The sequence below is a fragment of the Gopherus evgoodei genome, chromosome 1 (assembly GCF_007399415.2).
Source record: "Gopherus evgoodei ecotype Sinaloan lineage chromosome 1, rGopEvg1_v1.p, whole genome shotgun sequence".
In the NCBI taxonomy this organism is placed as follows: domain Eukaryota; kingdom Metazoa; phylum Chordata; order Testudines; family Testudinidae; genus Gopherus; species Gopherus evgoodei.
This window is the reverse complement of record NC_044322.1, coordinates 158010766-158220568: the sequence shown is the minus strand read 5'-3', so window position 1 is coordinate 158220568 and position 209803 is coordinate 158010766. Positions and strand designations below refer to the sequence as shown.

The window sequence follows — 209803 nt, the reverse complement described above, 5'->3', positions numbered from 1 at the left end:
CGACAAAAGCCTCAGGTGGTCCAAGATGGCTGCTTCACAGCAGCATAGTCTCTAGCCTGAGCATCTGTCAGGGCCATAGATGCCACTTGCACCTCCCCAGCAAGATGTGGGGCTAGCCCAAGGCCCAGGTTGTCCTGTCCCATTCCACGCCCGGGGCCCCCTGTTCAAGGGTACCCAAAAAGGCGGAGTCATCCGATGGGGCCATCATACAGAGGCTGAGGCCCAGGGGGCAGGTGCCATCTGCCCCTGCAGGACTCACCAGTTTCTGCAGAAGCTGCTGCTGCACCGCTGCCTGTTCTTTAATAAAGTCCTGCAAAGCCTATTGTTGCTTTGCCTACGAAGCCAGTAAAACTTTCCTCTCCAGCTTATGAGACTCTGAAAGGCCTGCATTGTCTTCTGCATCTCCTCGTGTTTCTCCATGAGCCACTGCAGAGTGCCCTCCATCTGCAGGTCACCAAATTCTGTCTCTGGCAAAGCATCCCAGATGAACCCCAATGTGTAACGGTTTACGACCCACCCCTTTTCCTGGGGCCTGCTTGCTCTCCCCAGTAAGGCTCAGAGAGGCTTCAGGGTTGTGCTACACCCGTGTCTTTATTACTTAAGGTTGTCTCACCCCCAGTGTCCATCTATATACAAACTTTACAGGCAAAGTCATCCTGCCACTGGGAGGCCTCCAGTTCCCTGACTGACTGACTGACTGACTTCTCTCTTGCTGCCCCCTGCCTTCTGGCTCCCTCCCAGCCTTTATAGCCCTTGGCTTGTGAGGCCAGCAGGTGTTGCCAATCCTCAGGCTGGCATCAGGCCTCTTCCATCAGCCCCAATCTGCTTCCCTTGATTGGAGCTGGCCAGGCAGGGGCTAATAGGTGCTTTTGCACCAGCACCCTGCTACAGAAATAATGTCAGTTATTTCAGTGATAAAGGATGTGTTCCCACCACTAGGATTATATGCACTCTCCAAAATTAATGTTAGTATTGAAAATGCCTTCAATTATTATGTATTTGCCCTAGGATCCGACCATGACTGAATAAATTGAAAAGTTAAGGCTCTTGTGGATTAATATCGCTACTCCCGCTGCTTCTGGAATTGAAAGAGGAGTGATATTCATGTCCCGCCCATAGTTGGGTTTTTTTTAATTCTGTCTGCATCTTCATTCCTTAAATGGGTATCCTGAAGGAAAGCTATATGACATGTATCTGATTTTAAGTGCCTCAAAGTTGTAATTCTTTTGGAGGGTTAATTAAGCCCCCATACATTCCAGGAACAGAAATTAATAGTGATTGTTTGGCTGATAATTGGCCCCCAATAGATTGACAGCCTCCAAGTGCCTCTCCATTAAAAAACAAACAAACGTACACAGTCCATCTTACCTTTAACATCCCAGACTTCTAATAAGGGCAAAATCAGATCACCGATGGCGTATGCCTGCACCCACCCTTTCTCCCCCCACCCCAATATAAATTAATTAGGAATCTGCCAGAAGTATACCTATATTTACCAAAATGCCTACATGCGCCAAGGCATGTACATGAATGAAACCTATTGCTTCATAGATATGAACACATAAGTAATAGCTTATAGTATAAATGCTAATATGTACATGGTGTATAAATATTTATACCAATAGACTAATGAAAAAAGGTAAACACGAAGTGACAAATGACAGTGTATGCAAATAAACATAAATATATGAACCATATACATATAATAAGTATATAAACTTTAAGCATAGGTAGAAATGTAAAAATATACAAGTGCCTATATCTAGTGGTATGGGTAGTCACAAATAACATGCAAATAAATAGTTATGGCTATATTAGCATCATGTATATATTAACATAGACAAATATAGATTATAAATATAACTAGAAATAAGGAGATGAGTAATATACTTATGAACATACAGATATATTTATGTTGACTTATAAATATACTGAAAATATTGATTATTAGGCTATACTGAATATCTTGTCTCAATACTAATTATACCCTATAATACTATTAAACATATAATATGTCAAATATCTGTACCTGAGTTGCCTGGTTTTCCAATCACAGTTCCTTTTCTTCAGAGCATATACTCTCCATTGTCTTTTCCTTTATTAGAGGATCATGCTGTTATCCTGTGTGAGATCAATTCCTGTAAAGTGCTTGCAAAGCATCCAATGGATACTGTAGTATTTCCCAGAGTCTGTCAACTTCATTATGAAGGTTGCAGGATATTTAATGCTGTATTTAATATTTGATCCCCTGAATATTAATTTGATGTCATTAAATGCTGCTCTCTTCTTGCTTAAATTTACATAGAAGTCTGGAGATAATGAAAATTTTAAGTCCTTGTACTTAAGACTGACTGTTTGCCTAGCAGCAGACGACAACTTAACTTTGTCATTAAATTTTATCAATTTACAGAGGATGGGTGTGGAGTTCTTATTGTTCTCTCTCCTTCTGGTCCCTGCCACTTGATCTCCTTTCAGTCTCCAGAGGACAGAGATGACTTGTACCTGCTGATACTTGGTGGGGAGACACAAAGTAAAGGGGGGGACATGTGGTCACTCCAACATGTCACCTCTGGGATGAATTTTCCAGCCCCACCTCCCTAGGCCAGGGCAGCCAATCCTGACGGCTGGAGTGCAGCATGACAGGGGGCGGGGCGGGGTGGAAGAGGCTCACAACAATAAAGTTTCTCCCTGGACACTGGAGCTCCCATGTCCTCATGGACACCTCACCAAGGGGAGGAGTGCAGGCAATGCCCCTCACTTGGGCTGAGCAGAGGGAACTTGGTCCGGGCGCCTTCCCCAGCAACACCACTGCCCTTCACTGGGCCCAGGGCCACTACATTCTCGCCGCCAAAGTTTCCTGGGGTGTGAAGGGGGGGCTCTGTCCTTCTCCTGCTATGCCTTCTCTCCCCACCCTCCCGGCACATTTCCAGCTCACTTGGTCCGTGTCCCCAGCAGCTGGGCCTGGGAGGTAACAGAGGGGTAAGTCAGAGCTGTTTCTCAGGCCAGATGTGGGTGGACGCTCCAGGTTGTGGCCTCTGTGCAGCAGAGCAGCTGCCTGTGAGAGAATCCGGCTGGGGAGGTAGCAGAAGCCTGCCATTTCCACTCCCCAGTTAAAAGGGACTGGGGCCCAGCTGCCAGGGACTGGGGCCAAGTGAGCCAGAAACATGCCGGATGGAAGCGCAGTAGGGGAAGGACAGAGCCCCCCTTCCCTGGTAGGCCAAGCAGAGAAAGCCCTGGAAGGGCAGCTTAGCATGCACAGAAATCTAGGGGGGCTCATGACCCCGTGTGGCCCACCCCCACACATATTGCCTCTGCCATAAGAGACAAACTGGGATCCAATCCCAGTACCTCTCAGAGTGTGTGTTCTGGAGAAAACTGATCATGTTTTTTCCTTCAAGCTCTTCAGGGACCCCCAGTAACCCAAATTATTCCTGCTTGATCGATTTTCAAGAGTTTCTTGTTTCTCCTCAAGATGGGTTAGTCTTTGCCTTAAGGAAGCATTCTCCCTTTTAACCTCTGTCAGTTCTATGGCAGCTTTTTATAGTTTGTTCTCTAAGTAAGTCAAATAAGCTTTGTCTTTTCCCACATCTTTAGAAAGCTCATGTATATTTTGAGATAAAAGATCAAATTTGGTAGTTAGAAAGTTCTGCATAGCAGCAAAGTCCTGAATGAGAGACTGCTGGGTTTCTTCACCCTGGCCTTTTTTTGGAGACTCAGGCCTGGTCTACAGTACGCGTTTAAACGGAATTTAGCAGCATTAAACTGATTTAACCCTGCACCCATCCACACAACAAGGCCCTTTATATCGATATAAAGGGCTCTTTAAACCTGTTTCTGTGCTCCTCCCCGACAAGAGGAGTAGCACTGAAATCGGTATTGCCATGTTGGATTAGGTTTAGTGTGGCCGCAAATTGACAGTATTGGCCTCTGGGCAGTATCCCACAGTGCACCATTGTGACCGCTCTAGACAGCAATCTGAACTCGGATGCACTGTCCAGGTACACAGGAAAAGCCCCGCGAACTTTTGAATTTCATTTCCTGTTGCCCAGCATGGAGCTCTGATCAGCACGGGTGGCGATGCAGTCCCAAATCCAAAAAGAGCTCCAGCATGGACCGTACAGGAGATACTGGATCTGATCGCTGTATGGGGAGACAAATCTGTTCTATCACAGCTCCGTTACAGAAGACAAAATGCCAAAGTATTTGAAAAAATCTCCAGGCTATGATAGACAGAGGCCACAGCACAGTGTTGTGTGACAAGTGTAACGGAAAGCCAAAGAATCAAATGGACGCTCATGGAGGGAGGAAGGGGGTACTGAGGACTCCAGCTATCCCACAGTCCCTGCAGTCTCCGAAAAGCATTTGCATTCTTGGCTGAGCTCCCAATGCCTGTAGGGTCAAATACATTGTCTGGGGTGGTTCAGGATATATCTCTTCAATTTACCCCCCCTTCTCCCCCGTGAAAGAAAAGGGAAAAAAATCATTTGTTGACTTTTTTCAATGTCACCATATGTCTACTGCATGCTGCTGGTAGACGTGGTGCTGCGGCACTGAACAGCAGCAACCCTTCCCCTCCCCGGTGACAGACGGTACAGTACAAAATGACTGATAGCCATCTTCATCATCCTGTTAGTGCTCCTGGCTGGCCTCCATGAGGTCAGCCAGGAGCGCCTGGGTAAAAATAGGAATGACTCCCGGTCATTCCCGGCAGACGGTACAGAATGACCGATAACCGTCATCTCATTGCCAATTTACAATGGCATGGCAGACAGTACAATAGGGATGGTAACTGTCTCTGCTACCATGCAAAGGCAAATGAATGCTGCTGTGTAGCGCTGCAGTACCACCTCTGTCAGCAGCATCCAGTACACATATGGTGACAGTGACAAAAGGCAAAATGGGCTCCATGGTTGCCATGCTATGGTGTCTGCCAGGGCAATCCAGGGAAAAGGGGTGCGAAATGATTGTCTGCCGTTGCTTTCACAGAGGAAGGAATGAGTGATGACATTTACCCAGAATCACCCGCGACACTGTTTTTGCACCATCTTGCATTGGGATCTCAACCCAGAATTCCAATGGGCGGGGGAGACTGCGGGAACTATGGGATAGCTATGGGATAGCTACCCACAGTGCAACACTCCAGAAATCGACGCTAGCCTCAGTACATGGATGCACACCACCAAATTAATGTGCTTTGTGTGGCCACATGCACTTGACTTTATACAATCTGTTTTACAAAACCAGTTTATGTAAAATCGGAATAATCCTGTAGTGTAGATGTACCCTCAGGCTTTAGTCATTTGGCATTTCTGTTTTTCCCTGCAGCATCCATAATAATACAACAAAAAGGATCCCTGTCATCCAGCTAGTAAATTTCTGGCAAGGTTATGGTTCAGATACCGGGGAGCCTTTAACTGATGTGGGGGAGACATGGAGTCAGGTAACCATCTTCTCTACAGGTCACCTGAGCCCCATTAGGCTATTCCAGTGTCTGGTGTCTCTCAAAGAATGTGACACAGACCAGGTGATGGAACACACTGATTGCTCTGTATTTTCTCAAGCCTTGGTTGTAGTAAAATATCCATTAATGGGAGATGAGAGGTATCTTTTTTTTTTAAGCATGTTGTTTCTGATGTTCTGATGTTCTTTCATTTAGCAAAATCTTTTTTATTTCTGTTTAGAAATAAAGGACTTTCTTGGAGACGCACAGCAAAATGGTAGCAGAGTCAAAACACATTTGGGGTTAGGGAGAGAGCAGAAGCAGCTTAGTGCAAGATGGAGCACTGGAGAGAAAAGGACTCCAAAGGTATTTTTGCCAGGCTGATTCTGTCTATTTTGCAGCTGCTGTGAAAATGCAAATAAAAAACCAAAAGCTGTTCCTGCCTTGTTGCGTAATATTGTGTGTATTGCACTTGTGAAAGTGGGATGGATCCTTCTATGTTCAACCAGAAGTTTACCTTGAGTTCCCCACACTAATAACTGTGGCTAAGACTTTTGGCTGTCCAATCTGAGACACCTTCAAGAAGGTGGGTGCTCAGCACATTCTGAAAACTAGGCGCTTTCAATGTGTCTCAAGCTGGCCACCCAAACTCATTAGTTACTTTTGAAAATCCAGCCCTGTCTCTCTATCTGGTATCAAAGCTGCATGTCAGAAGTAGTAGCAAGAAACCCTGGGAAATGCAAAATGTAGACAGCTGGTTGGGAAATAAATTTTCCATAGGAAATATATTCATTTTTGTCAAATTTTTCCATTGAAATTAATTTAATTTTCTTCAAAATATGTATTTTTGTTGACAACCAACAACCAAAAATTTTACTTTTAGTTGAAAGTTTATTAAAATATGGTGTTTTATTTTTAAAAAATGATCATCTTTAGCACACAGCCTCTTGAATCCTCTCTCTTCAGCTAAGTATCATCTCTGAAAAACTCAAATGCTCCTCTCTTCAGGAGCCTTGGAAAAGGTGAAAATGAGTTTCTTGGTCTTGTGCTAGCCTTGATGGTTGCCTTCTATATTGCCAAACTACCATGTGTTTTTCCAAAAAAATAAATAAAGCTCCCAAAACCACCTAAATCCTTTTCAAAATAAAATAAAGCTTTATACGAGCTGCAATGATCCCTTCTAGGAATGTTGTCCCTATGGAATGTGTTTGGAACTTTGTCACATGATGTGAATGAAATAATGCCAGTCTCATCCCACCTCACATTGAAAGGACAGCACATTTGTTTGCTTCCATAAATAGTATTTTCCATCTTGTTCTGAGCACAAAAGCTCATAATTAGACTTGTTGAATAACTGATTTTCAGTTCAAACTACTCTGCCATCCTCCATGGCTCCTGAAGCCTTACCAAAGGCATGAAGATCACTTTTCTTACCTTTTTCCTCCAGTACAATAAATGCTACTTTTGCCTTTGTCAGGGACAATCAAACAGCTCAATAGTTTGGAATCCCAGTGCAATATCGGCAACAACAGATACACACTGCTAAAAGTTAAATTCTCATCCCAGATGTACAATTATCCATGCTGTGTCTTCAAAGCAAACTACTGTAATGGTGGAGGTAAGTGCAGGAGGGAATTTTTGATGTGTTTCTATTTCTATTGCCTGTTTTAAAAATTGGGATCCAGCCATAAAGGGCTGATATCTATGAAACAGCTCTTCAGTTAGTACTAGGATTCTGTCCATGTACTTAAGTGAAATACCTTGTGACCACACAGACATTACACAATGAACCTTCCTGGACAGAAAAGCCTCTTATAAAGGACGCTGTTAATGCTGTGCATTTGAATCTGTTTGACAGTATTGGATCATTGGGGAACAGTATGGTGAATTTGCCTGCTGCTCCCTGCCTCCTGCTGAAAAGGTTATTAGGTTGCTAGGAGGGGGAAGGATCCATGGCAACTGGAAGACAGGTAAGGCGGTGTGTGCCACAGGGGCAACATGTCTGGGCTATCACAGCAGGAGCGTGGTGGTTTGTGGGCAGCTTGGGATCCACCAGGTGCTAGAGCCTTCACAGATTAAGCACCCACCGTGATAGTTTGCACCAAGGGACACCCAAAGTGCCCACTCCCAGGTAGTTTCAAGACAAAGTCTAGTGACACCGCCCACCCCATTGACACGGGGAAAGAAGAACAACCTCAGTGTCTGCTTCTTGCTTATGCTTTGGTCTTTCCAAAGGTTTGGGTTTAAAAAACAATTAAGTGACACCTTCCCCCCAACCACCACCACCTAGAAAGTACAATAGCTCAGTTGTGACTGAATAATATGCCATTTAGAGCTGCAGAAGGATTGCCCTGCTCTTGTTTCAGATTATTTTCATGGTCTGAGCCCATGATTTTACTGAACTTCACTTAATGTCATTGCCAAAATACTTGGTGGATTTGAAGTTACTCACACTTAGATGATGCTACAGCAGTGCCAGTTGTGCTGGAGCTTTCACTGATGCACTTGCCAGCAGGTTATCATACAGAGTATATTCAACAAACTATTTAGAGTAGAGTTTCAGCAACACTTTGCCTTCTAGTTTAATAAATGTTTACATTAGATTTGAGCTTTGATCTGCTCTATTTTTTCTCATGCCCTGTTTAAGCAGATGGCCCAGGTGAAAGGATTAATACTACAGTGGGATTTTATAGGCTTTGTACTTGACAACTGGGAATATAAACCTATAATACAGAGCATTTGTATAGCGTTTTTCATCCACAAGCTCAAAGCACTTTACAAAGGTAGATAAGAATTTTAGGGAGATTAACAAAACTTATCTGTGGTTACAATTTATTTCCCATGTCAGCCTGCTTCTCCTACACCCACTCCATATACTTCACACACTTTGACCAGGAGGGTAAACAAGCTGCTGTAATGCGTTTCTAAAATCATCTGGCACCAGGACGTGTGAAAACAAGTGTCTCACTCTGCTCAGGTACTGCCCATGATGCTCTCTTGGCCAAGACATTGAACTTTCATTATTAAGGCCATGTCTATACTACATAGTGTAGTAAATCAGTTTAAGTTATGTCAATGATCATAAACCTCTGTAATTAAATTGCTTGTGCATGTTCACACAACAATCCTTATATCTGCGGAGCATGTCTACAGTTGGTGCTCTAGTACCGACAGAGAGAGCAGTGCACTGTTGGTAGCTATCCCACTGTGCAAATCACCACCTTCTCCCATTAGGAGATCTGGGAATGGATCGTAGTCCATCATGGGGGTGAGATCACCACCCCATGATGCAATTTTCTCTGTCACATAATGCCAAGGGCTTCCAACTGCATTTTGTACAGTTTTTCAAATGCCCCTCTAAACTTTGCATTCACCACTCTGCCTGACAGCATGGATCCTGCACTGCTCACCAGTCCTGTGATAAGCATTATGAAAACAATGCAGCTGATCCTGCAGTGTTTCGTGAGCTGCGAATCTGAACAGGAATTGGTGGTGCCTGCCCTGCTGTGTGCCATGGAAAGAAACAATTCAAGATTGATGTTGACATTCACGAAGCAGCTGCACATGGTGGAGCAAGTGGTAGGATCAGATTGTGATGTAGGTATGGGATGACCAGTAGTGGCTGCAAAACTTTTTTATGTGCAAAGCTACCTTCCTGGAACTGTTGAATTGTCCCCACCCTGCAGCGCAAGGACACCAAAATGAGACACCTGCCCTAACGGTGGAGAAGCGAGTGGCGATCGCTGTGTAGAAGCTGGCAACTGAAGACAGCTACTGGTCAGTCGTGAATCAGTTTGGAGTTGGGAAGCCTACTGTGGGGATTGTGGTGATGCAAGTGTGCAGGGCCATTAATCACCTCCTGCTACAAAGGACTGTGCCTCTGGGCAACATGCAAGAAATAATGGATGGCTTTGTGGCAATGGGATTCCCTAATCATAGCGGGGCAGTAAATGGCATACATATCCCATTTTTGGCCCCAGAACATCTTGAGATGTAGTACATCAATAGAAAGGACTACTTCTCCATGGTCTTGAAAGCACTCGTGGATCACCAGGGTCATTTCACTGACATCACTGTGGGGTGGTCAGGGAAGGTGCATGATGCCTGCATCTTCAGGAACACTGGTCTGTATAAAAAGCTGCCTTCAGGGACTTTCTTTCCAGACAAGAAGATTCCAGTAGGGGATGTGAAATGCCCATAGTGATCCTGGGAGACCCAGCCTACCTCTTACTCCTGTGGCTCATGAAGCCATACAGGGGAAACCTTGACAGCAGCAGAGAGCGCCTCAACAACAGGTTCAGCAGGTGCAGAATGACAATAGAACGTGTGTTTGGCAGATTAAAGGCTCGCTGGTGCGGCCTTTTTGGTAGGTTAGAACTCAATGAGGAAAATATTCCCATGATCATAGCAGCCTGCTGTGCTCTGCATAACATTTGTGAAGCCAAGGGGGAAAAGTTTCCCTGGGTTGGAACATTGAGGTGAATTGCCTGGTGGATTATTTTGAGAAGCTAGACACCAAGGCTATTAGAGGGGCTCAACAGGCGGCTATTTGAGTCAGGGAGGCTTTGAAGCAGCATTTTGACAATGAGCCCCAGTAAGGTTCTTTCTGTAATGAATTCAGCCAAGTATTGTTTACTTGCTACCTTGAATGACCCCTGTAATGATTCCTGCCTGAGTGCTAATTAAGAACATAAGGACATAAAAACAGCCATACTAGGTCAGACCAAAGGTCCATTTAGCCCAGTATCCTGTCTTCCAACAGTGGCCAATGCCAGGTGACCCATAGGGAATAAACAGAACAGGTAATCATCAAGTGATCCATCCACCCATTCCCAGCTTCTGGCAAACAGAGGCTAGGGACACCATCCCTACCCATCCCGTCTAATAGCCATTGATGGACCTATCCTCCATGAATTTATCTAGTTCTTTTTCTGAACCCTGCAGATGTGCCAGTTACCACTGTGTATAAATTTTTGTTGCAACCACCTCATGTAGGTCACAAATAAGAATCACTGTCTTTGTAAGACTACATTTTTATTACACAGATTAACATTTCTTACAAGGGACATAACAGTGAGCAGCACTCTCTGAAGTGAGGAACTCACAGCTGTGTTAGTCCAGCTGTTATTGAAAATGTCCCTGCGCTGGAATGCAAGGGGTACATGAGAGGAGTGTGGGGGGGGAGTTTGGGGAGGGCAAGGAATTCAATTCTGTATGGGCTTCAGGGGGAGTCCAGCATGAATGTGTTCCACCTGCAATCAGGGACCTCAGGATCTCCGTTTGGTCCTCCATTAGCTTTATCATCCACTCCTGAGCCCATCTCCTCTCCTGGCTATCCATTTCTAGTTTCCCATTTATTGTCTCTCTTCACACTCTGTGCTCGCTATCAGCCTGATCTGACAATTGCAACAATTTGCAAATCATGTCCTCCTTATGCTCCTCTTTTGCCTCCTTATCTGATGAAGGTGCTGCGCCAGCGTGTAGGAGCTGGTCCTCAAGAGAACATCTGCAGAAGAAAAAAAAATACAAAGAAACAATACACAGTGTCTTGAATCATAAAAGTTACATACACCTCCTTCTCACTTTCCCTTTGCAAGCATGCAGCACAGCCAGAGCACTAAACATGGTGAGTTTGGCCTGGGGGTGAGGGTGCAGGGGCAAGATGGAACAAAAGGTCTGGGTGGTTTCAGAAGGGGATCAGTACAAGTGCCTGGGGATGCTATTCTGAATACTGGCACCATTTTCCTCAGGCGGTGGTGGTGGGGAATTGAAACTGAAATCACACTACTGCGGATAACCAAAAATGCAAGGATGTATCTCCTGCATGTGTGTGGCTTCAGACTGGGTCCATCTACTGCTCACCTGTGTGCTGCTCTGGTTCCTGCAGAAGTAATTGCTGATCAGTGCAGCAAAGCTTCCTACAATGGGGGATGAAACAAAACAGCTCTGCCAAGGAACCTTTGGGAGAGAATTGCAGAGTATCTGTAGGAAAGTTTCCTAGAGATCTCTATAGAGTGTTCCTGGGAGATCTGTGTGCATTAAAAAACTTTTCTTCCCTGCGTAGCTGAATGGAGGAATAAGAAGCAGATGCAAACAATACCTAGTGTAGTTAATTTCAATCCCTTCTCTCATGTTCACATTGTAACAAAATGAAGGACACTTTTACCTCATGTAACTGTGCAGTATCAAAGCAAAATAAGTACTTCCTGGAGTTCCCCTCTTCTGCTTCAGGCATGCCAGAGTCGGAATGCTGGGACTGGCTAGACCCCTCCAGAGTCAAAAAGAGGTTCTGGCTCACCACATCACCTGTCCCACATCTTCCTCTAACTCAGCCTCCTCATCCACCACTTCATCCTTAGGATTGACTCCACTGGCCACTGCCTCTAGTCCCACCGAAGTGGTTTTATCACGTCGGTGTAGCAGGAGAATTAAATTGGCAGGATGAACATTGTTGGGTGTACCTCTCCACTGTTTTGTCCATGAAACCGGACTTTTATTGACAAAACTGTGTAGTGTAGACAAGGCCTTTAGTATCTTCTCCTACCCATCCTAAGCCAGTACATAGAATGCATACTTGCTCTTTTCTCTTTCTTTCTGAACATTCACAGGAAATTCCTTTCAATACAGAGCACTGGTGAAAACTGCACTACAGAGGTTCTGGTGTCTCTCTTTGTCATGGTACAATTCCCCAAAAGATGGGATACCAGCATGAATTCCTCTAATCTCAATTACCAGCTTAGAACCTGTAGCGCTGCCACCAACCAGGAATTCCAGTGCCTGGTATACTCTGGTCCCCACAAAAACCTTGCCCAGGGACCCCCAAGACCCAGACCCTCTGGATCTTAACACAAGGAAAGTAAACCCTTTCCTTCACCGTTGCCTCTCCCAGGCTTCCCCTGCCTGGGTTACCCTGGAAGATCACTGTGTGATTCAAACTCCTTGAAATCACAAAACAGAGAGGACGATTCACCTTCCTCCCTCCTTCTCTTTCCCCCTTCCAGACTCTTCCTGAGAGAAAGTAATCCTGGCACAGAGAGAAATCAGCCTCTCTCTCCCTCTTCCCTCCTTTCTCTCCACCAATTCCCTGGTGAATCCAGACCCCGTCCCCTGGGGTCTCACCAGAATAAAAAAACAATTAGGTTCTTAAACAAGAAAAGCTTTTAATTAAAGAAAGAAAAAACAGTAAAAATTATCTTTGTAAATTTAAAATGGAATAGGTACAGAGTCTTTCAGCTGTAGACAGTGGGAACACCCTCCCAGCCTAAGTATACAAATACAAATTAAAATCTTTTCAGCCAAATACCAGTCTGAACTCCTTTCAGCCAAATACACATTTGAACTCCTTCCAACCAAATACACATTTGCAAATAAAGAAAACAACCATAAGCCTAACTCACTTTATCTATCTAGTGCTCACTATTCTGAACTTATAAGAACCTGTATCAGGGAGATTGGAGAGAAACCTGGTTGCACATCTGATCCCTCTGAGCCCCCAGAGTGAACAACAACCAAAACTAACAGCACACACAAAAACTTCCCTCCCTCAAGATTTGAAAGTATCCTGTCCTCTGATTGGTCCTCTGGTCAGGTGACAGCCAGGCTCACTGTTCTTGTTAACCTTTTCCAGGCAAAGAGATATGAAGTACTTTTGTTCTATTAACTCTTACTTATCTGTTTATGACACTCTTAATACAGAATAGGTGAGCCAGGAGACCCCCTCCAGCCTTAATCTATGAGTGAAGCAATGATTGCAAGTCATATTTAAACACATGCACACTCTCTCTGCTGGTGATAATGCTTCAGAAAATAAAGGTTAAGACATGATGACTAGTAGTTCATCTGCAAAGATAATTGCATGTTATTTCTCATCTCTTTTTCAGGTGTTATACTTAGTGTTTAAGAGCTGTAAAGAGATTTACTGATGCTAACATTAATCCTCACAATGCTGTGAGGCTGGTAATCAGAGCCTTATTTACAGATAGGGAAGCAGAAGCCAGGGGACTAGGGACATTCCCAAAGCCATAAAATGGATGGAATGGGATTTGTGTCAGGTGTAAGATTAGTGCATTGGAGTTCTTAACTCTCAGGCCAACACTCAGCCATTAGTCTATGTAAGAGAAAGATTTGAGTAGAAATATCACTTCACGAAAGTATATAATGTACTTGTTTTAATATTTGTGAAATCAATTTTTAATTAAACTTCTCACTAAGTGAAGGATTCTCATGGATAATCAGAAAATATGCTCACCTATATTAAAATTACAGCAAAACACTAGTTTTTTAAGTTTGGGTTTGAGAAAATGATCCCTGTCTTAATTAGGACTTTAGCAAAATAATGATGACCTGTAAATGAGAGTGGTGTGTCTGTGTGTGTGTGTGTGTATAATTACAGCTTTAATATATGCAAAATGTAACTGTAGCTGTCTACGAAGTTTCTTAATCAGTTGGACACCATGTGTGTATTTTTGTTCCAGTTCAGATGCTTTACATTTAAATGTCTTTTTGATGGGATTATGGGTCATGTACAATCTTGTAGAGAATTATAAATTTACTTCAGGAGATATATTTTTCTGCGGATACTCAAAGGGGGAATCTGTCTTGTACTAAATGAGTGATAAAAACTGAAATAATTGTTACATAAGTATGTGGAATTCTCAGTCCTGTTGCATACATAAATGTGTGAGGAGAGAAAAGCAGGGGAAATCACACTAAACCTGGCAATTTCACTTGAAACAGCTGCAGCAAACAACTCTGCAGACCAGATGATTAGTTGTATTACTTTATTATGTATAGCAGGTGTGGTATGAATTGCTTGTAGCTTCTGCCACTCATAGTTTTGGCGCAGCTGGATACTGGTGATGTGGAGCTACACGAGCTAGTTTTATTTACATCTGGCCTTTTTATTACACCTCTACCCCGAGATAACGCAGTCCTCAGGAGACAAAAAAAATCTCACCACCTTATAGGTGAGACCGTGTTATATCAAACTTGCTTTGCCCCTCCCCTTCCTTGTTCCCTGACTGCCCCCTCCAGAGACACCCATCCCCAATCACCCCCAGGACCTCACCCCCTACCCAACCCCTCTGTCCCCTGATTGCTCCAACCCCTATCCACCCCCTCAACCCCCTGACAGGCACTCCTGGGCAGCGGCAGGAAGCGAAGCAGCCCAGCCCCAGCCCGCTCCACTCCGCCAGCTCCCAGCCGCAGCGCTCCACTTCCCGCTGCAGGTGAGTGCAGGGAGGTTGGGGAAAGGATGCCCCCATACTCACCTATGGCAGGAAGAGGAGCACTGCGGCTGGGAGCTGGCGGAGTGGAGCAGGCTGGGGTGGGCTGCTCCACTTCCGCCACTGCTGGTGGGTGCAGGGGGGATCCCTTACCCCAGGCCCGCTCCCCCCAGCAACATGGCTGGGGCTGGGGCAAGGGAAGCAGAGCAGGCTGCTTCCGGCCCCCCATTAAACCCCTGGGCCACTCTGGGACTGTGGGGCCCCCAAAAGTGCCCTCCCACAGCTCCTACCCCCCAAACCCTGTAGGGGGAGCCTCTGACTGCCCCTAAGATCCTCTGCCCTTTATCAAACCCCTTGGCCCCAGCCTGGCCCAGCACCCTTAGCACGCTGCTCAGAGCAGCATGTCAGAGCTTTACCACCTTGTATGCGAACCCACCTTATATCAGGTCAGGTTATATCGGGTTAGAGGTGTATTTATTCTTATTCTTATTATTTATTTTATTATTAATTTTGTTTTGTGTTACTATAGCACCAAGGAGCCCTAATCATGGAACAGGACCCCATTGTGCTAGCCTCCTTGCTGCCTGATTTAGCTCCAAGTGATTTTAAATTCTGTTCTATAGTTGTACATGGCACAGTCTCCTGGAAAAGTCATGAACGTTGTTGTCTGGGATAATTTTTTTGTTTTTGTTTTTGTTTGTTACTGGCATGGAATCTCAGGCCATCAATGTATAAACATAAATCATTTTCAGCTCAACCCACTGTAACACAGCACACCCTGAGAAGCAGAAAGTACTTTGTTATAGTGAACACTAATATAAAGCCACCAAGAGATAACTTTGATTGATCAAAGCAAGTGACTGGGGACTTCGTGTGGTTTTGAGCAGCAGCTCAAACACCTGGTCATAAGTATTTAATTAGTCTGTGTGGGGTGCACAGCAAACAAACAGTCTAATAGTTTGGATGGAAATTGAGACAGAGTTTTTGTCTGGCATTTTTCAAAATGTGCTGTGCCTGATCTGATTTATTTATTTTATAAAGTATCAGTATCTACTGTAAATAAACTTAACTGAGATCCTGTCTCCTTCATATCAAGTCCAAGATTGGGTTATTTCCTTTTGGGGAGATTAACTGAGTCCAAACTCAGTCTTATTTATATGGAAGCCTTAATTATATGGGTCTGATTTTTAGAGATGCTGAGTATCTGACTTCAGTTACAGTTATGGGCATTGAGGCCTTCTGAAAATCAGGTCCTATATGTTTATGTATATGCTTGTACTCTGTGTGTGTGTGTGGGTGTGTGTGTAATTACAGTCAATGGACTATAGTGATTAAAATAACACTGTGGCAACCAATTACAGAGAGCAATCTACTGTAAAAGCAGAATAATGGGGCCTAGCTCTTAGAATCTACCACAATGTTCAGTTAAAATTATTGTGATGGACAGAATTGGAACACTGGCAATAAACCCCTGCAAATCCACTTACAGCCTTATAACTTGCTAACTATCTAAAACTGTGCTCTGTGCTTCTCATGTTCTGGATTAACAGTATCTGGAAAGGAAAAGCCTCTTGGAAATCCAATCCAAGAAAGAATGGAAGAATATGGATTTTAAGAAAAAAGGTATAATTAAATGTAAATGCTTGTTCTTGTTATGAAGAAAAAATGAATCCTGAGCTTTTTATGAAATTACATAAACTACTTTCTGAGCTGGCTATTATTTTTAATTAATTAGCACAATTAAAATATCAACAATCACTAGTGATACTTTACTTCAAACCTTTGCCCCACCCATACTACATTTTATTTATTATGATAGTTCCTAAAGGCTAACCGAGACCAGGGACCCATTGTGCTAGTCATGGTACAAACACAGAACAAGAGACAGCCTCTGCCCTGGAGAAGTTACCGTCTGGATGGACAACAGGCAAAGTTCAGGGGAAAGAGATATAACATACAAGCAGAGTAAACAATGTGATAGCAGCAAATGCCATGTTAGTTCCGCAGTTATTCTTCCTTTTGTTATTTAAATCCTTTCAGTGACATTATATTAGGAGGCTGCACAATACCAAAAATAAGTTTTTTACCAAATCATTCTGTTAACTTAACATTACATTTTTAATTTTAAATTTAAATTCTGTGGTCCAGATCTTCAGCTGTTATAAACTAGTGTACCTCCACTGACTATAAAGCTATTTCAATTTACACCCTCTGAAGATCTAGCTCAATTACATACATATATATTTAAATGCACACACACACTAATTATTTGATACAAAATTTTAACTCAGATAATTTTATATCCTATTTACTTTTATTTATCAAATGCAGCAAATCACTTTTCTTTTCATTGCCACATCACCACTTTAATTCCAGTACAAATCAGTAGAAAGACCAACAGTCATTCCCATCTGACGGCTGGTGAAATTAGTTGGTGGTCTTGATCTAGTTCCTACTGGACAAGTGTCTGCCTGGTGGTGGTGGGGAATATTGCCATCAAGCAGCTGTGTCAAGTATTTGTCTAGTCACTTGAGGTGCTTCCTGCAGAGTATGGCTGTTTACACTGGTGGGCCAGGGAGAGTGTGTGCGCACGCTACTGATCCCAGCAAAGTACACATATGCTGAATATCATCCAAGCTTCCTCTTTCCTGGGGTTTTTCCTTCATTGTTAAATAAGAACAAACATGAATCTCTGTCTGAACTTGGCTGTTTTTAGGGTTTCTTCATGTGGGACCCCTCTGTCTCTGCCCCTAGAAACCTCTTGGCTTGAAAAGACTAAACCTTTTATACTCCTGGGTTGGAACTAAGGGGACTCATCCAGTCTGCCTGCCAGTGTAAGGCAGGAGAATAGCCCTGCAATTTTATGTAGGATCCAGGAGTGAAAGGTAGGAAGGGGCAGGGCTTCAGGTGGAAGGGGCAGGGCTGGGGGTCTGCATCCTCCAGCCCGCCCATCCACACTGCCTGGCCCACACCACCCAGGCTCCACCAGTGATTTAAAGGGCCCAGGGCAGCTGCTCCTTTTGTCCCCCCAGCGTTGGTGGCCTGGGGGATGATGCAAAAGGAGCAATGACGTTAAAGTGATTTTTATATAATATACTTTAAATCTAAGAGCCACCATATTCTCCTGTCTTACAGTACTGAGCATTTGTCACTAACATTAAAGGACTAATGCCTTCCCGCCAAGTATATATGGGTGGGAAGGGATATATGAATTACTTTCTCTTACAGTCAGCTGCTCTTTGGGTCCTGAAGAAGAATAATTAAAGGGGTAAAGTGCAGCAATTAGTGTGGGGAACCCCCCGCCACTCTCAGTCTGGAGGGTTTAGCATTAATGGTTCATTTTTAAAAAATAGCTGGGCTTCCCAATTACCATTTAAAAATTCCTCAGAAACAGTATACGAATATTTTTTGGCCACACAATGTGACGAAGTCCATACTGTGATTATATGTAATGTGGCCTATTTCATACTTTAGATGAGAAGCAGTTGTCTACAACAATGGATTAGTTCCATCTCTCTCTCACACACATCTCTCTCTTTTTAGTATATGCATAAAAAGGAGGGGAAAATACTGTAGTTGTTTTATGAGGTTAAGCCACCTATTACTGGCAACCAAACAAGGCCCTACCTGAATTAAATACTGGGGAAAGGGCTGGACAGTACAGAACACAGATTTGCGGAGGCAGGGGGGATTTCAGGACTGGGAGTGTATTGGGGTCACCCTGCAAGTAATAACCCAGGCTGGTGGGAGTCGAGTGTGGCTGGTGTTTGCCAAGACACTACTGGGATTAGAGCTGCGCCCATACACAGACACTCAGGCCTGGTCTACACTATGAGGTTAGGTTGAATTTTGCCACATTAGGTCAATTTAAAAATGAATGTGTCCACACAACCAACCCTGTTCCGTCGACCTAAAGGGCTCTACTCACTCGGCGACAGTCCAGGTCTTCAGCAGCACTTTGATGGTGGGCCCTTCACTCGCTCTGGGTCTTTGGCGGCACTTCGGTGGTGGGCCTTTCACTCGGTCCGGGTCTTCGGCGGCACTGAAGGCCCCGCCGCCAAAGTGCCGCCGAAGACCTGGAGCAAGTGAAGGGCCTGCCACCAAAGTGCCGCCAAAGACCCGGAGCGAGTGAAGGGCACGCCGCCAAAGTGCTGCCGAAGACCTGGACTGCCATCGAATGAGTAAAAATTAAAAAGGCATCTATAGCCAGGGAAGGGATCCTCAGCCAGGGCTTGCGGGGCCCCTGTGGGACCCAGAGCTGGTGGCAAATTGCCCCACTTACCCCCCCCCGGGCGGCCCTGGGTGGAGGCTGACAGCTCACAACCCCCCATGTAATAACCTCACGACTCTCTGAGGGGTCCAGACCCCCAGTCTGAGAACCCCTGTGCTAAGGTGTGCACCTGCGTGGCTGCACATGAGAGACTGAAGGGCCACTCACCTAATTAGTGGAGCCGTGGAAGCATGGCTGCACTAATTAGGTGCCTGGACCCTGGAGAAGACACACATGTAAGATGAGGAGGTGGCCTTGAGGGGAAATGGGGGCAAGTGGGAGGGACAGTGGGGTGAGAAGAGGGGTGGAGGGAATTTTGGATGTACAGGGCTGTGGCGGCCAGAGAAAGGCAACTTTCCCCAGCTTCAGGGCTGTGGCTGCCAGGGAAAGACCCCAGCTCAGGGGCTGCTGCAGTTGGGGACAGAGAGTACATCCATCACATTAGAAAGGTAAGACTACTGATATTAAAATATGAGTTGTGTGCTTTTGTTTGTAGAACAAAAAAACTTTAATTATTATTATTAAAGGGTTTTCTTATATAGCACTTTTATCCAATGCGCTTTACAATAGTTAGGTAATGGTACAAACAACATTTGGAAAGATCATTAAGTGGTTCGCTGAGACTCTCAGGAATTTTCAAGTGGTCTGCGGAAAAAAAAATTTGAGACCAATGGCCTAGCACAATGGGACCTTAATCTATGACTGGGGTTTGCATGTGCTATCACAAATAAACAATAGCAATAACTCTAAACATCTCTTGTGATGGACTGTGGAAATGCTCTGGCCAGGATGCTCATATTGAATGAGCTGCAATCCCTTTAGGCCTTTGCTATTTTGAAGTAATTGCAAGCTTCTTTTATATAGCATTTCAGCCACCTTTGCTAGTGGTGATGTTGAAAGTGCGGTACATAAGCATTTGGAAGGGAATTACCATCTAGCAGTGGCTTACCTGCTCTAGCTGCACCTCAGCTTCTTCTCTATTAAGTAGGTGTGGCAAGGCACCTTCTCAGTCTCCCCAGCCTCTGCTGCTTTTAGCCCTGGTGAGACAGGCTTGGGTAATGCGATCCCCCTTGGGACACAGGGGAAGTCTGCTCCCTGTGTCTCCACCAGTCCTTTTTAGTGTATTCTTACTCACTTGTGGGACAGAGTACTGCCTCCCTTCCTGGTGAGTCTTGCTGTTTTGCTGCTCTGGGAGCAGGGCTCCTTCTCTCTGCACTCTCCTCCCCTTCCTTCTTCCCAGGGAAGGGTTTAAAAACGTCTCAGGCAGCCCCAAGTTGGAATCAGCTGCTCCTAATTAACCTCAGGTAGCTCCCCCTCAGCTGATTCTAATTTGCTACCTTGGTAACCCTTTCACAGCTGAACCTGGTTGACCTGTGGTTGCCTCTCAGTTGATAAGGAGGAGGGCCTTTTAACCCTCTGGGACTGATTCCTACCCTCTCTTGCAGCTGTCTGTCTTGAGTTTATCACATTACCCCCCCCCCCCACTCAACACTACAGGGTTGGGCTACTTGGGTCGGCAAACAGTGTACCCTTGAAAGGCCGTCCGCGTTGCCATGCTTGATTCCGGACCTATGTTGTACTCTGAAGTGGAAGGGCTCTAGCGACAGGAACTACCTTGTCACTCTTGCAATTTTCTCTTTGTTTTGGTGCATCTACTTCAGAGGGGCATGGTCCGTGACAAGGGTAAACCTCCATCCGAGTAGGTAGTAGCGGAGGCTTTCTACAGCCTACTTCACGGCCAGGCATTCCTTCTCTACTACGGCATATTTACGTTCCCTGGGCAGGAGTTTCCTACTGAGGAACAGGAAGAGGTGTTCTTCCACTCCGACCATTTGGGAAAGAACCGCTCCCAACCCAACCTGAGAGGCATCCGTTTGCAGGATAAACTCTTTCTCACAGTCTGGAGATACCAACACGGGATCGGTGCAGAGGGCGGTCTGCAGATCTGCAAAAGCCTCCTCAGCCGCGCTAGACCATCTTACTATGTCCGGGCCATGGGCTTTCGTTAGGTCTGTTGGCGGGCACGCCCTGGTGGCGAGGTGGGGGATGAACCACCTGTAGTACCCAACCAACCCTAGGAATGCTCTGACTTGTTTCTTCTGGACTGGTCGGGGCCAATTTTGAATTGCCTCTAACTTGTTGAGTTGGGGCTTCACCACGCATCTCCCCACTATGTACCCAAGGTATTTGGCTTCTGCTAGCCCAATTGTGCATTTGGAGGGATTTGCAGTCAGCCCCGTCTTCCTCAAGGTGTCCAGGACTGCTTCCACCTTCCCCAAGTGTGTCTCCCAATCTGAACTATGTATAATGATGTCATCAAGATAGGCGGCTGCATACTTGCCATGTGGACGCAACAGTTTGTCCATGAGCCGCTGGAAGGTTGCAGGAGCCCCATGTAAACCAAAAGGGAGGACAGTGTATTGATACAGTCCCTCTGGTGTTGAGAAGGCCGTCTTCTCTTTGTCGGCCTTGGCCAAGGAGATTTGCCAATAACCCTTAGTCAGGTCAAGGGTGGACAAAAATCGTGCTTTCCCCAGTCGGTCAATTAACTCATCTACCCGGGGTATAGGGTATGCATCAAATTGGGACACCTCGTTCAATTTCTGGAAGTCATTGCAAAACCTCATGCTGCCATCCGGTTTAGGTACTAGGACCACTGGGCTTGACCATTGGCTATGAGACTCTTCAATGACTCCTAACTCCAACATTTTCCTGACTTCTGTTTTGATCTCTTCTCTTTTCACCTCCGGGATCCGGTATGGCTTGACATTCACCTTCACTCCAGGCTCTGTGAGGATGTGATGGTGAACCTCAGTAGTCTTGCCTGGCTTTTCTGAGAACGCGTTGCACTTGATCATGTTGATCACCTCAGATCGTTGGTCAGGGGTCAATTCTGGGGATATTCTCACTTGGCCAGGTGGGTTGCTTTCGGGAGGAGGTGACCCTAGAGTGACCACATGAGCTTCTCTGTCTTGCCAAGGTTTCAACAGGTTTATATGATAGATTTGCTCCAGCTTCCGGCGTCCAGGCTGTCGGACTTTGTAATCGACTTCTCCAATGGCTTCTATTATCTCATATGGACCCTGCCCTCTGGCCAGGAGCTTGCTCTCCGCTGTGGGTACAAGCACCAATACCCGGTCTCCCACCTGGAATTTTCAGATTGCCGCTTGGCGATTGTAGTATGTTTGTTGGGCCCCTTGTGCCCTCTCCATGTGTTCCCGCACTATGGGGGTGACTCGGGCTGTCCTGTCTTTCATTTGCAACACATGCTCAATGAGGTTTTTCCTTGGGTTTGGCTGTTCTGTCCAACTTTCCATGGCAATGTTCAGTATGCTGCGGGGGTGGCGACCATATAACAGTTCGAATGGGGAGAACCCCGTTGAAGTCTGAGGTACCTCCCTTATCTCAAACATTAGGTACGGTAGCAGGGTGTCCCAGTTCTTCCCATCCCGGCTCACCACCTTTCGTATCATGTTCTTCAATGTTCTATTAAAACGCTCGATGAGGCCATCTGTCTACGGATGATAGACTGATGTCCTTAGGGTCCGTATGTGGAGCATTGCACATAGGTCCTTCATTAATTTAGACATAAAGGGAGTCCCTTGATCCGTCAGGATCTCTTTGGGTATTCCCACTCTAGCAAAAATTTGGATTAATTCTTTACCTATGGTCTTGGACATAGTGTTCTGTAGGGGAACGGCCTCGGGGTACCGGGTGGCATAATCTATCACCACCAGTATGTGCTGATGGCCTCGGGCCAATTTTTCTAGCAGCCCTACTAGGTCCATAGCTATTCGCTCAAAGGGGACTTCAATAATCGGCAGAGATACCAAAGGTGCTCTTAAGTGTGGTCGGGGCCCATGTAATTGGCATTCCAGACAGGAGGCACAATATCGTCGGACCGCCGCATATATTCCAGGCCAAAAAAACCTCTGCAGAATTCGATCCAGGGTTTTATCTACCCCTAGATGGCCCCCGAACAAATAGCTGTGGGCTAGCTTCATCACTGCCCTCTGATGTTTCTGTGGTACTAGGAGCTGTTCTGCGACTTCTCTTGGATGCGGACTACCCTGTATAGCAGATCTCTCTTGATCATGTAATATGGCCCTGGGCCCTTGGCTCTTCCTTCCACAGGGACTCCATTCACCTCAACTACTTCTTTGCGAATATTATTATATACTGGATCATTGGCCTAATCCTGTCCAAAATTTTCTAGCGAAGGTCCAATTTGCCCAAACTCAGGGGGTTCTATTTCCCCCTCCCCCTCCCCCTCGAGGGAGGTCCCTGGGGAACTGGGTCCAGCTGCTGGCCTCCCAACATCCTGCCTAATTCCCTTGTCAGTCGGGCCAACTCTTTCCCCTACGAGTATAGGCTTCTGCTTCTGGGTCAAGATTCTCATTCCTCTCCTCTTATCTGCCCTCCTTTCTTGCCGAGTGGTCTTCCCAGGGGGCGAGAATAAATCCTGGGCAAATTCATGGTAGGCCGGGGGGTTGCTAACTATCGAGGCCATCCCATTGCTCTCTGGGTCATTACCTCCTTCTGATTCCCCTCCAGGAAGTAGGCTGCCGAACCTTTGGAAGTCTCATCCTATGAGGACTGGGTAGGGGAGTTTTGGGACCACCCCCACCGTCACCTTAGTGCGGTTTCCCAGGACCTCTATTTTTACTGGGATGGTCTGGTAGTAATTGACATCCCCATGGACACAGGATATTCCTGTGCGCTTGGCCTGGGATAGTTGATCATACCCGACCAGCTTTCCCGAGGCCGGCGTGACTGCACTTCCTGAGTCTACTAACGCAGTGGTCTTTATGCCATTCATTTTAACTGGCCTAGTATATCTATGAGGGACCATCGCTACCCCTACTAGATTTATCAGGTCATATGGTTCTTCCAGATTTCCCAGGTTGCATTGCATGGGCTTCTCTAGGTTTGGGCATCGGGCAGCTATATGCCCTGTCTCTCCACATGCATAACATCGGTATTTCCACTCATGGAACCGCTGTGCCCTTATGGCTGTCATCACACCAGACCTCACCAGGATCTCCGCCTTTAGCTGGGGGTAATCTGAAGCTGCTTCCGTTGTCAAGTCAAAATACATTTTCTGTGCCTCCTCAAACAGAAAAGGAGCCAGGATACTGGCCCACTGGTCTTGGGGCCAGGCCTCCTGCTGGGCCGTTCTCTCAAACGTGAGGAGATATGCCTCCACGTCATCATCCATTGTCATCTTCTGTAAGTAGTGGCTTGCCCCCAGGGGTTGAGTCCCAAGGGGGGCCATGCGTTAGGGTGGTCAGGGCCTTTAGCTGGTTCACAACCTCATGTAGGGTGGCTCAACCCTGAGCCATCTGGCTCATCAGTAGTTGATTTGTCTCCTGCTGTATTCGCACTGCCTCCTGCTGAGCAGCTATCTGCACCCGGGTAGCTTCTTCTTGGGCTGCAGTGGCCTGCACCAATGCCTTCACTACATCCTCCATTTTGTTTGTTTTTTTTTGGTTGGTTGTTGTTTTTTTTCTATGAGGTGCTTTACCCTGCCCCGAGATGGCTTGCCACGAAGTCTCACTCAAATCCCACTTCTCACACCACATGTGGCAAGACACCTTCTCAGTCTCCCCAGCCTCTGCTGCTTTTAGCCCTGGGGAGACAGGCTTGGGTAATGCGGTCCCCCTTGGGACACAGGGGAAGTCTGCTCCCCGTGTCTCCACCAGTCCTGTTTAGCGTATTCTTACTCCTTGTGGGAGAGAGTACTGCCTCCTCTCCTGGTGAGCCTTGCTGTTTTGCTGCTCTGGGAGCAGGGCTCCTTCTCTTTCCACTCTCCCCCGCTTCCTTCTTCCCAGGAAAGGGTTTAAAAACGTCTCAGGCAGCCCCAAGTTGGAATCAGCTGCTCCTAATTAACCTCAGGTAGCTCCCCCTCAGCTGATTCTAATTTGCTACCTTGGTAACCCTTTCACAACTGAACCTGATTGACCTGTGGTTGCCTCTCAGTTGATAAGGAGGAGGGCCTTTTAACCCTCTGGGACTGATTCCTACCCCTCCCTTGCAGCTCTCAGTCTTGAGTTTTTCACATAGAGTAGTTTAGCCCTCCAGCCATGGGTGGCGGATGAAGTTTTCTCTTGTGGAGGCTAGTCCCCTGCCCCACCTCTTCTGGCTGAGATCCTGTCTCTTCTGGCCAAGGCCACACCCCTGCTCTCTGCTCTCAGCCCTTTCTCCCATGGCCTGGGATTAGGGAGGGATGAGAGCTCAGTCAGGGCCATGCGGGGGAGGTGAGAGCTGGGCCCTGGCCGGGGTTAAGAACATAAGAACGGCTGTACCGGGTCAGACCAAAGTCCATCTAGCCCAGTATCTGTCTACTGACAGTGGCCAATGCCAGGTGCCCCAGAGGGAGTGAACCTAACAGGCAATGATCAAGTGATCTCTCTCCTGCCATCTGTCTCCATCCTCTGACAAACAGCGGCTAGGGACACCATTCCTTACCCATCCTGGCTAATAGCCATTTATGGACTTAACCACCATGAAATTATCCAGTTTTCTTTTAAATGCTGTTATAGTCCTAGCCTTCACAACCTCCTCAGGCAAGGAGTTCCACAAGTTGACTGTGCCCTGAGTGAAGAACTTCCTTTTATTTGTTTTAAACCTGCTGCCTATTAATTTCATTTAGTGACCCCTAGTTCTTGTATTATGGGAATAAGTAAATAACTTTTCCTTATCCACTTTCTCCACATCACTCATGATTTTATATACCTCTATCATATCCCCCTTAGTCTCCTCTTTTCCAAGCTGAAGAGTCCTAGCCTCTTTAATTTCTCCTCATATGGGACCCTCTCCAAACCACTAATCATTTTAGTTGCCCTTTTCTGAACCTTTTCTAGTGCCAGTATAGCTTTTTTGAGGTGAGCAGACCACATCTGTACATAGTATTCGAGATGTGGGCATACCATGGATTTATAGAAGGGCAATAATATATTCTCAGTCTTATTCTCTATCCCCTTTTTAATGATTCCTAACATCCTGTTTGCTTTTTTGACCATCTCTGCACACTGCGTGGACATCTTCAGAGAACTGTCCATGATGATTCCAAGATCTTTTTCCTGACTCGTTGTAGCTAAATTAGCCCCCATCATATTGTATGTATAGTTGGGGTTATTTTTTCCAATGTGCATTACTTTACATTTATCCACATTAAATTTCATTTTGTTGCCCAATCGCTTAGTTTTGTGAGATCTTTTTGAAGTTCTTCACAGTCTGCTTTGGTCTTAACTATCTTGAGCAGTTTAGTATCATCTGCAAACTTTGCCACCTCACTGTTTACCCCTTTCTCCAGATCATTTATGAATAAATTGAATAGGATTGGTCCTAGGACTGACCCTTTGGGAACACCACTAGTTACCCCTCTTCATTCGGAGAATTTACCATTAATTCCTACCCTTTGTTCCCTGTCTTTTAACCAGTTCTCAATCCATGAAAGGACCTTCCATTTTATCCCATGACAGCTTAATTTATATAAGAGCCTTTGGTGAGGGACCTTATCAAAGGCTTTCTGGAAATCTAAGTCCACTATGACTTCACTATTACTATGTCCACTGGATCCCCCTTGTCCACATGTTTGTTGACGCCTTCGAAGAACTGTAATAGATTAGTAAGACATGATTTCCCTTTACAGAAACCATGTTGACTATTGCTCAACAGTTTATGTTTTTTCACGTGTCTGACAATTTTATTCTTAACTATTGTTTCGACTAATTTGCCCAGTACTGACATTAGACTTACCAGTCTGTAATTGCTGGGATCACCTGTAGGGCGCTTTTTAAATATTGGCATTACATTAGTTATCTTCCAGTCATTGGGTACCGAAGCTGATTTAAAGGACAGGTTACAAATCTTAGTTAATAGTTCCACAACTTCACATTTGAGTTCTTTCAGAACTCTTGGGTGAATGTCATCTGGTCCTGGTGACTTGTTAATGTTGAGTTTATCAATTAATTCCAAAACCTCCTCTAGTGACACTTCAATCTGTGACAGTTCCTCAGATTTGTCACCTACAAAAGCCAGCTCAGGTTTGGGAATCTCCCTAACATCCTCAGCTGTGAAGACTGAAGCAAAGAATCCATTTAGTTTCTCTGCAATGACTTTGTCATCTTTAAGCGCTCCTTTTGTATCTCGATCATCAAGGGGCCCCACTGGTTGTTTAGAAGGCTTCCTGCTTCTGATGTACTTAAAAAACATTTTGTTATCACCTTTGCAGTTTTTGGCTAGCCGTTCTTCAAACTCCTCTTTGGCTTTTCTTATTACACTCTTGCACTTAATTTGGCAGTGTTTATGCTCCTTTCTATTTGCCTCACTAGGATTTGACTTCCACTTTTTAAAGGAAGTCTTTTTATCTCTCACTGCTTCTTTTGCATGGTTGTTAAGCCACGGTGGCTCTTTTTTAGTTCTTTTACTGTGTTTCTTAATTTGGGGTATACATTGAAGTTGGGCCTCTTTTATGGTGTCTTTTAAAAGCGTCCATGCAGCTTGCAGGGATTTCACTTTAGTCACTGAACCTTTTAACTTCTGTTTAACTAATTTTTGCATAGTTCCTCCTTTTGAAGTTAAATGCCACAGTGTTGGGCTGTTGAGATGTTCTTCCCACCACAGGGTTGTTGAATGCTATTGTATTATGGTCACTATTTCCAAGTGGTCCTGTTATAGTTACCTCTTGGACCAGCTCCTGCGCTCCACTCAGGATTAAATCTAGAGTTGCCTCTCCTCTTGTGGGTTCCCGTACCAGCTGCTCCATGGAGCAGTCATTTAAAATATCGAGAAATTTTATCTCTGCATTTCGTCCTGAAGTGAAATGTTCCCAGTCAATATGGGGATAATTGAAATCCCCCACTATTATTGGGTTCTTAATTTTGATAGCCTCTCTAATTTCCCTTAGCATTTCATCATCACTATTACTGTCCTGGTCAGGTGGTCGATAATAGATCCCTAATGTTATATTTTTATTAGAGCATAAAATTTCTATCCATAGAGATTCTATGGAACATATGGATTCGCTTAAGATTTTTACTTCATTTTGAATCTACATTTTCTTTCACATATAGTGCCACTCCTCCCCCTGCACGACCTGTTCTGTCCTTCTGATATATTTTGTACCCGGAATGATTGTGTCCCATTGATTGCTCTCAGTCCACCAGGTTTCTGTGATGCCTATTATATCAATATCCTCCTTTATCACAAGGCACACTAGTTCACCCATCTTATTATTTAGACTTCTAGCATTTGTGTACAAGCACTTTAAAAACTTGTCCCTGTTTATTTGTCTGCCCTTTTCTGATTTGTCAGATTATTTTTTATGTGACTGTTTATCATCTGATCTGGCCCTTACATTATCCTCTTCCATCCTCTGCTCTTGACTGTAACCTGGAGATTCTCTATCATCAGACTCTCCCCTAAGAGAAGTCTGTATCCGATCCACAAGCTCCTCTGCAGCAGTCGGCTTTCCCCCATCTCCTAGTTTAAAAATTGCTCTACAACCTTTTTAATGTTTAGTGTCAGCAGTCTGGTTCCACTTTGGTTTAGGTGGAGCGCATCTCTCCTGCATAGGCTCCTCCCATCCCAAAAGTTTCCCCAGTTCCTAATGAACGTAAACCCCTCCTCTCTACACCATTGTCTCATCCATGCATTGAGACTCTGAAGTTCTGCCTGCCTACCTGGCCCTGCGCATGGAACTGGGAACATTTCTGAGAATGCCACCATAGAGGTCCTGGATTTCAGTCTCTTCCCTAGCAGTCTAAATTTGGCTTCCAGGACATCTCTCCTACCCTTCCCTATGTCATTGGTACCTACATATACCATGACCACCAGTTCCTCCCCAGCACTACACATAAGTCTGTCTAGATGCCTCGAGAGATCCGCAACCTTAGCACCAGGCAGGCAAGTCACCATATGGTTCTCCCGGTCATCACAAACCCAGCTATCTATGTTTCTAATGATTGAATCTCCCATTACTAACACCTGCCTTTTCCTAGCAACTGGAGTTCCCTCTCCCGGAGAGGTAACCTCAGTGTGAGAGGCAACCCAGCACCATCTGGAAGGAGGGTCCTAACTATGGAAAGGTTTCCCTCTGCTCCCATTTACTGCTCTGCTTCCCTGGGCCTTTCATCCTCCTCAACAGCGCAGGGGCTGTCTGACCGGAAGTGGGACAATTCTACTGTGTCCCAGAAAGCTTCATCAACATATCTCTCTGCATCTCTTAGTTCCTCCAGTTCTGCCACCCTGGCCTCCAAAGTCCGTACATGGTGTCTGAGGGCCAGGAGTTCCTTGCACTGACTGCACACATACACCACCCGCCCACAGGGCAGGTAATCATACATACTACACTCAGTGCAATAAACTGGATAGCCCCCATTCTGCTGCTGGGGTTCTGCCTGCATTGTCTCCTAGTTAATGAAAGGGTTGTTTACATTCAAAACTTCTTGCTTTAGTTTGGTTTATAGGTTTTATGGGGACTAAAGGGGCATGGATAGAACTGACAAGGGACCCCTGCTCCCTTCCTGCTTCCATTCCAAATCCTCTTGCAAAACTCCCTGTTAGCAGCCCCTGTTCGCAAAGCCTCAGCTGGGTTGATCTCTCAGCCTCAGCTGGGACTGCTGCAGAGCTCTCAGCCCTGGCTGGAACTCTGAGCCCAGATCCTCTCCCCCATTCCACTTGTTTGGCTTGCAACCTAGCCCATGGCCCCACCCCATTCTGCCCCTACCCCTGTGGCTCCACCCCCGTTCTGCTTCCACTCCACCTCTCCCACCCCCCCAAGTTCAACATCCAACTAGAAGAGGGCTCTATAAGCCCCAGTGTATAGGAAACAGAAATATAACTTGCGATCAGAAGGGATCATGAGAGCCAGAGGCTGTAGTGTGCAGCAGCAGAAGGCTGCAGGCAGCAGCCTAGGAACTGTTGTGGAGGAAAGGCCAGGCAGCCTGCAAACAAGAGAGACACCTGTTGCTTGGCAGGGCACAGCAGTAGCCTGCAGCCAGGAGAATGGTGTTGGGGGACCCAACTGGACTCTTACCCTTCTCTAGTGGACTGCCCGGGGGGATGGATTATGAATCGCAGTTTTGCTCTTTTGTTGTAACTGTTAAAGGAATTGTGTGCCTTGAGTGTTTGCCCCTTTTATTTTTTGGCAGCCCTAGTAACGGAATTCTCTGCTTCCTGGAAATGTGTGTGTGTTTATGGAGACTAAGGGCTGAAACTTGAAGAGTCCAGAGCTTTGAGTGTGGACAGAACTGGCCTCTGAGCTTACAGCACACAGAGCATGCTATCCAACATTGACTGGTATACCACAGCTTGGACAGCAACACCCCATAGCATGGTTGGTTACAGTATTCTTGAACAATGCCCTATGGTTCCAGCCCTGATAATATGAGCAACTGATGTACATCCCACTGAGGTGATAGCCACCAAGAATCTATCATTGATAAGCAGGAGTGGACAGCAGCTGTGTAGGCTTTGAGTGCATCCTATGTAAGGGCCTTTGAAATCATGAGGCCCCGTTTTAGAAATAACGATCTAACAATAGGTTTAGTTAGCTTGGGTGCTTTCAGAAGTCTGGACATCTGAGGCTGGTCAATTAGGCCTGACGTGCATCCTGCAATCTGGTGGTTGCTGGCCACTAAGGTAGGTGTGTTTATGATGGCTTGTTTGAGGTCAAGATCAATTCCATCTTGTAGATATTTCAGAATTACTGAGATTCCCGGGATTGAGGGGCTTGTCTGTACAGTAGTAAGCAGGTTTGTTTCAGAGGTTGAGTGGAAGGTTGTTTTGATTTCAGCATGTTTTTAATGACTCTCTGAGAATCCTTTCATTATTTCTTTTTTGGTTTTTAGGATAATAGTTGTGTTACTCAGATAAGGGATGCAGAATAAGTTCCTAGCTGAGAAGATCCTGTCTGGGAGGTAAGTATAGTGGTATTTTAACTGCAGACTTGATCGGGTCTGAGTAGTGTGATCTTCTGGGACACCTCAGAATGACCATGTTTACTTCTACTTGTTCTCTTATCCTTTTGTATCATGTAACCTGTGAGTGGTACAGGAACAGCACATAGAAGTGTTCTGAGCCATTTGCAGAACAGGACACCCAGCCCCATCGTTCTGGGAACTTCCTCCTTGGCAAGTTCTGTTTGAATTATCTGTTCTTCAGCAGGGTGAGTAAATCTACTTATAGTATCTCCATAGGCTATCATTTGGCATACTGGTTTTTCAAGGCTCACTTTGAAAGGTCTGATTTTTTTAGTGGTGAAACTGGCATTTGTCCTTCTCTGTCATTTTCTATAGGAGCTGAGCCTCCTTACTTCAGCTGTTCTGTTCTTGACTTACAAGCTATTTCTCTGCAGAGAACCCTCTTAAAGGAGTTTGGTTTTCACTGCCCTTCCTGCTTTTCTGTGTGCCTCTTTGGGCTACAGCTTTTCCTGCCCTAGCAGCCCTTCTCAGAGCACATAGCTGCTCTCAGTTCAGCCCTGGCACCATATCTTGTTTTGGGAACCACTCCAGTGCTTGCGGGCAGGCAGTGTTTAATTTGTAATGAAAGAGGTGCCAGGGCTCTCGCAATTTTTTTTTTTACTTTCATAACTGACATGGCAAGCCCAGAGGTGCCAGGGCTATGAACTGCCAAACCCAGAGGTGCCAGGGCTCAGCTCTGGCAAGCCCTGGCACAAATTAAGCACTGGGGACAGGACAACAAACCCTCCCCTTTCCAGAAAAGAGTTTCAATCACTCATGCTTTCTTTCCCAAAATATTCTCTTCTCTCTAATGATAAATCCAGCCAGTTCTCACAATATTTTGTGGAATGGCAGCATAGACACTCATGTGTGGTTAAGAACATAAGAATGGCCATACTGGATCAGACAAAAGGTTCCTCAAGCCCAGTAGCCTGTGTCTGACAGTGGCCAATGGCAGGTGCCCCAAAGGGAATGCACAGAACAGGTTATCATCAAGTGATCCATGCCCTGTCACCCAATCCCAGCTTCTGGCAAACAGAGGCTAGGGACACCATTCCTGCCCATCCTGGCTAATAGCCATTGATGGACCTATCTTCCAGGAATCTATCTACCTCCCTTTTGAACCCCGTTATAGTATTGGCCTTCACAACACCCTTTGGCAAGGAGTTCCAGAGGTTAACAGTGCATTGCATGATCCTGCTACCTATTAATTTAATTTGGTAGCCCCTTGTTCTTGTATTATGAGAAGGAGTAAGTAACACTTCCTTATTTACTTTCTCTATACCATTCATGATTTTATAGACCTCTATCATACCGTCACCTCTTTTCCAAGCTGAAAAGTCCCAGTCTTATTAATCTCGCCTCATACGGAAGCTGTTACATAACCCCTGGAATTGATCAGATGAGGTTACAGCAGAGGAACTCATAAGTGCTGTATTTGTAATGACCCAGAAATGAGACAAAGTTAACACTGCCTTCACTGTGATGAGAGCTACAGTGTTAACTCTTAAAATGCTTTTCATGGAGCACATAGAAAAATCTTTTGTCATCTAGTACTAAGGTAGTGTGGAAAATCACTTCTAAAATTAAGTGGCATGTATATACAGGAGACAAATCTACAGTTATTGTTACCATAAAAGCCCAAATACAGAAAGTCTGAGTAAAGAGGCCTGGGGAGGTGGAAACAGCAACTAAGTTCTGTGAGGTCTGTGGATTCTCAAGTAGTATCAATAACAATGAAATTCAGCTATTCTGTTTTCTATAATATTGGCACATGCATTGTATTTAATTATGCAAGATGTCACAATACACAGAAATCACCTGAAAATATATATGAGGCGTGTGATGGATTCCAGGGGTTATCCATTATACAGATTAGAGAGAGATTCACCCAAGGGCCACTAGGTGGTGACACTAACCTATATATTTGTATGATAGCATTTTTACAAGTTGATATAGAAATATAAATCTGTTGCTTTATCTGAAACCAGAATGGATAAAAAAAGTTTGTTTAAAAAAAGGCAATTGTTTTTATTTAAATCAGATTATGTTGATTAAATTAAATACACTTATTTTAAAAAATAAACCTGTTTAAAATTAAATTTGACCTTATAGCATCCTATATTAAGCACTAACTTTAATAAAATCTATTAAAATCATTTTAAACAAATGAAAAAAAAATACTGCATCAATGAGTTCTCCTTAAGTATTAATGAGATAAAGGGTGCTGCTTTTTAAATCACATACAGAATCACGATGAAAATATCTTCAACTTTTGAGGTCAACTCGAGTTCTATAAACATCACAGTGTCATGTATTGCACTCAGTAAGCATATTATTTTCAGTCTTTACAGTGGAGCAAATACTGGGATTTATATTTTTTCAAATTTAACTACTTTCAGTTTCTAATGTGGAGAAAATACAGAAGTAATTAAGGTAAAACTTGATTTTAGCTACCAGAGGCAGAGAGAATATATTCTTAATTTGGAGTAGTTCATTCAAAGCTGAGAAACAGATTGGGATCTGAGAAAGCAAGAAAACTAGTGTTCCTCTTCCAATCTTTGAATAAAAACCAGGAGAGAGGACGAGACCTACTAGTTCTAAAAATTTGACACAAAGCTAGATTTTCAAAGGTATTTAGGCACCTACAGATGCAAATAGGTGCTTAATTGGTCACTCAGCAGCACCTTTCCAGGCACTGATTTGCATGTTTAGGTGCCTAAATATCCTTGAAAATCTGGCTCGGGGTGACAAGAAACAATTCATCAGTTCACTACAGTTAATACTTCCTTTCTTTAATAGATCAGTTGGTATTATATACAAAATATGTTTAGATAAACTTACTTTTTTCTTACATATCCAACACATTTAAGGTAGTTTTATTTAACTAATAAAAAACAATTTTAAAATGCTGGTTTTATATATTTGTAACTGAATTCCAGGTTCCATCCAAATGTAGCTTGACATGAATCCTGAATAAAAAGATATTACCTACAAGAAATGTATCATTAACCATTTTCTGGACTATAACAGCGTTTAAAAGAGAACTGTATAAAGTCATGGAGGTTAAGTCCATTAATGAATATTAGCCAGGATGGGTAAGGAATGGTGTCCCTAGCCTCTGTTTGTCAGAGGGTGGAGATGGGTGGCAGGAGAGAGATCACTTGATCATTGCCTGTTGGGTTCACTCCCTCTGGGACACCTGGCATTGGTCACTGTTGGTAGACAGGATACTGGGCTAGATGGACCTTTGGTCTGACCCAGTAAGGCCATTCTTATGTTCTTATGTTCTAACATAAAGGAGAAAATGTAAAAATTAAGAATCTGAATAAATGTATGGTAAGCTATATAATTGCTTAATTAAATGTGTATAGATATACTGTATCCTCCTCATTTGCAAAAAAAAGTACCTAATTTAGTGTAAAGGCTATATTTAGGTGCAAAGCAACATGTTTTAATGGTTATACCAACCAATGAGAATTAATTTTTCTTAAGGAAAAGAACTAAAAAGTACAAATGCAAAATGAGGTTAAAATAAAATATTTAAATCAAGGTTTCCTGTTTGGTGATTAAAATCACTTTGATTTAAATCAATCTACATTGCCAGAAACCTTGGATAATGTATACTTTGTGATACATTTCTTTTTAAAATATACTGTATGGGGTATAATTGAAGTAAATAGCAAGGTATCTAAATCCCAAACACTACTCCAACTGAACAGAAGGATTGCCATACTATATCTGACCAGGGGTCTATCTAGTCCAATATCCTTTCTCTACAGTTGCGAGTACCAGATGATTCAGAAGAAGACAAAAGAAACCCTGATGGTATAAATTGCTCACTGGGAAAGTTTATTCCAAATCTTTTCTCCTGTTAGAGCTTGGCTTATACCCTGAAACAGGAAAGTTCATATCTATTCCACAATTTTCTATTAAAACATGACTATCGTAACTCTGAATGTTCTCATTGTCCATTCCAAAATCCAGTCCATCTTGAATTCTGTCTAATAATAATGTAACCATGTTAAAGCCAGACAGGATCTCAGTTCCTGGAAACACATCAGACATAAGATGTCAAATACCATTAGATGATAGACACCTTTACTTTGCACATATTTATTGACTCTCTTTAAATAGTGACAGGTACTAAAAAAGAAGGGATTATTATACAGAGGCCTGTACCCTTAGCTGTCCAAGGTAACAAAATTCCAACTTAGCTTGTTACATAAAATTGTTTGTAAAAGCAAGTAGAAGTTGGAGATAAATAGACTGATAAAAACTGGATTGTTTAAAAAGGATCATCCAGACTCTTGGTAAAGTCACAGACAGGCATAACAATGAGCTGAAAGATTCTATATCAGGGAGGAAATGTTTATAGCTTGGTTAACTTTAATGCGTTCTTGGACATTGTATATCTGACACTCACGAAATGGGAGCAGTGGGATGTGTGGACTGGCGGAGAAAGAAGTTCTATCATCATGGCTGCCATCTCTTCCTTCTCCTGGTCCCTGGAATCCCTATGACACCACTGGGTCTTCATCATTTTCATGATCCTGAAAGGCATCTGGACCAGGCCAGAGAAAGGAAACAAATCACAACACATCTCCACTGGTTTTTGAATAAATTCTGAACAACTCTTAGAAATGTGAACCGTGGGTTCTTGCTGTACTAGAATATATAGGTATCTGAGAACTTTGCAGTAGTGCTTTGAGTCATCACCCATTTGTTCTCTCATACTGTCTCCAGGGAAAGAAGTGTGTACGGTAGAGGGTCTTGTTTTAATAATTCTTTTTCTTTCTCATCTTATTTCTCTTTTTCTCTTCTGTCTAACAAGCATCTGTCTTGTGGTCACACACTGCTGAGAGTGTGTGACCACAAAGGCCAGCTATAAGCCACACCTTAAACAGCTCACTACTAGTAAAAACTTGCCAATGGCTTAGCAGACTGTGTGCTGGGTCTGTGTTTCTCCCACAGTGAGGCGGCCAGTGAAAGTCAGCAGCAGAGACAGAAAATGGAGTTTCTCTTTACTATTTTTTATCTCCCCTTTTGTGTGTATTTTATTTGTTTTGTCTGAAAGGAAGGAGGATCAGATTGCAATAGTTCAAGACAATATAAACTAACTTTTCCTCTCCCCCCAGAAAGGACTGTTAATACCACCTTTAATACCATCTAAAAGGCTGTCAAACAGGGGGTTCTCTGTGCAAAACAAGAAGAAAATAAGGGATATTGTTAAGATGAATGTCCTAATTTATACTTTACATTCCAAATGCTTCAACTATTTTTTCTTCTTTTCTTGTGTGTCTTTAATAAAAAGTTAAAAATATTTTTAATGGGAGTTAAGCCAGTGAAAACTTTATATGAAACCCTGAACCATACTTAATAGTTTAATGTTGTAACAGCGAACAAGGGTTTTGTTAACATTTTTGTTCTTGGGCCTGAGATACTCCCTTCTCGACACAACAGGTTCCAATTTCCTATTAAAATGATATTGCCTTCTCTAGTAGTTACTATGCTCATCAGTCTTTACACGTTCTGAACCAGGGACAATGATTGTACTACTTGGTCATCAAAATGGGCTTTACAGACATAATGAGAGAGTTCCCTGCCCTGAACACATTATGGTCTAACTCAGTGGCTCTCAACCTTTTCAGACTACTGTATCCCTTTCAGGAGTCTGATTTGTCTTGTGTACCCCCAACTTTTACCTCACTTAAAAACTACTTGTTTACAAAATCAGACAAAAAAATACAAAAGTGTCACAGCACACTAGTACTGACAAATTGCTTAGTTTTGCCTTTTTACCATATAATTATAAAATGAATCAATTGGAACATAAATATTATACTTACATTTGAGTGTATAGTATATAGAACAGTATAAAAAAGTCATTTTCTGTATGAAATTTTAATTTGTACTGACTCTATTTTTTTTTATGCAGCCTGTTGTAAAACTAGACAAATAACTAGAAGACCTGGAAGACCTGGAAGACCTCTGTGTATCCCTAGGGGTACACTTACCCCTCGTTGAGAACCACTGATCTAAATAAACCATCAGCAGACAAGGAAGTGGTGCGGGGGAAGGAAATAGAAAGCAAGGGGCATAGAAGGAGGAAGGAATACATTGAATAGGTTTGCTGAGTTAATATAGCACGTATCATGTTAATTTTTAAAAATATATATTTTACGCGTATATGATGGAAGTGAATAATGAGAGTAGCCTCTCTCTTACTATGTGCTCTTGTTTTAATCAGAATACATATGCTTGGTCCATATTAGCTAGCTGTTTTTTTACACATTTCCCATCTCCTTTATAATATGCTATGATTAACTAATCTTCTAATTACAAAAGTTCCCAAACTGCACAGAAATGTATTAACCATAAAATATTGGTTTTATGAAATCTGAAACGAGCACATTATATAGTGTAAATTATACTAATATATAATTAACTGTATGTTGATGCAGAAATTATGGTGCGTGCAGGTTCAGTCAGAACAAATACAGTTGCAGAAAAATAGCACATGGAGTAGATAGGGGGATGCAGAGAGTCAATTGTCTCCCAAAGATGGCCAGATATTACTACTTCAAGAGGAAAGAGAGGGGAAAGCAGTGGAGAGTGGGGACAATGATATAGCCTAATAGATCAGGGTGTGTTTACAAGTTTGGAAAGCCTAAATGCCAGCTGCAAGCAGAAATATAGTTAATGAGCTGCAGCTGAACTAATGCTGACATGAAGACCATGGCCTACATTTTCAAAAGTGACTAGTGCTTTTGGCTGCCTCAGTTTTGGAGTACGCATTTCAAGGCATCTTAAGAGGCCTCATTTTTCAGAGAGTCAATGTTCAGCACTTTCTGAAAATTAGCCCTCTTTAAGGCATCTCAAGTTGGACACTCAAAATTATGAGTCATTTTCTAAAATTTTTGATTCTTCCAACTACTTCTTATGGGACATGGCTTCTCCCAGAAGCACAGGGAAGAGAATTACATAGCACTGAGTTAAGAAGAACAATAAAATAGATTATTCAGTGACATACTTGAATAGCTAGATTGTAAACTCTTTGGAGCAAGGACTGTGTCTCCTGTTTCTGTGTGTAGTCAGCACTTAGAACACGGGTGAGGAACCTGCAGCCTGCGGGCCGGATCCAATTTGTTGATTAATTTCATCCAGCCGGCGACAAGACCTGAGCTTTGGCGCCCCTCCCCTCGTGCCCCGCCACCGCCACGAGGCTGTGTATGGCTCACAATTGATTTTTTCTGTGGGTCAATAGCCCGTGATAGAAAAAAGGTTCCCCACCCCTGACCTAGAACAACAGGGCCCCTGTACTACTTTTTATCTCTAGGTGCTAATGATGATGATGAGATTTAGGAGAAAATATTTGTTCAGAGACTTTCAAACTGGCTATAAACCACCCCACAATCATATATTCCTTTCTAATCGCCTCATCATCTAAACTGCAGTTGCAGCCCTGTTCCGCTGAGATGGATGTCTTCAAATGTGACTAGAGAAAACTTTCAGGTGTGTGACACAACAGAGATTGAAATGATAAATAGCAAAGATTGCTGCTTTGCTCACTGGGCTCAAGACCACAGTAGTGTGTGGTGGTTTGTGTATGAAACTGTGATTTTATCTTGCTGACTACAAAGAGATAAATTGAAGACAATGGCCACAATGGCCAAGCAACCATAAAATGATTAGTGTTAGTGTGTTCTGAAATACAAAATTAATGGCCACTTACAAATATATGATTTTAAGACAAGATAGCTATTTAGGCACCCTCAGAGAAAACAAAGGGATAAAGAAAGTAAATGAGTTACAAACCATTCAAAGAATTAAGAATATCTTGTTTTTCACTTTACCCTACTCTTCCCTGTCCATAATTACTTTGACCTTTTTGTCTCCCACTTTCCTCCTGAAGGATACTAGCGATGTCTTACCTCACTTTTCAAAACATAATTTTGCTTAACTTCGAGTTTGTATTTGTCTTGTTTAATGATTCTCTACTCTAGGAATTATTATTATGTATGCAGGATATTATCACAATAGTAATTGAACCATTAATTCCTTTATTCAATCCAAAGGCCAAATGGTATCCATACAATTGCTCTAAACTTACCTAAACAGCCTAAATAAACAATTTAGTACATTCAAACAATAACAAAACATGTATAAGCCAAGTGTAAACAAGGCTGATGGACTATTATTTGCTAAGTGGCCAGCCTTTGGCTGGAAAGTATGGAGCAGGGCCAAAAAAATCGACATCTTAGCAAATAAACAGTATGGAGTTTCTTTCCACACAGACTGTCTGTTGCCTTGCTTCCACCTGGAAATGCTTCTCAAAGCAGGGGCAGGACTATAAAAGGAAGGGGCAGATGCTCCTATCTCTCTCCCTGCCCATTGCTTTCACTATACCTGAAGAGACAAAGGAAGCAGCTGCTGCACTCTGTGGGATGGGGTCTTGACTTAAAGAGTATGTCAGTAAGACTGCTGAAAGCATATGGTGAAAGAACTTTGCTTTGAATCTAATGCGGTTTGTTAAGTTAGGCACCAGTAAGCATTTTATCTTTTATTCTTCTTGTACAAGGTTTCTCAAACAGAGGTCACTGCTTCTGTAGGGAAAGCCTCTGGCGGGCCAGGCCGGTGTGTTTACCTTCCCTGTCCGCAGGTCCAGCCGATCGCGGCTCCCACTGGCTGCGGATCGCTGCTCCGGGCCAATGGGAGTTGCTGGAAGCGGCGGCCAGTAAGTCCCTCAGCCCGCGCCACTTCCAGCAGCTCCCAGTGGCCCAGAGCAGCGATCTGCGGCCAGTGGGAGCTGTGATCAGCCAGACCTGCGGACAGGGCAGGTAAACACACCGGCCCGGCCCGCCAGGGGCTTTCCCTACAGAAGCGGTGACCCCTGTTTGAGAAACCCTGTTCTTGTAACCATTTCTGACTTTTATGCCTCATTACTTGTACTCATGTAAAATCTGTCTCTTTGTAGTTAATAAATTTGTTTTATCTAATGTGTTCAAGTTGAAGTGTCTGGGTAGCTCCATTTGGAGTAACAAGTTATGTGCATATTATTGCCTTAAAGGAATAATGATATTAATATATTAGCACTGTCTAGGAGAGGGCTAGGCAGTACAGGACAAATGTTTCTGGGGGAAAAATGTGAGACTGGGAGTGTGTTGGAGTCACCCTATGGTAATTTTTAAGTCTGGTAAGAGCCAAGGTGTGGCTGGCTGGCTGGCTGCAGCACACACAGAGACATAGTTGAGAGTGACTTACATGCTGGAGGCTGTTTGTGAACAGTTCAGGTTGGAGGCTACAGCAGCAAGGCATTGTAAAAAGCAGGGGTGAAACAGCTACTCATTGGCCTGGATTGTACCCTCATATGTCACCCTCTCAAACTAACAACTTTTAGTAGCACAAAATAACTAAAAAACAAACAAAAGACTACCACCTGCCATACCTTCATTCTCTAATATGTGTTGGACAATATCACTCTGACTAGATCTTACTAGTTCACTTTTGTCAGGCTTATTTACTACCAGTTACTACCATTTTAATTACTTTACTCACATAAGCAGTGAGTCTTGAATACGTGAGGCTTTTGACAAAAAAAATGTAGTCTGTTCTCAATTTAAAGCTATAATGGATGATTTTTGAGGAGTTTTGTCGGTCAGATTTCTCAGACATTTTATGAGTGGTCACATCAGGATTTGGAAGGGATGGGGGATTTCAACGACCCCGATATCTGTTGGGAAAATAATACTGCAGCACGCAGATTATGCAACACATTCTTGGAATGTATTGGAGACAACTTCTTATTACAGAAGGTGGACTGGCAAATCCATAAAAAACCAAAAATCAAAAAACAAACAAACAGCCATGCTTGTCAAATACTGGCCAGGTGGTAACTCTAGTTTTCACCAAAAAAAGTTAACAATAATCAGATGACTAACATAGTGAACATCAAAAAGAACAAGTTAAAAATTACTTAGACAAGTTAGATGTCTTAAAGTCTCCAGGGCCTGATGAAATACATCCTAGAATACTTAAAGAGCTGGCTGAAGAGATCTCTGAGCCATTAGCAGTTATCTTTGAGAATTTGTGGAGGATGGGTAGGGGGACCAGATGTCCTGATTTTATAGGGACAGTCCTGATTTTTGGGGCTTTTTCTTATATAGGCTCCTATTACCCCCCATTCCCGTCCCAATTTTTTACACTTGCTATCTGGTTACCCTAAGGATGGGAGAGATCCTAGAGGACTTGAAAAGGGCAAATATTGTATCTGTCTATAAAAAGGGGAATAAGGACAACCCAGGGAATTACTGACCGGTCAGCTTAACTTTGGTGCCCAGAAAGATCATGGAGCAAATAACAAACGAACAATTTGTAAGCACCTAGAAAAAAATAAGGTGACAAGTAACAATCAATATGGATTTGTTAAGAATAAATCATGTCAAACCAATCTAATATTCTTCTTTCACAGTGTAACAAGCCTTGTGGATGGAGGCAGCAGTAGATGTAATGTATCTTGACTTCAGTAAAGCTTTTTGTGAAGCTGTATAAAAAAGAATGATATCTATTTACACTAATACAGTCACGACTGTTGCAAAATTGCAATAAATATTGTACAAAAAGTATGTCATTTAAGGCAGTGGTTCTCAAACTAGGGCCGCTGCTTGTTCAGGGAAAGCCCCGGGTGGGCTGGGCTGGTTTGTTTACCAGCCGCATCCACAGGTTTGGCCAATCGCGGCTCCCACTGGCCGCAGTTCGCCACTCCAGAACACTGGGGGCTGCAGGAAGCGGCACAGGCAGGATGTACCTGAGTGCAGGGGACTGGACTAGATGACCTGTCAAGGTCCCTTCCAGTTCTACATTTCTATGATTCTATCATAATAGAGTGATTTTCTCCTGAACACCCTTTCTCTCACACATGACTGACTAGACCATATCCTCTTCTAAACATTTTCACACAGCTACAGTAACTGTTTTCATACTGGTAATAGTAGAAAAAAATTAGTTTATTTTTAGCTATTTTATTTGAATGTAGCTGCTAGAAATGAGAGGCTGTGCTATGTGCCTATCCAGTTCTCTGCAGCCTGAAGTTTGGGAATCTTTTATATTGGTTTGCACTGGCTAGAGGCAATGTCATGGTTCTTTGCAGAGCAAGAGAAAAGTAATGTCACAAGTCATCACTGGCTCCTGGTGGGGGCCTCTAGTGTAAGGGGGAAGAGGTACAGTATCACAAGTCATAGAATTGCCTCTACATTAATGATTACCCTCACACCTATAGAAGAGTCAAGGGACTAATTGAACTAATGGTCTGTTTGCTAAGTTTCTCCCTCAAGTGAAGCTGTGCTCCACTGTAATGCATTGCCTATATCCGTCCCTAAACTTGGGCATAAACGAATGCTGCTGAACTATTTACAACTTTTATTTGCAGTATTGTTGTAGCCAGGGTGACCAAATAGGAACTGTGAAAAAACGAGATAGAGAGTGGAGGGTAATAGGTGCCTATATAAGAAAAAGTCCCAAAAAATGGGACTGTCCCTTTAAAAACAGGACATCTGTCACCCTAGTTGTAGCTGTGTTGGTCCCACGAGATGAGAGAGACAACGTAGGGTTAAGTGAAGTAAAGTTGGTCCAGTAAAAGTTATGACCTTACCGACTTTATCTATTTACAACTTTGTCAGATACCTGACTGTGGGCTGGGTCCACCAGTGCCTGCAAAAATCCAGGCACAGCCTGGGCCAGCATCCCTGCTGCTGTGTGAGCAGCACAAACTCTGAGATACCTAGGCCCAGTTATCTCTCACGTCAAGGGAAGGGACTGGCCACCCATGCCCTGGCCCAGCAGCTTTGGGTACGTCCACACTACAGCTTAAAATCGATATTAGTAAAATCGATTTTATAAAACAGGGTTTATAAAATCGATTTTACGCGTCCACACTAGGGCACATTACGTCGGTGGTGTGCGTCCATGGTCCCAGGCGTCCATCGATTTCAGGAGCATTGCACTGTGGGTACCTAGCCCATAGTTCCTGCAGTGTTCCCTGACCCTTGGAATTATGGGTTACTACCCCAGTGCCTGATGGGGCAAAAATCACTGTCGTGGGTGGTTCTGGGTACAGCCTCACCCCCTCCCTTCCTGAAAGCAGCAGACAGCCATTTCACGCGTTTTTTACTGGGTGAAGTGAGCAAACGCCATTTTACAGCAAGCATGGACCCTGGTCTGATCAGTACCTTGATCGTGGACGTTGTAAACAGTTCACGCATTCTTGTGCTGTCTATGCTGAACCATGAACAGCAAATGCAGGAGAGGAGGCTGCAGCAATGGCAGCGCGGCGAAGATAGTGATGAGGACCTGGACACTGAGTTCTCTGAAACCGCGGGCCCCTGCGCTTTGGAGCTCCTGATGGTAATGGGGGAGGTTCTACCCATTGATCGCCGATTTTGGGCCCGGGAAACAAGCACAGACTGGTGGGACCGCATAGTTTTGCAGGTGTGGGACGATTCGCAGTGGCTGCGGAACTTTCGCATGCGTAAGAGCACTTTCTTTGAACTTTGTGACTTGCTTTCCCCTGTCCTGAAATGCCATAATACCACGATGAGAGCAGCCCTCACAGTGGAGAAGCGAGTGGCAATAGCCCTCTGGAAGCTTGCAACGCCAGACAGCTACCGGTCAGTCGGGAATCAATTTTGAGTGGGAAAATCTACTGTGGGGGCTGCTGTGCTGGAAGTAGCCAAAGCAATCATTAAGCTGCTGCTACGAAAGGTTGTGACTCTGGGAAACGTGCAGGTCATAGTGGATGGCTTTGCTGCAATGGGATTCCCTAACTGTGGGGGGGCCATAGATGGAACCCATATCCCTATCTTGGCCCCAGAGCACCAGGGCACCCAGTACATAAACCGCAAGGGGTACTTTTCAATGGTGCTGCAAGCACTGGTGGATCACAAGGGACGTTTCACCAACATCCACGTGGGATGGCCAGGAAGGGTTCGTGACGCTCGTGTCTTCAGAAGCACTACTCTGTTTAAACGGCTGCAGCAAGGGACTTACTTCCCAGACCAGAAAATTACAGTTGGGGATGTTGAAATGCCTGTAGTTATCCTGGGGGACCCAGCCTACCCCTTGATGCCATGGCTCATGAAGCCATACACAGGCAGCCTGGACAGTGGTCAGGAGTTGTTTAACTACAGGCTGAGCAAGTGCAGAATGGTGGTAGAATGTGCATTTGGGCGTCTCAAAGGTCGCTGGAGAAGCTTACTTACTCGCTCAGACCTCAGCCAAACCAATGTCCCCTTTGTTATTGCTGCTTGCTGTGTGCTCCACAATCTCTGTGAGAGTAATGGGGAGACCTTTATGGCGGGGTGGGAGGCTGAGGCAAATCACCTGGCCGCTGATTACACGCAGCCAGACACCAGGGCAATTAGAAGATCACACCAGGAAGCGGTGCGCATCAGAGAAGCCTTGAAAATGAGTTTCATCATGGGCCAGGGTATGGTGTGACTGCTGTGTTTCTTTCCCCTTCCTGAACCTCCCCCCCCCTCCGTATTGACTCCTGCTGCAAGCAACGTACCCTGCACCCTTCCCTAACAGCTTGCTTATGGAAATAAAGTTACTATCTTTTAAAAACCTTGTATTCTTTATTAAAACTCAGTCCCTGTAAGCAACCCACCCTCCCTCTTGCTTTAAAAAGCATTTAATGAAAAATACACAAGTAGGGGTTTTGGAGGAGGATGGGAGGGAGGGAAGAAAAAGGAAATTAAGGAAGCATTGAAAACAAGTTTAATCATGGGCAGGGTACGGTGTGACTGCTGTGTTTCTTTCCCCTTCATGAACCTCCCCCCCACCATGTATTGACTCCTGCTGCAAGCAAGCTACCCTGCACCCTTCCATAATAGCTTGTTTATGGAAATAAAGTCATTCCCTGTAACCAATCCACCCTCCCACTTTCTTTGAATAGCATGTCATTATAAGAAGAGTAAGAGAAATAAAAAGGTACCCCGGGAGTGGTTTGGGAGGAGTATAGGAGGGAAGAAAAAGGCCATTAAGGGCATTTCAATGTAATGCCAGCCTTTTGGTTGGACTGTCCACGGGGGTGGAGTGGGCAGGTGCAGAAAGCCTTCCCCCACGCGTTCTTACACGTCTGGGTGTGGAAGATATGGGACATGGTGAATACTGAGGGAGGTTAAACCTGGGCTGGAGTGGCACTCTGTGACCCCGCAGCTCTTGCACCAGACTTCGGAGGATGTCAGTTTGATTGCGCAGCAGCTGCAGCGTTGCATCCCGCCACCGCTGATCTTCCTGCCTACACCTCTGATCTTCCTGCCGCCACATCTCATCTCGAGCGTCCTTCCTGTCCTCACGTTGGTTTCTCCTGTCCTCACGTTCTCTGGCAGTGTTCCTGTACTTTGCGACCACGTCTTTCCACTCCCCTAGATGAGCTCTTTCACTGTGGGTTACTGCCATTATTTCTGTGAACATCTCCTCCCGTGTCCTCTTCTTCCTTATTCTCCTTATCTGACCTATCTGTCGGACTGGGGTAGGGAGGCTTGAAAAATGTGCAGCTGCATGAGTGGGGGAAAAGAGTGATAGAAGGATCATAAGAGATACATTTCACAGAACAATGGTTATACTCTTTCACAGTGAACTACACTATTCACCATACGTAGCACATGTCACTTCACTACAAGGTCGCCTTTGGATTCTTTTAGTATTTAGTGCTTGCGGCTGTGGTGTCAGAGAGCAACACAGACGCAGGTCCGGGGATTACAAATCAGCTTGCAGGCGGACATGGTAAGGCATACATCTAATGGCAGTTAACCGTACAACCTCCTCCTTTCCCCCGTACCACTGACTATTACCAGGTAACATTCATGCTTGGCAGCCAAACTGCTAAAAAGCACATCTTTTGCTTCTTTTCTTATGCCATCAGAAAGGTTAAGCACTAGAGGAAAATTGTGAATGGTTTTCCCCCCCACTCTGCATGTCTGCTGTAATGGGAGGTCACTGAAACCTTATCACCTCTCCCTTCCCCCCTCTATGCCTTGGCAATTAGCAGCGATAATTCCTGCTGCCCAAGTGCTAAAAAGGTCAGCGCCATTAGAGACACCTCCCCGTAGGAATGGGCTATTTTTTACCTTCCCCCCCATGGCTAACTGCTAGGGAAGGATTTTTTTAAAGGCGCAGGAAAGCAGAAACGAAGGAAGGGTCATCTCTGTCCCCTTAATAAACTACATTACTTTTTACCAGGTGACCATGAACGATATCACTCTCCTGAGGATTACAGACAGAGAAAAAGAAATTATGCTTCTTGAATGCCAGCAATCCCCAGGACCATACGCAGCTAGGCTTTGTCATGCAATGATACCCGATTACGTGCTCCAGGCATGGCGTGGTAAAGTTTCGTACCATGGTGGACGGAATAAGGCTGCCCTGCCCAGAAACCTTCTGAAAAGGCTTTTGGGGTACCTACAGGAGTGCTTCATAGAGATGTCCCTGGAGGATTTCCGCTCCATCCCCAGACATGTTAACAGACTTTTCCAGTAACTTTAATGCCAGCTAATGGATGCAAGCACTCATGGCAAATCAATCATTAAAAAACGCTTGCTTTTAAACTATGTTTTTTATTTAAAAAAGTACACTCACCAGAGGTCGCTTCCATGGCTTCATTGTCTGGGCTAGTGGCTTGGGAGGGCTGCGAGGGTAATTCTGTCTGGGTGAGGAAAAGCTCCTGGCTGTTGGGGAGAATGGAGTGCTGTGTGGTCTCTGCCATCTCGTCCTCCTCTTCCTCCTCCACATCTTCGCCGTCCGCAGAATCATCAGCAATGGCTGATATTACTACCCCCACCTCTGAATCCACAGACAAGGGGGGGGCTTGTTGTGGCGCAGCCACCTAAAATTGCATGCAGCTCTGCATAGAAGCGGCATGTTTTTGGCCCAGATCCGGATCTGCCATTTGCTGCTTTGGTTTTCTGGTATGCTTGTCTGAGCTCCTTCACTTTAACTCTGCACTGCACCGAGTCCCTGCTATGGCCTCTCTGCCTCATGGCATTAGAAATCTTTTCAAAAGTTTTCTCATTTCGTCTTCTGGAACGCAGTTCTGATAGCACAGAATCTTCTCCCCATACAGTGATCAGATCCAATAACTCCTGTGCGTTCCACGCTGGAGCTCTTTTCCTATTCTCAGGAGACTGCATTGTTACCTGTGCTGCTGAGAGCTCCATGCTGGCCAAACAGGAAATGCAATTCAAAAGTTCCCAGGGCTTTTCCTGTGTACCTGGCCAGTGCAGTAGAGTTCCTTTACCTGTCCAGAGCGGCCACTGGTGCACTGTGGGATACCTCCCGGAGGCCATTAACTTCGATTTCCGTCCACACTAGTCCTAAATCGATTTTGTAAAATCCATTTTAGGGTTACTCCTTTCGTTTAGCTGGAGTACAGAAATCGATTTTAAGATTCCTTAAAATCGACTTTAAGTGCCTTGTAGTGTGGACGGGTACAGCGTTAAATCGATTTAACGGTGTTTAAATCGATTTAACGCTGTGGTGTGGACCTGGCCTTTGAGTGGCATGCTATGCTGGAAACTGGCCTGAGCGCCACCAGCTTGCTCCAGCTAGCCCCTCCCAAACTGAGGCAAAAACCAAAACCCCACTCCCTGCCCCTCACTGTAGCCAGTGGTTCTGGGGTCTGTGACAATCAGGGTCCAGACATCCAATGGGAGAACAGAGGGTCTGAACCCCAAAGAAAAAGCAATTGAATCAACTGCTTGTATACCAGTTACTGTGTAAAAACATGTTGAGTAAGGTTTTTTATGAAAGCTTGTAACGTTCTGAACTCGATAGTCATTATCAGCTACATATACAGACTGCAGTTATGAATTTATGTATTTGTGCTGCAACACTCAGCTCCATCTCACCACCGGTGGTCAGCAAGGCAGGGACAGTCTGCCTCTCTACCCACATGAGCCTAGCTCCAATCACCTAGCATCCTACAACCCAGAAAAAGATGAGGTGAGGTGACCCATTAAAATTAATGGGAAAACATGGAAACAACTTGATATTGAAAAGAAAACTGTCAGTCTTGCAAAACTAAACAAGGATGGAATTTTCCCTATCATGAATCAACATAGGTTGGCAAAAAGGAAAAGTTGCCTGCAATTTGCAATCCCTGTTAAAAGAAAAGGGAATTGAAGTGAAAGGTAGCCAGAAACTGAGGGCCAGTATCTAGGTGGTCTGCTGGGTGTGCAGCACTGGAGCCAGGTGGTAGGCCGGAGGCTATGCCAAGGAACTCAGTAATAGCTGTATTAGGATATGTAGGTTGCAAAAGAGATTTTAACTTCCTAAGTGTAATACCTGAGGTTGCATCTTTATGTTTGTGTCTGTGTAACTTGCACCCGTTTGCTTCTCTTCACTAGTTCACCTCTGAACACGAGACTTTGCTATTAACTTTGTGTTTATTCTCCCTGCCCCAGCTCTGGGGGGCAACCTGCCTGGAGCGTGCCCCAAAAAGAACTGATGGGAGGGGCGGGTTTGCTCCTGGGGGCGGGAGGAACCAGAGGGGAGGGTGCCCGGTAGCTAACAACTCAGGGAGGTGGCACTGGGGACCGGAGGGGGCTGCCTGGATGCCCCCGGGAGGACCAGCCGGGGCCGGGAGAGCCAAGACGCGACCTCAGCCTGTCACCTGCCGGGCCCTGCCCCACGCCAGGCGGCCCTGACAGCGCCCGTGTCCGGGGCGGCTAGCGGAGGGGGGCAGCGGGCGGGGCTCAGCCGAGGCCCCGCCCCGGCCCGCGCGCGCCTCCCCGGAGGCTCCCGCAGCGCCCCCGCTAGTCTGTCTGTCCCTTCCCCCACCCGCCGCTTGTCCCTCTGCCCGCCCTGCCCGCCCGGGCTCGTCTCTTCAGCTCGCACCCGCCCCCAACCTGTTCTGTGTCAGCGGCCCGCCGCCCGCTTCCCTGTAACCCCGCCCCTCCCCCCGGAAGTGGTAATGCTCCGCCAGCCCCACGGGAAGTGGGGAGCGCGAGACTCGCTGCACTCTGGGGCAGGGCCGCGGGGGCAGCGCGCGCGGCCAGGGGGGAGGGGGAGACCAGAACGGAGCAGCCTGTCCCGGCCCCCGGCGCGGGGCAGGGGGAGGAAGCCGGCGGCGGCGGCAGCGGCAGCAGCGCTGGTTCCATGGCGCGGAGCTGGAGCCGGAGCAGGAGCCGGGGCTGAGGACCCCGCCCGCCCATGGACCCTGCCGCGGCGCCGGCCGCCGAGGAGGAGGAGAAGCCGCCGCAGCCTCCGGTGATCTACACCATGGAGAACAAGCCCATCGTGACCTGTGAGTGACCAGGCGCCGCCTGCCGCTGCTTGGGCCGGGGGGCTCCCGGGTCCAGCGGGCTTCCTGGAGGGCGGGTGGCGGCGAGTCCGCCTGGCGGAGGTGACCGGGCCCGGCCTACGGGCACCCCCGAGGCTAGCGGGGCTCAGGGCGGAGAGCTCGGGCTCTTAGAGCCGGGGGTTGGGCCGGGTACCGGGCGCTCTGGGCAGCGGCACGTCCGGGACACTTCAAATCTCCCTGGTCCTAACGCCTCAGGACACCGGGAAGCCGGGGCGCCGCTCCCTACGCTGATTCCTTTTCTTTTCTTCCCTAGTTTTTTTGGAGAGCCGGTGGTGGTGGTGATAAATAGCCAATGTGATTTTTTTCAGGCTTACAACACTGCACGGTTGGGTTTACAGCCAGTGCAGGGGTATCTACGTTTCTCTAACACTAAACGTTTATGTAGATTTAAAAAAAAAGTAGTAAACATTTATTGATTTTTAGGTTTTGTAAAAAGCTTGGCTTTGATGTTACTCTGGATAGTCTTATCTACAGTAAGAGTAGTTAATTCTAACAGATTTTAGAAGATATGTTCATGCTTCATATTGTAAACCAGTCAGTGTTGAAGATTAGGATGAGAGCTAATGTTTGTTGCAGGCTTCCTCCCCTGTGCCTGCTTACTATGCAATCCTTATGTTGTTTCTTGTTTTAACTGTGACCCCTCTTCCTGGGACCCACAGTGACTCTTAGCCAGCCAGTAAAACAGAAGGTTTATTGGACAACAGGAACACAGGTTACAGCAGAGCTTGCAGGCACAGTCAGGACCCCTCCACAGAGTCCCTCTGGGCTTTCAGGGTGCTTGGATCCTAGCTAGGATACCCTGAATTCCGCCCACACAGCCCCAAGCCCAAACTCCAACTGCTTCCCTCCTGCCACTCCCTTCCTTTTTTCCCCTTCCCGGGCAAAGGTGTTGACCTTTCCCCTCCCTTACCTAGATCAGGTTACAGGCTCTGGCATCGTCCATCCCCTAAAGTCCTCCCCTGCACTCCCACTCCCCACACAGACAGTCCCTACTGCATCACATCTCTCCCCCCTTCGAGACTGAACTGAGCGGGGTCACTCTGCCCAGTGACCTGGGAAGTTCAGGGCCCCCTCTCCGGGACAACGCGTCCGCTGTCAGGTTGGCACTTCCCTTCACATGGACCACGTCCATGTCATAGTCCTGCAGGAGCAGGCTCCACCTCAGGAGCTTGGCGTTGGCTCCTTTCATCTGGTGCAGCCAGGTCAGGGGAGAGTGGTCGGTGTACACGGTGAAGTGTCGCCCAAAGAGATATGGCTCTAGTTTCTTAAGGGCCCACACCATGGCCAGGCATTCCTTCTCGATGGCCGCGTAGCTTTGTTCCCGGGGTAGCAGCTTCTTACTCAGGTACACGATGGGGTGTCTCTCCCCCTTTTCATCCTCCTGCATTAACACTGCCCCCAGTCCCGTGTCTGAGTCATCAGTGAACACCATAAAGGGTTTGTCAAAATCTGGGTTTGCCAGAACGGGGCCACTAACCAGAGCCTCCTTCAGCGCCCGGAAAGCCTCCTGGCACTGCTCAGTCCAGATCACCTTATTATGACTATGTCTATGTTTTTACAGAACCAAAAGTTCTCATTAAGAAAACAAAAAAAAATCCCTTAAGGATATAGGGACATGACTTCATGACTGACATAGTGGACATGCGACATAGTTTTCAAACCTTGCTATGTTTTAACTCTTGACTCCAGAATTTGAGATTCATTTGTAAGCATATCAGTTGCCAACAACAAGGAATTCATTCAAGTATGGCCCAATCCTAGCAAATGTTTTCATCCTTCAAATTGCCACAGTCAATTCCATTCAGGTATGATTGTGGGAAGAGGGAAAGTCATGAGAGTGCTTCTCTGTCCCATGTGTCACTTAAAATATTGGTGCTTCTCTGCAAGTCCTACTCAATCCATCTGTCCAGTTTTATGGGGTATCTACTGGCAGTCATACAGTTGTTATAAGAATTATTTTTGGAATGCATGTTAACACTTCAAAAAAAAACCTGATCAAACTTATGTTGTGATGTTGTGATGCTTTTGGAAGAAGCTGAGGGAGAGGCAGGACAGAAGTTAATTTTAGAGGGATTGGTGACTGGGAAGGAGCAAACCTGAGGCTTGGAGAAAGATAAAGTCTAGGAAGGGATGGGATCAGATCAAACACAATTAGCAGATTAGAGTTTAGGTGAAGAACAGTCTAACAGTTTTAATACTGTTGTGCTGTCTCGGAATACATAATCATATCAGCTTCATGCTGGTTTGGACTGACTTGGTACACACCAAAAGCAGCAGTTAACTTGGAATTATATCAGGAAAAAATCTTCAGTTATTTATCTAAGTTTTTATAGACTTACAGGCACTTCCAGTTATAGTTGTGAATGGTGGTCACTGTAAGAACATCAGAGGCTCTTAACTGCTGTATGAAAAATCCAGAGAAACAGTTAAACTTAATTGAAATTAGCAACTTCTTCCCCGTTTAACAAAATGGAACTGTTAACTTCTTGTTCATAGTGTCTATTGGGCCAGAGTTATGAAAGTGGGGGGGAAAAAACCTATATCACCAACATGAGAAATAGCCTATTCAAAAAGTTCTATCAGTTGAGCACACTCAATACTTTAGTGCTATGTGCTGTGCTCACTTCCAAGCTATCTATAAAATAAACCCAAACCCGCTGTGTATACAGTGCACTTTCTTACTTTAACAATGTTACATTTGTTTTATCTGATGAATTCTGTAAAATCTGTCTGACTTTCTAGACTGGTTTGGTACATGGAAAAGACTCCCTACTATAAACTCAATAGGATTTACTTATGCAGCCTGGAACGATGTTTTCACATCTTGCAAAATACTTAAAAATATGTGGTCTTTTTTTAATACCAGTACCTGTGCCTGTTTGTTTCTTCATTGATACTGCTTGTAAGCTAAATTTAATGATATGTAGAACCTTCCTTCTATTTCCACCTACTCCAAGAACCTTTCAAATCAGTTTCACTCCAAACTTATATTAAGAAAAATACACATGCTTTCCTTGTTACAGTATTGCGTTAATACTGTAGGGCTAAGGAGGAGGGCGTTCATAGACTCACTATTTTTAACTGTTACCCACCCTTGCCAAATGTGACTTCAGACTTAAATATTTTGCGCTTCATACAGGGTCTGTTTTTCATCTCTCAATTCTGATACCCCTTAACTTTTCAAAATGCCACACTTAGAATTCCATTCTCATTTAGCACCAATCACTTTGGAATTTAAAATACATCCGTGTTTTTACAAACTGTAATTGAACTTAGTGCTTGTGAAAAGTGTTGGGATGATAGTCCCAAAGATTGAAATCACCTGTACACAGCATAGATGTGGTAGACTCAACTTGTGGAATGTGAGGTATACGTTGTGGATGTGCATAGTTAAGGATTTTTCAGGGCTTTGTGGAAGTACTTTTACAGATACAATATGTGAATCTAGATGTATGAGCTATAAGACTACTAAGGCCCTTTTTCAGTTTTTATCTTGTTTAATTTTTCCCAGGAATTTATCAGTGTTTATTACCACAACAACAAAAACAGGTGAAAATCAGTGCAAAAAACGATTAATAATTTTTGTGGGTAAATCTCAAGGTTTATTTTGGTGGATGGAAAGGTGTGTGTGTGGGGGGGGGGGGAGGAAGAGTATTCAGTAGATTAGTGCTTTGAATTCCGTTCATCATGTGGTTTGCTACAGAAACTAAAACAGAACTCAAAACACGCTCCTCTGAGTTTAAAAAAACAATACGTTTCTAATCCCCAAATAAAATTTTTGTTTGAATAAACAGTTTTCTGTTGTAGACTTAGAGCTGTTAGCCTATAAATATTTACATATAGTAATTGGGCCACACCATTTGCAGTGCATACACTCGACTTCATCCTTTTTTCCTGTTCTTGTTTTTTAAAAACTTTTGAATACTTCCTTGGTTCTGAAAAGTACTCTGATACAGATTATCATTTTCTTCCCATTTTAGTGTGTCAGATCTTTAAACTGTTACCTGCTAACAGCTTGAAATGTTTACCTGAGATTCATCAGTATGTTCAGATGCTCACACACTTCAGAGCTTGTGTGCCTCTTTCTTGTGTGCATCTTCTAGACTAATGCATAGTCTTACTTCAGCTGGCAACTTTGCATATACACATATTAATGTATTATGAAAATACGTATATCTCATGCAATGTATTGTATATCCTAATAAAACAAGTTATTTATATATTTGAGTGATACAAAAGTAGGGTGGAAATAGAAAAAAATAATGTACTTTATGTAAAACCTGGGAATTTTTTGGTAAAAATTGTTTAAAACTGAAAACAAAGGGGCTTAAAGACTGCATACCTAAATCTAGGTGATCTGGCTAGTTCGTGGTAACCATGACAGTAAAGCTTGAATGGTTTGTGACCTCATCAGAATTCTGAGTTGTTTTCTATACCTTGTCAATTTCCTGCAATCTTTTCTGTACTTGATATCTCATGAGAGAAAATGCTTTAAATCTTACAAAGTACAAAATGTCCATGTGACTAGTACAGAAAATAATTTAACAAAAGTACTTTATTGGAAGCCGGGTTATGATGTTAGAAGTAATTCAACAAATAATAATACTGCTTACTTTGTATGCTGCTGTTCTCTTTTTTAAATAATGTGAATATTCTCTTGTTTTTAAAAAGGTTTTGTGATGTACAATCTTCAGGTAACAATGCCTGGGAGTAATATTTGCCCACGGTTATCAGTAGGCTCTTTGTCTGATTAAATGTGTAAAAATTTGATGTTGAGGAACTGAAATACAAAGAAATAATGCCAACCAGTTTCTGATTATATGAATTAAGGGTGAACATTGAATAAATTGTTTTTTGTACCCTAAAAATATCTTTTCTGTTACAAGCACGGTTGGATCCTTCTTCACTCCTCAGCATCTGGTAAATGCTTATACTGTGAAATAGTCCTCCTTTTAGAAATACTTCTGCCAGTCTGAGAAACCTGTATAGCTGTTCTGAATAATTAAAAAAAAAAAAAAAAGTTGGAGGGAGCCAGTCCTTTCTGAGCTGAAACTCAATTTGAACACAATCCTCTTCAACAAGCTGAATTTTAAAATAAAAAAATAGTTGCTGCCATAGGAAATCATAGGAAGCCTGGAAATTGCTTTGGAAAAAGTGCTACTTTTTTTCCTAAAGCAAAATGTAACATTATGCCTGTGGGTAGTTCTGCTCTGTCAAAATAATTTATGGCAAGATCAAGAATTCCAGCTTTATCTGTGTTTGCTGCTTTATAGTGAGATTATAATGTTTAAATAGAGTATAAAAAAGTAGTAGTTTGTTAGGACTTCACAAGATGGGTTGTATCAGTGACTGTCATAAATGTACCTTGAAAAGTAGTCTTTACTTAACATGGAAACATACCTGGCTTAAAATCTTCTTTACTCGCCAGTGGTGACTAGTCCTCATATGGTCACTATTTTTTCAGAGTTCAAGCTTGGATTTCTGAAATGAAAGCTTCTACACCTTTTGGTGGTAGAGTGAAACTGATAGACAAGTCAGTTTAATGAGCGCTATTCAGAACCCTGTAAGTACTGTAGTGTCTGTTCTATTTAGTTTCTTATACTATACAAATTGTCTTGGTGTCCGAACACCTTCTATTTCATATCTGTAAAATTATGCACCCCCAACAGAATTGTGACTGTTAGGGAGGGGTTGAAAGGCAACATCTTTTCCAATAGCATCACTGCAAAGCAGTTTAGGACAGGAACTCAAGACTGCTTTTTGAAATTGACATTGCAAGACGAATTTAGGTAAGAGAATGCAACTGGCCATTTTTGGCATCTGGCATGTAGGCTGGCAAAACAAAAATAATTTTAAACTTGACGGACGTATATGGTTATTATATCCTCAGGGGAAAAATCCCGTAAGGTTGAGAATACATATAATTTAGGACCAACAGTAATTTAATCAATAAAAATCCCAACATGAATGAGGTAGTTACTTAAAAAATAAAAAAAAACACATTAGAAACCTAGGACGTGCAAAGTGAAGAAATCATCATTGCCTTGGAGGTCTGGCTACTTCTTCTGAAATAGCCACTGGGGCTCTGCATAGTGGTACGAGTAGTTATTTCATCACGGCTAGTTTCTGCTAGGTTGCAAACCAGGGGGTTAAGCCGGAATCCAACACACTTTGTGCATGGCTGTGTTGCACTACGGGTACATTGCCAGCATAGCCCTGATTTCTGGTTTCTCTTTCTCATTCATGTTTATTTTGGAAGCATAGGAAGATAATTACTAAACAGGAACATGCTTTAGCTTTTCACTGTAGAATCTTCATGCAACAGCTGGATTCTGGAAGATGATTAGTCATATTAAGTGCTTCAAGTAAGTGTCAAGCTTTTGGAGCCAATGCTGCTGCAGAAGTATTACTGTGCTGCAAATTTGTTAATTAACGAATGTACTTTTAATGTGAATGGGCAGTATTTGAAAGTCAAGTAACTGAAGGGGAAAACCGACAAGTCTTGAACTCAGGTCTTTGTTTACCTTTGAATTAACTGATCTCACTAACACCTTAAAACAGTACAGACTTCATTCCTTGGTATCTTAAGTTACTTTTTGAAATATTTGAAATGTGAGGTTTGAAATTTCACATTTGTTCTAAAATGCTTAATACTATCATCAATACATTTTGAAGAATAAACAGCTTCTAAAGGATTTTAGATGCTCTGTCTGAACAGTAATTCCCAGGATTTTCATGTACTAGCATGTCAGAATGTTCTTACAAATATATATAGACCAGTGTTCTGATGTTATAGACTGGTTTCCTTTAACTGACTTGCTATTAAATTATTGTTACTATCCATGTTCTCCATTTTTTATCATAGAATGATACCATTTGGCAGGGATCTGTCAGTGAGTTTTCTCTAGTCCATCTCCTGCATCATTGCAGATGGACTACATTTTCGCTGAACTATCCCTAATAAAGAAATACCTGTGTTTTTGCAATCTCCTCAGCGGCTGCTTCCTTTGTAGTTGTTCTTGTAGTTATACAGGTCTTTAATTTTCCCTTCTGTAGCTTAAATTTCCCTTCTGTAGTAATATAACATTACTTTGTTATATTCTCACTAAATGAGTATTGGTCCATTGCACATAACACTTTCTCAGCAGAAGGGAAAAAAAAAATCCAAGTAGGGTTTCATTAGTTGCATTTTTATCCCTGTCATTGCTGCTGTGGAAGCACTGTAATGCAGGACTAGCAGCAAAAGCGCCACTGGTGCCGTTCTGGGGATGAAACCTGTATATGCAGAAGCTAGGGGAGAAGTCAACAGTACAGGTTAAGAGAAACAACGGGAGGGATGATCAAGGGAAGAGATGGACACAAATGGAGAAAGAGGAGACAAGAAAAAATAGAGAGAGAACTGTTGCAGTTTGAGAGGAATAATGGTCTTGTAGATAGGATCCTGGACTTGGGCTGGAGAGTTCTTGTTCATATCCCAGCTCCTGTACCACAACCTTTGTGACCTTGGACAAGTCACTTGGACAGTTATGCTATGTCTCAGTTCCCTTTGTGTAAAACAGGACTAAATACTTTATCTCACAGAGAGGTTGTGAGAATAAATTCATTAATGTTTCTAAAGTGCTCAGATACTAAGTGCCCATTTTTTGGCCCAACAGGGTGTAGAAGTGCTATGCAGAGTGCCTTTCATTGTTCTTCTAAGCAACTGTCTCCTTGAAGAAACAGCATTGTGGTCTGTAGAGGGAGATGAGTCCAGCTTGTTGCTAGAGAAATGTATGCTGTCATTGCAGAGCCTTTGAAGGAGAGAAGTTTATAAGAGGTCACTGAGGGATGAGAGGAGATAATCCTTATCTGTGCCCCCCCCCAAAACAAACAAACAAACAAACAAACAAAGGAAGTGCCTCCCTGGCTGGGAGGGAATAGAAAGATCTACAGAAACAAGTGCAATGTGCAACCCAAATCAGAGAAATGTGTGGGAGTGAGTAGTCTAGTCTAAATTTTTTTGATAGTGGTAATTGTTAGATTTTTTTTTGGTAGTTAAAATGATTCATATTACCTAGGGTTGTGTTACAGGTGTCTTTAAGCTGTGAATGTCTCTTGCCCCCAAACATAATTAAATCTCTGTAGCCCATTATTACTCTCCAGCCAACACTTGGCCTTTCTATACTTAGTTAAGGAAGAATTCTCTCCCTGCCCCCTCCGAGATGAGGGCTGGTTTACATTAGCCAAATGTAAGGGATACAGCAACAAAGGATGTCTTCTTCTAGTAGTGCATCTTCATAATTTTTTTGTCTACAAGGAAATTCAAGATTTACCTCAGCCAATTCCAAAAGAACAAATATTTTCTCTTCCCAGGAAGCAACCTGGCTTCAATCCTGTGGAAGGTTCCAAAATTGTTTGTTTCCCATTTATGCACAGTCTTTGCTACGGTATAGGTTGGAGGTCCTTTCCTTCTCCACAGCTGATTTGTGCCCTCTGAGTATTCTTACAGTGAAGGCAGATGGCTGTATCCCATCCAATGAAAAGGGAATTTACTGTTTGCCCGCCAGTTGAAGGATGGGGCCTATACAACCTGTCTCCATTTGTTATCTTAATGTAGACAGAAATTACCTGCAATTCTGCTCCTTTGAAGTTATCACCACACAGGATTTCTGTCACTTTGGGATTCTCCTTCACTTTTATATTTCAAGAGTTGGTTTATTGACATCCTTGAAACATGTTCCTTTTTGTGAGACTGTTTGCATTTGTGTGCAACTGAAGTTTGTTTGGGAGTGCCTCTGTGACTTTTAAGAACTCACACTAAGTAGGTTCTAGAGGGGGCTTGAGGTAGTGGCATTTGAATAGAGTATGAGGGAATAAACTCATGCTCCAGCTACTGATTCCTGACCGCCAAAAATCACAGAGCTAGAGGAGACTTCCAACCTAGCTTGTGCTAGAAAGTTGAGACCCTAGATTGGGAATCTTGCATGACATAGCCTTCAAAGGAGCAGAATTAGTTAAGGAATATTTCCTTCTGCTGTTTTGGACTTGCACTTCTATGTTTGTCTAAATAATCTCATGAGTCTTCTTGCTTTAGCAGCAGAAAGGACAGTAACTACTTAATTAAGTGTCTGGCCTTTGTCATATTCTGAGCATCATCTTTTAATATTACAGTCTGTTATAAATAGTCTAGGTACTTGTCTTATTTACCTACAACGTCTCTGACCCCGTATGCCAGTGTATTGTAGGTGATGTTTGCATAGAATAACCTTTAGTGCTACTAATAAGTTCAGCCAAATTTGCTGATTTCCTGTACCCCCCACTGTAGTATTTGGTAGTTGCATTTGTTCCATTTTTGAGACAGTTGATATTGCTAGGAAAAAAGGTGCTTTTTTTCTCCCCATTCATCCTCAGACTCCTGCCCAGATCATAAAACCTGCTGACAATTTTTTGTATTTGCTTTAAAAAATTATTATAAGTAGCACTATTCACATTATTTGTCTTTTGTAAAGTTGATTTTTAGGGCATTGGTTTCTTTCCAGACAAGGAAAGGACCAAAGTCCTTCAGTTTCATTAGATATTCTCTAGAATTATCGATTTCATGTTTTGTTTCAATAGTACCTAAATCTAAAGGCCTTTCATATTTATTACAGAACTTGAAATGGTGCCATCTGATTTAAGCTATTTAAATACTATATTTAAACTGAGTATACCACTAAATAGAGGACATTTTTATTACCAATGTTTAAAAAAAAAAAAAGGCATAAGAATGAACTCTTCTGAGGAGATTAGGTAGCTTGAGGGCTTGGTTGTGGGACATATAATACATTCTATATCTTGGCCTCCAGTTAAAATCTAGCCTACATTGGTAGGTCACGAAACAGCCATAAAATAGGAATGGTTTTGAATTGCATACCGGTGCACATTGGATTGAATCTGAGACTAGCAGATTAAAGGTGCTATGGACTAACGCCTTGTCTGAATGTTAAATACCAGTGCAAGGTGGGGGTACAGTGCTATAATTCTGATATAAATCTCTGGCAGCACTAAGAGTTGAACACTAGTCTCCTGAATCTCAGTGTACAGTGCCTTAACCACAAAACCATTTCCCCCTCAAAGTTGTAGAAAGTTAGGCACCCAGAATTATAAGCTATTGTGACATTACCCGGGGTATAATTTTACAATTTAAACTGTTGAACAGCTGTCCCCCCTCAATTCTCCAATCTGGGGTGCCTTTTACCCTGTATTGCTGTGAGAGCAGCCACTCCAGGTCTGCTCTCACACAGCCTCCAGCATGTAAATTACTCCCACCTAGGGTGTCCAGCTAGCAAGTGTGAAATATTGGGACATGGTGTGGATGGTAATAGGCACCTATATAAGGCACAGCCCCAAATATTGGGACTGTCCCTATAAAATCAGGACATCTGGTCACCCTACTCCCACCTACACTGTATGAGTGCTATGGCCAGCTGCTCTTGAAGTACACTGCAGAGCAGCACCAGCCAACTTCCAGTCCCAGACTTTCCTCCAGAAAAGTACATCTTGTACTGCCGAGCCCTCTCCTGGACAATAAAAGCTCATATTAATAGAAAATGATATGCACAAATCCTGTTATCTCAAATGGAGTTTCTCAAACACTTCACTCCAATAAAACAAGTTTATTAATGACAGAAAGAGTTTAAGCGATTATGAGTAATGATGCATAAAAGTAATAATTGGTTACAAGAAAAAAGGTAAAATGCAGCTAATATCTAACTTAAGCTTAAATGAATTCAAAGAAAAGGTCTCTCACCACATGCTTCAGCAGACATATTGGCCGGATTCCTTTTGAAAAGACACCTCCAGTTCAGTGTTAGCTACACTTGGCTACACTTGCGAGTTACAGCGCAATAAAACCTCCCAGACTGCTGTACCTCACTCCCCGTCCACACTGGCAAGGCACGTACAGCGCTGTGTCTGTGACTACAGCGCTGCTGGTACTCCACCTCCCCGAGAAGAATAACAGCTGTTGTGTATTGGCTGAGATGCTGCTGCTCCCCTGTAAACAGGGAGTAATGTTATTACACACTGATTGACTTCTGGAAACTCCCCATAATCCTTTTAACTGAAGCATCCTCTTGTTTTGTTGTGAACTCCAGAGGAGGAAGTGCCCTTTCAAAGTTCCATTTCGGGGCTACTTATCAAAAAACCAAACACAGTTACTATTTGCTTTGAATGAGTGAGAGGCAGGCAGGGGGGCTCCATTTGGAGTGCCGACAGCAAACATTTGCTTGAAGAGAGAGGTAGGGGAAGGGAGGTTGGGGTTTCGGGGAGCGGCTGCTTATCTGGTCTATGAGAAAAAAAGAAACAGCTGCTGTTTGCTTTCAGTGAGTGAGAGAGAGGTGGGGGAAGGAAGGAGGTCTCAACTTGCAAGACAACATGCTGACACAAAAACCATTTGCAGATAGAAGGTGGTTTATGACTCTTCGATTTTGCTGCTCTACTCTAGATGTTTTCCTGCATGCTCCCCTAAGGAACAATATATATGCTGTCATTCACTTGTAAAGATCTTTCCATCACTTTAAGAGATGAGGCAAACATTTTTACTAATCAGAAGTATGCGTCTCCGTTTGAGTTAAGATGAACCAGACTTTTTAAACTTGGTGTGGTAGCTTTAGTTATATTTAGGGCGCTACCAAATTCATGGTCCAGTTTGGTCAATTTCAGTCATAGGATTTAAAAAATTGTAAAGTTCAGGTATTCTGAAATTTCAGTTTCGAATCCATGGGGGTCCCAACCTGAAAGGGGGCAATAGAGGGGATCCCAAGGCTGTTGTTGGGGGGGGTGTGTGTTTCAGTATTGCCCCCCTTCTGAGCTGCTGCTGATGGCAGTGCTGCCTTCAGAGCTAGGCTCCTAGCCAGCAGTGTTAGAGCTCTCTGCAGCTGGGGGAGGTTCCTGGAGGTGGGTCTCACCTGGCCTCAGGAGTGACACCTGCAGGGGAAGAGGAAGTCCAGTCACTTCTCATCCCAGATGGGACTAGCATCTGGAGACCGGCACACAGTAAGAACCCCCAGCCCTACGCTAGCCAGATTTCATGGGGGAGATCAGATTTCACAGTCCATGAATCATTTTTCATGGCAGTGAATTTGGTAGGGCCCTAGTTGTATTCTAGGTTTTCAGCATTAAAAGTCCAAAATATTGTAAATATATGTCTAACACAAATAAAATTACATTGTTTTAAGAGGTGGAGGAATATGTATAGAGCCAACAAAATAGACTCTAATCCATCTAGCATTGCTTTTTTTAGTCTGCATGAATGGAATGTGTGTACAAATACATAACTACGCCTTACTCAGTACCTCTGGTTTTTTGCTCACGGGGTGCTATTTAATCTGGTATAAACCGTAGGTCATGTGAAATGCTACATACATATAATTAAAAATCCTGGAACTCTTGCTATTTGGAAAAGTATTGGTGTAACAAGCTTGTTCATTTAAGAGTCATCTTAGGTTGTTTTCCAAATAGCTTCTTTTATCACTTAAAATAATAGTCTCTGTGTTATACTATATAGTAGAGTGCATTATCAGTTTGCAGCGATAGATTTCCTGTCTAGTCTTCCTTGGATGTAGAAGTTATGATCAGTCTGTTAACGTTATTACTTTTTTGGCTAGGGGTCGTCTAGGCTTTCTTCTCTGTAGCTCTTTTCACCCTGCCCTTGCCCTGAGGGATTCTGTTACAGTGTTGATCCTTTTGGCTCAAGAGTCTAAATGCTGAAGTCTTCGGGAGTGTCTGCTAGCTGGGTCTCTGGGGAGCAACGTGGAGTGTTCCATTTCATTACATTCACTCTCCAACAATAAATGTTGGGATTTTTTCTTTTTAGCCTTTGATAGCCCTTGGATCAGAACTATCATTTACCATCTGTGTGCCACCAAGCCGTTACTAGGCCATTAAGGTGTAGTTCAGTTTTGTATGAACTTTTGTGACTTGAAAATCAGTAGCTGTCCTCTGTGGCTTAGCTTCTCCAGCTACTATAACTTGCTGTTAGCACAAAATCAGCAATAATGGGGATTAAATTTGCTTCAGTGTTAAGCTTATAGTAAATTTCACAAACTGTAACCTTAAATCAGTTGTGAGGTCTGGTGTAATGCTCCTGGATTTCAATGCGGGAAGAAAGAGTACTATGGTGAAGACTGAGTAGCAAAATTTCTGCAGTACAGTACAGGCATCTGGAGATCATTGACTGTACAGTTTTATTTCAGACTATCTTGAGAAACCAGGGTGGATGAAAATGGATGATTTAAAAAAAAATTTAATTGGATTATTTTGATTTTATTTAATGTTTTTCTTTTTAAAAATAAACTGTTTAAAATGAAATCTAAATTCAATACAAAATATATGAAGCCCTACACATTATCTCTTAAAACATTTAAAAATATGCCGAATCCATGAGCTTCTATCAAAAGTTAAAGGCTGCTTTTCTATCTAAAGAGAGAATGAGAGGAAAAATGATCTAACTTTTGAGGTCAAGGTTTATTATATACATAGCACTAATGAGTGGTACTGTGTAAGGGCTCGTTTTGTTTAATAGTGTATGCTGTTGAGTTTAAACGTCAACTACCATCCTAATATCACTTGACACAATCATCTAATAAATAATAGATTATTTTCACCATTTTCTGGCATACTGCAAGTGTACAGTTAATTAAAATCTGAAAATATTAATATGATTGCTTAAATAAATATATATCATTTTAGTGTACCCACCGAGGTAGCATAAAGATGTTCCAAATCTAGTGTATAGGCTCTATTAGTTGTAAATCACAGATCTTAATGGTTATATTAACCAGTGCAAATGCACCTTTCTCTAGAAAGTAACTGAAGTACAAATGTTAAAGTTGATTAACATGGATTTAAATAGCCTTGATTTAAATCAATTCACCCTGTAAGAAACTGTACTAAGCGAATAATATCTATTAAATATGAATATTTTGCTGACAACAGTGTTGTGCTCCTGTGGCACCACATTAAATTTTTTCTCCAGTTTGCTATGTAATGGGTAAGAATGCTGTCATTTTAACAGGCTTCATGGGGTTTCAAAAATCATGTTGTAGGGAAGTTTCCCTATATAAATGCTCAGTTATGTTCATGTTGGTGTCTGTACTGAATTTAAAGTGTTTAAACATATAGTTATAAGGAACTGTTAATTAAGGTAATGTGGCTAAGGGACCCTGTGGTTCAAAATGGAGTCTGGACAATTAACATCTCTGACTCCATATTTTTCGCCCTTCTTCTTGTCACTTGTGGTGGAAAGGAGCAACAGCCACTAGGGGGTCCAGTTCAGACCAGTTCAAACCTGGAATATTTGCACCATAGAATATATAAAAGGATTGTGCGCCCTAACCAGACTGTTCATCTGAGAGGCACCCGATATCAGTCTTGTTTGCACGGGCTTCAAGAATCACCTCTATGGATCAAGATCTATCCCATTGATCTGGATGGCATCTTACACCTGAATCAACGTCATCTTACACCATCCTGGTTCCAGCATTGCTGTTTCCTGCTTACACCATCCTGGTTCCTGTACGTGGATGGTCCAATGTTCATCCTGCCATAACCGGGTTGCACGATCTGTCGTAGGTCCAAGATCCAACGAACCTGAGCTTCAAGGACAGATATCGCCATCAGCTACCTAATTCAGACCAAGGTCATCTGTTGTGACACAGCATAGTTTTGGGGTGTTTTTGTTTAGGATTTATTCTGTTGGAATTTATGGCTAAAGGGGTTGTGAAGGACCAGGCTTCATACCTATCTTTCTGGGGCAACCACAATTGAGTTTCTTGCTTCCTTAATAAATCATCTTTGTGTTTTCAAAGAATATCTGTCTTTTCTTTATGAAAGTTAGGGTGGTAGGAGGAACTGATATCTCTGCTCCGTAGGAGATAGGTACTGTAGGCCAGCTCAAGTACCTGACCTCTTTCTGCTAGTTTGAACTTAAGAATATGCCTGAAATAATAGAAAGTCAATGGACTAGAGTGTTTTGACAGACTAATATATTGCAATGTTAAACTGAAGGTTGACGAACTTATGGAAAATGAATACTGGTATGTTTTATGTTTCAATGTTTTTATATAAATACTTTGGCTCCAATTCTACATTTATATTCTTCAGCAAGATTCTTCTGATCATGTTTAGATCACTGATATTGTCTGTTACCTCCTGTCTTTAGGCTGGCTAACACTTTCCATTCTAAAATATTCTATCAACCACTTTTTTTGTGAAGCTCAAACATCTACATTGTTTGTAGCAGGGCTTTGAAAGTTGACATGGGGGAGTCCTCTGGCTAACCTTTTCTTATGAAATTCATTTGAGATTTATCTGATTTTAACTGTTAATCACTATCAGGCTAGAAATAAGGAGCAAATTTTTTAAGTGAGGGTAATTAATCATTGAAACAATTTAAAGTCAAAATTAGATGTTGTTTTGCGAAGAGATATGGTCTAGGTCAAATAAGAATTCAAGCAAGTCCTTTGGCCTGACTGAAGAAGGTTTATAGCTATTGCTTTGTGGCATTATGTATATGGAGTAACACTCCATTTTGTGGTACCAAATTTGGTTTAAATGCATAGCTGAAATTTTCTCTCTACCTTGGCCAAGTACAGAGAGATTTGAGAGGCCTTGAAAATGATGCATAAAACTGACCGCAGTTTCAAATAATCTGTGAAGCACTGCCCTAGGAGGATCATATACAAAAATGTCTTTCTTACTAACGTCTGATAACTTGCTGAGAATAAAAGATGGCTACATTTTGCCCTACCACCTCTTTATCACCGTCTCCTATGTTCTACAGTGAGTAGTGTGGCTGCTTAAATCTGGGGCACTTTTTATTCTGCTTTCCGCTTCAGTGTAGTATCCAAAACGTGATCTGGTCGCAGTAACAGTTGGCCTGAGTTACACATGGAACCTTGGATGAACTACACCACTGCACTAAGAAATGACAGGAAAACTGAAAACTTTTCCTAGTTAAGTCACCACCACCAGGTTCAAAAATAGATATATTTCATAATCTTCAAAAAAAGGGATGTTACCAGTAATCTTCATGTAATTAAGGATTTCCTTAATTTCTTAAATTTCAGAGACTGCTGAAGCAGGAAAACCCCCTTAAATATTTGCTTAATTATGATATACTTGCCAGCAATGTTCCCTCTAATTTTTCCCACACATGCGGAATTAATTTTATGTGTACCATTATGGAGGTGATGTGTGACACATCACCTCCATATTGGTGCACAAAACAAAATTCATATGGTGGAGGTGGAGCTGAAGGGTTTGGAGTGTGGGAGAGGGCTCAGGGCTGGGGCAAAGGGGTTGAGGTGCAGGGATGTGAGGGCTTTGGCTGAGGGTTTGGGCTCTGGGGTGGGGCCAGAGATGAGGGGCTAAGGACTGGGGCAGAGGGTTGGGGTGGGGGTGGTGAGGGCTCTGGCAGGTGCCTGAGATGAGGGGTTTGGGGTACAGGCTGCCTCGTGGCTATGGTGGGGAGAGAAGATTCCCCTCTCTCTCCCTGCAGCAACACCTGGGCTGGGGGAGGGGGGGGAAGAGGCGCCTCTCCCCATGGCAGCAGCTCTGGGGCTGTGGCATAGGTGCCTGTCCCCTGGGCTGCATCAGGGCTGGGGTGGGTTGGGGCTCGGGTGCCTGTCACCCTGCTGTGGCAGGTCCACCGAGGGTGGGTTCCCTGAACACTTGTGTGTTGCTTAATAGGCTGCTGCATGGTTGCGCAGCTTACAGGGAACTTAGCTTGCCAGTTGTCATACAAATCGGTTAGAACTTTCATGTTTAGGTGAGCAGGAAAGGCCACTGATTTGGTCAATTTAATGTACCCTCTATACATGCAGGCATCATATGTCATTAGAAAGGTACTTATATCTATTTAAGATGAGACATGATATGGAACTGTTAAGTGGGGCCATTAGCATAGAAACGGGGATAAACAATGACATCATCAATGCATTAAAATGACCACTTTAATATATTTGCATTAATTTTGGTTAGTTTAATGACTATTATTTCAAGACATAAAATTGGATTTGATCTCAAAGCATCACAACAACAAACTAAAGGGTAAAACGAAATCTAATACATTTTTTACAGGTATCATTGAAATGTAATAGCACTAATGACATTTCCAGTCAACCTTTTTATCATCATCATGTTCATCATTATGATCTCTGAGTGCTTGGTTTACCAGTCATTATTGCCTTGGCATGTACACCATTCTGTTCAGGGAAGAGTGTGCTGACTGTACACATAATTGATTTTTCTTGCATACGTTTTCATGGCAAGTCAGTTCTGGGTCTGTTCTAGGTTTTTTCAAACACTGCATACTGTATAACAGGGATAGGCAACCTATGGCAAGTGTGCTGAAGGCGGCACACGAGCTGATTTTCAGTGGCACTCACACTGCCTGGGTCCTGGCCACCGGTCCAGGAGTGCTGCATTTTAATGTAATTTTAAATGAAGTTTCTTAAACATTTTAAAAATCTTATTTACTTTACATACAACAATAGTTTAGTTATATATTATAGACTTATAGAAAGAGCTTCTAAAAACATTAAAATTTATTACTGGCATGCAAAACATTAAATTAGAGTGAATAAATGAAGACTCGGCACACCGCTTCTGAAAGTTTGCCGACCCCTGCTATATAAGATACTTTGATTACCCAGGGAGACTACGTTGTATTTCCTGTGATGCAGCACTACCTGCACACTGTTCTTGAAACCCACTCTAGTTATTAAATGGGATGTATTCTTTCCAGCAATGGTCTGTATGTTGGTGTCTATATCGTCTCCTTCATGAAGAGTTTCCACCCTCCGGAAAGTGGTAGAATTCCATTTGGAATGAACACGCCTCCTTGGAATCTTTCTGCTTCAATTTTTGCAGCCCTATTGATGAACCCTCAGCTCACTATAATTGATGCAGAATTCATAGGGTAGTTGTTCTGCAAGACTTCTGTGCGGTAGTGTGATAATTTTGGAACTCTGCAATTGAGAGGTGCCTTCTTTGAAGGTCTTCTAAAGGATTAAACTCTTTGCTGGCTGAACTATATGCCTCTTTATCAACCAAAGGACAAACTCCTGCACCAGTTGGGGCACAAAAGTAGCTGACCTCTTAACTAGAATCACATGGCTTTGGATTATATTATGAGGCTTTCATTTTGGCTGTTTCAGACTGACTGACTAAAGAGATGTAGTATAAACCACTTGTTCATTTGAAAGCTGTTCATCAGGCTCACTCACCAGAAGAACACCCACAAAATATTTGAATGATTTAAGTTCTTGCTTCAGATTACTAGTAGCTTGGATAGCAACAGCTTCTGTTACATTGCATAGAACAGTGGTAGACTTGCCTTATGCGTGTTGCGCATAGAATTAAATTGCAGAACCATACTGTTTTTCTAATTTTTTCCTATAACTTTCTACTGGAATAGCTTGCAGTTTCTCCATCTGAGGGAAGTAGGACATTATATCTTTGTAACAGCCTGGATGTGGAGAGGAGCTTGTACATAAAATCATTCTCTCTCTCTCTCTCTTCAATCAACTGATAAAATGTGGTGTGACAAGGTGATTGTGTTGTTGCAGTGTAACTAGAAGATTTTGCTTTGGTTCATTTTACTCAGTTAGGAAGAAAGACGTGTTGAGGGATAAACTACATCCTTGGCAATCAAGTCAAGCGAACAGTGCAACAGGTCTGATTGCTGGAAGATGTGCTAGCTCTGGTGGCTACAGAAGCAGGTGAACGTGATGCTCTGTGAACAGATTCAGAGTCTGTTTTCTTTCCTGGGTTCAATACAGACTCGTGCCAAAGTCGACTTGCTTGTGTGTTTCTGTAAGCAATTCCTGTGATAGCATATTGGTGGCTCCTCAGCTAAAAACTATAAAACTCATCCAGTAGCCACCAATTCATCTCTTTTGGCTTCTGCTGCCAGCATCACAGAATTCTGCCCAGCACTGGTAGCTTTTGACAGATTTATGCAGTCTTTTGACTTTATTGACAAAGCACGTTTTTCAAAGTTTGTGGAGAGTCTTTCTCTTTGATGTAAGATTTAAGGAGCTTGTATCCTCCGTGTCTTCATATACTGTAACTTGCCTGTAGAAGTAAAATTCCCAAAATGTATTGTTAGCATTAGCATCACCACTACCAGTTTTTCACAAATATACAGACTTGTGCTAAATTAGATGTGTATTGTCATCCTTAACATGAATACTGTGCATAAGTGTCACTGAATTAAGCTAGTTTCTAGAATATTTCAAAGGCTGGTAGGTAATGCATAGGCAGTTACAATTAAAACCTTCTAGCAGGCAGACATGATGCTTTGCTGTAAGTACAGTAGCTTACAAATGCAGAAGCATTACATTAGGAATTCACATACATTTATCAACTCACTATGCAGTACAAACTATGGACATTCAATCCGCTGCTACGGGTGTACAATCTTCAGTATAAAACTTATCTGGTCAGAAAATTTCAATTGAAAATATAGAAAACTATTATCACTTGTGAGATACTTTGACAATTAAGAATATGCAATGTGAAAACATTTCATGTTTGTATATTGCAGAATGTTGATGATTGCCATTTTTGCCACATGCTAAAAAAGTGCCCATGCAAAACCAATATGTCTTTTAATAAATTATTTGGTAGCTGTAACCAATAAGCACCACATTAAGATATTGAAATTAGCATAAACAGTAAAAAATTATCAGAGGGGTAGCCATGTTAGTCTGGACCTGTAAAAGCAGCAGAGAGTCCTGTGGCACCTTATAGACTAACAGATGTGTTGGAGCGTGGGCTTTTGTGCTCATGCTCCAACACATCTGTTGGTCTATAAGGTGCCAAAGGACTCTTTGCTGCTTTTACAGTAAAAATTGTAGTCATAATCATGTTGCAGTGTTTTTGGAACTGCAAGAAGTGATGTGTTCTCATTTTAGGTACCATTGTTTTACCTCACCTACAGGCTTATGCACCACTTGACAGCTCCACATCTTACCTCATCTACATGTACATAAAATAAGCTTTCAAATGATATGTGATCATGTGTATAGGGTGGGAACACAACACTCCAAAAATGGAGAATTGCCGCACACCTAATTGTAAACAATCTTTAACTTGCACAATGAGTGAGCTTTAAAAATGAAGTCTGTAAAGGGATTTTAAATTCTAAGTTGGGCAGTTACTTATGGCTTTTGCTGTGAGAGAGATTGCATATGAGGAACTGAAAACTAATTTTTCATTTATTGTAAGATGATATGGGAGTTCATTTTTGATGAACAGAAGATAATAGTCCATTGTGAATACTCTAATTATTCATGAACAGTGTTGCACAAAGAGCAATGACAATTGTATCCACCCTAATTCTGTGTTACTATTTTGTGTTTGCTGTACATTTTATACATATTATGCAAAATGTTTACAGGGAAGTGTGATGCAGTTGCATATATTATGCTAAACTACTTATTACACTTTGTGCAGCATGATTTCTAGCAACATTATCCTCTTTGCTGTATTGTTCAGATTTGTTAAAATTTGTCACTGAGGCATAGTCTTATGAGAAAATACTGGTATCTAAAATTTCATGAAGTTTTCATATACTTGTGTTTGTCTGTATTACATAGTCATTACCTTTAGCTTTAAAATTTTTTAAAAGTATTTTCTATTTCTAATAATCTAATGCAATCACTGAAAGCTGAATATTAGAGGGAAGGGAAATACTGTTTAAAAAATACACTGGAACCTAATAATCAGAAATTAACAATCCAATAATTTTCTTTAAATTCTGAACTTACAAGTCTAGAAGTGGCAATATCTTAACATCAAATGTTGCTATTCTGCAACATGTTAATTTTCAATCCCTAGCAAAGTTAACTGCAAGGTCATAAGCAGCTCTGAGATGAGTACAGAGCAGTATGATTATGGGATAATGTAATTCAGTGGTTCTCATACTTGTGTACTGGTGCCCCCTTTCAAATAGCAAGCCTCTGAGTGGGACCCATCCCCCCCTTTATAAATTAAAAACACTTTTTTATATATCTAACACCATTATAAATGCTGGATGCATAGCGGGGTTTGGGATGGAGGCTGACAGCTTGCTACCCCCCATGTAATAACCTCGCGACCCCCTGAATATGCACACAGATTACGTTTTCTGCCTTTTCCTTGCTTAGGGTTTGATGCAAAGTCCCTCATGTGATCACCCAAGCTGAAAGCCAGTTCCACTTACTGGCACACCAAAGGTACAATAGTCACATTGGGGGACCATGCTTATGTCTCCCTGGAAGGAAGAAGTGTGTGGGGGAAGAGGACAGGGGGCCGTTCTTTGAGGCTTTCTTTGGGCCTTTCTTTTCAGCCAGAATTGTTCCTGTCTTTCCTTCCTGTTCCAGCTAACAGGAGTTTTGATAGGTCAAGGGCCTTTTGCTAGTGTTTTAGAGCAGTTGCGCTCAATCTTTCCAGACTACTTGTACCCCTTTCAGGAGTCTGATTTATCTAGCATACTTCTCAAGTTTCATGTCACTTAAAACCTGCTTGCTTACAAAATCAGACATAAAAATACAGACGTATCACAGCTCACTATTATTGAAAAATTGCTTATTTTCTCATTTTAACCGTATAATTATAAAATAAATAAATTTGAATATAAATATTGTGCTTACAATTCAGTATATAGCACAGTATAAACAATTCATTATCTATGAAATTTGTTTGTACTAAATTCACTAGTGTTTTTTTATGTAGCATGTTGTAAAACTAGGTAAATATCTAGATGAGTTGATGTACTCCCCTGAAAGACCTCTGCATACCCCTAGGAGTATGTGTACTCTTGGTTGAGAACCACTGTTTTAGAGGAACAGGGGAATTCCTGTTGCCAGTTCCTCAGCACAGTTAGCAGTTGAAGTGAGGCTCAGTGCTTTTGCCCCCATTCCTGATCTGATCAGTGTGCTTGCATCCTCTCCTATGTTTTCCAGTAGCACTGGGAATGGCTGTCTAATGAGGTTTGTGGCTGATTTTAAGTAGGGTCTTGTCTTAGCCAGATTTGAGAGTTTTTTTTTCTTTTTTTCTCCATTTTTTCTTCACCCTTTGAGGAGGAGAACCTCAAGTCTTCCCGAATGCATATGTGATGCTTTAGCACAGTGGTCTCCAAACTTTAGAGGTCCCCACCCCCCCCGGCCTTACTCCAATGGAGAGCTAGGAGTGGGGCTGGGTTGCTCTTCCTCCCCGCCCTTGATGGGGGCTGGCTGAGGCCTACGGTTGCCAGGTGCCCGGTTTTCAACTGGGAAGTTAGGTCAAAAAGGGGACCTGTCAGCGCCCAGTCAGATGTACTGACCGGACACCAAAAGTCCAGTTACCGAATGGCACGGGGAGGCGCCTGGTCATTAATCCATGCTAGACCCTGCTCAGCCTAAGCTGCGTCCTACCTGCAGGCAGGCTCCTTTTCAGGCTCTCTCAGCCCCAGAGCAGAGGGAGCCTAACTGGGGGGCAGGGGGGAGAGAGAGAGTGGACATGTAAGAGCGACTGATGGGGAGATATGGGGGAGGGGAGCATGTGATAGGGGAGGCAGAGCGGGCTGGGACCTTGGGGGAAGTAGTGGGTCAGGGCCTCAGTGGTCCAGTTACCAACAATTAGGAAGGTGCCAACCCTACCTGGGCCCCCCCTGCACTCCCCAAACATTCCTCCATGCCCCTTAGGGGCATATGCCCCATAGTTTGGGGACCTCTGCTTTAACAGCTGGAGGCTACTAGACACCTTGCATCGAGAGTTGTTTAAAACTTTACCAAAGACATGTTGGCCATTGTCATCAGCTGCAAAAATAACACGTTGCGATCAGCTGAAAAGTTTGCTGCTCTTGCCAGAAAATCCCATCTGGGGAAAAAGTGAGATCCTTGTTGCTTGATTAATATATATATATATATATATGGCTTAAATGAAATACGAAAGGATCAGAAATTACCTTCCTTATTGTTCAACATCTGTTCCCTCCAAATACAAGATATTACTGTTGTCAATACCATTTTTGTTTGTTGCAAAGATTGTTGGAAGGAAAACATTCTTTGCTCTTTCAGTACATATCACTTGCAAGGCCACACAGTGGAAGATTTTCTGATGACTGGAAATCATTCTGACAACAGTTTTCAGCCTGTGGTTCACGGACTCGAAGAGTTTAATGTTAGAAGGGACCATCGTGATCTAGTCTGACCGCCTGCATATTGCAGGTCATAGAACCTCACCCACCCATTCCTGTAATAGACCCCTAACCTCTGGCTGAGTTACTGATGTCCTCAAATCGTGGTTAAAAGACTTTGTTACAGAGAACCCACTATTTACACTAGTTTAAACCTGCAAGTGACCTGTGCCCCATGCTGCAGAGGAAGGTGAAACCCCCCCCCAGGGTTTCTGCCAGTCTGACCTGGGGAAAAATTCCTTCCTGACCTCAGATATGGTGATCTGTTAGACTCTGAGCATCTGGGCAAGATCCACCAGCCAGACATCTGGGAAGGAATTCTCAGTAGTAATTCAGAGCCCTCCCCATCTAGTGTCCCATGACTAGCCACTGGAGATATTTGTTGCTAGCAATCGCATATCAGCTGCATGCCGTTGTAGGCAGTCTCATCATACCACCCCCTTCATAAACTTTTCAAGCTCAGTTTTGAAGCCAGTTAGGATTTTGTCCCCACTGCTCCCCTTGGAAAGCTGTTCCAGAAGATCACTCCTTTGATCGTTAGAAACCTTCATCCAATTTCAAGACTAAATTCGTTGATGGCCAGTTTATATCCATTTGTTCTTGTGTCAACATTGGTGCTTAACTAAAATGACTCCTCCCCCTCCCTGGTATTTATCCCTCTGATGTATTTATAGAGAGAGATCATATCTCCCCATAGCCTTCTTTAGCTTAGGCTAAACAAGTCAAGCTATTTGAGTCTCCTCTCGTAAGGTAGGTTTTCCATTCATCAGATCATCCTAGTAGCCCTTGTCTACACCTGTTCCTGTTTGAATACATCTTTATAAAATATGGGAGACCAGAACTGCGCCTGTATTCCAGATGAGGTCTCACCAGTGCATTATATAATGGTACTAACTTCCCTATCTCTACTGGAAATAGCTTGCTCGATGCATCCTAGGTCTGCATTAGCCTTTTTCACATCTGCATCACATTGATGGCTCATAATCATCCTGTGGTCAACCAATAAACCCAGGTCTTTCTCCTCCTCTCTCACTTACAACTGATACGTCCCCAGCTTATAGGAAAAAATTCTTGTTAGTCCCTAGATGCATGACCTTGTATTTTGTGCTATTAAATTTCATCCCATTTCTATTACTCCAATTTACAAAATTGTCCCAGATCATCTTGTAAGATATTCTGGTCTTCCTCCTTATTGGCAATACCTCCCAACTTTGTGTCATCGGCAGATTTTATTAATACACGTATACTGCCTAAGATTTCCAAAGGGATCCACACCTCAATTTGAAACTTTTAGGGGTCTGCAAATGAAGAGGTTGAAAATCACTGTTCTGTGATGCTGCCAACAGGAGCTCAGAAGCAGGATATAAACTATGTCCTGTCATTCTTGTATTAAAGATAGCTGGGATCTTGGAACCAAACTTTTGATGTTCAACTGTTTCAGATTTTATGTGATTTAAACTAAATATGGCTAAATATCCAATATATCTGTGCATTTATAAAAGTGAGTTAACGCTAGTTGAGAGATCTTCATGCTAAGCAACAATTGTTTAAAAAAATAGAAATATATGAAATAATCTAGTGCCTTGGATTTTTGTTCAGTGTTTTTTTGAGATCACACTTGTAGTTACATATTTTTTTGAAGGAGCCAAAATATCTAAATCACCTCCTTAGATGCAGAATGCAGGAATTACTTTTCCTTTTAGTATTTTAGGTGTTGGTGGTGGTTCTTTCCTTTTTACTAAAAACAAAACTACGCAATAGGCATACTGAGCTATGCTACCAATTCAAAATTTGATTATGAACCAAATTTAAAAGCTGAATTATTCTCCCATTCCAAGGTGTTATAAGGCAAGCTAAGGAAAGGCTGGATCTGTAAGTTTTTGAGTTTTCTTTCTTCTCGGTTTACACTATCACAGGATGAGGTTGTTCTGTGCACTCGGTGGTCATAGTTCAAGTTTAAAGGCAGAAAACCTCCCACACTTCTTCCGAGTCCATTCCTTTGTTAATTTACCTTAAATGCCTTGGGATGACATTACCCCCAATCTTAACTACATCGGGATTTTTTTTAATTGTGTGAATTCATTGTGTTCTAGGTTTTGGATAATCTTGTTTTGTTTTTATAGGTCTAAAATTTGACGCACTTAAAATTTTGATCTGGTGAGCACTATTCTCCAAATGGTTTATTACTGATTAAATTTAGTTTCCTATATCAAATATACAATTCGATTCTACTCTGAGCTGCAACACTAGTTACTGATCTCATTTTAATGGAGAGGTGGTGTTTAAATGATGGGAAGAACAATGTACTGAATGGGAAAAAAAATAAATGGCTGACTCATGCTCTAGTTTAAAATCGAGCAAATTTGATGTGTAGTAATTAGACAATTAAATCCCGTGGGAAAGTAAAAAATTCTTGAGGTTCTAAGTTTATATTATGAAAAGTAACTTTTTTTTAAAATGTAACTTAGAGTATTGAAATGAGGGATGTAGCCTTTACTGTTTTTTTTAATTTTGTATAATACCTAATAAAAGTTCTAAAACTAAATTTTTTTTTTCTGACCTACTTGATCTTTTTTGTGTGTGTGTGGGGGGGTGGGGGCGGCATGGGGGGATTAGATGGTTTGGGCAACATCCTATTATGTCTTGTTGCCGAGGATGTAAATGTCAGCTGGATACTATTATGTTGCTGAAAATCAGTTACTTTTTTCTGTGCTGGATTATACATTTTGTTCTATTTATCTTGCTTCGTAGTACAGTGACATTAGTACCTAGCCTGTCTTGTGTAAACTGATTGAAGTTTTTGGAGGCTGTTTGGTTTTTGTGATGTTGTACAACATTGGACTGCTAGCTGTAGCTGAGTTTTTTTTCTCACACCTTCTGTGGAATTTCAGGACAGCTATATGAATGGTGTTTCGTAGAGATAGTCAATAACAAGAAGTTATTTTAAAGCATTTTTCTATACAGCAGTGTTATCCATGCATCCAGTATGAAAATGAGTCTCTTAAAAATGTAACTATGATATGGTTTACTCTTAAATCTTGTCCATATATATTTTAAAAGGGAACTTTTTATAAATATGGGTCTCTTTAATTTTAGGTGCTGGAGATCAGAATTTATTCACTTCTGTATATCCCATGCTTTCTCAGCAGCTTCCAAAAGAACCCATGGAATGGAGAAGGTAGAGTATTTCCGCCTCTCTTTATCTCCCTCACCCTTTGCTCTATTTTGATGCACATTGTTAGATTTAGGAAAATGTGACTAATAATGTGACACTGTGCAGTGAATTGTGTTGGTTTGGAAGCTCAACAAAAGGAAACATTTCTGGTTTTCAGAGTCAATTTTCCTTGAACTCTGGATGTTGGGCCGTTTGGTATGTTTGTTCCCACATTTAGCCCAGGCAGAATTTAAAATCATAAAGGGATTAGCAGCACTAAAGATTAGTTTTACTGGTATCTCCAGGTTGCACTTTGTGCAACCATGCTTTGAAGATAAGCCTGGTTCCTGCTTTAATGGGCATATGGGAAAGACTTAAAAACAGAATTGGGCTTTGGAACCTGTGACATCCACAGCCAAAGGCCACCTCTAATTTTGGAGGAACACAAGAACATGTAAAGGAGAATCTTTTTAAAATGAAAGCTGGAAGTTTCCAGCCCTCTTCCTTGCAAAGAGAATGTGTCTTATTTTCAGAGAAAACATGAATTTTTGAATTGATGCTACATGAATCAAACCATAAAGAACACAGTTAAGTTTTGTGAGTTTTTTTTTTAAAAGCTACATTTGTAATGTTTGCTCTATCATTTCTGTTCTACTTTTAGTTTTGCTGCTTATTTCTCAATTACTAATGGTAATTCTTTTAAAATTCTGCATAGGTCTTACGGACGTGCTCCTAAGATGATTCATCTTGAATCTAATTTTGTTCAATTCAAAGAGGAGCTGTTACCCAAAGAAGGAAACAAGGCTCTCCTGACTTTTCCCTTCCTTCATATTTATTGGACAGAATGTTGTGTAAGTATTAGGAAAATATTAAGCATGAACCATGCACGTAATAAGATATGAGAGTGGGACTGAAGATAAAATAAGCTCTACCCTGTCTCAGTTTGGTGAATGGGATGTGCTGGTTCTACACTCTGTCCCCTTATTCGTATTGGTTACATTTGTTACTACCAGGGTCACCAATGGGTGGGGGAGTTGCATTGTCCTAATATGAGACAAGTTTGATGTTATCAGATGGCACTTGAGAAGGATGAAGCCTTGGGGAACTTGAGTTTCTCAAGTGCATAAAATCACCAAGTTAATTTGTTGTGGTTTCTGATGGAAGGTGAGGTGTGAAATGGTATGCAATATACTAAAATTAGCAGATTAGAACATAAAAATGGCCGTACTGGGTCAGACCAAAGGTCCATCCAGCCCAATATTCTATCTACCGACAATGGCCAATGCCAGGTGTCCCAGAGGGAGTGAACCTAATGAGTAATGATCAAGTGATCTCTCTTGCCATCCATTAACACCCTTTGACAAACAGAAGCTAGGGACACCATTCCTTACCCATCCTAGCTAATTGCCATTAATGGATTTAACCTGCTTTAGTTTATCTAGTTCTCTTTTTTAAACCTTGTTACAGTCCTAGCCTTCACAACCTCCTCAGGCAAGAAGTTCCACAGGTTGCCTGTGCGCTGTGTGAAGAACAGCTTCCTTTTGTTTGTTTTAAACCTGCTGCCCATTAGTGATTTCCTAATTTAATGTGCAGATCTGTGTTTCATAAATTAAGACATTACAGGAGATCTGGGATTTATGCCTCATAGAGGGGAAACAGATGGAATGTGAGGATGGTATAATGAATGCTTTTTAAAGTATTGATGGTGAATTAAATTAAAGGAAAAATCCTGCTCTGAGCATCTAGAGTTATTTGAAAAGTTAACAAAATAATAAAGGTAACCACAAGAATGTAAAGAAAACTAATAAAACGTGGTCAATATGTTATGGATTAAAAACTAACAAGTAACATTCATAGTGCATGGCAACATGTATGACTGCATAGTTTAATGTGGGGCACAGTGGAAGTCTGTTTTGGGAACAATTGTTTTAGTATATTGGTTTGAAGGAGATAGTAGCCAATGACTTGATGACACTTAGTCATGTTTGTTTAGTAAACGCTAGAGGTGGGTTAATAACACCAAAAAACCCTGCAAGTATTCACTATAATATAAAAATGAACTTTTTGACTTTTCTGCTGTCCCGGTACACAACTTTTTGTTTGTTCAAATGATCGTGGAAGGTAATCAAGTCTTTCTTGCATAAGTTTTCATAAAAAGTAAATTTTAAACTTGCCCACTTGAGCATTTGAACTGTAACTTATATTCTTCTTTGAGTGCTTGTTCATGTCAATTCCAATCAGGTGTCTGTGTGCACGATGGCCAGAAGATTTTTCCCTTAGCAGCATCTGTCGGGTCGGTCTGGGCGCTTCAGAAGTCGCGCCTTCATGGTGCCTAATATATAGCCCTGGCAACCCACCACCCCTTCAGTTCCTTCTTACCACCAGTGATGGTGGCTGGAACTTCCCTTGGCTTTTGCTCAGCAAGTTTCTTCGTTATTCCGTGTATATAGTTAGTTAATTGTTGGTAGTACTCCAGTTAAAGTTTAGTATAGTAGTTGAGGGGGAGGCGCCCTGCACCATGTTTTTTTAAGGACGAGGTTCAGCTCAGGCCCCATCAGGCCTTCCTCCCAAAGATGGTATTGCAGTTGCATATCAACCAGGACATTTTACTCCTGGTTTTCTACCCCAAGTCTCATGTGACTAACAGGGAGCAGAGGCTCCACACTCTCGACATCCACAGAGCACTGGCCTTTTACATCAACAGGACGAAACAGTTCAGGAAGTCGGTACAGTTCTTAGTTGCAATAGCGGACAGGATGAAGGATTTCGACACAACACTTTTCATCATGGATTGTGGCATGCGTTACCAAGTGCTACAATCTAGTAAGGATCCCAGCGCCCCTATAATGGTGCACTCTACAGGAGCGCAAGCTTCATCAACAGCTTTTCTGGCTCAAGTCCTTGCCCAGGAAATTTGCAGGGCAGCAATGTGGTCATTGATGCACATTTTCGCCGCACACTATGCAATTACCAGACAGGCCAGAGATGATGCAGCCTTTGGAAGAGCAGTACTCCAGTCAGTGGACAGCAGAGCAGTACTCCAGTCAGTGGACAGCTCCGACCCCTCCTCCTAAATTTGTTTGGGAGTCACCTGAATGGCATCGACATGAACAAGCACTTGAAGAAAAAAACTTTCTCGTAACTGTTGTTCTTTGAGGAGATGTTCATGTCCATTCCAATACCCACCTTCCTATCCCTCTGTTGGAGTAGCCGGCAAGAAGGAACTGAAGAGATGGTGGGTTGGCAGGACTATATATTAGGTGCCATGAGGGCACGACCCCAGGGGGCACCTAGGCCGACCCGATGGATGCTGCTAAGGGAAAAATCTTCCGGCCATCATGCACATGCATGCGTGCACACCTGATTGGAATGGACGTGAACACCACATCTCGAACAACAGTTAAGAGAAGGTGAGTGACCATTTTTTTTATAGTGACACTGCTTGACGCAGCAAGAGTACAGGATTTCCAAAACCCTTTACTAGATCCCTGGCATAGTGGAAACTGAACTATACAAGGATCTGACCACATCCTTGGCAGCAACACAATGCATACATGCACTGTCCCATTATGAAAATGGGAGATAATTCACACAGCCAGTAAATCAGAATTTAATCTGTTACAAGAATCATGCTTTAGATCATGTTTGTGATCCAAAAATGGAAAAATTTAAAACTTCCTAATATTGCTTATCTGCAATGTTTCATTCACCGGGAGTTATCGTCATTATAGGAAAAATTCCTATACAATCAAAACAGACACTAACCATGGGACTTGACCAGTCACAACTAATCAACCCAACTTTGCATCGTGAGTATTCATAGCAATATGTTCATAGTTGATCTGTAAAAAAGAAAAAAGTTACAGAAAATGAGTTACTTCTTTTGTCTAAATTTAAGTCATTGAAGATACAAACAACTTAAAGCTTTCCAGTGGTGTTGGAAAACCCAAATGCCACTGCATTGTTGGTGTATTAGAACCAGAAAATGAAATTAATCAGTCTAGTTTCATTGTCTTAATTGAATCAAGTTCCAAATTTCAATGAGTTGTTCAGGGTAAATTTGATTTTTAAAAATCTTTCGTTTGCAAGAGTCTAAAGTAATAGTAATAAAGGAGGCAATCGAAAGAATAAAACCTTACCTTGACGTTGTCCTCATTTAACTTCTCAATAATCTGTGTCACTAATTCCACTTGGTATCATTTGAAATGTTTTTTTCCTATTTTAACAAAATCTTTCAAATTTGTCCAGATTGTCAATTTGATTTGCTGATTCATTATTTATAATCCCAGGATACAGAAGTGTACAAAGCTACGGTAAAGGATGACCTCACCAAGTGGCAGAATGTTCTGAAAGTGCACAGCTCTGTGGATTGGTTAATTGTGGTAGTTGAGAGTGATGCAAAAAAAAAGAACAAAACCAACATCCTTCCCCGAACATCTATAGTAGATAAAATAAGAAATGACTTCTGTAACAAACAAAGTGACAGGTAAGGACTTTTTCAAATATATTGTTTATAATTGTAAAACTAGTTTTCTGGATAATCATTTAATAGATCCAGTTTTTCACTTAAAAGAATAATAACTTCCCTGATGCCTAACATTAAGCAAATGGCATTGATGAGATGTATGTCCATCTGTCCCAAAATATGAACCAACGGAGGAAAAAGTTTTGCTGCATCTTTTCCTGAATTAGTAGTGGTTTGGAATAAAAATTTTTAAAAAGGGTGTGTGTGGAAATAGTAGTTCTGTAGGGCTACAGTTAAATTCTGGATGTTCACCTCTTCCAGAAAAGATAAAAGGCATTAAATATGCTGAAGCTATATTTTTGTAGACACTGATTCAGAATAAATGAAGTAACCAAAATAAATTTTCAGAACTTTAAATCCTTGGTTTTTCAAAGTTTATGTAAACCCATCACCAGTGAGCCAGAGGAAAAATACAAGAGTAAAGTCTTTGGCCATGTCTACACTATTTAACTTAAGTTTTGTCAATGATCATAAGTCACTTTAATAACATCAGTGGAGCATCCACACAACATTCCTTGTGTAAGCTGAGCGTATCCACAGTCACTGCTTTTTCATTGACAGCTTTGCTGTATCAGGGTAGCTATCTCACTGTGCAACTTTCCACCCTCTGCCACCAGGAGCTGTGGGAACAGATCCCGGTGCACCATGGAGGCATGCTCGCTGTCGCATGATTCATTGTTTTGTCCCATCATTCCCTGGGCTTGCTACTTCGTTGTGTGCTGTTTTTCAACACTCCATATAAACTGTACGCCTGCCACCTCTGTCTGGCAGCATAATTCCTGAGCTGCTGCTAAGTCTGGTGATGAGCATTATGAACACAGTATGGCTAGTCTTGCAGTGTTTCATGAGCTGTGACATAGAGTGAATTGGTGATGCCTGCCCTACTGATTGCCATGGAAACAAATAATTGAAAATTGCTGCAGGCGTTCATGGGCCAGTTTGCCAGGGTGGACTATTGGTGCTGGGCTTAAGAAACAAGCACTGAGTGATGGGAGCGCATCATGATGAATGTATGAGATGACGAGCAGTGGCTGCAGAACTTCTGTATGCACTGAGCCACCTTCCTGGAACTGTGTGGAACGTATCCCAACACTGCGATGCAAAGACACCAGAATGAGAGCTGCCCTCACTGTGGAAAAGTGAGTGGCAATCGCTGTGTGGAAGCTGGCAACTCCAGACTGCTACCAGTCAGTTGCAAAGCAGTTTGGAGTTGTAAAGTTCACTGTGGCGGCTGCGGTGATGCAAGAGTGCAGGGCCATTAATCACCTGAAGGACCGTGACTCTCAGTGATGTCCAGGACAAATAATTGATGACTTTGAGGCAATAGGATTCCCTAATTGCAGGGGGGGAAACTCGTATCCCAATTTTGGCCACAGACTATATCAACCCAAAAGGGCTACTTCTCCATGGTCTTGCAGGCGCTGGTGAATTACTGAGGCCATTTTGTCTGACATCAGTGCAGGGTGATCAGGGAAGGTGCATGATGCACGCATCTTTCAAAACACTAGACTGTATAGAAAGCTGCATTACTGGGATTTTCTTTCCAGACCAAAATATTCCACCAGGGAAAGTGCAAATGCCCATAGTGATCCTTGGCAACCCCACCTACTCCCTGTTCTCATGGCTTATAATGCCTTATGTCAGGAACCTATACAGCAGAGCTTTTTTGTGTTTTTTAGATTTCTAATACATTTTTATTGATTTTGAAAATATAGAATGTACTTATTTTGTAATCTTGTCTTGTGGAACACATTTAAATTTCTTTCTAAACCTATTATAAAGTGTAGGACTGTAAGAGACCATGATACATGGTCTGTTGCACTCCCCTGCCAAGGCAGGACTAAGCAATAACTAGATCATTCCTGACAGGTGTCAGGACCCTCTCGCCTACCAAACAAATGCTTCCTTTCTATCTACAGTATGCTCAGGGCTGTTCAATATACATTATCATTTTAACGCTATTACTTTTTACCTCCATTGACTGTCTGTCCTTAGCTCCATACCATTTACTAATAAGTCTTTAATTGATGTTGAATAGAAATCTGAGTTTCCTTGCTCTTTTGATTTGACATTGTTTACAGTAGTTAATTGCAAGGGCTATAATAAGTTTATTTTGTGTCTGGATGTTACTTTTTATTCCCACAAAATAATTTCCATCAATATCTTTACAGATGTGTGGTACTGTCTGACCCCTTGAAAGACTCTTCCCGTTCTCAGGAATCCTGGAACGCCTTCCTGACAAAACTCAGGACGCTGCTTCTCATGTCTTTTACCAAAAATCTAGGCAAGTTTGAAGATGACATGAGAACTTTGAGGGAAAAGAGGACTGAGCCAGGATGGAGTTTTTGCGAGTATTTCATGGTCCAGGTACAGACTTAAAGAAGAAATTAAAAAAAAAAAATTAGTCCTTTTGTTTTGTTGGAAGCATTCTTTTTGGCTGCATTTTTTTAGATCAGTCTCCTTTTTAAAAGATACAGAGGCTAGTATTATGGCAAAACTTGTCACTATTCTTGCCTGCAATGTTTTTTGTGGTGCTGTGTTCCCCTGTTCTGTTCAGGCTTCTGTGTGTCTTAGGACCTTGAACAGCAGAAAGGCTATGGATTAGTTGTGAGCACAGATTTTTTTTTTATTAAGTATTTTATTAGTTGTTCCATTGCCTTTGTGTAAAAGTCTTGAAAAATTAAAATATATTATGGTTGTGCAAATGAACCCTTCTAGTTAAAATATTATACCAATGTGCTCTACATATTACTAAACTTTCTTTTGCTTAGAATGTTATCAGAGTATAAATGATCTTAAAGTTATTTTTTAAAAATGGAATCATGTAATTCTTTGAAGAGAATTCTGTTTTCAAATGTTTTGAATTTCCAGATCTGCATGACTCTTAAATGTATTTGATTTGTTCTAATAAACACTTAAACACTTACAGAAAAAATGACACATTCAAATTATAACATTAGGGATTGATTTGATGTGTGATGCCATATAGTTTTGAGTTTTTGCATTATGTAAGATTGGTCCCACCACCACTTGAGACTTCTTACCTCCCCACTTACCTTCCTCTTCTCTCTCCTCCCCTCCTCCCGGGCTCATTATGTAACACAAAACCAGGTGGTTGGACAGGAGAAGTCTCATTAAGGTGGAATTGAGGGTGAAAATACATATCAGTAATTTAAGGTAAAATAACATTACGGTGATGTTGTTGCAATTATCCCAAACCTAAGTGTGCGCCCGCAGCCCTGGAGTTCTCTGTCCCCAGCAGGCGTGGAGCCACGACTCCTCTTGAAGCTGGAGAGAAGCTGCGGCCCCGCGCCTACCGGGGACAGAGCACTGGTGCCCGCAGCCTTGGAGTTCTCTGTCCCCGACAGGCGCGGGGCCATGGGTTCTCTCCTCTGCTGGGCACTAAGCGGGGGCACATCAATGTCCCGGCAGGTACCATGGCGTTGGGGACCACTGGTATTAGGCCTTAAAGGGGAGCCAAGTTATGATCGCGTTATATGTTATGTCGCTTTATGGCGGGGTACGTTATTGCGAGGTTTGACTGTACCTTATTCGTAGTCATGTAGGCTGAAGTTCAAAGCTTTTGCATTATTCTGTTAACCCTATTCAGGATGGAAGGAGAGGTGACACCAAGTGCTAAGTTTGTTAAAGGACCTGTTTTAACTAATTTTAACTCCTAAACTCATTAACAAATTTACTTGTAAATTCCCAGAAAGTTTATTCTATGGAGTAAGCGCTGTTGTTTGGGGGAAAGTAGATGGAATTTTTCATACATAACATATGTTGAATCCCTGCTTTAAGTGTAAAACCGAACTTTAATTGTGGAGCTGCAACTAGTGTCTCCATAATATAAATAGAATGAATAAATTATAAGAACATTAACAGTGTTTTCTGGAAGAGGTGAGTTTTATGAGCTTCCTGAGAGCTGAGGCTTGTTCTAAATATTTTAGTATAGCGAGTAAGGGCTTGTCTGTACAGGAAGAATTTACCGGTATAATTATACCACTATAACTTTCCATGTGGACAGGCTTACTGTAGTTTAGTTTTTTCCCATTTAGTTTTGGAAGCAGTATAGATTAACTTGGAAAAAGGCACTCTTATTCTGGAATTAGGGTATCCATCAGGGGAGTTATAGCAGTATAATTAATCGTAACATTACATTGTCCTGGGTATTCAAACCCTCAGACAAGTTTGGAGAATTCCTTTTGGGTTAGTGAGTCCTTTTCATAGTTAATTTTTAAAATTCACAATATTGACCGCAATACATTTTGATAACTTATACCTTTCTTTTTCCGTATGTTTAAAAGGAAGAGCTGGCCTTTGTCTTTGAAATGCTGCAGCAGTTTGAAGATGCCTTGGTGCAATATGATGAACTTGATGCCTTGTTCTCTCAATATGTTGTTAACTTTGGTGCTGGTGGTAAGTGTTTTAAATCAACAAGTGAATGTGTGCAGCAGATTAGTTAGTTCCACTCTCTGTTCTGCTCAGGACCAAGTTAAAGTAAGACAGGGCCCTAGGCACAACCTCTGCGGTTCTGCCATACCCTTTCCTATGGTGGCAGCAGATTTCAGTTAAGATGAATGAGACATGATACTTGGAGCTATTGTTTCATGCTCGCTCCAGATTCAGACAGACAACAGTCATACTCTGGTCATGTGTTCAAGCGTTTCTTTGCATCCATGAGGTCTGGGAACATAATGAAAGCTGAGATTCTGGTCTCATGTGATTCCAAGAACTGGGGGGCCCTAGCCATGGGTCTAAAGTACCTATGTCTTGATCTGGCCCTTGTGCTGCTGCTTGTTCCCAAAGCTTGCTATTGAGTCATTAAAAATCAAATCTCCCAGCATGCTATTTTGAAGGCTTCCCATTGAATCTAATATGATTTTTAAATCACATGCATGATTACAGGCTACCTTAGACGCTAGCTAAAATGTAGTTTTCAGATTAGATACAGTAAGGAATTCTAGACACTGTAGCGGTATTCCATGCCCAGTTAATGCATATGTATACAATTCTTTCCTTGTATATTTAATGTAAATTGTTTTCTACAAGCAGCATAAGACTTGAGTTCATTTCAGTTTGGCAATAACATGGGATACATACCTTTTCAAGAAGTGTCAAGTAATGTGAAATCAGTCATTTTGTATAAGATGTTATGATATTTCATAATACAATATGAGGTGTTCAGATACCTCTAAGTGTAGATGTAAAATACAAAGATGTATGGAACACTTAACAAATAACTTATAGTGAGTTAGGGGGGTAAAGGCAGATATGACTAAAATAAGGACACACCTATCATGGTGAGGTGTAATTAATGGATGTTCAGGCAGATAAAGTTGCTCAGCTTTCTAGCTGTAATTTCACTTGAGATTTACTTTAATCATCCAGAAATAACGTTGTAAACTAATTGTCTTACAGCTTATAGCTGTCAGGTATTTAGGTCAACATTTTAAAAATTAGATGCCTAATTTTAAGTATCTAGAGTAAGTAATGGGAGATGTGGGTGCCACTCTTGAAAATCAGGCTGCTTATGTAGGTATTTGAGTTAAAGGTTGGCCCTAACATTGTTGTGGGGTTTGGGGGAAAAAAAAAAAGCCTTACTTTAAAATAATGGGTTTGGAGGTTAACTGTATATTTGTTTACTTAGATGGAGCAAATTGGTTGACGTTTTTCTGCCAACCAGTGCGGAGCTGGAATGGGTTGATTCTCCGTAAACCAATTGATATGGAGAAACGAGAGCTAATTCAGAATCAAGAAGCCACTCTACTAGACTTGCGCAGTTACCTGTTTTCTCGCCAGTGCACGTTGCTGATCTTCCTACAAAGACCGTGGGAGGTGTCCCAGCGAGCTCTAGAGCTTCTTCACAACTGTGTACAGGAGCTTAAGCTACTAGAAGTGAGTTAGTGTAATAGAATTCATTATGTAAATAACATCTCTTGTTCAATAATAATAGAGGTTTCTGTCCAGTTGTCACTCACTGCGAACACATTTAGCACTGCTAGTGTACTATCAATATAATGGTGTAAAAATGTTTCTAATTGTAATATTGCTACAATATTTATTACGTGTATATTACTATATGTTTTAAAATAAATATCTACCTGTGAGGATCATGACCTGCGTGGTGGGAGGGTCTCAAAGCAGGGACTCGAGCCAGAGTCCAAACATTTCCACAGCAGTGAAACAGTCCTGGAGCCTGAGCCCTCCATGAGCCCAAGTCGGCTGATATGGGGCAGCCATGGGTTTTTCTTTGACGTGTAGCCATATGGATGGAGACTGCATAAAGATTTGTTTTTTGGAGGTAGCATTATGATTGTCTTGTATTGTTAAAATGTTCTGAGCCTTATCTGAAAAACTAATATAAATTTACTGTGAAGCTGATAGTCATTCATATGCTTCTTTCCTGAATTCATTATCAATGTCATGATCTATTGCCAATAATTAACTTATATGTGGTAACAAATGTATAGTTGTGTGGGGAATAGGGCAGGAAGGCTATCTTCTTGATATGTGGGCCAGCAGCTCACTTCAGAACTGTGTGTGTGTCTGCTACTGTATCTTAGTGTTATACCGTGGCTTTATCAGATATGCTGGTGGGATAAATTTTGACCATCCCCAATGTATATCAGGTGACCAAAGTTAAGTATTAGTAAGCTGGTCATATATCAGTTTTCAGGAACAGTACTATGTCATTATGGGAAAATGTGTTCCTGATTGATCAAGCTTATGATTAATTCCTTATTAGTCTTATCCTTGCTATTGTAGCTGCAGATACTATTCTTAGTCAAAGTTAATCCTTCTGATTGTTTCTAAGATACCATGGTAGTGAAAACTCCATGAGATAATTATTAGTTCTTCTTCGAGTGATTGCTCACATCCATTCCAGTTAGGTGTGCGCGCCGTGCGTGCACGTTCGTCGGAAACTTTTTACCCTAGCAACTCCAGTGGGCCGGCAGGTCGCCCCCTGGAGTGGCGCCGCCATGGCGCCCAATATATATCCCTGCCGGCCCGCCCGCTCCTCAGTTCCTTCTTACCGCCGTGTCGGTCGTTGGAACTGTGGAGCGCGGCATAGCTGTCCTCCACGTCCCTAGCTCTCCTAGTTATCTATCGTTTATCTATCGTTCATCTCTAGTTCCATTATAGTTGTTAATTAGTTTGTTAAGTAGATAGTTAAGTTAAATAGTTGTTAAGTAGTTCTTCGCCGGGGGCTTAGCCCTTCCCGGCACCCGGCGCCAGGCTCATGCCTGTTTCGCCAGGCTTCAAGCAGTGTGCGGCCTGCAAGAAGCCCATGCCTACCAGCGATCCCCACGAAGCGTGCCTGAAGTGCCTCGGGGAATCGCACAGATCCGACAAGTGCCGCATCTGTAAGGCTTTTAAGCCGAGGACAAAGAAGGAGAGGGATCAAAGGCTCCGGACTCTCCTTATGGAGGCGGCACTTGACCCGACGGCTTCGCAGGCCGTGGTATCGGCACCGGCACCGGATCGCACCGGCACCGAGAAGACTCCCCGGCACCGACCCTCTCCGGCACTGGAGTCAGAGCCAAGGCCGTCGAAGTCCGATACTCCGGCCAGGCAGACCCGGCTAGAGTGCCCGGCCTCGACATCGGCCGCGGCGCCGCCAGCACCGTCGACTCCGGGCCCGGCGGGTCCGTCAAGTCCGGTGCTGCCGAGCTCCCCCATGAGATCTGGGGTTGAGATAGTGGTCCCATCCACACCGGAGACCTTCGCCTCGGCTCGGGACCTCATTGCCCTGACTGAGCCCACTCGGCTGCCACCCCCGGTACCTCCGGTGCGGGTCGTGTCCAGAGGCAAGCCCATGATGTCGGCACCGCCCAGAGACACTCGTTCACGATCCAGGTCCCGACGTCTTGGGCGCTCCAGATCCTGACGCCGCTCGCAGTCCCGGCACCGCTCCCCTCAGCGGTACCAGTCGCACTCGCGGCACCGGTCGACATCGAGACGGTCGCGGTCAGGCTCCAGTCGTCGAAACCGGCACCGCGATTCCAGGAGCAGGTCCCGACGCTACTCGCCGCACCGGTCGACCTCCCGGCACCGAGCTGGTGGCAGGTCCCAGTCTCGGTCGACCTCCCGGCACCGAGCTGGTGGCAGGTCCCGATCGACCTCCCGGCACCGAGGTGGTGGCAGGTCCCGGCACCGAAGCGGCGCCCGGTACCGGTCAGGATCCCGGCACCGTGACAGAACTCGGTCCCGATCCCGATCCCGGCACTGTTATGACTCCCGGCACCGGTCCCCGGCACCGAGACGATCCTCCGTGCCGACCCGCGCAGATACTTACCATCCAGGGTCGGCCCCTCCGTGGCCCTCTAGACAGCCGTCCGTATCCTCCCAGACGGACAGCGGGTATGCGCTGGGCACCGACCGGCAGGCGGCGCTGTTCGGTGATCCGCCGCTGCAGGACCAAGGCCCACAACAGTGGGGATTCTGGACACCCTGGGCATACCATCAGGCCCAGGGCCCCCAGCAGCTCCCTGCTAGGCCGGCGACTGCGGAGCGTAGGGCCCCTGAAGCCTCGTTGTCTCGCCCCCCTCCCTCCCCGGAAGGGGAGGAAGGGTCCAAGCAGCAGGACTCCGCTGTGGCTCCGGAGGCAGAGGCGAGGGCTGAGGAAGACCCTCAGTTAGACACTCTCGTGCCTGGGGTCTCATCATCCTCCTCCCCGGATGAGGCGGTGGCGGGTACCTCCTCCAACAGTCCCCCCCCGCTGGATCTCAGGGCGCACCAAGACCTCCTCAGGCGATTGGCTCAAAATCTGAGTCTGCAGGCAGAGGAGGTCTCGGAGATAGAGGATCCAATTGTAACCATCCTCTCTTCTGATGCTCCCACCAGGGTCGCCCTGCCCTTCATACGGACCATCCAGGCCAACGCCAATACCATCTGGCAGTCCCCGGCCTCCATCCCTCCGACAGCGAAAGGAGTCGAGAGGAAGTACATGGCCCCTTCTAGGGGATACGAATATCTCCATGTACACCCGACTCCGGGTTCACTGGTGGTGCAATCAGTGAACGATAGGGAGCGTCACGGCCAGGAGGCTCCAGCCCCCAAATCCAGAGAAGCCAGGCGGATGGACCTCCTTGGCCGTAAGGTGTATTCGGCTGAGGCGCTGCCGCTCAGGGTCTCCAACCAGCAGGCCCTGCTGAGCAGATATGCCTTTAATTCCTGGGTGGCAGTGGACAAATTTAAGGAGCTGCTGCCACAGGATGCTCGCCAAGAGTTTACGGCCATCTTGGACGAAGGCAAGAAGGTCGCACGCACGGCCTTACAAGCCTCCTTGGACGCTGCGGACTCGGCTGCCCGTACCCTCGCATCAGGAGTTACGATGCGTCGCATCTCCTGGCTGCAGGTTTCCGGCCTTCCGCCGGAGCTCCAGCATACTATACAGGACCTTCCTTTCGAAGGCCAGGGCCTGTTTTCTGACAAGACAGACCCCAGACTCAAGAGTCTAAAAGACAACCGGGTCATTATGCGGTCCCTCGGGATGCACACCCCCGTGACGCAGCGTAGACCCTTTAGGTCGCAACAACAGCAACAACGCAGGCCGTTTTCCCAGTTCCGCCAGCGGCAGGACCTTTACAGGCGCCGCGGCAGGAACGGAAGGCGCAGGCAGTCGGGGAACCAAGGGGGGCAGAACCAAGGCTCCTCAAAACCCCCGCCTGGTCCTAAGCCTTCATTTTGAAGGTGCGCCCGAGGGCGCAGTAACAGTTTCCCCTATGGATCCTTCCCCCCCCGTTTTCCAACCGCCTTTCGTTTTTTTTCCCGGCATGGTCCCAAATAACATCGGACCGCTGGGTCTTAAGCATGGTGCAGACGGGATACCGCCTGCAGTTTGTTTCATTTCCTCCTTCCCGCCCTCCTTCCTCGTCCCTCTTCAGGGACCCCTCTCACGAGCAATTCCTTCGGCAGGAGGTGCAGACGCTCCTCAGCAAAGGAGCTATAGAGGCGGTTCCGGAAAACGAGAAAGGCAAGGGGTTTTATTCCCGCTACTTTCTGATCCCCAAGGCCAAGGGGGGCCTCAGGCCTATCCTCGACCTGCGAGAGCTCAACAAATACCTCGTGAAGTTGAAGTTCCGCATGGTATCCCTGGGGACCATTATTCCATCCCTGGATCCGGGAGACTGGTACGCCGCCGTCGACATGCAGGACGCGTATTTCCACATTGCCATTTGGCCGCGCCACAGACGCTTTCTCCGCTTCGTTGTGGGGGCTCTTCATTATCAATTTGCAGTCCTCCCATTCGGCCTGTCCACGGCCCCGAGGGTGTTTACAAAATGCATGGCAGTTGTCGTGGCGCATCTACGGCGCAACCGTGTCCACGTGTTCCCTTATCTGGACGACTGGTTGATTCGGGGCACGTCGGAACAGCAAGTCAACAGCCATGTCCGCGTGATCACCGGCATGTTTGCAAGTCTGGGCCTCTTGATAAACACAGACAAGTCCACCCTGAGGCCCACTCAGAAGGTGGAATTTATCGGGGCCGTCCTGGACGCCACTGTGGGCAGGGCCTCGCTGCCTCTGCAACGGTTCCAGACCATGGCGGCGATCGTTCAACGTTTGCGGTCAGCCCCATTGACGTCAGTGAGGACATGTCTAACCCTGTTAGGCCACATGGCGGCGTGCACCTTTGTGACCGACTACGCTCGGCTCCACATGAGGCCTCTCCAGCTGTGGCTTATCAGTCATTACAGGCCGGCAAGGCAACCGTTAGACATGTTAGTCACAATCCCCCAGAAGGTCTTAGATTCTCTCGGCTGGTGGTTAGACCAGTCCGTATTATGTGCGGGTCTTCCCTTCCACCCCTCTCAGCCCTCGGTATCCCTGACAACGGATGCCTCAGATCTAGGCTGGGGGGCCCACCTAGGGACCCTGCGGACACAGGGCCTGTGGTCCCAGGAGGAGGTGGGGCTACACATCAACATGCGGGAGTTGAGAGCGGTCCGCCTCGCTTGTCAAGCGTTCTGTCATCAGCTTCAGGGTCGTTGTGTCGCCGTGTTCACGGACAACACGACGACCATGTACTATATCAACAAGCAGGGCGGCACCAGGTCCTCCTCCCTGTGCCTCGAGGCGATACGACTCTGGGACTTTTGCGTAGCCCACTCCATTCACCTCAGGGCTTCCTTCCTCCCTGGAGTACGGAACACACTGGCGGATCGATTGAGCAGATCCTTCCTGTCACACGAGTGGTCCCTTCGCCCGGACGTCGCTCTCTCCATTTTCCGGAGGTGGGGTTATCCCCGGGTGGACCTCTTCGCGTCCAAAGGGAACAGGAAGTGCCAAGTGTTCTGCTCCTTTCAGGGCAGGGAGCCGGGGTCGATAGCGGATGCCTTCCTCATCCAGTGGTCGACCCACCTTTACTATGCGTTTCCCCCGTTTCCTCTGGTCCACAAGGTCCTCCTGAAGGTGCGCAGAGACAGGGCTCTCGTGATCATGGTGGCCCCGGCATGGCCCAGGCAGCACTGGTACACCATGCTGCTGGACTTGGCCATTGCCGACCCAGTTCCCCTGCCCCTTCATCCGGACCTGATTACCCAGGACCACGGGACCCTCTGTCACCCAGACCTGCAGTCGCTGCACCTAGCGGCGTGGCTCCTGCGTGGCTGACTGGTTCCGAGCTGCGCTGCTCCACGCCTGTGAGAGAGGTGCTCTTGAGCAGCAGGAAACCGTCCACAAGAGCCACATATTCGGCGAAATGGAAACGCTTCTCCTGTTGGTGCGTAGAGAGAAATCTCCGCCCTATGGAAGTTTCGGTAACCGAAATCTTAGACTATGTTTGGTCCCTCAAAGGGCAAGGCCTGGCCTTATCGTCGTTGCGAGTCCACCTAGCAGCTATCTCCACCTTTCACCCGGGTGCGGACGGTCGCTCCGTTTTTTCTCACCCGACGGTGTCGAGATTCCTTAAAGGGCTGCAACGTTTATTCCCTAACGTCCATCCCCCTGCTCCGACCTGGGATCTTAACCTGGTGTTGTCCCGGCTCATGGGGCCCCCCTTTGAGCCGTTAGCTACTTGCTCCCTGCTCTACCTCTCTTGGAAAACTGCCTTTCTAGTGGCTATCACCTCAGCTAGACGGGTGTCGGAGCTCCGAGCTCTTGTGGTAGACCCCCCATATACGGTCTTCCACAGGGACAAGGTGCAGCTGAGACCACACCCTGCTTTTCTGCCCAAGGTGGTCTCAGCCTTCCACGTCAACCAAGAGATTTTCCTTCCGGTTTTTTTCCCAAAACCTCACTCCTCAGGCAGGGAGCAGCAGCTCCACTCGCTGGAAGTCCGTAGGGCTCTCGCGTTCTACATAGAGAGGACCAAACCCTTCCGCAAATCCCCCCAGCTTTTCGTGGCGGTAGCGGACCGTATGAAAGGGCTTCCTATCTCCTCCCAGAGGTTATCCTCTTGGGTTACGTCCTGTATCAGGACCTGTTATGACTTGGCCCATGTCCCTACGGGCCGTGTGACTGCGCATTCTACCAGGGCGCAGGCGTCGTCGCTGGCTTTCCTCGCCCGTGTGCCCATCCAGGAAATCTGTCGGGCAGCGACCTGGTCATCAGTCCACACCTTTGCTTCCCACTACGCCCTGGTCCAGCAGTCAAGAGAGGATGCGGCCTTCGGAACTGCAGTGCTCCGTGCCGCGACTTCTCACTCCGACCCCACCGCCTAGGTATGGCTTGGGATTCACCTAACTGGAATGGATGTGAGCAATCACTCGAAGAAGAAAAGACGGTTACTCACCTTTGTAACTGTTGTTCTTCGAGATGTGTTGCTCACATCCATTCCACACCCGCCCTCCTTCCCCACTGTCGGAGTAGCCGGCAAGAAGGAACTGAGGAGCGGGCGGGCTGGCAGGGATATATATTGGGCGCCATGGCGGCGCCACTCCAAGGGGCGACCTGCCGGCCCACTGGAGTTGCTAGGGTAAAAAGTTTCCGACGAACGTGCACGCGCGGCGCGCACACCTAACTGGAATGGATGTGAGCAACACATCTCGAAGAACAACAATTACAAAGGTGAGTAACCGTCTTTTGCACTAAAAAACACTTCCTCTTCTCTACCTTAAATTCGGTGCCTTAGAATTGGATTGTCACGTTACTCATGTATCCCAACACAGAGTAAGTAGGAGTTCCCAATGTATTTAAACAACAAAAGGTATAATATGCTTTTATCAGATTTTCTCTTACTCCTTTCCAGATTAGACAAACCCTAGGTTTGCTCAACACTACCATTTAAGTTGATGTAACTTATGTCACTCAGGTATGAACCCCCTTACCCCCTGGAGCAATGTAAGTTTCATCAACTTAAAGCACTGTCTGCATAGTGCTATATCGGCTGGAGATGCTATCTTGCTGATATAGCTTTCACCTCTAGTTGAGGTGGAGTAATTTATCCTGACAGGAGAGCACTGTTCCATTGGCATAGCATGTCTTCAGATATGCTACAGCAGCGTTGGTGTAGCAGTAGTGTACACTAGCCCTCAGTCTTCTAAATCTCCTTAAATGGAAGCTACTTCCTGTGCAGTGCACCTCTTCCCCAGTCTCTCAAGCTGTGTCCTAATATGATCAAGCAATTATTCATTTCTCAATGACCTTTACTGTTCATCTTCAGGTCTCTGTTCCTCCTGGAGCTTTGGATTGCTGGGTATTTTTGAGCTGTTTAGAGGTCCTACAAAGAATAGAAGGCTGTTGTGACCGAGCACAAGTAGATGCCAATGTTTCCCACACAGTTGGCCTGTGGAGCTATGCCACTGAAAAGGTAAGCAAACTGATATGTTTCAGTTACAGAGACATCACTTGAAATGTGCCATGGCTCTGTGACAAACTGGGACATGTTTTATTGTGAATCTAGAAGTTCTTTAATACACTGATCCATAGACTAGCCTGGTAGTACTTTGTTGTGCTACCTGATACAATCAGGTTTACATTTTTTTCTAATTCTTCATTGGGAGGCAAGGGCTGAGAATACTGAAGCACATGCTTAGCTCTTTGATGTAGGGGAGGAAAGAGAAGTGCTTCATGTTGCTAAGCAGTGACTGCTCTAGCTAATCAGTAGTGGTGCTGATTAGCTTTGAAATGAATGTAGGAAGTCTGTCAGCTGAGAGGAGGAGGGTGCTGTGAATGTGTTGCAAGAGGACAAACCCTGAGCTGAAAAGAGCCTCTGCTCCTCCAAACTTTTTATTTATATTTTGATTTTTTCCCCAAACTTCCGGCATATTATGGATTTTGTAGAAATCTAGTTACAATATAGAAATCATGGCTGTTATATAATTACAGTAGAAATAATTGACCTTCACAGTTGTTGACAATGTTGGCTTCAATAGCCCACTTATCTGCTACTCTCCCAAGTTGCTGGGAAGTCTCACATTTTCTTAATTACTGTTTTTACTTTGTTTATGAAGTAGTACCTCCTAAAATCCCCCATCAGGGTTAGGACTCCATTGTTCTAGGTGCTGTATAAACATAGGAAGACAGAAGAGCTTATATCCTGAAAAGGCAAGACTAAAGAATAAAATGGAAAAACATACAAGCAAAATAGTCAAGGAGGTGATGGGTACATCAGGCTATTTACAAGCCATTATTACAATGTATAACTGTTTTTATATTAAAACTTTTGGGGGATGCCCTTGGCTTTGAAATAGGGTTGAGGAGTTAATTGTTGGAGTACAGGTGGAGTGGATAAATGGGGAGGGAGAATGTTGAGAAATGTAATGGGCAGGGAAAGGTTAGTCTGTAGAAGGATTGCAATGTTAGAGGCATGGAGTGAAGAACACCAGAACCAGTGGCAAAGCCGCAAAAGAGGTGGGATTACAAAAAGTCCATTTAGAACCATTAAAAGAAAATGTTATTCCACACAGTGTGAAATTTACTACTTCAAGGGGCAAGACAAGTAATGAGACCTGTTATAAAATAGATTGGATAACTTGTTGATCAGTAACATCTGTTAAGCTAAAATGACAATCTAATTCTTCACATCAGAAAATAATCACCAGGGTTGACCTTCAGTCAGATAGCATCCTTTGACACAGAATTTAGCAAACTATCCCCAGTTCAGTCCCATAATGATCAGTAACTATTCACCTACATCTTTAATGGAACTGTGTTAGTTAAAGGCAGCCCTGCTGATCATCTCTGTTCAAGAAGAAATGTTTCACTTCACATGCAGCATTATATAAATAATTAGATTTGTAATGAGTTTTCAGTCTGTATAGCCACCCAGTCTGTACATTGGAGGCTCTGGACTTCATACAGTTGTGTAGTTTAGTTTTTTTTTTACTGAAACACAAGACACTAATTAAATATTATAAACCTGGTATTTTAAATGCACCTGTCTCTTAGTAACTGTCAGATTGATCAAAGTTGTTCTCTCTACATTTAAAAAAAAACAAAAACCAAAACCCTGGATTTAATAAGTATCGATATTTCAAATGTGTTATAAAAATAAGTGCCGAGTGTTTACATTTTAACGTCTTTAATACCAAAAGTTATTGACTTGTAAATATAATTTAGCCTTGAAAAGCTGAAAGGAATCTTATTTAAGTAAAATGCTCAGCCACTTTTAGAAGGCTCTCCTGTCTGTCCCTTGAGGAGATAATTTTAATAAAGGTTTTATAAGTGTAGTAATATGACAATAGTATTTATTATCAAAACATGATCTGTTGGGAGTCATGATGTAGAAGACCTTTGTTAGCAAGGCTTTTTGTATGAATATTTGTAACTTTTTGAAACATATTTATGGCATGTATTTATTTCCATAGCTAAAGTCCCTTGGTTACCTGTGTGGACTTGTGTCAGAAAAGGGACCTAATTCAGAAGATCTTAACAGAACAGTTGATCTGTTAGCAGGCTTGGGAGCAGAGCGCCCTGAAACAGGTACTACCAAAAACATATATACTTTATGTAATACCTTGCTATCTGTTTAAGTATGTGGTGGCTTCCCTCTTAGATTAGCTCTTTAGATGGGGAGAATTAAATCGTGTTCTGTAAGTGGATAAAAGTACACGTGATACTGTGGGAGTGAAGGAAAAGGGGGAGCATATGTTCTTTATGAGTGGTATAGTGTGTGTATTTCGATATTTAAAAAAAAAAAAAAATTAATTATAATCCTTTAATGTGGAGTGTGACTTTCCCAGTATATATTAAATTTATCAACATTATGAGGTGCCACAGCAGACATCTCTGATCGCTCTTGGTTCCGAATTATACTTTTATTACTGCTCCTACAACAAGCCTTAAAATTAAAATTCTCAGTTTGAAAATGAAACAGAAGAATCCTTATCTGATATTGTATACCCTGTATGTAACTAGGGTTATAAAGTGACATCATTGTACTGTATTAGAACCACGTAGATTTAGTTGGCCTTGTTTCTGTATCAGTCTGAATCTCTAAACAATTACTAGAAAAAATTTCATATGTTACACTAATTGTACCAGTAGATATTTATTTGTACTGTTTGCCAAATGCTGAGATGTAATTCTACTTTTGCAGGTGGGATAATGAGTGAAAGGGAATCCAGCAATATGCAGTCTACTGCAATTCCATTAAAAGCGAGTTTTCCCTTTTATAATTTTTGACTTGCTGCAGTTGGTAGTTTTTTTTCCTCACCAAGTGTTTGGAGTGACATAAAGACGTTAAACCAAACAACTTTTTTTAAGTTCCAATATTGCAGACTTTTCGAGTAGAATGCAACACTTCAAAGTCATTTGAGAGACTAAAATACCACATAAAGTACAGACCTGAAGAAGAGCTCTCTGTAAGATCAAAAACTTGGCTCTTTCACCAACAGAAGTTGGTCAAATAGAAGACATTACATCACCTATTTTGTCTCTCTAAGGGTAGTCACAGCGCCAGCGCTGGGAGAGAGCTCTCCCAGCGCTGCATGTACTCCACCTCCTCATGGGGATTAGCTTCAGCGCTGGGCACTCAGCTGGAGCTCCCAGCGCTGCAGCACTGTTTACATTGGCGCTTTACAGCGCTGTATCCTGCAGCACTCAGGGGGGTGTTTTTTCACACCCCTGAGCAAGAAAGTTGCAGCGCTGTAAAACGCCAGTGTAGCCATGACCTGCTGTAAAGTGCAGAAACTTCTCATACTGTTTTTTATAAACCCTAAAATGGGTATGAGAAGTCTTAACCTTGTTAAGATACAGAGGAGTATCTAAATATAATTTTATGTTCTGACAGATTTTGGTGAATGTGATATAGAACAGTATTTTTAAAACAGTGTAGGGAAGTTTTCATAGCTGCTGTAATGTAATTTGAATTTTGGCTGGAGCAACACATGTAGTGGTCAGTAAAATAAATCCTGTTAACTAGACATTTTAATTTAGAATTTGAAAAAACAAGATTACGTTACCTAAATAGTCTGGACCATCTTTAACTGTAGCACATAATATAAAAATAATGTTGTTCTCACTCTACATTTGATTATTGCACATTAAAACAAAAATCTGTAATCAGTATTTTCTTCATTTTATTTTGAAGCCAACACTGCACAAAGCCCTTATAAGAAACTCAAGGAGGCCTTATCATCTGTAGAAGCTTTTGAAAAACACTACTTAGTAAGTATGGTGTAGAAGTATTTACACTGTAGTAAATATACATACAGAAAATGGTGAACCTGTTATGTATATTCATGGAATGGTTAAGGCCATCATTTTCAAACCTTGGGTACCTAATGTTAAGGTCTCTGTATTCTGGCACTTATGCAGTCTGAGGCCTGGTCTGCACAGGGGAGCGGGGTGGGGGGGTGGGAATTGATATAAGTTACGCAACTTCATCTCCGTGAATAACATAGCTGAAGTTGAAGTACTTAGATCGACTTATCGTGGTGTCTTCACTGTGGTGAGTTGACTGCTACCGCTCCCCCATCGACTCTAGTTGTGCCTCTCACCGAGCTGGAGTACAGGAGACAACGGGAGAGCACTTGAGGGTTGATTTTATTGTCTAGACTAGATGCAATAAATCGATCCCTGCTGGATCGGTCACTGCCCACTGATCCGGCCGGTGGTGAAGACATACCCTGACATTCAAATGTGCACACTATTGTTTAGTTAGTGTCACAATATGGAGTTGGGAGCTTAACATTAGTCACAAGGTTTTGAAATTTTTGGTTTAACCTGAATACCTATTACAATGGGGATGTAAATGGATTTGTAACTTCATATGTTCTAAAAAAAAAAAATTGTCCATACTTTCAGAAACTATATATTATTCTGATCTTAGATTATATGATGGATAAATTAGATCTGTTCAGGAAACAGTCTGATGTTTGCATCCAGCTTTTCAGGAAATTTTCTTAAGCTTTGATCTTAAATGGGATTTTTTTCCTGAGTATAATGTTAATCCTATTGAAGCTGATGATACTCAGCATAGGTGTAAGGGTTGGAGATAGCGTGTCTTGTTGAATGATCAAAACCTTAGTTGTATGTTAAAGAATCATAGCTTGTGTGTTTGTAATGTGGTATCTCCTTTTCTCTATTATGGAGCCACAGTAATGATTCTGTAGTTATATTTGTAAGCTACTTCGTATTAAGTCAGACTTTTCATGTCACCCAATTTTTTTTCTTTATGAAAAAACTCCCTTGTGCCTGAAACTTGTACATACTGTTAGGCCAGTGACGTTTGGTATGGAAGAAGTTGAGGGAAATTGAATGAATCCCTCTTAAAATATGGGACTTTGGAAATTGTGCCCTTTTTCAATTTTGTAAAAGTATCTCAAAAAGGGTTTGGTCTAAACACTTCAAATTTCTCAGTAAGAACTAATGCATATTAGTAAGCTAGTAAATTTTTGGAATGACAATGCAAAAATTTGAATTGAACTTCTGAGAACTTTGTAAAGGTCTCTAATCTCTGAGATCTTGCAGCATTTAAGAAATTGTAAGCTAAATAAATGCCTGCAGAGCTTGGAAGTTACATTAGTGAAATTCCTTTGTGCCTCTGGCTGCACAGAACTTGAATGCATTAGAAATTCAAATAAGTAATTAGTGCACACTGTAAAAGTGTATATATTTCCAACCTCAGTTGCATCAATAAATATAATTTGAAATTGAAGCACATTCATATTTTTATAATGAGACATTTCTATTTACTGACAACACAATATCAAGATATCTATTTAATTAATTAAAATTAGAAGAGTAAGGAAATTTCCAACTAAAACTAGGAATTATGGATGTTGAAACATTTTGAAATATTCATATACACTTTAAGTAATGTTGTAGGGTTTTTAAATTTCGAAAGTCACAAAATGCTGAGCTACAATTCCATGAACTACTTTTTCTGATTCTGTAGTGTCCTAATTAAGAGATTATCAAGTCTCAACAACTTTAGAAACTTTTTCATATCAAGTGTAAAATGTACTACACACGTTGGCTCCTGTCTTTTTGTGTGTATGTAACTGAGGTGTTTATAGCCAGTATGTCTACAATTGACAATGTAGGGATGTTTGATCTATCTCAGTGGTTCTCAGACTGTTTTAATGGGGTCACCACAGCTGGCTTTAGACTTGCTGGGTCCCGGGGCTAAAGGCCAAGCCCCACTGTGTGGGATTACAAGCTGGGCTTCAGATCCTCTTACCCACCCTCCCCCTCCTACCCAGGGCAGCGGGGCTTAGTTGGGTTCAGGCATTGTACCCCTCTGCTGAGATTGTGTAGTAATTTTTGTTGTCAGAAGGGGGTCGTGGAATGAAGTTTGAGGGTGGGGTAAAACCATCATGAGATCTTAATGAGAGAAAGATGGGGTTTTAGTCTGTATATCGAGACTCGACAGGGAAGATCTTAATTGTGAAATGTTGAATGGGAAAGACTGTCTTTAGACTATGTGGGAGGTGAAATGTTGATGAACATAGCAGGAAGGGAGGTTTGTGTTTCTAGCCTGTATATGGATAGAATGATACAAAATGTTGGTATCCGTGGTCCAGAGTGGGTGAGGAGACTGAAGGAGTTGGAGTTGCCAACATGTGATATATGTGGTGGTTTTCTGGTTAATGTGTTTGTGAAGGAGAGGGGTCTGTAGCCATATTAGAAATTTAGCTGCGGGAAGGGACGGAGGGCTAAGGAAACTGACCAGCAAGTTGTGGCTGTGCAGGGAATGGGGCTCAAGGGTTGGTTGTCTTCCAGCGGAGTGCCTCAAACTATTTAACTAGATAAATGTTTCAAAATATATCTATGTACAACTTTAATTCTTAGTTCTTTGTTCGGGAATTGCACCTGTTGATTGAGGTTCCTCTCTCACAGGGGTGTCTCCAGGCCCCAGGATGCCAAGCGCGTGCTTGAGGCAGCAAGCCACGGGGGGGTGCTCTTCCGGCGCTGCAGGGGTGACAGACAGGGTGCCTTCGGTGGCTTGCCTGCTGGAGGTCCGCTGGTCCCATGGCTTCTGGACCTCCTGCAGGCACAGCTGCAGGAGGTCCGCCGAAGCTGCGGGACCAGCAGACCTCCCTCAGGCAAGCCGCCGAACGCAGCCTGCCTGCCGTCCTTGGGGCGGCGAAATGCCTAGACCCACCCCTGCTCTCTCATTCAGATTAAATTTATTTCAGAATAGGACTAGTTACACGATCTCTTTCACTCCAGCAGTACATGCACACATTTCCAAGTAGTGCTGCATAATGTTTGATTAAAAACCCAAATGACAAGGCTCTTATACAGACTTGTAATGAGCTGATAAATGTGAACAGGGTGCACAAAAATCTAGCCTAGAGGGTAACGGAATATAGAAATGTAGTCACTTTAAAAATGAGTTAGAAGTAGTTTCAAGTACTACATCTGCCCGTAATCCCTGTCAGTTTTTGTGGTATTAAAATCTCATTGTCCTATTTCAAAAGATGTTTTTCTTTCCTCTTTTGCTGTGTGTAATACTGACATAGAGGGTTACTGATTATACAGGGGAAACAGTGATGGTTACTTAGATGCAAAGTGTTACCAGGTGTAGAAAATAGCCCCCCCCCCAATCCTTTTCCAGTTTCTTTCAGGTGTAGTAGTACTTGATAACTTTTTTCAAGACTTTCATTTTAAGATGATGATTGTCCCTTCAAATAAACTAGCATAATTGTGTGGCATTTCCCTTGTGAAGTATCTGTGTGCAACTGCTAAACAAAATCCTATATGAAAATCAGCATATAATTTATGTTCACTTTGAACTGTTCATTGGGGTGTTTGGTTCAAGAATGAATTATTTTCTGTTCCATGTTTTGCACTTGTTAAATTCTTGTTTCTTTACCTTTAAACAGGATCTGTCCCATGCCACCATTGAAATGTACACAAATACTGGAAGAATTCGCTCGGCTAAACTTGTTGGAAAGGACTTGGCAGAATTTTATATGTAAATGAATTTTTAAAAAGTCTTCTAAAAATACCATAGTGTTGAAAAGCTTGGACACAGTCCATAAGGGAAATTAACTGTATTCTGAAAGGTGCATTTAACAATAGAATATTTTTAATAGTCCAGGTATGATTAATACAAGTATTTTAAATAGGTTTTCTTTCATCAATAAAATACATAATACAAAAAACAAGAGACACTAATAATCTGTCATGCCAAACCACAATACCCAAAATAATAATCAGGCAATCCAACCGCTAGCTATTCTACGTTCTTCAACTGGGAAAAATCACCCTAGGCTCTGCTGTGCCCAGGAGGACAATGAGTTCCATAGTTAAGAACTGCACAGAAAATGGATGCAATAATTTACAGCCCAAATAACAAACTATAGAATAAATTTATGCTGCTGGATTTAATGTCAGAGGCCTCTAAAACAGTGGTTAGGTGATTCCCTCCCTTTTTTTGGGGGGGGTGGGGTGGAGTGGGAAAATAATAAAGATAACTATCCAGATGTGCTGAGTAAACAGTTAGTTAGTAGTGAATTTTTGGCTCTGAGCCTTCATTCCTTTTTGTTTTTATTAACTGGCTAATAGCCATATCTCTTGCACCTACTCTAGGCTAAAAAGCTTTCAGGCTTGGTTTCTAATGTGATTTCCAACACATACTATATGTGTAATGAGTTTTTATTATTATTTGCAATATGCGCAACATTAAGTTACACTGGAAGGTAAACTAATGTGCAGTTAAGCTCTGCTGAAGAGATTTCATTGATACTTCCCATTGTACATTTCAAGTAGTTTCAGAGTAGGGCGGTGTGTTTTGGTTTGGGCCCTGTTCCACTGGAACTTGTTTCTCTTGTTGATCCATCATAGTTAATCAGACCTTCCAGCCATCGTATGAGGGTCATGAATTCACTCAGGTTTTGGCCTGAAGGACACGAGATAGGGATTGTGTAGAGCTATTTTGTAATTAAATGGTCTATCTCCTCTTTTTTTTTTCTTTCAGTTTTAGTATACTTAGAACTTGTTGAATAAGTGTGTTTTTAATTATAAAAATGAGACAGCTGCATCATACTAATGAACCCCAATGGGCTGGCAGGGGGAGAACCTTGACTTTGGTTCCTATGTTTTCCAAGACAGATTTGTGTTTGAATGCTTTGTGTAGTCACTGTGTAGTATTTCTAATTAAAAGTCAACTTTTGGCTTTGGTTGATATGCATAAGCAATCCCCCGATATATGGTTTTGGCAAAATTAATAGCATGATCTTCCATTACAATACTTTGTCAAGTGCATATTCAATGCGTATATCTCAAAAGTGGCTGCTTTTTCAGTTTTGTTAACTTGCTAGAAGTTTGGGGTATATGTAGAGAAGTTTTGTGTCCATGGCATTCTGTTATACCTAGATCAGTTGCAAACTATTTGTTTATTTTCCAGGAGGAAGAAGGGTCCACAGAAGGCAGAGGTCTATCTTCAAGAGGCGCTAAAAACTTACCTTGCTGAGGGCTGGGCATTGCTTATCACACATACAAGAAAGCAGTTAGCAGAATGTCAGAAACACCTAGGGCAAATTGAAAAGTATCTTCTAAAATAAAGAAACCTGGAAAATTCAGATTGGAGTACTGTTGACATACATATTTTCTGACCTAAATATGTTGGATGTGAGGCTAGAGGGAGTCCAGTCAGCAGCCAATGAGATTAAGCTGTTGACTTTTCTACAGTCCATTCAATGTCTTTGATCTCTTTATACAGGTTGTTCTTATGTTTGCCTGTTTTGTATTTCAACATCTGAGTCCTTGTGACAGAGTTAACAAAGCATAGATCATGTGACACATTATATTAGACTAACAAATCTAGTGTAAACATTTTCTGTTGGCGCTTGTAGACAAGGATATGTTGGCCCTAAAGTTTGTATGATGATACTTATTTTTGGTCCAATAAACATCACACTATACACAGTTTCTGCCTACACGTTAACATACTGGAGGCTAAATCCAACTGATTTTCAGTTAGATTTAGGGTCCTAACTGCCTACGTCTCCTCTAATAATGGGCCCTAGGCTCCCAAGTCACTTGGGCACTTTTGAAATTTTTATTCTGTATGTTTCAAAATGTGCTCTTACAAAAAATGCTGTTGAGCTAATGATGTAGTCTTAGTGAATACTGTACTGCAGCAAGTCCTCGTACCCCCAGTACTCCAAGAGAATATAAATTCCTTTCTTATGATTAGTTATGGTAAGTGCTGCTATCACATTTGGCGGATTCCCAGAGCAGAGTTCTGTGCACTAAATTTATGGTACACACCAATAAATTAGAATTTAATCAAATGCTAGAGCTTATTTAAAATTTAATTTTTATCACAGTGTAATGTAATGCATCAGTGTTTTGGCTGTGCAGTTCATTTATCTGTGGTTAGTAAAGAGCAAGTGAATTTTCCTCCAGTCAGTAATACGTTTATATAGCAAAATCTAATAAGTGGGGTAGATAACTTTTTATTAGATAATCTGCAGTAAAATAAAAAGATGCTTCTGTAATGGGCTTTAGTGATAGTGAACCCTTCCATTGCTTTATTTTCTAGTGGGAATTTCTGTTGATGCTAAAGCAGCTTATCTAGTATCTGGAGGGTAGAAAAGCAGTAACACAAAAATTAATCACATTTTTTTCCCCACCAAAGTGTTTCTGAAATGGATTGTAGTCCTTTCCCCTCAGTTCCTTAACGTGGTGTGTCAGATATCTTCAAACAAGCAGTCTTTTAGCCAGTGATGATCACTTAACAAAAGATGAGCGCCAGCACTTCTGCCACGAAATTTTAAATTTTGCCAACCAGCAAACAGAGGGCAAAGGTGAGACTAGATTTAAATATTTGACCATAGTATTTCAGCTGATCAGATCTTTAACCTTTCTTTTCAAAAGGAGATAACATGTCTTTCTGATTAGAGCTCACTGCTCTGTGTGTAATTTCTGGACCACAATCCCACATGTATTCAATTATTTAATTGGATTTAATTTCACTTTTATCTGACAAATCAGGATCTTTTTCCGCCTCTCTCACCTAAAGCCCCTCAAAAGATTTTAGGGATATGTTTGTGTGTGTTATGGGGGTACTTTTGAGTGATTTTTTTTCTCCAGTTCTACTATAATAGTCCTGTTTTTTTCTATGGCTGCATCTACACTAGCATATCTTGTATCTATAATTTGCTGCTGGAGCATTGGTGTTAGTGGTGTAAGATGTAGTGCAGACAGAGCCTAGGCATTTTTACCACAGTGTTGTTTGCCCCTCACCTTCGCTACAACTCCCAGCACTGCTTCAGCTACTGAAGTTCCACCAGTACTGAATTATAACTATGAAGTTTGCTCATGTGGTAAGGTCTTTGTTTTTTCAAATATTTCCTGCCTTTTGTGGTCTATTGATATATATCCCTTACTTTTCCTGCATATTGTTATTTCTTGTTCACCTTTTCATCCTCTTAGTTTCAGCTTGTTTCAGTAGTCACACATGCTTCTGCACAACTTTGCCCCCAGAAGGGCAGAAACCAGTATGAAACTGTCTGGTTGCTTTAATCAGTAGTTGCATGTAGATGTGATCTAAGCATTCTTTAACTCTGCTAATGCCCAATGGCTTTTTGTTTGGTTGCAACATAGTTAGGTTTTGTCTGTTGTCTTCTTCGGCTATCCCTCAATACGAGGATGATGTCTACCAAGGGGGTTCATTGGTGAGTTTAAGTAGCTGAGGAGCCCAATTCTTGCCCTGCAGGTTTTCCCACAGAAGTGACAGGTGTAATCTTGGAGGAGACACAGTTGTTGGCTGGAGTGTTCCCTTTCTTTCCTCCTTTGTCGCTTCTCTGTCTCATGAGCACATCCGTTCTCAAAGTGAGCTGTGACTTGGTGTATGGTGTGGAGTCACTATGTTCTGTTCCATACTAAGTCCTCCCAGTTCGTTGGGTTGATGCCTCCCTTTTTAAGATGTACTTTCAGTATGTATTTGAAACACTTCTGCTACCCTCCGTGAGCCCTTCTTCCCTGACTTAACTGAGAGAAGAGTTCTTGTTTCGGGAGGCAAGTGTGAGGCATACATACACAGCGGCCAGTCCAGTGGATTTGGTGTTTCATGACCTGTGCTTCTATACTACTGATGTTGGCTGCAGAGAGAATGCTGATGTTAGTACCTCTGTCTTCCCAGCTGATCCTGAGAATCCTCCTGAGGCAGCGCTACTGGAACCACTCCATTCGCTTGAGACGACATCTGTAGGTTACACAGGTCTCACATCCATAGAGAAGAGTGGGGATGACAACTGTCTTGTCAACCAAGATCTTGGTATCTGTTTGTTGATCCCTATCATTGAAGACTTGTTTGAGTAGTCTTCCAAAAGTTGTGCTGGCACAACGGATGCTGTATTCAATTTCTGTGTCAGTGCTGGCTGATTGGGAGAGGTGACTGCCAAGGTACGGAAAATGATCCACATTTTCCAAGGGTTCTCCACTGATGGTCATTTGTGGAGTATGAAGAGTAGTTTATGCTGGTAAGGGCTGGTAAAGTACCTTGGTGTTCTGTTGTTGGGAGAGAGACCCAGGCTGTGATAGGCATCTGCAAAAAGATTTAGGGTGCTTTGCAGGTCAGCCTCTGTGTGTGCAAGAATGATGCAATCATCTGCATACAGTAGGTCAGTGATGCCAATTCTCGTGATCTTAGATTTTGTTTGGAGATACTGAAGATTGAGGAGCTGGCCATCCATACACTACTCAATCCTGATTCCATCAGGATGGCAGTCATGAATGAGAATCAGGATCACGGCAAGGTAAATGGAGTAGAGTGTTGGAGCAGTGACACAGCCCTGCTTGACACCAATGCAAATGGTGAATGGTTCGGTCTCTGAGCCGTTGCACAGAATGGTGGCAGTCATCCCATCATGGAGTAGTCTGATGATAGAAATGAATTTCTGTGGACAGCCAAACTTAGCACCTTCCATGGGGCATCACTATTGATAGAGTCAAAGGCCTTGGTTAGGTCGATGAATGCCATGAACATTGCTGGTGTTGCTCTCTGCATGAACTGGTGTTTCTCTCTGCACTTCTCCTGAATCTGTTGTGCCATGAAGGTCATGTCAATTGTGCCTTGGGCTGGCCTGAAGTCCCACTGTGATTCAGAGAGGAGTTCCTCGGCAAGGGGGAGGAGGAAGCTTAGTAGGATCCGGGCAAGAATCTTCCCTGTGATGGAGAGGAAAGCAATACCTCTGTAGCTCCCGCACAAAGTTCTGTCCCCTTTCTTGAATATTGTAACAAATTAGCATTGTTAAAATCAGGTGGAATGTCTTCGCAGGTCTAGATTTTGTTGAGGAGTTGGCAAAGTTTGTGCTGTAGCATTGTTCCACCAGCTTTAAAAACCTCAGCTGGGATGCCATCTGGACCTGGAGACTTGTGATTTTTTTTTTTTTTTTGGTCTGAATGATGTCATGTCAGACTTTCTCAGAAGATGGGGGAATCAACAAGGTGTTCCATTGCTGGGCATTGTGGAATAAACTAGGTGTCTTTTGAGACTGTTGGCCTGTGGATTAGTAGGCTCTCAAAGTGCTCCTTCCAGTGTTGTTTAATAGCTGCATTGTGCTTATGGAGGGTGGAGCCACCCTGAGAACGTAAGGGGGTTGGGCCTTTGGAGCTTGGCCCTTATATAGCTTTTGTTGCTTTGAAAGAAGCTTCTCATGTCATCGTGGTCTACAAAATCCTGGATCTCAGAGGCCTTCTCTTGCCACCACTTGTTTTGATGTCATGCAGACTACTTTGGCTTTAAGCAGGTGATGATCCTCATGTTTTCGTTTGTTAGAGGAATCATTTTGCCAGTTACAAAATGCATTTCTTTTCTGTTGAATTAATGCTTGGATTTCCTCGTTTTCGTCAAACCAGTCTTGGTGCTGATGAGTGGAATGTTCTATGGTTTCAGCACATGCATTGTTAATGGTGTTTTTAAGTTGATCCCAGTGCTCTTGAATGTCAATGATGATGTCAGACAGGTTAGAGAGTTTCTCAGACAGATGTTGCTGGAACATCTCGTGGCTGGCTTGGTCTTGAAGTGCTTTGATGTTGTACCACATTTGTTTAGTCTTTGAGTGTTTTGTGGTGTGGTGGAGCAAGCTGCAGGTACATGACTGATCTCATTAATCGATGGTCTGTCCAACAATGTCGGCATCTCTCATAGCTCGTGTTATACGGACATTGGTATAGTCTCAGGGTCTGACTATAACATAGTCAAGAAGGTGCCAGTGTTTGGACTGAGGATGTTTCCATGTGATCTTAAATTTGTTACTCTGCCTAAGGATGGTATTTGTGATGAGGAGGTCATGCTCCACACATTTGCTGAGAAAGAGAATGTCATTGGGGTTTACATTTCCCACCCCTTCTTTGCCTAGTGAGCCTTTCTAGAGATGGGAAATGAGCCTTTCTAGAGATGTCCAACTCTGGCATCAAAATCTCCCATGAGGATGAGTTTGTGGGCATTAGGTGTGGTTGTGAGGACTGCATCAGGAGTTCAATAAAACAATTCCTTATTGTCTTCCTCATCATAGAGTGTTGGGGCTTATGTGCTGATGACCGTGGCATACTGGTTGTTACTAGGCTTGAGCCAAAGAGTCATGAGACACTCATTGATCCCCACGGGAAGCTCCAAAAGCTGATTGGCGATCTCATTTTTGATGGCAAAGCCAATCCTGTGAATGTTTCTCTTTTCAAGTGGCTTTCCTTTCCAAAAGAAAATGTAGCCACCTCCACCCGCTTTTAATTGGTCCTCATTGGCCTGGCCAGTCTCACAGAGCTGCAATGTCAGTGTTGAGTCTTGCCAGTTCTCTGGCAATTATGGCGGTTCTTCTTTCGGCGCTTTCACTGCGCTGAGAGTCCATAATGGTGCAGACATTCCAGGTGGCAAAATTCATTGTTTGTATCTCTTGTTTCAGCCACAGAGTTGAGTGATCCCACTGGATATGGCCATCCAGTTGGAACAGTGTGAGACAGCCTATGCTTGCGGCACCTTTTCTAGCCCCCTCCCCATTAATGTGATCAGAGGGGATCCTGAAAAGGTCTGGTCAGTAACAGCCACTGCTGCCGAAATGCACTTCTGTCTCAACCAAGCACAAAACGACCATCACACGGCTGCTGCCTGCATGCAGATTTGTGACTAAAGACTCCAAGAGATCACTGCTCCTGTCTTCCCTGCCACTTGTATGTCGCCACAGGACTTTGTGCAGGTGTGAACCCTTTGGCAGTGGCCTACATGTGAAATCTTTTAACCTGGGGAAACCAGTGCACAGGCAGTAACCACATGAAACTTGACAGGAGGAAAACCCTGACCCCGTGGCAAGGAGATCCAAGACAACTAGGGGCCTCTCTCCTCCTGCAGCCCTCATCCGCTTTCACAGCTGCAGAGTACTAGAAGGTCCTCTATATTCACGCGATCCACTGTGGGGGGTCTTTTGAAGTTTGGACCACGGTTAGTCAGGAGCCTCACCTCAGACCTGCTCACCAAGGGGGACCTACCAGGAGTATAAAAGCTCCGAATGATATAGCTCTGAGGGTCTTTAGCCCACACAAGCCTCTGTACCACAAAAAGGTTGCGGTCCATCAGAGAGAGGTTCTGTCTATACCACAAATTAGAACCATGTTGTAACTGTAGTATAGACAAACCCAAAGGTTGGGTGCTCTGGAGTCACTGGAGATGTTACTTGTTTATTATTACATTTTTGTATACAAGATGGTTCTCAATTCTTTAGGATTTTATAACTGTTTTAAGAATGTCAAGTTTTGAGCCCTCAGTTTCTGCTTCAATGGAATTAGGTGCAGCTCTATGAATAGAGAATAGGGCCTGACAGGATCTGTAACTCTGAATTTCCTGGCTTTTTTGCAGGTTTGTTGTACTGTCATGCAGAGAATTCTTCACTATAATGTATGTTTCTGTTTAGTTTTATAACCCATAATAACTCTATCTAAATTCTGGTCTGTCCACTTTTTGTAATGGTATTAGGCTGAGAGACACTTTTGGAAGCCCTTCTTAGTTCATGCATTATTAGCAATAATGCGTGATGCACTAATTAACATGTTCAGTTTGAATACCGGAAAGGTTCTTTAGTTTTTCTGTTTTTCCTCACCTTTCTACTTCCTTGTTGCCTCTACCAGGTTAGCTCACAGTTCATCTCTGACCATCTTACACTCCCTGATTTACCTTTCTGCCTCTGGATCCTACTCCCTGGAGCTCTGAAATCATGCTCTGAGGACTGTTGTCCTGCCTTCTCTAATGTCAGCCTTGTGCTTCCATCTGGCTAATGGCTTTTTCTTTTGGCTGCCTTGATAAATATTTGATTTTCTCCTCTCTAGTCCAGCCTGTACTTTGTCCTCAGAAGCATTTACTATGTTTTAAACTCTGAGCACACTTTGCTGCAATTTTTTCTGAAGATATACTGCTCATCTTTATGTGCATATTTCTTGATGTTCTGCTTAGATTACAACAGTGAAGACACCTTGGAAATACCGTTGATGTGTCATGCTCGGCCTGTTTCCTAGTTGAAAAATTTTAAGTATCTGTCACTGTTGTTTTCTGGCATCTAGCAATTATGTAAGAGTGAGGGGAACCTGACCTGGTGCAAATACTGGCTCTAGGCACCACTGTGATCACAACTATCATGAGTTTACATTTGCTCCAGTGGTATGTCCTCTGGAATATTTGTTCTGTCATGTTAAGTTATGCTCCTGTATACCTGAACAGTTAAAGAATAATAGCTCAGCATTAATCTTATGATACTATGCTGCTTAGATTGTAAAACTTTTGCTACACTAGTAAGTGATTCTGAACAGGTTGAATGAATAACAGATCTTGCTATGGGTACATCTACACTGTCTCTCTTCCCCCCCCCCCCCCCCCCAAAAAAAAAAAAAAAAAAGCACTCTGAGATCCACTCTACTCACTGGGTTCCAGAGCCTGGGCTCCAGCCCAAGTGGGAATGTCTATACTGCTATTTTTAGTCCTGTATAGCAATCCCGAATCAGTTGAGACTCGTACTCATTGCCATGGGTGTGAAGTTTTTTTGTTTTGGGGTTTGTTTTGCAGTGTAGGTGTACTATATAGCTTAAAAACTATTGACGCAAACAGTTCTTTTGTCAGATTTTCTCACTACAACAATTGTATTTGAGGCAGAAGTAAAGTTGTAACTTTAAAATATATTTGATTTTAGACATCAAGAATTTAATTTTTTTATTCCGTGTAGCTTAAGAAGATGATGGTATTATTTTTTCACTTTGGGACTGGGGGGGAACATAGTTTTTAAAATTTCTAAACTTTTCAAAAACAATGGATTGCTGTAAAGGCTAATCTTGCATAACAAAAAGCAGAGTGGAATAATATACCTTGTTCTTGTCTGTACTTCCAGGTCAAAAGGTTGTACTGTCTATACATTCCTTTGCACAGCTGAAAACTCTACATTTTGACCCTCCAAATGCTGTTATCCACGTGGGTGGAACGTTGTCTATTGAGCTGACTTTGCTGAGCCAAATGCCCATCCCAGTCAAAGTGGATCAGATTGCCATCAATGTCCACTTCAGCATTGAGAAAAATAATTACCGGAAAACAGCTGAATGGCTCACTAAACACAAAACTTCCAACGGTATTATCAGCTTCTCAAAGGAAGTTGCAGGCTTCCCTTTGTCAAGAAATAACTTGCCAGCGCTGGAGTTATATGAAATGTACGAAAGGAGCCCTTCAGATAACTCTTTGAACACGACAGGAATAATCTGCAAAAATGTGCACATGCTACTGCGAAGGCAGGAGAGCAGCTCTTCTCTGGAAATGCTCTCAGGGGTGACTCTAGAGGATGGGGCTCACATGTTAAAATGTAGCAACTTTATTCTGGAACCAGGGGTCAATACAGTAACATTCAGAACTCAGGTATGTTTTTACAATTGAATGAGCATAGCACTCATGAAAGAGAAGATCTAAAAGCACTGACTAGAGAAAGGCGTAGTGCTGGAAAGTGGTATCCAGTGCTGCTTCCTTGCCACAGCTTTGCCAGTGCAGTTTAACCTCTTCCTGGCTCGCCCCTGTTATTGCAGACCTTGGCCTATTGTGAAGAGAGGCTGCTAACTCTGCTAAAGTGTGTGGTTGGTTCTCTGATATGCAGAAATGGGAGACTAGAATGATCCCACCAAACTCATTTTTATTTATCCAGTTATCATTTTCATAAAAATAGAACAGTTATCTGAATTCTTATTGTTAGATGAGTATTGCATCTGTCCCAAACTGCAATGTTCATTGTCCATGTTCTAGAAAAGGTAAGATTCTCTTGTTTCATAGTCAGACTTGCTCAGAGTAATGCATAAAAGGTTCCAGGTGGGAAGGTGTTTTTCTTACTGTGTTCTATTACAGATAATCTTTTTTTCCAGAGTCAGTATCAGCCAGATTTAGCTGTAGGAATACATAATCATGTTGGTTGCTCCCTTCCAGAGTGTGGTGTGATAGCAGCTATAGTAATCATTGCATACAAAACAAAAAATGTTAAGATTGCAAAGTCAACCACTTGCTGTTAGGAAATGTCAGAATTAAGGTTGCTTGTGTAATTTTAATTCTTCCCTGTGAGTATGACAGTCTTTAGCTATGTTACCAATACTCATTTCCCCAAAGGACCTCAAGTCTCTTTCATTGCGGAAGATAGCAGGTGTGTAGTGATTGAAGGAGAGAGCGAAGAGAGAAATGTATATACAGTTAAGCCCAGGGCTGTCCCTAGAGAGGTGCGGGGCCCAGGGCAGAAGTGACTGATTCGTCTCTTCCTGGACTGACCACACTGGTCAATCACACTGGCTCGCGGGGCCCAGAGTAGTTGCCCTAATTTGCCCTACCCAAGGGATGGCTGTAGTTAAGCGAATTGAATGCTGCCAGGAAAACTGGTTGTATTCCTGCCTCTGCCACAGATTTTTTTTTTTTTTTTAATATAGGATGCTGGGCAAGTCACTTTAAACCAAAATTCTTAAAGAGGGTCACTACTTGTGTGTGCTTTATTTTCTGGGTGCCCACCCTGAGATCTCTGGGGCCTGATTTTCAGAACTGCTAAGTATTCAGTTGCAACTGAAATCACTGAGGGTATATACACTGCCATTAAAAAATGCCAGCTGACTCGGGCTTGCTGGGCTGTTATTTGCAAGTACACTGCAATTAAACAGCGCCTTAGCCTGAGCCTGAGTCAGCATGGGATAGCCACCATTTTTTAATTGCAATGTAGACATAACCTGAGAGCTGTGATACTTCGTACCTCTAGCAGTAAGGCAGTATGGACTGAAGGAATGAGTGAATGGAGTTGGGAGTTAGGAGATCCTGAGTTCTAATCCTGCCTCTTCCACTGATTTGCTGTGTGGCTTTAGGCAAATCACTTTGACATTTTTAGTGTCCCCACTGTAAATGAGGATAATAGTTATTGACCAGCCTGACGGGGTATTATGAGGAATAATTTGTTATGTCTACATAGCATTTAAAATATTCTGAAAAATAGGTATTTTGGAATGCAGCCTCTTGCAAAAATTATTTGCCTTAATTGTCTTATGCTTCAGTTCCCTGTCTGTATGTTTATATATTAAAAAAAAAAAAAGGCTTCAGACCTCCAGAGAGGGGTGTTCTTTAAACTTTGATACTACAGTGATGAGCACACTGTAGATAAACGACAAGGAAATGAATAATTCTGTATTCAATACAGTGTCTGGATGGTGTGCAGTAAATAAAGCAATGCATTGAATATAAAAACAAATATTGAATTTTTGCCTCATTTCCTGAGCTCTGCCTGTCCTGTATACTGAATGAGGCAATGGTCCTGTGAATAAAACAGTATATGTGATTATACACTGCCTCATAATGCATTGAATTAATTCTGGCATTTCCTAATGTTTTAGTACTTAACTTTGCAACCTCATACAGAACTGAACAAAAGCAGAACTATAGATTATTTTAAAAATTGGAGATTTAACAGTGCTGGTCATTGAATTTTTTGCAGTGTTCTCATAATGACCTGTATGTATTATTCCACTTCTCCTGAGATTCAAATTAATTTTTCACTTTTCCATCCCATTCTTTCATTGTCTGCCACCACCTCAACATGTAACTTTTTCTATTTAGCCTACAGGCTAAGTGCAGTCTGTGCTTTCGTTTTTCAGTCTGCAGCATTAAGACAGCAAGCACTAGAGAGAGATGTGCTCGTACAAGGGCAGGCTGGCACTGTGAGCCTGTATGAGTAGCATTTATCTGCTGGAGATGTAAGTTCACATTGGTGCAGCAGGTGCTTGAACTGAGAGCTGGCAACCATGGGATCTGTGCACTACCTACTGATCTAATTTGTAGGTTTTTAATACTTCCTGTGAGTCAGTGGCTGTTACGTACCACTCAGACAACCCATATCTAGTAACAGAGGCAGTGCAATGTGATTTGGAGATTTCAGAGGGCCACGTGGCTGCAGATGTAGTTTCATATAAAATTGGATCTAAGTCTGAAGAACCTGACTGGGAGAAGGCTATAGGGGATTGGTGTGTACAGTGTTTTTGGCTTCATGAGTGAGGAAGCACTCTGCTAAACTCTGGAAGCAGAAAGATGGAATATAAATGAAGATACAATTCACTACTTGAACTATTTTTTATATCTCATACTATGTACATTTCTGGTGGCCAATATTGAAGGAGGGAGAGTTTACTTCCTAATTCTCCTTTTCTCAAATCTCTTCCTGTAATGAAGGAACAACAAGAGGAAATTGTGCTGTTAGATTCCTTCATGCTGAGTGTTGCATCGAGCACTTATCCTTTTCTGCTAAGAACAGAGTTCTAATTTCTAGAACTTTGACAGTATCAAGTAACTTAGATATCACTTGGTGATATTTTCCTTAAAAATATATTAATTGGCGTTGATATGTTTGTTTTAAAAAAAAATTGAGTGCACTACTGTAGGATGATGGCTTCACATTTGTTACATTATTTAACAGGACATGGGATTAAAAAAAGGGATTATAGAAACCTCTCCTACTTGTGTAGGATGACGGCCATGTCTACACTGTACTGTACAGCTGTACTGCTGTAGTGCCATAGTGTAGGCACTTTCTATGGAGCCTTCCATCCTTGTAGGTAATCCATCTCTCTGAGCTGTGGTAGCTAGGTTGATGGAAGCATTCTTCTATCTACTGAGCTGCGTCTACACTCAGGCTTAGGTCAGCCCAGTTGTGTCAGTTGGGAAGCAACATAGCTATGCCGATCAAAATTTTAAGTGTAGGCCATCCTAACAATTTCACTGAGGGAACAATAAATGGAAAAGAACCTTCCCCCCCCACCCCCCCCCCGCCATATGGGACGTACGTGCACTCTGCTTTGTTTGTAGGTTTTTAGATTGAGCATAAACTTGCTTCATACTGAATGTGCAGCAGTCTCTCTCTCAGCAATATTCCAAACTGACCTCCTTTAAATATATTCATTCTACAGTTTTTTATAGCAGGTCAGAAAATATTTTCTGGGTTCTTTGGATCTGTATTCCCCTCTCTTATGACTCCTAAAAATTGCTTAAGTGTACCTTACATGAAATCTCCCATGACATCAGCGCATAATGTGCACTAATACTTTTGTCTATTTACAAGATGGAAAAAGTGGTGAGAAAACACTCCGATGGTGAGGCTTTAGGGTTATAATTTGGGGGCAGGTGCAGTACCACTACCTTACAACTGAAACATTTTGAATTTGAGTATTCACTGTCAGACAGAAACTAAATGCTTCAGGCTGCGTAAAGTTTGTGTATTATGGGTTAATTCCACATCAGATGTGATATGGCACACACAACACAAATCTGTACATTATGCTCAAGAAAATTAGGAGGATTTTTTAGAAAACCTGCTCTACCTAGGTAAAAAATTCAAAATACTGTAGATCTGAGTGGCCAGCGTTTTCCTTGTTAGCATGATGCTGTTTGGGTGTTCTTATGTCCTCAGTGCTTTTAACAGGATAAATAGCTGTATCATTTCAGTTTTTTGTTCAGTTGACTATAACTGCTAGTTTGATTAAAACTAAAGTTCATTTCCAGCGCCCAAAAAATTCTAATTCTGCTGTGAGAGCAGCCTATGACATTAATAAAGATTTGTAGTACTTTCAGTGCTGTGCAGTAAGTGACAAAATGGGGTGGGGGAACCACTTCCAAACCTCAAATCTTGTTTATCAGCAGTGACTAACACACATTATTCTTCACCAGGGATAGAACTGATGCATCTTCTGGAAGCACACCTACAAGTGTACCATTTTATTTTTTATAATGGTGCTATCCTATCATAACTAGCCTTCTTATGTTGGTGGAGAGTTTGAGATTAAAATATATTCATTAATAGGTGTCCACACAATGTGGAAGAAAGTGTGAAAACATCATAGGCTTATACTGATTGAAGAATGTGCCTTGCACAGTGTAGGGTTTTATGAATGCTAGCCAAATAAGCACTCTGCTGCTTGTGACTACCTGGTAAAGTCCATAATATCATAGATGATCACATATTCATTATATTTTAATGTATGTAGCTGTCACTTCAAATATATATATGTATGAAATATAAATAGAGTGGGTTGCTATGCTTGGTACTTTGGGTAACAGTATTTGAATTGACAGCACTTTGTTCTTGAATCAAATGGACAACATTCCTGTCATCCCGTCTCTTCCTCTCCTCCCTCCCCCCCCTCCCCCCCCGCCGCTTATTAGGTGGGGTCCTTTGGAGTAAACATTTTTGCTAGACAGTTATGAAAATTGCATTTGGAGCACTTGAGCAATTTCATGAATTTCTTTTTTCCCCTCTTAGTTATTTTTATTCACCTAGTTGTACAGATAAAAGCATACCAGTCAGAAATGAGCTGAGACGTGTATTTGTCCTTCATTTGTCAGAAGTTCAGTGGAGAAAACAAAGGGTTTTTCTTGAGAAATGTAAAAAATAATTTCTAGGTTGAAAATCCACTCTTCAGTTTCATTTTTTGTTTTTCAAAGGCCAAAGAACCTGGGACATATACTCTCAGGCAGCTGTATACGTTAGTGGGTAAAGTGCACTTTGTCCTTCCTCACATTTATCCAGTTGTGCAGTATGATGTGTACTCTCAGGAGCCCCAACTAAAAGTGGAGCCATTGACTGGTAGGTGAACTTGTAACACTAAGAATGTGTTGATTGTCCATGTTACTTTCTCACTGCATGACATGTTTCTTACTTCTCATTTCATCTAAAACAAGTTACTTTGCTCTGTTGTCTCTTGCAGCTTCCTTTTAAAACTACTTCTGTTGAGAACATATGAGAGTCTTTAGGCTTTAGTGAGTCTGAACACTATCAGTCCCACTTGTCAAGTGACATGACAACTAGTATTTGATTGCGAATTTCAGAATCTGGCTTAGCTGGAGTGCATATATATGGCTGTATCCTTTTGAAGGATCAAGTGGGGTTTGAGCTTGCATCACTGGACATGTTGATGAGAAGAATAGATAGTGATTTGACGGCACCATTGTGAATTTCTTACTAGTCGTTCTGTGACACTATATTGGCTTTGGTAGTTTAGCGAAATCCCTTTACCTTGCACTCTCAGCTACCAAACAGGCTCTGATCTAACTCCCTTTAAAATCAATAGGAGTCTTTAGCGATTCTCTTTCTATAGAAAGTTATTAGATTGAATTCAGTGGAATCAGTCACCATGTTTAAGAACGTTTCTGGTAAATTAGATTTTACCAGTGAGGTCCCCTAGGCTTCATGAAGTCTTCTACTTTCCCCCCTTCCTTAGTAGAAGAGGCTCTGCTTAGGCTGTATCTCTATAACAAACATTTTCCCCCTTCTTCCTACACCTTCATGTATTCCGTATCATTCTGGTTTAACCTGGGAAAGCTGTCTCAAAGAATTATAAAGGTACTCAGACTTTTAATTAGTCTGCCTGCCTCTGGAAGCTTGTTCCACGGCTGCACCTTATTGGTTGAGAATGCTTTGACTTCAGGTGAAGGGAAACAGTGAAAATTGCCCAGAATTAAGTGGCTGAAACTCTCCTTATTTCTTGGACAATTTCTTAGAAAACCACTCCATAATTGAGCACCAAAAAGTAAAATTTTCCAGTTGATGTTAAGATGTACTTGCTTAAAAAATGAGCTGTGAATGTTTATTTGTAAACTCCTAGCAAACATTAGCAGCTAATTTTAACCATTTAATAACTAGAGTGCTGGAATACACTGGCACTGTTTGCTTTCTTTTTCTTCAGACAGCCTTTTGGCTGGTATCCCTCAGAGGGTGAAGTTCACAGTGACTACTGGCCATTATACCATGAAGAATGGAGATACTCTGCAGCTCAGTAATGCCAATGACATGCCTTTCCTGTACCATCCAGAGAGCAAAGCATTCATCTATTCCAATACCAAGGGTAAGCAGCATAGCCAAATCAATTATCTCCTACCAGTCTGTGAAAATGCAGAAATCCTATAAGCATGATGTAAATATTATTGCGTAGCAGCAAAGTGCTCTATAAGATGTTAGAGCATTTGACACCATTGTTGTTGTCAGTAACCATCAATTAGAAACTGGCAACTCAACATTTCAGAGCATAAAAGCTTCGGGAAGTTCTGGCCTTTTTCTACCTGTTTTGGAAACTGTGTACATGTGACCAGTTAGTCTTAGCTATTTCAAGTATAAGTCTTATCTCAATAACAGAGAATAGATATATTCTGGATAAGATTAATTTACTGTCTGTGGGCCCTTCACTAGGAAATTTAATTTGCCTCATAAGCAACTTCTAAATCAACTTAGTATATTTGCAAGTGGCACCACACAACAGAGGAAACCTTAGCAACACTTTCACCTGTTGCAGGGAAGGAGATCATGGGAACACCTTATAGGACCTGGAATGAAATCCAGTTACAGGGTTCTCTGTACCACCCTGTCTAGCTTTGAATTTGCTTATTTTGTATAAAAGAGAGAGAGTTGACTACTTAAGCCTCCTGCACACATGAATCCATGGTCAAGTTCTCATTGCATTTAGTCTAATTCTTGAGGCAAAGAAGTATGAACTTTCAGTCAACTAGATTAGTCCTGGCAATACTGCTTTTCATGGACATAGATCGGTGTAGGGAGGAAGGAATAGATGAGGATTATTAGAAGATTTGAGTGAATTAGGCTATTTTGTGTTGCCATTGTGAGACATTACCTGTACAGAGGCTTTGTATCATAATAAAATTATGTAATAATTATTAAGCAGCTAGGATGTTTTTATAAAGCTCAGGAAATTGAAGAATTTTTTGCCTTTCTCTAGCCAATGTTTCATTTAAGCAGGTCATATCCCAGCTTCTTCCAAAGCTCTGCTAGTGCATCTCACCCCTCTCCTTCAGGTTGTATGTAAAAGCAAGAAGCGAAGACTCAATAGCTGGATAAAGAGAGATTAAAAATAGGATAAATGTAGGCATCCTGTATGGAATTTTTTAAGATATGTCACTAATGCTGGTTAAATCCTCATTATCAGTACATAGTCCTGTGTTATCAGTAATGCAGCTTGTGTAAGATGAAAGCAATGAAGTAATAGGATATGAGGAGTCAAAAGGAGTGGGTAATGGGGCAGCTGAGGACTGAAGGAACATTGATAAGATTCAGATTAGTCATTAAATTGCTCTGTCAAGAATTTTCTTGAATATTGGAATGGACTACCAAGGAAGGTAGCCAGTAGCTCTTCAAGAAGAATTAGGGAAACACTAGTGGAAATAATGAAGGATAAGGTTATTCATGATGTAGGGTCTTTGACTTTGATCTACATTGAAACTTATGTTGGCATAGCTGCATTGGTCAGGGATATGAAAAAACCCACATGCCTGACCAACATGGCTATGCTGACAAATGCCAGGTATAGACACAGCCATCTTGATGGAAGAATGTTTCTATTGATGTAGCTAACATCATTCAGGGAGGTGGTGTTCGTACATGGACAGAAAAGCTAATTCTGTCAGTGAAGACTGACTCTACAGTAGGAGGGCTCTGCCAGGCTAAGCTTCATAATTTATTTGTAGCCAGAGACTTCATCAAAGAAGCCAGTGTGGAGTTCTTGGAGTTCTACAATGAGTCCTATGGCTGCAGTCCTCGCTGACAGGGAGGTGTGGATTATAGACACTATAGGTACCAAGCCCCTAGGGCTCCTTCTTGATGGAAGAAGGCATTTCTAGTCTTTCAGTAAATGATCTCATGACTTGATAACTAGAGCTGAAAAATGGAGGTTGTGGAAGGGAGGAATATTTCTAAAATTACTTCATATTCTACACAATTGTAGAAAAAGTCTCTGAATCATCATTACTGATCCAGTCTTCTGAAAAGATCACAAGCATCACCCTGCCAGTGGCTCCTGCATATCACGTGATTGAATTTGACCTAGAAGTTATCTATTTGCCATCAACCTCAACAGCTTCAGTGGAAAGTGAAAATCTGGTAAATAAAGAACTGCACAGGAAAAGCAAAGAGAAGCAGAAAATGGACAACTGCATGGCTACAGTTGACCAAAAAGTAAGACGACAAAAAAAGTTAGTTTTGACCACAAGTGCTTAAATTGACCAAAATATGGGTGAGAATAACCTACTTGCACAGAACACCTTTTAGCTTAAAGTATATGAAAGCACTTCAGAATGTATGAAATAGATGTAAATGTACATGTACAGAATATTTAAAATATGTACAAAAATACACTGTGCTTTATAGGTGGATGAGTCTCCCTTCACCAAATACTAGCCTTCTCTGAGGTTTGAGATTCTGTGCCAACAACCCAGGTTGTAATTTGGCCAACAGGACATAGTTATCATCCCTACTTTTGTTTTAAGTACCATTGGATCTTTAATGACTCCAGTGATCAAAGCCTCTCTTCTAATCCATCAGAAAGATGTAATTTCTATCTGTATAATATCCCTGCACCATTCTGGTAGACTGCTTCAGTATTAAGAGGAAAGAATGTTCCGATTAAACCAGTAACACTACTTCCTTATACAGCTGGGACTTAATTTGAGAGGTCCCATGTTACTGATTTTATTGCCCTGTATTTATAACTGAAATTGTCTGCACAATGTACTGGAACTCTTACTTCTCACATGCTTAACTATTGTTAAAAGAAACTGCAGATTGGTTGGTTTTGGAAACTAGTGGTGGTGGGGTTCATAAAGAGTATGAACATATATGCATATATGAAAAGTTATTTCACTTAGTGTGTCTACACATTAAGGGAAAATCTGCATTCAGTTCAGGAGGATTTTTTTTTTTTGAAGCTCTGTGCTGAAGTTCAGAATGCAGATCCATCATCCCTTACGTTATGTTATGAAGTTAACAGGTTTGTTCCCCTAGATTTTGTCAGTCTCAAAATAAATTACTGTGTGGTTATTGCAGTAAGATGCCACAGTGACAGCATTGTTCTCACTCGATATTTGTCAGCCTTTGAAGAAAGTACTCTGAAGAGGCAGATCCCATGGATAAGTCAGCTAAGGGATTGAGGTCAGGGAGACACCAAGCTGTAAGCACACGCGCACACACAATCCTCTTTCCACCTTACCAAGCTTAGTTGTTTGTTTGATTAAAATCAATTTTCCCCCCCTCCCTTTTGGGTGCATTAGGTTTGACTGGTCAAGAGAAAGTTTCTGGGAAATGTTTGAGTATTTGGAATTGGAAAATAAAGCCATTATGTAAATGTATACCATGAATAAGAATTCTATTTCTTTTCTCCAGGTAACCATTGATTGTCCATGGTCAATTTACTCCACCATTATTGCATTAACGTTCAGTGTACCTTTTAATGCCAAGCATTCCTTACTAACAGCTGGCAAACGGTAATGTAGTCTTTAAATATTTATAGTCTCTTTCCTCTTAGAAAATGTTTGTAGAAGTTGATGTTCTGTATGTAATCTTTCAACATAAGCTTTTATTTTTTGTGAGTGGGTGGTGAGTTTTGCCACTTACGGAAATGCTCATTCTTGGATTCGCCCATTCTCCTTTTCACATTCCCCCAGCAGAGTAACAAATACATTGGTGGTATATTTTAATCACATAGTCATAGGCTCATTTCCTCCGTCTTTTGGTCTCCATATTAGTAACTCAGTAAAAGCAAAACTACATATCAAAAATAATTGTACCATAGACCTACTTCTGGAGACTCTCTGATTAGTAATTAAGCAGAGGAAAAGAAATAATATGCCTGTCATTTTTAATGTTCTTGCCTGAGTGTCACAATTAGAGAAACTCTGTAGCGAGGATGAAACGTTATTATATACAATGTATATTATTGTATGTTCAATATGCTTAATTTTCAGGAAATATGTACAGGTTTGTGTACAGAATTTGTCAAAACTCTGTTTCCAGCTGTCAGACAATAACCTAAAAAATTTTGGTAACTGCATAGATCTACAGCTGGTACCTCTGAAGCCAGAATCTCAACAGGTAAAGATTCTCCTTGGTGGTTCATTACCTTTTAGGTATGCGGAATAAGATGAGTGCACTTGTGCCTTGGTACACTTATCTTAAAATTGAAAAAATTGACACTTGTATTGCTGAAATGCTTATTATCTGAGTGAATGGCTTTCATAAGAGATAATATAACATGACTGACACACCCAAATGCAAATATTCAGATCTTTGCAATCTCTGAAAAGCAGATCAGGATGACCTTCCACTCATGGGTATTTTGGGATCTAGGTCACTCACTGCAATAGACTTAACCTGGGTCACAAATTATTAGTTTTTTCTTTGAATGATGTCTCTATAGGTGCTCCACTGTAGGTGCAGCAACACCCCAGGCACCTGGGATCGGAGATCTTCATTAGCAGTGCCTCTTGAACTGCACACGCACACCTCCCCATCTCATACCATGAGCAGCATGTGTATATATAGCACTTTGCGGTCCAACCACCCCTGAGTTCTTTCTTTGCCACCTTTGGCCTGGGATGGAATCTGCAGAGGCGCCTGCCTGTCCTTTGAACTATTAAATTAGTGCCTTGCCTGTTAGTTCTTCCCTTTCTTGTCCTCTCCCTTAAAAAGATAAATTCCTTCCTTTTATCCTCCCTGTTAGTTCATAGCTTAGGACATAGTTTTCCTGCTCCCTGTTCTTCTCAACTGGGAAGCGTTCTCCCTCACCCTTACACCTGGATCTCTCTGGTTTAAGAGATGAGTTTCCTGTGGGACAACTTTCCAGTAACCATGGTTATCCACAGTGCTGCCGCTGCCTGGGAGAGGGACATGTCCCGCATAAGTATATCCATTGCCATAACCTGACTGCCAGGGCCAGAAAAGACGGGGATGTTTGGCTGCAACTTCTCACAGCGAGGTTATTACGTCCAGCATCAGACCCTGGCCTTGACTCTTCCCCCGCGCGGGTCTCATGCTCCGCTAGGTCGTTCACCGACCCTCATTCTCCATGTCCTAAGAGAAAATCTTCCATTTCTCATGCTGATGGGAAGGAACGGGCTCCTCTATCACCCTTTGAGACACCGCCGCCTCCATCCCCTGATAGGTCAGTAGCCTTGACATCTTTGGGGATGAGACATAGCTTTAGGGCCATCAGAGTACCTCCAGTACCACAGCTAAACAGAGATCTAACGACTCTAAATGGGCAGACCTTCAGATGTTGGGCACTGTCTCGGCACTGGAGACTGCAATACGAGACCATCAAAAATGGTGCCAACTGCCCCGACCAGATCAACTTTGGGCACCACAACATCAGTTAAACCATCTGCATTGGTGATGTCCATTTTGGCACCAGCCAAGCTCTTGGTACCGACTACACCTTCAGCTTTGAGCAAACCGTTGGCACCAAGCAAGAACTCTGCTGGTTGCTCAAGAGGGTGAACCTCTTCCTCAGCACCAGTATGTTAAACACAGCAACCAGCAGGATGCGGCATTACACACCCTTGGATGTCAGATAAGCATTAGCCTTTGACCTGGACAGAACTAAACCTTACAGACAATCGCCACACTTATTCCTATCTACGGCCAAAAGATGGAAAGGCATGAACATGTCTAAGCAACACTTTTCCAACTCGATCTTGCAGTGTATACACCTGTCCTACTAACTCTACAATTGATGACTTCCTCCTGGAAGTCAAGCACATTCCACCCTCCTCCTCTCCAGCTCGATTACCTTTCTCAACAGTGTCTCGATTGCTGACATTTGCAAAGCGGCCACATGGGCGTCCTCTATTATTCATGACTCAGCATCTGATACTGTAGTAAGACACGCTGTCCTATCATCTGCACTAAATGCCACTCCAAAGCCCCAGCCTTCCACCTAGGGGCACTACTTTATAATCCCTACAGTGGAGACATCCATAGGGACATCACTGGAAGAAGACGAGATGGTTAATCGCCCTGTGCAGTAACTGAAGTTCTTCGAGATAAGTGTCACTTTGGGTGCTCTACTACCCACCCTCCCCTCTGCTTTAGAGCTGAAAGATAAGTTCTGCGGTAGAGAAGGAACTGAGTGGTGACTGAATAGCACAGCACTACATATACATGCTGCTCATGGTGTGAGACAGGGAGGTGCACGTGTGCAGTCCAATGGGCACTGCTAATGAAGATCTCCGATCCCAGGCGCATGGAGTGCTGCCGCACCTACTGTGGAGCACCTAAAGAACCCCAGTTCTCGAAGAACCACAGTTACTGCACAGGATGAACAACCTTCTCGTTGGTCTCCTAATCTATTCTTGTTCTCGTGAAAAAGCTACCACATAGTTTGGTGGCTTTTGCCATTCTGTGATCAAGAATGGCCAAAAAGTAGAGTAGCTCAGGAGCTGAAAACTAGGGTTGAGATGCAATGACAAAACAGTCCTCTGTAATAGGCATCAGTCTGCTTTGAGCCTGGTTTTAAGACAGTCACATTTTGTGTATTTTCCTGAGCAGCAAACTTTTTACACTTTTTTTTCTGAAGAGTAAATATATCAAGCCTGAAATACTGATTCTGGCAGTGAAACTTTTCCCTCCTCATTGTAACAATCTGAGCCAGTACATGTCTGGGGATTTTAGATTGAGAACTGTTAAATGGTTATAGTTTCATGGTTTGATGCATGTATAAATAATATAATATAATAAAAGTTCTGGAGGTAGTGTATAGAACAAGACTATGGTAAGATTTCCCCTTCATTAAACTAGCAGTATAGAAAGCTCCTGATATTAAGACATGAGATCATACTATGAATGAATAATTTTCTTTCAGCACATATACAGTAAGCAGTCAGTATTCTTTGTATGGGAATTGAAGTGGACAAAAGAACTTCCTCCATCTCTGCAGTGCCAGTTTTCAGTTAGTTTTTGTCCAGATACCTCTGAAGAGCAGTCATCCTCCTTGAAGCCGTATACTTACGAATTCCAAGTGGAAAATTATTTTGTAAGTATTTTTATCTACATATAGTGTATCTTAGACTTAAAGGGGGAAGGAAGAATCTGTTTGGGTGATGGGAAGTCCAGGGATAGGTCTCTGTTAACTGTAATTTCTTTGTGTGATTGCACATGTCCATTCCACTTCAGGAGTGTGTGTGCCCAGTGCACTGAAGCTGGAGAATTTTACCCACACTGGTAGGTGCATGCAACCTCCACATACTACTAGCTGATGGCATAAAGGACAGAGATGCTCCTACCATTCCCTCAGTTCCTTTTCACTACCCATAGTCGTTAGCTAGTATGAGTCTCATCATGCAACTTTTCCTTTTCTCGCAAAAAACTTTTCTGAACTTTTTGTAAATAGTTTGTATAGTTAGTTAATGGTACTTGTTTTCTTCTTGCTGTTTAGGACTTAGGCATGCCCTGGTCCTGAGGCAAAGCAAAAGTCCTTGGGATTTAACCACTGCTTTGGCTGTAATAAATCTGACTAGTATGGGGCGGTATGGCTAAATTTTTGTTTACAGACTTATTTTCACTTGGCCTAGTCAGGATCAGGCAATGATTACTGAATCTGGTAGCGAGAACCTCACTTCAGGTGGCCTTGGCTGGTGCAGATTCTGTGACAAGATTGATGGCATTCACAATGACAGTGCATCACTTTTCCTAGCTGCAGTCATCTGGGATATCAACAGAAGTCCAGTAGACGACGGAGGATCTTCCTTTTGAGGGTTGTAAATTGTTTTCTGGAAAGACGTATAAAATGCTGTGTTCCCTAAAAGACATTAGGGCTGTACCCTTAAGTTTCTGATGACTTTTATCGCAGATCCTAAGAGGAAGCTGTTTGACTTAGCACAGACCTTTTTTTCTATCCAACAAGGCAGCCTGAGCAAATGAACACGCCATAAGTTCCAAAGAAGAAGATGATCTCCTTTTGCTTCAACTTCGTTGAGACAACCTGAGATATCTAAACAGCCTTATTTGACTCTAAAGTCAAGGCAAAGTACCACCTTGTCAGTGTCTACTATCGCCTGTCCTCCCTTTCACAGCAGACTATCTGACTTCCTAGCTGCTTGGTTGCTAGCTGGTAACCGATAACTGGTTGCTAAGCACCATAGAACTGGGATATGTCTGCAGTTTCTCTCTGTCCTCCTGGTCCTCCTCCCTCATCTCTCTTCAGGGACCACACAGGGATCGCACAAGACTGTTCTCATTCAAAAAATGTAATAAGTTTTACAGCCAGCGGCCCTAGAAGTACCACTCTTCCTCAACATCAGGGGAAGAGATTCTATTCCCAATACTCTGTTATCCCAAAATCCAAGGGAGGCCACAGACCTAATCTAGTTTTGCAGAACCTAAACAAATACATAATAATGAAAGTTTTGCATGGTTACTAGCCTGTTTTATCCCGTACCTAGATCCCAACGATTGATGGGTTTCCCATGATTTAGGGCTTGTTTATACTAATGTTTGCATGTCAGCAGAATCCACATAATTAGTCTGCAGCATGCTAATGCCCACATCCCAGCTTACCGCAAATTCATCCTTTGTGTAGACAAACCCTTAAAGGACACTTACTTTCATGTGGCCATTCACCAAAGCCACAAGAGGTTTTTAGGGGTTTGTAGTGGTAAAAGTATCAATTCTGTCATCCCCTTTGGTCTGTCTTCACCCTCTCAAGTCTTCATGACATATAGGGAAGTTGTGGTGACACATTTCAGGAGGGCAGGTGGCCAAGTGTTTCCATACCTGGAGGCTTGGTTGGTTCAGGAAAGATCCAGACAAACAGGTAGAGGTTAGCATCAAGAAGATCCAGTCCTTTAATTGCTTAGGCCTGTTGATCAACGAAGGCAAGTCAGTGTTGTTCTCTGAGTAGAACAAAGATAGGCAAACTTTTTGGCCCGAGGGCCACATCTGAGTGGGGAAATTGCATGCAGGGCCATGAATGTAGGGCTGGGGCAGGCGTTGGATTGTGAGAAGGAGTGTGGGGTGTGGGAGGGGGTGCGGTGTGCAGAAAGGGGCTCAGGGCAAGGGGTTGGGGCAGAGGGGGTGCAGGGTGCACGAGGGGGCTCAGGGAAGGGGGATTGGGGTGCAGAAGGGGGTGCACGGTGTGGGAGGGGTGCAGAGTGAGGGAGAGAGCTCCGGCTCAGTGCTGCTTACCTGGAGCAGCTCTGGGATGGCAGTGGTGCATGCCAGGGCAGGCTGCCTGCCTGCCTGCCCTGTCCCCGGCCCTGTGCCGCTCCACGAAGCGGCCAGCACCGTGTTCCTGTGGCCCCTGGGAGAAGGGAGTGAGAGGGCTGAGTGCGCTGCCCTTGGCTGTGGGTACCTCCCCCAAAGCTCCCATTGGCTGCGGTTCCCTGTTCCTGGCCAATAGGAGCTTCAGGAGAGGTTCCCACAGGCAAGAACAGTGCATGGAGCCCTCTGCCTTCCCTCCACCAGTCGCTGCAGGGACGTGGTACCAGCCACTTCCTGGAGCGGAGTGGGGCCCACGGTGCCACAGGGATGGCAATCCTGCGTACCAGATCCAAAGCCCTGAGGGGCCAGATCAGGCCTGTGGGCCGTAGTCCCCTAGTGTAGAGGATCAAGTTTATAGGAGCAAGTCTTGACTTCAAGTCACCAAGCCAGAGTTCAGGCAATACTGGACCTGTGCAAGGACCTCAAGATCCATCCTTGTACAACAGTAAAGAATTGATGGGACTTGTAGGGCATGTGGCAGCAGGCAGGTACGTGACTCAGCATGCCATACTTAGCTCAGAAACATGTTGGGGTGTTTGAAGTCTGTATACCATCAGTCTCATCCCTTGCTGGATATATTGACTCGGATACAAATGGATGGACCCTGCCAATGTATGCAAAGGTATCTCTTTTCCCCTGACTCCACTCTCCAGGGCTATGGTCATGGATGCCTTATCCCTCCTTTGGGGAACTTTCAGACTCAGGGGATTTGGTCAGATCAGGAATTCTCTCAACACATAAACGTGTGAGAAATGCAGGCAATTCACCTGGTGTGTTTTTCCTTCTACAAATCAAAGGATGCACTGTGCAAGCTCATGGAAAATGCTGCTGCTATGTTCTACTTGACTAGGCAACAGGTGCCAAGTCAGATTGCCTTTGCCAAGAGCTGTAGATATCTGGGATCTTTGCATCAAAAATGTTAGCATACTCAATGCCTCACACTTCCAAGGTGTTCAGAACCAGGAATTACAAATGATATCTCAGAACACGCGTTGCAAAATCCATTTTTCAAGCTTGGGGAAAAGTCAGAAAGATTTGTTCACTATGTAACTGAAGAGGAAGGTTTACCTGTTACGTTCTAGAGCACGTCACAGCCCAGGCTCTATCTCAAGCTATGTCTACAGTACAAAGTAGGGGTGTGATTCCCCTGCTTGTGTACACAGTCATGCTAGCACTCATTGAACTAGTTTGACTATAAATAGCAGTGAAAATGCAGCTAAATCTTGTCTCGACTGCCACTATCTTTGCTACCATGGCTACATCGCTGTTTAACTGATAGCAATGCTAGCTGTCATCAAGCTATGTGTACCTGAGCAGGGGACTCTCACCTCTAGCTTGTTGTGTAGATGAAGCCCTCTGCTTTCTTTTTGTTGTGGAAGGACATGCTGCTGTTTACGTCTTCCCTATTCCTCTGATTCCAAAGGCGGTATTCAAGCTCAGACAAGATCAGACTACTCAATTCCTGATAGCTTCAGCCTGGCCTTGACAGCATTGTTTCTCAACCTACTGAGTCTTTACAGCTGGGATCCCATTACTCTCCCTCAAGACATGAACATTTTACAGGACCACAGCCGGATGCTGCTTCCCAATCTTCAGTCTTCATATGACCGGTTGAATGCTCAGTAGCTAACACTTGAGGAAACTGCATGTTCCCTAGAGGTTCTCTCTAAACAGAGAGAGGGGGAGGGATAGCTCAGTGGTTTGAGCATTGGCCTGCTAAACTCAGGGTTGTGAGTTCAATCCTTGAGGGGGCCACTTAGGGATCTGGGGCAAAAATCAGTACTTGGTCCTGCTAGTGAAGGCAGGGGGCTGGACTCAACCTTTCAAGGTCCCTTCCAGTTTTAGGAGATTGGTATATCTCCAATTTTTTTTTTTTTTTTAAACAGCAGAAAGCCATCTTCCAGATACACTTACATGATGAAACGGAGATTTTTCTCTCTGTGGTCCCAGCAGCAGGGTGGTCCTCCTACGAAGTCCTCTCCTCAGCTTATTCTGAAATACTTACTTACTTTACCTAAAGGAAAAATGGCTCTTCCATCAGCTCCCTGAGAGTTCTCTTGGTGGCATTCCATCCTCCTATAGAGGATTAAATCTGTGTTTTTTAACTCAATAACTTTAATTTTTTAAAAGAAAAAAAATTTGGACAGACATGAGACCCCATGCCCCCATAAGATCTAAATGTAGTTTAGTCAGCATTAATGGGTCCACCTTTTGAACCTAGGGCTGCTCGTTCATTTTTTTTACATCTCCTATCCGCTTTTTTTCTGAAGCCTTAGTCTCATAAGGATGAAGAAAAAGCTCCATGCTTTGGACTGCCACAGCGTGTTCGCCTGTTACCTGGATAGGACTAAAGCAGTAATGTCCCCTCAGCTGTTCATTTCCTTTGCTGATACAATGAAGGGGCAGCCTTTCTCTATGAAGAGAATATTTTCTGGATCTCATCTTGCATCCTGCTATAACATTACCAAGGTTTCTCCACCTGGGAGAGTTTCAGCTCCAAGAGCACAAGCAGCATTAGCTTAGCTGCATTCCTTTGTCAGATGCCCATCAGTGACACTTGCAGGGATTCAACCTGGTCATTGGTACATACTTTAACTGAGCTTTAGGCTGTCTCCCAAGCCTCAAGAGATCATGATAGAGTTGGGAAAGTTTTATGCTGCAATCCTTGTTCAGTTAGACTCCGAAACCCTTCTCCATTCTGAACTGCTTCTGTCTCCTGAAAAGGAATGGACACATGCAATCACTTGAAGAAAAAACTATTACTAACTTGTTCTGTAACTGTTTGAGATGTGTTGCATATTTCCATTCCACGACTCACCCTTCTTCCCCTCTACACTGGAGTCTAAACATTCTGGATTCTGGTGTGAAGGAACTTGAGGGATGGTCAGAGTGGCTCTGCCCTTTATACCATTGGCTGTCAGCACAGGCATGCAGTGGGTTGTGTGCTGCCCCAATGGGTAGCACTGTGGGGGAAAGAATTTCTGGCTTTAATGCACTGGTTGTGCACACACCTGAAATGGAAGGATGTCTGCAACATATCTCAAAGGACAACAGTTACAGAACAGGTAAGGAACCATTTTTTTTCCTGTTAACTTCTTTTTAAAAGACACACAAATGATGTCAGCATCCATTTCACAGCTCAAGAAGACTAGAGATGATGAGCCACAAAGATGAAAAATGAGATCATTTAGCTATCAGTAACATCCTTTCTGAAGAATTTGACTTTTTTGTTTCTCCTTCCCTCCTGCCCTGCGCAGTGGCTTCATGTCACCAAGGGTATTAGACTGAGAAGACTGTACTGAGCTGCTTTCTTCCTGCTAGCTTGATGAGGCCTTCATCAATCAAAATGCCACTGTTAAAAATTATTTTTGGCTTGCTGTTTAAAGGAAGATGTTGGAAAAATCTCACCCTGTTCTTGTGACTTAGTTTGTGAGCTCTTCTGAGGGAATTGTTTGGGTTTCTGTTGGCCTTTATCTTAAATGCTTCGGCTTTCTCTTCACAGTACAAATTCATTGCCTTCTTCATCAATTAGAAAGCTTGACTGGCTGTAACTCAAAATTAAATAGTATTGGCAGCAGTCTATGTGTTGGCCTCTCCTTGCCCAGTGAGCAAAGTTGACACAAAGTCCTCCATTTGAACCTTTCTTGGGTTTTAACCAGTGAAGTAGGCATTGCTGACTGTGTCTGAACGTTACGTTAGATCTTTATCTGCTTCTGTAAACTGGCTTTAAGCAAAACTTTAGGGGAGTGTGTGTTGCCTACCCACTTTCAGATGTAACTCTGCTTGACTGGTCTCTTGGATCAGGCCAACCCTCTTCTGTTACCTTTTGTTCCCTAAAAATTAGTAGTGACCATAACAGTATATTTCCATTAAACTTTTTGGCACAATTAGTTTTGTAGTAGTTAATTTATTTGCCTCTTTGAATATGTTTAGACTATTAGAAGATCTTAACAGCAAGAATGGTGAAATTCCTTTTTTCTTCATAGATTGTGTCTAAAATTAGTAGCATAACAAATGATCACTACTTGTAATTGAGGCCAGGTTTACAGTACGGGCCCATATCGGTATAACTACGTTGCTCAGAGGTGTGAAAAATCCTGAAGCTGAACACCCCTGAGTGACCAGTTTATACCAATCAACCCCTCCTTCCCCCAGACCCTCCCATTCCCAGGTAGACAGTGCTATGTCAACAGGAGAGCTTCTCATACAGACATAACTACCGCCTCCTGGGGAGGTGGATTAACTACATCAACAACAGAAGCTCTCCTGTTCCCGTAGTAATGTATTCATGAAAGCACTACAGCAGCTGCTGTAGGGTTATATGTGAAGACAACCCCTCAGTCTTGTAATATGGGTTGTAATATGGCATGGAAGTTAAATATGAGCTTGTAACTTATATAGTATATGGTCAGTTTGAAAAAAAAATTATATATAAAATAAAAGTTGTATAATTGATTCAGTACTTACAGATCATTGTTTTTTCCTCTTGCCAGACATTGTATAATGTGAAAGCTCAGATTTTTCCACCACTGGGGACCGAGTATTGTAAAACAGGGTCACTCTGCTCTTTGGAGGTGTCAATCACCCGACTCTCTGACCTCTTAGATGTGGATAAAGATGAAGCATTAACAGAATCAGATGGGTACTGCACAACAAAACTTATGTATGAAGGTAGGGATAATGACTTTTTTCTCCTGTAATTTTTGAGAAATTAATGTAATTCTCATTATTGGTTTTGCTTCTGTCTTGATACTAATATCTGCCAAACTTTCTAATGATCATAATGCAGTCTTGTAGACAAGGTTGGATATTAAAAAATTGTCATTTGTCTATCCTAAAATAAAGACTAACATAAAAACAGGTTAGAACATAATTTTTCAAAAGGTTAGAATTTTTTTCAAAAATTGTTTCAGTATGGGCAGATATTTGCTTGAGCCTTCAGTAGGCAACAACCTAGGGAACAGATAGATATTTAAAGCTCCCTAGTGCAGTCTCCTCACTTCAGTCTCACTCCATCTGTCTCCATGCACTTCTGCTTTTCCTTCCGTCCCTGACCTGCAGTGAAGATTTTTGTCACTGAGATCACAGATTCTGTGACTTTTAGAGACTTCTGGGACATTATCCTTTTCAGCTTCAGCCCTGGGGTAGTGCAGCCCTCTCTTCCCCACAGTTCTCAGGCACTGCTGGGAGTGGGACCTGCAGCTCTCAGCTGCTGAGGGGGGCTGGGCACAGCTCTCAGCCACCACAGGGGGGCCTGCAGCTCTCTATCCAGCATGTAGGTCAATGAGTCTCGAGGCCTTCCAGCGTAGAGATGGCTCTGCCACATCTGCCTTCTCTGCAGGGCCACTCCTTAGTTTCTGCTTGGCCCAGGGAGTCTAACCAGGGCTCTGAGTAACATTGAATTTGACACAAAAGCCTCTCACCTCCTAAAGAAAGGGGTTACAGCACTTTGTTCATTTTTTTTGTTTGCTGCTGTTCTCTTAATTTTGCCACTTTATTTGAAGTAATAGTAAGTGCTGAGCAAAGCAGAACCCTAAAGCCTTCCATGAAAATGGAGGAAAGATGTTTTGTACATCATGTGATGTACCTGTTGATTTTGAGAGAGTAGCTGTGATAAGCATTGTGAAAGTACAACTTGTCAGCACAAATAAGGCACTAAAAATGGATGAAGATAGAAATTTTTAAAAAGCAGAAAACTGTTACACTACTCTTGAATACTAAGAGTGAGAAGTGTCTTTATGGGAGAAATTAAATGTTCAGATTAACAGAAGACTTATCTGCTGCAAATATCTCTCTGCATGCACTTGACAATCAAAAACTGATAGTTTTTAGAGAGCAAAGTAGGTGTTATGCCAAGTGCAGATTAACTTAGAAAGTTTTACCTACCCAAAATGTTTGTCACATTGAAAAATTAAAGGAAAAGTTGCACACCTGTAAAAGAATTGTCATTGAGCAGATAAAACTACTGATGCTAAAGACAGGTATGTATTTAACATTCTTGCTGTCCCCATCCCAACAAGCAGTGAAAATGCAGGCACTTCAGATGCAGGATATATTTTTCTTGGTGTGAAGTTTTGGAAGCAGTCAGTTTTAAAAGTCAGCAGTGCAATATGGGAAACTGAAAATTTTGCAATACCATTTGATCGCATCACTGTGTTTGTAACTGATAATGCCACATATATGGGGAAAGCTTGGGTTTGAGGTTTGAAGCCTTTGTTTTTAAATGCTATACACCTTGTGTGTATGGCACGTTTGCTTGACTTTGTGGGTGATCTATGGAGGAAGGTATTTTTGAAAGTAAATTATTTAGTTGTGGCTATAAAATATGGTTTCTCTGCTTGCCCTGCCAGAAAAGCCTGGTTCCATATGTCTAATGGAAATGGGGAAAAGTCTTTCCATCCCACCAACCTCGGTAATAAACAGATGGAACAGCTGGTTCAATGCAGCTGTTTATCACATGGAACACACTGAGGATTAAGTTTCATTTTTTACTGAGGAGAATGGTTGTAGCAGTAGTTGAAGTGTTAGAGATTGTGGATCTTTGCCTATCCACAGCACTTATTGAAGAACTCCAGGCTGTAAAAGAGTTTGCACCCCAAATCATGAACACGCTTACAGCTGTGAAGAGCCCACAGTTCATGCTCATCAAGTCACAAATGACTTGGGATCTTGTGATGTGGGCAGAGAGCTGTTCTGAAACTTGCTAACAACCGACAGCAAAATCAGCACTCTTGGAAGGCTCAAAAGGTCATAACTGGACACTGACTCAACCTCCAACTTTTGACAGTCTGCTGCCACTTTCTTCAGTACATGCCATGTATCTGAGCCAAATCAAACAAAACATGTTGAAATTTGTGAGCCCACAATATTTGAAAATATACCATTGTTTGATGAGAGCATTCCAGCACAGATAGAATACTGGGTTTACTGTGGAGCAGTTCAAGAATTGAGGAATGAGGATGTTTTCCAGTCCAGGAGAAGCACGATGGCCAGATTTCCTGCGATGCTTAGCAATACCAGTCAACAGCATAGATCCCCAAGATGCCGTCTCATCTTGTAAAAATGTGCTTGGGGACAATAGACGCTGCATAACAAGTTATACATAGACATGGTTATTTTTTATATTCACATTGCAACAGTGTGAAGTAGGGTCTTCAAAAAGAATCAGTTATTTTTGTTGTATAGTTTTTTGTTGTTTTTGTTTGAAAAATGATTTCACAATATGCATATATAATCTTAAAATAGTTTAATTTTGTCAAGCAAGTGAAAGCTATTGCATCAGTGTTGCTTGTCTCATGTAAATGTTACACTGTAATACTTTATTATTAAATATTACACATTTTTGTTATGACCATACCATGGTTCTGTTCATTTTTGCCATGACAGAATTGCCATGACTGTTTCATGAATTTTGCCTGATTTCACCATGACAAAATCTTATCCATACCTATAATACATTTAATGTAAATAAAAATTAAGTAAACCAAGCAAAATCTCCTCCCTGTTTAGGGAGGAATTTGGTGGGGGAAAGGAACCTGAAACAAAAGCAAAAATCATAGAACTAATATGACTCTGGTGAATAATCACTCTGCTTTTATAAGATATCCCTTTCCCCTACCTTGTGTCTGTCTGGTCTATTTAAATTGCAAGCTGTTTGGACAGGACCATCTTACTCAGTTTGGTCACTGGCACAATACGGCCATGGGATCTCTTGGCACTGCTGCAAAACAAAAAATACACCGCTACCTCAATATAACGCCACCCAATATAATGCAGTAAAACAGTGCTCCAGTGGGGTGGGACTGCACACTCCAGTGGCTCAAAGCAAATTCAATATAACATGGTTTCACCTATAACATGGTAAGATTTTTTTGACTCCCAAGGACAGCATTATATCAAGGTAGAAGTGTACTTTAAATGTATGAAAAAGCATAGCTGTTTTATTTTCAGAAATGTTTTCATTTCATTGCATTTTCTCTACTCTTTTTCAGTTGTTGACAACAGTAGTAACTGGGCAGTCTGTGGAAAAAGCTCAGGGGTAATATCTATGCCTGTAGCAGCTCAAGCAACTCACAAAGTGCACATGGAAGTGATGCCACTTTTTGCTGGATATCTCCCCTTTCCTGATGTCAAACTATTTAAATACCTCCCTCATCATTCTGCTCACTCCATGCAACTTGATGCTGGTAAGGTTGTCTTAAATATGTGACCACACAGAAAACCTGGTTTATAGAAATGGTACTCTGTCTTTGGCTTTCCTGTTTTTAAAGAAAAACAAAGCTCAGAGTAATTAAATCCATTCTTGTTGTTGTAATTCTGTTCCAGATTCATTGTTTGTTTTTGTTACTTTTCATTGACAGCTGTTTGTAATTTTCAAAACAGGGCACTGCTTTCATGAGAATGAAATCTCTTAATTTTAAATTTGAAATTCTGAGTCTAGCTTTAGTCTGTAACAGGAACACTAACCAGAAAAGACCACTTTTTTAATTATTAATAATAATAAGGTTGCATAAAATTAAAATATTTATTAAGATTGTTCAACATTTTAGGCGTTAACTATCATGGAGTTAAAAATTAACAAACTCAGAGTTAGTAGGTAAGATCCCATGGAAAGCAAGTCTAAGGAGAAAAACAGTTCAAGAAAGTTGGCAGTTTCTCAGACACATTATTAAGGGCACAAGAACAAACTATCCCACTGTGTAGGAAAGATGGGTAGAAATCACTGGCTTAACCAGGAGATCTTTAATCTGAAATTCAAAAAAGAGTCCTACAAAAAGTGGAAACTAGATCAAATTACAAAGGATGAATATAAACAAATAACGCAAGTATGTATGGAAAAAATTAGAAAGGCCAAAATGCACAAAATGAGATGAAACCAGCTAGAGACATAAAGGATAACAAGAAAACATTCCTCAAAAACATTAGAAGCAAGAGGAAGACCAAAGACAGGCTAGGCCTGTTATTCAATGCAGGGTGGGGGAATAACAGAAAATGTGGAAATGGCAGAAGTGCTGAATGACTTTTTTTTTTTTTTTGTTCGGTTTTCACCAAAAAGGTTGGTTAGTGATTGGACATCCCTAACCTCTGTTTCCCAGAAGCTGGGAATGGGCAATGTGATGGATCTCTTGATGATTACCTGTTCTGTTCATTCCCTCTGAAGCACCTGACATTGGCCGCTTTCGGACACAGGGCTAAATGGACATTTGGTCTGACCCAGTATGGCTGTTCTTATGTCTAACATAGTGAATGCCACTGAAATGATCAGAGCCTAAAATAGGGAAAGAATAAGTTTAAGAATTATTTAGATAAGTTAAATGTCTTCAGGTCACCAGGACCTGATTAAATACATTCTAGAATACTCAAGGAGCTGACTGAGGAGGTATCTGAGCCATTAGCAATCATCTTTGAAAAGTCATGGAAGACCGGAGAGATTTCAGAGGACTGGAAAAGGGCAAATACAGTGCCCATCTATAAAAGGGGTAATAACGACAACCTGGGAATTACAGACGAGTCATCTTAACTTCAATCCCCAGGAAAATAATGGAACAAAGAACTTTAAGCAATCAATTTGCAAATACCTAGAAGATAAGGTGATAAGTAACAGCATGGATTTGTTAGGAACAAAATGTGTCAAACCAATCTAATAGCTTTTTTTGACAGGGTAACAAGCCTTGTGGAAAGGAGGGGAAGCAGTAGACATGGTATATCTTGACTTTACTAAGGTGTTAGTAAGGATCAGTTCTGGGTCCGATTCTGTTCAATATCTTCATCAGTGATTTAGATAATGGAATAGAGTGTACGCTTATAAAGTTTGTGGACAGTACCAAGCTAGGAGGGGTTACAAGTGCTTTGCAGGATAGGATTAAATTCAAAATGATCACACCATTTCTCCAGAAGTTGGGCTGTCAAGCTATTGAAAGAAAATAATCACAATTAATCCTGCTTTTAAACAATAATAGAATACCATTTAAAGATTTTTGGATGTTTTCTGGTTTTTCAAGCATGATTTCAATTACAACACAGAATACAAAGTGTACAGTGCTCACTTTGTTTTTTATTACAAATATTTGCACTGTAAAAAACAAAAGAAATAGTATTTTTCAGTTCACCTAATACAAGTACTTATCTCTTTGTCATGAAAGATTAACTGTCAAATATAGAATTATGTACAAAAAACCCTGCATTCAAAAATAAAACAATATAAAATTTTAGAGTCTGCAAGTCCACTCAGTCCTATTTCTTGTTCAGCCAATCACTCAGACAAACAAGTTTGTTTACATTTTACCAGAGAGAATGCTGCCCGCTTGTTGTTTACGTCACCTGAAAGTGAGAACAGGTGTTCTCATGGCACATTTCTAGCTGGTTTCGCAAGATATTTACGTTCTAGATGCGCTAAAGATTCATGTGTCCCTTCATACTTCAGCCACCATTCCAGAGGACATGCATCCATGCTGATCACAAGTTATGCTTGATAACAATCTAAAGCAGTGTGGACCAACGCATTTTCATTTTCATCATCTGAGTCAGATGCCACCAGCAGAATGTTGATTTTCCTTTTTGGTGGTTCAGGTTCTGTAGTTTCCGCATTGGAGTGCTGCTCTTTTAAGACTTCTGAAAGCATGCTCCACACCTCATCAATCTCAGATTTTGGAAGGCACTTCCGATCTTTAAACCTTGGGTCGAGTGCTGTAGCTATCTTTAGAAATCTCACATTGGTACCTTCTTTGCATTTTGTCAGATCTTCAATGGAAGTGTTATTAAAATGAACAACATGTGCCGGGTCATTGTCCGACACTGCTATAACATGAAATATATGGCAGAATGCGGGTAAAACCACACAGCAGGAGTTCAGTCACAAATTTAATTAACACTTTTTTTTTTTTTAATGAGCATCATCAGGAGGAAAGCATGTCCCCTGAAATGGTGGCCGAAGGGGCATACAAATGTTTAGCATATCTGGCATGTAACTATCTTGCAGTGGCAGCTACAAAAGTGCCATGCAAATACCTGTGTTTACTTTCAGTTGATATTGTAAATAAGAAGCAGGCAGCATTATCTCCGGTAAATGTGAACAAACTTGTTTGTCTTAGTGATTGGCTGAACAAGTAGTACTGAGTGGACTTGTAGTCTCAAAAGTTATTATAGGCTCTAAAGTTTTACATTGTTTTGTTTTTGAGTGCAGTTATGTAACAAAAAAAATCTACATTTGTAAATCGCACTTTCACAACAAAGAGGTTGCACTTCAGTACTTGTATGAGGTGAACTGAAAAATACTATTGTTTTTACAGTGCAAATATTTGTAATACAAATAAGTGAGCACAGTACACTTTGTATTCTGTTGTAATTGAAATCAATATAATTGATAATATAGAAAAACATCCAAGATATTTAATACATTTCAATTGGTATTCTGTTTAACAGTGTGATTAAAACTGTGATTAATTTTTAAATCACGATTCATTTTTTTAGTTAATCATGAGTTAACTGTGAATAATCGACAGTCCTAGTCTGAAGTAAATAGGATGAAATTCACTAAGGACAAATGCAAAGTACTCCACTTAGGAAGGAACAATCAGTTGCACACATACAAAATGGTAAATGACTCCCTAGGATGTAGTACTGCAGAAAGAGATATATGGGTCATAGTGGATCACAGGCTAAATGAGTCAACAGTGTAACACTACACCTCTACCCTGATATAACGCGGTCCTCAGGAGACAAAAAATCTCACCTCGTTATAGGTCAGACCGTGTTTATATCAAACTTGATTTGCCTCCCCCACTCCCGTTTCTTGTTCCCTGACTGCTCTGTCCCCTATCCACACCCCCTGCCCCCTGACAGGCACTCACCGGCAGTGGCAGGAAGTGGAACAGCCCAGCACCTGCCCGCTCCACTTCCCGCTGCTGGTGAGTGCGGGGAGGTTGGGGAAAGGATGCCCCCCCACACACACACTCACCTGCGACGGGAAGTGGAGCAACATGGCCCCAGCCCACTCCACTTTCCTGGGCCCAGCCCCAGCCATGTCGCTGGGGGGTGGCTGGGGAAAGGTCCTGCACTCACCTGCGGCAGGAAGTGGAGCACCATGGCTGGGAGCTGGCAGAGTGGTGCTGGCTGGGGCTGGGCTGCTTCGCTTCCCGCCGCTGGTGAGTGTGAGGAGGTTGGAGAAAGGCCACTGTCCGCACTCCCCTGCATGGGAAGCGGAGCAAGGCGACCCCAGCCCGTTCCACTCTGCCACCTCCCAGCTGCAGCACTCCGCTTCCCAATGCAGGTAAGTGCGGAGAGGTTGGGGAAGAGATGCCCCCCGTACTCACCTGCGGCGGGAAGTGGAGCACTACGGCTGGGAGCTGGTGGAGTGGAGCAGGCTGGGGCTGGGCTGCTCTGCTTCCGCCGCTGCTGGTGAGTGCAGGGGGGGATTTCTTCCCCAAGCCCACTTCCTCGAGCGACATGGCTGGGGCCGGGGCAAGGGAAGCAGAGCAGGCTGCTCCAGGCCCCCTGCTAATCCGCTGGGCCACCCTGGGACTGCGGGGCTCCCAAAAGTGCCCTCCCACAGCTCCTGCCCCCCAGACCCTGGGGGGTGGGGAGCCCCTGACCAGCCCCAAGACCCTCTGCCCCTTATCAAACCCCTTTACCCCGGCCTGGCCCAGCACCCTTAACATGCTGCTCAGAGCAGCGTGTTAGAGCTGTACCGCCTTGTATGTGAACACGCTGTATATCAGGTCGCGTTATATCGGGGTAGAGGTGTATTGCAAAACAAGCAAACATCGTTCTGGGATATATTAGCAGGAGTGTTTGTAAGCAAAACATGAGAAGTAATTCTGCTCTACTCCATGCTGATTAGGTCTCAACTGGAGTATTGTGTCCAGTTCTGGGAACCACATTTCAGGAAAAATGTGGACAGATTGGAGAAAGTCCAAAGGAGAGCAACAAAAATGATAGAAGGTCTAGAAAACATGACCTATTAGGGAAGATTGAGAATATTAGGTTTGTTTAGTCTGGAGAAGAGAAGACTGAGAGGGGACATGATGATAGTTTTCAAATTCATAAAAGGTTATTACAAGGAGGAAGGTGAAAAATTGTTCCCCTTAACCTCTGAGGATATGACAAGAAGCAATGGGCTTAAATTGCAGCAAGGGCAGTTTAGGTTGGACATGAGGGAAAACTTCTGAACTGTCAGGGCGCACTGGAGTAAATTGCCCAGCAAGGTTGCTTGATCTCAATCATTGGAGATTTTTAAGAGCAGGTTAGACCAACACCTGTCAGGGTATTATCTGTCTAGATAATACTTAGTCCTGCCATGAGTGCAGGGGACTGGACTAGATGACTTATCAAGGTCCCTTCTAGTCCTATGATTCTATAATAGTACTTGAATGTTGAAATCTTTGTGTTGGCTTGCAAGCAGGCTACAGGCACATGGAAAACACATTCACACTGTCTTATCTAATATAGCCTTTTTACAAAAATTCTCCCAGTGGGCAAAGTATTAGAGTATACAAGTTACTGGCAGTCCCTGGCACATAGACCAGCTCTGAGCAGGTGTAGAACTTTCTAGTTAAAATACTAGAGCCTTCTGTAATCTAGCACTTCCACCATTTTTTTCACAATAGTGAAGCTGCACCCATGATGGCAATAGTGGAAAACTTAAAATAAAATGTATATAGCCTGTATGGCCAGAGAGGGTGACAAATAGTCATGATTGTTGCTAGGATGGCGAAGTCTTTATTTTGTCCTCACCAATGAGTAGTGCAGTGAAACTACAACATTTTAATTTAAAGCTATTTTATTAATTAATTTCATAGAATGATTGTGTGTGGTTTTTTTAACAGACAGTTGGATTGAAAATGATAATCTATCTGTGGACAAGAATATGGATGATCAGGCTGACAACAGTAGCATAAAGAGTAGAGGCAGTTTACATTCGGCAGCCAGCGGGGAACATAAAGGTCTGCCAATGCCCCGTCTACAATCCTTTTCACCTGGTCAGGTCTTCAACTCGAGCACGAGCATGCAAATCCTTGTCATTCCCAGCAAGGATGACCATGTTCTGGAAGTCAATATCACATGATAACTAAATATAAATAAACAAGAAAAACAAAAACCATTAGAGACTTGATATGAATGCACTTTAATAGATCATAACCTGATTATTCTCCATTGTAACATTCTGATTTAAACCAGACCTATGGCAACTCAACACTGACTGGCCATGGAAGCATCAGTCAATTTTATCAATTTAAATGTACAGTGAAGGTTGTGTCAACTAGTTTATATTGCTACTTTAGTATGTTTTGTGTAAAATGATTTTCTGTTTTTCCCTTTAGTCACATCCTGCTGGTAAAGTCAAGATACTTGCTGCAGTTGGTCTGTTTGTGTTACTGGAGCACACTCCAGATCTGCTGTTTTCTTTTAAAATAGTCAGATTTCTGTTCACACAAATGTTTCAGATTGACCTACAGTAAGCCTTGCAATGTGGCTGTTAATGACTCAAATGTGTGCCTTTCTAGTCACACGACTGTCCGGTTTCCTGGACCAGGGTAGCTTTCTAGATTTCTAAAGAACAGGGTGAGTGATTCTGAATCCCACAGCATCTAGAAGAGGTTAAAAAATATATATATATTTTTCCTGAAGACTTGCTTAACCTCTTCTGTGCCTTGGGACATATGAATTATTTACCCATATAAGCCCTTTTGAATCATACCAAGACATTCATTTAAGTCAGACCTTTTAAAAGGCATGGCCCTTGATATGAACAATAGCATGGCATGTAAGTGGTTAAGTTAGGAATAAATGTTCGTGGGATCATTTTTCCCCAGAGAGATTTAAGTAACGAGAAGCAAGTAGCATCAGATCAGATAGGTAACTTTTTTATTAAATACTAGCTCATTTTTTAAAAACCAAAGTCTGTTCCTTCTGACTCCCTGGCCCTAATTAATGTTTACTGTTATGGACTCTGGAGCTATATATATATTTTTGCACCTTAATCCTAGTTTTCCGAAAGTAAATGTCACTTAAAAATTACTTTACTCTTTCCATTCTCATTAAGGGGAAGGATTAAGGTCCTATAATTGAACCTCTTCTGGTCCAGCAAACTGCAGTCATACCATACCAACTGATTATTTTTCAGTTGTAAATTTTATTGTATATATGGTTGATTATTTAAAAAAAGAATCCAAACTGACTGATATGTCTGTGTATAAGTTGCACCAAAAATCAAGGAAAAAATAAATGTGTGTTTTTATTGGTGTGAAAGTCACAGCTTGTAAATAAGTGTAGTGTTTTAAACCTTTTCCAGTTCTCAAAAGCTCTGTATTTTTGTATATATGTATTTCACTGAAATTCACTGGTAAAGTCTTTGGGAGGGAAAAAAAATCAGTGTGAACTGATACATGATTCCAGCAGATATGTGGCCTCTTAATGAAAAACCTGTAAAATGTGAATCTTCAAGGAATAAGAATCCTCCACAGTTGTTTCAGTACTTAGAAGTATTAAGAACCTATAGAGGAACAAGGAACACAGAAAAATCCAAATATTTAAACTATCTTCAGTCTGATTTTTTTTATCTTGCAGTATTCAGGGTTTTTACTTGTTCATGACTCCTTTTCTTATGCTTTGAAATTCACTCAGACTTAAATGATGCAATTATCAGTTTATTTTTTTGTTTGTTTTTTAGCTAGGAAAAGGTAAGTAACTAAAGGTTTTCCATAAATCTGCCAAAAATTTGATCTACAGTGTACTGAATTTAAAATTAATAACTCATTCAGTTTGCTACCTGAACTATAACCTTAAAGTGGTAGTTGCTCTGCTGATTTTTCCTTTCTTTAGCATCATGAACTTTTCATAGTTTTCTGAGTAGCTACAGTCTAGTGCATATTTAAGAATCAAGAACACATGAAAGAGGGACCGACAAAAACAACCTGAGTGAACAGTCAGCTGTGCTAATTTTTGCTCCTCACTGAGGGACAATAAGTTATACAGTCTGTATACACCGGGATCTCCCCTACACTACAAAATCACCTAAGTTCTGAGTTGCCATCCTGCACTGATCTTTACTGAAGCAAGAGTGACTGTTGGAGTTAAAAAATGCATTCAGATAATGTAAACGACTTGGTTTCTAATTCAGTTCCCAGATAAAAAAAAACTTTATTTGCATTTAAGTGGTTTGTATTTTCTCTGCCCTAGTTTTAAAACGGGAAAATGTTTCAGTATAAATGTGACATCTAAACAATCAACTTTCATCACAAAAACTACCACAAAGGCTTAGTCTAATTATTACCACTTAGAGGCAAGACTTCTGCATATAGGATGGATGAAGTAGGTTGGTTTTCTATTTAGGAAAATTTGCAGATGTAGAATAATTGTGAAGCAAAGTTAAAGTGTGTGTAACTGAAGATAAAGAATTTAGCTATATATACTTATCTGTCAAACACTGTAAATACTGTCAGATGTAAAAAAAAAAAAAGAGGTGTAATTTTTGTGAATGTCACAGTTTTGTGTGTGACTGGAAAGATTATAACTCTCCTTGTTGTTTTCTCCTGCTAATATGGAAATTGTTGCACTTAACGTGAGATTGTGACTTTCTACCTGCAGTTGTATAAAGTCCCATTGTCAAGGCACTGTACACAGGAAAATATCCCATACTGAATTTTTGTCAATAAAAATAAACATATAAAAGAGAAATTATGAGGAAAGGATCTCCTGATAAACTATTCCTCATTTTTTCTTTTGTTTTTAAACTCAGGTTATGTGAAAGTAAATAAAGAAATAAAACCATCCTCTTTGAAAAGGAATGGAAAAGAAATTGGAGAATGAGTAAACATCTTGTATTAATCTAAATATTTTACTTAAACCAAGACCAAAATATAATTAGATGTGCTAGTACAAAGCCTTATCTTTATTCTATCTTCTTTCTGTGAAGGAATGCCCTTTCTTTGTGGAATTTATACTTAGATGATTTTAATCCAGATAAAACCCAAAGCATCATTTAGTATGGATGGCTGCTGGGATTCTTTGACTGGAAAAGGTGACAAGTTAGTGACTTTGACACTGCGGGCATTATGATTAATTCCATTTTCTTGGTTTACTATTAAATCATTTTTCACATTGTTCTGTAATATATATATTGTTAGACTAAACACAAATTGTATTAAGATTGTTTAATGAAAATGTAAGCATTATAATTCTAAAAATATACATGTTTTAAAAAGAAATCCAGATTCTCTATTGTGATTTCTCACACTTTTTTTGCACTTTAAATTACAAAGTAAATATAAATCAATTTATTACTATTTCTATTCAAAATGTATACTTTCTTTCCTCTGATTGGGTTGAAGTAGATTAATATTTTTCCTTTAAGGAGGTCTTAGTTAAATTTAAATGGGAGGTATTTGAAGCATAACTGTTACAGAAACACAGCACCGGAGAATAGGCTTCTCCATACACGATGAGACTCCAGTCAATTACTGCTTTTGCAAGGAGGCAACCCAAGTCTGGAATTTGGGCTGCTGCTCCTCACTGTTGCAGGTAACTCCGCTGCTAGTACTGAATTGCTAGTCTTTGGTGCTCAGTTAGAGCCCCTTTTACTGCAATGTATAGTCACTGCAGAACAGGTCTGATGCCATCTGCCCCATGGGACCTTCATCATCACCTAAAGAAAGGGAGAAGACTAAAAGATGCAGCCTCACTCCGTAACTGGCCAGTGGCCAGCTAACCTGTCCTCTGTGGGAGAGGCAGATAAGGTACACACTCAGAGGAGAGAGCACAGTGATGTAGAAGGGAACAGGTAATCTCCATATTGCTTTAATCCTGTGTTAGGAATACTTGTAGATCTCCTGAGCCAGCAGTTTTTTCAAATGGTGAGATAGGTCCATCTCTGTTTTGCCTGGAGGTACTATGGTCAGTCAACAGAAAGGGATCTCACCTTTAGTATGGTGAAAGTCTCTACCATAATTTTGAACGTGCTAATTTTTTTACTTCAAATCACTTTAAACCGGGGGGTGGGGGAGGAGAATGCAGTCTCTTGCCATTAGTGCCACAAGGTTCTGAAAAGCTCAGCTGGGATGCGAGAGTACTGAGAGCCAGTGTGTTGGCTGAGGTGGACTTCATTTCTACTAAGGTGCTGGTGTTCTGTCATTGATTTGGGCAGATGGGCTTTGGAGAACAAGATCATCTCCATGCCAAGGCCATTCATGTCAAGGGATAATCCCCACACTGGGTTTCCTTAGCATGAATATAGTGAGTAGATTGTCAGAGAAATTTTTACTCTTTTCCTTGGTGATTTGACATACATTGTCTTTTATGTTGCATAGTTTGAACTCTGGTGGTAGCACTGCCTTAGTTTTGTCATTTCCTAGTCTAGATATGATAAATGTGTTAACATACTTTTAAAGTTGACCTATTCTCCTAGTATAGATTTGGCCTTGCGGCATGTTGAGCAAACCCCTCTCATGGGAACAGAGAGGGGAATTGACATGTGTCCACCACCGAAGACTAATCTGTGCCACTGATGGAGCATAACTGCACATAGAAATCTTCTAGCCCAGTAACGGTGCTAAAAGAAGTTAGGATACGTTGACATGATTTAAAATGTTCTTGATCTATCAGAGTTGGCTACTCCTCATAGCCCTGTTAACTTCTAGGTGTTAAAGTGACGATTTGTTGCAGTATTTTTCCAGCTATTAGTTGCCCAGATCCTCTTTCTTCCTTTTTTAAAGCAGGTTGTGTGCCCTTCCCCAGCCCCGAGACCTCCCCTGTCCCCCCCGGCGGTCTCCTAGATAATGCTAAGGGTGCAGAGCAGCGCCGCGTCCCTGCGGAGCAACACTCAGCTCACGCCCCCGGGTTAGCGCCTTAACAAGAAACGCGCAGGCGCCTCCCCGTCCCTAGGAGGCTGAATTCTGAGGGGAGCAGAGACCAGCAACGCGCATGCGTAGGGCGGCTCCCCGGAGCTGTGGTGCCTTTTCCCTCCCGGACGCCAGGGGGCGCTTGTGCGGCCGGCCGCCTCCTTGTGTGACCCGGAAGTGAGGGAGCCCGCGGCGCGAGGAGACGAGGGGGCCGCACGCGCTTTCCATGTGCAGGGAGACGCGGCCCAGCAGGCGCCAGTGCGAGCCCCGCCGCGGCGATGAAGTTCGCTTACAGGGTAAGGGGGTGGCGCGCGTGCCACCGGCACAGCCCGAGCCCCGCCGCCCTGGGCGTTCTGCTCTGTGCCCCGCCCCCCGCCCCTGAGCCGCCCCTGCAGCGCCCCCCGGGCCCTGCCCTGAGTCCCTGGGAACCCGCCTCCCGCTGAGCCCCAAGGACCCCCCACACACACCCTGAGTCCCTGGGATCCCCCGTTCGCTTCCCCCTACACATCCCGCCCTGTGCCCCTTGCAGAGCCCCAAAGACACCCCCCACACACACACACACCCTGAGTCCCTGTGATTCCCCCATTCACTGCCCCCTTACACATCCCGCCCTGTGCCCCCTGCAGCACCTCCCGGCACCCTGCCCTAGAGTCCTCCCCTCACATCCTGCCCTGAGTCCCTGGGAACTCCCTGTGGATCCTCTGCCCTGCTCCCCCCTCCACGCATCCCACTCTGTGGTCCGCCCCCCCCCCGCATCTCACTCTGTGCCTCCTTCAGAGCCCCAAGGACCCCCATACACACACCCTGAGTCCCTGGGATCCCCCATTCACTTCCCTCTCAGCCTGTGCCCCCTGCAGAGACCCAAGGACCCCCCTCCCCACACACACATCCTGAGTCCCTGGGATCCTCCATTCACTGGCCCCCATACACATCCCACCCTGTGCTCCCTGTAGAGCCATAAGACTGCCCCCTCAGACACCCTGAATCCATGAATTCTCCCCATATTGCCCCCGATACACCACCTACCCTGTGTTCCCTACAGAGTCCCCCCACATCATGCTCATGGAGTTCCTGCAAACAACGCATCCCTTCTTGCATGGATCTCTCTACACTGTGCCGCCCCCCACACACACATTCTACCCTGTGTCCCCTGGACTGCCCCAAGGCTCCTCACACTCCCTGCTCTGAGCACTTAATAACCGTTCCCTCTTTACCTCTCTGAATCCTTGCTTGCCGCTCCAGCACATTGAGCTCCCCCCTTGGGGATTGTCACCACCCCATCCTGACCCTTCAGCATCCCTTTCCTGGGATGCTCCTTCCTGTTAAGGCCCCAGTAAGAGCACCCTCTCCTTTCTTTCCCAAGTTCTCTAACTTGTTGGGCACAGTTTATCGGCGTGGGAACCTGCATTTCACCCCAGATGGTAACTCCGTCATCAGCCCCATCGGGAACAGAGTCACTGTCTTTGATCTGAAAAAGTAAGTGACCTGGGCTTGCATGGTGCCTCTCCTGCCAGCTGGTGCGATAGTCCATTTGGGCTATGTATAAACTACATATCTTCATTTTAGCTCCTGAAAGGCTGGCACTTAACTGGGGCTGGAGATGCTGGGTAGTAAAGTCTTTGGATACAACTATAGTGATGGTTATGGGATAAATGGTAGGAAAGCTGTTCTAGTCTAGTGGTCAGGGTAGGGTACTGTACAAAGATTTGGGGACCTAGGTTCCATTCTTGCCTCAATCACTGACCTTCTTTGAGCAAGTCACTCAGTCAGGGATAGGCAACCTATGGCACGCGTATGGGGCGAGCTGATTTTCAGTGGCACTCTCGCTGCCGGGGTCCTGGCCACTGGTCTGGGGAGCTCTGCATTTTAATTTAATTTTAAATGAAGCTTCTTTTAAAACATTCTAAAAACCTTTTTTACTTTACATACAACAATAGTTCAGTTATATGTTATAGACTAGGGGTCGGCAACCTACGGTACGCTTGCCAAAGGTGGTATGCAAGCCGATTTTGCCTGGCACACAGCTGCCAGCTGGGATTCCGGCCCCGCTCAGAATCCTGCCGGCCTGGCGTTCCGTTCACTCAGCCGGCAGGAGGCTGAGCGGGGCTGGCAGCCGGGACCTCAGACTAGCAGCAGGTGCACCCCCCTGGATCTCCCCTCACTGTGCTCGGGTTCTGCAGCTCCCAGGAGTGTGAGCCGCCGGGGTGCGGGGCCCTGAGCCAGCTGCAGGAGGGGTGGCGGCGACGCACGCTCCCGGGAGCAGCAGAGCCTGAGCACAGTGAGGGGGAAGCCATGAAGCACACGGGTATCGCTGTACAGCAAAATAGAGACAATGGATTTCAGGAAGGCGGATTTTGGTAAGCTCAGAGAGCTGATGGGTAGGGTCCCATGGGAATCAAGACGGGAAAAACAACTGAGGAGAGTTGGCAGTTTTTCAAAGGGACACTATTAAGGGCCCGAAAGCAAGCTATTCCAATGGGTAGGAAAGATAGAAAATGTGGCCAAAGACCACCTTGGCTTAACCACGAGATCTTGCATGACCTACAAAATAAAAAGCAGTCATATAAAAAATGGAAACTAGGTCAGATTACAAAGGATGAATATAGGCAAACAACACAGGAAAGCAGGAGCAAGATTAGAAAAGCAAAGGCACAAAATGAGCTCAAACTAGCTATGGGAATAAAGGGAAACAAGAAGACTTTTTGTCAATACATTAAAAGCAAGAGGAAGACCAAGGACAGGGTAGGCCCACTGCTCAGTGAGGAGGGAGAAACAGTAACAGGAAACTTGGAAATGGCAGAGATGTTTAATCACTTCTTTGTTTGTCTTCACTGAGAAGTCTGAAGGAATGTCTAACATAGTGAATGCTTATGGGAAGGGGGTAGGTTTAGAAGATAAAATAAGAGCAAGTTAAAAATCACTTAGAAAAGTTAGGTGCTGCAAGTCATCAAGGCCTGATGAAATGCATCCTAGAATACGCAAGGAGGTAATAGAGGAGGTATCTGAGCCTCTAGCTATTATCTTTGGAAAGTCATGGGAGACGGGAGAGATTCCAGAAGACTGGAAAAGGGCAAATATAGTGCCCATCTATAAAAAGGGAAATAAAAACAACCCAGGAAACTACAGACCAGTTAGTTTAACTTCTGTGCCAGGAAAGATAATGGAGCAAGTAATTAAAGAAATCATCTGCAAACACCTGGAAGGTGGTAAGGTGATAGGGAATAGCCAGCATGGATTTGTAAAGAACAAATCGTGTCAAACCAATCTGATAGCTTTCTTTGATACGATAACGAGTCTTGTGGATAAGAGAGAAGCGGTGGATGTGGTATACCTAGACTTTAGTAAGGCATTTGATACGGTCTCACATGATATCCTTATCGATAAACTAGGCAAATACAATTTAGATGGGGCTACTGGTGCATAACTGGCTGGATAACCGTACTCAGAGAGTAGTTATTAATGGGTCCCAATCCTGCTGGAAGGGTATAACAAGTGGGATTCTGCAGGGGTCTGTTTTGGTACCGGCTCTGTTCAATATCTTCATCAACGACTTAGATGTTGGCATAGAAAGTACGCTTATTAAGTTTGCAGACGATACTAAACTGGGAGGGATTGCAACTGCTCTGGAGGACAGGGTCAAAATTCAAAAAAGTCTGGACAAATTGGAGAAATGGTCTGAAGTAAACCAGATGAAGTTCAATAAAGACAAATGCAAAGTGCTCCACTTAGGAAGGAACAGTCAGTTTCACACATACAGAATGGGAAGAGACTGTCTAGGAAGGAGTATGGCAGAAAGAGATCTCGGGGTCATAGTGGACCACAAGCTAAATATGAGTCAACGGTGTGATACTGTTGCAAAAAAAGCAAACGTGATTCTGGGCTGCATGAACAGCTGTGTTGGAAACAAGACACGAGAAGTCATTCTTCCGCTCTACTCTGCGCTGATTAGGCCTCAACTGGAGTATTGTGTCCAGTTCTGGGCACCGCATTTCAAGAAAGATGTGGAGAAATTGGAGAGGGTCCAGAGAAGAGCAACAAGAATGATTAAAGGTCTTGAGAACATGACCTATGAAGGAAGGCTGAAGGAATTGGGTTTGTTTAGTTTGGAAAAGAGAAGACTGAGAGGGGACATGATAGCAGTTTTCAGGTATCTAAAAGGGTGTCATTAGGAGGAGGGAGAAAACTTGTTCACCTTAGCCTCTAATGATAGAACAAGAAGCAATGGGCTTAAACTGCAGCAAGGGAGATTTAGGTTGGCCATTAGGAAAAAGTTCCTAACTGTCAGGGTAGTTAAACACTGGAATAAATTGCCTAGGGAGGTTGTAGAATCTCCATCTCTGGAGATATTTAAGAGTAGGTTAGATAAATGTCTATCAGGGATGGTCTAGACAGTATTTGGTCCTGCCATGAGGGCAGGGGACTGGACTCGATGACCTCTCGAGGTCCCTTCCAGTCCTAGAGTCTATGAATCCGCTGCAGGGTGGGCGGTCACCGGGCCGCAGCCCGGGCAGGCGCGCCCACTCACTGCACTTGGTTCTGCGGCTCCCAGATGTGTGAGCTGCCGCTGCCTCCGCCCCACTGCCTCAGCACTCCATGTGGAGTCAGCATCTGACCGGCATGGGCATGGTAAGGGGAGCCCCGGGAGGCAGTCAGGGAGCAGAGGGAGGATTGGAGGGGTCGGGAGTTCTGGGGTTTCTGTAAGGGGGCGGGGAGTGGTTGGATGGGGTGTGGAAGTCCCAGGGGTTGGTCTGGGGGCAAGGATGTGGATAAGGTTTGGGGCAGTCGGGACAAGGAGCAGGGAAGCATAGGTAGGGGGTGGTGTTCTGGTGGAAATTAGGTGTAGGAGTCCCAGGAAGGGGTAGTCAGGGAACAAGGAGCAGGCGGTGTTGGGGGCTCTGACAGGGGCAGTCGGGGTGGGAAATGGGAGGGAGTGGATGGGAGCAGGGCTTAGGGCAGGGCAGGGCTCTCCTCTCTTTTTGATTATTGAAATATAGTAACCCTAGGCGAGGGGGAAGATGGAGAGGGGGTGCATGGGGACTGGCGCCAGCATAAATCCACTGCAGTCTGCAGGAGCCCCCTGGGGGCACCAGGCCACAGCCTGAGCCGGGGGCGGGGCACGGCTGCTCCCCGCTAGTGCCACCGCCACCTTTGCAGGACTGCTGCCCCCCTCCATGGCTGGGGCTCGCTGCTGCCACAAGAGGGACACTCTGGCTCTCAATTGCCTTCAGAAGGCAGCTGCTCCCTGCTGACCTGCTGCAGCGGCCCGATCCCGGCAAAGCCAGTGAGTGGACTCGGAGCGGGGTCCGGTGGGGTGTGGTTGGGAGGGCTTGCAGGGGAGCTGTGCACCCTCCAGGGGAGTTCATGGGGTGGGGAGTGGGGAACCTGGTCTAGGGAGCAGCCCCATGGCACAGCTGGCCCTTGGGGTCTATAAAGGCTTGTTGGGCTTTGCCCCTCAATGAACTGATGTGTGGGGGGGGGGGCGGGTGGTGCAAGGTGGAAGTTTTGCCTAGGTTACAAAATATCCTTGCACTGGTCCTGCCTTGGGGGGTGCACCCCAGGTTAAGAACCACTGCACTAAACTGGTAAGATCTGCATTTTAATTTAATTTTAAATGAAGCTGCTTAAACATTTTTTAAAAGTGTTTACTTTACATACAGCAATAGTTTATAGACTTATAGAGAGAGACCTTCTAAAAACATTAAAATGTATTACTGGCAGGCAAAACCTTAAATCAGAGTGAGTAAATGAAGACTTGGCACAGCACTTCTGAAAGATTGCTGACTGCTTCACTAAATCAATCTGTGCCTCTTTAAAATAGGAGTTTTCCCTATTTCCTTGTGGTGTTTTAAAATCCATTAAAGGCTGGGAGGCCCAAGATGAGGGCTGTATAAAGAGCTCAATAGATGATAGTATGAAAACTGAATAGAACAGAATTAGTGTGTGGCAAGTTAATCACTGACAAGGAGGCAAAAGATTTTGCCTAGTGTACAGACTCTTCAGGCATCCAAAATAAGTGTGTATAGTACTTTTCATTTGAGAAGAGTATCTAGGTGAGAGGGAAGGAAACAATCTGCCTGATACAGAGGTGTCTGGAATAAAAAATAACTAGTATTTTCAAACACCACCACACTCTTACAATAGTTTAAATTTAAAAAAAAAAAAAGTGAAGCCTATATAATAGGTTGACAGGAGATATCAGAGAATACATATTTCATGTGTAAAGCTCTACACAGGGATACAAAATTTGTATCTGCATCCAATCCACAAACATGATCTGTGGATATAAAGCGGATATCTGCAGATTTGCAGGGCTCTATTTTAAAATTTGGATCCACGTCCATTTGCAGTTTGCAAACATGGTCCACGGATGCGGATATTTGCAGGGCTCTATTCATATGCATGGATCAATGAGAAGAGTAGTTGTACAAATGAAAGTATTTTAAAACAATGAGTAAAGATCAATAGTATCAGTATGCATTTGATATAGTATGGTACCCCGTGCAGTTCTGTTGGTTTTTTTTGTTTGTTTTACTCTGTAGGAAGTGGGAGTCTTGGTGTCCCTGATCTACTTTTAACCTTCCTATCTTTAAAGGTCTGCATTGTGGCCATCATGCTGCTGAGTACTAGGCAGTGTTCCATTTAGCACCACCTCTTATTCATCTACAGGGCAGATGTTGAGCATCATGAAGTAATCTCAGAGTTTATGCACCCTATTTCCACACCACTCCTAGTCTATGCTGACCCTGCACTAGAAATCAAGCCCTAGTCTTCTGAAAATGAAAAGCATCATCAGTACCTTACAAAGTCATTAGACCACTCTTACACCACTGTGGTTAATGTTGTTTTATTGGTTTTCTTTTCCTCCAGCAATAAGTCAGAAACATTGCCATTGGCAACACGGCACAATATCACATGTGTGGGACTCTCTCCAGATGGAAGTCTTGCCATATTAGTTGATGAAGGTATTTGGGGTTTTTTTGTTCCTAAAGGTGTGTCAGAGAACTGCAGTTTGCAGAACACAATCCATTTTATTAAATATGATATTTACCCATAACTAGCCACATTTGACTAAACCTAAATTCTGAAAACATGTATTTCTTTCTCAGAATTTTCAAAGTTGTTGTTGAACCAGAATGTGGCTTCTTTAATTTTGTTCAGATTTACTATGTTAATATTTTTAAATGGTGTTACATTGAAAAGCCCCACCCCTTGCCCCCAAAAAGATGTGTGGCTTAAAAAAAAAAATCTATGTACCTGTAGTTTCTTCAGAGTGTCAAACTGTTTCAGTGATCCTTTTCCTTCCTTACAGAGGGAGCTGCCTTGCTTGTCAGTTTGATTGGTAAATCTGTGATACATCAGTTCCATTTTCAGAAGCCAGTGCACTGTGTCTGCTTTTCCCCAGATGGCAGGTAAACAGGAACTTAAAAAATAACAACTTTTAAGAGTAAGTTATGAATTGATTAAAAACAGGCCAGTCAAGGAATACAGTTTCTTAATCCATGAAGTTGGAAGGGGTTGGGGAAGTAATCAATGAATATTTGAACAGGATCAATTTCTGTAGACTGGAGTGTGGCGGTGGGGTGGAGGGGGAGGGAGGGAGGGAGTTAGTCAAGCTTCCCACCCTTCCCCTTTTCCAGGATATTCATTCCCTGTGGTAGGAGACTATTTTAGAAACTTTACTCTGACTTCATAATGTACTTCCCCATTGGAAAACAAGTTCAGTGGTGCACAAGTGTCTAAGAGATGCACATGTTGATGCTGTGGAGATTGAAGTCAAGGTTTTGCATTGTCGGATCTTGAGTGATGTTGGAGGTATATGGGACTTACTCTGCCCCTCCATAAATATGTCCATGAAAGTGGTCAAAAGGTGGGGGTTAAGGTTTGTTGGAAAAGGATATCTTGACTATGGACATTTCCTTACTTTTAAGAGTTTGTTTTCCTTGAGAAATCTTAATTGATTTTAATGAAAACTTTTTTCTTTCTGTGAGTAACACACAAAGTGTATTTATACATATACACACATTTGCTGGAGTGGAGGGTACTGTATACGCAGGTGATGTATTTTACATGCCAGGACTTTGTTTTGTTGTATTACTCTTGTTTCTGGCATGGGAGGACTGGTTGCTCCTGCAGTTTTGTGTATAATTTTGCTCTCCATTTTCTGGGTGATAGGAAATTTGTGATCACAAAGGACAATGTTGCTCTTATGTACCATGCACCTGGGAAGAAACGAGAATTTAATGCCTTTGTTCTGGACAAAACTTATTATGGTCCATACGATGAAACAACATGCATTGACTGGACTGATGATTCCAAGTAAGTAGTTACAAAAAACAATGGGACTTGTGCTCCTTGCTCCCTTGCAAATCCCACTTTATTGCTCTTTATTGCAAGATGCTCTTGCAAATCCCACTTTATTGTTCATTTGGTGTTCATTATTACTATTAGGATAGTGTATCTGTTGGATCCTGAAATTTTGCTCCAATAAAAATTTCATTTGTGTATGTATACTGTAGTCCAGTCTCCAAATTCTCAAGTCTTCCGTTGGCTTTGAAAGCTCCCTTTGATTTCTCAGTCTATGTTCTTAAATTTATGCACAATTAATGTTTCTTTTTTTTTTTTAAAAGCTGCCTGTGTGTGTATCCATAGAATATAGCGCATCTGGGGCAGCAATAGGATACAACCATTCCTTAAAATGTGTGTCCATCTCCCATGGAGGGAATGACTCTTATGGAGTGAGTGTAGTTGGCTCCCTCTGCCTGTTCAGTCCTTGGCATCCCTGCTGAGACTACCAGTTGTAGTGTGAACATCTGTCCAGTATGACTCACATGTTGAATGTCTGTACCTCTCTGTTAAAATGGGGTCCACACAGTGGAAAAGTTTGTGAACCCATGCTCTGATTTGACTTTCCCTTTATTTTCTTTTGTAGGTGTTTTGCAGTCGGTAGCAAGGACATGTCAACTTGGGTGTTCGGAGCTGAGCGATGGGTTAACCTGATCTATTACTCTCTGGGAGGGCATAAAGATGCAATTGTAGCCTGCTTTTTTGAAGAGAATAGTCTCGATGTATGTAAACAAGCACACTGCTTATTTGAATGTTCATATTAAAATTTGCCCAGCATTTTTCCATCTGTAGATAACCATACTGAATTTCTATTGCACTGGTATTCCAATGAAGCGTTCATCGAAATCACCAATGGAAAATACCTGTTGTTATTTAATGTCCTGTAATTCAAAGACGATTTGCCAAATTGTCTTTAGACTTTTCTGAAACGTTTTTCTCTGTCTTCAGAGTAAATCTTATCATTTTCATGATAAATGAATTTTCTAAGCCAAATTTATAGAGTCACTAAAATAATTCTTTATAGTGGAAGCTGGTTACAATCTTAATTATCGAGTAAATATTGCCACTCCCTAATCCATTTTTTTTGGTGGGTTGATATGCTGTTTAATTTGGCAGATTATGGAACCCTAGGGCTGTCTGATATTCATAATAGATGTATGTGTGTTTATACTCCAGCTGTACACAATTAGCCAGGATGGCGCCCTGTGTGTGTGGCAGTGTGATACAGACTTGGATGGTCTGAAGCCCAGGCCTCCCAAAGACAGAGGAGAAGATAAGAATGAATCAGTAGAAAACCTGGGTGAAGAGTTTATTGAAGAGCCCAAGGGTGAGGAGATTCATGGAAAAGCAACTACAAATGAAAAAGAAAGGAGAGATAAAGTGAAATATTCACGTGCTGCAAAGTAGGTGATCTTCCAATGATAACAGGAACATATAGATAGATGTAACAGACATAGCTGGGATTCATATAACAGACGTAGCTGGGCTCTGTTCACTTTACATTAATATACTCTGTTTTACTTGAAACTAGTGGACATTCCCACACAGCTTTCAGTCATTAAACCCTATTATAATTGCCTTCAATAAAACCCATTTCTGTCATACCCTGAGCATGTGAATAGTGATTTATGCAATTGGTGAGTAAATAGAAGATTTTCCTTCATCTGCCAAGGATTAAATTGATGTTTTATGATGTTTATGTTCTTGTTTTAGGATAGCACAAAAGATTACCTTCAAAATTAATAGTTTAAAGTTAAACACATAGGAAATGTAATGAGGTCCAGTGTACGCCATCTTGCAGCGACACTGATGTTTAGTTTTTGCTACTATGGAGCTATATTTCTGTGAGGAAAGATGGGTTGACGTCAAAATACTGAATTTTGGCTCAGTGACATTAGTCTCTGTAGAAAATAGGTATCTTTAAGATGACATCAGCAGTTTGGGTTACCTTTCTGAAGGAGTGCCACATTTTCAAATGAGACTAATTTTGTAGTGTGAAACACAATCTGGAGTACATAGTCCTAGAGTATAAAGAAACTTTAAATGGAATATGCAGTTGTTAGATAACATTCAAACATACATTTATTTGACCCTGAGAATGCCATCAAATACAATACCATAATAGCTAAAGCTACAAAAATATAAACCTCAGTATAAAGAGTACACTATTTATAATTCCAGTGCTTTAATTACTCATATAGAATCACCTTAAAGAATACAGGGCTAACCACTTAATTTATGAAAACCACAGATGTTGGCGTTATGTGACCAAAGGAAAATTCACAGTTTATTTCCTTTGAGGTTAACCTTAAGTGTCTTTCATTGTGTATAGTCGTATGCAACTTCTGTTAAATGATGTTAGTATAACAGCTATAAAGTAGTGTCCATGGTAGGAGGAGTGGTTCAGCTAGAGGAATAAGGCAAAATGTAGATCATAAGCAGCTTGGAGAACTGCTGGGTTTTAGTTTGTTTGTTGTGGTACCACCTCCAAAATACTTGCCTTATGTTGAATGGTGATTGCAAAAGCATACCTGTCACTCATCTTCACATTGCTTTTTTGGTGTATTTTCTTTGGCATATAGGTACTTTTTCAACAAAGAAGGAGATTTTAATAACCTGACATCTGCAGCTTATCACAGGAAAACGCACCTTCTAGTCACTGGTTTTGCTTCTGGAATTTTTCACCTACATGAGCTTCCAGAGTTCAACCTCATCCATTCCTTAAGGTTAGTTTAATTGTACAAGCCCTAGAGTGGGTCATTGTGTCTAATACTGAAGGATGAATGTCATGGCGTGAAAGTCTTGAACAGTTCACTAGGTATTGGCTTTTCAGTCATGAGTTGGAATTCTGAAGCACAGTGATTTGAATAGGAGCATTAATCTCTGACAGATTAAATAAAACCATTTAATTCCACTTCATTGCTTTATTAAAGAGGGGCATGATTTGAACCAGGAACTCCTGAGTTCTAATTCCAGCCTTGCAGACCTTTTTTATGGCTTTGAGCAAGTCACTGAAGTGCTGTGTCAATTTCTGTTTGTATAAAATGAGAATACTACTTAAATACTTACCCCACAAGGGTATTAATAAATAGCATTTGTAAAGTGCTTTCAAGACCAAAAAAAAAAAAAAAAGCTATACCAGATGAATATTATTATTATATTTTGATGGTTGCTATGTACGGTGGTGTGTTAAACAGGGAATGTGTAAAGAATGAATTCACAATTTCCATTTACAACAAAGTAGATCTCTCTAGAATATGGCAGATTTTAATCTTGTCCCGCTAAGTAGCTCCTTGCTCGAGTTCATAGGTCCTTTTTTAAAAATACATATTTATACTCTTTACCATGGACTATATTTTACTTCCTTCTATCCCATAAGAAGTCTGAAAAGTATCTGAAGAAATTACAGCTTCCCACAGCTAGCTCGGGGCTATCTATCCTTTGATTAATTGAAGTTTCTTGAATTGAAATGGTGGAAATTTGTAGAACTGATCAGCACTTAAGCACTGTGGCAATGTGTTTTGTCTGTGCTGAAATATATTTAACACCTTTTAAAAACCACATACAAAATTTCTGTACAAATTACTTCAAATCCACACTCATTTAAAAAAATAAAATTGGCTGGGGTAGGGAGAGTGTATTGATTCAATTACAGGTCATTTTGTATTAAAATACATTTATACTCCTAGGCTTGAAATAATGCTTAACACTTGTACAGCATTTTGCATCTTCAGAATGTTGTGCAGACATTAAATGAGAAAGAGTTGACTAGTGAGAGTAATGGTCACAAATATTGGGAAGGAAGAAATGCTGTATGTTCCTGCTAGCCCAGTCCCTGGATTTGTATTACTAGGACTACGATACCTATGGCTCTCTGATACCACTCAATTACCACAGTGATGGGCATGTACTGGGACATAGTTGGCTGTGTCCTGTATATTGAGTGGGGTCAGAGAACACTTTTAGCTACTGCTGCTTCTTCGAGTGATTGCTCACATCCATTCCAGTTAGGTGTGCGCGCCGCGCGTGCACGTTCGTCGGAAACTTTTTACCCTAGCAACTCCAGTGGGCCGGCAGGTCGCCCCCTGGAGTGGCGCCGCCATGGCGCCCAATATATATCCCTGCCGGCCCGCCCGCTCCTCAGTTCCTTCTTACCGCCGTGTCGGTCGTTGGAACTGTGGAGCGCGGCATAGCTGTCCTCCACGTCCCTAGCTCTCCTAGTTTCTATCGCTTGTTTATCGCTTATCTCTAGTTCTATATAGTTGTTAATTAGTATTGTTAAGTAGATAGTTTAGTAAATAGCTGTTAAGTAGTTTCTTGCCGGGGGCTTAGCCCTTCCCGGCACCGGGCGCCAGGCTCATGCCTGTTTCGCCAGGCTTCAAGCAGTGTGCGGCCTGCAAGAAGCCCATGCCTACCAGCGATCCCCACGAAGCGTGCCTGAAGTGCCTCGGGGAATCGCACAGATCTGACAAGTGCCGCATCTGTAAGGCTTTTAAGCCGAGGACAAAAAAGGAGAGGGATCAGAGGCTCCGAACTCTCCTAATGGAGGCGGCACTTGACCCGTCGACTTCGCAGACCGTGGTTTCGGCACCGGCACCGGATCGCTCCGGCACCGAGAAGACTCCTCGGCACCGACCTTCTCCGGCACCGGAATCAGAGCCTAGGCCGTCGAAGTCTAATACTCCGGCCAGGCAGACCCGGCTTGAACGCCCGGCCTCGACATCGGCCGCGGCGCCGCCGGCACCGTCAGCCACCGTTGACTCCGGGCCCGGCGGGTCTGTTGAGTCCGGTGCCGCCGAGCTCCCCCATGAGATCTGGGGTTGAGATAATGGTCCCATCCACACCGGAGACCTTCGCCTCGGCTCGGGACCTTATTGCCCTGACGGAGCCTACTCGGCTGCCACCCCCGGTTCCTCCGGTGCGGGTCACGTCCAGAGGCAAGCCTATGATGTCGGCACCGCCCACGGACAGTCGTTCGCCATCCAGGCCCCGACGTCTTGGGCGCTCCAGATCCCGACGCCGCTCGCAGTCCCGGCACCGCTCCCTCAGCCGGTACCGGTCGCACTCGCGGCACCGGTCTGGCATCGAGACGGTCGCGGTCAGGCTCCAGTCGACACCCGGCACCGCGACTCCAGGAGCAGGTCCCGACGCTACTCGCCGCCACCGGTCGACCTCCCGGCACCGAGCTGGTGGCAGGTCCCGGTCCCGATCTCGCTCGACCTCCCGGCACCGAGCTGGTGGCAGGTCCCGGTCCCGGTCGATCTCCCGGCACCGAGCTGGTAGTAGGTCCCGGCACCGAAGCGGCGCCCGGCACCGTGACAGATCCCGGTCCCGAAGCAGCGCCCGGCACCGTGACAGATCCCGGTCCCGAAGCAGCGCCCGGCACCGTGACAGATCCCGGTCCCGGTCCCGATCCCGGCACCGTTATGACTCCCGGCACCGGTCCCCGGCACCGAGACGATCCTCCGTGCTGGCCCGCGCAGACCCGTACCATCCAGGGTCGGCCCCGCCGTGGCCCTCCAGGCAGCCGTCCGTGTCCTCCCAGACGGACAGCGGCTATGCGCTGGGCACCGACCGGCAGGCGGCGCTGTTTGCTGATCCGCCGCTGCAGGACCAAGGCCCCCCACAGTGGGGATTCTGGACACCCTGGGCGTACCATCAGGCCCAGGGCCCCCAGCAGCTCCCTGCTAGGCCGGCGACTGCGGAGCGTAGGGCCCCTGAAGCCTCTTTGTCTCGCCCCCCTCCCTCCCCGGAAGGGGACGAAGGGTCCAAACAGCAGGACTCCGCTGCGGCTCCGGAGACAGAGGCGAGGGCTGAGGAAGACCCTCAGTTTGGACACTATTGTGCCTGGGGTCTCATCATCCTCCTCCCCGGATGAGGCGGTGGCGGGTACCTCCTCCAACAGTCCCCCCCCGCTGGATCTCAGGGCGCACCAGGACCTCCTCAGGCGATTGGCTCAAAACCTGAGTCTGCAGGCAGAGGAGGTCTCGGAGATAGAGGACCCAATTGTCACCATCCTCTCTTCCGATGCTCCCACCAGGGTCGCCCTGCCGTTTATACGGACCATTCAGGCCAATGCCAATACTATCTGGCAGTCCCCGGCCTCCATCCCTCCGACAGCGAAAGGAGTCGAGAGGAAGTACATGGCCCCTTCTAAGGGGTACGAATATTTACATGTTCACCCGACTCCCTTGTTCACTGGTAGTGCAATCGGTGAACGATAGGGAGCGTCACGGCCAGGAGGCTCCGGCCCCCAAATCCAGAGAAGCCAGGCGGATGGACCTCCTTGGCCGTAAGGTGTATTCGGCTGGGGCGCTGCAGCTCAGGGTCTCTAACCAACAGGCCCTGCTGAGCAGATACGCCTTTAACTCCTGGGTGGCAGTGGACAAATTTAAGGAGCTGCTGCCACAGGATGCTCGCCAAGAGTTTGCGGCCATCCTGGACGAAGGCAAGAAGGTCGCGCGCACGGCCTTACAAGCCTCCTTGGACGCTGCGGACTCGGCTGCCCGTACCCTCGCGTCAGGAGTTACGATGCGTCGCATCTCCTGGCTGCAGGTTTCCGGCCTTCCGCCAGAGCTCCAGCACACGATACAGGACCTTCCTTTCGAAGGCCAGGGCCTGTTTTCCGATAAGACAGACCCCCTGACTTAAGAGTTTAAAGGACAACTGGGTCATTGCGCGGTCCCTCGGGATGCACACCCCGTGACACAGCGTAGACCCTTTAGGCCGCAACAACAGCAGCACCGTCGGCCGTTTTTCCCCAGTTCCGCCAGCGGCAGGACCCTTACAGGCGCCGCGGCAGGAACGGGAGGCGCAGGCAGTCGGGGAACCAAGGGGGGCAGAAACCAAGGCTCCTCAAAACCCCCGCCTGGTCCTAAGCCTTCATTTTGAAGGTGCGCTCGAGGGCGCAGTAACAGTTTCCCCTACGGATCCTTCCCCTCCGTTTTCCAACCGCCTTTCGTTTTTCCTCCCGGCGTGGTCCCAAATAACATCGGACCGCTGGGTCTTGAGCGTGGTGCAGACGGGGTACCGCCTGCAGTTTGTTTCGTTCCCTCCTTCCCGCCCTCCTTCCTCGTCCCTCTTCAGGGACCCCTCTCACGAGCAATTCCTTCGGCAGGAGGTGCAGACGCTCCTCCGCAAAGGAGCTATAGAGGCGGTTCCCGAAAACGAGAAAGGCAAGGGGTTTTATTCCCGCTATTTTCTGATCCCCAGGGCCAAGGGGGGCCTCAGGCCTATCCTCGACCTGCGAGAACTCAACAAATACCTCGTGAAGTTGAAGTTCCGCATGGTATCCCTGGGGACCATTATTCCATCCCTGGATCCGGGAGACTGGTACGCCGCCCTCGACATGCAGGACGCGTATTTCCACGTTGCCATTTGGCCACGCCACAGACGCTTCCTCCGCTTCGTTGTGGGGGCTCGTCATTATCAATTTGCGGTCCTCCCGTTTGGCCTGTCCACGGCCCCGAGGGTGTTTACAAAATGCATGGCAGTTGTCGTGGCGCATCTTCGGCGCAACCGTGTCCACGTGTTCCCTTATCTGGACGATTGGTTGATTCGGGGCACGTCGGAACAGCAGGTGTACAGCCATGTCCGCGTGATCACCGGCATGTTTGCGAGTCTGGGCCTCTTGATAAACACAGACAAGTCCACCCTGAGGCCCACTCAGAAGGTGGAATTTATCGGGGCGTCCTGGACGCCACTGTGGGCAGGGCCTCGCTGCCTCGGCAGCGGTTCCAGACCATGGCGGCGATCGTTCAACGCTTGCGGTCAGCCCCGTTGACGTCAGTGAGGACATGTCTAACCCTGTTAGGCCACATGGCGGCGTGCACTTTTGTGACCGACTACGCTCGGCTCCGCATGAGGCCTCTCCAGCTGTGGCTTATCAGTCATTACAGACCAAGGCAACCGCTAGACATGTTAATCACAGTCCCCCAGAAGGTCTTAGATTCCCTCGGCTGGTGGGTGGACCAGTCCGTATTGTGTGCGGGTCTTCCCTTTCACACCGTCTCAGCCCTCGGTATCCCTGACAACGGATGCCTCAGATCTAGGCTGGGGGGCCCACCTAGGGACCCTGCGGACGCAGGGCCTATGGTCCCAGGAGGAGGTGGGGCTACATATCAACATGAGGGAGTTGAGAGCGGTCCGCCTTGCTTGCCAAACGTTTGTCATCAGCTTCAGGGTCGTTGTGTAGCCGTGTTCACGGACAACACGACGACCATGTATTATATCAACAAGCAGGGCGGCACCAGGTCCTCCTCCCTGTGCCTCGAGGCGATACGACTCTGGGACTTTTGCGTAGCCCATTCCATTCACCTCAGGGCTTCCTTCCTTCCCGGAGTACGGAACACGCTGGCGGATCGATTGAGCAGATCCTTCCTGTCACACGAGTGGTCCCTTCGACCGGACGTCGCTCTCTCCATTTCCGGAGGTGGGGTTATCCCCGGGTGGACCTCTTTGCGTCCAAGGGGAACAGGAAGTGCCAAGCGTTCTGCTCCTTTCAGGGCAGGGAGCCGGGGTCGATAGCGGATGCCTTCCTCATCCAGTGGTCGACCCACCTGTACTATGCGTTTCCTCCGTTCCCTCTGGTTCACAAGGTCCTCCTGAAGGTGCGCAGAGACAGGGCTCGTGTAATCATGGTGGCCCCGGCATGGCCCAGACAGCACTGGTACACCATGCTGCTAGACTTGGCCGTAGCCGACCCAGTTCCCCTGCCCCTTCATCCGGACCTGATTACCCAGGACCACGGGTCCCTCTGTCACCCAGACCTGCAGTCGCTGCACCTAGCGGCGTGGCTCCTGCGTGGCTAACTGGTTCCGAGCTGCGCTGCTCCACGCCTGTCAGAGAGGTGCTCTTGAGCAGCAGGAAACCATCCACAAGAGCCACATATTCGGCAAAATGGAAACGCTTCTCCTGTTGGTGCGTAGAGAGAAATCTCCGCCCTATGGAAGTTTCGGTATCCGAAATCTTAGATTATGTTTGGTCCCTCAAAGAACATGGTCTGGCCTTATCGTCGTTGCGAAGGTCCATCTGGCAGCTATCTCCACCTTTCACTCCGGGTGCGGACGGTCGCTCCGTTTGTTCTCACCCGACGGTGTCGAGATTCCTTAAGGGGCTGGAACGGTTATTCCCTAACGTCCGTCCCCCTGCTCCAACCTGGGATCTTAACCTGGTGTTGTCCCCGGCCATGGGCCCCCCTTTGAGCCGTTAGCTACTTGCTCCCTGCTTTACCTCTCTGGAAGGCTGCCTTTCTAGTAGCTATCACCTCAGCTAGACGGGTGTCGGAACTCCGAGCCCTTGTGGTGGACCCCCCATACACGGTCTTCCACAAAGACAAGGTGCAGCTTAGACCCACACCCTGCTTTCTACCCAAGGTGGTCTCAGCCTTCCACGTCAACCAAGAGATTTTCCTCCCGGTTTTTTTTCCCAAAACCTCACTCCTCAGGCAGGGAGCAGCAGCTCCACTCGCTGGATGTCCGTAGAGCTCTCGCGTTCTACATAGAGAGGACCAAACCCTTCCGCAAATCCCCCAGCTTTTCGTGGCGGTAGCGGACCGTATGAAAGGGCTTCCTATCTCCTCCCAGAGGTTATCCTCGTGGGTTACGTCCTGTATCAGGACCTGTTATGACTTGGCCCATGTCCCTACGGGCCGTTGACTGCGCATTCTACCAGGGCGCAGGCGTCGTCGCTGGCTTTCCTGGCCCGTGTGCCCATCCAGGAAATCTGTCGGGCAGCGACCTGGTCATCGGTCCACACCTTTGCTTCCACTACGCCCTGGTACAGCAGTCGAGAGAGGATGCGGCCTTCGGAACTGCAGTGCTCCATGCCGCGACTTCTCAACTCCGACCCCACCGCCTAGGTATGGCTTGGGAGTCACCTAACTGGAATGGATGTGAGCAATCACTCGAAGAAGAAAGACGGTTACTCACCTTTGTAACTGTTGTTCTTCGAGATGTGTTGCTCACATCCATTCCACACCCGCCCTCCTTCCCCACTGTCGGAGTAGCCGGCAAGAAGGAACTGAGGAGCGGCGGGCCGGCAGGATATATATTGGGCGCCATGGCGGCGCCACTCCAGGGGGCGACCTGCCGGCCCACTGAGTTGCTAGGGTAAAAAAGTTTCCGACGAACGTGCACGCGCGGCGCGCACACCTAACTGGAATGGATGTGAGCAACACATCTCGAAGAACAACAGTTACAAAGGTGAGTAACCGTCTTTTCCTTGACTCTTAGGATCAAATTTGCCACTAGTATAAGCGGACCCAACTCCAGTGACTATAGTGGAATTTGTCCTCTTGTGGTAATGGGGACGTTGGCTCTCGTGATCAAAATACATGAAGCATTTTCAGTTTAACATAGAATTAAATATGAAACTCTCATTGCGCCTTTTGCATTGCTGTGAAAGTGGCTCCATATTTCCTTGATCCAAAACCCTGGGCTGGCCTAACTTATACCAGTTCTGTCTAGGCAGTGTATTTTTGCTGGTTTCCTTTACGTTTATTAGAGGATATAATCTGTTCATTATTTCCGATTTCGTAGGAATGTGAAAATCAAAGAACTTGTTTGAATAGAGGAAATCAAAACCCCGTTTCTCAAATTACATTGTGCCTTTATTCTATATCCTCAACTTATGTATTTCTTGACATTTTTCACTTAGTATTTCAGACCAGAGGATTGCGACTATTTCTATCAACTCCACTGGTGACTGGATTGCTTTTGGATGTTCAGGTTTGTAGTTCAAGGGGTACCTTTCTAAGGCAATATGTTGCAGTTCTGCAGGTGTGAGTTCTTTGTCCTGCCTGACCCCTACATTTTTAAGTTTTATTTATTGTTTTATAGGCCCATGATTTTGTCCTTATAAATCTCTGATATAGTTGAAATAATATTTCACAGATGAGGAAAACTAAAGTATGTAGATTAAGTGGTTTGCCCGAAGTCATGAAATGTGTGGCAAATCTTGGAATAGAAACCTAAATCTCTTGATTCCCAGTCCAGTTCCTGACTGATAAGACCATCCTCCTTCTGAAGGGAGTACACTGTGGCACGAGCCTGAACATAGGTTATAGTTCTGGGTTACCTTTCTTCCTGCATGCATCTCTCTTCACCAATATAAATGTCTTCCTTTGCTGTAAGTTATGGCTGGATGGATGCACCAGCTAATCTCCTCCAACTCTGAGCTGCAAGACTAGTCCATAACCAACCGCCCTGCAAGCTGAACCCTTCCTCTCTCTAAACAGATGTATCTCTTTTAGAACCCTTCTCGAGCCCATGGGATTGAGTGAAAGCTATTTGATATTCCATGCAGTAACCCCTTGGCCGGACCAGTAGGAACATTAGATTGGCTGCTTTTGGTAGACATTAGATCTCCTGTGTTTCATTAATGTTGAGATATAGTTTGGATTCATTTAAAAAAGGCAAGATTAAAAGAAAATTTCACATAAAAGACCAATTTCAAGCTTGTATGTGTTTTATTTTTATTTTATTTTTTTCTCTTTCTAGTGATTTTTTTAAATGGTTTTCCTCCATCTTTTTTTGGCTGCTCATCAAGACACATCTGTCTTTTGCCAATGACAGCAGCAGTAGTATTGGCTTAGCATAGCAATAAGAATGTTAAGTCAAGTAACAACTGCTGATGTTTGTACAAAGTCTGTTGCCTTGACCTTGAAATAATCAGACCCCTTGCATTCTGTTATGGTGGATGTATACATAACACAGGTTATCTGTATGCACATGATTTTTTTATAAATGGGAAGGATGTTGTATGCAAGTATTGTATGTAGCCTGTATACGTCACTGAATCGGAATTACATATGTATCCTTTCCCTCCATTTACATTACAGGTCTGGGACAGCTGCTGGTGTGGGAATGGCAAAGTGAGTCTTATGTGCTGAAGCAGCAGGGCCATTTCAACAGTATGGTCTCATTGGCATATTCTCCAGATGGGCAATACTTAGTTACTGGAGGGGATGATGGGAAAGTAAGTCAGTCAGTTATTTAAAACTCTTGGCTCGCAAAAGTGTAGTGAGCGGTACAAGTCTGAATACACTATAGAAAGCACTGTTACTGTAACTGACAAATCATGTTTTCATCATTTTAAAAATCTTGCTTTTGGCCGCAATGCCTGTTTTGGAAGCTAGGAAGCAGTTTACTTTCCCACTGCCTCTACATTCTGGTTTGTTATTGTAGAGATGTTCTTATGGGCTCTGCTGTTTGCATTACTTATCGTTTCTAGCAGTTAAGAATTTGATTTGAAACAGTTGCAGATACAATGTAGCATAAAGAAAAAGGCTGGCCAAATTGTGGACTTGACAGTAATGTCCCTAATACCTATCCACATTAACACGCAAGCACAGATGGTGGATTAATGATGTACCAGTATAGACGACTCTGTTATCCAAAATTCTGAAACACCCACCAAGCCATTCTAACAGTTGGGGTTTACCAGTCTCAGAATAAATCAAAAATAAGTTTTTATAAAAAGATGTGATTCCTAAACAAAATTTTCTCAAACGTACCATTGCAGATAGTTGCTGTTTAAAAGAAAAATGGAAGTGTCTCTTAGTTGAGATTTGTATTGAAGCTGTAGATTAGAGAGAGCGCCAGGCTTTGGATTTTGAAATGGGCCATTCGTCTTTTCTAATTATGATCTTGAGACTTGACAATTTATATATTGAAATAGATACATTTTCTCTCACTCTGAAATTTGGGGCTAGGAAAGAAAAATAGCCCCACTGCTGCCAATCAAATTTAGAGCTGACTGGAAATGGGAATTCATGTTCTGTGGGAAATTACGAAACTTGAAAAATGAGAAAATTAATTCTGAAACATAACAAAAAATCAAATTTCCCACAGAATGGGAGTTCTGAAATTTTGTTTAGAAAAAGTCAAAACGACAATATGATTTGATCTTTTCAAGAAGTTTCTTTTGCTGCCTGCAGGCTGGGTTTCCCTGGCCTAGGAGCCCCAGGGTAACTCTCACCCTGTTGGAGAACAGGGAAGCCATGGAGCTGTGAACAATTTTGCAACAGAATTGAAATTTTCCTGCAAAATTGAAATCTGGAAAAAATAGTTTTTGTGTAAAGTGAATTCTGTGTCCAAAAATCATTCCAATGGAAAGTTCTCAACCAGCTTTAGTCAGACTTTCACCTTGCATGTGTTTCACTGAGATTTTACAAATAAAAGGGCTGATCCTGCATTCCTCACTCCCAAGCTGAACTCCCACTGGCTGAATTAGGAGTGCTGTCTGAGTGAGTAAGGCACACAGAATTGTGCTTTCAGTTATAAGAAATAAGCTGTGCTGGAGTGTTGGGATTTGAGTTTATGATACAAGAGTTCTTAGAGGGCTTTTCTTACTTCTTTTGCAGGTGAAAGTTTGGAACACCAGTAGCAGCTTCTGCTTTGTCACTTTTACGGAGCATACCAGCAGCATCTCTGCTGTAACTTTTACCTCCACCGGTTATGTCATTCTGAGTGCTTCCCTGGATGGAACAGTGCGAGCCTTTGATCTTCACAGGTAAATCCTCTTTAAGCCTCAGTGCATCACCCAGTTTTGTCTGAAGTTTTATCAGGATCTTGTGTTTTCATTCCTAGTCTCTAAATACAATATACTGCCAACCACAGTCCCCAGCAGTCAAAACCTTCTCACTCTTCAAATCTTAGTGCTGTTTTATAGGTTTAAAGTGAGTTTATCAGATTTTGGCTAATAACTGAAAACAGGTATTGTGAAGCAGTAGGGTAGGGAGTCTGAATTGACTAGCCAGCTTGCCTGGTTGTTGATGGAGAGAAGAAATATTGAATTGTTTTAGATCCTCATTCTGCATCTGGAATGGATCATTTCTGGTGTTTTTTAAAGCTTGATTCGTCTGTATTTTTTTGCATTGTCAAGCATCTTTAGATACAAAGAAAACAATTATTTCCATAGGTTATGTCAACACTACACAATTATGGGCTGTTGTTCCTCTATCTTTGTGCCTCAAAGCTGCCTTCTGTGCATAAGAGACTCTGTCCGAGACTGGATCTAGGTGCAGTGATTTGGTCACCACAATTGTTACCTAGAGGCTGACAGTTCAGTTAGAGAAGCCGTGACTCTGGCTTCAAAAGTCAGTTAACTGATAAAGGCATGTGTCTAAAGGAGCATCTCCACTAGCTCACTCAGTAAAGGAAACTAATAGAACATATGGGCATAGCTGTTGCCGATCATTCAGCAGAGGGTGTGTATAGGGGCACATGCGAGCTACTCCATCATTCACATAATAGACATAAGTATATTTAAAAAAAGAATAAGCATCTTCAAAGATGAACATTAATATTTTTTGGAGATCAAAAAATAGCATCTTCATAAATTGTCCAGCTTCTGCTGGACAGGAGTCCCTGAGTCAGTCTTGAACTCATTCATATTGAGCAAGTCATACATAACTCCACTGGCTGAGCAAAAATGTCTTTTTTTGGATGTCTATTTTAATTTCTGTATGTAGTAGCTTTGCAAAGTGTACTCCATATTTAAATTCTTACACTTCTTTGTTTAAAATATTATTTTTAAATATATATAAAATATTAAAATGTGAAATACTTTAATTTTTGTAACATATTCTTAATACTTTTTAATTGTTTAGACATATCCAAATATATATATTTTTAAATCATGTTTGCATATTGTTTATAACAGATATCGCAATTTCCGCACCTTCACTTCTCCACGACCAGCCCAGTTCTCTTGCTTAGCAGTGGACTCCAGTGGTGAGATTATTTCAGCTGGTTCCCAGGACTCATTTGACATATTTGTCTGGTCAATGCAGAGTGGCAGACTGTTAGATGTAAGGATTGTTCTAGAACGTTCACTATTAAAATAAAAAACACTGTGGTTATGTTAAGTGTCTTTTAGGTTAGTTAACCCTGTCTGAGGGTTATCTGTTGTGGAGGAGATGGTGGGCATGGAGAGGAGCGGGTTTCTCAACTGCTAGTGATGTGTTCAGTCTAACCCTCTGCAAGTTGAGAAACCCGCTTCTCTCCATGCCCACCAGCACCTCTTGGGACAGGAACTGAGCCTGTGTTGTCCACTTCATTATGACCTAGAAGTTGTAGGAAGAATCTCAAGACTAGAATACAGCCTGAGGACGTTCTTGCTACAGTGCGGAGCTGGACCATACTCTGCTCATGGCAGACTGGAAGCAATAGAATTGAAGAGCTTATGGTTTTAATGAAGAAGTTTGGAGTTAAATTCCCCACTATGGCTTAAAAATTCTGGATTCTTCTCAGAGGCTTGTTACTTAAGGAAAGACGTGACTGTGAAGTGGCATGTTCACCACCTCCATGGCTTCCACTTGCATACTGGACAGGGGTATGGCCACGCCTTAGACATCCGCATTAATGTGAAAGCAAACTAGGTGAAAAAAACCAGTTGACTGACCATGGAGTAGCTTAGTGAGCGCAGGCAGTCAGTAAGGATAGCAGATGAATAGCAAGGAGAAATGTGTGGAAGTCCTGTACTCCAGTATTGCCTTTTTTCAAATACCTGTTTCTGCAGTTGGGGGTTTGAAAAAAGAAGATTACATGAATTTCCTTTCCTTATTGGAATGTACGTAAATGTGAAACCACAGATGTGCTTGTAGAGTATTTTTTTATATTTTTATTGCTTACTGTTTAATCAGAATTGCAACAGGGACTTTGATTCAGAAAACAGCAAATTGTGAAATGGTTTCCGCAGTAGGCCAGCCTTAATCTCTGGAGAAATGATCTACTTATCAATTCCTCTGGCTAGTTAGTTATACATTTTAAAAAAATCCATTATATTCCTGAATTCTAAGTTGATCATCTTTCACCAAAGTTACTTAGTTTCTATTTCCTGTTCTTTTAAGATCGAAAGGAAGTCTTTTCCCATCTCTGTACACAGGAATGTATCTGCATAACATCTCTTGTATTGAAAAAATAATATGCTCCTAAACATATGTAGTAAGAGTGTCCATAGCCTGTGTACATAATCACGATTTTTGCCACATGATTATATGCTGAACTCAGCTTCACTTAATTATTCCATATTATTTTTTTCTTACTCCATTAGGTCTTATCAGGCCATGAAGGTCCCATCAGTAGTCTGTGTTTTAACCCAATGAAGAGTATCTTAGCTAGTGCCTCTTGGGATAAAACGGTCAGACTTTGGGATATGTTTGATAGCTGGAGAACCAAGGAGACACTAACACTGAACTCAGATGGTAAATTTCATTTCATTCTATCTAATGTGTCACATAGAGGCAGTTGTGTGTGATCTGTGTTATTCCATCAAAAATATATTGAGAATATCTGTAGTTGGTGAGGTCAGTCGGTCAACATTTATTCCTGGGGAAATTCTGTGCCACCGCACGCATGCAGAATTTGTGTCCCGTGCAGATTTCTTTGCTTCCCTGCAGAAAAATGACTTTCTGATGGGGGAAGCAAAGGGAAGATGCAAGATCAGCCACGCACTCCTCTCCAGCAGCCAGTGCGTTGTTTTGGGCACCTGGAGCAGCCAGCAGAGAGGTAAATCACTGCAGGGGGTGGGGGCTGGAGACACCTCGGTGAGTGCCAGGTCAGTCCACCCCCCATCCATCCAATCCCCCTGCATCCGGATGCCTCCAGGTCCAGATCCCGCCGAACCGATCCTCGTCCCCTGCACCCAGAGCACCCTGCTGAGCCCTGGCACCCGGACGATGGCTTCTACCCTAAGCTGGGCTCAGCTCCTACTCCTGGCTAGGGTGAAGGAGAGGCACACTTCCCTTGCACAGAGCGGCTGGGTCAGACACCCCAAGAAACCTCCGGTTCTGCACACCCTGCCCCCCGCTTCATGCCCCCATCGCTCCTCAGCTGTGTGGGGAGGGGTCACTGTATGGGGAGCTACTCCCACGTCCAGCCCACCCACGTGCATCTGTACCCCCATAGCCAGACCCCTCTGCCAAGCCTGACCTCTGCATCCAGACCGCCCCCAGTCGAGCCCCACCACCCTGCACCCAGACTTCCCCATGCACTCGAACCCCCATGCTGACGAGCCCCAGTCAGCTGTACTGAAAGTCCCTTTCCCCTAGCAACCGGACACCCCTGCTGAGGCCTAGCTAATTTCACCTGGACCTTCCTGCAGAGTCCTATTGTCCCTGTACCCAGAACCCCCCAAGGAGTCCCTATGCATCTGGATCCCCCACACCCAGATTTCCCCCTACACTAAGCCCGTCCACACTTTGGATCCTGCTGGATTGAGTCTGCCTGCCCATGCCTGGTGCGGAGTTGCTCGCCCTGGTGAGTTGCTTCACCTGCTACTCCTGAGGAAATTCTGCACCAAAAAATTAAAAATTCAGCTCACAATGTTTTAAAATTTATTTGTCAATAAATAAATGTGGAGATTCCAGTGTGGCAGTGGGGAGCACAGGCCACTGGCTACGCAAAGGTGGACGATCACCCTGCAGCCCAGCCCCTCCCCCACCGGATGCAGATATCTGGGGCAGGCCTGGCCCTTGCGCTCTGTCAGGGTCAGGTGCAGCCTCACCGTGGAGTCTGTGTCCTGGGAGGGGAGAGGCTGCAAGGTGATCTCCCACCTTTGTGCAGCCAGTGGCCTGCGCTCCCCACTGCCACGTTGGAGCCTCCACATTTATTTATTGACAAATAAAATTTTCAGCATTTTAAAATATTGTGAGCAGATTTTTTAAAAAAAATTTTTGGTGCAGAATTCCCTCAGGAGTAAGCATTTTATTTGCCAGTCTCAGCCTGTAGTTTTCATTGCTGCTGTTTCATATTATTTGGAAACAGTCAATAGCTCAAAAAACCTTTGGTGCTAGCTACCTGTGTTTTTAGTCAGCTTAGCATTGTGTTTTGTTATAAAAATGTGAATGTGTACTCTCTTATTTTAAATCTTGCTTAGTAGAGTCCAGAAAAAATGTGTTAAGTCGGAAGTACATTTTTATTCATCAACCAAATTTTCTGCAGTTCTTGTTGTTGCTTTCCGCCCTGATGGCAATGAACTTGCAGTTGCTGCCCTGGATGGACAGATAACTTTCTGGAATCATGAAAATGCAGTGCAGACTGGATCAATTGAAGGAAGACACGACCTTCAGATGGGAAGAAAAGAGCTGGACAAAATAACAGCCAAACAATCAGCTAAGGCAAAGTATGTAAAATATTATATAATAATAATAATAATATATGGAGATGTGCCTATCTCATAGAACTGGAAGGGACCTTGAAAGGTCACTGAGTCCAGTCCCCTGCCCTCACTAATAGGACCAAGTACTGTCCCTCACAGTCTTCCTCCCCCCCCATCTCCTTAAATGGCCTCCTTAAGGATTGAACTCACAACTCTGGGTTTAGCAGGCCAGTGCTCCCCCCCATAACAATGACAAGAAATTGACACTGCTTAATATGCTTACTTCTTACCTTTATGTGAGGGGTTCAGAGTTTCACTGACATCTGAATATCTTGATTCTGTGATTCAGTTTTAATAACTTGAATATCTTCTGACTCAGTGTGCTGTCCATTCATTCTAGACCTTTTTTTTTCCTGGTACCTTCATCATAGGTCAGAGTCACTCATACATTAAATCCTGAGCATGTGTTCTTTCTCCTAAACTTGATTCATTTATATCATATTAAATCTTTCTTGTCATGCTGTGCATCATTTAGAAGTGACAGCAAAAGACCTACACAGTTATAGTTTTGTGATTAGCTGGTATGTAGGTGATTCATTTCAGAAGATGTAATCTGAGATATCCTGGCGGTTTATTATTTGGGCAGTGTACATTTTTTTCAATGCATTAATAACAATCAACTTTAAAACAAAATCTCACAGACAATGAGCACGCCTGTTATTTGAATGCCTGTGATAAGAACTCTTTCCTCTCATCCCTTCACCCCTCAAAAATGAGGCAATAACTCTTTGAAAAATATATAACTTTCAGTTGTGAACACCAGTCAGCTGCTGTCTTTGAAATAGAGCTCATCATTTAATAGTAATTTTTTTTCTGGCTCTTGTGAATCATTTTAATTGCTGATAAGACAGGTATGAAGACCTTGAGGAAGAAAGTAAATCTTTTGTAGTGAATATTTGTCTCATACATGGCTTACTGCTCACTTATGTTGATGCACATCCATTCCGTAAGCCTAACTGCAGGAGTATATGGTACTGATGAGGTGTTAGAGGCTGGTTTGTCTTCCCTCTAAGGGACGTTCAAGCCCAGAGGGATTGCAGAATTGCATGACTGAGAGGAAAGAAAAGTGTGGTTGATTGAAAAGCCCGGAAGAATTGTTTTGCTGTCGACGTGACATGGCTATATTACAAGTGGAGTAGTACAAACGTTAAATAATCCTCACAACATCCTGTGAGGTAGGGAAGTACACCAACAAATCTGTTGAAATCTGCATTGTGATAATTCACAATAAAGAATTTGAGAAGTATTCAGTCATGGCAAAACAATTCTTTACATTAAACATATTAAATTAATGACTGTGGAAGATTAAACTAGGAAAGGTTTTCTTTTATTCAATAGCAATTTTGGTTCATTGTCTTTCCATTGTATTGATGTTGGATGTTTGCTCAAAGCTCAGAAGTAGGGGTGAAATTATGCATTGTATATTTTTTCAGATCTTTCACTACTCTTTGTTATTCAGCTGATGGCCAGTCTATTCTGGCAGGAGGATTATCAAAGTTCGTCTGTATTTATCATGTGAAGGAACAGATTCTTATGAAGAAATTTGAGATCTCATGTAATCTTTCCTTAGATGCCATGGAGGTAAGTGACTATATCAGTTTTTGTTTATTTTTTTTAAGACTGTGTTTGTTTTGGGTATAGTGTCTGATAAATGAAGTTTGCTTTAGGAATATTTTATTACTTAAGTGGGAGTTCTTTTTGTTTGTACTGGGTAGGAGACAGTCACAGGTGAAAACACCAAAAGAGAGAATAAAATTGCATAACTACTGGACTAGAAGAAACCCAAAAGCAGCCAAAGTGCTTGGTCTTGAAAGTGCAGTTTTCTTGGAAATGAATGACAGTGAAGTCAATTTGCAATTACATTGCATTTCAAGAGTGTGAGATTTTTAAATTAATGACAATCTTGTACTGAATAATTTTCTTTGTGAACAACATATTTGTGCCAAAGAATGGAGGGGGAGGGAGGGCACAAAAGTTAGAATTATGAACGTAATCTGACAGTATTGTCAAATGCAAACGTTTTTAGTTAATTTAAAAGTAACTACAGTATTGCAATATCTTCCATCACTCTTCCCTTCTTGCTAGGAGCTCTTAGATCTCCACTTGTCATTCTCCTTACCTTGAATTGTCATGGCCACTCTCTGAGGAGGGCTGACCTGGGCTTTCTTTGAAACTCATTAATGAACACTCCTAAATCAAGCAGAGGTTATTGTAAGGTAAACTGAGGGGCACTCCCTCCCTCACCAATGGCTGAGCATTGACTCCACAGTACTGCAGGCTTCAGTTTCTTCCAGGAGTTGGAGAAGACTCTTGGATGAAAGTACAAAGCAATAACCATTAGGTGACTGGGCTAGCCCATTAAATGTTTGTGAATTACTCAGTTAATCCTGTTCAGAACTCTCTCTATATCAGAGGTCTCCAAACTTTTTACATCGCGCTTCCCCTCCTTACCTATTTTCCTCCTTCCGCCCGAGCCAAGGCCTGCCCGTGTCCCCCGAACATTCCTCTGCGCCCTCCCTAGGGGGGAACGCCTCACAGTTTGGGGACCTCTGCTATACATGTATTCTTGAGATACAGGGAAACGTGTTATGTTGGAGAGGAGAAGTATTTTAGCAAATGGAATATGAATATTTTTCAGGAATACTTGGATCGTAGGAAAATGACTGAATTTGGCAGCATGGCGCTGATTGATGATGGGGCTGGGGATGAGGATGGTGTTGCCATTGCTCTTCCAGGTGTAAAGAGAGGTAAATTCAGTTCTTAATCCCAATGTTAGTAACACTGCTTTTTGCCCTTGGCTCCATGGGATAAAAAAAACAACTCTGGGTCAGTGTGGGATGGACAAGGGATGCTATTAGACATGTCCACCACGCCGCCAAAATTGTTAAAGCTAGTTTGAAAACATTGTGCAGATGTAATAATCGGTGACCTGTTGTTGAATACTTTCTCACAGAGGTAATAGGAAACACATGCACTGTGGCCTAATGAGTGGAGTCTCAGGCTGGCACGCAGACTGGAGTTCAGTGCCTGGCTCTGCCAGTGACCTGCTTTAAGACTTCGGGCAAGTCATTTTCTTCCCTGTTTCTCCTACGCTTTCTGTCTTATGACTGGAAGCTCTTCGAGGCAGCGACTGTCTCTGTGTGTGGAGCATCTAGCACAACGGGGCCCCGTTTTCAGTTGAGGCCTCTGGAGGCTAATGTAATAGAAGATGACTGATTACATTTGAGTGTGTGATGAACATTGTGTCCAAAGTAGTACATGGCATGTTGGTATTGCTCATGTTTGAGATCAGAATAACAGGATGATAAGGAAAATAGCAAAATAACCAATGAGCCGAAAGGAAATATGATACCTCAGGATCTTTTTAAGTGATCTGTTGGTATCTGTTACCTTACCAATATCTATCATGCTTGCCATACCAGCAGTTCTGAACCTGTCACACAATGATTCAGCATTCCTTTGTCAGACGTATTTCTGCTGATTCGGCAACAGTAACTCCAGGGTAAGAGTTCGTATCCCCAGTGTGAATATTTAGTTGGATGTGTTGAAGACTTGCTTCTCATTTCTTGTTTCAGGTGACATGAGCTCTCGGCACTTTAAACCAGAGATAAGAGTGACATGCCTCCGTTTCTCTCCTACTGGTGGGTGTTAACAGTAAATGTAGTTTATCAGTCATGTTGAGTCTCCCGCCCCCCACTGCCTCCCTCACTGAACTGATAGGTGTGAGTCTCTAATTTCTGAGTTATTAGTTCAGATTCACCCCAGGTTTAGGGTGATATAAAGACATTGTCATGTCTCTGGTGGCTCTCCAGAGGCTATGTGAAATGAGTTGGTGGCCTCAGTCCAGTCACAGAAAACACTTGCAGAAACCACTGTTGCTAATATTGTCACTTATTGGCATTCTCTGCAGAGGCGCTGATTTCTTGTCCGTAGCGGTGATCCCTCCAGAACATGTTACAGTGTTGTGTATTGGGCATATTGTTGCCTGCGTTGTTCCTATGTCCTGGATAACCAGAAGATTTAAGTTCATAGTGCTGTCAAGCTGGCACCTTTCACAGACAGTGTTTGATCAATAAAACCATCTATAGTATTGAGAGACCACCTCTTCCCAAATCACTTTAAGCAAGCATGGGAAACAGTCTTCATTGTTCATCACTGCTCCCCAGAAAAAAACAAGTGTGTTGTGTTTAAATATCAACTGCCACTTCTCTTTTAGGACGAAGCTGGGCAGCAACCACCACAGAAGGCCTTCTCATCTACTCACTAGACTCCGGACTAATCTTTGATCCATTTGAATTGGACATTGACATCACACCTAGCAGTGTGCACAAAGTGCTGAATCAGAAGGAGTACACCATGGCCATCGTCATGGCCTTCCGACTGAATGAGAAGAAATTAATTCAAGAGGTCATAGAGACTGTACCGTGTAATGAAGGTAAGCAGGGCTCCCCTAAAGTTTAATTAAGCTAATTTGAGATCCAGATGTGTAACCCCACTTTGAGCTGAAGTCTGAGGGCAGAGTGTAGCCCTAAAACTTCCTTTTATTACCAAACATTTTATATTACAGCAAACCTACTGCATGTTTATGGAATGTTGTATTAATTCAGGACACTAGTCCTTTCTACCTCAGTACTGATATGTCTAAAGAGGAAGGGGGAGAGAGTCTTGCAGCTGAAAATAAGACTGAAAGTCAAGAAATCTAATTTCTATTTCCTCTCTGCCACTCTCCTTTTTGACTTTGCACAAGTCACTTAACCTCCTCTCTGTTCCTCAGGTTTATATCTGTAAAATGGGGATAATGTTCACCTCACAGGGCTCTTATGTCTGGCTTAATTCCTGAATCACAGAGTACTTTCAGATGTTTGAATAGAAATGGCTCTAGAAGTCATTGTTCTTATTGTATATAATAAAAAAAGGCATATTTTACTATTCTACATTACAGTGCATACATGCTGCTAAATTAATCACTTATTTGGGGACATAATTTTCCTGAACCAAAGAACTTCACAAACATAGGAACAGGAGACTGAACGTGTTCAAATAAAAATGTCATAAAGTAAATAAATCTTATGCGCTGATATTTTTATGTGGCAAGGAAGGAAGGAAGGAAGAATATAGAGTGCAGAAGTCAATGGTCGGAAGATGCAGGTTGTTTTTGTTGGTGTAGGATAGTGGATGCTTGGCACACCGGGAAAGTGATACTGTTCCGGGTGTGGGGAGCAGCATAGAAAAAGGCATAAAGGCAAGAAGGGGAGGAAGCGACAAGAGTGAGCAGGGTGTGGGGTTGGGATGGGTAGTGATCAGAAATGAAGGCAGGAGGCAAAGCCTTAGGACTGAGGATGAGGAGTCGGAATTTCAGACAGAAAGATACATGGGATAGGAAAGGAATTCAGGAAGCAGGTACACCTCTACTCCGATATAACGCGGTCCTCGGGAGACACAAAACCTCACCGCGTTATAAGTGAGACCATGTTATATCAAACTTGTTTCGGCCCTTCTTGGTTCCTTGTTCCCTGACTGCCCCCTCCAGAGACCCCCATCCCTAATCACCCCCAGGACCTCACCCCCTACTCAACCCCCCTGTCCCCTGACTGCTCTGACCCCTATCCATCCCCCCTTCCCCCTGACAGGCACTCTCCGGCAGCAGCAGGAAGCGGAGCGACGCTGCCCCAGCCCACTCCGCTTTCCTTGCCCCGGCCCCAGGTGTATTGCTGTGGGGCGGCTGAGGAAAGGTCCTGCTCTCACCTGCCCAGCGGGAAGTGGAGCGCCACAGCTGGGAGCTGACGGAGTGGAGCTGGCTGCGGCCACGTCTCTGCACTCCCCACCGCTTGTGAGTGCGGAGGGCAGCCTTTCCCCAACCTCCCCACACTCACCGTTGGCAGAAAGCAGAGCAGCTCAGCCCCAGCCAGCTCCACTCCGCCAGCTCCCAGCTGTGGCGCTCCACTTCCCACCGGGCAGGTAAGTGCAGGACCTTTCCCCAGCTGCCCCCCAGCGACCTGGCTGGGGCCGGGGCAAGGAAAGCCTAGTGGGCTAGGGCCATGTCGCTCTGCTTGCCGCTGCAGGTAAGTGCGGAGAGGTTGGGGAAAGGACACCTCCTGTACTCACCTGCAGCGGGAAGCGTAGCACTGCGGCTGGGAGCTGGCGGAGTGGAGCAGGCTGTGGCCTGGCTGCTCCGCTTCCGCCGCTGCTGGTGAGTGCGGGGGGGATCCCTTACCCCAAGCCCCCTCCCCCAAGCAACACGGCTGGGGCGAGGGAAACAGAGCGGGCTGCTCCCAGCCCCCTGCTAATCCCTCGGGCCACTCTGGGACTGTGGGGCCCCCAAAAGTGCCCTCCCACTGCTCCTGCCCCCCAGACCCTGGAGGGGGGGGTGCTGATTGCCCCTGGGACCCTCTGCCCCTTATCGAACACCCTGGCCCGGCCCGGCACCCTTAACACGCTGCTCAGGGCAGCATGTCAGAGCTTTACCGCCTTGTACGTGAACCCGCCTTATATTGGGTCGCGTTATATCGGGCTTGAGGTGTAGTAGGGGAGGAATGTGGTGGTGCTAGAAGAGGAAGGCTATTTGAACTGTTTTATGTTGGGTTGAGGGGAGAGTCAGGAAGGCTGGGGAGTATCCAATGTAGGTTGGGGAGAGCCATGCCATGAACCTGGGTTTTAGCAGTAGGGCAATGGTGGCCAAGCTGAGCCTGAGAAGGAGCCAGAATTTACCAATGTACGTTGCCAAAGACCCAAAGAAATACGTCAACAGCCCCGCTCCCAGCGCCTCCCGCCCACCGGCAGCCCCGCCAAGCTGCACCTCCCACTCCCTTCCCATAGCTCCTGACCAGCTGTTTCGTGGTATGCAGGAGGTTCTGGAGGGGAGAGGGGGAGGAGCGAGGGTATGGCAAGCTCAGGAGAGGGGGTGGGAAGGGGTGGAGTGGGGGCAAGGCCTGTGGTAGACCCAGGGGTTGAGCACGGAGCCCCTCCCCCCGCACATTAGAAAGTTGGTGCCTGTAGCTCTAGCCCTGGAGTCGGTGCCTATCTAAGGAGCTGCATATTAACTTCTGAGGAGCTGCTTTTGGCTCCGGAACCACAAGTTGGTCACCCCTGCAATAGGGACTGAGAGGAATGGGAGGATTTTAGAATTGTTATACTTAAGCCATGGAACTCATTGCAGTGACGTATCAGAGAGTTTAAGGGCTTGTGGGGATTCAAAAAGGGGATTATCCATTTACAAGGATGATGAGAAAATTCAGAGTTACATTGGATTGGACCTTTATTTGGAAGGGTTATAAATAAGGCTACGATTTTGGCATGGGTCTTTTTATTAAAGCCATGGACAGGACGCCGGAAATAAACAATGAATCACGGAAATGGACACACAGTAATCCAGTAACAAAGCCTGAGCCTTGCTGCCCAGGGCTGAAGCCGAAGAACTCTGGCATCTCTTAAAATCATGGAAGCCAAGACCTCCATAACAGAAGCATAGCCTTAGTTGTAAATTCTCATGCTTCAGGGCATTGTCATCTACTAACAAATAGAGGTTAGGAAGAAACTTCTTTTGTGGGCAGGTTATTTTAATGCCTTCCTCTGAAGCATCCTATACTGGCCAGTGTTGGGAACAGAAACACTGAATGAGATGGAGCACTGGTCTGATCTGCTGTGGCAGTTCCTATAAAGTGAGAAGCAGCAAGATTTTGCCAGAGCCTGGATGTGCAGAGAGAGGGAAAGGGTGGAGTGAAGGATGATGGCGAAAAGGTGAAGGTAGTGGAAGTTTTAATAGAAAATAAATATTATGGCAGACCCTGTTTTAGGGACAGATAGGAAGATTTTGGTTTTAAGTGCTGTGGAGGTTGGAAAATTCAGAGAGGAGTAATTTATATTCTGAAGGGCTGGCAAGTGATGTTCACAATACTGGCAGGTTACCTCCTGTCAGGTGATGCGGAATAATAGAACTGGGATAGTCTCTGAAAGGGCATCTCCTCAATTTTCCTTCCCTTTCCTCCCACCCCATTGTTCCAGTTGAAAGCTTGATGGGTTGGGGTTTTTTTGTTTTTTAAACAGTTGAAGTTGTCTGCTCATCGCTCCCAGAGCTGTATGTGGAGAAGGTGCTGGAGTTTATAGCTTCTGCCTTTGAGACATCTCATCACTTGGAATTCTATCTTACTTGGGCTCAGCGGTTACTGATGCTACATGGACAGAAATTAAAAACAAGGTGAGTGGACTTGAAAATCAAAACACAGAAAACTGGACATTTTAAGCTAAAGTTTAAAATATTTGTGAGACAGTTAAGAGGCTTCCAGCAACTATCTTTCAGATTCTGTATCGAAAAATACAGCCAAATACTTCATTATTATGACTTCCATTGACCAGTATAGGTTGAAATGTGAGTATTTGGGAGACATAACATGATTCCTGCAGTAAAGTTGCAGAGGAGGCTCTCCTAGATTGTAGGTAGAACTTCATTTGAACTTCTAGCTTTAGGTAATAAATGCATAAAGCTATAAAGAGCTGTAAGAAGACTTGTAGGAACACTATTCTTAAACAATTATTTACATTTGATGCAATTGACATCCAGTTGGGCAGTGCTTCATACCTAAGCATGCTGACTTTGTAGACTTTGCTTATGTTTTTTGTAGTCTGTCAATCACAGTTAACGCCTATGATTAACTGAAAACAAAATTAACACATTAATTGCATACCTCTGGGTGGGGAGGGAGGCATCGGGGGCGGGGAAGGCCTGAAGCCCTGAGCTGAACTGAAACCCTGCATCCCGAGAGGGGCTGAAGCCCAAAGCCCCTAGCCCAGTGGTTCTCAAACTTTTGTACTGGTGACCCCTTTCACATGGCAAGTCTCTGAGTGTGACCCCCCCCCCCTATAAATTAAAAACACTTTTTTATATATTTAACACCATTAGAAATGCTGGAGGCAAAGCGGGGTTTGGGATGTAGGCTGACAGCTCGCGACCCCCCCACCCCCATGTAATAACCTCAGAACCCTGAGGCAGGGGTCGGCAACCTTTCAGAAGTGGTGTGCCGAGTCTTCATTTTTCACTCTAATTAAGGTTCCGCGTGCCAGTAATACATGTTAACATTCTTAGAAGGTCTCTTTCTATAAGTCTATAATATATAACTAAACTATTGTTGTATGTAAAGTAAATAAGGTTTTTAAAATTTTTAAGAAGCTTCATTTAAAATTAATTTAAATTGCGGAGCCCCCTGGACCGGTGGCCAGGACCTGGGCAGTGTGAGTGCCGCTGAAAACCAGCTCACTTACCGCCTTCAGCACGCGTGCCATAGGTTGCCTACCCCTGCCCTGAGGGGTCCCAACCCCCTGCCATAGCCTATATTTGAAAATATAGAAAACCTACAAAAATATTTAAATAAATGGTGGTCTATTGTTGTTTAATTGTGCAATTAAATCTGCAACTAATGGAGTTAATTTTTTTTAATCTTGCACTTAATAGGGATTAATATTTTTAATCACTTGACAGCCCTAGTTTTTTGGAAACAGTGTAATAAATTTCTGTATTCTGCATTCCTGCCTAGTTCCTTTCAGGCAATTAGACAAGATATGAGTGTTACATTCAGCCCAACTTTCTTTTAGAGTGTTTGGGCAATTGGAATGAGGCTACTGAGTAAATTAAAAATCTGACAGCTCTTCCTAACTACTGTTTGGGAGTCACCATAGACCTGAGGAAGAAACAATTTTGTATTCCTTTCCTTGCTGCTGTGGGGTGAAGAATGAGTAGTTATTCACGCATCGTGCCATCATTTAATGAATCCAAAATGGCAATGATTCTTTCTTTTGTTTTGTTACAAAGTAGCAGTGAATCGTTTGTAAAATCCAAATTCCTGCCTTGCTTTTCTGGAATTTATACCTTGAGTCAACGTCATCATCATGATAGCAAAGAGAATTAACTTGGAAAAGTTGTCATTTGACCTCAAAATGGAATGGTTTCTGGGGCTGACTTTTACATTGGTGTTGGGGAGGGAGAAGCATTTGACTAGTTCAGCCGAAGCAACATGAGTGATAAATTGCGCGCACACGTTGTACAGGTCTCTCGGAACTTACGCACATTTAACATGCGCGATTTCAACTTTACGCGTACGGCCAGAGTCGGAGGGCATGGCCTCAGGCGGGGGGGGGGTGTGGCCTCAAGATTTAAAGGTCCTGGGGTACCAGCTGTAGCTGGGAGTTCCAGGGCCTTTAAATCACGCAGGGGGCTCCCAGCTGCAGAGGTGGCTGGTAGCCCCTGTGGCGAACTACAGGGCCTGAGGCTCCAGCCACCGTGGAGCTCCGGGCCCTTTAAGTGCCAGTCCCAGCCCAGCTGCCAAAGCTGCGGGCAGGATTTAAAGGGCTCTGCCGGGCTCCCCATTGTGGCGGGAAACCAGGCAGAGTCCTTTAAATCCTGCCTGCAGCTCCGGGGGGGGGGGGGGGGGGGCATTTAAAGGGCTCCAGCAGGCTCCCCGCCGCGGCAGGAAGCCCAGCGGAGCCCTTTAAATCTCGCCCGCAGCTCCAGCAGCGGGGTGGGGGGCCAGCATTTAAAGGGCAGCAGGGAGCCCAGTAGAGCCCTTTAAATCCCCCCCCCCCCCCGGCCCGGCCCGGCCACCGGAGCTGTGGGCAGGGTTTAAAGTGCTTGGGGATATAATTTTGACTAGATGCGGTTTTCGCTTTATGCGATAACCACGGAACGGAACCCCCCGCCTAAGATAAGACTTGCCTGTACTGAGCTAAAATTGTACACCGGTTTATTGGTGGACACAGCACAAAGTTACAAGTTTACTTGCTTTTATTCAGTGATATTTTAGATTTAGAACGTAGATATGTAAAAATGAGCTAACAATATATAACAGGCTTTTTTTAATTTTGAAGAATAATGTTGAAAAGGGATTCTAGAAATCCATGTGTAAATACAGGCTACACAGTTAATTGCTTGCTTTCTCCTTTAAAGGTCAGGGAAGCTGCTGCCCATGATTCAGTTCCTTCAGAAGAGCATCCAACGTCACTTTGAAGATGTTTCTAAACTGTACGTATTGCTGTCCTTTAAATCTTTTTAAAACTTAAACCATAGTCTTGTACAAAAGCTTAAGGCTATTGAATGTTAAGAGGGAAAATTTGTGTGATGTACTTAGATGAAGCACAACCTACCATTTAATATTTTTTTCTTCTGGTGACTTGTTTTTACAGCTGTGAATGGAATCGCTATAATATTAAATATGCTTTGGCCATTTCCCAACAACGGGGCATGAAACGTCCCGCAGAAACATCAGTGAGTGAAGAGGAGTTGGAGGATTCTAACAGCGATTATCTTATGGAAGAAGCAAGCGCACTTTCATAGGACAAATGATTTTTCCCTTAATTTTCCTATTTCTTTTTGTTTTTTGGGGACCTACAGAAGCAATCACTTGCGCCAGTGGTATTCCCTGAGATTAAGTGGCCCTCATACTGGCTTATTTTGTATATGTTGTGATATAGATTTGGAGTAATCTGAAAAGATACAGAAGCTGGTTTGATTTAGGATAGCTAAAGTGTAGTCCATACAGTCCCTAAAACATGGTTTACGGCCTCCCTCTTCCCGTAACTGAGGGAGCGAGGACGAACCTGATCAGCTAGATTTGTATCTGAACTCAAACAAGAGGATACTTGTGTTCATCTGTCAATAAAGATAAAAGCACAAGTAAAATTGTTTGGTGCGTTTATTTTTGATAAAATGTATATACATATACAGGCATTTTAGGCATTGCAAGTCACTCTCTGAAGTCTTTGCTGTCACAATATTTCTGTGCCCTGGATTAAACTCTTTTTTAGTCATTTGTGTGTGTCATTTTTCATTAAATATTTGGAGGGTTGCATATTGACCTCAACTCATTTTGAAATGTTATCCTAGTTGCATTTAATAAAATAATAATTTTATAAATTCTAAAATTATCCAAATTTTAAGCTGAATATTCCCCCCCCCAAAAGGAAAAATATTTGAGATAAATGTCATACCATAGTGTGAACAAATATCTGAGCAACGATTGTGCAGTACAGCGTCTGCAAGGAATTTAATTGGTTAATGATCAAGGGTATTGCAGTAAAGATTAATGTCCAGAAATTTCCAGCCTGTTGAATGCAACTTATACCACTATGTAATCAGAACAGTAAATATCTGAATGTTTGTTTCCCTTTTCCTTTTTTTCGTTTTAACATGACAGCTCTTCTGTTTTTTTTAACAATACAACCAGGGTTCATTAGGATGTCAGTGCAGGTTTGGGTCTGTCGGTTGCTTTAAATGTAAGTCAGCATGAGCACCAGTTAATTACTTTTTTGAGATTCTGGATATGGAAAAAACATGCACGTCTCCTATGCAATATATTAAAAGATCTCTATTGGTGAACAATATCTCACAGATTATGGATGAGGATCAGTCACAAGTGATCTTCTATTGAATTGAGTTTTGGTGAGTTTGCTTTCCTCTCTCTCTCTCTTTCTCTCAGCACTTGTGTCATAAACAGATAGCTAAGGGTTAATGTCTCTTTCACCTGAAAAAAACAGTAACCTGAAACACCTGACCAGAGGACCAATCAGGAAACAGGATTTTTTCAACTCTGGGTGGAGGGAAGTTTGTGTCTGCGTTCTTTGTCTTCTGCCTGTATGCTCTCTCGGATGAGAAGTGATTTCTGTTTCCTGCTTTCTAATCTTCTGTTTCCCAGTTGTAAGTACCAAAGATCAGATAGGGATTTATATGTTCTTTTGTATTTACATGTCTATAGTTGCTGGAGTGCTTTAAATTGTATTCTTTTTGAATAAGGCTGTTTATTCATATTTCTTTTAAGCAATTGACCCTGTATTTGTCACCTTAATACAGAGAGACCATTTTTATGTATTTTTCTTTCTTTTTTATATAAAGCTTTCTTTTAAGACCTGTTGAAGTTTTTCTTTAGTGAGGAACTCCAGGGAATTGAGTCTGCAGCTCACCAGGGAATTGGTGGGAGGAAGAAGTCAGGGGAGACCTGTGTGTGTTAGATGTACTAGCCTGACTTTGCATTCCCTCTGAGTGAAGAGGGAAGTGCTTTTGTTTCCAGGACTGGAATTAGAGAGGGTGGACTCCCTCTGCTTAGATTCACGGAGGTTGCTTCTGTGTATCTCTACAGGAGCACCTGGGGGGGGGGGGGGGGGAGGGAAAAGGTTTATTTCCCTTTGTTGTGAGACTCAAGGGATTTGGGTCTTGGGGTCCCCAGGGAAGGTTTTTGGGGGGACCAGAGTGCCCCAAAACACTCTAATTTTTTGGGTGGTGGCAGCAGTACCAGGCCCAAGCTGGTAACTAAGCTTGGAGGTTTTCATGCTAACCCCCATATTTTGGACGCTAAGGTCCAAATCTGGGACTAGGTTATTGACAACTTGGCAAAAAGGTTACTGAAAACTGTTACAGAGAAAATGTGCATAAAAATGTTTAGATATAGAAAAAATCAGTTTGCATGACTCAACTGTATAAAATAAATATTATTATATACTCTGGTGATCGAAGTAAATAAAAATACCAGTGTAAAACTGTTTTTCCATGCTTATTCTTGCGAATGACTGCTTCCTTCCACTATTATCCAGGACACACATAATTTCTATTCACTTCACTGGCCATGTTGGGTAGTATTTTACATTCTTCCTACCTGATTGCTTATCATTATTTATCATCAAAAAATCTTTTACCATTGCTGTTTTTTGGTAGTCTTCATGTCTTGCCTGTGTTGCAACATGTCAAAAAAAGATAAAAGGTATTAAAAGAGTGAAAAAGCTGGGGACACACATCAGTGATGGCACGCTGAATTGTTTCTCATTTTTAAAAAAAACCTCTTATTTTCTCAAGTGCAAACACTGGTTTTACTGGCCTCTCCCCTGGTGTTAGGGTGACCAGACAGCAAATGTGAAAAATCGAGACAGAAGGTGGGGGGTAATAGGAACCTATATAAGAAATAGACCCAAAAATTGGGACTGTCCCTATAAAATCGGGACATCTGGTCACCCTACTGGTGTTGAGAAAAGGCTGCTTAGAAGGGAGAAATCAAATAAACGAGGAAAAGTAAATGTTAAGAGAGCTAAAAGGATTATAGGTGGACAGGGATTGTTAAAATCATGAAATCTTACATGATTGAGAATAAAGTTCTACATCGGGGAGGCCAACCTGTGGAGCTGGAGCCACATGCAGCTCTTCAGAAGTTAATATGTGCCTTCTTGTATAGGTGCTGACTCCAGGGCTGGAGCTACAGGCGCCAACTTTCGAATGTGCTGGGGGGTGCTCATTACTCAACCCCTGGCTCTGCCACAGGCCCTACCCCCACTCCACCCCTTCCTGCCCCCTCCCCTGAACCTACTGTGCCCTTGCTCCGCCCCCTCCCCTGATCCTCCTGCATGCCACAAAACAGCTGATCAGAAGGTGTGGGGAGGGAGAGGGAGGCGCTGGTCAGCAGGGCTGCTGGTGGGTGGAAGCCACTGGAAGCAGAGATGGGTGGAATTGGATGGGGGGCTGCTGATGTATTACTGTGGCTCTTTGGCAATGTGCATAGGTAAATTCTAGCTCTTTCTCAGGCTCAGGTTGGTCACTCCTGTTCTACATGGTAGCAGTATCAGCATATGTTTACATAGGCTGACATTACCCCATAATTGCTGCCCCATTGCTTACAGTTTCTTGTGTGTCTTGTCTCTAGATGGTGTGCTCTTCAAGACAGGAACTGTCTTACTATGGTTTGCACAGCACCTATTAGAAATGGATCTTAGCACTGGAAGGCCACCTCAGTTATCTCAATAGTATCTAATAAATGTGTGTATGTAATATAAGCCACAATTGTATATAATATTAGCCACATTGTTACTAAGCTAGCCTTGATCTTGCACCTAAATTTGTGTGCCTGCAGTTCTTGGAAGCTAGTTTTGAAAGTTTGGCCCATAAAGGTAATACAAAGGATTACATCTGTGGAGGGAGAGCTATGCTTTTGTATTACCCACCTCAGAAACATTTACATTTATAAATGCAGTATTTTTGTGAAACTATACAGTGCAGACAGCACAATGAAACCAGATTTCTCTGTGGAAGTGCCGGGAGAACTTTCATCAGGCGTAAAGCCAGCTCCTGCACCAGCCACTCCCTGCATAGAAGGTGGTGCAGCCACCTACTCCCTTATTCCTCAGTTGAGCTAAGACAGAGCTATCAAAATAAACTTTTGTCTCACCCAAGTTGTCCAGTAACATTTTGTGACATGCTCATATAACATGGTGATGAGTGATACTGAAACCTGAACAGAATGAGTCTGGTAAGCCCAATATTAGGCCTAATATTTCTTCTGGTTTAGCCCAGTTTATGTAATTTTGAATGTGGGCAGTCAACTATAAAGCAGTGGCTCTCAAACTAGGGCCGCCGCTTGTTCAGGGACAGCCCCAGTGGGCCAGGCCGGTTTGTTTACCTGCTGTGTCCACAGGTTTGGCTGATCACGGCTCCCACGCTGCGGTTCGCTACTCCAGGCCAATGGGGGCTGTGGGAAGCGGTGCGGGCGAGGGATGCAGGCTGCCACTTCCCGCAGCCCCCATTGACCTGGAGTGGTAAACCACGGCCAATGGGAGCCACAATCCGCCAAACCTGCAGATGTAGCAGGTAAACAAACCAGCCCAGCCCACTTGACTACATTTTGCAGGGTCAGACCTTACCTACACACACTTGCACCAATTTAAAAGTGTGTTTTTAAGCCCATTTAATTAGATCCATGCACATTTCTTTGTAGATGTTCTTCTTTAATTTTGAGTGTATATTTTATCTTAATCCTGTAAAAAACAGATTTAAGCTAAACCCATTTATGCTTAAACTGAAACAAAACGTTTAAACTAATTTACGTGTCTAAAATAGCTTTAAACTGGTGCAAGTTTGTTTTTTCTTCCCATTTTCCTCTCCTGATCTGGTATTTAAAGTGCTTTGAAACTCCTGATGAGAAGTGTTATGGAAAAGTATTATTTTTAAGCCAGTAGGTTGGACTTCAAGGAGCAGGAATTGAGAAAAAGAGCTGCAGGGGTTTTGGCAGCATCCCAGTGGAGTTTCCTCTCTTTGCATAAGAAACAAAATATTTTTAAGGGACTTTCCCAAAAATGTACAGACATTCTCGTGGTTTCAGAGGTGAAAAAGAATGTTTCATACAAGAGGTCCTGAGCCTCTGCATGAGGGGCTGAGAGGAGGAGGCTGTTGAACATATTTGGCCCAACATCTCTGGTCTGTGCGATCTTTGCCTCTTGCTGCACATCATGTACCACATTTACCCTACCAGCCAGCTTGCAATACCTGGGTTTATTTTACCTGTAATAATGAACTAACAATTTTACCAAACCCTGAGTGTACAAAAATTGTGAGATTTAAAAAAGAATCTATCTTAGGGGTTTTATTTGTCTTCTAATCTTTGAACAATGTGGGAACATTCAGCTAATGTTTTCAAGCTTTTCTCTGCAACCAAGAGGGCAAGAAACCTGTTTTAAGAAACCAAACAAAAAGCTGAGGTTCTGTAAGTACATGATTTCAGGAGCCGGGGCTTTAAGGAAAACAGCAACTATGAAACCTGGCAACACCAATTTGAGCTTAATAATAAAACCCATGAAACTGCCTTGGTTGTGGGCACTTTTTAAGGGACTAGTGGTTAGCACCAAGTTTCAATGTGAATAATTATTAAAACTCACTAAATTAATAACAGCACTTTTTGCAAAGGCAGGTCTGGACAGTGAATGGTCTCTGGGGTCTGATCCTGCAAACTCAGTGCCTGTGGCACACGCTGCTCCCCGCCCGGGGTGAGCCGGCAGTACTGGAGTTGGTAGGAAGGCTGCCGGCTGGGCCCCAGCGCAGACACCAAGCGCGGGGCCGGCTGAGGAGAGGACGGTGGCGGGCGAGGGAGGAGGGGCTGTGGGGGCCCCCGGCTGGCCCAGGGGGCTGCGCGGCGCCCACCACGGAGCAGGCGGAGGCCGAAGCCCGGCAGCCGGTACCGCAGCAGCGGGCAGGGACCTCCCGCCTCTAGCCGGCGCTGTGGGGCTGCAAGGCCCGGCCTGGGGCTCGCTGCTGCAGCGGTCAGGCGCCCGGGCCCCTGCCGCGAGTCCAGCCCGCGCCTCCCCGGAGCCCGGCCATGCTGGCGGCGCGTCTGCTGCGGGCGGCCCCCAGCGGGCTCGCCTCCCTCCACGGCTCCGCCCGCCGCCTGCGCGGGGCCCGGGTGGCCGTGGTGAGTAAGGCCCGGCCGGGGGGTCAGCCCCGTAGCAGGGCTCAGCGCCGGTTGCAAACAGGCAGCCCTGGGCTGCGGGCTGGGGAGCGCAGCCCATGCTGGGGGAGGCGTTTTCCACGTGGGGAGCTCCAGGGAGCTGCGCAGACCCCCTCCCCCCGCGCCCCGGGCGGGTTACAGCCCCAAGGTGAAAGTCTCTGCCTGCTTCTGTACCTGTGTCCCCTGCCTGGCCTGGGCTGTGGCGGGTTTAGTTGCCTCCTTTGATCTTGCTCTGCAGCTGGTGACCCAGCTGGAATCTTTGAGATTAGCAGAGATTATTTGATGTTTAAGGCAGCGGAAAGGGCATTGCTAGTTGAAGGAAACTGGCCATCCACCAAGCACAGTCCTGGGGCTGAAGTGTTCTGCCTCTCCCCTGTTAGGATACCCACTCCAGGTACTGCTGTATTAACAGGGGGAATAATGCTTAAGAATGTAATAATGGCCATACTGGGGCAGACCAGTGGTCCATCTAGCCCAGCAACCTGTCTTCTGGCCTGGGCTAATGCCAGGTGGGTCAGAGGGAATGAACAGAACTGGGCAATTTTAAGTGCTCCATCCCATCATCCAGTCCCAGCTTCTGGTAGTTGGAAGTTTAGGGGCCTCAAGAGCATGGGGTTGCGTCCCTGACCATGTTGGCTAGTAGCCGTTGATGGACCTATCCTCCACGAATAGATCTAATTCTTTTTTTAATTCAGTTATACTTTTAGCCTTCACAGCATCCTGGGCAATGTTTGTTGTGTTAAAAAGAGCTTCCTTGTGTTTGTTTTTAAACCTGCTTCCTATAAATTTAATTGGGTCCCTAGTTCTTGTATTATGGGAAGGAGTAAGTAATACTTTTCTATTCACTTTTTCCACACCATTCATTTTATAGGCCTCTATCATCTCTCTCATTAGTCATCTCTTTTCTAAAATGAACAATTCCACTCTTTTTAATCTCTCCTCATATGGAAGGTGTTGCATACCCGTAGTCATCTTTGTTGCCCTTCTCTGCACCTTCTCCAATTCTAATACATCTCTTTTGAGATTGTGTTACCATAATTGCATGCAGTATTCAGGGTGTGAGCCTACCATGGATTTACATAGTGGCTATATGATATTTTCTGTTTTTATCTACCCCTTTCCTAGTGATATCTAACATTGTTAGCTTATTTAACTGCCGCTGCACATTGAGTGAAAATTTTAAGAGAACTAGCTATGATGAATCTAAGATCTCTTTCTTGAGTGGTAACAGCTAGTTTAAATCCCATTGTTCTGTACCTATAGTTGTGATTATTTTCCCCAGTATGTGTTACATTGCACTTTTCAACACTGAATTTCATCTGCCATTTTGTTGCCTGTTTGCCCAGTTTTGCCAGATCCTTTGCAATCTTTGCAGTCAGCTTTGAATTTACCCAAGAATCTTGGGCCAAAATAGGTCATTTTGTATCATCGCCACATTTTGCCACTGCACTGTTCACTGCCCTTTTCTTAGATCATTTATGAATATATCAAACTGCACTGGTCACAGAACAGATTCTGGGAGTCCCTTCTAGTTCCCTCTCCATTGTGAAAACCAACCATTTATTTCTACGCTTTGTTTTCTATCTTTTAGCCATGAGATGGCCTTCCCTCTTATCCCATGACTGCTTATTTGCTTAAGAGCCGTTGGTGATGACCTTGTCAAAGGCTTTCTGAAAGTTTACTCACCATATTGATTGGATCTCTTTTGTCCATGTGCTTGTTGACACCCTCAAAGAATTCTAAGAGATTTGTAAAAAGAAGTCATGCATCACCAAAGACGCTTCCCCAGCATATTGTGTTTATCCATGTGTCTGATAATTCTGTTCTTTATTGTAGTTTCAAGCAATTTGCCTGGTACTGAAGTTAGGTTTATCAGCCTCTAATTGTCAGGATGACCTCTGAAGCCTTTTTAAAAAATGAGCATTACATTAGCTACTTCCAATCATCTTTTACAGATTGAAGCTATAGATTACATACCGCAGTTAGTAGTTGTGCAATTTCATATCTGAGTTTCTACAGAACTCTTGGTTGACTACCATCTGCTCCCAGTGACTTATTACTGTTTGTTTAATCAATTTGTTCCAAAATCTCCTGTATTGACATCTCAGTTTGGGCAACTTTCTGAGATTTATCACCTGAAAAGAATGGATGGGTTTGGAGATCCCCCACATCTTCTGCAGTGAAGACGGATGCAGAGAATTAATTTAGCTTCTCTGCAACAGCCTTGTATTCCTAGAGTGCTCCTTTAGCACCTCGATTGTCCAGTGGCCCTACTAACTTTTGTCAGGCTTCCTGTGTCTGATGTACAGCAAAAAATGTTGGCTGTTTGTTTTTGTGTCTTTAGCTGGTTGTTCTTCAAAGTCTTTCCTGGCCTGCCTAATTATACTTTTGCACTTGACTTGACAGAGTTTAGAGACAAGTAGAAGAGAGTCTCCTGAGAGAGGATGTGTGGGTGTTAAACTGATATCAACAGTTAGTTTGTTTATATATATATATATATATATATATATATATATATATATATATATATATATATATATATATATATATATATATGTATATATATATGTATATATATATATATATATGTATATGTATGTATGTATGTCACTTTACAGTACTCGCTGCCTGAGCTGAAACTTTATTTTATTTAATCTGGTCTATGACATAGTTTGACTTTTTGTACACACACTTCAGACCAAACTGTACATTGGGTTCACTCCTGCAGTCTAATTTGCATAGGGCCTAAGGAAAGATAAATTAGTGGAGGTGGTAAAGACTCTAATGAAGTGAATAATGTCAAAAGCTATTTGGTACTTAATAGTTGCAAGGAATCCATGATAAATAAGGTTAAAATTGGAGAACATCTAGGAGCTAGCTACCTAAATATTAACAGGGTTGAAATGATGTCTGTAGCAGAAATAATAATCAGAAAAGCAGAGTACGAAGGAACTGGGAATTAAAATAGGCTGGAATTCAGTCCCAAATGGGAAAATCAACAGTAGTAAGTATTTAAGGTACAGTTGGGAAAGTTATGGGCAAAATGCATTCCAATAATACCTTAAATGCTAAGCGAGCAACCAAAAGCAGTGTGCTGGTGTGGGGAAATACAGAACCGCATAAAAGGGAACCAGAGGGCATTAAAATTACAAAAGAAACTGGGAAAGAGGAAACTGGACAGGTTGTAAAAATAAAATCTAAAGAAGTAAATTGTACAGAGCATCTTAAATAACAAGCAGTTTTAAATATATATATAAAATATGCATGCAGTGGATAACTGATAAAGCACCCACTAAGCTGATTAAAAATGAGGGGAGAGCTTGGGTTAAGAAAGTTGAGTTCTTAAAGGGACACTGCCAATTGGAAACCTAGTCACTGTTTAAAGCATGAATTTAAAATAGTTTCAGGAACTACAAAGGCTCTTGGAATTTTTTGTGTCTTTACAGTCACAATTGCCCTATTTTAAAAATCTCTCTCTCTTTTTTTGTTGCTGTCTGAAAGACCCACACAAACAGGGAAAACTGACTATATACCCAGTGTGTCAAATGCACAAAGTAAGCAAACTGCAGAAATTGGGGAACATTATTTTCTCTAATCTCCTTCAGTTCCATTGTTCTTCAGTAATAGCTAGGATAGATTCAGACATGGGAGGACACACTTAGCTAACATGGCTAATAAGGGAAATTCAGTTGAGCTATTTAGTATACTTAGATTTTAAAAAATGACTTAGCCATTAATCTCTGATATGGATCCTAAGAATAAGAGTCATGTAACAGGTAAAATAGAGTGTCATAAATTCTGACTTTTGAGGCGCGCCTTTTAACTCCCTTCTGTTTTAATGAAAAGTTTACGTATGCATCAAGGTCTGAATATAGTCCATTATATGTAAGATCACCCTCCTTACATATCTTAGGAGCATGAGAGCTCATAATATTATTTTTAGCCACTTTTGTGACTACCATCACATTTTAAAACTGTGTCAGTTTTTCAAGTCTGAGAAAAATGCAAAATACTTTTTTGCTTTTCAACTCAGTAGTAACTGCTGAGCCATTTGCCTGAATCAGAACAAGCTACTATAAATAGGACATCCCAGTTCTCGTGTAACCCATCAGTACTGAGACCACTATCGGTTTTGTTTGATAAGATTGCAGCTGCAATTGCTTTATCCCCAAATGCTTGTGCAAGACCCCTAAAATACATATTTTGTCTGAAATATTGTGCTGATTTTCTCTTTGCAGGTCTTGTCTGGATGTGGTGTGTTTGATGGTACGGAAATCCATGAGGCCTCAGCGTAAGCAGCTTTGCCTTATTGCAGAGTCCAGAAATGTATTCTTCACATGATTAGAGCATTTTATTCTAATTAATTAATTTCCAGTTTCCCAGGGTTGTCGGTACTCCCCTGGAAGAGCCTTGATGGTGTGTGGTTTTCTTCCAGAGTTCGTTCTTTCCATACACCATGAAAATCTACCACTTTGTCTCAGCTTTATGGTTCTCCTTAAGTTCTCATATTGCATGCTTCCCGATGAGAAGTGGGCAGACTCCATCACCACCACATGCTATGCCAGAGCAATGAGCTATTGGTAGACAATCCTCTCCCAAGAGCAAGCTGCTGCTCTAGCATTTCCAGCTCAGGAAACATGACCACAGACTTCACTTATTTCCTAATCACCTTTCTGGGCCAAGTTCTAGTGCCAGGATTGTTAATGTTCAGACTGAATTTGACCTATCATACTGTACACCAGATAATGGGACATTGATCTTAATGTACTTTTGTGAGACTTTTGGACTCTTCTTACAGTTCTGAAGGAAGACTGTACTGGTTTCTCTAACAAGAGTAAATAACGCAGCAATCAAAGGGGTTTAAGTACCATCTGCAGCTCATCTAGTTTTCCACTTCACTTCCCCCCTTGACAGGATATAATAAATGCCCTATAGAGTGCTGCCCAAGCTTTTCCTGTCTTGCCCCTCCCCTTACCAGTAATGGAATCTGTCTGTACCTCTCTCCTCCCCACTGCACCCCCCCCCCCATTACTGCACAGTTGGCTCAGCAGAGGAACACGTGTGCTGAAGGCGGAGCTGGGGGCAGAACTGGGAATGGTAGAGGAGCTGGGCTAGATAGTGCTCCTTCCCACTCCCCGTGGGCATTGGCCCAGGCCCTGCTGCATGCACCCCCCTGAATGATGTTCTGCACCCCCTTAGGGAGGCGCACCCCACAGTTTGGGGACCATTATCCTATACAGTCTCTAAAAACTGACACTTTGCGGTCATTTTGTATGCTACTTTGTCAGTGCTGTTTTCCAAAACGTAATCTATTTCTGGTAGGACTCAGAACCAGATAAAAACCTGCTCTAATTGGCTCCTTAAGATTCCCTCTCTTCTAAGGCTTTCATCATATTTGTACCTATTTTATAGCATTTTGGTTCACCTGAGTCGTGGGGGAGCTGAAGTTCAGATGTATGCCCCAGATATTCCTCAGATGCACGTTATTGACCACAGCAAAGGGCAACCAGCTGAGGCTGAATCAAGGTAAGAGCTACAGTTAATTTGCAGAAGATGACTGCTGCTTCTTGAGCTTGTGCCACAGGGATGTGCTGCAGAAGTTATGCCCTATGCTAAATATTTACTAGTAGCAATTTTCCCAAAGTGTTTAACATTATGCCAACTAATATTTTGTATGTGAGAAAAACTTAGATTCTTTGTCTTTTGGCTGCCACCTAAAACCTTATCCCACTTCTTGCTCATGGGTACTGTATATTCCAGTTCTATTTCAGAAGCAGCTGTAGCTCTAGTTATTCAGGGTCATTATTTTCGGCTCTTCAAAAATAACACTCTTCTCTTACATAGTTTTACCACACTTGTGCATGCACTGGCTTCATTACTCTTATTGCTTTATTTGTTGTTCTTCAAGAAATGTTTTAGTGGAATCATCAAGGATTGCTCGTGGTAAAATCACAGACCTGGCTAAACTTAGTACAAAGGACTATGATGCTGTGATATTCCCTGGTGGATTCGGAGCTGCTAAAAACCTGTGAGTGCCAAACTAAGTAAAGTGATACAGAAATCCTTTATGCATAATTCAGACAGTAATAATAGGAAACAGTGGCCTTTTTACAAAATATGTTAGTTTACATAGTCTACCTCAATGCTTCTCAGCCAGGGGCATACAGAGGTCTTCCAGGGGCACATCAACTAATCTAGAAATTTGCCTAGTTTTACAGCAGGCTACATAAAAAGCACTAGCGAAGTTGGTACAAACTAAAATTTCATACAGACAATGACTTATTTATACTGCACTATATACTGTACACTGAAATGAAAGTACAATGTTTATATTCCAGTTGATTTATGTTATAATTAGTGCTGTCGATTAATTGCAGATAACTCACGCGATTAATTTTTTTGAGTTAATCTCAATTAAAAAAAATTAATCGCGATTAATCGCGGTTTTAATCACACTGTTAAATAGAATACCAATTGAAATGTATTAAATATTTTGGATGTTTATCTACATTTTCATATATATTGTATTCTGTGTCATCATTGAAATCAAATTATATATTATTTTTATTACAAATATTTACACTGTGAAAATGATAAACAAAAGAAATAATATTTTTCAGTTCACCTCATACAAGTACTGTAGTGCTATCTCTTTGTTGTGAAAGTGCAATTTACAAATGTAGATTTTTTTTGTTACATAACTGCACTCAAAAACAAAACAATGTAAAACTTTAGAGCCTACAACTCCACTCAGTCCTCCTACTTGTTCAGCCAGATGCTAAGACAAATAAGTTTCTTTACATTTACAGGAGATAATTCTGCCCTCTCCTGATTTACAATGTCACCAGAAAGTGAGAACAGGCATTTGCATGGCACTTTTGTAGCTGCCATTGCAAGGTATTTATGTGACAGATATGCTAAACATTCTTATACCCCTTCATGCTTTGGCCACCTTTCCAGAGGACATTCTTCCATGCTAATGAAGCTTGTTAAAAAAATAATGCATTAATTACATTTGTAACTGAACTCCTTGGGAGAAAATTGTCCCCTGCTCTGTTTTACCCACATTCTGCCATATATTTCATGTTATAGCAGTCTCAGATGATGACTCAGCACATGTTGTTCACGTTAAGGACACTTTCAATGCAGATTTTACAGAACACAAAGAAGATACCAATGTGAGATTTCTAAAGATAGCTATAGCACTTGACCCAAGGTTTAAGAATCTGAAGTGCCTTCCAAGATCTGAGAGGGACGAGGTGTGGAACATGCTTTCAGAAGTCTTAAAAGAGAAACACTCCGATGCGGAAACTACAGAACCCAAACCACCAAAGAAGAAAATCAATCTTCTGCTGATGGCATCTGACTCAGATAATGAAAATGAACATGCATCGGTCCGCACTGCTTTGGATTGTTATCGAGCAGAAATCATCATCAGCATGGACACACATCCTCTGGAATGGTGGTTGAAGCACGAAGGGATTTATGAATCTTTAGCACATCTGGCATGTAAATATCTTGTGACGCCAGCTACAACAGTGCCATGTGAATGCCTGTCCTCACTTGCAGGTGATGTAAACAAGAAGCCGGCAGCATTATCTCCTGCAAATTTAAACAAACTTATTTGTCTGAATGATTGGCTGAACAGGAAGTAGGACTGAGTGGACTTGCAGGGTCTAAAATTTTACATTGTTTTATTTTTGAATGCAAGGGCTTTTGTACATAATTCTACATTTGTAAGTTCAACTTTCATGATAAAGAGCTTGAACTACAGTACAGGTATTAGTTGAATTGTTAATATTTTATTTGTACAGTGCAAATATTTGTAATTAAAAATACTCATATAAAGTGAGCACTGTACACTTTGTACTCTGTGTTGTAACTGAAATCAATATATTTGAAAATGTAGAAAACTTCCAAAAATATTTAAATAAATAGTATTCTATTGTTAACAGTGCGATTAATCCCAATTAATTTTTAATCACTTGACAGCCCTAGTTATAATTATATGTTAAAAAGGAGAAAGTAAGCAATTTTTCAGTAGTAGTGTGCTGTGACATTTTTGTATTTTTATGACTGATTTTGTAAGCAAGTAGTTTTTAAGTGAGGAGAAACTTGAGGGTACACAAGACAAATTGGACTCCTGAAAGAGGTACAGTAGTTGGAAAAGGTTGAGAGCCACTGGAGCTAAGGAAGACTTCTTTCAAATTGTTTGGGGATTCCCATAGGATAACATTTTCAGTGCTGCACATGGATGGGTGGGCGGGGGTTTCCCTACGTGATTATTCTTATTGTTAGACTGGCATTTTGTAATCTGCAAATTCCACACTGAAAAATTTCCCTCCCAAACTAAACAGCAGTTCTAGTGCTTAAACACCACATTTAAAAAAAAACAAAAAAACAACCTTTCCTTTCTCTGTGGTGGTGGTTTTTGGGGCATGATGGAGGGACGTGAAGATTATAAAACTTTTAATTTTAGATCATCTCCAGTATCTTTCTCTTTCTGCCTGAGTCTATAGAAAGTATTGGGATAATATTAAACTAATCACTAATTAATTTCCCTTCAAAAAGTTCATGGATTAGCCTAGTGAAACCCCCATGTGTCTTGTGACCAATTAGTCGTCTTGTCCTCTGATTCTTTTGAGAAATTTGAGTGTATTTTTTTTAACCATCTGTCCTGGATGGTTTAGCCGCAACAAATCCTGCATCTTGGCAGAGGGTTAGACTAGATGACCCTTGTGGTCCCTTCTAACCCTGTGGTTCTGTGATTCTATGAAATGGCTTCTTCTAGGATGTTCCTTGATATGTTGTCATAAGAAATTATTTTTCTGTTCTGGTAATGATCTGAAAATCTGTTAGCTTTGCTGTACTGTTTCTGCAAAATGTTAGAAGGCTGATTTGGTAACACTTAGTACTTAGTTAAAACGAAGATTTGTGGTTTATAATTTGTTACTTGATGCAGTGAAGAGTTCATGTCCACTTTCCATTTTTGACGTCCATTGAGAGCTGCTCTTAGTGTGTACATATAAAGTCATAGCATTATACTGAGGTGTTAATGAAAGCCTCTTGTTGTGGCAGTTCCACCTTTGCTGTGGATGGGAAGGATTGCAAAGTGAATGGAGAGGTTGAACGTGTCCTGAAGGAGTTCCACAAAGCTGGAAAACCCATTGGGTATGTACATTCTAGGTGCATTGGGTATGGTACATTTAGAGGAGCAATTAAAAGTACTGTTGTGTAGTTGATAATTTATATGAAAGCAGAGATAAAGCAAATTCTAGATAAGTTGGAGGATGTTAGTCTTTGAGCTAGAAAAAATGTATTCAGCCTTGCATTTATTACTGGTTAATTTAAAAAAAAAAATTCTTCTTTCAAGATGGTAAGAAGAAAGAGAAGTCCAGCTAAGAAAATGTTTACTTTCCTTGCCAGGAAAAGCCTGATAATGTTTGAAAGAAATTACCTTTTCATGTTTTACATTATGATCTTTAAATACATATGCATTTGAATCTTCATAATTATAATTAATCCTTTTAATTAGTAATCTCATTGGAGCAACGTTTTCTATTTTTCTTGTAGCCTGTGCTGCATTTCACCAGTGTTGGCTGCAAAAGTACTCTCTGGTGCTGAAGTTACTGTGGGACATGAAGAAGAGGAAGGTGGGAAATGGCCTTATGCCGGAACTGCAGGAGCCATTAAAGCACTGGGAGGAAAACACTATGTAAAAGAAGTAACTATATCCTTTCCAATTAATAATCAGTGACCACATGTTGAGGGACACTGCTATTCTTAATGTATAAATCAGCACAGTTGCAAAAATATACAGAGTCGATGCTTAACTGTTGATAGTCTGGTAGGACTGTACTGTAGTATGATACATGTGGACTAGGCAACATTATTCTCATTGATTTATCAGATTAATAGTGTGACTGAATCCTTACACATGGCGCTCAGTTGTTGCCTGAAAATTCCTCTAGCACAGCCAGTACCGCAGTTAAGTCAGAAGTGCTATACATAATGGCCTACAAGTACAATCTATCCATGGGAAAGGACCTCATAACTAGTCAGTTTTGTTTGAAATTCATTTCTTCCTTTTTCCAAAAGTCTAAAGCAGTGACCAAGACATCTTTACCCTGAAGCATTAACGTCTAAGCAAGGAGTTTCCTATCTTTTCATGTAATCTTTAGTGCTCTTTTCCCCATTGATGCAGTACTGGTATTTCTGACAAAATAAGTAGAACATCTCCATTCCGAGGCTACAACGATGACCACTTTTACATTCCTTGGGGGTTGGGGAAGATATTTTTTGAAGATGTAGGTGGTGGTGGTTCATTCTACAGACAGCATCTTCTAATACTAGGTTGGCTGTGGTTTCCTTAACTCTCTTCCACGAAGCTCATGTAGACGTGAACAACAAGATGGTTACTACCCCAGCGTTTATGTGTGAAACGGAATTACATCACATCTTCGATGGTATTGGGGCCATGGTAAAGGGTGTACTGAAATTAACAGGCAAATGAAGTGACTATCTGTAATAATAGTAGTAAGTTTTAGGAAGTTAAGAGTATAATACCAGAAATATGCATCAGTGGAAACGTATTTCCCCTGCTTGCCCCTTTAGCACTTTTATAAACCCAGACATAAAGTTGACAGTCTGATTCCCAGCTCTGTTCAGATATTGCAAAAATGTTTGCTATATAAATGCATTGATTTCCAAGCACATCCTCACAAAAGGGGCTGCTGACTGGCTCTTTGAGTAAAGGTAATGCATCCTGTAACCTTAATAATTCTTTGGACTTGGACAATTGGTGAGGGTTGTGTGAGAATGTTCTGAGACCAGCCAGCATACTATTCCACCAGAAAAAAACCTCCATTCCTTCGAAAAATACTTGGGACACACATAAAAACTGAATGACGTGAATACTGTGGAGTCAGACTATTTGGAGCAGCAGCTTGGTGCAGTGAAACTGAGCATAGGGCTGGATTGCTTTGTAGATTTCACAGTTCTGTTTTCAGAGGCTGCATGGTGTGGTTGAAATGCACTAGTTTACATTGCTGTTGCAAGGAGTAGATACAGCTGCTATAGGATTGACTGCCATTCAGAGATGGGGAGTGAAGTGACTGCTGTTCTTTCTGAGGAAAGCTATGTTAAAATGTGTCCCTGGCTAGTCTAGCTGCCTTCCATTTAAACAGCTATTGTATTTGTTTCTCTGTGTGTGTCAGTCTGAACTTTTGGCATTGAGAGAGTGCTGGGATTTGGAGACAGAGAAATTTAAGAGGACTGAACCATAGAGACACACTTACCCGTGTGTTTCAAGCAAGGCGGCAATAGTTTGCTGCGAATGCAGTCATTTCTTATGTCCATGAGGTAAAAATCATCATCAGCTTTGATGTAGCCTAATGGAAACAGTCATTTCTATGCCTCATGGTTAACTCAACATTAATTAAAACATTGTGTTGCACAGCCCTCCTTTCCATATTCTTTTCATGTTTTTTTTTTTTCTGTTTTAAAAGGTGTAGTTTTCCAAATACGAATAAATCTGTGTGTCAACGGCAGGACACACCTTACTATAAATGACCTAGCATTTTGAAGACTCTCTCTCCTAATTTAACTGCGCAATAGACCTTTTATATCTAAAAGAGGGCTTGACACAAAGAAAAAGTATCAGCGACAGTGCCTTCTACATTTTAAAGATATCTTCCACGTGAACGTAGTTACTTGTCTAGCAATGGGCAGCAGGCTGACTCCAGTGCTATTACCACCTTCCCCTTTCCAGACTAACAGCGCTCCTTCCATTAAAAATACAATCAAATGTAAGAAGAATAAGGTATAAATCACTTAAATGTTGTCCAGCTATTTTCTTTTCCATTTTCCCGCATATCTCTTTTAATCATAGAATATTTGCATTTAAAGGAGCCTTTAGTGATTCATAGAGTCCAACAATCTTCAGCATTTCCATCTCTTTCCTAATTTTTGTTTATTTGCTTATTTTTATTTCTCTTCCTGCCTCATTAACTTTTTTCTTTATAGGCCAGCATAGCATTCTGTTTCTTGTATTCTCTTTGAGCTCCAAGTTGTCTGTCTTTCTCTCTATTCACAGAAAAATAATGTCAACATAATAGAACTTTTGTGCTCCATGGGCACCAGCTTTTCACATAGAAGTACCATGTTCCAAATACATTTGCCCTGTGTTTTTTAATCAACAGGAATTTTAAGACATGTACACAGTTGTTTTTCAAGAGTCTCAGTTCTTTTGCTCCTATTATGACGATGATCTTAAAAGGTTACAACATGGATTTTGAGGATGTTTTTGCCAGCACATAGTCTGCTAATTTGTTTACTCTGTGATGTAATGATATCAATATGCATTGTTCTGCTTATTGGTGCTTTTCTTATCCAGACTTCAGGCCTGCTGTCCCTGTTAAGAAAACTAAACTAGTTTTGATGTGGCTACAGAATTTTTGTGTGTGTGGTTTTAGTACTACAGTAAAACACTGTACATAAAGTTAACAAAAATGTCATGTATGAGATGTTCCAGGGAATATATATATCATAGTGAGTGTTTCAGTTAAAGGTGTTTCTTGTAAATTTAAACTAATGAGCTTCATTTAGATTCTGATGTGGTCCAATTGTGTGATAGCGCATTGTGGTATAAATACTATCTATGCCCTTGACTGGAAAGCGGTGGGGATTTAAGAAGTTGCTTTTCCTTTGTAAAAAAAGATGGTTCTGTTTGAAAAACTGTGTTCTTAACCTTGTTTAATCAATGCTCCTGTAAAAAAAGAAAAATACTCTTATGGAAGAGATTTTTTCTCTATTAGAGCATTTTTTTTAAAATACAAAACATTTTTGTTTGGTACAAGTCCAGCGTGAGCTGAGGTTTTGAAATTGCACCACAAGCATATGCACTATTTCCGTTGATCACCTTAATAGTTAAAACTGTGAGCTTCAATGGTATCCTCTCTTGTAGAGGTTCTCAGGAAGCTAAAAACAAGAGCTGCATACAAATTATATTAAGTGTGTTTGGGTGGAGGTTAGTAAACTTCATATTGCTCATGATTTGTTACAATGCTGGGTTTGTGTGTGCAGAAATTGTAAGCTATCAAAGGAGCAAGAATAGAAGTGTAAGACATTGTTTTCATGTAGCTGACTACAAATAAAGGCTGCTTCCATATGTTTCTCTTGTAAATTTATTTATGAATCAGCTTCTCTTTTTCAGATATAAGGTTATCTTAGTGGGGAGAAGGCAGGGTTTGAACCTTATTGAGGGTATGAAATGTTCTAACTTTCTTTAAAAGTTGAGTCAGTGGGAAAGCTCTAGAAGAAGGGGCTGTATAAAAGGAATTTTGTAAGCACCATTCTTAAACATGTGCCTTCCTTACATGTGCAGGAATTAAAAAAGAGTAGTATATAAACAGCACTGCAAAACGTACAGTACTTTGCCTGTCGATGGTAGTGAACTCCTAGGATTAGTGAGAACTCCTACACTCTGTGATAGCTGTTCTATCTTCTACAGGGCTGTGTGTGTACCTCTTCTAGGCACTACATCTCCCAGGGTCTAGGGGGAGGTTTCTCTTTAGATTCTCATCTTACCACAATAAATCTGTTGCATGTTAAGATTTTTCATACCTGCAATTCCCAGTGAGTGCAGCTCCATTAGAGGTAGCTGTAGTGCAGATTCAGGAATCTTTCCTTTCTGCTAGAATAAAGCTTCCCTTTCTCTGGGCTAGACAGAGGTGATCTTTTTGAGAAGGGGAGACATTTTGAAGAAATAGCTCGCCCTGTATCACCACCAGTCATTGCAGAATTAGGCCACAGATCAAGACAATGCACAGCTCTTCAATGCTGGTTAATTCACTGAATGTAGCTACCCAAATAAGAGTGACTTCCAGAAATACTTTCTTTCAACCGTGCCCTCTTTGGACATTTGCAATCCTGGTCATGGTTATCTATGGCTTTGTGACCTCCAGGTTGGATTGCTGCAATGCCCTGTGCGTGGGAATAAACATACAAGACTCCAACTAGCATAGACTCCAACAGTGCACCTAGTAAGCAGCAGTGATGGAAGAGAACACATCACCCTGGAGTTCTGGTTTCTGTACTGCAGCCCATTTAATAATGGATCAAGGTCACGGTCTTAATTTCCCAAGTTTTCATGAGCTTGGGACTCTTACTTGGAACCCAGCCATCAGTCAAGAAGACCTTTTAAGACAGCTGTGCCCCTTATGAATAAGGAAGCCACCCACAAAAAGAGGGAGTCACGAGTGCTGGGGACAGCTTTTTTCAGGACTGGCACACAGTTGTGGAAGTGCATTCAATGGGGAAATCAGGAGGAACGTGAGCTTCACTGCTTTCACATAGACGAGACTTGGCACTTTGCCTGCCCTCAGCAAGCAATGCATTTTAAAACATCTCTTCAGCACCAAGGAGAGGTAAGGGAGAAAGAACCAAACACAAAAGAATGAGGCCTGGTCTACACTATGCGTTTAAACCGATTTTAGCAGCGTTAAACCGATTTAATGCCACACCCATCCACACTACAAGGCCCTTTATATCGGTTTCTGTACTCCTTCCCAACGAGAGGAGTACTGCTAAAATTGGTATTACCATATCGGATTAGGGCTAGTGTGGCCACAAATCGACGGAATTGGCCTCCGGGCGGTATCCCACAGTGCACCACTGTGACTGCTCTGGACAGCAATCTGAACTCCAATGCCTTGGCCAGGTAGACAGGAAAAGCCCCGCGAACTTTTGAATTACATTTCCTGTTTGCCCAGCGTGGAGCTCTGATCAGCACGGGTGGCGATGCAGTCCCAAATCCAAAAAGAGCTCCAGCATGGACCATACAGGAATACGATGTAAGGGGAGACAAATCTGTTCTATCAGAGCTCCGTTACAGAAGACGAAATGCCAAAGTGTTTGAAAAAAATCTCCAGGCTACACAGTGCTGCGTGACAAGCGTAACGGAAAGCCAAAGAATCAAATGGACGCTCATGGAGGGAGGGAGGAGGTACTGAGGACTCCAGCTATCCCACAGTCCACAGCAGTCTCCGAAAACTATTTGTATTCTTGGCTGAGCTCCCAGTGCCTGTAGGTTCAAGCACATTGTCCAGCGTGGTTCAGAGTATAGCTCGTCAATTTACTCCCTCCCCCCACCACGTGAAAGAAGAGAGAGAGAAATCGTTTCTCGACTTTTTTCAGTGTCACCCTATGTCTACTGAATGCTGCTGGTAGACGCGATGCTGCAGCAGTGAAGAGCAGTATCTGCTCCTCTCCCGTCCCTGGTGGCAGACAGTACAATATGACTGCTATCCGTTGTCACCATCAGCCCGTGAGTGCTCCTGGCTGGCCTCAGGTGAGGCTGGCCGGGGGCGCCTGGGTAAAAATAGGAATGATTCCTGGTCATTCCCAGTAGATGGGACAGAACGGCTGGTAATCGTCCTCATCATAGCAACTGGGGGCTGAGCTCTATCAGCCCCCTCCCTTTCCTGTGTAAAGAAAAGATTCTGTACTGCCTGGACTATCATAGCAGCGGGATGCTGGGCTCCTCTCCTCCTCACCGCTTAATGTCCTGCCTGGATTGTCATAGCACCGGGAGGCTGCCTCCCCCTCATTTTATCTCACTAACAAGTCACTGTTTCTTATTCCTGCATTCTTTATAACTTCATGACACAAATGGGGGGACACTGCCACGGTAGCCCAGGAAGGTTGGGGGAGGAGGGAAGCAACGGGTGGGGTTGTTGCAGGGGCACACCCCCCCCGTGAATGGCATGTAGCTCATCATTTCTGCAGGATTTGACACAGAGCAGCTGTGCTCTCTGATACACTGGTTCTCTAGGACACTTGCAACCATATTCTAGGCAGGACCGACTCTATTTTTAGAAACCATAAAGGAGGGATTGACTCGGAGTCATTCCCAGTTTTGCCTTTGCGCCCCCGGCCGACCTCAGCCAGGGGCACCCATGATAGCAGCAGACAGTACAGAACGACATATAACCGTCATCTTACTACCAATTTACAATGGCAGCAGATGGTACAGAATGACTGATAACCGTCTCTGCTATCATGCAAAAGCAAATGAATGCTGCTATGTAGTGCTGCAGTAACACCTTTGTTAGCGACATCCAGTACACATACGGTGACAGTGGAAAAAAAAGCTGAACGGGCTCCATGGTTGCCGTACTATCGCGTCTGCCAGGGCAATCCAGGGAAAAAGGGTGCGAAATGATTGTCTGTCGTTGTTTTCCCGGAGGAAGGAATGAGTGATGACATTTACCCAGAACCACCCGCGACAATGATTTTTGCCCCATCAGGCACTGGGATCTCAACCCAGAATTCCAAGGGGTGGGGGAGACTGCGGGAACTATGGGATAGCTACAGAATAGCTACCCACAGTGCAATGCTCCGGAAATCGATGCTAGCCTCGGACCATGGACGTACACCGCCAAATTAATATGCTTAGTGTGGCCGCGTGCACTCGACTTTATACAATCTGTTTTACAAAACCGGTTTATGTAAAATCGGAATAATCCCGTAGTGTAGACGTACCCTTAGTCTTTCATTTATCTGTGAGGCACTCAGATCACATAGTGATGAGTACAGTACAAAATCCTTTCTGGTTCTTGTGAGGTGAGGTTTTAAACCTGCTGCTATTGCAGGACTTTAATATTACCCAACCTGGCTTTTACCCAAGTGTAATTTTGGAGGGAAAGTCCATGTGTTGTGGGTGGGGGATTAATAGGAAGAAGGAAACACCTCTCTGGCAGCATTGGTTTTTTCTCCGTCTCTCTGCGAAATGGTGGCTGTTTGATGATGCCTAGAAGCTTTGTATTTCTGTTGGGGGGGGAGGGGACAACAGTGCAGCTGAGGTGGTCAAAGGTGCATGGTAAGTACAATTGAGCATGTGACTATCATCAGAACTCAGAGGTGTGTTCATATGTTCAGTCTTCTCCCTTCTCTCCCCTCCTCTCCCGGCAGGCACACATTTGCACACAAAATAATTTGTCCGCAGACAAGGTTGTTTTTAGTCTGCAGCCAAAATGTTTTGAGAGCTGATTTATATCACTGAACAGTTTAGTCCAATGTTAGCATTGCTTTTCCAGCAGCTCACATATCTAAATATGTTTGGTGAATATGGAATATGGTTAACTGATCCTCTTGCCACACGCTTCTGTTACACTTTTTGGGAGAGTGGGCTGGGGGCGAATGTGCTACATTATTCACTGTTACGCAGGTACGTGCAAGGCCTGGGTTGCAAAGTGTTCCATGGGAACATGTATTATGTTCTCTTGTTTAAAAAAATCCACTGTGGTCTGAGCTTGTGATACCAATTTCTCTGCAGTTTGAAGCTTTGGCCTGTCTCACTCCCAACAGCTGGAAACTGTGCTTATTTCTAAGAATGAAATTATGGATAAGGCCGGAAGCTTTGTCTCATTGCTTTCCTGCTAATTTTTATGAAGTATAAAAACAATCTTCAAACATGTTAGCTGCCAGCAGGGGGCACCTTCTGAACAGTCCTACAGGACAGGTTTCCTTCAACTGAAAAGCTGCTGTAGTCTAGCTGTTGCTTTCCCTTGTAATGCTTTTATTTGTATATTGACATTTGGGGCACTGAAACAACAAGATAAAATAATAAACGTTGCTTAGTTAAAAAAAAACAACAAATTAAGCCCGATTCCTTCTTAAAGAATGCATTTGCAGCCTAGTTGTAGGGCAGTGATACACAGACCCCCAGTGGTTCAGGAGCCAATTAGCAATCCACATTACCCAAAAGAGCCACAGTAGTGTGAATGCATTGTTTCATTTACTATAGTACTATATATTCATATTTAAACAGTATGATGGGAAATATTTAATTTTTGACTGACCAAGTATTTTATCAACTACAATTGATTAATAACATACTGAAATCATCCTGATTGGTTAATAACTTAGCTTGGTTAATAATTAAATCAGATATTGTTTAAATATCATGCGCTGTAAAGAGTGGCAGGAGATGCATTCAAGAACCACTTGCAGCTCTCGAGTGTCAGCCTGAGTATCGCTGTTCTAGGGTTTTGTTTTTAATGAGGTTGGACAGGCGTCTTTCATTTGATTCCTCACCTCTCTCCCTTTCCCTCTTCCCAGACTTGTAGCAACAGAGAAAAAGGTCTTGTCTTTTGTAGGTCTATATCAATTCTCTGAAGAACTAAGGAAGTTACATGTAGTCCTCTTTTTCTAGAAGGGTGTGGTCTGTTAGAAGAACCTCTGAGTGGAGGAGGTGTGAAGTAGGAAGAAATGGAGATAGCCTTAGGACACCCCACAAACAAAAGCAAATGGAATGAGGGTAGATTTAAAGAATATGCCCTGCTGCACATTGCTTCTTGAATTTGTTTAAAAAATCTTGTTTGTCCATTTTTAGTAGTTGTCCACTTGCTTGGTTTGCATGGTACTGAAAAAGGGGGAACACTGTCTATGATCTGGATCTCTGATACTGGTGAAATTCCCACATATTGCTGTATAATGACATCTCTTTGGTGCTGGTGGCAAGTGTCACTCTTCACATATCAAGATAAGACTATATGAACTCTTTGAAAGCATGTAATCAGATAATTACAAGAGGGAAGTCTTTAAACTTTAATAATATACAAGTAGAAAAAATGAACAATTTGTTCCGATAAAACTGCTGCTCTGTTTACTTGTATCCTACTACAACTAAAATTAATAAGCAGGAAGCATAAAAACTGCACTTCTGCCTCCATGCAACTACTTATAAGAGAAATTCACAGATTTACTTAATCTGACAGGTTAATTTATCTGAGCATGGTCTCTCAGTATCAGATGAGGGTACGTGCCACTGGTGAACTTCAAGTAAGCAAAATTAAAATATTGAGATTTTAAATGGATAAATTGTTTCAGTCCATTTTAGAGTTTTGAAAGCACTTTCTCTCTTCTTGCCGAAGGCTTGAGGCACAGAATGGCCTGTTCTCTGTTATTACACATGTTCTGAGAGTACAAGTAGCTCACCATGGGACAAGATGATGAGGGATGGTGCTCTACTCAGTTTCTACCTATATATATTCCCTAACTTCTCCAACAAAACAGCTGTCTGTTAATGGCATATTACCATTAGATACACAATTAACAGTGTTGACATTTTGGGGAAAGCTGAATAAAGAAAAGGGCCCATTTAAGCATCCAAAATGCTCTTGCAATTTATGCCTGCTTTTGCTTGTGAAGCTACTGTGATTGCATGCGAGTTTTTATAAGTAAACATCTATTTTGGTCTGCTCATTTGCTTGCTTAAATAACTCATGTATATGTAAAATCACGCTACTTGCACTTGGAAATATATATATTTTTGCATATAAAGACTGCTTTTTAAAAAAATTGGCCTTTTAATTGTCATGGGATTTAAGAATTAACACTCCGTTATGATGAAAGAACGCTGCTCTCCTCTCAGAGCGATGGCTAGTGTAGCTAACCAGACTTGTGAAGATATTCCTGTGTTAGTTCCATTTTTTGAAGTTTTTGTTCACAGCCAGAAACTTTTCAAAAAGCTTAACTTCTGCAGAAGGTGATGGAGTCAGCAGAGAAGTGTTGGTATGGCATGTGATTGAGTGATAGTTTTTGTATTTCAGCCTTTCCTACAGTGTGCAAGGCTTTGTTTTGAAGAGTTTACAATCTTAGATGTCAAGTAACATAAGACTGGAATAGAAGCAGGCAATCAAAATACATACACTTAGATAACGAATACTTTTTGTTGTTAAATAAATACATATATCAGCTATAGCTATCTGCTTTTCAATCAGTCCGGTATAAATACTGGCTCAACCCAACCTTAGGAGTGACTCAGAATGCCTGGAGTTTCATCTGCTTTTCCCTACAACAGAGGTCTGACCTTTCACCTACTGAAGTCAGTGGCTTCATTCCTTTCAGTGGATGCAGGATTGAGCTCCAGGCTTCCTATTTTATTCCATTTCCTTCCCAGCAAATACAACCAGTTGGGTGCCTGTTTATGAAGAACAGGAGTACTTGTGGCACCTTAGAGACTAACAAATTTATTTGAGCATAAGCTTTTGTGGGCTTCAGTTCACTTCATCATATAGAATGGAACACATAGTAAGGAGATATATATACACATACAGAGAACATTACATACATGTACATTGGCCAAACCGGACAGTCTCTACGCAAAAGAATAAATGGACACAAATCTGACACCAGGAA

At 43.1% G+C, this 209803-nt stretch overlaps 3 protein-coding genes across 3 annotated transcripts; all 3 read left to right on the top strand.

Annotated features, from left to right (window-relative positions):
* Positions 1-48968: 48968 nt before the first annotated feature.
* TRAPPC10 (trafficking protein particle complex 10) lies at positions 48969-143482 on the top strand. The gene is made up of 23 exons (XM_030576679.1): positions 48969-49201; positions 75540-75621; positions 76313-76448; positions 79887-80083; positions 82294-82489; positions 84430-84541; positions 85773-86020; positions 93732-93878; positions 95878-95992; positions 97602-97678; positions 101344-101435; positions 102870-103010; positions 104162-104274; positions 110836-111350; positions 116436-116577; positions 117677-117835; positions 119723-119952; positions 121156-121256; positions 121737-121863; positions 124631-124801; positions 131520-131697; positions 135018-135212; positions 140850-143482. Exons 1-23 carry the CDS (start codon positions 49108-49110, stop codon positions 141086-141088), a joined length of 3807 nt encoding a protein of 1268 aa, XP_030432539.1. The 5' UTR covers positions 48969-49107; the 3' UTR covers positions 141089-143482.
* Positions 143483-146031: 2549 nt separating this feature from the next.
* Positions 146032-184186, top strand: PWP2 (PWP2 small subunit processome component). Its single transcript, XM_030576633.1, has 21 exons — positions 146032-146155; positions 147223-147335; positions 152727-152821; positions 153169-153268; positions 154032-154175; positions 154789-154924; positions 155379-155605; positions 156785-156928; positions 164859-164929; positions 166042-166178; positions 167566-167714; positions 168867-169014; positions 170259-170409; positions 172148-172328; positions 173798-173945; positions 175003-175111; positions 175940-176005; positions 176581-176799; positions 180408-180558; positions 183298-183372; positions 183534-184186. Exons 1-21 carry the CDS (start codon positions 146138-146140, stop codon positions 183682-183684), a joined length of 2733 nt encoding a protein of 910 aa, XP_030432493.1. The 5' UTR covers positions 146032-146137; the 3' UTR covers positions 183685-184186.
* A 5416-nt stretch (positions 184187-189602) lies between these two features.
* GATD3A (glutamine amidotransferase like class 1 domain containing 3A) lies at positions 189603-202771 on the top strand. The gene is made up of 7 exons (XM_030576671.1): positions 189603-189749; positions 193840-193892; positions 195014-195127; positions 195510-195629; positions 198680-198772; positions 199175-199331; positions 199986-202771. The coding sequence occupies exons 3-7, from the start codon at positions 195054-195056 to the stop codon at positions 200112-200114; spliced, it is 573 nt and encodes a 190-aa protein (XP_030432531.1). The 5' UTR covers positions 189603-189749; positions 193840-193892; positions 195014-195053; the 3' UTR covers positions 200115-202771.
* The last annotated feature ends 7032 nt before the right edge of the window (positions 202772-209803 follow it).

Coding starts and splice junctions, on each gene's coding strand:
- TRAPPC10 (XM_030576679.1), top strand. CDS start 49,108: ATGGACCCTGCCGCGGCGCCGGCCGCCGAGGAGGAGGAGAAGCCGCCG. Junction 104,275..110,835: donor CCAGCAAACAGAGGGCAAAG/GTGAGACTAGAT, acceptor CTGTACTTCCAG/GTCAAAAGGTTGTACTGTCT. Junction 135,213..140,849: donor CTCCATGCAACTTGATGCTG/GTAAGGTTGTCT, acceptor TTTTTTTAACAG/ACAGTTGGATTGAAAATGAT.
- PWP2 (XM_030576633.1), top strand. Junction 156,929..164,858: donor AACCTCATCCATTCCTTAAG/GTTAGTTTAATT, acceptor TTTTTCACTTAG/TATTTCAGACCAGAGGATTG. Junction 170,410..172,147: donor ACTAACACTGAACTCAGATG/GTAAATTTCATT, acceptor AATTTTCTGCAG/TTCTTGTTGTTGCTTTCCGC.
- GATD3A (XM_030576671.1), top strand. CDS start 195,054: ATGTATGCCCCAGATATTCCTCAGATGCACGTTATTGACCACAGCAAA. Junction 195,630..198,679: donor TTCGGAGCTGCTAAAAACCT/GTGAGTGCCAAA, acceptor TTGTTGTGGCAG/TTCCACCTTTGCTGTGGATG. Junction 198,773..199,174: donor AAAGCTGGAAAACCCATTGG/GTATGTACATTC, acceptor TTTTTCTTGTAG/CCTGTGCTGCATTTCACCAG.